Source organism: Bubalus bubalis, chromosome 19, assembly GCF_019923935.1.
Source record: "Bubalus bubalis isolate 160015118507 breed Murrah chromosome 19, NDDB_SH_1, whole genome shotgun sequence".
NCBI lineage: Eukaryota > Metazoa > Chordata > Mammalia > Artiodactyla > Bovidae > Bubalus > Bubalus bubalis.
This window is the reverse complement of record NC_059175.1, coordinates 38,176,521-38,464,878: the sequence shown is the minus strand read 5'-3', so window position 1 is coordinate 38,464,878 and position 288,358 is coordinate 38,176,521. Positions and strand designations below refer to the sequence as shown.

Below are 288,358 nucleotides of genomic sequence, written 5' to 3'. Positions count from 1 at the left end.
TATTTTTTTCAAGTTGGCTCCATACTTCCATATTTCCCTTCATTATTTTAATTTTATTTATAGTCGTGCTGGATCTTTGTTGCTATGCATTGGCTTTCTCTAGTTGCAGTGAGCGAGGGCTATCCCTGGTTGTGGTACAAGGGCTTTGCACTGCTTTGGCTTCTCTTGTTGCAGAGCACAGGCTTTAGAGTGAGGGCTCAGTAGCTGTAGCATACAGGTTTAGTTGCCTGTAGCATGTGGAATTTTTTCCAGACCAGGAGTGAACCCATGTCCCCCCGAATTGGCAAGCGGATTCCCAACCACTGGACCACCATGGACGTCCCTCCCTTCCTTAGTTTAAAACATAAGTAAGGTATACACATGGAACAGTGAAAATGTATAACTCTAGAGAGTAGATGTGAAAAATAAAATTAAAACTGAAGTCAATTCTTTACTCTTCATTTCATTTTTAACTTCTATCTAAAGCACATTTGATCAGCATATACCCAGAGCTTACTCTATTTTATGTCCTTGGAGCTGCTATTTCTTTCTTGGCCATGCTCTGATGATGCAGGGTGGTCTCGTGCCTGAGAAGCAGTCCAACTTGGAAGTTCCCTTGAAGTTCCCTGCAGTTGTGACTATGGGCAATTTACCCCCCAGTGTCATACTGGCCCAAGACAGGCGGGTCATGGTGGAAAGGTCTGACAGAATGTGGTCCACTGGAGAAGGGAATGGCAAACCACTTGAGTATTCTTGCCTTGAGAACCCCTTGAACAGTATGAAAAGGCAAAATGATAGGATACTGAAAGAGAAACTCCCCAGGTCAGTAGGTGCCCAATATGCTAGTGGAGATCAGTGGAAAAATAATTCCAGAAAGAATGAAGGGATGGAGCCAAAGCAAAAACAATACCCAGCTGTGGATGTAACTAGTGGTAGAAGCAAGGTCCGACGCTGTAAAGAGCAATATTGCATAGGAACCTGGAATGTTAGGATCATGAATCAAGGCAAATTGGAAGTGGTCAAACAAGAGATGGCAAGAGTCAACATCAACATTCTAGAAACCAGCGAACTAAATTGGACTGGAATGGGTGAATTACACTCAGATGACTATTATATCTACTATTGTGGGCAGGAATCCCTTAAAAGAAATGGAGTAGCCGTCATGGTCAACAAAAGAGTCTGAAATGCAGTACTTGGATGCAATCTCAAAAACTACAGAATGATGTCTGTTCGTTTCCAAGGCAAACCATTCAATATCACAGTAATCCAAGCCTATGCGCCGACCAGTAACGCTGAAGAAGCTGAAATTGAACGGTTCTATGAAGACCTACAAGACCTGAAGATGGCGGAGGAGTAGGACGGGGAGAACACTTTCTCCCCCACAAATTCATCAAAAGAGCATTTAAACGTCGAGTAAATTCCACAAAACAACTTATGAATGCCGGCAGAGGACATCAGGCACCCAGAAAAGCAGCCCAACTCTTCGAAAGGAGGTAGGAAAAAATATAAAAGACAAAAAAAGAGACAAAAGAGGGAGGGACCAAGTTCCGTCCCGGGAAGGGAGTCTTAAAAAGAGAGAAGTTTCCAAACACCAGGAAACCCTCTCACTGCCGAATCTGTGCTGAGCTTTGGAAGCACAGAGGGCAACATAAAAGGGAGGGGAAAAAAAATAAACAATTAAAAATCGCGGATTGTGAGCCCTACGGCAACTCCCCCAGCGGAGAAGCAGCGCAGACGCCTGCACACGGCATTAGCAAGCGGGGGCTGGGCAGGGAAGTGCGGCGCGGGCTGTGTCCCTTAGAGTAAGAATCGGCCGAATGTCCTGAGCGCTATCTGAGCGAAATAATTTGGGCTAGCAAACCAGACTGTGGGATATCTACCACGCGAAAAGCCAGCCCTAACCTAAGACACCGCCAGGCCCGCGCACAGAACAAAGGACTGAACAGAGATAGCCGGCTGCAGACCTTCCCCCTCCGGTGACAGGCAGCCAGAGCCAGAGCCGGAAGGGGGCAATCGCAGCCCCAGAGAGACACTATCTATAAAACTGTAAGCAGGCTTCTTTGCTAACTAAAACTTCTAGGGGGTCTGGACGGTCAACAGCTGCCTGAGAAGGTGCGCTGGTTTTACACCCAGATAACCGAGTGGTGGGGAGGCGATAAGTCGCAGCATTGGCGCCCGCCAAACACCTCATCACCTGAGCTGCTCGGATCTGGGAAGAACACAAAACACAGGCCCAACCGAGTCTGCGCCTCTGAGGACTACCCGAGTGCCTGAACCTGAGCGGCTTGGACCTGGGAGCTCAGCCCAGGGCCGGCCTCTGATTGTTCCCGGCGGAACAACCTAGAACCCAAGCAGTGTGGGCAGGGAGGCTACGCGCGCCGTGAGCGGGGGCAGACCCAGTGTGGCTGAGGCACTGCGAGCGCACGCCAGTGTTATCTGTTTGCAGCATCCCTCCCTCCCTCCCCACAGCGCGGCTGAACAAGTGAGCCTAAATTAAAAAAAAAAAAAAAAAAATAGTGTCCTCAACCATCCCCTTTGTGTCAGGGCGGGAACCAGACACTGAAGAGACCAGCAAACAGAAGAAGCTATAACAGAGGGAAACGCCTTGGAAGCTACAGGCCATAGATTAAAACCCTGTGGTTACTACGGATTACATAGGAAGGGGCCTGTAGATCTTGAGAAATATAAGTCGGACTAAGGAACTGCCAAAAATGAACTGAACCCACAATACTCACAACAAAACCAGAGAAAGACCTAGATATATTTTTACTATTTTTACAATCAATCTTTCTTTTTTTTTAATTAAAAAAAAAATTTTAAGTCCTCTATTGTCCTTTAATTTTCACTTTTATAACTATTACTTAGCAAAAAAAAAAAAAAGACCCTATTTTTTTTTCTTCTTCAGCAAACTTCATATATATATTTTATAATTTTTTGACCGTGTTTTTTTTTTTTTTTCTTTTTTCTTTTTCTTCTTTTCTTTAACATTGTATTTTTGAAATTCCAAACTCTACTCTAGATTTTTAATTTTAGCCTTTTGGTATATGTTATCAATTTTGTACCTATAGTTTTTTTCATAATTTCTGTGACTTTTTTTTTCCTCTGTTTCTTTCTCTTCTTCTTTTATATAACATCGTATATCTGCAATTCCAAACTCTACTCAAGATTTTTAATTTATGCTTTTTGGTATTTGATATCAATTTTGTACCTGTATTTTCTTTATAATTTTTGCGACATTGTTTTTGTTGGTTTGTTTGTTTTCTCTCTTTATTTTTCTTCTTCTTCTTTTTTTTTTTTTAACGTTGTATTTTTGAAATTCCAAACTCTACTCTAGATTTTTAATTTTTGCTTTTTGGTATTAGTTATCAATTTTGCACCTGTAGTTTCTTTATAATTTTCACGACCTTGTTTGTTTTTCTTTGTTCGTTTTTTCTCTCTTTCTTTTCCTTCTTCTTTTCATTAACATCACATTTTTGAAATTCCAAACTCTACTCTAGATTTCTAATTTTTGCTTTTATGTATTTGTTACCAATTTTGTACCTTTAAGAACCCAATCTTCAGGACCCATTTTTCACTAGGGTACGAGATTACTGGCTTGACTGCTCTCTCTCCCTTTGGACTCTCCATTTTCTCCACCAGGTCACCTGTGTCTCCTCCCTAACCCCTCTCTACTCTACCCAACTCTGTGAATTTCTGTGTGTTCCAGATGGTGGAGAACACTTAAGGAACTGATTACTGGCTGGATCTGTCTCCCTCCTTTTCATTTCCCCCTTTTATCCTTCTGGCCACCTCTGTCTCCTGCCTCCTTCTCTTCTCTGTATAACTCCGTGAACATCTCTGAGCAGTCCAGTTGTGGAGTGCACATAAGGAAGTGACTACTGGCTAGCCCACTCTCTCCACTATTGATTCCACCTCATCTCATTTGGGTCACCTCTAACTCCCTCCTCCCTCTTCTCTTCTCCATGTAACGCTGTGAACCTCTCTGAGTGACCCTCACAGTAGAGAAACTTTTCATCTTTAACATAGATGTTTTATCAGTGGTGCTGTATAGAAGGAGAAGTTTTGAAACTACTGTAAAATTAAGACCGATAACTGGAAGTAGGAGGCTTAAGTCCAATCCCTGACTCCAGGGAACTCCTGACTCCAAGGAACATTAATTGACAGGAGCTCATCAAACGCCTCCATACCTACACTGAAACCAAGCACCACACAAGGGACAACAAGTTCCAGGGAAAGACATAACAAGCAAATTCTCCAGCAACAAAGGAACACAGCCCTGAGCTTCAAGATACAGGCTGCCCAAAGTCACCCCAAAACCATAGACATCTCATAACTCATTACTGGACATTTCATTACACTCCAGAGAGAAGAAATACAGCTCCATCCACCAGAACATCGACACAAGCTTCCCTAACCAGGAAACCTTGACAAGCCACCTGTACAAACCCACACACAGTGAGGAAACACCACAATAAAGAGAACTCCACAAACTGCCAGAATACAGAAAGGACACCCCAAACTCAGCAATTTAAACAAGATGAAGAGACAGAGGAATACCCAGCAGATAAAGGAACAGGATAAATGCCCACCAAACCAAACAAAAGAGGAAGAGATAGGGAATCTACCTGATAAAGAATTCCGAATAATGATAGTGAAATTGATCCAAAATCTTGAAATTAAAATGGAATCACAGATAAATAGCCTGGAGACAAGGATTGAGAAGATGCAAGAAAGGTTTAACAAGGACTTAGAAGAAATAAAAAAGAGTCAATATATAATGAATAATGCAATAAGTGAAATTAAAAACACTCTGGAGGCAACAAATAGTAGAATAACAGAGGCAGAAGATAGGATTAGTGAATTAGAAGATAGAATGGTAGAAATAAATGAATCAGAGAGGATAAAAGAAAAACGAATTAAAAGAAATGAGGACAATCTCAGAGACCTCCAGGACAATATTAAACGCTACAACATTCAAATCATAGGGGTCCCAGAAGAAGAAGACAAAAAGAAAGACCATGAGAAAATACTTGAGGAGATAATAGTTGAAAACTTCCCTAAAATGGGGGAGGAAATAATCACCCAAGTCCAAGAAACCCAGAGAGTCCCAAACAGGATAAACCCAAGGCGAAACACCCCAAGACACATATTAATCAAATTAACAAAGATCAAACACAAAGAACAAATATTAAAAGCAGCAAGGGAAAAACAACAAATAACACACAAGGGAATACCCATAAGGATAATAGCTGATCTTTCAATAGAAACTCTTCAAGCCAGGAGGGAATGGCAAGACATACTTAAAGTGATGAAAGAAAATAACCTACATCCCAGATTATTGTACCCAGCAAGGATCTCATTCAAGTATGAAGGAGAAATCAAAAGCTTTTCAGACAAGCAAAAGCTGAGAGAATTCTGCACCACCAAACCAGCTCTCCAACAAATACTAAAGGATATTCTCTAGACAGAAAACACAAAAATGGTGTATAAATTCGAACCCAAAACAATAAAGTAAATGGCAACGGGGTCATACTTATCAGTAATTACCTTAAACATAAATGGGTTGAATGCCCCAACCAAAAGACAAAGACTGGCTGAATGGATACAAAAACAAGACCCCTACATATGTTGTCTACAAGAGACCCACCTCAAAACAGGGGACACATACAGACTGAAAGTGAAGGGCTGGAAAAAGATTTTCCATGCAAATAGGGACCAAAAGAAAGCAGGAGTAGCAATACTCATATCAGATAAAATAGACTTTAAAACAAAGACTGTGAAAAGAGACAAAGATGGTCACTACATAATGATCAAAGGATCAATCCAAGAAGAAGATATAACAATTATAAATATATATGCACCCAACACGGGAGCACCGCAGTATGTAAGACAAATGCTAACAAGTATGAAAGAAGAAATTAACAATAACACAATAATAGTGGGAGACTTTAATACCCCACTCACACCTATGGATAGATCAACTAAACAGAAAATTAACAAGGAAACACAAACTTTAAACGATACAATAGACCAGTTAGACCTAATTGATATCTATAGGACATTTCATCCCAAAACAATGAATTTCACCTTCTTCTCAAGCGCACATGGAACCTTCTCCAGGATAGATCACATCCTGGGCCATAAAGCTAGCCTTGGTAAATTCAAAAAAATAGAAATCATTCCAAGCATCTTTTCTGACCACAATGCAGTAAGATTAGATCTCAATTACAGGAGAAAAACTATTAAAAAATCCAACATATGGAGGCTGAACAACACGCTGCTGAATAACCAACAAATCACAGAAGAAATCAAAAAAGAAATCAAAATTTGCATAGAAGCAAATGAAAATGAAAACACAACAACCCAAAACCTGTGGGACACGGTAAAAGCAGTCCTAAGGGGAAAGTTCATAGCAATACAGGCAACACCTCAAGAAACAAGAAAAAAGTCAAATAAATAACCTAACTCTACACCTAAAGCAACTAGAAAAGGAAGAAATGAAGAACCCCAGGGTTAGTAGAAGGAAAGAAATCTTAAAAATTAGAGCAGAAATAAACGCAAAAGAAACAAAAGAGACCATAGCAAAAATCAACAAAACCAAAAGCTGGTTCTTTGAAAGAATAAATAAAATTGACAAACCATTAGCCAGACTCATCAAGAAACAAAGGGAGAAAAATCAAATCAATAAAATTAGAAATGAAAATGGAGAGATCACAACAGACAACACAGAAATACAAAGGATCATAAAAGACTACTATCAACAATTATATGCCAATAAAATGGACAACGAGGAAGAAATGGACAAATTCTTAGAAAAGTACAACTTTCCAAAACTCGACCAGGAAGAAATAGAAAATCTTAACAGACCCATCACAAGCACAGAAATTGAAACTGTAATAAAAAATCTTCCAGCAAACAAAAGCCCAGGTCCAGACGGCTTCACAGCTGAATTCTACCAAAAATTTAGAGAAGAGCTAACACCTATCCTGCTCAAACTCTTCCAGAAAATTGCAGAGGATGGTAAACTTCCAAACTCATTCTATGAGGCCACCATCACCCTAATACCAAAACCTGACAAAGATCCCACAAAAAAAGAAAACTACAGGCCAATATCACTGATGAACATAGATGCAAAAATCCTTAACAAAATTCTAGCAATCAGAATCCAACAACACACTGAAAAGATCATACACCATGACCAAGTGGGCTTTATCCCAGGGATGCAAGGATTCTTCAATATCCACAAATCAATCAATGTAATACACCACATTAACAAATTGAAAAATAAAAACCATATGATTATGTCAATAGATGCAGAGAAAGCCTTTGACAAAATTCAACATCCATTTATGATAAAAACTCTCCAGAAAGCAGGAATAGAAGGAACATACCTCAACATAATCAAAGTTATATGACAAACCCACAGCAAACATTATCCTCAATGGTGAAAAATTGAAAGCATTTCCTCTAAAGTCAGGAACAAGACAAGGGTGCCCACTCTCACCATTACTATTCAACATAGTTTTGGAAGTTTTGGCCACAGCAATCAGAACAGAAAAAGAAATAAAAGGAATGCAAATTGGAAAAGAAGAAGTAAAGCTCTCACTGTTTGCAGATGACATGATCCTCTACATAGAAAACCCTAAAGACTCCACCAGAAAATTACTAGAACTAATCAATGACTATAGTAAAGTTGCAGGATATAAAATCAACACACAGAAATCCCTTGCATTCCTATACACTAATAATGAGAAAACAGAAAGAGAAATTAAGGAAACAATTCCATTCACCATTGCAACGGAAAGAATAAAATACTTAGGAATATATCTACCTAAAGAATCTAAAGGCCTATATATAGAAAACTATAAAACACTGGTGAAAGAAATCAAAGAGGACACTAACAGATGGAGAAATATACCATGTTCATGGATTGGAAGAATCAATATAGTGAAAATGAGTATACTACCCAAAGCCATCTATAGATTCAATGCAATCCCTATCAAGCTACCAACAGCATTCTTCACAGAGCTAGAACAAATAATTTCACAATTTGTATGGAAAAACAAAAAACCTCGAATAGCCAAAGTGATCTTGAGAAAGAAGAATGGAACTGGAGGAATCAACTTGCCTGACTTCAGGCTCTACTACAAAGCCACAGTTATCAAGACAGTATGGTACTGGCACAAAGACAGAAATATAGATCAATGGAACAAAATAGAAAGCCCAGAGATAAATCCACGCACATATGGACACCTTATCTTTGACAAAGGAGGCAAGAATATACAATGGATTAAAGACAATCTCTTTAACAAGTGGTGCTGGGAACTCTGGTCAACCACTTGTAAAAGAATGAAACTAGAACACTTTCTAACACCATACACAAAAATAAACTCAAAATGGATTAAAGATCTAAACGTAAGACCAGAAACTCTAAAACTCCTAGAGGAGAACATAGGCAAAACACTCTCTGACATACATCACAGCAGGATCCTCTATGACCCACCTCCCAGAATATTGGAAATAAAAGCAAAAATAAACAAATGGGACCTAATTAACCTTAAAAGCTTCTGCACATCAAAGGAAACTATTAGCAAGGTGAAAAGACAGCCTTCAGAATGGGAGAAGATAATAGCAGATGAAGCAACTGACAAACAACTAATCTCGAGAATATACAAGCAACTCCTACAGCTCAACTCCAGAAAAATAAATGACCCAATCAAAAAATGGGCCAAAGAACTAAATAGACATTTCTCCAAAGAAGACATACAGATGGCTAACAAACACATGAAAAGATGCTCAACATCACTCATTATCAGAGAAATGCAAATCAAAACCACTATGAGGTACCATTTCACACCAGTCAGAATGGCTGCGATCCAAAAGTCGACAAGTAATAAATGCTGGAGAGGGTGTGGAGAAAAGGGAACCCTCTTACATTGTTGGTGGGAATGCAAACTAGTACAGCCACTATGGAGAACAGTGTGGAGATTCCTTAAAAAACTGGAAATAGACCTGCCTTATGACCCAGCAATCCCACTGCTGGGCATACACACTGAGGAAACCAGAAGGGAAAGAGACACGAGTACCCCAATGTTCATCACAGCACTGTTTATAATAGCCAGGACATGGAAGCAACCTAGATGTCCATCAGCAGATGAATGGATAAGAAAGCTGTGGTACAATGGAGTATTATTCAGCCATTAAAAAGAATACATTTGAATCAGTTCTAATGAGGTGGATGAAATTGGAGCCTGTTATACAGAGTGAAGTAAGCCAGAAAGAAAAACACCAATACAGTATACTAACGCATATATATGGAATTTAGAAAGATGGTAACAATAACCCTGTGTACGAGACAGCAAAAGAGACACTGATGTATAGAACAGTCTTATGGACTCTGTGGGAGAGGGAGAGGGTGGGAAGATTTGGGAGAATGGCATTGAAACATGTAAAATATCATGTATGAAATGAGTTGCCAGTCCAGGTTCGATGCACGATACTGGATGCTTGGGGCTGGTGCACTGGGATGACCCAGAGGGATGGAATGGGGAGGGAGGAGGGAGGAGGGTTTAGGATGGGGAACACATGTATACCTGTGGTGGATTAATTTTGATATTTGTCAAAACTAATACAGTTATGTAAAGTTTAAAATAAAATTAAAAAAAAAAAAAGAAAGTAAAAAAAAAAAAAAAGACCTACAAGACCTTTTAGAACACCCAAAAAACATGTCCTTTTCATTATAGGGGACTGGAATGCAAAAGTAGGAAGTCAAGAAATACCTGAGGTAACAGGCAAATTTGGCCTTGGAATACGGAATGAAGCAGGGCAAAGGCTAATAGAGTTTTGCCAAGAGAACGCACTGGTCATAGCAAACACCCTCTTCCAACAACACAAGAGAAGACTCTACACATGGACGTCACCAGATGGTCAACACCAAAATCAGATTGATTATATTCTTTGCAGCCAAAGATGGAGAAGCTCTATACAGTCAGCAAAAACAAGACTGGGAGCTGACTGTGGCTCAGATCACGAATTCCCTATTGCCAAATTCAGACTTAAATTGAGGAAAGTGGGGAAAACCATTACACCATTCAAGTATGACCTAAATCAAATCCCTTATGATTATACAGTGGAAGTGAGAAATAGATTTAAGGAGCTAGATCTGATAGATAGAGTGCTTGATGAACTATGGGCGGAGGTTCATGACATTCTACAGGAGACAGGGATCAAGACCATCCCCATGGAAAAGAAATGCAAAAAAGCAAAATGGCTGTCTGGGGAGGCCTTACAAATAGCTGTGAAAAGAAGAGAAGCAAAAAGCAAAGGAGAAAAGGAATGATATAAGCATCTGAATGCACAGTTCCAAAGAATAGCAAGAAGAGATAAGAAAGCCTTCCTCAGTGATCAAAGCAAAGTAGAGGAAAACAACAGAATGGGAAAGACTAGAGATCTCTTCAAGAAAATTAGAGATACCAAGGGAACATTTCATACAAAGATGGGCTCAATAAAGGACAGAAATGGTATGGACCTAATAGAAGGAGAAGATATTAAGAAGAGGTGGCAAGAATACACAGAAGAACTGTACAAAAAAGATCTTCATGACCCAGATAATCACGATGGTGTGATCACTCACCTAGAGCCAGACATCTTGGAGTGTGAAGTCAAGTGGGCCTTAGAAAGCATCACTATGAACAAAGCTAGTGGAGGTGATGGAATTCCAGTTGAGCTATTCCAAATCCTGAAAGATGATGCTGTGAAAGTGCAGCACTCAATATGCCAGCAAATTTGGAAAACTCAGCAGTGGCCACAGGACTGGAAAAGGTCAGTTTTCATTCCAATCCCAAAGAAAGGCAATTCCAAAGAATGCTCAAACTACCGCACAGTTGCACTCATCTCACACGCTGTAAAGTAATGCTCAAAATTCTCCAAGCCAGGCTTCAGCAATACGTGAGCCATGATTTCCAGATGTTCAAGCTGGTTTTAGAAAAGGCAGAGGAACCAGAGATCAAATTGCCAACATCTGCTGGATCATGGAAAAAGCAAGAGAGTTCCAGAAAAGCATCTATTTCTGCTTTATTGACTATGCCAAAGCCTTTGACTGTGTGGATCACCATAAACTGTGGAAAATTCTTCAAGAGATGGGAATACCAGACCACCTGACCTGCCTCTTGAGAAACCTGTATGCAGGTCAGGAAGCAACAGTTAGAACTGGACATGGAACAACAGACTGGGTCCAAATAGGAAAAGGAGTACAACAAGGCTATATATTGTCACTCTGCTTATTTAACTTCTATGCAGAGTACATCATGAGAAACGCTGGGCTGGAAGAAACACAAGCTGGAATCAAGATTGCTGAGAGAAATATCAATAACATCAGATATGCAGATGACACCACCCTTATGGCAGAAAGTGAAGAGGAACTAAAAAGCCTCTTGATGAAAGTGAAAGAAGAGAGTGAAAAAGTTGGCTTAAAACTCAACATTTAGAAAACGAAGATCATGGCATCTGGTCCCATCACTTCATGGGAAATAGATGGAGAAACACTGGAAACAGTGTCAGACTTTATTTTGGGGGGCTCCAAAATCACTGCAGATGGTGATTGCAGCCATGAAATTAAAAGATACTTACTCCTTGGAAGGAAAGTTATGACCAACCTAGATAGCATATTGAAAAGCAGAGACATTACTTTTCCAACAAAGGTCCATCTAGTCAGGGCTATGGTTTTTCCAGTGGTCATGTATGGATGTGAGAATTGGACTGTGAAGAAAGCTGAGCGCCAAAGAATTGATGCTTCTGAACTGTGGTGTTGGAGAAGACTCTTGAGAGTCCCTTGGACTGCAAGGACATCCAACCAGTCAATTCTAAAGGAGATCAGCCCTGGGTGTTCTTTGGAAGGAATGATGCTAAAGCTGAAACTCCAGTACTTTGGCCACCTCATGCGAAGAGTTGACTCATTGGAAAAGACTCTGATGCTTTGGGAGGGGTTGGGGGCAGGAGGAGAAGGGGATGACAGAGGATGAGATGGTGGATGGCATCACTGACTCGATGGACATGAGTTTGAGTGAACTCTGGGAGTTGGTGATGGACAGAGAGGCCTGGCGTGCTGCAATTAATGGGGTCGCAAAGAGTCGGACACGACTGAGTGACTGAACTGAACTGAACTGTCATACTGGCAGCCTCTTTAAGAGCTTCTGATGAAAAAATGCATTCCCTATAAGTTTAGCTTCCTGCTTTTCTGAATTTTTGTGGGAGAAACTGGAGAAGGAAAAGCATCAGAATTGCTTCCTGTTACTAATCATCTCTTCCCTTTTTCCTCCTCTAACTTGCCAGCATCAGGATAAAGTTTTTACTTCCTTATGTGAAAAAAAAAAAAAATCTACATCCATCAGTTATTTCTTTTAGTTTGATTTCATATTCCAATTACCTTATGAAACAATTCATACTTAAAAATATCTTGGGTGGTATCAAAAACCATTTTCTAAAAGAGTTTTAAAATTGTTTTAAAATTTAAATAGAAAATAATATGTTTAAACATAAAACATGATTATTTTGTTACTATTTGAATATCTTTTCCTGACTTTCGTCTTCTTGTTCTTACTCTTATTTTAGTTCAGTTCAGTTCATTTGCTCAGTCGTGTACGACTCTTTGCAACCCCATGAAGCGCAGCACACCAGGCCTCCCTGTCCATCACCAACTCCCGGAGTTCACTCAAACTCATGTCCATCGAGTCAGTGATGCCACCCAACCACCTCTGTCGTCCCCTTTTCCTCCTGTCCCCAATCCCTCCCAGCATCAGAGTCTTTTCCAATGAGTCAGCTCTTTGCATGAGGTGGCCAAAGTACTGGAGTTTCAGCTTTAGCATCATTCCTTTCAAAGAACACCCAGGGCTGATCTGTTTTAGAATGGACTGGTTGGATCTCCTTGTAGTCCAAAGGATCTCAAGAGTCTTATCCAACGCCACAGTTCAAAAGCATCAACTCTTATTTAGTATCACCAAATTTCTACTCTAAACTTTCTGATCTGCCGAGGAAAAGACAAATAGCTTGTTAATATTCCAGCTCTTTCTAATCCATTCATAAGTATAAATATACTGAAGCCATCAATTGTTATGCGTTGAATTGTTATGAGTTGAAATGTGTTCCCTCCCCAAAATTATGTTTGAATCCTTATCCTTACTTTCTCAAAAATGTGCCTAATTTAGAGATAGGGTCTTTACAGAAGTAATTAAATTTTATTTATTTATTTATTTTTGGTTGCATCATGTGGCATATGGGACCTTAGTTCCCCAACCCAGGGTCAAATCCAACTCTGAGTGGGAGCTTGGAGTTCTAACCACTGGAGAACTGGGACCTTAGTTCTCCGACCCAGGATCAAATCCAACTCTGAGTGGGAGCTTGGAGTTCTAACCACTGGAGCACCAGTATAGTCCTAGAAGCAATCAAGTTTCAATAAAAGATCATTAAAGTGGGCTCTAATCCCATATGACTGCTGTCCTTATTAAGAGAGAAATTTGGACACAGAGACAAACACCACACAGAGGAATGAAAATATGAAGATACACAGGAAGAAGTTGGTGATGAAACTGAAATTGTGGGTCAAGAAGCCCAGAAATGCTGCAGGTTACCCACAAGTACCAGAAGCTGGAGAAAGCAAAGGAGGATTGTTCACTAGGGCCATCAGAGGGAGCACAGCCCTGCCAACACCTTGATTTTGGATGTCTGGGCTTTAGAATTGTGAGATAATAAATTACTGTTGTTTTTAAACATTCAGTTTCTTTGGTAGGAAACTAATACACTGATAAATTTTTTAAAACCAATAACTAAAGATAGAAGTATAATAAATTCTACAAACTAACACAAAAAGTATAAAGCAATTATCTTCAATAGAAAAATAAGTATAATATATTCTAATTGTTTGTGTTTTTAAGAATGACAGCCTATATCAAATATCACCATTCCAAAGGACCATGTGGAGTCAAAGAAATTGAGAAGAAACAATTGAGGAAATCAATCATTTCAATCCAGAATGGATGTCTTGCAGTTAACCACTCTATTGAAAAACAGTTCCATGATCTCAGAATTTTGCCTTTTTGAGGAATCTCAGAGATCATCTTGGAATTTTTGCAGGGATCCCTTGCAGGGAAATTTTGCAGGGATCACTAAGCTACACCACCTTGATAGACCCTTCCTTAACCTTGGGAGAATTGACCCCACCACCATTTCTGACATCATGATTCCCTTGTGAAGATCCATTTATCTCAGCCCCTCTCACACTGTATTTACAATTATTTGTTTCTGTTTCTTTCTTGTCCACTCATTTGTTGGTTTCTAAAGGCTATGGATTGACACAGAGTAGCTATTCCATACATATTTTTGGAAGAACAGAATTAATTGTAGTCTATAGATGTCAACTGACTCACAAAGCCACTGTAATCTGTAATAGTCTCCATTTGCTTCTCTGACAAACACAGTGGCATAATTCAGCACAAAGCTATTGTCCTACTGTTACTGCGGTCAGAAATCCAAAATCAGTCCTAATAGGTTCAAATTGCTGCACAAACAGGGCTATTCTCTCTGGTGGATCTGAGAGGAGAGTTTGGTTTCTTGCCTTACTCAGCTTCTAGTGACTGCCTGTCTTCCTTGGCTGGTTTCCCTATATTCCACCATCAAAGGCAGCAGCGTAGGGTTTTCCAATCTCTCTCTCTGACCTCTTTCCTCCCCTGACTCTGATCTTCCATCATTCCGCTTATAAGAGTCTTTCTGTTTATAGTGGGCTTGCCCGGATGATCCAGATAATCCATCTCAAGATCCTTATCCTAATCATGTCCACAAAGTCTCATTTGCCATGAGAGGAAACATATTCACAGGTTACAGGGATTACAAGATGGACATTTTTAGGGGGAGCATTAGTTGCCTGCAATAGTCAAACCACCTCTTCTGGACTCTCCTTTGGTTTTGCTTGCCCCTTACAGTGAATACTCTGATGGCAACTGCATAGCATCTTCAGCCCAAGTTTATCCTCATGAATCTTCAGACTTCCATGGTAAAATGTTAAATGTCCCTACAGATATCATAAACACTGGGCTTCCCAAACTGAACTCATCTCTGCTTGTCATTTTTATCTTTTATTGAATATTGGCTCATCAGGGGCCACAGAAGTCATTAGCTAGGAAGCTTGGGATGTTACTTGTTACTCCTCTTTTTCACTTAACCCTGCTCTAGTCAATCGCCATGTGTTGCTGATTTCACTTCCAAGTTGTGCCTCAAATCTTTCTTTCTCTCATTACTCTTCATGCTATGTCATAAGTCAGTCTCGCATCAATTAAAATCTGGGCAATAAAATTTCTTATGTATCTACCTAACTCTGGTCATGTCCTCTTTAATTCATTCTCCTATCTGCAACAATGGGCTTATTTCATAGCTGTATCTGACCCATTTAAAACTTTTTCTGGCTTCTCATCAGTAGAGTTGTACACAAGCTCTTTCGCTTGGCACTCAAAGCCTTCCATGACGTGACTCCTCTCTACCTCTCTGAACTCATTTCCCTTCACCCTTCACCTCAAGGTGGAATCAACTCCTTGGATCCAGTTTTGCTCCAGGTTTTCCCATTGGATGAAACTGAAGCCCTTTGCTGACTGAGAACACATTCTTGCTCAGCTGTTTTCTACTTCTCATTCTGCTTCCTTTGTTCTTGCTCTCCAGGTATGTGTGGTCAGTACATACATTTCATAAGAATCCACATCTCAGGATCTTCCTTAGGGAACTTGGCCTAAAATACAATCTCATTCATCCCAGAAAATCCCTTCCCTCACATCCCCCTGACTTTCCTCCTGCCTCATCAGCTTCAATATCATCACATAACCATGTCTAGACTGGTAAGGGAAATAGCAATACTGAAATTACCTTTACCCAATATCTGAGATGGAGTTATTTGCAGGAATCAATCATTCAAACTACTGCAAATATCAATGGATGTGATCAGCTCTATAGGAAGATTTTATTCTTCCCATAATTTACTCAGCATGGGGCACTAGTGAGTCACTTTCTGTGTTGGTTCCCCCACCCTGAATCTGAAATTGCAGGAAACTGTGATGAGGATACATTATTTTATTTAAGTGAGAAAGCTCTTGGTAATCTTAGAGAAACAGTATTTTTCCAGCTTGTCTAACTCTCAGGCAATTCCAATGCCCTAAGTCTCTAAAGAAATTTTTAAATTTTTAATGGGAGAACATTACTTCTTTGGGAGATGACTCTACTAAAGAATAATACCACATTTCATGATTTCCACTGCACAATGACACAGAGTTGACAAAGAAAGCTTCATTTCTTTGCAGAGCATAACTCTGCTAGGAAATGCTGTGAGAGTTAACAACCAGTCTTGTCCGGAAATCAAAAGGTCAGGGCAAAACATAAAAATCAAAGTGGCTCAGTCTATTATGAACAAAAACTCATGTGGAATAAGTTTTTCCAGACATCCATGACATCACCAGGAACAATAAAATTATCTGCTGTTTCAATTTGTGAAGATGTTAGGAAATTGGAGCAAATGGGGTGAAAATGGGGGTGGTTTCTTCCCTAATGTTCTCTGAATTACCTCTTCCTATTTTCTATGCTCCCTCCTTGGGGTAACACTCTATACTTTCTCTTTTCTCATTGTAAGAAAACAGTGAAATGAAAAAAGAATTGAGTTGACATCCAGGAAGACAAAATATTTATTATCTGGAAAAACAAAATATACAGCCCTTACTCTTTTTTGCTTTCAATTTTCCAGCTCTTAAAATGGAGTTTTGGGAGTTTTATTTTGTGTTGCCGCTTTTTTAGGAGCAAACATGAAGATGAATGTGAGTATTAGAAAAGTAAAACAAATGCCTTATAAGGAGGGAGCAGCTAAATCAAATACCGGCTGGTGTGTCATTATTTTAGAGAAGAAACTCTGTAAGATTTAGGGTCCTTAGGCTATATGTATACAAATGGTTGATTCATTTTGCTGTGCAATAGAAGTTAACAAAACATTGTAAAGAACTATACTCCAATAAAAAGCAATTTAAAAATAAATATATAAAAATGAGTTTATTTACATGGCTTGTTCATGTGTCACTCTGTTTTGGGGGAAATTCATTCTTATGTTTTCAATAAATATGTTTACCTCTGGGCTTGTTCCCTAAAATACAAAAGTGATTCTGCTCATTCCTTTTGTATGAAACATTTATTGATGATGCCAAATAAGCTTTAAATTGAATAAAGGTCATCTCTTTAAAAAAAAATGTAAGGTCTTTGATGGTGATAGTAACTTAATAAAATACTTTGCTAACATAGGAGGCCTCACAATGAGGGAAAAACATAAAGTCCTGCAGGAGGCTAGGAATTTGAGTCTGTTTTCTGCCTTATTTTTTGCTCATTAGGTGACTTTTGGCAAGTCATTTAGCCTCTCTGCTTTGAAATTTCTTACTTTATGCCACCCCCAAATGTGCCATTTTGGTATAGTGAGTATTTTTTTTTTTTGTAATATAAATTTATTTTAATTTGAGGCTAATTACTTTACCATATTGTATTGGTTTTGCCATACATCACCATGAATCCTCCACGGGTGTACACATGTTCCCCATCATGAACTCCCCCTCCCACCTCCCTCCCCATACCATCCCTCTGGGTCATCCCAGTGCACCAGCCCCAAGCATCCTGTATCATGCATCGAACCTGGACTGGTGATTCATTTCACATATGATATTATACATGTTTCAATGCCATTCTCCCAAAGCATCCCACACTTGCCCTCTCCCACAGAGTCCAAAAGACGGTTCTATATATCTGCGTCTCTTTTTAATTAGTTACTTAAGAAATAGCTGGTTCAAGAAGAACATTCTGACCCTCTTCTATCCCCCTGAAAACAAGAAGTAACTCTCTCATGTGAAAGGTAGCCTCCCTGCATCAGAAGGGTTAAAGTCATCCTTATCATAAAAAATAGGGAATTTAAGGCTACACAAAGCCTGTTACTCCTTAACAAATTTACTACCCCAAGTCCAAACTTATTTGTCTTGCCAATTTTTCACAAATTTATTGTTTTAAAGGTATAAAACTTGCCTACTTTGGTTACTTCTTTGAGTCTCATTTTTTTTGGTAAGGCTACCATATATACAGAATTAAATTTGTTTTTCTCCTGTTAATCTGTCTTATGGAAATTTAATCACAGGCATACCTCATTCTGGGAGAAGGCAATGGCAACCCACTCCAGTACTCTTGCCTGGGAAATCCCATGGATAGAAGAGCCTGATAGGCTGCAGTTCATGGGGTCGCTAAGAGTCAGACATGACTGAGTGACTTCACTTTCACTTTTCACTTCCCTGCATTGGAGACGGAAATGGCAACCCACTCCAGTGTTCTTGCCTCAAGAATCCCAGGGACGTGGGAGCCTGGTGGGCTTCCGTCTATGGGGTCGCACAGAGTCAGACAAAACTGAAGTGACTTAGCAGCAGCAGCAGCAGAATACCTCATTCTATGGTTCTTTGCTTTATTGCATTTTGCAACTATTGGCTTGTCTTTACAGACTGAATATTTATGGCAACCCTATATCCAGCAAGTCTATGATGCTATTATTCCAACAGCATTTACTCACTTCTTATCGTTGTGTCATAGTTTGGTAATTCTCACACTATTTCAAATTTTTTCATAATTATAATTTTTGAGATGATCTGTGATTAATCAACCCCAGGAACCAACCTGGGCTTGTTTACTATTTGAAGTTGCTATTGTAATTGTTTTGGGGTGTCATGAAATGTACACATAAAAGATGACAAATAATAAGCATTATGTGTATTCTTACTGTTTCACTGACCAGCCAGTTCCCCATCTCTTTACCTCTCTTCAGGCCTCCCTATTCCTTGAGACAGAGCAATATTGAAATCAGTCCAGTTAATAACCCTATAATGACCTCTAGGTGTTTAAGTAAAAGGACAAGTTGTATGTCTCTCACTTTAAATCAAAAGCTAGAAATGATAAAGTGCAAAGAGGAAGGCATGCTGAAAACTGAGACAGGCCGAGTGCTAGGCATCTTGTACCATATGCTTAGTCAAGTTGTGGATGGAAAGGAAACGTTCTTAAGGAAAATTAAAAGTGCTACTCCAGTGAATATGTGAATGACAAGAAAGGAGACAGTCTTATTGCTGATACACTGGTATTATCTGAAGAGAAGATCAAATCAGCTACAATATCTCTTAAACCAAAGCCTAGTCCAGAGCAAGGTCTCTTCAATTTTATGAAGACTGATAAAGACGAGGCAGCTGCAGAAGAAAAGTTTAATGCTAGCAGAGATTGGTTCCTGGGATTGAAGGAAAGAATCTCCATAATATAAAAATCCAAGGTGAAGCTACAAGTACTGAAGTAGAAACTACAGCAAGTTATCCAGCAGATCTAGCCAAGATCACTAATGAAGAACAATACTCTAACAACAGATTTTCAATGCAGATGAAACAGCATTATACTGGAAGAAGATGCCATCTGGAACTTTAACAACAAGAGAAAAAAATCAAGCTTCAAAGGACAGGCTAACTCTCTGGTTAGGGGCCAATGCAGCTGGTGACTTTAAGCTGAAGCCATTGCTTATTTTTAGCATTCTAAAAGTCGTAGGGCCTTTAAGAATTATGCTAAATCTGCTATCTGTGTTCTATAAATGGAATGACAAAGCCTGGATGACAGCTCATCTGTTTACAACATAATTTGCTGAATGTTTTAAACCCATTATTGAAAGCTACTGCTCAGAAAAAAAGGCTTCCTTTCAAAATATTACTGCTCATTGACAGGGCATCTGGTCACTCAAGAGCTCTGATAGAGATGTACAATAAGATTCATGTTGTTTTCATGCCTGCTGACACAAAACCCTTTCTGAAGCCCATGGATCAAGGAGTCTTTTAGACTTTCAAGTTTTATTTTTCAAAAAATACATTTTATAAGACCTTATCTGCCATCACGTCATGGGAAATAGATGGGACAGTGGAAACAGTGTCAGACTTTATTTTGGGGGGCTCCAAAATCACTGCAGATGGTGATTGCAGCCATGAAATTAAAAGATGCTTACTCCTTGGAAGGAAAGTTATGACCAACCTAGATAGAAAATTCAAAAGCAGAGACATTACTTTGCCAACAAAGGTGCATCTAGTCAAGGCTATGGTTTTTCCAGTGGTCGTGTATGGATGTGAGAGTTGTACTGTGAAGAAAGCTGAGCACCGAAGAATTGATGCTTTTGAAGTGTGGTGTTGGAGAAGACTCTTGAGAGTCCCTTGGACTGCAAGGAGATCCAACCAGTCCATTCTAAAGGAGATCAGTCCTGGGTGTTCATTGGAAGGACTGATGCTGAAGCTGAAACTCCAATACTTTGGCCACCTCATGCAAAGAGTTGACTCATTGGAAAAGACCCTGATGCTGGGAGGGATTGGGGACAGGAGGAGAAGGGGACAACAGAGGATGAGATGGCTGGATGGCATCACCGACTCAATGGACATGAGTTTGGGTAAACTCCGGAAGTTGGTGATGGACAGGGAGGCCTGGTGTGCTGCGATTCATGGGGTCACAAAGAGTCGGAAACTACTGAGCGACTGAACTGAACTGAACTGAACTGACCTGCCATTGTGACTTCTCCGATGGATCTGGGCAAAGGCAATTGAAAACCTTTTGAAAAGGATTCACCATTCTTGATGCCATTAAGAACATCCATGATTCATGGGAATAGGTAAAAATATCAACATTAACAAGAGTTTGGAATAATTTGATTCCAACCCTCATGGATGACTTTGAGGAGTTCAAGACTTCAGTAGAGGAAATAATATAGATATGGTAAAAGCAGCAGAATTAGAAGTTCTGAAGATGTGACTGAATGGCTATAATCTCATGATAAATTTTCAATGGATGAGGAGTTACATCTTATGGATGAACAAAGAAAGCGATTTCATTAGATGAAATCTACTTCTAGTGAAGGTGCTGTGATAATTGTTGAAATGGCAAAAAATGGACTTAGAATATTACGTAAACTTAGTTCATGAAGCAGCAGCAGAGTTTGAGATGACCGACTCCAATTCTGACAGAAGTTCTAATGTGGGTAAAATGCTATCAAACTGTATTGCATCCTACAGAGATATCATTCATTAAAAGGAAGAATCAATCAATGCAGGAAATTCATTGTTGTCTTATATTAAAAAATTGCCACAACCACTTCAGTCTTTAGTAGCCACCTCCCTCATTAGTCAGTATCTATCAACATTGAGGCAAGACCCTCCACCAACAGAAAGATTATGACTTGCCCAAGGTTCAGATGATGGTTGGCATTTTTTAGCAATAAAGTATACTTAATTAAGGTATAGAAAGAAAGAAAGAAAGTGAAGTCTCTCAGTCATGTCCGACTCTCTGCGACCCCGTGGACTGTAGCTCACCAGGCTCCTCCACCCATGGGACTCTCCAGGCAAGAATACTGGAGTGGGTTGCCATTTCCTTCTCCAGGGGATCTTCCCAACCCAGGGACTGAACCCAGGTCTCCCACATTGCAGGCAGATGCTTTAACCTCTGAGCCACCAGAGAAGCCCTAATTAAGGTATATACACTATTTTTTTCAGACATAATATTATTGAACATTTAATAGATTACAGTATAGGGTAAATATAACTTTTATATGCATTGGGAAACCAAACAATTTGTGTGACTCACTTTATTACAATATTTACTTTAGTGGGGGTAGTCTGGAACAGAACCTGCATATCACCAAGGTATGCCTGTAATTGGTCGAAGAACCTAGAAGAAAGGAAGGAAAACATTTTCTATGCCTAGAAAATACTGAGATAATATTAATACTGATGTTACTTATAACAATGGTGACATTTACTAAGCACATGACACCCGCTATGTGAAATATTACACTTATATCTCATATTCTTTTCTCAAAACCTTTGATATAGATATTCCAATTCCCATTTCATAGAGCTAGTATATCTATTAAGAGGAATTTGTCCCACAAGAAACCTAATCCAACTGACTTTTACAATATGAAGAATTGATTATTTTCCATAATTAATGAATAGTCAGGGCTGATTTCCTTTAGGATGGACTGGTTGGATCTCCTCACAGTCCAAGGGACTCTCAAGAGTCTTCTCCAACAACACAGTTCAAAAGCATCAAAGCTTTGGTGCTCATCTTTCTTTATAGTCCAACTCTCACATCCATACATGACTACTGGAAAAAAAAAAATAGCTTTAACTAGATGGACCTTTGTTGGCAAAGTCATGTCTCTGCTTTTTAATATGCTGTCTAGGTTCGTCATAACTTTTCTTCCAAGGAGCAAACGTCTTTTAATTTCATGGTGGCAGTCACCATCCGCAGTGATTTTGGAGCCCAAGAAAATAAAGACTCTCTGTTTCCATTGCTTCCCCATCTATTTGCCACAAAATAATGGGACCAGATGCATGATCTTTGTTTTTTGAATGTGGAGTTTTAAGCCAGCTTTTTCATTCTCCTCTTTCACTTTTATCAAGAAGCTCTTTAGTTCTTCTTCACTTCCAGGTGTTTCTTGACTTCCTACTTTTGCATTCCAGTCCCCTATGATAAAAAGGACATCTTTTTTGGTTGTTAATTCTAGAAGGTCTTGTAAGTCCTCATAGAACCACTCAACTTGAGCTTCTTTGGTATTAGTGCTTGGGGCATAGACTTGGATTACTGTGATATTGAATGGTTTTCCATGGAAACGAACAGAGATCATTATGTCATTTTTGAGACTGCACCCAAGAACTGCATTTCAGACTCTTTCATTGACTTTGAGGCTACTCCATTTCTTCTAAGGGATTCTTTCCCACAGTAGTAGATCTGAATTAAAATCACCCATTCTGGTCCATTTTAGTTCACTGATTCCTAAAATGTCAATGTTATCTCTTGCCATCTCCTGTTTGACCACTTCCAATTTGCCTTGAGTCATGGACCTAACATTCCAGGTTCCTATGCAATAATATTCTTTACAGCACCAGACTTTGCTTCCATCACCAGTCATATCCACAGCTGGGCATTGTTTTTGCTTTGGCTCAATCTCTTCATTCTCTCTAGAGTGATTTCTCAAAATCAAATAATACCTTTGCCCAAAGTCAGAGCCAGTTAATGGCAGAGTCAGGATTTAAACCTGGCTCTAAAAACGTATGTTCTAATACTTTCTGAAATTCATTCCCCAAGTCCTAGTGTATCTTGTTTCCAATTTAAAATTTGTTACAGAAAGTCTAAATCAATTCCAAGGTACATTCTGAGAAGTCCTATAAACCAGAAATGCAGACAAGCTGAATTTCATTTGCCCCATCTTCTTAGACCTTTGGCTTTCTCCCATCTCAGCCCCTAACTCTGCATTAGAAAAAATAGGGTGGGTATATATGTATACATATAGCTGATTCACTTCATTGTATAGCAGAGAATAATACAACATTACAAAGAAATTATACTGTAAGAATCATCTACAGAAAAAAATAAATGCAGCATGCCAAATACTGGAAACATTTTTAATAAAAAATTGTGATGCTTCACCAAAAACAAAACAAACAAACAAAACACAGGTAATATCATTGGCCATATTCCCCTTTCCCTAAAATTTTCTGTGCAAACATCAGCAAGCATGATGCTTCCACCTCTAATTTGTGATAGGAATCCAGGAGAGGAATTCAAATCACCCTCTACAGCACACTTTCTGTGAATCAAGATGCCACTCAACAACTTCACTCACATGAGAGGTAAGCCCTATTGACAAATGTGAATGATATGATTACTGAAGACAAATGCCCCCTCTTCCAGGTAAAGATGTTCCTTCTTTGAACATGCTATGAGCAGAATCAAGTCATAGACATGTTGAAGAATAGAGCAGTTTGATGAGTGCACATGAAAAACCAAAGCACAAAACTGGTTTTCAAGGAAGAGTTAGGAAGTTGAAAGATCAAATGGATAGTTTAATCCTATGAGCAGAGATGGGACTATGAGTAATCAAAGATGGGGCAAATACAGTTGTTTCCTTAAAAGAGAAAGAAAAATACATTTCCCCACAGTATGACTTAACTAGTATTTGCTCACTTATAGCAGTTAACATAAAAACATGGTATGTATTTCATCAGATACCAAAGAACTCTGAGTTGGAGACACATAGGCAAAATATTTTTAGAGATTATCATTTGTATTGTAAATATCAGGGAACAACATGAATTTATGTAATTGAATTTTTGCATTCTACTACATCATTACTTGCATTTTAAAAATTTTGTTTTATGGGTAGTCATATTCAAAAACAAGTGAGTTAGCATCTACATTTAAGATAACTGTAAATGGAAATCTTTATTTTCGCATGTTCAATACCCTGCCGCCTATATTTTAAGTTCATTCTGTAACTCTAGCTCTGACTCATTGATATAAAAATGGTGTCTTAATTGTGTAAATCTTTTCCCCACTTTTTTGTGCTACAATTGCCAGTAATTAACAATCATACCACCTTGTTATAAGTTATGCTTCTGGGAGTTCCTTTGCCTTCTAACTAGTTCAAGGTCCCACAGGGCAATGCCTTTGTTTTTAACCCATCCCCTGTGGTGATACAGTCCAATTTTTCCCAGAGCCTATCCTGGGCAATGCAGTAGGATTATTCACGAGGAAATCAACACTCCTCCCCAAACAGCAGGAATACTCTAAGTTCTTATTAGTTGTTCCCATGCAGTATAAATCCAGAATATCTGTCCAGGTTCAAGAAGAGGTTCATCCTCTCGATCATAACGAAGATGTGTCTAAATTCATGTCAAAATCCTTCTCTTCTCTTGTGAGATTCCTAAATAAAGAGCTGATATCACGAGACTAAAACTGTCACTGATGGAACACTTTCACAGTCCCACACTTTCAGGCATGAGTCATTTTCTGCTAAAAGTTGTATTTCCTTTGCTTTTCATCATTAATTAAACCTGTGTTTATGTTTGAGCTGCTACAACTTCTCAGCTGTCAATATTGAAATGAAGCAGCATGGTTATCAAGTGACATTATTATTTTCTGAAACAAAACTTGACAAAAAGAAGCGTAATTTAAGCTCATTGTTCACTTAGGAGATAGATACAGTTACAGAGGCCTCAGAATATATTTCTACAAAATGTACAGAAGAGTAGTGTTACATCTTATAAATGAGCTGACTTGCTCTTGTGTGAGTGAATGCTCAGTCCTGTCCAACTCTTTACAACCCCGTGGACTGCAGCCCACCAGGCTCCTCTATTTATGGAATTTTCCAGGAAATAATAATGGAGCAGGTTGCCAATTTCTCTTCCAAGGGATATTCCCAACCCAGGGATGGAACCCATGTCTCTTGCCCCTCCTACGTTGCCACCTGGGAAGTTTGGTACCTATTATTCCACAATAGTTGAACAAACTTTAATCTGATAATTTGAGGTGATTCAGTCTCTGCTAAAGTCATTTTTTTAAATGAATATTTAAGGTCCTTGTGAAGTTCATTCAAGGTTTAGACTCATTATGAAGACTATTGCTGCCTCTCTCAAGAAGAGACCATTCTGCCTTTTCATGAGATGGAGTCTAGGTACAGAGAGAACCATCAATTGTCTGCTCCAAAGAAAGTGTCTCTTCTCTGCTGTCTCTAGCTGGTCCTTGGGCTCTGGCCTCTGTCCCTGCTAGAGATGCTGCTCAAGTCTCTTTGGCTCATATTCTGCTCTCAGCCCAAGATAGAATTGTGATGACAATTGCTTCTGGGAAACTAAGCCATCACTCCCTACTGCCTGTGCTTCCCCATCTTCCTCCCTTGAACTTCAGATATTCAGCTGCACTAGACTTTGGCCTCTCTACTCCCTAGCCTTACTATCTCTCCATACTTCTCTAACTCCCCCGACCCTCCCTGAGCCTCCCCTCCCCACCCTGTGCCATTCCAACCACCCTGATTTAATTCTGAATCACTTTCTACATTCTCTCTTCCCTCTTTCTCCCTGCCCAACAGAGGTCCCACAGGAGAACTTTCTGAATCTGTTCCACACTTTATTGGAACTAAGGGGAAGCAGGCAGAGGCTGCTGCAGGTCCTCCCATGCCTCAACACAACACATATCTATGATGTCACAGTAGCTGTGCCCCATCTGTACCTGGCTGTTACTGACAAGTTGGCACTCACTGGGGACTGGATAATATGAGTGTTGGTGACCAGTGGAGTGAAAGCCAATTGTCTTAGACTCAAGAAACATTGAAAGAAGAGGTCATGGTGCATTTAGGAAGGAACCTCCTTCCCTTTGCTTCTTGACTCTAGAAAGAGGTCTCGTCTATAATCGCATTCCTGGTCTCTCTGCCTCATCACTCCTTCCCAGAAAATGAGGAGCTGATCTGATGCTCAACTGTGAAAAGAACACAGATGAGGCACCATATTCCTTTCCCCCTCTCTGCAGCTTCTGATCTGCAGAACACACTGGTTCTTCTCTGCGCTGTTGAGATAAATGAGGCAGCCCTTGCCAGAGAGGCATACACTTGTCCCACCCAGTGACTGGGTGTCAGCCTAATGAGGTAGAGAAATAGCCTATAACTAGAAGACCTAAGCTGTGTTCTCCCATATTCATTTTGTCATCAGTCTCAATTTCTCTAAATCCTGCTTCTCTCTTAATTTGGATCTCAACTAGAACAGGAAACAAGGTATTATTTAATAGTTGCCTCAAATCCCTGTAAAGACAGAATTCTCAATAACTTTTGCTGTATAGGCAGCAAAGCCATATGGCAGTGGAAGGAAGAGAAATGTGGGATCAAGAGTTTTTGTTTTTTTTTTAATGGGAGTTACAACAGTGTATTTGTATGTAATAGGGTGATCCTATAGTAAGGAACAAATAATAGAAGATGCAGGAGAGGGTGATAATTGCAGGACCAAGTCCTTCACTAGATGAAAGGAATGCATGGCATCCAGGACTCTAGAAGAGCAATCGCCCTGAGATGAGAGGGAATGGTCGCCCATGGAAACACAAAGGAAAGCAGAAAACAAGTTCAGATATAATTCATGGTCTGGGGAGGAACTGGAAGTTATCTTCCTATTGTTTCCATTTTCTCAGTGAGATGAAAGAGCGAGGTCATCTACTATTACAATATGGACCAGACTGTAGATATTCAGAGAGCTTCATTGATTCTACCCAGCGGTAATTCAGTTTCACCCAATGTCCATGTGATTTTTTCAACTTTTAACTAAATATGAAGCTTCTTACCACTGTATGGATTCTCCTATTTTTTTTTTGTTTGTTTTTTACTGTAAACGACTTTAAATTCCTCTTTTTTTTCTAATTTTATTTTATTTTTAAACTTTACATAACTGTATTAGTTTTGCCAAATATCAAAATGAATCCGCCACAGGTATACATGTGTTCCCCATCCTGAACCCTCCTCCCTCCTCCCTCCCTATTCCATCCCTCTGGGTCGTCCCAGTGCACCAGCCCCAAGCATCCAGTATCGTGCATCGAACCTGGACTGGCAACTCATTTCATACATGATATTTTACATGTTTCAATGCCATTCTCCCAAAACTTCCCACCCTCTCCCTCTCCCACAGAGTCCATAAGACTGTTCTATACATCAGTGTCTCTTTTGCTGTCTCACATATAGGGTTATTGTTACCATCTTTCTAAATTCCATATATATGCGTTAGTATACTGTATTGGTGTTTTTCTTTCTGGCTTACTTCACTCTGTATAATAGGCTCCAGTTTCATCCACCTCATTAGAACTGATTCAAATGTATTCTTTTTAATGGCTGAATAATACTCCATTGTGTATATGTACCACAGCTTTCTTATCCATTCATCTGCTGATGGACATCTAGGTTGCTTCCATGTCCTGGCTATTATAAACAGTGCTGCGATGAACATTGGGGTACACGTGTCTCTTTCCCTTCTGGTTTCCTCAGTGTGTATGCCCAGCAGTGGGATTGCTGGGTCATAAGGCAGGTCTATTTCCAGTTTTTTAAGGAATCTCCACACTGTTCTCCATAGTGGCTGTACTAGTTTGCATTCCCACCAACAGTGTGAGAGGGTTCCCTTTCCTCCACACCCTCTCCAGCATTTATTACTTGTCGACTTTTGGATCGCAGCCATTCTGACTGGTGTGAAATGGTACCTCATAGTGGTTTTGATTTGCATTTCTCTGATAATGAGTGATGTTGAGCATCTTTTCATGTGTTTGTTAGCCATCTGTATGTCTTCTTTGGAGAAATGTCTATTTAGTTCTTTGGCCCATTTTTTGATTGGGTCATTTATTTTTCTGGAGTTGAGCTGTAGGAGTTGCTTGTAAATTCTCGAGATTAGTTGTTTATCAGTTGCTTCATTTGCTATTATCTTCTCCCATTCTGAAGGCTGTCTTTTCACCTTGCTAATAGTTTCCTTTGATGTGCAGAAGCTTTTAAGGTTAATTAGGTCCCATTTGTTTATTTTTGCTTTTATTTCCAATATTCTGGGAGGTGGGTCATAGAGGATCCTGCTGTGATGTATGTCAGAGAGTGTTTTGCCTATGTTCTCCTCTAGGAGTTTTATAGTTTCTGGTCTTGCGTTTAGATCTTTAATCCATTTTGAGTTTATTTTTGTGTATGGTGTTAGAAAGTGTTCGAGTTTCATTCTTTTACAAGTGGTTGACCAGAGTTCCCAGCACCACTTGTTAAAGAGATTGTCTTTAATCCATTGTATATTTTTGCCTCCTTTGTCAAAGATAAGGTGTCCATATGTGCGTGGATTTATCTCTGGGCTTTCTATTTTGTTCCATTGATCTATATTTCTGTCTTTGTGCCAGTACCATACTGTCTTGATAACTGTGGCTTTGTAGTAGAGCCTGAAGTCAGGTAGGTGGATTCCTCCAGTTCCATTCTTCTTTCTCAAGATCGCTTTGGCTATTCGAGGTTTTTTGTTTTTCCATACAAATTGTGAAATTATTTGTTCTAACTCTGTGAAGAATGCTGTTGGTAGCTTGATAGGGATTGCATTGAATCTATAGATTGCTTTGGGTAGTATACTCATTTTCACTATATTGATTCTTCCAATCCATGAACATGGTATATTTCTCCATCTGTTAGTGTCCTCTTTGATTTCTTTCACCAGTGTTTTATAGTTTTCTATATATAGGTCTTTAGATTCCTTAGGTAGATATATTCCTAAGTATTTTATTCTTTCCATTGCAATGGTGAATGGAATTGTTTCCTTAATTTCTCTTTCTGTTTTCTCATTATTAGTGTATAGGAATGCAAGGGATTTCTGTGTGTTGATTTTATATCCTGCAGCTTTACTATAGTCATTGATTAGTTCTAGTAATTTTCTGGTGGAGTCTTTAGGGTTTTCTATGTAGAGGATCATGTCATCTGCAAACAGTGAGAGCTTTACTTCTTCTTTGCCAATTTGGATTCCTTTTATTTCTTTTTCTGCTCTGATTGCTGTGGCCAAAACTTCCAAAACTATGTTGAATAGTAATGGTGAAAGTGGGCACCCTTGTCTTGTTCCTGACTTTAGAGGAAATGCTTTCAATTTTTCACCATTGAGGATAATGTTTGCTGTGGGTTTGTCATATATAGCTTTGATTATGTTGAGGTATGTTCCTTCTATTCCTGCTTTCTGGAGAGTTTTTATCATAAATGGATGTTGAATTTTGTCAAAGGCTTTCTCTGCATCTATTGAGATAATCATATGGTTTTTATTTTTCAATTTGTTAATGTGGTGTATTACATTGATTGATTTGCGGATATTGAAGAATCCTTGCATCCCTGGGATAAAGCCCACTTGGTCATGGTGTATTCTTCTTAAATGTAGAATGGATGAATAAACAGATGGAAATCAGTAAGTGGGTAAATAAAGTAAATGCATGCTGATTGTAAAATATCATAGCCATGCTTCGCCATAAGAAAGTTTAATTAAACTATATAACAAGGAAGAAATTCTGCCTTGTATTTCCCAGGGCGGAATTTTGAGAGCAGTATACTCTTGTTTGCATAACCTTGCTAACAGCTTAGGCTCCAAGACAAACTATCCATCTTTTCAACATCCTGACACTGCCTCAGAGGGGCTATTTAAAATATTACAATACATCTTCAATAAATATTTTGGAGTGATAAGCTTTTTTCTTTTCATCTTGATGAGGAGAGACTCAGACATGGGGTAACCAAGAAGCTTACCTTGTGTTTTATATATAAAACAGGAAAAAGAATTTTGAAAGAAATCAAAGACATTAGTCAAATTTATGAGACTAAACTTTCCTTGTCCTTCATCCCATTGAGATCTTATATGCTTGTATAAATGTTATGAAGTAAAAAGTAAAAGATTAATGAATGTGACAAAACTGAACATTCAGTTCAGTTCAGTTCAGTCGCTCAGTCACGTCTGACTCTTTGCGACCCCATGAATTGCAGCACGCCAGGCCTCCCTGTCCATCACCAACTCCTGGAGTTTACCCAAACTCATGTCCATTGAGTCGGTGATGTCATCCAACCATCTCATCCTTTGTTGTCCCCTTCTCCTTCTGCCCCCAATCCCTTCCAGCATCAGGGTCTTTCCCAATGAGTCAACTCTTCATATGAGTTGGCCAAAGTATTGGAGTTTCAGCTTTAGCATCAGTCCTTCCAAAGAACACCCAGGATTCATCTGCTTTAGAATGGACTGGTTGGATCTCCTTGCAGTCCAAGGGACTCTCAAGAGTCTTCTCCAACACCACAGTTCAAAAGCATCAATTCTTCAGCGCTCAGCTTTCTTCACAGTCCAACTCTCACATCCATACATGACCACTGGAAAAACCATAGCCTTGACTAGATGGACCTTTAAGTATATTTAATTGCAAAGTTGAAAATATTGAGAAGTAAAAAGACAAATCTGTGAATACTGGGACATCATATTCCATTGGGAATGCCAGTTATCTAATGTTCATATGATTGGTATAGTTAACCATCTATGATAAAAAAAAAATTACTCATTTTTATATGCTTATTTTCAAAAAATATTATTTGATTTCTATTATTGGATCAATATTTTAATCAAAGAAACTATGTCTGAAGTTTAAATAGTCCCAGATGTCAACTCCCTAATTTTCACAATTATTCCATTTAGATTTTATTAACTTCTTTTATCAGATGATGAGAAGGAGGGGGATCAATACATATACTGCTTCTTGCTTCACAAGTTTAAGAGGAAGAAAAAGAACTTCCTCCACATGAATAAAATTGAGAAAGCCTCTTTTATCCTATTATCTTCTTGCCACTCTGCTGAGACTATGGGAAGGTACAGGTGATAATAACTGGAGTTGCTAATACAACTGAGCCACTTTTCCCAGTTGGCATGGCCACTGTTGAGTGACTATATGGTGTAGCTTCCAGCTTATGTGTGCTCAAATAATGTAAGTTGGTATGGCCCTGAATCTTGCTCTCATTCTGGTTCTCTCTACTTTCTTGCTTACAGGAGATAGGATGATATGTTATCCTAAGGGCCTAGTCATCATTCTTTCTCTCTGCTCTTTTTAAACATCACTTGGGCCCTGGAGACCTTGCATTACTTTAGGATTAACAGGAGACCTAGGGAACTAGACAGAAAAGACTGTCACTTGGTCCTTAAGCCCAAGTTGGATTTTCCAGCTCTATGGAGGATTATTATACTATGATGTCAGGCAGAGTTCAGCTCAGAGTAAAGTTGATGATTTGATTTCCCTTAGTAATTTTAATTCTTTCTATTTGAAATTAATACCATTGGGAGGTGAATACTATTGATTGGTTATCTGTTAGCTATTTGGCACCATCTATTTTGGGATTCCCTGGTGGCTCAGATGGTAAAGAATCTGCCTGCAATGCAAGAGACCTGGGTTCAATCCCTCAATCAGGAAGACCCCTTGGAAAACAGAATGGCTACCCACTCCATTATTCTTGCCAGGAGAGCTCCATGGACAGAAGAGCCTGGTGATCTATAGTCCATTGGATGTGACTGAGTGACGCTTTCCCTGGTTAAAAATGGTATGAAATGATTGGAGTCTTTAACATTTCATTCAGTTACAGTTTAATTCAAGAAGACCAAGATGTAACCTAAAACTAACCTGTCACTTAAGCAACAAACTTTAATTTCAAATTAGAAATTCCTTTTCTATGCATTATAAGCCAATGTAATTTAGGAGTCGAAAAGAGTTGGCTTGTTTGCACAAAAATAAATGTTAATATTCTTGGGAAAACACATTCCCTGGAACAAACTACAGAACAATATCATATTTTTAAAAGTCTTCTGCAAAAGTAGGCATCAGCACTTTTATTCTCTCATTCATCAGTCTTTGCTTATCTTTTAGGTAATCTTCTTTAGAGTCTGTACCTAGCTTTTTCATTGGTCCAGGTGCCCAAAGTTGTTACCTTCCTTCTACAGTCCAGTCTTGGAAACAGCAACAATGTCCTTCTCATCTCCTTCTCCTCCTGCCTTCAATCTTTTCCAGCATCAGGGTCTTTTCAAATGAGTCAGTTCTTCACATCAGGTGGCCAAAGTATTCCTTCTGAATGCTTAATGGCAACCGATGTCAAAATGACTCATCCACAAGACTTCCACCTGGGACTGTCACTAAGAACAGTGGAACAAGGCCTCTGTGATAACCTGAGCTTCTTGCTGTGTAGAAGCTGACTTTCAAGAGGGGAGACCCATTGGGAAGCATCTGGACAGCCTGGGTTCCCAGAGACAAGGCAGAAGTTGCATGGTTTCTTTTGATCTAGTTCTGGACTTCAGTGAATCTTGAAGTGTCACTTCCCTGAGTTCTGTTGGTTGCAAGGTCATGCCAGCTGCAAAGAGAGGCACATTAGATCTTACCTTTTGAAAAAAGAAATATCAAATAATTTATGACATCTTAACCTGCTAAATATTGGTCAAGGACTTCAGTTCAGTCACTCAGTCCTGTCCAACTCATTGCAACCCCTTGGACTGCAGCACACCTGGCTTCCCTGTTGATCACTAACTCTCAGAGCTTCCTCAAACTCATGTCCATTGATGCCACCCAACCATCTCATTCTCTGTCATTCCCTTCTCCTCCTGCCTTCAATCTTTCCCAACATCAGGGTCTTTTCTAAAGAGTCAGTACTTCACATCAGGTGGCCAAAGTGTTGAAGTTTCAGCTTCAGCATCAGTCCTTCCAATGAATATTCAGGACTGATTTCCTTTAGGATTCACTGGTTTGATCTCCTTGCTGCCCAAGGGACTCTCAAGAGTCTTCTTCAACACCATAGTTCAAAAGCATCAATTCTTCAGTGCTCAGCTTTCTTTATGATCCAACTCTCACATCCATACAAGACGACTGGAAAAATCATAGCCTTTACTAGATGGACATTTATCAGCAAAGTAATGTCTCTGCTTTTTAATATGCTCTCTAGATTCATCACAGTTTTTCTTCCAAGGATCAAGGTGCTTTTAATTTTATGGCTGCAGTCACCATCCGCAGTGATTTTGGAGCCCACAAAAGTAAAGTCTACCACTGTTTCCATTGTTTCCTCATCCATTTACCATGAAGTGATGGGACCAGATGCCCTGATCTTTGTTTTTTTGAATGTTGGGTTTTAAGCCAGCTTTTTCACTCTCCTCTTTCACCTTCTTCAAGAGGCTCTTTAGTTCCTCTTCTCTTTCTGCCATAAGGGTGGTGTCAGCTGCATATCTGAGGTTATTGATATCAATCAGCAATCTAAAACCCACCTTCTAGAATGCTCACAAGAACCCCTCTCAGAAAAGATACAACAATCATAGAAGCATTTGTTTCAGAGATTTTTTAGCTATATACTCCTCATAGATTGAGTAATTATTTCCACTGGGCTCATTGGAAGAAAATGATCATTTTTCTCCCTGCTACTCTGTTTACAGGTATACAAGGTAGTGAAATTCTTAGAAAGATTGAAAAGATTGCTTTATTAACATTGATTTCCAGGAGAAATTTTTTCCATCTGGTCTTTTAAACCAGAGATATTATTTTCCACCAGATGTGTTTAGTATAAGTGGTCAAATAGTGTCATGTTATTTTTCTGTTTTAGTTTTGTTTTTAGTTGAAATATTTAGTTGAAATATTCATGTCTTTTAAAAGCATAGCTTTGATAGAACCCATTTTCCCCAGAAAGAAGTCCTAGAAGCAGACAATGTCATCCATAAATTGTGATGTAGTCATTGCTTGTACCGGAATCTATGTTTTGGTCTGATAAAGAAAGAAGAAATCTTTTCACTTGAAAAATATATCTAGTCTTGACAGGCATACTTAAGCAATTGTCTGTGATTTTTTTTCCCACCTTTTTATTTTCCGGGAAAACTTCAGCTTTGTCTTGATTTGTTTGGTTTGAAATTATGTAGCCACACTTTACCCCAGTCAGTCAAAAAAACAAAAATTTGTTTCAAGCTGGGCAGAAAAGTACTATTATAGTTGTTTTTACCACCAATGTTAGGTTTAAATAGCATCCAACAAACAAAAAAAAACTGGAGAAAGATTGAAAGAATTTATTCTCCATCATTTCTGGCCCAGTTCTTCTCAAATATTAACATACATACAGATTATTTGGAAAACTTGCATGGGTCTTGAATGAGGCTGAAGATTTTGCATTTTCAAAAGCTTCCTGGAGATGACCACGTCACTGGTTAACAGACCACATTTGGAGCATCAGAGGGGTAGATTGACTTAGCAAGAATTTGATTTGACTGGGATGGAAATATTGGGAAATATAGTTGGCAGAGACTCGTTCCCTACTTAGATGGACTGCCAAGAACAACACAGTTTAATGTACTTAAAAATCTTAAAATTTTCGATTTTAAAAAGTCAATTAATGTTTATTAATTGTAAAACATATGGAAATACTCACATATGGGAATATTGTGTGGTTTTATGAAACTAGGTGAAATATAAAGTATTACATTCACTCATAATTGCAGTTAAAGGCATGATACAAAATAATTCAACATATTACTAGAATTAAGAAAGAAAATCCATTTTCCTGAGAATAAAAACAAAGCTGATAACAATGGCTTTGATTGATATTGAAAATAAGGGCATTTAAATGCTAATATTAATTATAATAAATTTTGCCAACTTTTTGAACCAATGATTATAATTTTATAGACTTAGAAATAAGGATTTTATCTTATATGTCCTTTCTTTAAAATATATATTCTACAAGGATGTTTTTAATGTTGTTCAGTTGCTAAGTCATGTCCAGCTCTTTGTGAACCCAATGACTGCAATACACTAGGCTTATCTGTCCTCTTCTATCTCTGGGAATTTGTTCAAATTAATGTCCATTGAGTTAGTGATGCTATCTAACCATCTCATCCCCTGCCTCCCCCTTCTCCTTTTACCTCAGTCCTTCCCAGCATCAGGGAAAGCATCATTCTAGAAAGATATAAAAAAGAGCATAATGAGAGAAACAAAACAAACAAAAAACACCTCAAACACATTATTAACATTTTAGTATCTCTTTCCATACTTAAAAATAAAATCAACATATGGTTTTCAAAAATTCAAAAATTTTATTTTACTGATACATGATTATTTTGCTTAGTACCTCATCACCATTGTTTTTCTACATCTTTAGTAGTTTTATAAGTAGTTTTATCTTTAGCAGTTATTTCACATTTTCTTCAATAATTCCTATGTACGTTGCTTTTACCCCACTATTTTGCAACACCACAATTAACATTTTAAATGCTCATTTTACACATGCTATCTATTTTTTCTTAGGAAAAACTTTTGTGATTTGTGTAACTAATTAAAATGTGAATTTTTCTAGTGTCCTTGCATGCATCATTTCAGAAAGACAATGACAAATTGCTCTCCTGAAATGTACAAAATTTTACTCCCTCCAGTTCATTCCCCTGAAGAAGGAAATGGCAACTCACTCCAGTATTCTGGCCTGGGAGAATTCAATGGACAGAGAAACCTGACAGGCTACAGTCCATGGGGTCACAAGAGTCAGACATGACTTAGTGTCTAAACCACCAGTTCGCTCACTATGTTAACCTCTGCCAATTTTCCATTTGATAAATGAGACTTCTCATGCTGGAAAAGTTACTGTGAAAAAGCCATTGTCATACACAGTTAATGGAAGAGTAAATCAAAACAATATTCCTGGAAAACAATTTTTAACTGAGTGTTAAGGGCCTTGAGAATGCCCATACCCTTTGACCTATTTCTGAGAATTTATCCTAAAGCAACAACTCAAGTATGAAGAAATAATCATACATGAGAATGTTTACCTGTTTATGTTTTTAATAGCAATATCTTGTAAACATAATACTTTTATTAAAAATAAAGAAATTATGTAAATTATGGCATTGCAGTTGTTGTTCAGTCACTAAGTCATGTCTGACTCTTTGCGAACCCCATGGACTGAAGCTCTGTCCTCCAATATCCCTTGGAATTCGTTCAATTCATGTCCATTGAGTCCGTGATGTTTTCTAAACATTTCACTCTCTACCACCCCCCTTCTTTTGCCTTCAATCTTTTCCAGGATCAGTGGCTTTTCCCAGGAGTCAGATCTTTGCATCAGGTTGCCAAAATACTGGAGCTTCAGGTTCAGCCTCAGTCCTTCCAATGAGTATTCAGGACTGATTCCTTTAGGATTGACTGACTTGATCTTCTCGAGTCTTCTCCAGCACCCCAGTTTGAAAGCATCAGTTTTTTGGCACTCAGCCTTCTTTATGGAACAACTCTCACATCCATACGTGACTACTGGAGAAAAATCATAGTTTTGATTATGTGGACCTTTGTTGGCAAAAGTGATGTCTCTGCTTTTTAATATACTGTCTAAGTTTTTCATAGCTTTCCCTCAAAGGAGCAAGTGTCTTTTAATTTCATGGCTGCAGTCACCATCTGCAGTGATTTTGGAGCCCGAGGAAATAAAATCTGTCACTGCTTCCAATTTTTCCCTTTTTTATTTGCCATGAAGTGATGGGACAAGATGCCCTGATCTTCGCTTTTTGAATGTTAAGTTTTAAGCCAGCTTTTTCACTCTCCTCTTTCACCTTCATCAAAAGGCTCTTTAGTTCCTCTTCACTTTTTGCCATTAGAGTGATATCATCTTCATATCCGAGGTTGTTGATATTTCTCAGGGCAGTCTTGATTCCAGATTGTGATTCAAACAGCTCAGCATTTCACATGATCTACTCTGCATAGAAGTTAAATTAGTAGGTGACAATATACTGCCCTGTCATACTCGTTTGCCAATGGAATCAGTCTATTGTTCCATGTCCGGTTCTAATTGCTGCTTCTTGACCCTCATACAGGTTTCTCAGTAGACAAGTAAGGTGGTTTAGGGTTTAGTATTCCCAGCTCTTGGCTCAGAGGTTAAAGTGTCTGCCTGGAATGAGGGAGACCCAGGTTCGATCCCTGGGTTGGGAAGATCCCCTGGAGAAGGAAATGGCAACCCACTCCAGTACTCTTGCCTGGAGAATCCCATGGAGGGAGGAGCCTGGTAGGCTACAATCCATAGGGTCACAAAGAGTCGGACACGACTGAGAGACTTCACTTTCACTTTATTCCCATCTCTGTAAGAATTTTCCACAGTTTGCTGTGATCCACACAGTCAAAAACTTTGGCATAGTCAATGAAACAGAATAGATGTTTTTCTGGAAGTCCTTTGCTTTATCCATGATCCAATATATGTTGGCAATTTGATCTCTGGTTCCTCTGCCTTTGCTAAATCCAGCTTGTACATCTGGAACTTCTCAGTTCATACACTGTTAAAGCCTTGATTGAAGGATTTTGAGCATAACTTTACTATTAATAGTATGAGAAGTGAGCACAATTTTATGGTAGTTTGAATATTCTTTGACATTGCCCTTCTTTGGGATTGGAATGAAAACTGACTTTTTTTTTTTTTAGATTCAACTGATTTTTTTATTTTTTACTTATTTATTTTTGAATAAAAATTTTAAATATAAATTTACTTATTTTAATTGGAGGCTAATTACTTTACAATATTGTATTGGTTTTGTTGTACATTGACATGAATCCGCCACAGGTGTACATGTGTTCCCCATCCTGAACCCCCCTCCCACTTGCCTCTCCATCCAATCCCTCTGGGTCATCCCAGTGCACCAGGCCTGAGCATCCTGTATCATGCATTAACTCTGAACTGGCAATTCGTTTCACATATGATCAAGATTGCTGGGAGAAATATCAATAACCTCAGATATGCAGATGACACCTCCCTGATGGCAGAAACTGAAAAGGAACTAAAAAGCCTCTTGATGAAAGTGAAAAAGGAGAGTGAAAAAGTTGGCTTAAAGCTCAACATTCAGAAAACTAGGATCATAGCATCTTGTCTCATCACTTCATGGGAAATAGATGGGGAAATAGTGCAAACAGTGTCAGATTTTATTTTGGGCGGCTCCAAAATCACAGCAGATAGTGATTGCAGCTATGAAATTAAAGACGCTTACTCCTTGGAAGGAAAATTATGACCAACCTAGATAGCATATTCAAAAGCAGAGACATTACTTTGCCAACAAAGGTCCATCTAGTCAAGGTTATGGTTTTTCCAGTGGTCATGTATGGATGTGAGAGTTGGACTGTGAAGAAAGCTGAGTGCCAAAGAATTGATGCTTTTGAACTGTGGTTTTGGAGAAGACACCAGTCCATCCTAAAGGAGATCGGTCCTGGGTGTTCTTTGGAAGGAATGATGCTAAAGCTGAAACTCCAGTACTTTGGCCACCTCATGAGAAGAGTTGACTCATTGGAAAAGACCATGATGCTGGGAGGGATTGGGGGCAGGAGGAGAAGGGGACGACAGAGGATGAGATGGTTGGATGGCATCACCGACTCGATGGATGTGAGTTTGAGTGAACTCCAGGAGTTGGTGGTAGACAGGAAGACCTGGTGTGCTGCAGTTCCTGGCGTTGCAGAGTCGGACACAACTGAGCGACTGAACTGAACTGATGATAACATACATGTTTCAATGCCATTCCCCCAAATCATTCCACCCTCGCCCTCTCCCAGAGTCCAAAAGACTGTTCTATACATCTGTGTCTCTTTTGTTGTCTTACATACAGGGTTATTGTTACCATCTTTCTAAATTCCATATATATGCGTTAGTATACTGTATTGGTGTTTTTCTTTCTGGCTTACTTCACTCTGTATAATAGGCTCCAGTTTCATCCACCTCATTAGAACTGATTCAAATGCATTCTTTTTAATGGCTGAGTAATACTCCATTGTGTATATGTACCACAGCTTTCTTATCTATTTGTCTGCTGATGGACATCTAGGTTGCTTCCATGTCCTGGCTATTATAAACAGTGCTGTGATGAACATTGGGGTACACGTGTCTCTTTCAATTCTGGTTTCCTTGGTGTGTATGCCCAGCAGTGGGATTGCTGGGTCCTATGGCAGTTCTATTTCCAGTTTTTAAAGGAATCTCCACACTGTTCTCCATAGTGGCTGTACTAATTTGCATTCCCACCAACAGTGTAAGAGGGTTCCCTTTCCTCCACACCCTCTCCAGCATTTATTGCTTGTAGACTTTTGGATCTCAGCCATTCTGACTGGCGTGAAATGGTACCTCATTGTGGTTTTGATTTACATTTCCCTGATAATGAGTGATGTTGAGCATCATTTCATGTGTTTGTTAGCCATCTGTATGTCTTCTTTGGAGAAATGTCTGTTTAGTTCTTTGGCCCATTTTTTGATTGGGTAGTTTATTTTACTGGAATTGAGCTGTAGGAGTTGCTTGTACATTTTTGAGATTAGTTGTTTGTCTGTTGCTTCATTTGCTATTATTTTCTCCCATTCTGAAGGCTGTCTTTTCACCTTGCTTATAGTTTCCTTTGTTGTGCAAAAGCTTTTAATTTTAATTAGGTCCCATTTGTTTATTTTTTTCTTTTATTTCCAATATTCTGGGAGGTGGGTCATAGAGGATACTGCTGTGATGTATGTCAGAGAGTGTTTTGCCTATGTTCTCCTCTAGGAGTTTTATAGTTTCTGGTCTTATGTTTAGATCTTTAATCCATTTTGAGTTTATTTTTGTGTATGGTGTTAGAAAGTGCTCTAGTTTCATTCTTTTACAAGTGGTTGACCAGTTTTCCCAGCACCACTTGTTAAAGAGATTGTCTTTTTTCCATTGTATATTCTTGCCTCCTTTATCAAAGATAAGGTGTCCATAGGTGTGTGGATTTATCTCTGGGCTTTCTATTTGATTCCATTGATCTATATTTCTGTCTTTGTGCCAATACCATACTATCTTGATGACTGTGGCTTTGTAGTAGAGCCTGAAGTCAGGCAGGTTGATTACTCCAGTTCCATTCTTCTTTCTCAAGATTGCTTTGGCTATTCGAGGTTTTTTGTATTTCCATACAAATTTTGAAATTATTTGTTCTAGCTCTGTGAAAAATACCGTTGGTAGCTTGATAGGGATTGCATTGAATCTATAGATTGCTTTGGGTAGTATACTCATTTTAACTATATTTATTCTTCCGATCCATGAACACGGTACATTTCTCCATCCATTAGTGTCTTCTTTGATTTCTTTCACCAGTGTTTTATAGTTTTCTCTATATAGGCATTTTGTTTCTTCAGGTAGATATATTCTTAAGTATTTTATTCTTTTTGTTGCAATGGTGAATGGAATTGTTTCCTTAATTTCTCTTTCTATTTTCTCATTATGAGTGTATAGGAATGCAAGGGATTTCTATGTGTTGATTTTATATCTTGCAACTTTACTATATTCATTGATTAGCTCTAGTAATTTTCTGGTGGAGTCTTTTGGGTTTTCTATGTAGAGGATCATGTCATCTGAAAACAATGAGAGTTTTACTTCTTTTCCAATTTGGATTCCTTTTATTTCTTTTTCTGCTCTGATTGCTGTGGCCAAAACTTCCAAAACTACATTGAATAGTAGTGGTCAGAGTTGGCACCCTTGTCTTGTTCCTGACTTTAGGGGAAATGCTTTCAATTTTTCACCATTGAGGATAATGTTTTCTGTGAGTTTGTCATATATAGCTTTTATTATGTTGAGGTATGTTCCTTCTATTCCTATTTTCTGGAGGGTTTTTATCATAAATGGATGCTGAATTTTGTCAAAGGCTTTCTCTGCATCTATTGAGATAATCATATGGCTTTTATTTTTCAATTTGTTAATGTGGTGTATTACATTGACTGATTTGTGGATATTGAAGAATCCTTGCATCCCTGGGATAAAGCCCACTTGGTCAAGATGTATGATCTTTTTAATGTGTTGTTGGATTCTGTTACTAGAATTTTGTTAAGGATTTTTGCATCTATGTTCATCAATGATATTGGCCTGTAGTTTTCTTTTTTTGTGGCATCTTTGTCAAGTTTTGGTATTAGGGTGATGGTGGCCTTATAGAATGAGTTTGGAAATTTACCTTCCTCTGCAATTTTCTGGAAGAGTTTGAGTAGGATAGGTGTTAGCTCTTCTCTAAATTTTTGGTAGAATTCAGCTGTGAAGCCGTCTGGACCTGGGCTTTTGTTTGCTGGAAGATTTCTGATTACAGTTTCAATTTCCGTGCTTGTGATGTGTCTTTTAAGATTTTCTATTTCTTCATGGTTCGGTTTTGGAAAGTTGTATTTTTCTAAGAATTTCTCCATTTCTTCCAAGTTGTCCATTTTATTGGCATATATAGCACCCCACTCCAGTACTCTTGCCTGGAAAATCCCATGGACGGAGGAGCCTGGTGGGCTGCAGTCCATGGGGTCGCTAAGAGTCGGACACGACTGAGCAACTTCACTTTCAATTTTCACTTTCATGCATTGGAGAAGGAAATGGAAACCCACTCCAGTGTTCTTGCCTGGAGAATCCCAGGGACAGAGGAGCCTGGTGGGCTGACATCTCTGGGGTCCCACAGAGCTGGACACGACTGAAGTGACTTAGCAGCAGCAGCAGCAGTCTCTTATGATCCTTTGTATTTCTGTGTTGTCTGTTGTGATCTCTCCATTTTCATTTCTAATTTTATTGATTTGATTTTTCTCCCTTTGTTTCTTGATGAGTCTGGCTAATAGTTTGTCAATTTTATTTATCCTCTCAAAGAACCAGCTTTTAGCTTTGTTGATATTTGCTATGGTCTCTTTTGTTTCTTTTGCATTTATTTCTGCCCTAATTTTTAAGATTTCTTTCCTTCTACTAACACTGGGGTTCTTCGTTTCTCCCTTTTTCTAGTTGCTTTAGGTGTAGAGTTAGGTTATTTATTTGACTTTTTTCTTGTTTCTTGAGGTATGCCTGTATTGCTATGAACCTTCCCCTTAGCATTGCTTTTACAGTGTCCCATAGGTTTTGAGTTGTTGTGTTTTCATTTTCATTCATTTTTATGCATATTTTGATTTCTTTTTTGATTTCTTCTGTGATGTGTTGGTTATTCAGCAGCATGTTGTTCAGCCTCCATATGTTGGAATTTTTAATAGTTTTTCTCCTGTAATTGAGATCTAATCTTACTGCATTGTAAAGATGCTTAGAATGACTTTAATTTTTTTTTTTTTTAATTTGCCAAGGCTCGATTTATGGCCCAGGATGTGATCTATCCTGGAGAAGTTTCTGTGTGCACTTGAGAAAAAGGTGAAATTCATTGTTTTGGGGTGTAATGTCCTATAGATAACAATTAGGTCTAACTGGTCTATTGTATCATTCAAAGTTTGTGTTTCCTTGTTAATTTTCTGTTTAGTTGATCTATCCATAGGTGTGAGTGGGGTACTAAAGTCTCCCATTATTATTGTGTTATTGTTAATTTCCCCTTTTGCACTTGTTAGCATTTGCCTTACACATTGCAGTGCTCCTATGTTGGGTGCATATGTATTTATAATTGTTATATCTTCTTCTTGGATTGATCCTTTGATCATTATGTAGTGACTGTCTTTGTCTCTTTTTACAGCCTTTGTTTTAAAGTCTATTTTATCTGATATGAGTATTGCTACTCCTGCTTTCTTTTGGTCTCTATTTGCATGGAATATCTTTTTCCAGCCCTTCACTTTCAGTCTGTATGTTTCCTCTGTTTTGAGGTGGGTATCTTGTAGCCAACATATATAAGGGTCTTGTTTTTGTATCCATTCAGCCAGTCTTTGTCTTTTGGTTGGGGCTTTCAACCCATTTACATTTAAGGTAATTATTGATAAGTATGATGCTGTTGCCAATTACTCTATTGTTTTGGGTTCAAGTTTATACACCCTTTCTGTGTTTCCTGTCTAGAGAAGATCCTTTAACATTTGCTGGAGAACTGGTTTGGTGCTGTTGACTTCTCTCAGCTTTTGCTTGTCTGTAAAACTTTTGATTTCTCCTTCATATTTAAATGAGATCCTTGCTGGGTACAGTAATCTGGGCTGTAGGTTATTTTCTTTCATCACTTTAAGTATGTCCTACCATTCCCTCCTGGCCTGAAGAGTTTCTATTGAAAGATCAGCTGTTATCCTTATGGGAATCCCCTCGTGTGTTATTTGTTGTTTTTCCCTTGCTGCTTTTAATATTTGTTCTTTGTATTTGATCTTTGTTAATTTGATTAATATGTGTCTGGGGATGTTTTGCCTTGAGTTTATCCTGTTTGGGACTCTCTGGGTTTCTTGGACTTGGGTGATTATTTCCTTCCCCATTTTAGGGAAGTTTTCAACTATTATCTCCTCAAGTATTTTCTGTGGGCATTTATCCTGTTCCTTTACCTGCTGGGTATTTCTCTGCCTCTTCATCTTGTTTATATTGCTGTGTTTGGGGTGGCCTTTCCATATTCTGGCAATTTGTGGAGTTCTCTTTATTCTGGAATTTCCTCGCTGTGGGTGGGGTTGGACGAGTGGCTTGTCAAGGTTTCCTGGTTAGGGAAGCTTGTGTCGGTGTTCTGGTGGGTGGAGCTGGATTTCTTCTCTCTGAAGTGCAATGAAGTGTCCAGTAATGAGTTATGAGATGTCAGTGGGTTTGGAGTGACTTTGGGCAGCCTGTATATTGAAGCTCAGGGCTGTGTTCCTGTGTTGCTGGAGAATTTGCGTGGCATGTCTTGCTCTGGAACTTTTTGGCCCTTGGGTGGTGCTTGGTTTCAGTGTAGGTATGGAGGCGTTTGATGAGCTCCTGTTGATTTATGTTCCCTGGAGTCAGGAGTTCTCTGGTGTTCTCAGGATTTAGACTTAAGCCTCCTGCCTCTGGTTTTCAGTCTTATTCTTACAGTAGCCTCAAGAATTCTCCATCTGTCACTTCCAAGGCGGTTCTCTCTGTTTTAGCTTCTTCCATTTGCTGGTCTCTTCAGTGTCTAATTTCCGCCCTGACGCAAGGCGGCGGTGGTGGACACTTTTTTAGGCTCACTTGTTGAGTTGTGCTGTGGGGAGGGAGGCACGCTGCGAACAAATAACACTGGCGTGTGCTCACAGTGTCTCGGCCACACTGGGTTTGTGCCCACTCATGGCGTGTGTGCCTTCCCTGTCTACACTGCTCAGGATCTAGGTTGCTCTGCCGGGAACTGTCTGAGGCCAGCCCTGGGTTTCATGCACTTCCCAGGTCTAAGCCGCTCAGGTTTAGATACTCAGGTAGTCCTCAGAGGCGCAGACTCGGTTGGGCCTGCGTTCTGTGCCCTTCCCAGGTCTGAGCAGCTCAGGTGGCCAGGTGTTTGGTGTGTGTGGTCACTGCAACTTATCACCTCCCCCATCCCTGCTGCTTGATTTTCTGGGTGTACAACTGGTGCACCTTCTCAGGTGGATGTCGACCATCCAGAATCCCAAGAAGTCTTGGTTAGCAATGAAGCCTGCTTGCAGTTTGATAGATGATGCCTCCCTGGGGCCACGATTGTCCCCTTCCGGCTCTGGCTGCCCTCACCTGCCTGCCTCCAGTGGGGGATGGGCCGACCTTCAGCCGGCTAGCTCTAGTCAGTCCTTTGTTCTGTGAGTGGGCCTGGCGGTGTCTTAGGTTAGCGTTTTTTGCCGGGTAGCTATCCCACAGTCTGGTTTGTTATCTCAAGTTAGTTCCCTCATTGTCCTTGGGGCATTCAGGCCAGTCCTTACTCTAAGCAATGCAGCCTGCACCTCCCTGCCCAGCCCCCACTTGCTAGTGGTGGATGCGGGCATCTGCACTGCTTCTCTGCTGGGAGTTACCATTGGGCACGTAATCTGTGGGTTTTAATAATTTATTTATTTTTCCTCCCTGTTATGTTGCCCTCTGTGGTTCCAAGGCTCACCACAGACTCACCAGTGAGAGTGTTTCCTGGTGTATGGAAGCTTCTCTCTTTTTTAAGACTCCCTTCTTGGGATGGATCTCCATCCCTACCTCTTTTGTCTCTCTTTTTATCTTTTATATTTTTTCCTACCTCCTTTCAAAGACAATGGGCTGCTTTTCTGGGTGCCTGATGTCCTCTGCTGGCATTCAGAAGTTGTTTTGTGGAATTTACTCAACGTTCAAATTTTTTTTTTTTTTGATGAATTTGTGGGGGAGAAAGTGGTATCCCCATCCTATTCCTCCACCATCTTAGGACTGCCCCCCGAAAACTTACATTTTCTAGTCATGTGGCTGGCCACTGCTGAGTTTTCCAAATTTGCTGACATATTGAGTGCAGCACTTTATCATCATCTTTTAGAATTTTAAATACTACAGCTGGAATTCCATCATCCCCACTAGTTTTGTATATTGGTAATATTTTCTCTGGCCCATTTTACTTCACATTCCAGGATGTCTGGCTCTAGATGAGTGACCACACCATCATAATTATTGGGTCATTAAGTTCCTTTTTGTATAGTTGTTCTGTGTATTCTTGCCACCTCTTATTAATCTCTTCTGCTTCTTTTAGGTCCTTAACATTTCTGTGCTTTATCATGCCCATCCTTGCATGAAATATTCTCTTGGAATCTCCAATTTTCTTGAAGAGATCTCTAGTTTTTCCCATTCTATTGTTTCCTCTATTTCTTTGCATTGTTCATTAAAGAAGACCTTCCTTATCTCTATTTGCTATTCTCTGGAACTCTGCATTCAGTGAGGTATCTTTCTCTTTCTCCCTTGCCTTTCAACTTCTCTTCTTTCCTCAGCTATTTGTAAAGCCTCCTCAGACAACTACTTTGCCTTTTTGAATTTCTTTTTCTTGGGACGGTTTTGGTCAATGACTCCTGTACAATGTTATGAACTTCCATCCATAGTTCTTCAGGCACTCTTTCAGATCTAATCCCTTGAATCTATTCATCACTTCCACTGTATAATCATAAGGGATTTGATTTAGGTCATACCTTAATGGCCTACTTTCTTCAATTTAAGCCCCAGTTTTGCAATAAGAAGCTCATGATCTGAGCCACAGTCAGCTCCAGATGTTTTTTCCAGCTGTAGAGAGCTTCTCCATCTTTGGTTGCAAAGAATAGAATCAATCTGATTTCGGTATTGACCATCTGGTGATGTCCATGTATAGAGCTGTCTCTTGAGTAGTTGAAAGAGAGTGTTTGCTATGATAAGTGTGTTCTTTTGGCAAAGCTCTGTTAGCCTTTGTCCTGCTTCATTTGTACTCCAAGGCCAAACTTGCCTGTTACTCCAAGTATCTCTTGATTTCCTACTTTTTCATTCCAATTCCCTGTGATGAAAAGGGCATCTTTTTTTTTTTTTTTTTTTTGGTATTGGTTTTAAGTCTTGTAAGCCTTCACAGAACCATTCAACTTCAGCTTTTTTGGCATCTGTGGTTGGGGCATAAACTTGGATTATTTGATGTTGAATGGTTTTGCCTTGGAAATGAATCAAGATCATTCTGTCATTTATGAGATTGCACCCAAGTACTGCATTTCATGCTCTTTTCTTAACAATGAGGCCTACTCCATTTCTTCTAAGGGATTTTTGCCCAGAGTAGTAGATATAGTGGCCATCTGAATTAAATTTGCCCATTCCAGTCCATTTTAGTTCACTGATTCCTAAAATGTTGATGTTCACTCTTGCCGTCTCCTGTTTGACCACTTCCAATTTACTTTGATTCATGGACCTAACATTCTAGGTTCCTATACAATATTGTTTAGAGCATCAGACTTTACTTTCATCACCAACACCTCCACAACTGAGGATTATTTCTGCTTCAGGCAAGCTGCTTCATTGTTTCTGGAGCTATTATGGCATATGTACTACAATTATTAAGCAAGGATTTAAAATGTGTTTACAAAAAGTTTGAAGTATGCATAGAAACATACTTGGTAGAAGGGAATATAACCAGGTCATTAAAGAGTGGCCCCCTATGAATGATGAAATTCACATTGCACCACACAAGAAAGTGTCATTTACATAAAATCGATGTAAGTGTCTCCCCTTGGAGCTGTACATTGAAATACTGGTGCAATGATTGAACTTTTTATTTTCTATGACTAGTGAACACAGGTCAACTTCTGACTGACATGAAAGGATACTCAAAGGGAATGTTGATGATAAAGACACAAAAAGACTAACAGCCAGAGAAGATGTTTATTGAATGCCCCAAATTAAAGAGATGAACATCAGTACCAGTGCTGTTCTGCCAGATTCTAGGAAACAATACAGAATCAGAGAAATAGTGCTCTACTGCTGAGTGGTTTCACTACTTATTAACACTGAGTAATTAATACTATAAAATAATGGAACTAGTGTGATATTTCAGACCACATATTCAGCTTGACCTCCAAGATTGTATTTCATCTGATCATAGAAAACCTAGTCTGGTTAATTCAAATAGATTTTGCCTCTATTATTTCAGGTATAAACTCAGTGAAGTCAGGTCAGCCTCCTTTAGTCCCCTTTGGCCCTCTTCTCCCTGGAAGACTCCTCTGCTGTCGTGCATGTGCTTTCCTGCTATCACTGGGAGAGAGGTTTCTGGTGCATGCTCATCAGCATCTGTCTCAGCTGGTCTCCTCCAGTGAGTCTCAGTACATATGCTGTAACAGCTCCTTCCCTTCTGTTCTCCAGGAACCAGTCTGTGAAGAACTGTGTTTTCCTCAACTTCAGGAGACCACTCCCCACTGCAGCCCACTTTCAGCCACCTCCTTCCAACTCACAGAAGTTGGGGAGAAATTTTGTTCATTTTTCTGCTCTTTTTTGGGCTGTGTATATTGTAGGCAGGGTCTCAACACTCTCTTCCTGGACATTTTATGCTTCCATTTTTCTTCTATGGCTGCTGCAGCATGCTTGAGTGTGAGGGAACAGATTGGAGTAGAAGGAGGCTAACTGTGAGAAGTTTGGAATTTTTGTGGGCCTCACAAAAGAAGTGAGATACTTTCAGATCACAAATTCCCAAACCCATGCAACAATTTTATCATCTACCTTACTCACACACAGTGACTCAACCCCAGGCATGAGAAAGAGGTGCAGGATACAGGGACTATCCTGCTTGTGTTCCCTTATTAATCCCCTTTAAGCTACCAAGCTAGGAAGGCCTCTTTCTGGTCTGTAGTGGCAAGATTGTCTGGCATCTCACCTATATTCTTTCCAATCTACTATCTGTGACCAAGGTACAATATTGCACATATATCTATATGTAGTTCAAAGTCAAGACTTTTGACTTGCAAGGATCTGAGATATAAACACACACACACACACACACACACACACACATATATATATATACTCACACACATACACATATATGTGTTCTGTGCTTAGTTTTTCTGTCATGTCAGATTCTTCATGACCCCATGGACTATAGTTCGCCAGGCTCCTTTGTCCATGGGGATTCTCCAGGCAATAATACTGGAGTGGGTTGCTATGCCCTCCTCCAGGGGATCTTCCCAACCCAGGAATCAAACTGGGATCTCCTGCATGGCAGGTGGATTGTTTACTGTCTGAGCCACTAGGGAAGCTACACACACACACACATATACACATTATACATATATACACATATATATGCATAAGTGTATATATACACATATGTGTGTGTTATTTGCTCAGTTGTGTTCAACTCTTTGTGACTCCATGGACTGTAGCTCACCAGGCTCCTTTGTCCATGGAATTCTCCAGGCAAGAATATTGGAGTGGATAGCCATTACCTTTTCCAGGGGATCTTCCCAACCCAGGGATTGAATCCAGATTTCCTGCATAGCAGGTTGATTCTTTACCATCTGAGCCACCAAGAAAGCCATATACACACATATGTGCACATATATATATATATATATATATATATATGCATATACACATATATACTCATATATTGCATATGTATTGGACCATAAAGAAAGCTTAACACTGAAGAATTGATGCTTTTGAACTGTGGTGTTGGACAAGATTCTTGAGAGTCCGTTGGACTGCAAGGAGATCAAACCAGTCAATCCTAAAGGAAATCAATCCTGAATATTCATTGGAAGGACTGATGCTGAAGCTGAAGTTCCAATACTTTGGCCACCTGATGTGAAAAACTGATGCATTGAAAAAGACCTTGATGCTGGGAAAGATTGAAGGCAGGAGGAGAAGGGGACAACAGAGGATGAGATGGTTGGATGGCATCACTGACTCAACAGACATGAGTTTGAGCAAGGTCTGGGAGTTGGTGATAGACAGGAAAGATGCATGCTGCAGTCCATGGGGTTGCAAAGAGTCGGACATACCTGTGTGACTAAACTGAACTGAATTGCATATGTATACATATGCATATATGTGTGTATATATACATATGCACATGTGTGTGCATATAAAATAAATGTATGTATGTATGTATGTGTATATATATATATATATATATATATAGTAGACCCTTGCAAGTCAAAAGCCTTGGCTTTAAACTACTGTTACTGAACCAAACTTGGGTCTGCTTGCCCCCCACTCAGAAGAGCCAGTCTATTGACATGGTTGTGACAAAGGATGTTACAGTGTTTATTTCAAGACATCAAGCAAGGAGGAATGGGAAGGTCAAGCTCAAACACTTGAACTCCCTAGTGACTTTTAGGAAAGGGTTTTTATAGGCAACATTTTGGATGAGGGTCGCAGTTGGTGGACTTCTATTGGCTGGTGGTGAGGTTAAGAGGTAACAGGGTGATATTTCAGGAATCTTAATCATCAAACTTCTGGTTCCAATCTGGAGTCTACATACTTATGGTCAACATGAAGTCACCATCCTCCACCTCGGTGGTGGTAGGGGAGGATCTTAGTTTCTGCAGAGCAACTCAAAGATTGCATCAGACATCTTTCATATACCCCTTGAGGAATTAGGATTCTGTTTTATTGCTGTGTGTTAATGCTCAGTTGTGTCTGACTCTTTGTGACCCCATGGATTGTAGCCTGCCAGGTTCCTCTGTCCATGGGATTCTCCAGATAAGAATACTGGAGTGCGTTGCCATTCCCTTCTCCAGGGGATCTTCCCAACCCAGGGATCGAACTCAGGTCTCTGATATTGCAGGCAGATTCTTTACCGTCTGAGCCATTAGGGAAGTTCTACTGCCGAACTATTGCTTAATCAATCATTTCTTTCCTGGCTTGACTGCTTGTCTATTGTTTCTGCATTTCCTCACTTCCCTAATTAGTAACTGCTTAAGTCTGATCTTTGGAAGTCAAGTAAGGCTTAGGAGACTAATACTTCTTTCTACAAACATGAAATGTAAGACACAAAGGTATTGTGTCCTAGGAAGGCTCCATGGGGCCCTTCTCAATTTCTATCCCCTCTTTTCTTTGATATTTGTCAATCTTGAGGGGAATAGGAATGAGACAAGAAAGGCAATAATGTTTTGGATAGAGAAGTTAATCATAAACTCAGCAGAGGAACTCACTTTTGGGTTTCACTGCTACTGAGCCTGAAGACAAGAATTTTACTCTTTAGGTCTCACTGCATACATGCAAATCTTCTCAATGATCCTCACTATTGTCAGGGGGAATCCTATTTTCCAGGCCTAGGTAAAGTTCAATACTGTCAACCAGTCCTAAAACAGAGCCATAGATTAGGCACCCTATAAAATGTTTGTTGAATAAATGAATGAATACCCCTCAGGCAAGGCGAGGAGACAAGTAAAAAAGCAACCAATGAATAGAAGGAAATGGAAAAGACTTCTTCACCCCAGATATCTTTTTCAAAGATTCTTTTAAAAAAGAAACTAACTATCCTCAGATGTTACAAATTCATGATTGAACTCTCTAGAAAAATTTTCTCTTAAAAGAATCAGGGGCATGCCCATAACCCACATAATCCTTGCATTTCTTATGTTTCAATCCAGAGGTTGCTGAAAAATTTACACATACAAAATACTTCACAAATTCTCAGCAGAGATGTCACTTTAAAAGTACAAGCATTCAATTCAAATGAATCTCCCAACAAAAACAAATATACATATTTAACTTTTCCCACTGTTCTTTATATTCTACTTTCAAATTTTAATTGTTGAACAATATTGAATTGTTGGACAAAGAGAGTTTGGGGTTTGTGAATTCCTGAACAGGGACACAATTGTTTTATTTATGTATTTTAATTTTCATTGGAGTTTAGTTGCTTTACAATATTGTGTTAGTTTCTATTGTACAGCAAAGTGAATTGGCTCTATGTATACACCTCCTTTCTCCTGAATTTCCTTCCCATTTAGGTCACCACAGAGAACTGAGTAGAGTTCCCTACCCAAACAGTAGTTTATTAGTTATATTTTATACATAGTATTAATAGTGCATATTTGCCAGTCCTCATCTCCCAATTCATCCAACCCCACCCTTCTCCCTTTGGTATCCATACATTTGTTCTCTACATTTGTGTCTCTATTTCCCTTTGTAAATAAGATCATCTATATTAAGTATTTTCAGATTCCACATATATGCATTAATATAGGATATTTATTTCACATTGTTCTTAAAGAGGAATTGAAGGAAGACAAGCCACTTCCTAGTATTGCATACAAAGCCTCAGCATTTCTTCATATAATACCACTGAGAAGAACTTGTCTTGAAACTTCTGAAAGACTGTGCTCCTCCACGTTGTTCCTAGAAGAAGAGTGCCCATTATAATCATTACCTGTACATTTACAGGATCCTTACTACTGCAAGTGTGCATACTAGAAACTTAATCTTTCTCTAAAAGTTTACCACTGCTATTCTGGAGTTACATGATAAGCTTAAAGATGGTTGCAGGAGGAAACAGACAGAACAAGCTCCATCTTGAAATCAGGACTCTATCTTGGGCCAGACTGTGGATTTTGAGTGATATGCCCAGTATCTATGAAAATGACATACCAACTGGAAAACCAGACTCCCCGGATGGAAGAGTCCCAGGGCTCGTACCTAGGCTCTCCCATCGCCTAAAAGAATACACTAATTATCGGTGTAACTGAATAGAATCATAAATTCTATTATGCTTATTGGGGTATGACCACAGGCCTATTGATAATTGTCCACTGTTAACTACCTATTCTTAAGGCATACGAATCATGGGTTTAAGGCATACGAATCATGGGTTAACTTTGATTGTATCTTTCTTTTCCTTTGTTCAGACTAGTTTCAAAGAATTTGGGTAGGTGGGTGTGGGCACGTACCCTTGGCATGTATAAGGTTTTCACAAGCCTCTAATTAAAATAAATAAATTTAAATTAAAAAAAAAAAAACTGGTCCAGGTCCTTGGCTAAGAGGAGACTCTGCCTTGGGCCTGACGGTGTAATAAACTGCACTCCACTATCTGCATTGTCCTTCTGAGGGAATTTTGTTTCCCGGAACACGTGGCTACAACATGGTGACTTGATCTTGTATTTGAGTGGAAAAGCGATAGGCACTTTGTGCTTGGAGAATAATTCCTCCTACCCCAACTATCTAAAGTTTCACAGAAACAAAAGAATTTCCATTGCAAATCTGTAGTTTAGCTATTGTGACATTTTTAATTATAGGAAACTAAATTGTGTCTGATGTTAAAATATGAAGTCCATTATTTACTTCTGAATACACAGTGGTTATAAGTCGTTGTTTGAAATGATATGTAAATAACTATATGCGCCAAACTGAGAATTATACATTTAATATATGTTGGCAAGACCCTATTTTTGAACAAGAGTAGTTAAATAAATAGCACATTTAATTAAAATTTAACTATTGTATTAAACAATAAGGGTGTTTTCAAAAGCATTTGGATTACTTACTGAAATTAGAACAGATTAATATAAATGCCAGAGTAAATAAAAGTTTCCTTTTTTCAAATTTAATTAAAATTTCCCTGGAAAAGAAATGTGGCATGACTTTTTAAAAAGTCTCTTCATTGGACTTCAGAATATTTCAAATACATTTTTCATCACATTGGGACAGAATTTGGAAATGATATAGTAACAGAAAATGGTGTGATGTGCATGATTTGAATATAATGCCATCAAGAAGTGGTGGCAATTTTTTACAATTGGAAGAGTAGATGTTTGGGTTCAGAAGGTTGTTTCTCTTCCCCTGCGGTCCTTCACACCAAGCTCAATCTCTGTGAAACATTTCTCATGAGAGTATATTGGGAGCAACACTTCTTCCCCCCAGCCCCTTCCCTCTCATTTGGGCTTCCCCCGTGGCTCAGTGGCAAAAAATCCATCTGCAAGGCTGGAGACACAGGAGACTTGGGTTAGATCCCTGGGTCAGGGAGATCCCCTGGAGGAGAGGATGGCAACCCACGCCAGTATTCTTGCCTGGAGAATCCCATGGACAGAGGAGTCTGACAGGCTACAGTCTGTAGAGTCACAAACAGACAGACACGACTGAAACAACTGAGCATATCTCTGTCATGTAAAGCCTCTTTTGTTCCTTGGGCTTTGATGACTTGCTGTTGGGTCTGTCCACACCCAGTCATTCTAACCCCAGAGGCTGCTGTCTGTTTTCCCTACTTAGCAACTCATTCTGATCTGCACCGCCGCCCATCCTCCCCTTCCCGGCCACCCCGACCCCACCCCCCGCGTCATGTTATGTTTGCTTCACAGCCTAGGCCCTTGCTTTTTCCTGGCGTTTAACCTGGCCAGCTCTGGTTTCACTTATTTGCTAACCCAACAAGTATAGGGAACCCACTGTGGTCCAGGCACTGTGCTAAACATTTATCAAGTAGTCACAAATATTATCATTATGATGGCAACCCCATGGCAGAGCTGCTATTGTTATTAACCCCATATTATAGACAAAGAAATTAAGTAACTTGAAAGACTAGGGATTCAACCTCCCAAGCCTGACTCCAGATGTCTGCTCTGAACCTATACTACCATTCCATCCAGGACTGAAGGACAGGGCAACATGTTTTGAACAGTAATATTTAAACCATATACACAGATACCACATATATGACAACCCAGACATTTAAGATATACAGATGCATGGGGCACTAAGCAAATATCATCTTTTAAGATAAGCAGTAAGAATACAGTATACGGCATTGAAAATCTAGAGTCTAGCTTGATCACTTTACCATTTATCCTTACTTAACTCTCCCTTCATTTTATTCACCCCAGGCTAATGTTATTGTTGTTGTTCAGTCGCTCAGTCTGACTCTTTGCGACCCCATAGACTGCAGCACAACAGGTTTCCATGTCCTTTACCATCTCCCAGAGTTTGCTCAAACTCATGTCCACTGAGTCGGTGATGCCATCCAACCATCTCATCCTCTGTTGTCCCCTTCTTTTCCTGCCCTCTATCTTTCCCAGCATCAGGGTCCTTTCAAATGAGTCGACTCTGCCTCAGGTGGCCCAAGTATTGGAGTTTCAGTCGTTCTAATAAATATTTAGTGTTGTTTCATCCACCTGACATGTGGATCCTAGTTCCCCAAACCCATGCCCCATGCAGTGAAAGTGTGGTGTCTTAACCACTGGACCACCAGGAGAGTCCTTCATACATGATTTTGAATTAAAGAGTTTATTTGTTACTTACATTGAGTCTAAACCATTATGGAGGTTGGGGGAGACTTTCCAAGTGCTTTATCTTCTTCTTTGGGGTTAGTTGAGCATCTAAGTGCCTCTTGTCCTTTTCTCTGGATTTTAGATTCATTTGCTTTCTATTTTTCCTCTTTGCTACCAAAGGGAATACTTACTGCAGTAGTTGTCAAATTTTTGATCTCAGGAACTCTTAAACTTTATAAAAAAGTTTTGCTCATGTGGATTAGTATCTATCAATATTTACTACCTTTGAAATGAAAATGCAAATTTAAAGTATTCACATAATATACATTAGTTATTAACATGCATCAAAATATATTACATGCATTATATATAATAAATATATACATAAATTATATTAGTTTAATTGAAGCATAATTATTTATATAAGAATATAAATAAATACATTAAAATTATGTATAATACATTAATATATAACAAAACCCTTGACATATTAACAAAAATAATGTTTATGAAAAATATGTGATCAAAGCCAGAAATATTTTATAGGAAGAATGGCATTATTTTGTATTTATGTACATGTTTTTTACCTCTAGTTTGATAGAAGAAAGCAATATTCTCCCGTCTGCTTCCATATTCAAACTGTTGTGACATCACTTGTCATGTGCTCAGTTGCTCAGACGTGTCTGACTCTTTTTGGCCCCACGGATTGTAGCTTGCCAAGCTCCTCTGACTATGGAATTTCCCAGGCAAGAATATTGGAGCTGTTTGTCATTTCCTAATCCAAGGGATATTCCAGACCCAGGGATTGAGCCCACCTCTCCTGAATTGGCAGGCAGATTCTTTACCACTGTACCACCTGGGATGCCACATTGCATGTCATATAGCTAAAGAAAACTGCACTGTACACTCATGGGAGAAAGAACAAGAAAGAGGAAAGTAACACCTTACTTAGAATTACTAGGAAAATCATTCTGATGCCCTGGAAGGGTCTCTGACCACACGTTGAGAACCACTGGTTTACAGAGAACAGCCATTGGTTTACAAGAGAACAGAGGGGAGAAAAAGTAGGTTCCCTGGTGTCCTGTTCCCAACTGCCAATTCATCCTTTTTACAGCATGGCAAAAGGGAAGGAGCAAGAAATCGTGAAGGAAGATTCTCTACATTGTGAGCAAAAAAGCACTGTGAAATTTTCTCTAACTTTGAAAAAAAATTTTATTCTTCTTGTAAGAGAAATGAAACAGCCTGCCTTATTATTTTTTCAGATCAGAATCTCCTTAAGTAAGTGAACATGACACTGATTTAACAAGACAATTGACAGTCGCTTTGTCCTCGGAGCACTTAGGAGCAACTTGGAACTTCTATTAATATAACGTGCCTTGGATGAGACTTATACATTTTACTGCAAATGTTGTAAAGAGGGGAGAGTTTGGATGTTAGTGCTGAGAATTTAGTTATGAACTAATTGTGAGCACACAAAGGAAATAATAGTAGCAAGTGAGTCATCTTTACTATAAATTTTACACTGCTACCATTACCACCACCACCCCTACTACTGGCCATAATAATAATGTTGTGTACTGTGTAACATAACTCACTGTTTCCATTTCCAGGCTCCCGAGCAGACACTGGTGGTTCACATGATACCAACACTATATATACTGGATATTATATTAGGCAGAGTGTTGCCTCCACAAAGGCCCTGGAAAAGCAGAATCCCAGAAGAGCTAGGCGTGACTTTTTCTCAAAATTCTTCTTCATTTAATTAAATAATTAAGGTCCAGAAGAGAAAAGTGAACCATAAGTGAAACAATATCTAGTCTTTTCTATGAAAAGAACTAGAAAACAGATCTCTAGACCTTAAGTAGATAAAATATGTTTCCATTACCTCCTTACACTTAAATAACTATAATAATTCACAGTCACAGAGACCTTTTTATAGATATGCACACTTCTAATTTGATCAAATCTATTTTTAAAAATAATTTTTATCCTATCACATTAGTTTGCTCTTTTTTTAAAAAATAACTTAAAATAACTTTAAAATAAATAATAATAAAATTATTTAAAATAAATAATAAAAATAACTTTAAAAAATAACTTCTAATCTCCAATTTCTTGAGAAAGGCCTAGACTCATTGATTTCCAAACTTTATATTTTCTAAGATATTTATTTTAGGCAACAAATTTTCTGGTAAATATTATTTTAGTTACATCCTATGGTTTTTTATATGTAGTTCTTTAAGTGCTGCTCAGTTTCAAATATTTTGTAATTTGTGTTGTGATTTTGTTTCCGATGCATTGATTGGCTCAGATGGTAAAGACTCCATCTGCAATGCAGAAGACCTGGATTTGATCCCTTGATTGGGAAGATATTCTGGAGGAGGGCATGGCAACCCACTCCAGTATTTTTGCCTGGAAAATCCCCATGGACAGAGGAGCCTGGCAGGCTACAGTACATGGGGTCACAAAGAGTCAGACACAACTGAGCAACAAAGCATGTGGACATGGACTGGTTACTTTCTAAGTACATATTTTGTGGGAAAAGAGTTTATTTTGTTTGTGGTTTTGTTTGTTTTTAATCACCCAAAGTTCCTATTTTACATTAGGGTTCATTTTTTGCATTGTATTGTCTCTGTTCTCACATCTGCTCAGTCTCGCGCTCATGTCTGACTCTTTGAGGCCCCATGGACTGTAACCCACCAAGCTCCTCTGCCCATGGAATTTTCCATGCAAGAATACTGCACTGGAGTGCCATTTCCTCCTCCAGGGGATCTTCCCTAACCAGGGATCAAAACTGAATCTCTGTAGTCTCCTGCATGCGCAGGTGCGTTCTTTACCCTAGTGCCACCTGAGAAGGAGTTTTGATAAATGCATAATGTTGTGTATCCACCATCATAGTATCAGTATTTTCACTGCCTCCAAAATCCTCTGTACTCCACTTATTCATCTTTCCCTCCCCTCAAACCCTGGCAACCACTGATCTTTATACTGTCTCCACAGTTTTGCCTATTTCAAAATGTCCTATAGTTGGATTATATCATGTTTTAGTGCCTTTCATTTGTTTTTAGGTTATTTTTTTATTTCAGTTCTAGCACCACACAGGTTGTATAAATGAAAGTCTGATACATACAATTGTCCTAAAGCTTGGGAGTTTTTTGGTTGTCCATTTGTTTGTTTTTGTATGACTTTGCCCATATCACCAAATCTCTGAAAGATGAAAAATATGCAAAAATCAAGTTAGTTTTCTCAGCATTTCTCTGAGGTGGTAGGTGAAATCTTTTAGTCGTGAGGGAGTACTCTGAGGCAACTGAATTTACGTCAAGGATTCAGATTCTGTTCTTCCATTTTGCAGAAGCTTTGGAATGCTATATTTGGTTAAACTTATCTCTGGGTTTTGTGTTGCCAATAAGTTTGTAAGTTTGGAGAGGAATTCATGGTCAGTTGGTACATTCACAAAGAAACAGTGAAGAGTTGCAAGGATTCATATTACATAAAAAATTCAATTACTTAGCATTTTTTGTCGATAATAATAACATGATTGATATTTTTAGAAAAAGAAAATCTCCATATCAGATTTTCCATCTTTGGCCTTCTCCCTCATTAGCCATTTCCATAACATGAGTCATCTGAGAAAAATACCAAGTCAACATCAAATTTTAATTGGGTTAATTAAAAAAAAACAGCTTTTTCTCCATTCAGTTCTTGACTTTTCCCTCTCTTGCCACATGTTGCACACTTGTCTATAACGAGAAAGACATATATTACATCATTCATCTTTGAGTTTTTCTGCCTATTCCCTAACAGAAGGTTCTTTTGGCTCCTTACCTTCCCCACACATCATGCAGTCGTTCATGATTGTTCAAAGTGGATACCAATTCTGGGAGTCCTAATATTATATTTTGGGCTTCCTAGATTGTGCTAGTGGTAAAGAATCTGCCTGCCAATGCCGGAGATGCAAGAGATGCAGGTTCTTGCATCTCTTGGGTTGGGACGATCCCCTGGAGGAGGAAATGGCAACCAGCTCCAGTATTCTTGGCTGGAAAATTCCATAGACAGAGGAGCCTGGTGGGCTACAGTCCATGGGGCCACAGGGAGTTGGACACAACTGAGCAACTAAGCACAATATTATATTTTATTCAGAACTTGTTTGATTTTTCCCTTATATAGCATCTCTTGACCCCAGACTTAATCTTATGTAAATCTTGCAAGGGATAAAAGTTTGTCTGTATTTTTCCTTCTTTCTTTCATTAGTCCCCCCTTCCATTTCCAGGTTTACTACCCCTTTCATTATATTCAGCTCATCAACAACTTCCTGAATCTTGTTTTCTGCTAATCTCTTTCAAGACATTCACATAAACCTACAGTGTAAGTGGAATAAGATATAAGATGTGATCCCTCAAGTTTCCAATGGCCTTTGGGTTAATAGAGGGCTCCTGATTTCTAAAAATTTCAAATACTCAAATAAAAGCAGTTTTTAGAGTTATATGATGGAACATTGAACTTATATTTTCACAATCTTTTTACATAACCTCAGTCTATTCTTTGCTTCCAGATACTCATGCATTTTCAATCTGTACTAGAAATAAGCACAGTGTTTTCTTATCTTTCCACTTTTTATGCAAGGTTTTATACACACACATATATAAATATATATATGTATGTAAACACATATCCAAGAATATAATATGGAAATTGCTAGGAGCTAGCATGAAGAATCAAAGATAGAATCCATTCTTTGGATGTGACTTTCTGATACAGAATATCTCCATTTTGACTGCCAAATTACTTAAATTCATATGCACTTGACTTGTCCTCATGAACCTTGTGTCAGAATAAAAATTCAACCTTGACTAATGAAATAATGCTATTTTCAAAGCAGTGGAACTTAATATAATTATTGGTCACCACTTCATCACAATTCTAGCATACATTACAATCATTAATTTCCTGATGCTGTTAAAATCCTGCTTTGTCTTTGGAGATACCCTAAGTATCTTTAATAGCTATTATTTGGTAACCAGTAGGAATTTAATATAAAAGAGATCCATCTGGTAGATATACCAAATTAAGTACTTGAACACTGAGTTCCACTTTTCAGAAACTAATTAGGCATAAAAAATCAATTGCTTAACAAATATGGATGCATTTTCATTATAATTTCATCACTGTTGACTTCCTCACCATTAAGTGGTTTGGAATAAATAAAGTTTTTGAAGACCTTGTATTAACTTGGTGAAATACCCTAAATGATAACTAAAGTAAGAAAATTGAAGTTAATTTCATGCTTCATTTAAATGTCTGGATCCCTTTGGTCTGACTCTTGCCAGAGTTCTCAGACTTCTGGAGGATTTGACAGTTTAATCATATGCTTAGAACACATACGTAAGAATATGGCATGGAAATTGCTAGTAGCCAGAGCAAGTACAGGTCTTACTTAGGACTGGACTTCCTGATGCAATTCAAAATAGCATGATTTAGCCTCCAGTTTAGTACCATAAGAATTCAGTTGTCTCCCAAGGGGTGCATAATCTGAAAGCCATTGTTTTCTCCTTGGGGATTTGACTTGCTATAGGCAATTGTCTCCTACAATGCGGAATTCTCCAGCAGAGTTTGTGGCTGTGGTGTCAATAAACTCTATAGAAGACCTTCAAATTCTATGAAACCTTGTAGTCTTCAGGTAGCCTTAAAAATATCTCCCACCTAACATTTAACCCTGTATTTATTCTTTTGGAAGACATAGAAAGATACTTAATACTCCAAAAAGAAAAACAAAAAGAAAATGGCTAAGGCTGAAAAAAGTATCCACAGATAATTTTCCATTAACGTGTACACACACACACCCCATCTCACAGGTCTTGAACATTCCAACGTGGAAAGGTTGCAAACACCATGGAGATTAGGGATCCATGTTCAAGAGGTACCTAAGTGTCAGGTTCTGGAACAGAGTTTTGGCAACAGTAGGTCCAAATTATAAAGACATTCACAAGTCTCTGATGACATACTGTGGGATTTTCTTAAAGTCTATTCAATTTAAAGTATGGTTCTTCATTCTCAAATTTTCTGATTTCTATTTCTTTTTTGTAAAATATTCTTTCTTATGTGAAATAATGGCCAGAAAAGATGCGGTATTTGTATTTAGGTTCTTACTTGAAAAAAACAAAAAAGAAAATTGGCAACATTACATTGTTTTCCAAATATGCTTTTAAAATATTCAGTTCAGTTCAGTTGCTCAGTCATGTCCGACTCTTTGCAACCCCATCAATTGCAGCAGTCAGGCCTCCCTGTCCATCACCAACTCCCGGAGTTCACTCAAGCTCATGTCCATCGAGTCGGTGATGCCATCCAGCCATCTCATCCTCTGTCAACCCCTTCTCCTCCTGCCCCCAATCCCTCCCAGCATCAGAGTCTTTTCAAATGAGTCAACTCTTCACATGAGGTGGCCAAAGTACTGGAGTTTCAGCTTTAGCATCATTCCTTCCAAAGAACACCCAGGAACGATCTCCTTTAGAATGTACTGGTTGGATCTCCTTGCAGTCCAAGGGACTCTCAAGAGTCTTCTCCAACACCACAGTTCAGAAGCATCAATTCTTCGGTGCTCAGCTTTCTTCACAGTCGAACTCTCACATCCATACATGACCACTGGAAAATCCATAGCCTTGACTAGACAGACCTTTGTTGGCAAAGTGATATCTCTGCTTTTTAATATGCTATCTAGGTTGGGCATAACTTTCCTTCCAAGGAGTAAGCGTCTTTTAATTTCATGGCTGCAATCACCATCTGCAGTGATTTGGGAGCCCCAAAAAATAAAGTCTGACACTGTTTCCACTGTTTCCCCATCTATTTCCCATGAAGTGATGGGACCAGATGCTATGATCTTCGTTTTCTGAATGTTGAGCTTTAAGCCAACTTTTTCACTCTCCTCTTTCACTTTCATCAAGAGGCTTTTTAGTTCCTCTTCACTTTCTGCCATAAGGGTGGTGTCATCTGCATATCTGAGGTTCTTGATATTTCTCCCGGCAATCTTGATTCCAGCTTGTGCTTCTTTCAGCCCAGCGTTTCTCATGCAAGAGTCTGGAAATTGCAATCACACTTGGAGCATAGATCACACATCCTTCCTTCATTCTTGCTAAATGAAAGGGAATTGTCATTGTGGTTTTATAAGCCATTACAAAGAAATTTAGTTTTATGTTATTTCTCTGTCAATTCAGATAAGTTCCCTCCACAAAACCAAAAGCAAACAAAGATAAAAACAAGATAAAAATAAACAAATAATCAAGAGGGAAGTAACTATAATATAGTTATATTTTATTTTGTGAAGTGCTCATATGACTGAAATTCTGCTATCATATTTCTTTCCTTCTATATTCTATAGAAAATCCCATATTTCCTATAGAATTAACATTGCTATTTCCTTTGATATAAAAATATTACATAATTCAATAAACTTTTCTCTAGTAATCTAGGAAAATTATTATGAAATTCTTGATAACTTATTTGAAAAGGTACCAATAAAAAATGTGATTAGATGAAGTTTGAAAAAACAATGAGAGCTCAACTGTGGAGAACCTAATGCATCATGATGACAATATAGATTCACAGTGGGAAGAAAAACTAAAAGTAATTTTCTCCATGTGATTTTTGAAGTCATTAGAGTCAACCTAATCTATACCACCCCTATTTCTAGTTGTATTACTATGTAATCAGCCTTCAATGAATGCTTCCTTTCAAATTGTTTTATAAATATCAGTTATATTAGTTTGATTGATATGGTGTTTTTCAAGATTTCTATATCCTTAAAGAAAATTTTTTCTACTTCATCAATTGTTAAGGGTAAAGTTTTAAAGTCTCAATTATAATTGTATATACTTTTTATTTTAATTTTATATAATTTTGATTTTCCTTTAGTTCTACCAGTTTTTGCTTTTATTATTAGGGGTATGACAAATAAGATTAAATATATTTGTGTATATATAATTTTATTGGAGTATAGTTGATTTACAATGTTGTGTTACTTTCAGGTGTACAGCAAAGTGAATCAGTTATCCATATAGCTACATTTTCCTGATTCATGTCCCATATAGCTCATTACAGAATATAGAGTCGAGTCCCCTGTGCTATACAATAGGTCCTTTGTGTTGTTGTTGTTCTAGTCACTAAGTCGTGTCTGACTCTTCACAGGTCCATGGACTGCAGCCCACTAGGCTCCTCTGTCCATGACATCTCCCAGGTAAGAATACTGGAGTGGGTTGCCATTTCCTCCTCCAGGGATGTTCCTAACCCAGGGATGAAATCTGTGTCTCCTGCATTGGCAAGCAGATTCTTTACCTCTGAGCCACCAGGGAAACCCACAGTAGGTCCTTATTAGTCATCTATTTTATATATAGTAGTGTATATATATATATCGGAGAAGGCAATAACAACCCACCCCAGTACTCTTGCCTGGAAAATCCCACGGGCGGAGGAGCCTGGTAGGCTGCAGTCCATGGGGTTGTTAAGAGTCAGATACGACTGAGCAACTTCACTTTGACACTTCACTTTCATGCATTGGAGAAGGAAATGGAAACCCACTCCAGTGTTCTTGCCTGGAGAATCCCAGGGACGGGGGAGCCTGGTGGGCTGCCATCTATGGGGTTGCACAGAGTCAGACACGAATGAAGCAACTTAGCAGCAGCAGCAGCAGTGTATATATGTCAATCCCAATCTTCAAATTATTCTTCCCTTCTTTTCCCCACTGTCAGCTATAAGTTTGTTTTCTACGTCTTTGACTCTGGCCTCTGTTTTGTAAATTAGTTCATTTGTACCATTTTTTTTAGATCCTACATATAAGCGATATCATATGACATTTGGCTTTGTCCAACTTACTTCACTCAATGTGACAATCCCTAAGTCCATTCATGTTGCTGCAAATGGCATTACTTCATTCTTTTTATGGCTGAGTAGTATTCCATTGTATATATCACATCAATATGCACTCCTCTGTTGATGTATATTTAGGTTGCTTCCATGTTTTGGCTACTGTAAATAATACTCCAATGAACAACAAGATGCCTATATTTTCAAATGATGGCTTTCTCTGTATATATGCCTGGAATGGGATAGCTGGCTTATATGCTAGATCTATATCTAGTTTTTCAAGGAACCTCCATACTGTTCTCCATAATCATTGGGCCAATTTACATTCCTACTAACAGTGTAAGAGGGTTGCCTTTTCTCCACACCCTCTTCAGAATTATTATTTGTAGATGTTTTGATGATGGCCATTCTGACTGGTGTGGGGTAATACCTCATTGTAGTTTTGATTTACATTTCTCTAATATTTAGTTATGTTGAGCATGTTTTCATGTGCTTTTTGCCCATCTGTATGTCTTCTTTCAGAGAAGGCAATGGCACCCCACTCCAGTACTTTTGCCTAGAAAATCCCATGGATGGAGGAGCCTGGTAGGCTGCAGTCCATGGGGTCACTAGAGTTGGACACGACTGAACGACTTCTGTTTCACTTTTCACTTTCATGCATTGGAGAAGGAAATGGCAACCCACTCCAGTGTTCTTGCCTGGAGAATCCCAGGGACGGGGGAGCCTGATGGGCTGCCATCTATGGGGTCACACAGAGTCGGACACAACTAAAGCAACTTAGCAGCAGCAGCATGTATAATGTATATTTATTGGATAAATATATGGAGAAATGTATATTTATTTGATCACATTCAGCAAAACTAAAAATGTTTTCTAGTAATATTTAACTTTTTTCTGAGTAAGGAAAAAGTAAAACGGAAATTCACAGCCCTAAATTTAAGATACTAAAGGGTGGTTTGGCTTCTCTGAAAACTTCAATATGTAAGAAATTAAAGCAAGAATTCTGATAAATGAACTTAGGTTTATCTCTGTCTTAGAACATATGACTCACTTTTTCTCGTAAGGTACCTAGTTTTTTGTCTCATGTTGTTTTCTTTGTAATTTGATTTTGTTTCAAATCTGATTGCTCTTTAAGATTGAATTTTAAATGTTTGCTTAAGAAAGCCAATCGATATATAAGACAAATCATGTGGGCTTGGAAAATATGACACATTAAATAAAAGGTTATATCTGCTTCAATAGAAAAGACTTAAAGAATTTTGAAACAGAATTAGACTTTAACAGCATGACTGCTATTTGACACAAATAATATGAACCTAAATCAATACTTGTTTGAAAATGTGTTGAGAAAGACTTGTAGAAGATTGCCAAACTGAGTCGTTGGCCAAGCTGTGGGTAGTTGGTAAGAGGTAGGTGTCTTGGATGGAAGTTGAAAGGAAAGCACTTATTTTGAGCTTTCAGAAGAGAGAAGGAATTAGGGAGATGGAGAGAATAGGTTTTGTGAAGGTGGTAACTGATGAGTTGGGTCCTCAATTAATGATTGGCTGAGATAGAAAGTTGCTCTCTTTTTTTGCCAAAAGAAGATGCAGAGATGAGAAAAATGGGATCTAGTGAAGAAATGTGTGCAAGCTGTGCAAAGGGAATTTGTGGCTCACAGTTAAGTTTGCATTCAGGCTGCACTGTAAATAGCCTCCAGTGGGGTCTTTATCCTCCAGGACAGTGACTCCAAAAATGTTTCCACCCTTGTTTCCACCCTCATTTCATATTAACCCTCCTTCATGAAATGCCCTCTGATATTTTCTATTCTGTTTTATTCTTCACTGTTTCATTTATAAAGAATTCTAGCATGATCCACCATAGAAATTACATATTCTTTTAAGAAGTCAAAATGCACAGTCTGTAAATGCTGCTCTAGTTAAATTAATGGAAGTGTCTGAGTTGAAAAATAGAGAAGGCATATGAGCTTGACTGGTTGCAGAGAGTGACTAAAGGGGAAGGGACAGGGAAATCTAGCTTGGCTGCTTATTGTGGACACTGGGGAAATATTTGTTGAATTAATTAATATAAAATGAGCAAAGGCATTGCAAAACAGGCTGAGCAGAAGGAATGAGAGAATGATCTTAAGGTGATGAGAGAGAAATGAAGAAATGCATGCAACACACACATAGAAGACCACATAAGATTTTCTAAAAATCCTTCAGTATGTATGTACTTATGTATATATAAACATTGAATTAGTCATTAATAAAATCAAAGCAGATTTAGGAAACAAATGTCTCAAAAACTTCTTGAAATGCTATAAACAAGTCCAAACTATTCAAAACTAAGCCAACTAGCCATGTAATGGAAAAATTTGTATAGCTTTAGGAGAAAAGGAAAGAAATGCTTAGCATCTACCATAAGCCAGACATTAATATGTGCAATTTCTCATTTAATTCTCACAAGTCTGTCAAACAAATATTGATGTCCTTGTTCTACAGATAAGGAACTGAGCCTCAGGGGTTAGTAGTTTTTCCACAGTCAAAGAGCCCATCAGATCATGAGCAGTTATCTGGGGCCAGGTGTTGTTGTTCAGTCGCTCAGTCATGTCCGACTCTTTGCAACCCATGGACCGCAGCACGACACCAGGCTTCCCTGTCCTTCACCACCTCTTGGAGCTTGCTCAAACTCATGTCCATCGAGTCAGTGATGCCATCCAACCATCTCGTCCTCTGTCGTCCCCTTCTCCTCCTGCCTTCAATCTTTCCCAGCATCAGGATCTTTTTCAATGAGTCAGCTCTTCACTGGGGCCAGGTGTGTCTGATTTCAAAGCTTGGGCTTTATTGATAGTGTAAAATTCTATTCTGAAAAAATGCTACACTTATTTTTTTTTTAAAAAAAAATAAGGTGTATTTCATTTCAGTACACAGCAGCACTTTTCAACCCAACTTGGGGTGTCAAAATAACTCTTTATAATCCATACTTCACTATTTACAAAGGAGAAATAAGGATTTATAAAGAATGCTTTAAAAAATAAATTTTAAATTAAGTTTTAAACTGGCTGTAATAGTTGCAATTAAATGCAAGCTCCAGATACCCTAAAATTTTCAATTAAAAAGCAATCAGGGTGCCATCTCAAGAACAGATGGGAAACTGTCCATTTTTAAAAATCATCTCCTCTCCCAACTGATTATACATGCAGAAACCAAGTCATAAATCATATTAATGAAAAATAACAACATAAGCAGTGCTACAAACCTTATCCAGAACTAGGATTTCAATGGAAATTCAATTGATTGAATGGTAAAATTGGAATACTAACTAAGCTAGCAATTTCGAGAAAAAACACACAGTAAAATGCATGTGTTTCAATAATAGATCAAATTTTTTCATTAATATTTTAATGTCAGATCATTTTCAAGTTGGATACTTTAGGAATCGAAACATGCTTTTTTTGGTGAAAAGAAAAAACTTTGCCTTAATTTTGTATCTCTTCCTCATTTATCTAATTTCTGTATATAAACTTCTTTTCCAAAATATTGCATTGGCAAATTATGTTGTTTGGAGCTGAGTTCCAAAGACAAACACTACAAATAACTGAAACAAAACAATAAACCACAAACAAACAGCTCCTCTAGGTGGTACAGAAATATTTTGCTCTGATGTGGGAATAATAGCATATATCTGAGAAACCTGTATGCAGGTCAGGAAGCAACAATTAGAACTGGACATGGAACAACAGACTGGTTCCAAATAGGAAAAGGAGTACGTCAAGGCTGTATATTATCACCCAGCTTATTTAACTTCTATGCAGAGTACATCATGAGAAACGCTGGGCTGGAAGAAGCACAAGCTGGAATCAAGATTGCCAGGAGAAATATCAATAACCTCAGAGATGGAGATGACACCACCCTGATGGCAGAAAGTGAAGAGGAACTCAAAAGCCTCTTGATGAAAGTGAAAGAGGAGAGTGAAAAAGTTGGCTTAAAGCTCAACATTCAGAAAATGAGGATCATAGCATCTGGTCCCATCACTTCATGGGAAATAGTTGGGGAAACAGTGGAAACAGTGTCAGACTTTATTTTTTGGGGCTCCCAAATCACTGCAGATGGTAATTGCAGCCACGAAATTAAAAGATGCTTACTCCTTGGAAGGAAAGTTATGCCCAACTTAGATAGCATATTAAAAAGCAGAGATATCACTTTGCCAACAAAGGTCCGTCTAGTCAAGGCTATGGTTTTTCCAGTGGTCATGTATGGATGTGAGAGTTCGACTGTGAAGAAAGCTGAGCGCCGAAGAATTGATGCTTTTGAACTGTGGTGTTGGAGAAGACTCTTGAGAGTCCCTAAGACTGCAGGAGATCCAACCAGTCCATCCTAAAGGAGATCAGTCCTGGGTGTTCATTGGAAGGACTGATGCTGAAGCTGAAACTCCAATACTTTGGCCACCTCATGTGAAGAGTTGATTCATTGGAAAAGACCCTGATGCTTTGGGAGGGACTGGGGGCAGGAGGAGAAGGGGATGACAGAGGATGAGATGGCTGGATGGCATCACCGACTCGATGGACATGAGTTTGAGTGAACTCTGGGAGCTGGTGATGGACAGAGAGGCCTGGCATGCTGCAATTCATGGGGTCACAAAGAGTCAGACACGACTGAGCGACTGAACTGAACTGAACTGAACTGATGGACACCTTATGAGGTTAGACATTTTATTCTGGTGCAGCTGTGGAATTTAATGTGCTTTCATTTACATCCTTCCCCACAAGCAATTTTCTCAGCAATCTAGAAAACAATAGTTTCTATCCCCCAGGCTCTACAGACTGAAATTAAAGCTTGGAACTTCTTAATGAGTAACACTAGTCTTCAGTTTAAATGTACAACTGGGATGACTAGCCACAGGAGTGTCTTGGAGGTCATTTCTAGGCAGGTATTCATCTTTTAGAAGCATTTTCAGGGATGACATATTTCTAATCTTTAAAGGTTTATTAGATACATCCCCCAAGCTAAACAGGCTATTTAGAATATAACCTTTTGAATTTGCATAACTCTAATATGATGCATATCAAGTGTATCAGGCTCCAATTCTGTTGGCAATAAATCTCCCTCAGAATTCCCATTGTAGTTATTTCCATTGTAATTATGGACAGAGGAGTTTCATGGGCTACAGTTCATGGGGGTCAAAAAGAGTCAGGCATAACTCTCATCGGGTGAGAGATTTCAATGTTAAGTAAAGCCAGCAGAGAAATGGTACTAACTTTTATCCAATCAGGACACACAGATCAATTTCAGATTAATTTTAAGAGAATTTCACCTATTAGGACATTACTGTCATCATTCTTACAGTTTAAAATAATTTGATGAATTCAAGCTTTTGGGGGGAAATTACTTATCTTTGTGAGACACACACACATATATGTGCGTGCGCGCACACACACACACACACACATATATATATATATATGTATACTATTATATATATTGGCATCCCTGGTGACTCAGAAAGTAATGAATCCGCCTCCAATGCAGGAGACCTGGGTTCAATCCCTGGGTTGGCAAGATCCCCTGGAGAAGGGCACGGCAACCCACTCCAGTATTCTTGCCTGGAGAATCCCCATGGACAGAGGAGCTTCGTGGGCTACAGTTCATGGGGGTCAAAAAGAGTCAGACTCAACTGAGTGACTAAGCACATTATATATGTAAGTAATTTTTCCATTATTCCATCTAAACTTTTAGAAATTATTAATGGAGAATGTTTCTTACTGTTGCTAAAGACCATAAGAAAGACTTTATTGAGGGGACTACTGCAATGGGGTTTTGCAATAGTGGATAGAGATAGGTCTCAATTCTGAATATAATAAGGAAAAGTGGGGATTTACAGCCAAGGAGTGCATTTGAGGTCTTTGGATGGAAAACTACTACAAAGAAACATCAGAGTTAAAGACGAAACTGACTAGACAGGATATTTGCTGAAAACAGGCCAGAATGATCAGGTATCAAGGGTGAGGGACAGGGAACTAGATCAGATATGGAGGGTGGAGGATTTTCACTAAACTCATCCAGCAGAATTTTTGCCAAAACTTGACAAAGGAGCCAAGGACAGAGTTCAAGGTAGGACCTCAGGGAGAAGAGGGCTCAGAGGACTCTGAGTCAGATTTGGTCAAGGTGAGAGTCTTTCCCAAAATACAATTTAAAATAACACCTGAAAGGAAAAAAAAAAACTGACCAGAAAAGAAGTTCATTAAGCACTCACCTCTCAAAATAATATAAAGATATGAATTACCCTAAACGTTAGTTCTGTCACCACCACCAATAAAAAGTATAGAAAGCTTGCTACAGGTCAGGACCTCTACCAGGTCTGGGACTAAAAGTTGTATAAGCCCTATTCAGTCCCTGTCTGGGTAGCCCATCAGTTCAGTTCAGTTCAGTTCAGTTGCTCAGTCCTGTCCACCTCTTTGGGACCCCATGAATCGCAGAATGCCAGGCCTCCCTGTCCATCACCAACTCCCGGAGTTCACTCAAACTCATGTCCATCGAGTCAGTGATGCCATCCTGCCTCTCATCCTCTGTTGTCCCCTTCTCCTCCTGCCTCCAGTCTTTTCCAATGAGTCAACTCTTCGTATGAGGTGGCCAAAGTATTGGAATTTCAGCTTCAGCATCAGTCTTTCCAATGAACACCCAGGACTGATCTCCTTTAGAATGGACTGGTTGGATCTCCTGCAGTCCAAGGGACTCTCAAGAGTCTTCTCCAACACCACAGTTTAAAAGCATCAATTCTTTGGCGCTCAGCTTTCTTCATAGTCCAACTCTCACATCCATACATGACCACTGGAAAAACCATAGCCTTGACTAGGAGGACTTTTGTTGGCAAAGTAATATCTCTGCTTTTTAATATGCTGTCTAGGTTGGTCATAACTTTCCTTCCCAGGAGTAAGCGTCTTTTAATTTCATGGCTGCATATAATACAGCAATTAAAATTGGCAGTTTGTAAGTTAAAGACAAAACTGAGGTCACTGGAGCAGGGGCTTCCATAAGTTTCTTTAGGAGGCAAACAGGAAGAAAAAAATTCCCCTTCAATCAAGATTCTTTCTTTAGCGAGGCCCCCTTGCCTCTCCTCCTCCACACACCAACCCTGCTAACATCTCCTGGCTGTTGTGTTAATAGCGCTCCACCGCTTTCCCCAAGCCCGCTGAAGCCCACCGCCCCTGCGCACATCTCGGTCTTACCTACCAGCAGGGGGCAAGCCACGATTTTCTGTCCTCCTGGGCTGAGCTCTGGCACCCCTCTTCTCCCAGCCTTTCCCCTAGCTCCGGCCTGAATACGCTTCCTTAGCAACGGGTCGCCCTTGGCAACCGGAGGACGCGGACAGGCAGGCGGGCTAGGTTTCCCGCGCGTTCCTGGCACCTGCGTGCGGTGGGAGGCACAGGCCTAACCATGTCGGAGATCCTGTGCCAGTGGCTCAACCAGGAACTGAAGGTGTCCCAGACCGTGAGTGAGTGACACAGCCTGGGGCGAGCGGACCGGGGGCGAACGGGGCGCGGAGCCTGGGGCGCGGGAGCTGATGGAGTCTGGCGGGGTAGGCTAGCTGCCGCCTCTGGCTCATCTCAGCCACCGCGGAGCCTAGCTTCTCCACTCCGCAGCTCGGCTCTGAGTTACCCATCATCACGGTGGTCCCAGCCCCGCGGGTTCTGACCTACCGCGGTTCTGAGGCTATAGGGAGGGCGCCCTTGCTCCAGTAGAGAGAAGAGCTTTCTGGACTCTTTAGTCTAGCCCTGACATTGCTCCTTTCACACTCTCAGAAGCGTGGTGTGCTGGCAAACCAGCGAAATGTGAATCCTGAAAGCCAGCTACCGCCCTATTAGTTGTGTGCCCCTGGACAAGTTAGAATACCTTCTCGCAGTGTGTTCCCTCCAGTATAAAGGGCTGTGTGTGAAATGAGTTAATGCAGAATATATTAACATTTACAAATTTCAGCAGTTTTAACTCAGTATGTGCACATTCGCTACTTCTGACCACTTTTCACTCTTCCCAAAGCTAACTTGTTCACTAACCTGAATTTATCCCAGCCATAACGTTGTCATCCAAATTTCCTAAATCCCACAACCACAAACGCAGTTTTACATGCTGACAACTTTTGTAACAACCAAGTAATTCCAGAATAGCACTATACCCCATTCAGCTTCTTTTTGTTGTTTCTTAATCAAGAGTTAATTTTCCAACTGGTATGGTTTTGCTCAAAGCAAGAGGTTTGCAGGCCAAATCATTTCAATCTGTTTTTCCCAGAAGCATTCTTGCACAATGTCAACTTGCTTCCAGAGGGGCAATAATGCCAACTCAGTCTTAAGTCATCCACAGTATTTGCTCAACCAGTAGTGTTTCTGCAGCTGCTAAGTGTTTGTTACCAGCATTAGGATCTTTAAATTTGGAGCATTTGCAGTAGCCTTTGAAGACAGGAATGGCAACCCACTCCAGTATTCTTGCCTGGAGAATTCCATGGACAGAGGAGCCTGGTGGGCTACAGTCCAGGGGGTCGCAGAGTCAGACACGAGCTAAGCGACCATCATTCACTCCAGTTGCCTTTCTTGAGGCATAAACCCAGACTTTTTCTTTGCCAAACTGCCACCCACACAAAGTTTTTTTCCCAGGAGTCCATGATCATCCCATGTGTCTCTGACTGTTCCTTATCTAAAATATGATGCTTATCTCAGGATGGTGTTAGCATTTTTCTTTTCTTATTTCTTTCTCACCATAGGAGCCAAAATGTAGTATCATGGGCTTAAGGTATACTCTTATTAAAAAAAGCAGTTACAGATTGCTGAGTTTACTTTGGTTCATTTACTTGATTAATAAAAGCCATATTCTTTGCTCAAGTCCACAAGACTCTGTTGCATATTCAAACACTTTTGAGAAAAGTAAATAAAATTCACAAGAAATCTAAAATAGTAATATGCCATTCTTAATTATAATCATTTTGAGGAGTTTTGGTTTTGAAAGGAGGAGGAAGAATTACTTCATTCCCTGAAGATTAAAAGACTGGAGATTTTATTTATTTTTTGGCCCCACCTAGAGGCATGCAGAAACTGAGTTTTTTGACCAGGGATTGAACCCTTACCCTCTGCAGTAGAGGTGCTGAGTTTTTACCACTGGACCACCAGGGAAGTCCCAAGACTGAAGATTTTTAAAGAATTTAAATAGTATAAACTATAAATGGAAATTTTCCGATGTCTGCTTTCCCCAAGTGTAAAGCTGGAAGTTGTTAGCAGAGACAGCTAATATATTCTGCATCCCATTCACTAGCAATACATATTCATTTCTTGATCCCAACTGCTAAGAGGAGTCAAAGGAGAGAGAGACAATTCCTGAGATTACCTAAATCCATGTTGTAAAAGGCTTTTCAGACTATAGGGAACGCACTCAACTGTGTTTGGAAACAGACAAGATAGGATCTGTGCGCCTAAGAAGCACGCTGCCAGTTGATTTCTGTCATTAGATAAGCCATTCTGTGGTATACAATGGAAAACTTAAAACAGTTTATAGGAACTCTCTTGGAAGGACCGTAAGTGGATGCAACGTCTGGCGAAAATAATTGGGCAAGTTCTGGATAAGCGTCCTGTTAAGAGCAAGGATTTGGAGGCCAGGCTGTTTAGGTTAAAATCACTTATTCTCACTGACTAGCCAGTGCTTGTGAGCAATTTATTTACCTAAATTTTATAATACTCAAAATAATAATACTTCATCAAGTAGTGTTAAGATTAAATGAGATAATAAATGCAAAGCATTTAAAACAGTCCCTGACACACAGTAAATGCTAAATATTACTTTTTAGAAAATATCATACAAAAAAAAAAAAAGAAAATATCATACAAAAATAAAGTCACCAATGTGTAAGGACATTTGAACAAGGATGTTTATTGCCACATGGATTGTAGGGGCAAAAAGAAAAGAAATGGAGACAATATGAATTTGCTTCAATAATAGAACACTTGGGTAAATGATGCTGTATTTATGCTATGGTTTATCATGCAGTTGTTAGAACAAATGAGTTAGTTACTCTAACTTTTAACCTAAAATGTGCTTATGTAATTTTGTCAAGTGAAAAACAAAATTAAAACTTACTGGAACCAATATAATACCATTTTGCATGAGGATGTGTGAGAGAAAAGTGTGGAGAGGCATATACTGGACTGTTGACATATACATGACTCTTAATCTTTGTGTAAGCATAGAGAGAGATGTGGAAGCATATAAGCCAGTATTGCTTACCCTGGTATTGGGTAAGCAATTGGTATTGCTTACCCTGGGAAAGGAGATGATTGCTAGCTTTTCTTTATACATCTGTGTTATTTGATGTTTTGCTTGTATTGCCTTCATAATTTGAAAGTAAAATTCAGTATAGCCTTACAAATGCAAAATCAAAAAAAGATCAAATGTCACATGACAATGTAGGAGAAAAATAGGCTTAACACTTTAGTTGAAATATAGTAAGCATCTTGAAGTATTGCTGGGACAGGGGAGTACCTAAGAGTTATTTTCTCAAATGAAATTTATACATGGAATAATAATAATAAAAGTTAATCTTTGTTGAGCACTTAGATTCTTACGCCAGACCCTGTGCTAAGCCTTTTACATAGGTTTTCATATTTGAGATTTTAAAAAGTCCTAAGAGACGTTGTCTCCATTGAACAGATGTGTAAAAGAGGCTGAGAAAGCTTGGTAATTTGTTCTAAGTCACCCATCTAGTAAGTCCTAGAACTAGAATTTAGAGCTAGATCTTTGACTAGTGCTCTTAGGATGTATTATACATTTGATTTTATGCTTAGGGAATTTACTATTTAAAAATTAACCCTCCCAAAGATATTCATTTGAGCTCCTTTTAAGGAGGATTATTGTTCAGTTGAAGTCACAAGAAGTACAGAAATTCAACCAGATGGTTAAATGGTTAAATGGCAATGGTGGAGTTATTAGTATTTGTTTAGAAGTAGTTTAGTCCACATGTTGCTTCCTGAGACAAAGCAAACAGAATGAGAATGCCAAGTGAAGGCATTGCTGCCTCGCTGAGACTCAATAATGGTTTAGTCATTAGAGAGGCAGGTAAAGCTGATTGATTTCTGGATTATTTTGATAAGTAGAAATCAATTTGGATAAAGCATCTCATATTGAATTTTGTGTTGCCTGGACGACCCTGAATATCAGCAGTAAAGAAAATAAATTCCAACGATCCTCAGTTAAGAACAGTCTCCCTCCACTTAATGAGGTTTCTGGGAGTCACCAGAGGTTTGATTAGTCTCAACATATGAAGATTCAGATCTATATTACTAAAGCTAAGGATCTCCAGTGAGTTAAGTTTAACTAGACCATTTGTCCTGGAAAATAATGCTTAGATGTATGTTAATGAAATGTCTTAAAATACCAAAAGTTGTTCAATAGAAAATAATTCAAGCAATTATTTTTGTAATAAAAATAAGCAATATAGAATAATGTTACTAAGAGATTTGCTGTAAAAGTCTTTACAGACTCTGTTATTTTCAAGCCTAACCATTGCCTCTGTTTTACAAAATGTTTATCAATTCACTGTGAGAGGAATTTGGCATCAGAATGTCATAATTAAACATTCTCCACAAATGTAGAGCATTCAAATTCCATGTACTGTATACATCCGATTCATTGTAAAAATTGATATACAAGCAGTCCATATTCTTTTGGATTTTGGGTGGGGTCATATTGAAAATTGTAGATACCTTATTATGGGTATTTCTGTTTCAATAGTCTCAGACATCGTTATCACAAGTAACAAAGAATCAATAAATAGAAAACTGAGTTGAAAAATTTAGTATCTCTAAAGTCCTGATTTTCTAGTATCCGAACTAGAAACAGTAATCTTTAGTCACAATTTTATACCCTGAGAGGTAATAATAATTACTGTATATTTGGGAGGTATCAAATGATATTACAAGTGGAAAATATCTACCACAGTGCCTATCATCTATCTAGGTCTCAGTTCAGTTCAGTTCAGTCACTCAGTTGTGTCCAACTCCTCGCGACCCCATGAATCGCAGCACGCCAGGCCTCCCTGTCCATCACCAACTCCCGGAGTTCACTCAGACTCACGTCCATCGAGTCAGTGATGCCATCCAGCCATCTCATCCTCTGTCGTCCCCTTCTCCTCTTGCCCCCAATCCCTCCCAGCATCAGAGTCTTTTCCAATGAGTCAACTCTTCGCATGAGGCGGCCAAAGTACTGGAGTTTCAGCTTTAGCATCATTCCTTCCAGAGAAATCCCAGGGCTGATCTCCTTCAAAATGGACTGGTTGGATCTCCTTGCAGTCCAAGGGACTCTCAAGAGTCTTTTCCAACATCACAGTTCAAAAGCATCAATTCTTCGGTGCTCAGCTTTCTTCACAGTCCAACTCTCACATCCATACATGCATGGCCACTGGAAAAACCACAGCCTTGACTAGACGGAACTTTGATGGCAAAGTAATGTCTCTGCTTTTCAATATGCTATTTTTAATTTCGTGGCTGCAGTCACCATCTACAGTGATTTTGGAGCCCCAAAAAATAAAGTTTGTTCCACTGTTTCCCCATCCATTTCCCATGAAGTGATGGGACCAGATGCCATGATCTTCGTTTTCTGAATGTTGAGCTTTAAGCCAACTTTTTCACTCTCCACTTTCACTTTCATCAAGAGGCTTTTGAGTTCCTCTTCACTTTCTGCCATAAGGATGGTGTCATCTGCATATCTGAAGTTATTGATATTTCTCCTGGCAATCTTGATTCCAGCTGTGCTTCTTCCAGCCCAGCATTTCTCATGATGTACTCTGCATATAAGTTAAATAAGCAGGGTGACAATACACAGCCTTGACGTACTCCTTTTCCTATTTGGACCCAGTCTGTTGATCCATGTCTAGTTCTAACTGTTGCTTCCTAACCTGCATACAGGTTTCTCAAAAGGCAGGTCAGGTGGTTTGGTATTCCCATCTCTTTCAGAATTTTCCACAGTTTATTGTGATCCACACAGTCAAAGGCTTTGGCATAGTCAATAAAGCAGAAATAGATTTTTTTCTGGAACTCTCTTGCTTTTTCATGATCCAATGGATGTTGGCAATTTGATCTCTGGTTCCTCTGCCTTTTCTAAAACCAGCTTGAACATCTGGAAGTAGATAATATTATTTCAACAACTTTTGTGTCTCTCACTTTAGAAGAATACCTATTATGATGCCTGCCACATAATAGGCACCTAGTAAATATTTTATTATATGAGGATGCATGAGTGAGGCAAAAATAGGGTAAAGTACTGTTTTTAGCTGAACTCGATGAATTTGTTCATCTCGGGAAGGTCATCCTAGGTACTTTGATCCTCACTTTTGTGATTTCAGAGGCTCTGCTTTATTACTTTAAGCAATTTCTTAGGAATTGTCACATGCTAACAGACATTGCATTCTGATGATTTTATAAGCCACAGCACCAATTCATCTTGCAGAAAAGGACACCAGAATAACCTATTCTGTTAATGGAAGTGGGGATAACAAAGCAAGGAGGGAAAAACAGTAGCAACCACTCACATTAGTCAGAATAGGGGGGTGACATTTGGTCATTTTTTGTGTTTTGGGCAATACTATTTCATTCCGAGTTCAGACATGTTTATAGAGGGATTTTGTTTTTGTCTTAGTCCATTAGGGTCACTGAGTAACCTTGTCTGGTCTTGGTGTGCTGTGAAATTGATTATGGCCAGCAGGAGAAGGCCAAAGTCTAGCCATGAGTGCTGGGCCAGCTTCTAGGAATACCAGGGCCTAATGGGGTCAGGCCAGTGCCCAGCCACCAGCAGCAGCTTTTCTGTCTCTCAAATGAAAGTAAATTTGTTTGGTTTTTTAAATGTTGCTGATAACCTGAGCTAGGTCTTTGCTCTTCTAGTAAAGGAGGAACAAAGGACACTTGCATAGAATATGTAGGTCTATAGGCCCTCATCTATGATGCCCACATCCCCAAATCTCTTTAGTTATTTGGTAGCAAAACTTGACCACAAATGCTGTGAGGCTATGTTCAGTAATTATTTCTTTCCCTCTAATGGTTTGCTGTAAAAATCAAATACATTTGATTATATGTGTTTCCCCAGACCGGGGAGAGTGTTATTGCTTATATGGACCCAAGAGTAGGTCTGTATCTGACTTTAAGGACAGGGTCAAATATTTGCCAAGTTTTAAGTTATCTTTAAATAAGGATCTTTGTACTATAGTCATTGCATGTGTGAGTGCATGCATGTGTGCTAAGTCACTTCAGTCATGTCCAACTCTTTGTTACTGGTGGACTGTAGGCCACCAGTCTCCTCTGTCCGTGCGATTCTCCAGGCAAGAATACAGGAGTGGGTTGCCATGCCCTCCTCCAGGGGATCTTTCTGACCCAGGCTTTAAAGCCTTGGCTCTGGCATCTCCTTTATTGGCAGGCAGGTTCTTTACCACTAACACCACGTGGGAAGCCCCATACTATTGTCATTGAGGATCTATTACTGAGCTTATGAATTGTGTAATTGATATAACATGTTGTCTTAAATTAGGAAGCAGCACCTGGTGGCTCAGATGGTAAAGAATCTGCCTCCACTACAAACCCAGGTTTGATCCCTGAGTTGGGAAGATCCCCTGGAGAAGGGAATGGCTACCCACTCCAGTATTCTTGCCTGGAGAATTCCATGAACAGAAGAGCCTAGTGGGCTACAGTCCATTGGGTCGCAAAGAATTGGACGTGACTGAGCAGCTAACACTTTCAATAATAATAAAAGTGATCACTGAGCACTTACTATAGGCTGGGAATTATGCTAAGCACTTTACATTATCTCATTTAATCAATTATCTCATTTAATTAAACCAACTGTCAGGAGGTAGAACCCATCACTCTCCCTCTTTTAAAGAGAAGAAACTGAGGCTGTGTAACTATTCAAAGTCCAGGGTCTTATAAATGGTCCAAGAGCCAAACCAGAGAATATTTCTCTCTCCAGAGTCTGTGCTGACCGCATTACAATCTGGAATGTAGAAGGCTTATCTTTTGTCTTTTCTCCAGCTGGCTCAGGTGAAAAGCGCATAGATCCTTTGCCCTCCGTCCCAGAAAATTCACAAAAGCTCACATCAAAGATTTCTGCAACTGAAAGCTTTAGTGAATGGGATCAGACCTGTGACTTGGAAGGCTGGAGGTGTGGCTGAGTTGTTACTGAACAACATTTTTCCAGATGTAGATCATTTCAGAGCCCAGAGAAAAGATTGTTACTGAGCTCCTGTGGTTCATTTCTTTCCCACATTCTTCATTGTTCCTTATCCTGGAGTCAATCCACCTTTTATTTCCCCTAGGTAATTCCAGTGATGAGTGCAAATTAACTTATAGAGGTGTCCCTCATTAGTTGTGGTATTCCGGAACATTTACTGGAAAGGAAAATTTGATAAACCAAAAAGAAAAAAAAAATCTTTCCTTTGTGTTTTCTTTTTTCCTTACTGTTTTTCTCCCCTCACCTCTCTCCATTTCTCTTTCTCTCTCTGGCTTCTTATCTTCCTTCTCATACTTTTTAATCTATATATTCCTAGATTATCTGCTTTTTCTTCATCTAGTTTCTTGCACGTATTCTTTTTTCTCTCCATTTTTTTCTACATGTTTTCCCTCTGTTGTTTTTGCTGCTTCCTATAGCTTTTCTCTGATTGTTTTCTTCTGTGTTCCTGTAGCACAGGAAAAAAAGAAAAAGAAAAACTGAAAGTGTCTAATGCACACAGAGCTGCAAACACGTTTTCAAACTTATTTATAGTAACCTAGTTGACAGTGAAATAATGTGTTTGCTATTCTTCTTTGACCTTTATAGCCAAAATGCCTCTATTTTATCCATATCAGAATAGTCTTATTAAGAAGTCCTGCCATTTCAAAGGAAGTAGATTATGATTTTATTTTTCTCCTGACCTTTTTGTAGCTATGAGTTTGCTACAGACCATTTGCCTGATAAATTGAGTGTGATGAATTAGGATACAGTTATTCCCCAGTTATTCACAGGTTAGATTTCAGGTCTTCTGTCAACAGGATCAACAGGCAAAAATGCAAAATCCAGAGAGAGTGGGAGAACAAGATCACCAGATATAGCAGCAGCTCCTGAATGCAAAGTAGTAGTCTTTAGATTTTTAATAGGATTCCATAGTTTGACAATGGCACTTCAGAAAACTAAGAATAGGGACAGGCTAGAGGGAGAAAAAAGGGAAAGAAGCCAAACAGAGAAAACAACAGACAGAAGAGGTGCAAGGCACAGCCAGAGCAGTCCAGATGGCACAGCAAGGGCAGTGGTGGCAACCGAAAAGCAGGAAACAGCTTTGGAGGTCAGCAGTGGTGGGTCCTGAGGGAAGGGGAAAGCAACAGTGACTCAGCGGGAGGACAGGCACACCTCTGCCTTTAGGGGCAGAAGGAGCTCTTTGGATTTCAGTTGCTGCAAAGACTACTGGTGTATGATGCTGGAAAACGAAAGGAATGTTAGTTGTACAGTCATGTCTGACTCTGCAATCCCATGAACTGTAGCCAGCCAGATCCTTTGTCCATGGAATTCTCCAGGCAAGAGTACTGGAGTGGGTTGCCATTCCCTTCTCCAGGGGATCTTCCTGACCCAGGGATCGAGCCTAAGTCTCCTGCATTGTAGGCAGACTCTTTACCAACTGAGCCACTAGGGAAGCCCCATGATGCTGGAAAGCAGAGTCAATAGATTCTAATGCTAGATAGTTCAGGAGCTCACCCTGAGTAAACAGAATCAATGAGAATTGTTGACATCTTTTGAAGCTACTTTATATTGATTTTACCTAAGAGCTAGGGTATTATTAAAGCATAAAATACTTTGAGAGCAGATACTAGGGAAGCTTTGGGCAAAATTGTGGGCTGGTGTCAGATATGCAGGAGCCTTATGATGATGTAAAGTCTTCTGAGAAAGGTCTCCCCTCACCTCCGTGCAATCACACACTAAGCACCAGCTCTACGAATCGTGAAATCATTCTAACTTCTTTTGCAGTTAGCCACCTTGTTAATAGTCAAATAGATAAAAGAGGATAATTCCATATGAATGAGTTTGTGATACTGTGATAATGTATACATTTAATAGATATTTAATATTGCAGTTGCCTAAAGGACTCTGATAGAAACACACTGAAGATTTTTGGAGGATTTTGAAATCCTTTGAGAGATGATGGCTTTGTCCTATGATAATGTATTATGTATCAACTTTGAATATCATTCTTGAATACCAAGCACCCCTATATCCTTCATAAGAAAAATATAAGTGACCCCAAACCAAGGACATTTTTAAAGAAAGCAAATTCTGTTTTACACTTAATTTTTTTTCCTTCCCTCATCATTATGTGCATACTTTGTGGCAGGCATGATACCAAGAAATTCTCATATATTGCCTCTAACCTTTAAAACAGCTCACCAAGATAGATATAGATAGGATGGGACAGAAATTCAGGAAGGTTAAGCAGCTTGTCAGAGGTTGCACAGCTAGTTAAAGGCAGAGACAAGATTTCAGCATAGATATCTCTAGCTCTAAAACCTGTCTTCCTCTGGGCCACCTCCATCATTGTACAGGACACCAGCTATACTGGAGTAAACCACAGAACCACCAACGTAAATCTTGTTTATAATATGCTGCTGCTGCTGCTGCTAAGTCTCATCAGTTGTGTCTGACTCTGTGCGACCCCATTTGGGCTGTACTGGATCTTCGTTGCTTCACAGGCTTTTCTCTAATTGTGGTGAGCGGGGGCTACCCTAGTTGTGGTGGGCAGGCATCCCAATGAAGTGGCTTCTCTTATTGCAGAGTACAGGCTCTAGGACACACAGGCTTCAGTAGTTGAGGCCCATGGGTTCAGTAGTTGTAGCTCCCAGGCTGTGGAGCACGAGCTCAGTAGTTGTGGTGCATGGGCTTAGTTGCTCCGAGATATGTGGGCTTCCTGGATCAGGGATTGAATCCATGTCTCCTGCATTGGCTGGTGGATTCTTTACCACTGAGGCACCAGGGAAGCCCAAGGAAAATCAATTATGTTCAGTAGGCTTTATTTAAGAAGGTGCAGGTGATTTTTGTAAAATTTCCATTGCATAAAGGTTAAAATTAAGTTTTGAGGTTTAAAGAAGTTGGACTGTACCTCATTTGGTCAAGAATATGAAATCATCCACAGGTTGTATTGATAATGGAAGTATTAGAGTATAATTTTATAAAATACACTGAAGATTTGTTTTTAGATCTAAGGTTATATATTTTGTTGGTTGTGTTTGGTTTGGTTTGATCAGAAGTTGTCTTTTCTTTCAAAATATCATATGTTATCAATTACTGACCCACATTTATTCAGGGATCTTTATAAGATACCTACTGTTAAAATTCAGTATTTTCCTCTTATTATTGAAAGATATTTTCAGAACTATTTTGATGGCATTCTGAGTTCAAATTAAATTATGGGATTTTACTCTGTATGTACATACTGAAAATATATAAGCTCTGTGTAAAGCATTATATTCACTTTTTTATCTCTGTGTTTTAAAAATCAGGTCCCAAGTCATTTGCAAAGGCATTTTCCAGTGGCTATCTAATTGGAGAAGTTTTGCACAAGTTTGCACTTCAGGATGATTTTGCAGACTTTTCAGAAAGCAGGTTAGTGAGATTATTTTTTATTTTATAAAAGGTCAATTCCTTTGGCACTTGGATGGATTTAGCCTCCAAAGTTTACATTAAGGAACCATTTATCACAAGATTCCTTCCAAACCTAAACCAGGCAAGCACACCATCGGTATGAAAATTGCCTCTTCCTCACGTATACATACGTCATTTTCCCAGGAGTACAAAGGAGAAAAAGTTACAGGCTGTTGCAAGACCTCATCTCTAGATGGGCCCCATTTTAATGTCTTCCATAATCCTGCACTCCTGCGTTTAATCAGATTTGTGAAACTTTTGTTCCTCATTTCTCCAAAAGTTCTTTCTCCCCATTTCTTTTCATCTCTCTTCTCTTTTTGGGACTCCTATTATGTGTATGTTGGTGTACTTGATGGTATCCCATAGGTCTCGGGAGCTTTGTTGATTTTTAAAACTAAACTTTTTATTTTAGAACAATTTTAGGTTTACAGAAAAGTTGCAAAGATAGTACAGAGATTTCCCATGTTGTTCACATCCAGTTTTCCCTACTGTTGTCAACTTATATTGGTATGGTACATTTTTTATCAAAGATTTGTTATAATTCTTATCTAATGTCTTTTTTGTTCCAATATCTTATCAGGATATCATTTTCTCAGACTTTCCTTGTTTTTGATCATCTTTACAGTTTTGAAAAATTAAAAACTGGTCAAGTATTTTGATATTGCTCCTCAGTTGGAATTAGTCTGAAATTTTCTGTCATGATTAGAATGAGTTTATGTGTTTTGGGATTCTGTTCATTTTTTATTCTTTTTCCTTTTTGTTACCCCTGTGAATAGTTTCAATTGATCTATCTTTGAGTTTACTGCTTCTTTCTTCTGCCAACTCAAATGTCCTGTTGAGCTATTCTAGTGACTTTTTACATCTCAGTTATTATACTTTTTAATTTTAGAATTCCACTTGGTTCTCATTTTTATAATTTCTATTTCCTTATTGATACTCTATTTTTGTTGAGATGTTGTTCTCATACTTTCTTTTATAATTTTTTTAAAAATGAATTATTTTAGTTTTTAACACTTATAATAGCCAACTTAAGGTCTTTATCTAATAAATTAAACATCTGGGCTTCCTCAGAGAGTTTCTACTGAACTTTTCCCCCTAGGTATGAACAGTGTTTCCTATTTCTCTATATGTCTCATAATTGTTGAAAGCAGACATCTAAAATAATACAGTGAGGTAACGCAGATTATTCCATTATCCCAGGGTTTGTTGTTGTTGCTGTTTGTTGTTGCTCTGCTGCTACTTTTTGTTTGTTTAATGACTCCCTTGGACTAGTTTTGGAAAATCTGTATTCCCTGTTGTGTATAGCACCTGAAGACTCTGCTTGGTTAGCTTAGTGAACAGAGCTCAGCAAATAAATGGAGATATTTTAAAATATCTTGAATTGATAAATCTTCCTTGGCTGAAATGCTGAGTTTGTTGAGGTATATCTTCAGTGCTTTCACAGTTTACAACTCTGCCTTAACCTTTACTTCCTGCTTGTACAGGAGCTTAAGGTCAGCCAAAAGTGAGAGATTTGGGCCTCCTCCTATCTTTCCTGGGTATCCAAACATTCCTACACATGCATATGTGCGGGGAGCTGGCGGGAGGCACTCCGCCCGTGGCAAAGGTCATGAAGAAGGAGGCTCGACATACACAAAGGCGGGATCGAGCCTCAGGAATCCCCCTGGAAATCCTCGAGCATCTACCCCCATAACCAGAGCCTGCCTACTTTACTACTTTGTGCTCTCACCTACACCTGTGACTTTATGGGGGGCTGTCCCCCACCACCTCTTTCGGAGAAGGAGTTAACTTAGAGCTCCAGTTAATAAAAACTCCTGGGCGTGACAAGAGTGTTTTAACCTACAAACTCCTCTGAAGGTTCTCTAGCCTGCCTGACAGACTTGTCCGGCCACATGTGATTGCTCACAGCCTCCCAACCGTGAGAGGCACGAGATGCTTTAAACCTTCTAAAAACAGGTTCCTTAGAAAAGTTAGAAAACCATTAGTATAAGTATAGTGGGCTGATTAGAAATTGTATTGGTGAAGGGTTTTTCATTTGTTGAGCCAATGTTTGTTGCTAAGTCTCCACATCCCCTGCCCTTATACACATTAATGAATATATAGAAGAAATAAGTATTAACCTTTGATATTAATCACGTTAGACCTTAGGCTAAGCAAATTCTTGCCTTAATTAAAACTCACTACACCCTCACCCTATAGGAATGTAATTTATCTGGTACCTTTGGAAGGTGGCGTCTGTTTTAAGAATAATCACCCCTGGAGAAATAAGTGTCCTGGTTGACTGACTGCTGTCACAAGGAGAGGGTCATAAATTGTCAGCAAGCCCCCTGGCCAAAGATCATGTAACACCCCTAAGACCTCTGTATACATTTGTATGAAGCACCTGACTTTGATAAAAGTCAGGACTGCTGACCCTGCATGACTTTTGCATAACATCTCAGTGTATAAAAGTAGACCATGGAAAATAAAGAATTGGGATCAGTTCCTCGAAAGACTGGTCTCCCCATGTCACTCTCTCTCTCAAACTCTGGCTGAGTCTCCATCTGGAGCGCAGAACCCGCCATGCTTACTAATTATGCTTGGGCTTCTAAGATCCGACCGGGGAGGCCTCAGTGTCTCCTCTCCTTCGGGAGAATGGAAGGACGCCTGCGGCCTACGTAAGTGGTGCAAACTTCTTGTCTTGAAGTTTTATTGGTCTCCTGCGTAAACCAAGCTACTCAGCCTCTTTTCTCCACTGAATTTTCCTACTGAGCTATCCTTATTTTAGTACTCTTTATATCTCTAATTAATATCTAATTGAAGCTATTGTATCCTGATCCTCGCCAACGCCATCCCCGCTTCGAATACCCTGGATCAGCTGGGGCTGGACCTCGGCACATATGGTCCTTTCGATCCCCAGGAATGTATCAGAGCTTTTCAAAGTTCCCAGTGGATGCTGCTGCTGCTGCTAAGTCGCTTCAGTCGTGTCCGACTCTGTGTGACCCCAGAGACGGCAGCCCACCAGGCTTCCCTGTCCCTGGGATTCTCCAGGCAAGAACACTGGAGTGGGATGCCATTTCCTTCTCCAATGCATGAAAGTGAAGTCGCGCAGTCGTGTCTGACTCTAGCGACCCCATGGACTGCAACCCACCAGGCTCCTCTGTCCATGGGATTTTCCAGGCAAAAGTACTGGAGTGGGGTGCCATTGCCTTCTCCTCCCAGTGGATATTTCATTCTTATATCTTCCTTTTAAGTTTTTGGGCAGCTCTTGTTTGCACCAGTGGTATTACTGCCTTAGGTGGTGGTGGTGGTTCAGTCACTAAGTTGTGTCCGACTTGTGAGCCCATGGACGGTAGCCTGCCAGGCTCCTCTGTCCATGGGATTCTCCAGGCAAGAATACTGGAGTGGGTTGCCATTTGGAAAACCCTATTCTCAGGGTATTAGTAAAAAGCAATTGGTGGCAACTGTTAAAGATCACAGCTACCTAAGGCAGTGATTGAGCTCTAAATTATGTTAAATAATGACAGTGTTCTGAGGATAGAACTTCTTGAGGAGTTTCAAACCTGTCTGTCTTCTCAGATGGCTGTTAGGCTGCTGGTTTTTACTGCAAGGCTACTGATTTTCAAGAGCTGGGAAGAAGGAAATGGGAATAGGGCAAGTTAAAATGACTAAAAGTTCTCTGTTCTTACTGAGATTAAGGTTTTTTTTTTGAATAAATTTTCTTTATATTGTTACATGCCTTTGGCTAATTTCTAGAGTTACGAAGAAGTTAATTTTGTCAGTTTTATTATTGTTATGAAAAATTAATTTTGTCAGTTTTATTATTGTCTTTTTGAGGAATAGATTTTTGGAGGTCCTTACTCTGCCATTCGTGACATCCTGCTCCATATCCATAGTGTTTTAACCTGATATTTCCCACTCAAGTATTTCTTAGTTTTTGGTTCCTTGGGATGGTAGACCACCATTGAGCATTACCTACACTGCAAGAGTTTAAGGAAAAGAAGTCTAGTACCTCCATTCTAGAGGTGAGTCATTCTTTCACAATCCAGATTATGCTAGTTGTGCAGGTAATAATAGTGTAATTCAAGAGAAGCCATGGATTATAAATATATTTTTAGACCAAGTTAGCCTCTTTTGCTAATCCCTGACAATTTCTTAAGCTTCTAGGGTACTAGGTAACATTCTAGTGCATATCCTACTCTATACGTCTCACATCTCTTCCTCAAGAGCAAGGTATACACTGTCCTTCACTGCTTAGACCAAGCTGCCTCCTCTGCTTGATCTTCTAGCCCTGTGCCCACTCTGCTTCTACCTAAATCTCCTCCCTTCCAATAGAAGCCAGGATCAGCCTCTAAGGTATAAGACTTCCAGGGTAGGTAAGTCAGTGTACATTCCTTTCTTTTCTCTTTTTTGCTTTCTCATGAGTTCTCATATGTACAGATTGATTTGTGATGATCTGTGTAACCAGGTTTCCAATCCATTTTTGGTGTCATTGCTTATTATCCCTTCATGAAAGTTATAAACTTATCTTGTACAGTTACTTGTTATAATATTGGTCACTTTGTTGTCAGTTTCTTCGTTTGTATCTCTTTCAGTTGCACATTGTACCTTCAGAGGATTTTGTAGTTGTAGTATGAATTATTTTTCTTTGCATTGCTAGGGCTAAAAGGGCCTAGCACATGTTTAGCTTTCAGTAGATGTTTTTTGAATTAATGAATGGCTGCATATTCTGATAAGTCCTGCATTAAGCCCCTTGTTTGAACTTCTCCATAGGCAGATAGAACTCTACACCCACATCTTTAGGTGTGGTTTCCCCCATCAGCTTAAAAAGCTTTAGGTATTCCAGTTTCTCTTTCTCAAGGCTTCTCTTACAAAATGCTTCCCTTGTGACCCTCATCCACTCTTTCCAGTCATATTTTCCACCAGTCTGTAGCTCTAACGTAAGCAACTTTGGTCCACAAATATGTCATGTGCTTTTGTTATGCCTTGAACCTTTAGATATCATTTTTTGCTCACTTTCACCCTGAGAAACTCTTATTCATCCTTAAGATTCTGCTAAAAATCCACCCTTTTCTAAACTCTTTGTTTTTTTCCCAGCAGATTTAATTTCTTTTTCCTCATTGTTTTTTTTTCTGTTTGTTTCAACAACACTTCAGACATCCCTTTTTTTATTACTTTAAGTTATATTTTTTATTTATATGTCAATTCTTATCAGAGTTACTACCACCTGAAGGAGCCCAAACCATATATGATGAGTGAATATATGAATGTTTGTGTCTTAACTACTTTGCAAAGATGCTCAAAGTTGCAGAGTATGTTTATTCTTTGTGCTCCAGGCATTGTCCCTGACCCACTGCAGGCACACCATCATGTTTCTCTAATTGAATAAAAATGACTGACTTCTGAAAGTATATCTGGTTCTGAATTAAGTATGGAAAACTTAAAAGAACCATACTAATCAGATCATGCATGCAGTATTTCATGTGTACTGAGTTAGCTCTTGTTATCAAGACCATGGAAGGCCTTTGCATGAAATAGAAATAGGGACCCATATGGATGGAGGTAATCATAAAGACACAGGTCTTAGTGAATAGGAAAGCCCTTGTGCAAAAAGGTCTTAGTGAATAGGATAGCCTGTGTGCAAAGAACAAAAAGCCCCATTTTGGATGAAGCTGCCTAATGCCAAGGTCCTGGGCTTGGCAAGCTGAGCCCAGGGTAGATTTCACACCTTTTCCTGCCTCTGCATAGGTATATGCCCTGAGTATCATCCTGTGTTGCAACCCTGCCCTTCACTTACTGCAAAGGATGAACTTTCTTTCTTTTTTTTTTTTTTAACTTTTTTTTAACTTTTATTTTATTTTTAAACTTTACAAAATTGTATTAGTTATGCCAAATATCATAATGACTCCACCACAGGTATACATGTGTTCCCCATCCTGAACCCTCCTCCCTCCTCCCTCCCCATACCATCCCTCTGTGTCGTCCCAGTGCACTAGCCCCAAGCATCCAGTATCGTTCATCGAACCTGGACTGGCAACTCGTTTCATACATGATATTTTACATGTTTCAATGCCATTCTCCCAAATCTTCCCACCCTCTCCCTCTCCCACAGAGTCCATAAGACTGTTCTATACATCAGTGTCTCTTTTGCTGTCTCGTGAACTTTCTGTTCCACTGAGCATCATCATATTTCTTAACATGGGGAGATGGATCTATTTGTCTTAACAACCAAATACTATCAACCTTTAGTTCCTAGGACAACCCACTGTTTTTCTAGGGCACATGATATTCTAAAGAAGACAAAAATCAGTAAATCCATGCATCTGAGCTTTGTATTAGAGTATTCAGTGGGGAAAAGGACCCTTCTTTGTAAAGCCTAATTTTTAAACAGCTGTCTAGTGCCAGAGCTCATGATCTGGGGATTTTTGTGTAATATTTTTATTTTCTTTAGTTTAAAATGTAAACTAAACTAAATCTGCATTGCACATAACTTGAAGTTAACTTGCTTTGGAAATTACCTCATCCTAAGAATAACTCATCTAACTCTGAAAGAATTCTGTTTTAGGATATCTGTAGTCCAACTCAGAGGGTGAGAAATGAGCAGATTTGTTAAAAAAATAAAAAGTAAAGGAGCATGGATATCCCTGTTCTAATGACCTTTTGAGTTGTATTCCCATACAAGGTGTCAAGGAGAAGAGACAAGTAATCCCTTGGCAGATAAGGACTGCAGGTAGAGAGGGAGAAGGCTTTTCCCAGAACACATTCCTTATCCCCTCAAGGGTCATCATTTACATCATATACTCTGTCTCCAGAGCAAAAATGTCCCAGTGGTTTCTCTAGGTTTAAAAACAACTGTTGATTATCATGGTATACTGATTGAGCATACATTATAACAAGAGTGGACTTCCATCCATTTACATACCAGTTATAGTCCCAAAATTTTGGTTGGATATTTAGAATATATATTATTAAAAGCTTCCAGAAAGAAGTACTATTACACCTGGACACTTCGGCCAGACCATAAAAGCCATTTTGAAGCCTACTGTGTCACTGAACCCTAGAATTAGCAGGCTACACTGCATTCTGGAGGTTGTGTGAAACAAGTAAGAGGAAGGGTAGTGTGCTTTACTTTCATTGGGCACAGGGCTAAATTTTGATAAAATTTGGAAATGAATGGTGTTTGCTTTTGGATTTTCCTTCCCAAATTATGGTGCCTCTGATCTCTGAAGGCTAAGGGTATGTCAAAGGCAAAACCTCAAAAAGGTGTCCCTCTGGCCATATCTTTGCACATAAATGTAGTGGAGAAAACATACAAACTCTGAAGATAAGCAGGACATGAAAAGATGAACTGGGGTGAAAGATCAAAAGTGGGTGTCAGGTGCCCATCCAAGGAATGTGAACGCAAGTCATTGACCTGACCATCCTCTTTCACAATCACATTCTTCAAAGCATGGTCTATATAGTACCCTAATCATTTTAGGTCAATGCTTGTTATCTCAAACTGTAGGTCATTTGTGGGAAAACAAATTGCGACACCGGACATGACAAGAGAAGACCTAAAAAATGTTTTACTTTTGTTGTTGATAAGATTGCCTTGTAGCATTCCTTATCTCTTCTCATTCCTTCTAAGATCTGTTTATCTTTTATTGATTAAAATACTTTATTTAAAGTTTGGCCAATGTGGCATGCCATGCTAAATATACTTGACCAAATAGAGGAAATAGGACACTGAGTTATACTACATGACTTGAAAAGGAATTCAGTGTCTTCTGTCAATACGTTTGTTGCCTTGGCCTTCTTATGGCACTGGCTTCTTTATTTATATTTATAAATCATTCCTTTTTTCCCAACCCTACCTCCTTTACAGTTAGTAGGCACTTTTAGGCTAGATTTTTAGAAGATTTACAAATACCCCAAAATTGCATACACATTTTGTGTATATGCATGGATGTGTGTTTTCTTTTCTGGGGAAAAGGTTTCATAGCTCTCATCATATTTCCAAAGGATAGTATATATGATTTAAAAAGTTTAGAATCACAGCTTGAGATCTCTTGAGAAATAATATACTAGAAACAGTATGACAGTATATAAAGTTTGTGTTAAGTGCTATTTACAATAGCTAGGACATGCAAGCAACCTAGATGTCTGTTGACAGTTGAATGGATAAATAAGTTGTGATACATATATATAATGGAATATTACTCAGCTATAGAAAGGAATGCATTTGAGTAGATTCTAATGAGGTGGATGAACCTAGAGCCTGTTATACAAAATGGTGGTTTAGTTGCTAAGTTGTGTCTGACTCTTGGGATCCCTTGACTGTACCCCTCCAGGCTCCTCTCTCCATGGTATTCTGTAAGCAAGAATACTGGAGTGGGTTGCTAGTTCCTTCACCAGGGATACAAAGTGAAGTAAGGCAGAAAGAAAAAGGCAAATGTCATATATTAATGCATATATATGAAATCTAGACCTGGAGAAGGGAATGGAAACCTACTCCAGTATTCTTGCCTGGAGAGTTCCATGGACAGAGAAGCCTGGTGGCCTACAGTCCCAGCAACTAACAGACACACACATACACACACACACACGTGTACACGCACAGAATCTAGAAAGATACTGATGAACCTATCTACAGAGCAGCAATGGAGATGCAGACATAGAGAACAGACTTTTGGACATAGTGGGGGAGAGAGAAGGTGGGATAATCTGAAAAAGTAGCATTGAAGTATATACATTACCATATGTAAAGTAGATAGCCAGTAAGAATCTGCTGTACAACACAGGGAACCCAAAGCCGATGATTTGTGACAACCTAGAGGGCTGGGATGCAGAGGGAGGTGGGGAAAGGACACATGTATACCTACGGCTGATTCTTGTTGATGTGTGGCAGATACCATCACAATATTGTAAAGTTATTATCCTCCAATTAAACATAAAATTTTAAAAGTTTAAGTGCTAAGTGATCTCTTTCAGCTTCTGAAAATTCAGCAGAGGCCATTGTATCTTCCCCAAATAGTTTTATAGTCTAAAATGAAGTTATTGAGTGAGTAACCCTATAATATTAGAAATTCTGCCAACTCCCTCTGTTCTAAGGTATCCTTTTTTTTCAGGGAGAAGAAGGGACTTTGACTTATATTCAAGTATATTCAGTATATTTTTTCTATCAAAGAATGTCACTGATGTTTGAAAGTTAAAGTAAAGAGAAAATGTGCCAGCGAATAAAATTGACATTTGCATCCAGTTTGAACATACGAGAGGCACAAAAGTTGAAAATGCATCTAACATCTTTTTGCTTTTATTCTGCTGCTGTATCCATAGGCTTATTGATGGCCCTTGGTCATTTGAGACCTTTATTACAACAGTTGCATTAATTTATCACTACTTATTACACTTGTTTTCCTGCTATGAACTGCTAAAGGAAAAGGAGTCTTATTCATCTTTGTAAGACCTTAATAATTTTATAAACATTTATTAAATTAAATAAGTTATTGGTATAGTTGGGAGAGTATATTAATAATGAATTAATGAGTTCTTCTAAAATGTGAGCCTCATTTGATAATAGATGATTCAACAATACATATATTTTAGAAAGTCTTTAGTGATTTTTGAAGAAGTGATATAAATTATACAGTGATGACCTCATAACTCATCTAGTTGTATGGCTAATATTGTGTAACTATTTCTGATAATGCCTGAGAGGATAATGGTGAGAGTCATCACTTTCAGTCATCACTGAAAATAAGGTTATTTTCAGGTGATACCAATTAAAGAAATGGATATTTAAAGTGAAGTTTTGTCTTCTGAGTAAAATATTTTCTAAAACTACAGTTAAGTTTTTCCATTTCGAAGAAGGCATTTAGGTATGTTTTTGTACTGACTTCCTGTAGAAATTCTAGTATCTATTTAAGTAGAAGAGTATATGAAAGTAATGAGTTTTAGTTTAGCCAATCAAGAGAAATAAATGCATGGAGCTAGGGCAATAGACAAAATCTCAATCTGTCTAGAGGATTAAGTGATTTTTGCAAGGACTGATACATTTAAAAGAACATGGTATTTGGTTATGAAAATCCTCTGATATTTGTTGTTTGCTTTTAACTCAATGCCTTATTATGTGAAATATTTTAATGCCTAGGATTTCCAGTGCCAAACTTAACAATTTTTCTCGCTTGGAGCCCACACTTCACCTTTTGGGTGTGCAATTTGATCAGAATGTGGCCCACAATATCATCACAGAGAAGCCTGGGGCTGCCACGAAACTCTTATATCAGTTGTACATTGCTCTCCAGAGGAAAAAGAAAGGTGTTCAGACTGGAGTGGAAATGCCAACTGTACAGCCCCCGATGAGCACAAAAGTTCAAAACATGAAAAGCGAGGCTTTTCGAGATGTAAGTACATAAAGAAAAATTATAAACATATCAGAATATAAAGCTTTCTGAAGAGACACGGCAAAGATGTTGCATTTTCAAAGAAGCCCCTTAAAGCATGTATGTCCCTGATTATGTTATTGTCCCTATTCAGGTTTTATCTTTTCTTTCCATTTATTCATTGTTGATGCCTCCCTCCATCCTATCCACTAATCACCAGTAACTTATCAAATTCTGTTTGTTCCTAGTTCCTTGTGCGTCTTAGGCCTGCTCTTTTTTTTCTATACCCCTGACGTATCCACTCAGATCTCCTGCTGCAACCTATGAATGAATCTATAATCTTCAGGCTTGTCTCCTAGAGTTTAATCATCTGCTAGGAGAATCTACCCTCAATTCCACTTTTGTCGGCTGCTTCTTCTCAGAAACCTGCTATTCTACAAATAGGTTGTGTTTTGTTAGTTGCTCAGTGTGTGTCCAACTCTGCAACCCCATGGACTGTAGCCTGCCAAGCTCTTCTATCCGTAGAATTCTCCAGGCAAGAATACTGGAGTGCGTTGCCATTTCCTTCTCCAGAGGAGCTTCTCAACCCAGGAATTGAACCTGGATCTCCTTCATTGCAGGCAGATTCTTTACCATCTGAGCCACCTGGGAAACTATTCTACAAATATCTTGCCCCTTGATTTGACTAGCATTCAAATTTTTTCACTAAACAGTCTCAATCTGTCTTTCTGTATCTTTTCATAACCCTCAGCATTGTCTTTCTTCTGTTACTACGCTGGCAGCCTGTCATTGAATGCTGCTGCTGCTGCTGCTAAGTCGCTTCAGTTGTGTCCGATTCTGTGCAACCCCATAGACAGCAGCCCACTAGGCTCCTCTGTCCCTGGGATTCTCCAGGCAAGAATACTGGAGTGGGTTGCCATTTCCTTCTCCAATGCATGAAAGTGAAAAGTGAAAGGGAAGTCACTCAGTCGTGCCTGACTCTTAGCGACCCCATGGACTACAGCCTACCAGGCTCCTCTGTCCATGGGGTTTTCCAGGCAAGAGTACTGGAGTGGGGTGCCATTGCCTTCTCCGTGTCATTGAATAGGACTCATTTATTTCTGCTCTTCCCTCTCTCATACCCAAGCTCACTGTTCTCCTCTCCTGTCTTCCCCTAAACTTCCCTCCATCTACTCTGCAACCTTCCCAGTACACATAGACTCTTTCTGGGGAACTCCTAGGGCACAGGTAATTCTCACTCTTTGGTGTTAACCACCTCTTGCTGATATTATTGACTTTCATTACTTACCTGTCATATGACCTCATAAGATTTTTAGTTCCTCCAATTAAAAAAATGTGCCTAGTACAATGCTTTGAACATTGAAAATACTCATTAAATGTCCTTTGATTATTATTTTTAATTGAAGTATAGTTGCTTTACACTGCTGTGTCAGTTTCTGCTGTACAGCAGAGTGGATTTCCTTCCCATTTAGGTCACCACAAAGCACCAAGTAGAATTCTGTGTGCTATACAGTAGGTTCATAGTGGTGTATATATGTCAATTGCAGTCACTCAATTCATTCATATGTTTGTTCTCAACATCCGTGTGTCTATTTCTGCTTTGCAAATAAGATCATCTTTACCATTTTTCGAGATTCCACATATATGCATTAATGCATAACATTTTTTTTCTTTCTGACTTCACTATGTATGACAGTCTCCAGGTCCATTTAAGTCTCTGCAGATGACACAATTTTGTTCTTTTTTTATGACTGAGTAATATTTCATTGTATATATTGATACATAACACATCTTCTTTATCCATTCCTTTGTTGATGGACATTTTGGTTGCTTCCATGTACTGGCTGTTGTAAATGGTGCTGGCAGGGAATATTGGAGTGCGTGGTTTTCTCTGGCTCATGCCCAGCAGTAGGATTGCTGCGTCATATGGTAGTCCTATTTTAGTATTTTGAGGAACCTCCATATTATTCTCCATAGTGGCTGTGCCAATTTACATTCCCACCAACAGTGTAAGAAGGTTTCCTTTTCTCCACACCCTCTCCAGCATTTATTGTTTTGAGACTTTTTGGTTATGGCCCTTCTGACTGTTGTGAGGTGATATTTCATTGTAGTTTTGATTTGCATTTCTCTAATAATTAGTGATGTTGAGAGCCATCCTAGATACGTGTCCCAGATTGAATTTTTTCTTTCCATGATTAGGCAGGTCATGAAGGTGGAACTGGGAAAGAATTACATTCATTTTTCGTATTGGGGATGCCTTTATTAGCCTTTTAGTATCACCACCCATAATGAAAATAGACACATTCCATCTGCATAATTTAGGGACTCCCAAATTGTGTTTCAATATCATACTTTTCAAAATTAGTTATTTTGATACTTCCTTCCTAATGTTACCTAGTCCGTCAGTTAATGCTGAGTTTAGAAAATTTGAATGGAAAATTTGCATATTTGTGTACCTGTGAGTGTATTACATTGCATATTATTCTGATAAACTGAATAACTAAACTTACGTATATGGAACATTTAGCAACGCTTGAGCAGAAGACGACAAAATGAAATCATGGCCAAAATCCAAGCAGCTATCATACAGATTCCTAAACCCACATCAAATCGTACTCTGAAAACCCTTGATGCCCAAAAATTAATGAAAAAGAAAAAAGAGGCAGAGGTAAGTGATAATCCTTTAACATTGTGTTGTGTTTATCTTAATGAAAGGATGATCTTTCCCTAAGAGAGAAACTTCCCTGAACTTCCTACTTCCTTTTCAAATTACGTCTGGCATTGTCCCTTCTCATTTAAAACACCTGCACTGCACGCATGTCCAATCCATCTTAGTCCATTATTTGTTTAGAAACAGAGAATATAGATTTAGGATATGGATGACAAACTGCTGTTAAATGAGAATACCTGTGTGGACTCTTGTGTGGTGGATTCTGTGATCACTAGCAAACTGTGCCAGAGTGGGTGCTGTTGTGATGGGTCATGACACCCATGTATACAACAGGGGCCAGTCTAGGTACCCAAAATACCATGTATGTACCATTACTACTATTTGCTTTTCCTGGATACTTCCTCCCCATGTTGCACTGTCTTTCTATGAATCCTAGAAATGCTAAGCAATTTGCTTGCTCTCATTATATTTAGATTTAAGATATACTATTGATAAATATATCTTATTACTTAGACTTATCAGTCATCCATATAGGATATGATCTCATTATATTTCATGGGGGAGCAGTACTATCTGTACATTTTGATACTAATTCCTGTAATCTATACTTCATGCTGCTATAATGATTGTTAGTGATATTCTCCTCTTTAACTTAAGATAATAGCTACCATTTATTCATCATCTGCTGTATGTCAGGCTGTGAGTTGGGCACTTCTCATTGTCTTGAATTTGTAAACAACTCTCTAAGTAGGGTATTGCTTTCCCCATTTTTTGGATAAGGAAACTGAGGCTCAGAAAATTGGCATGTTTTACCCAAGTTCACAATGCTGATAAAGCAAAGATTGGCAGATCACTCTGATGTCTAAATCCATTGCATTTTATTTTAACTCACTTAATTTTTCATATTAAAATCCTATAGTTAGAGTCTAAAAATGTTACCCACAGAGGCTTTTTTCTGACCCCATTTTAGTAAAAATATTTAATTCTTTTGTTTCCTTGAGTTGATTAAAGTTTATGAAAAAGGATTTGCAGTAGGCAGATCAGCTAAAATTAACTTTCCAACAGCAAATTAATAGTGCATATAGGAGTACAAAAGAAATGTTTAAAACACCCAAGATAATTTTTGAAGAAATATTTATATCCTAAAAATGCTTCAGTTCAGTTCAGTTGCTTAGTCGTGTCTGACTCTTTGCGGCCCCATGAACTGCAGCATGCCAGGCCTTCCTGTCCATCACCAACTCCCAGAGTTATTCTCATTTAAAATAATTGTAATTAAAAGTGCACATCCTAACTTTTTGATAATCTTTTTTCTTATTAAATGCCTTTTGATGTACTGTCAGAGCTAGAATTGTGAACTGAATAATTCAGATTAGGCAATTTTCACCTTCTTTTAGGTAACTTTAGCCTACACTAAAAGTAACAAATTGGAATAGAAGAATATTCTAGAATATTTAGAAATCCTAACTAGCTTGAATTATTAGTACATATCACTTTTAATAAATTTGAATGAAAGTGATAAATGAAAAAGTTTCAGTATATTTAGAGGTAAAAAATTGATGAATTTTCTTTAAAGGATGTGGCCAATGAAATTAAGAAGTTTGAAGCATTAATAAAAAAGGATCTCCAGGCAAAAGAAAGGTGAGATAAAATTATTTTAATAATCAAAAATTTGATTTTTATTTTAAAAAGTTCATTTTACTTTAACTTTTGAATATTTAGAAGCAGTTTACCTGAAATAGCTATTCCAGGGATGTTTTCACTTTGTAAAGTCTTCATTGAGAGAGTGTATTAAGGAAGATAAATGAGATAAAATTCAGATTAGTTGTTCATTAACAATTTTGTAAATATCAAGAAGGCAAGTGGCTATTATGATTTGTGAGGTTAATTTTTTTTCTATGCTATACTTATCACACATACTATTTAAACATTCACTAACATTTTTCCAAGTTACTATTCATTTACATTTTTAACCGCACTGCCTTTATTAGACTCTAGTTGCTCTCACCTTGCATCCTTAGCATTTAGCACAGGGACCAGCAATAAAGAACTGCTGAATGAGTGTCGACAAAATATCACTAAGAGTTTCAGTGGGTTCTTTACAGAAAGCTCCTGGTTAATGGGCTTCTTTTGCCTAAAGATAAAGATCTTCTCCACTTTTGCTTCCTATCAGGGGTCACTGACTCACAGAAAACAACTAACGAGGGACTGCACATATAGAAGCAGCTTGAATTCTTCTGCATTTTTTCATGGAAACTATCCAAAGTCTACTCATTTACATTTTATAGAATAGGAAATAAATCTCCGTTAAGGAAGAAAAATAGACACAAATTATATACATCAGTTCCATATTAATATTTCTGAAGAAAGGGAATAGAGTCAAATGAAGTGGAATAAGACTAAGATGAAAGAAGAAATGGTGAGGAAGTCAGGTGTGAATGAAAATGAAGTAGAATGCAGAATGTATGTGTTAATTGCCTTTCCTCCTTCTGCAGAAACTCCTGATGCCCTACTCTAAGCCCTGTTCATGTTTATCTGTGCTTCCCTGACTTCTAAAATAACCACAGCCCAAGCCTACTCTCCCCTGCAGCTGCCATCCGAACCCCTCCACACCTTCCCTGACCTTGGCCCATGAAATCACTCCATTTCTTTCAACTCTTTCACTCATCTCACCAGTCTCATGCTCTGGAGTGACAAATGGATGGTGTCTACCAAAATGACCATCTTAAAATATTGAAATACTTTTAGTGAATGGCATTCTCTGTAGCTCTACCTTCCACTCCTTTCTTGGGACCCCTTGATTTCCACACAGTTAACAAACCAGGATTAACACCAATATGCCAACATCTTCCACTCCCTGCATCAGCATTATTTGGATTAATTAGTGTCATCACCATGTCAGTGGTTAAATATTTGAAAGATCACACCCGCACAAACATTCACTCTGATCTTCACTGCTTTCCCAGCCTGTTCTGAATTTAGACCTCTAAGGTAGCTTTGAAACCTGGAAACCAGAGGGGTTGAATTAGATGGGTGTATTCTTCTCTCCAGAGAAGGCAATGGCACCCCACTCCAGTACTCTTGCCTGGAAAATCCCATGGATGGAAGAGCCTGGTGGGCTGCAGTCCATGGGGTCGCTAAGAGTCGGACACGACTGAGCGACTTCACTTTCACTTTTCACTTTCATGCATTGGAGAAGGAAATGGCAACCCATTCCAGTGTTCTTGCCTGGAGAATCCCAGGGACGGGGGAGCCTGGTGAGCTGCTGTCTATGGGGTCGCACAGAGTCAGACACGACTGAAGCAGCAGCAGCAGCAGCAGCAGCAGCATTTTTCTCTCTCTTGTAACAGAAATCAGAATGTAAGCAGCCAAGGGTATGTGTTGTTGCCCCAAGGTTATCAAAGACTGAATCTTCCCTTTCGTTCCACTGTCCTGAAATGTGGCTTTTGTCTTTAGACTCACATTCACAATGTAAGATAGCTTCTAGGCCCCTGGCCATTTGGCCCATGTTCCAATATCAGGAAGGAGGACAGGCAAAAAGTGCATGCTAATTTGCTTCAGTCATGTCTGACTCTTTGTAACCACATGGACTGCACCCCACCAGGCTCCTCTGTCCATGGGATTCTCCAGGCAAGAATACTGGATTGGGTGGCCATGTCCTCCTCCAGGGGATCTTTCTGACCCAGGGATTGAACCCACATCTCATTATGTTTCTTGCATTGGCAGGTGGGTTCTTTACCACTAGCACCACCTAGGAAGCCCCAGGCATAAAGTGGGTATCTCCAATCTAAAATAGTTCTTTATACCAGCCTTCCCAGAATGCCCATGTAACATCTCTGCATACACCTTATTGGCCAGAATTCAGTTACATGGCCATAATCTAGCAGAATGGGAGACTGGGAATTGTAGTCTTCATCTGAGTATGTTGTTTCCCTGAATAAAACTGGGGCTCTGCTTTGAAGGAAAAGGGAGGGAAATAGCAATGTCTATCTCAAGTCCTTTCTCTGCAGAAATCCCCACTTGGTCTTGCCAGAGATTTACCACCAGGGCCCATGAGATATGGACATGCTTACTTCTCAGAGCAGAAGGATAGGGCCTGGGGTCCCTGGAGTCCCTGGATCAGTCACCTCTGACTGTGAGCAGCCCCAGCAGTGACTCCAAATCCCTTCCAGTGCACTTCACAAAGGGCATTTCCTCTGATGGACCCCCAGATAAAAAAATATGCTGGGAGGTACTGGCCTAGAGCAAACTTTTAAAGAAACAAAAAAGCTATGGTACAATATGGCCTTTCTTAATCCCTGTTATTGACCACTACTTCTTTAGTTCATTCTGAATCCTTAGCTTATAATCAAGCATGTTCTGGACTCTTCCAGAAATTTCACACTACTTGATGGCAAAAAGCACTAAAATCATCTTTTAGGGTGACCTAAGGAGCAATTTCTGCAGCTGCCCCTTTCAAAGCCTGCTCCCAAAACACTTTCTCATGGATGTCACTTCAAAGTCTATCATTTCTTTTGTGAAAGGATGAAATGAATGCTCAGTGAGAGCAATGCAAGAACAACCATTGCTGCTTTTCCCCCACATATACTCTTTATTTTTTAAAACAAATAGTAAATGCCACCTGCTTTCTTGTTCTTTGTTTCTTTTCTGAGGCTGTTGGCTGCTGTAACTTGACATTTTGAGTCATAGATTTACGTTAGTTTCCTTCTAACAACTGCTTTTTAACACACACATGAATTTAACCAAGGTTCCTATCACTAATAATTCACACTCATACAATTACTAACTCTATGGAGGCTTGGCAAACAGATATAAAGTAAACATAATTATTGCCCTCAAGAAACCCACATCACATAAAATGAATATTTATTCAAGAAAATATCATGTAACTTTCTTCAGGCCTTGATTGGCATAAGACAGAAGATGGGTATATGTATGGTTGGATAGACTGATTGGTGAACAAAGGAGAATCAATATCTTAAGTATATTGGTAGCAGCCAAACACAATGTTGAGGGAGACCTATTAACCCATGCTCAGTGTAAGGCAGACTCTTAAACATCACATTTAAGTAAAAATATAATAAGAATTTTGATGAAGGATCTAAAAAAGTTATGCTACACTTTCATAAATTCATATTAATTTCATAAATTAATATTCATAAGAATTATACTAAATCTTAGTAAGTAAAGTTAAAATTTGTCTTTGATCTTCCTGAGGCTTTGCTAGCTACACAATTTCTGCTGAACGACTCTCAGTTGACAGAATACAATCAAAGGTTGAGCACCTGCTGATAAAATAACCAGAATTTCAGTGTGTAATTTTTTTGAAATTGTATTATACTTGTATAGTGCTTCTTAGCATATGATTTGAAATTTGGCAAACATCATCTACATGTCAGTACTGTGAGGCATGGGTACATAGAAAAGTAAAAATAGTATACTTTTCTTCTGTGCCCAGAGTTCAGCTGGAAGCAGCAAATATAGAAATAATGAACTATAATAAAATATGATCTGTGCCATAAATATGTGATTATTAAGTAGAACTAATTATAATTTAAGAATTTTGATTCAACTATGTAAATGGGTTTGATCTTTGATTTAATAAAACTGTATGTACTCAGATTAGGAAAGAACATGTGTGATTATTACTTTGTTAAACATGAATTAACTATGCTTTCATAAAAACACTTCTGTCTGTATGAGAATTGATGACTGTTTAATCCCTGAATACCATAATAATGTTTCCCTGTCTTTTGAATAACATTATAAGTTATATTTTAAATTGAACACTGAAGTTCTAATATTTGCTTTAATGCTTGTATTAATAAATGAACAGAGCACCCAAGGGAGCCATCCCCTGAGGTCTTCCTCTATAGTCACAAGTAGTGGTGTGTGATTGAGTTGTACTTTAAAATCTAACTAAAAACTATTGTTCTTAGTGCATCCAAGACTTCTCTAGATACAGCAGGCCAGACGACCACTGATTTATTAAACACTTATTCAGATGATGACTACATTAAAAAAATCCAAAAACGCCTTGAAGAAAATGCTTTTGCACGAGAGCAAAGGGAGAAAAGACGGCGGAGACTCTTAATGGATCAGTTAATAGCTCATGAAGCCCAAGAGGTAAGATGTGTAGTTATTGATTAAATAAAAGTCCTGGAAATTTTTACAAAATACAGTCTTTTATACACTCTTATGTATATCTTCTGTATGTGCTATGCGCTACTCTGAATCAGCGTTTCATCTTCACACCATGGCAGCAAATACACTCGGGAAAAAAACTACATAGAACACTTAGCAAAGAATCTAAAATCTGGTGATGCTTATACAGCATTTTGAATTTACTTAATTGTACACTGAATTGTACACTTGAAAATGGTTGAAATGGTAAATTTTATATTGCATATATTTTACCACAATAAAAAATACTGACAAAATAGGAATCTAAAAGTTATGGCAACCATGTATATCTGTTGTTACTTTTAGAGGAAAAAGAGAACTTTTTGTCCCAGGTTTACTGAGGTATAATTGACAAATAAAAATTGTATATATTTAAAGTATATAATTGATGTTTTGATATATGTATGCATTGTGAAATGATTACCATAATCAAACTAATTAGCACACCCATCACCATAACAACAAAAAAAAAGTTACCATTTTTGTGTGTGTGTTTGGTGAAAATACTTAAGATCTGCTTTTGTTTAAGTTCAACTTTTTTAGATTCCACATTTAGTAAGATTATGTAATATTTGTCTCGCTATGTCTGGCTTATTTTTCTTGGCGTAATGTTCTCCAGGTTTAAACATATTATCACAAATGATAAGATTTTCTTCTTTTTTAAGATTGATCATATTCTATATATGCATGCGTGTGTACTAAGTCGCTTCATTTGTGTCTGACTCTTTGTGACCCTATGGACCATAGCCCACAGTGGCTTGTCATGTCCTCCTCCAGGGGATCTTACCAACCTAGGGATTGAATCCACATCTCTTATACCTCCTGCATTGGCAGGCAGGTTCTTTACCACTAGCGCCACCTAGAAAGCTCATTCTAGATATAAATATATACATATATATATATATATATTTATGTGTGTGTGTATATATATATATAATATTTATCTATATAAAGAAAATGTGACATGCATATCTATACTCACTTAAGTGTCCATTCATCCACCAATGGACACTTAGATAGTTTCTGTATCATGGCCGTTGTGAATAGTGCTGCAGTGCCCATAGGGTTGCAAACATCTCTTTGAGATACTGATTTCATCTCCTTTCATTTCCATTGGATATATACCCAGAAGTAGGATTTCAGGGTCATATGGTAATTCCATTTTTAATTTTTAAAGGAAGCACTATACTATTTTCCACAGTGGTTATACCAGCTTACATCCCAGCAACAGTTTACAAGGATTCCATTTTCATCACATCCTTGCCAACACTTATCTCATTTTTGTTTTATGTTTTTTGATAATAGCTATTGGAAACAGTGTCAGACTTTATTTTGGGGGGCTCCCAAATCACTGCAGATGGTGACTGCAGCCATGAAATTAAAAGACGCTTACTCCTTGGAAGGAAAGTTATGACCAACCTAGATAGCATATTGAAAGGCAGAGATATTACTTTGCCGACAAGGGTCCGTCTGGTCAAGGCTATGGTTTTTCCAGTGGTCATGTATGGATGTGAGAGTTGGACTGTGAAGAAGGCTGCCAAAGAATTGATACTTTTGAACTGTGGTGTTGGAGAAGACTCTTTGGAGTCCCTTGGACTGTAAGGAGATCCAACCAGTCCATTCTGAAGGAAATCAGCCCTGGGATTTCTTTGGAAGGAATGATGCTAAAGCTGAGACTCCAGTACTTTGGCCACCTCATGCGAAGAGTTGAGTCATTGGAAAAGACTCTAATGCTGGGAGGGATTGGGGGCAGGAGGAGAAGGGGATGACAGAGGATGAGATGGCTGGATAGCATCACTGACTCAATGGACGTGAGTCTGAGTGAACTCCAGGAGTTGGTGATGGACAGGGACGCCTGGAGTGCTGTGATTCATGGGATCGCAAAGAATCGGACATGACTGAGCGACTGAACTGAACTGATTCTAACAGAAATTTGCAACAATGCCCAGTTGTGGATATGACTGATGATGAAAGTAAAGTCCAATGCTATAAAGAACAATATTGCATAGGAAACTGGAATGTTAGGTCCATAAATCAAGATACATTAGAAGTGTTCAAGCAACAGATGACAAGAGTGACCATCAAAATTTCAAGCATCAGTGAACTCAGACGGACTGGAATGGGCGAATTTAATACACATGACCGTTATATCTACTACTGTGGGCAAGAATCCCTTAGAAGAAATGGAGTAGCCCTCATAGTCAAAAAAAGAGTACTTGGGTGCAAACTCAGACAGCGTGATCTCTGTTCGTTTTCAAGGCAAACCATTCAACATCACAGTAATGCAAGTCTATGGCCCAACCAGAAGAAGCTGAAGTTGAACGGTTCTATGAAGACCTACAAGACCTTCTAGAACTAACACTCAAAAAAGATGTCCTTTTCATCATGGGGGAATGGAATGCCAAAGTAGGAAGTCAAGAGATACCTAGAGTAACAGGCAAAATTGGCCTTGGAGTACATAATGAAGCAGGGAAAAGACTAACAGAGTTTTGCCAAGGGAAAGCACTGGTCATAGCTAACACCCTCTTCCAACAACGCAGGGGAAGACTCTACACGTGGACATCACCAGATGTTCAATACAAAAATCAGATTGATTATATTCTTTGCAGCCAAAAATGGAGAAGCTGTATACAGTCAGCAAAAACAAGGCCAGGAGCTGACTACGGTTCAGATCATGAACTCCTTATTGCCAAATTCAGACTTAAATTGAAAAACGTAGGGAAAATCACTAGACCATTCAAGTATGGCCTAAATCAAATCCCTTATGATTATACAGTGGAAGTGACAAATAGATTCAAGGGATTAGATCTGATAGAGTGCCTGAAGAACTATGGACAGAGGTTCATGACATTGTACACATTGTACAGGAGGCAGTAATCAAGACCATCCCCAAGAAAAAGAAATGCAAAAAGGCAAAACAGTTGTCTGAGGAGGCATTACAAATAGCTGAGAAAAGAAGAGAAGCTAAAGGCAAAGGAGGAAAGGAAAGATATATCCATTTGAATGCAGAGTTCCAAAGAATAGAAAGGAGACATAAGAAAGCCTTCCTAAGTGATCAATGCAAAGAAATAGAGGAAAACAATAGAATGAGAAAGACTAGAGATCCCGTCAAGAAAATTAGAGATACCAAGGAAACGTTTCATGCAAAGATGGACACAATAAAATTGGAGAGAAATGGTATGGACCTAACAAAAACAGAAGATATTAGGAAGAGGTGGCAACAATACACAGAAGAGCTATACAAAAAAGATCTTCGTGACCCAGATAACCACTATGGTGTGATCACTCACCTAGAGCCAGACATCCTGGAATGTGAAGTCAAGTGGGCCTTAGGAAACATGACTACGAACAAAACTGGTGGAGATGATGGCATTCCAGTTGAGCTATTTCAAATCCTAAAAGTTGATGCTGTGAAAGTGCTGCACTCAATATGCCAGCAAATTAGGAAAACTCAGCAGTGGCCACAGGACTGGAAAAGGTCAGTTTTCATCCCAATCCCAAAGAAAGGCAATGCCGAAGAATTTTCAAACTACTGCATAGTTGCACTCATCTCACATGCTAGCAAAGTAATGCTGAAAATTATCCAAGCCAGGAGTCAAAAGTATGTGAACCGTGAACTTCCATATGTTTAAGCTGGATTTACAAAAGACAGAGGAAGCATAGATCAAATTGCCAACATCTGTTGGATCATTGAAGAAGCAAGAGAATTCCAGAAAACATGTACTTCTGTTTTATTGATTATGCCAAAGTCTTTGATTGTGTAGATCACAACAAACTGTGGAAGATTCTTCCAGAGATGGGAATACCAGACCACCTTACCTGCCTCCTGAGAAATCTGTTTGCAGGTCAAGAAGCAACAGTTAGAACCAGATATGGAACAACAGACTGGTTCCAAACTGGGAAAGGAGTATCTCAAGGCTGTATATTGTCACCCTGCTTATTTAACTTATATGCAGAGTACACCATGCAAAATGCTGGGTTGGATGAGGCATAAGCTGGAATTAAGATTGCCGTGAGAAAAATCAGTAACCTCAGATACGCAGATGACACCATCCTTATGGCAGAAAGTGAAGAGGAACTGAAAAGCCTCTTGGTGAAAGTGAAAGAGGAGAGTGAAAATGCTGGCTTAAAACTCAACATTCAGAAAACTAAGATCATGACATCTGGTCCCATCACTTCATGGCAAATAGATGCGGAAACAATGGAAACAGTGACAGCCTTTATTTTCTTGGGCTCCAAGATCACTGCAGATGGTGACTACAGCCATGATATTAAAAGACCCTTGCTCCTTGGAAGAAAAGCTATGATAAATATAGATAGCATATTAAAAAGCAGAAACATTACTTTACTGACAGAGGTTTGTCTGGTCAAAGCTGTGGTTTTTCTAGTAGTCATGTATGGATGTGAGAGTTGGGCTATATAGAACACAGAGCAGAGAAGAATTGATGCTTTTGAACTGTGGTGTTGGAGAAGACTCTTGAGAGTCCCTTGGACTGCAAGGAGATCCAACCAGTCCATCCTAAAGGAAATCAGTGCTGAATATTCATTGGAAGGACTTATACTGAAGCTGAAACTCCAATACTTTGGCCATCTGTTGTGAAGAACTGACTCCTTGGAAAAGACCCTGATGCTGGGAAAGATTGAAGGCAGGAGGAGAAGGGGATGACAGAGGATGAGATGGTTGGACGGCATCACTGACTCAATGGACATGAATTTGAGCAAGCTCTAGGTGTTGGTAATGGACAGGGAAGCTTGGTGTGCTGCAGTCCTTTGGGTCACAAAGAGTTAGACACTACCTGGCCACTAAACTGAACTTACTCTAACAGATAGTTTTGATTTGCATTTTCTGATGATTAGGAATGTTGATCACCTTTCCATATACCTGTTGGCCATTTGTTTGTCTTCTTTAGAGAAATGTCTTTTCAGGTCCTTTGACCATTTCTAAATCCGGGCGCTTGGTTTTTGGCTATCGAGTTGTTTGAGTTCCTTGTATATTTTGGATATTAGCCAACATGTATGGTTTGCAAATAGTACTCTTCCCTATCTATTTTTACTTTTGTTGCCTGTGCTTTTAGGGTCAGATTAAAAAATTAATTGCCTAGACCAATGTCAAGATGTGTTTTTCCCTACGTTTGCTTCTGTTAGTTTTATAGTTTTTGATCTTATGTGTAAGTCTCTAATCCATTTTGAATTGATTTTTATACATGGTATGAGACGAGGGTATAGTACCATTCTATTGCATGTGGATATCCAGTTTTTCCAGAACCATGTGTTATAGAGACATCCTTCCTCCATTGTGTAGCCTTGGCACCCTTACTGAAAGTCAATTGACTGCACATATGTGGATTTATTTCTGGGCTCTTTATTCTATTCCATTTTCCTATAGTTCTGTTTTTAATTCAATACCATTCTCTTTTGAGTACTGAAGCTTTGTAATTTATTTTGAAATCAGGAAGCTTGATAGTCTTCTTACTCCAAACCGGTTTGGCTCTTTGGAGTCTTTTCTGGCTCCAAATGAATGTTAGGATTGTTTTTGTATTTCTGTGAAAAATGCCATTGGAATTTGGTTAGGAATTGCATTGCATCTGTAGATCACTTTAGGTATTATGGACATTTCAACGTTATTAGTTCTTCAAATCCATGAACATCTTTTTCATTTATTCATATCTTCTTCAGCTCTTCTTATTAATGTTTTGTAGTTTTCAGTGTATAGATCTTTTGCCTCCTTGGTTGAATCTATTCTTACTTTTTTTTTTTTTTTAACTTTTATGCTATTGTAAATGGGATTGGTTTCTTATTTTCATTTCAGATAATTCTTTGTTAGTGTGTAGGAACAAGAATTATTTTCATATGTTTATTTTGTGTGTCCTGCAGTTTTACTGAATTTGTTTTTTGGTTCTAACATTTTTTTGTGTGAAAGTCTAGAGTTTTCTATATGTAAAAAGCATGTCATCTGCAAACAGAGACATTTTATTTTTTCCTTTATGATTTAGATGCCTGTTTTTTCTTTTTCTTTCCAATTTCCTTGGCTAGGATTTCCAGTACCAGTAGAAATGGTGAGAGTGGACATCTTGTCTTATTTTTTATGTTTGAGAAATGGTGAAAACCTAAAAGCTTTTAGCATCATATTTTAGGTATGATGTTAACTGTGAGCTTATCATATATGACCTTTATTATGTTGAGTTACATTCCTTACCTAATTTGTTGAGAATTTTTATCATGAAAGGATACTGAATTTTTTCAAAAATTTTTTTCCATATCAATTGATACTATCAAAAAGGGAGTGTTTAAATGAAAACATGGAAAATTCATTAGACCTGTCGATTTGATCTACTACAATGGCCCTCAAAATGTGGCCCTTGGACCAGCAGCATCAGCATCACCAGGAAACTTTTAGGAACGTGAATAATTAGGTCCCACCTCAGACCTTCTGAGTCAGAAACTCAAATCACAGCTCTCTGGCTTGGGGCCCATCATCTGTGTTAATAGGCCCTCCAGGTGATTTGATTCAGCTACGGATTGAGAATCACTGAACAACTCTTACATTGAACACATATTTACTGGATCTCTTCTATGCTCTGGAACTTGTCCTAGGCCTAGGATACAACAGTGAACAAGAATAATAGGAAACCTGCTCTCACAGAGCTTGCTGTTTGGGGGGGATCTGTAAACAACCAACTACATTGGAGTGTGGAGGTACAATGAAAGTGAGGAGAGGGAAGTCCAGCTCTGGCCTGCCTCAGAGACGGTTTCTAGAGTAGGAGAGCACCGAAGCATGAGGGAGGGTTGAAGTTAGACAATTGAAGATGGGGGTGGTTCTGGGTATAGGGTGAGGAGTTAGTTTCCAGCAGAGGTAGAGATAGTGGAAGGTAAAGTGTGTCTTCAGAGAGAATATTGCATGGATGGCTCAGGGCTTTTAGCAAATTAAATGTTATCTGGCAGGAGTCCCCAGAAGCCAAGCCATCAGAGGCCTTATAAGCTGTAAAGAGGGAAATAGGATACTTTATCCTGAGTGCAAAGAGGAACAAGAGTGACAGGCCAGACTGACATTTAGGAAGGTCAGTCTGGCTTCACTTTTAAAAATAGATGACAGGAGGGATGACCAAGTTATAGCTGTTTCTGTAATCCAGGTAAGGAATTATTCCAGTTTACATTTAGGGTAGTGGCAGTAGTGATGGAAAGGAGTGGCTTCAGGAGCTATTTGAGAAGTAAAATCAATGAGAAAAACTGACTGCTTAGACATGGAGGAGTGAAAAGTGGGATGAGCAGCCAGGTGTCTGGCGTGGGCAGCCGAGTGCATGGAGGAGTCGTTAGCTATGATACAGAAGATGGTAAGAACAGACGGGGAGGAAGGTGATTCAGGTTGTGAATGTAAGTAGGACAAATCTGTGTGTCTGAAATATGAAGGGCCATTTGAAGGCACTTCTTTTATTCACCTAATTACATCTGGTCTACTCAGTGGTGTTCTGTTAACTGAAGAGAAATCCAGGCTTCTTATACATATGAAGAAGTAACACTGTTTATCCAGTATCAGAGTCACTCTGATAGAGTCACTCCTTTTTCAGTGAAAAATTCAAAGAATAACTCTGCCATCTCTTTGTGCTGAAAGGTAATTTCTTACTTTGAATTCACATTTATTAATATTTTTACTCAGCCAGCTTGATAGTCACTCTTTTCATTAGATGAATTACAGGTTATGAAAATTCGATGATTAAAAAGTAGCTTTTTTAAAATAACTACCTATTTCACATTTCATTAACGAGCAGTGAGATTTTGAACACATTTTCATTTATATTATAAAACAGCTGTGTGTTGGCTGCTAGGTTTTTTCTTTCTACTTTTTTGCTTGTCATTCAGGATTGACATTTACTTAGAAAATGTTACTTAGAGATATTACTTAGAAAACTGGGTAATATATAAAATAAATGCTTTCTGGCTTCCGTCACTTTCTACCAAAATGTTCACAGCTTCGATTTTTTCAGTCTCTAGCTAGAGATCTATTCAGGGATCTAGCAACCTAAGGGACACTGAAGAAAGTTGGTTCTCTGACTAATATTTCCACTAAAGGAACTCCATCTCTGTGCTGCTTCTTCTCTGTGTTTGGTGAAGCCACTGTCCTCCAAGAGAGCTACTCGAGCATATTTAGAGAATTAAAGCAATGATATGCACCAGAGTTAGCTCCTAGCTCCAACTCATGGGAAAGGCAGAGGTCGTGACAATCAAACTGAGCATGTTTTGGATTGTGTATATGTATAAATCTTCCCCAAATATAATTATATATAGTTAAAAGAGAAATGTGACTTCTATTATTTTCTGTTTTATTCATTGCAGATATAGACTATTTCATGTACATTATGGGTTAAACAGACATCTATAGGCTTCCCTGAACACCTAAGCATAACATATTTTCTTTCTGTGAGAAAATGTGTCCCAAATTCTAATGAAATTTTGAGGAAAAGTCTATATATAAAACATGAACTACTTGTACAATGGAACAAAAAAATCTTTTCCACTCAACTTTTTAGTACAAGTCCTAATACAGTTGACGGTTCTTCATACTGAAGCTTTATATATGTAACATTGACTCAGCCATTCAACAGTAATTTTGCTTTCCTTTTCAATCACAATATGTTGTCATCTAAGCAATAAGCAAGACGTATCTAACCAGCCCAGTTTTTATAAGGATCAGAATGACCAGCTCTCATCTCAACAACCAAATTGCCTTGCCATATAAACACAGCCAAATATATTCCACATTAATACTCCACATTAAGTATAGAATTCACTTGGAATAATAAATCAAGGCTATACTTTTAATAAACATGGCTTTGACTGTGCCATCACAAACCACCCCCAAATGTGGTAGATAACTTGGGCAGGGATCAGCTGTATGCCTTTGCTGGTCTTATTTGTCCTGTCTCAGAGGCTGGCTGAGGCTGACTGACTTGGGAGAGTTTCATCAGTTCCAACTGAGAAGGCTGGTATCTCTCCATCTATGGTTTCTCATTTTTTAACTGAGCAGAAAATATGGTAACAGTGGCAGAGGTCACAGGAGAATTAATTCAGGCCCCAAGCGTTTTGTTTCATTTTATTTTGTGTTCATTAATGTCCCATTGGCCAGTTCAAGTCCGAGGCCACCCCCTACCCATTTAAGAAGTGGCGAAATAGATTCTGCTTTTTGATGGGAATATCTGCAGGATAGCACTGCAAGGCTGTGGGTGAAGAAAGCTGAAGAACCTATGGTCGTTTTTACATTCTGCCTCACCTCCACTGGCAGCACAGGCAACAAATTATTAACGTTAAAACTTCTAGAATGTTATAACTAGATGAAACAGGTTTCAAAGTTGTTCATGATTTTATTTTTTATTTGATATGTTACTAATAGAAAAAAAATTTATGTTTATTTTCAATTGAACTTTTATTTAATCTACATTTTTATATAGTTCCCAAGTTCAAGTTTTGCTACTTTCCATAGAGTGTTGTTGTTTGTATCTTGATTCTGAAAATATACATAGTATTTCTCCCTTAATCTGAAACAGTGTCATTAGTGATGCCAGATTTTATTCCTAAACAACTGGATTGAAAGTGAAAGAGTTAGTTGCTCAGTTGTGTCTGACTCTTTGTGGTCCCATGGATTGCACCCACCAGGCTCCTCTGTCCATGGAATTCTCCAGACAAGAATACTGGAGTAGGTTGCCATTCCCTTCTCCAGGGGATCTTCCCAACCCAGGGATTGAACCCAGGTCTCCTGCTTTATAGGCAGATTCTTTACCATCTAGTGTTAAATAGACAACTCCAACATGTAGATGTTCTTCCAAGTCTTCTCCCTGGAGAAGTTTAATTACCTCCTCCTTCCACATGGTGTCTCTGTTTAGACAGACTGAGAGAACTTAAAGATGCCTTGGAGACCATCTTCTACCCAAACCCCTCATTTCACCTGTCAAGAAATACTCCCTGAAAATCCAAGTTACTTGCCCAAGGCCACACAGCCAATCAATGGTAGAGGTGGAGCTGCAATGACCAGGGCCTCCGATTGCCAGTTTAATGCTTCTTCCACTGTTAATGCTTGTTCCCCTTCTTTCTCTTAAAATAGCCAAGGGATGAGTGCATCTAGTTTCTCTCTCAGGTTACAACCACTCTTGGATTTTCTAAGGTAAACTGTAGGTCATTTCCTCTTAGCCTCTTCTCCAGTCTCCCCATCCTGTCACGTAGAAATTGAGATGGCCCTGCCGGGAACTTATCAGATCTGCCATTCTCAGCCAGACAATGTCTGCATTTGTCTTTATCACTAATATTTATATTGAGTGCATATAGCACAATTCCAAGTTTCTGAAAACATGCTTATAATTTGAGCGTTAGCCTTTGTTTATAAAACCTTGAAAACAATTACCTAAATTATTTTTGATCAGATTTTAAAGGAAGTAATCATCATTTAAGATGACTGAGTTGCAAGACCATATGCTTCTGGATACCAAAATTATATAACCCTTGTGGAAATTTTCATTTTTATAGCTTTAATTTTTTGCCATGTTGGACTTGAAATCAAATGGCAAAAACTGATGCAGGTGAATACTATGCCTTTTACACATGATGTATGTGTAAGCTTCTCAGCTCAGTGGGCTGAGCAAAAGTGGACATGGCCTGGACAAATGACTGGCTCTTGCAATGGTGTTTCCAGGAGGCTTATCGGGAGGAGCAGTTGATCAACCGGCTGATGCGACAGTCCCAGCAGGAACGCAGGATCGCTGTGCAGCTCATGCATGTTCGGCACGAAAAGGAAGTTTTGTGGCAAAACAGAATTTTCAGAGAAAAACAATATGAGGAAAGACGGCTTAAAGACTTCCAGGATGCTCTCGATCGAGAAGCGGTAAACAATACCTCCCTTAGCAATCCTTCTAAGGTTTCTTTTGATCCTTTCTACCGCGTCAAGGTAAACAGGGCTCCATTTAGGTGCCAGTCATTTCACGAGTCAGTTTTTTATATGATGTCTCTATTATCTCCCTGTTTTTACTTTTGCACATAACATCCACATACTATGCTCTCTCCCTTCAGTCTTGATTCTTCAAATATTTCACACTCACCACCAGTCCTTGTGTCCGCGTCTCTCTGATCTTTTTGGTTGTCTGAAGGTCTCCAGTAGATTCTTCAAGAACTGCTCATAGGAACACTCTTCCCTGAGTGCTTGTGTATTGATAACAATATGTGCCTTTTATTTTTTTTTTTTTTTTTTGTTTTCTTTTTTTTTTTTTTTTTTTTTTAATTTTATTTTATTTTTAAAATTTACATAACTGTATTAGATTTGCCAAATATCAAAATGAATCCGCCACAGGTTTACATGTGTTCCCCATCCTGAACCCTCCTCCCTCCTCCCTCCCCATTCCATCCCTCTGGGTCGTCCCAGTGCACCAGCCCCAAGCATCCAGTATCGTGCATCGAACCTGGACTGGCAACTCATTTCATACATGATATTTTACATGTTTCAATGCCATTCTCCCAAATCTTCCCACCCTCTCCCTCTCCCACAGAGTCCATAAGACTGTTCTATACATCAGTGTCTCTTTTGCTGTCTCGTACACAGGGTTATTGTTACCATCTTTCTAAATTCCATATATATGCGTTAGTATACTGTATTGGTGTTTTTCTTTCTGGCTTACTTCACTCTGTATAATAGGCTCCAGTTTCATCCACCTCATTAGAACTGATTCAAATGTATTCTTTTTAATGGCTGAATAATACTCCATTGTGTATATGTACCACAGCTTTCTTATCCATTCATCTGCTGATGGACATCTAGGTTGCTTCCATGTCCTGGCTATTATAAACAGTGCTGCGATGAACATTGGGGTACTCGTGTCTCTTTCCCTTCTGGTTTTCTCAGTGTGTATGCCCAGCAGTGGGATTGCTGGATCATAAGGCATGTCTATTTCCAGTTTTTTAAGGAATCTCCACACTGTTCTCCATAGTGGCTGTACTAGTTTGCATTCCCACCAACAGTGTAAGAGGGTTCCCTTTTCTCCACACCCTCTCCAGCATTTATTACTTGTAGACTTTTGGATTGCAGCCATTCTGACTGGCGTGAAATGGTACCTCATAGTGGTTTTGATTTGCATTTCTCTGATAATGAGTGATGCTGAGCATCTTTTCATGTGTTTGTTAGCCATCTGTATGTCTTCTTTGGAGAAATGTCTATTTAGTTCTTTGGCCCATTTTTTGATTGGGTCATTTATTTTTCTGGAGTTGAGCTGTAGGAGTTGCTTGTATATTCTCGAGATTAGTTGTTTGTCAGTTGCTTCATTTGCTATTATCTTCTCCCATTCTGAAGGCTGTCTTTTCACCTTGCTAATAGTTTCCTTTGATGTGCAGAAGCTTTTAAGGTTAATTAGGTCCCATTTGTTTATTTTTGCTTTTATTTCCAATATTCTGGGAGGTGGGTCATAGAGGATCCTGCTGTGATGTATGTCAGAGAGTGTTTTGCCTATGTTCTCCTCTAGAAGTTTTATAGTTTCTGGTCTTACGTTTAGATCTTTAATCCATTTTGAGTTTATTTTTGTGTATGGTGTTAGAAAGTGTTCTAGTTTCATTCTTTTACAAGTGGTTGACCAGAGTTCCCAGCACCACTTGTTAAAGAGATTGTCTTTAATCCATTGTATATTCTTGCCTCCTTTGTCGAAGATAAGGTGTCCATATGTGCGTGGATTTATCTCTGGGCTTTCTATTTTGTTCCATTGATCTATATTTCTGTCTTTGTGCCAGTACCATACTGTCTTGATAACTGTGGCTTTGTAGTAGAGCCTGAAGTCAGGTAGGTTGATTCCTCCCGTTCCATTCTTCTTTCTCAAGATCGCTTTGGCTATTCGAGGTTTTTTGTTTTTCCATACAAATTGTGAAATTATTTGTTCTAGCTCTGTGAAGAATGCTGTTGGTAGCTTGATAGGGATTGCATTGAATCTATAGATTGCTTTGGGTAGTATACTCATTTTCACTACATTGATTCTTCCAATCCATGAACATGGTATATTTCTCCATCTGTTAGTGTCCTCTTTGATTTCTTTCACCAGTGTTTTATAGTTTTCTATATATAGGTCTTTAGTTTCTTTAGGTAGATATATTCCTAAGTATTTTATTCTTTCCGTTGCAATGGTGAATGGAATTGTTTCCTTAATTTCTCTTTCTGTTTTCTCATTATTAGTGTATAGGAATGCAAGGGATTTCTGTGTGTTGATTTTATATCCTGCAACTTTACTATAGTCATTGATTAGTTCTAGTAATTTTCTGGTGGAGTCTTTAGGGTTTTCTATGTAGAGGATCATGTCATCTGCAAACAGTGAGAGCTTTACTTCTTCTTTGCCAATTTGGATTCCTTTTATTTCTTTTTCTGCTCTGATTGCTGTGGCCAAAACTTCCAAAACTATGTTGAATAGTAATGGTGAAAGTGGGCACCCTTGTCTTGTTCCTGACTTTAGAGGAAATGCTTTCAATTTTTCACCATTGAGGATAATGTTTGCTGTGGGTTTGTCATATATAGCTTTGATTATGTTGAGGTATGTTCCTTCTATTCCTGCTTTCTGGAGAGTTTTTATCATAAATGGATGTTGAATTTTGTCAAAGGCTTTCTCTGCATCTATTGAGATAATCATATGGTTTTTATTTTTCAATTTGTTAATGTGGTGTATTACATTGATTGATTTGCGGATATTGAAGAATCCTTGCATCCCTGGGATAAAGCCCACTTGGTCATGGTGTATGATCTTTTTAATGTGTTGTTGGATTCTGATTGCTAGAATTTTGTTAAGGATTTTTGCATCTATGTTCATCAGTGATATTGGCCTGTAGTTTTCTTTTTTTGTGGGATCTTTGTCAGGTTTTGGTATTAGGGTGATGGTGGCCTCATAGAATGAGTTTGGAAGTTTACCATCCTCTGCAATTTTCTGGAAGAGTTTGAGCAGGATAGGTGTTAGCTCTTCTCTAAATTTTTGGTAGAATTCAGCTGTGAAGCCGTCTGGACCTGGGCTTTTGTTTGCTGGAAGATTTTTGATTACAGTTTCAATTTCCGTGCTTGTGATGGGTCTGTTAAGATTTTCTATTTCTTCCTGATCGAGTTTTGGAAAGTTGTACTTTTCTAAGAATTTGTCCATTTCTTCCTCGTTGTCCATTTTATTGGCATATAATTGTTGATAGTAGTCTCTTATGATCCTTTGTATTTCTGTGTTGTCTGTTGTGATCTCTCCATTTTCATTTCTAATTTTATTGATTTGATTTTTCTCCCTTTGTTTCTTGATGAGTCTGGCTAATGGTTTGTCAATTTTATTTATCCTTTCAAAGAACCAGCTTTTGGCTTTGTTGATTTTTGCTATGGTCTCTTTTGTTTCTTTTGCATTTATTTCTGCTCTAATTTTTAAGATTTCTTTCCTTCTACTAACCCTGGGGTTCTTCATTTCTTCCTTTTCTAGTTGCTTTAGGTGTAGAGTTAGGTTATTTATTTGACTTTTTTCTTGTTTCTTGAGGTGTGCCTGTATTGCTATGAACTTTCCCCTTAGGACTGCTTTTACCGTGTCCCACAGGTTTTGGGTTGTTGTGTTTTCATTTTCATTCGTTTCTATGCCAATTTTGATTTCTTTTTTGATTTCTTCTGTGATTTGTTGGTTATTCAGCAGCGTGTTGTTCAGCCTCCATATGTTGGATTTTTTAATAGTTTTTCTCCTGTAATTGAGATCTAATCTTACTGCATTGTGGTCAGAAAAGATGCTTGGAATGATTTCTATTTTTTTGAATTTACCAAGGCTAGCTTTATGGCCCAGGATGTGATCTATCCTGGAGAAGGTTCCATGTGCGCTTGAGAAGAAGGTGAAATTCATTGTTTTGGGATGAAATGTCCTATAGATATCAATTAGGTCTAACTGGTCTATTGTATCGTTTAAAGTTTGTGTTTCCTTGTTAATTTTCTGTTTAGTTGATCTATCCATAGGTGTGAGTGGGGTATTAAAGTCTCCCACTATTATTGTGTTATTGTTAATTTCTCCTTTCATACTTGTTAGCATTTGTCTTACATACTGCGGTGCTCCCGTGTTGGGTGCATATATATTTATAATTGTTATATCTTCTTCTTGGATTGATCCTTTGATCATTATGTAGTGACCATCTTTGTCTCTTTTCACAGTCTTTGTTTTAAAGTCTATTTTATCTGATATGAGTATTGCTACTCCTGCTTTCTTTTGGTCCCTATTCGCATGGAAAATCTTTTTCCAGCCCTTCACTTTCAGTCTGTATGTGTCCCCTGTTTTGAGGTGGGTCTCTTGTAGACAACATATGCAAGGGTCTTGTTTTTGTATCCATTCAGCCAGTCTTTGTCTTTTGGTTGGGGCATTCAACCCATTTACGTTTAAGGTAATTACTGATAAGTATGACCCCGTTGCCATTTACTTTATTGTTTTGGGTTCGAATTTATACACCATTTTTGTGTTTCCTGTCTAGAGAATATCCTTTAGTATTTGTTGGAGAGCTGGTTTGGTGGTGCAGAATTCTCTCAGCTTTTGCTTGTCTGAAAAGCTTTTGATTTCTCCTTCATACTTGAATGAGATCCTTGCTGGGTACAATAATCTGGGCTGTAGGTTATTTTCTTTCATCATTTTAAGTATGTCTTGCCATTCCCTCCTGGCTTGAAGAGTTTCTATTGAAAGATCAGCTGTTATCCTTATGGGAATTCCCTTGTGTGTTATTTGTTGTTTTTCCCTTGCTGCTTTTAATATTTGTTCTTTGTGTTTGATCTTTGTTAATTTGATTACTATGTGTCTTGGGGTGTTTCGCCTTGGGTTTATCCTGTTTGGGACTCTCTGGGTTTCTTGGACTTGGGTGATTATTTCCTTCCCCATTTTAGGGAAGTTTTCAACTATTATCTCCTCAAGTATTTTCTCATGGTCTTTCTTTTTGTCTTCTTCTTCTGGGACCCCTATGATTCGAATGTTGTAGCGTTTAATATTGTCCTGGAGGTCTCTGAGATTGTCCTCATTTCTTTTAATTCGTTTTTCTTTTATCCTCTCTGATTCATTTATTTCTACCATTCTATCTTCTAATTCACTAATCCTATCTTCTGCCTCTGTTATTCTACTATTTGTTGCCTCCAGAGTGTTTTTAATTTCACTTATTGCATTATTCATTATATATTGACTCTTTTTTATTTCTTCTAAGTCCTTGTTAAACCTTTCTTGCATCTTCTCAATCCTTGCCTCCAGGCTATTTATCTGTGATTCCATTTTAATTTCAAGATTTTGGATCAATTTCACTATCATTATTCGGAATTCTTTATCAGGTAGATTCCCTATCTCTTCCTCTTTTGTTTGGTTTGGTGGGCATTTATCCTGTTCCTTTATCTGCTGGCTATTCCTCTGTCTCTTCATCTTGTTTAAATTGCTGAGTTTGGGGTGTCCTTTCTGTATTCTGGCAGTTTGTGGAGTTCTCTTTATTGTGGCGTTTCCTCGCTGTGTGTGGGTTTGTACAGGTGGCTTGTCAAGGTTTCCTGGTTAGGGAAGCTTGTGTTGATGTTCTGGTTGATGGAGCTGTATTTCTTCTCTCTGGAGTGTAATGAAATGTCCAGTAATGAGTTATGAGATGTCTATGGTTTTGGGGTGACTTTGGGCAGCCTGTATCTTGAAGCTCAGGGCTGTGTTCCTTTGTTGCTGGAGAATTTGCTTGTTATGTCTTTCCCTGGAACTTGTTGGCCCTTGTGTGGTGCTTGGTTTCAGTGTCGGTATGGAGGCGTTTGATGAGCTCCTGTCAATTAATGTTCCTTGGAGTCAGGAGTTCCCTGGAGTCAGGGATTGGACTTAAGCCTCCTACTTCCAGTTATCGGTCTTAATTTTACAGTAGTTTCAAAACTTCTCCTTCTATACAGCACCACTGATAAAACATCTACGTTAACGATGAAAAGTTTCTCTACTGTGAGGGTCACTCAGAGAGGTTCACAGCGTTACATGGAGAAGAGAAGAGGGAGGAGGGAGTTAGAGGTGACCCAAATGAGATGAGGTGGAATCAATAGTGGAGAGAGTGGGCTAGCCAGTAGTCACTTCCTTATGTGCACTCCACAACTGGACCGCTCAGAGATGTTCACGGAGTTATACAGGGAAGAGAAGAAGGAGGCAGGAGACAGAGGTGGCCAGAAGGATAAAAGGGGGAAATGAAAAGGCGGGAGACAGATCCAGCCAGTAATCAGTTCCTTAAGTGTTCTCCACCGTCTGGAACACACAGAAATTCACAGAGTTGGGTAGAGTAGAGAGGGGTTAGGGAGGAGATACAGGTGACCTGGTGGGGAAAATGGAGAGTCCAAAGGGAGAGAGAGCAGTCAAGCCAGTAATCTCGTACACTAGTGAAAAATGGGTCCTGAAGATTGGGTTCTTAAAGGTACAAAATTGGTAACAAATACATAAAAACAAAAATTAGAAATCTAGAGTAGAGTTTGGAATTTCAAAAATGCGATGTTAATGAAAAGGAGAAGGAAAAGAAAGAGAGAAAAAACGAACAAAGAAAAACAAACAAGGTCGTGAAAGTAATAAAGAAACTACAGGTACAAAATTGATAACTAATACCAAACAGCAAAAATTAAAAATCTAGAGTAGAGTTTGGAATTTCAAAAATACAACGTTAAAAAAAAAAAAAAAAAGAAGAAGAAGAAGAAAAATAAAGAGAGAAAACAAACAAACCAACAAAAACAATGTCGCAAAAATTATAAAGAAAATACAGGTACAAAATTGATATCAAATACCAAAAAGCATAAATTAAAAATCTTGAGTAGAGTTTGGAATTGCAGATATACTATGTTATATAAAAGAAGAAGAGAAAGAAACAGAGGAAAAAAAAAAGTCACAGCAATTATGAAAAAAACTATAGGTACAAAATTGATAACATATATCAAAAGGCTAAAATTAAAAATCTAGAGTAGAGTTTGGAATTTCAAAAATGCAATGTTAAAGAAAAGAAGAAAAAGAAGAAAAAAAAAAAAAAAAAAAAAAAACCACGGTCAAAAAATTATAAAATATATATATGAAGTTTGCTGAAGAAGAAGAGAAAAAAAAAATAGGGTCTTTTTTTTTTTTTTTTTTTGCAAAGTAATAGTTATAAAAGTGAAAATTAAAGGACAATAGAGGACTTAAAAAAAGTTTTTTTTTTAATTAAAAAAAAAAAAGAAAGAAAGAAAGATTGATCGTAAAAATAGTAAAAATATATCTAGGTCTTTCTCTGGTTTTGTTGTGAGTATTGTGGGTTCAGTTCATTTTTGGCAGTTCCTTAGTCCGACTTATATTTCTCAAGATCTATAGGCCCCTTCCTATGTAATCCGTAGTAACCACAGGGTTTTAATCTATGGCCTGTAGCTTCCAAGGCGTTTCCCTCTGTTATAGCTTCTTCTGTTTGCTGGTCTCTTCAGTGTCTGGTTCCCGCCCTGACACAAAGGGGATGGTTGAGGACACTATTTTTTTTTTTTTTTTTTTTTTTTTTTTTTTAATTTAGGCTCACTTGTTCAGCCGCGCTGTGGGGAGGGAGGGAGGGATGCTGCAAACAGATAACACTGGCGTGCGCTCGAAGTGCCTCGGCCACACTGGGTCTGCCCCCGCTCATGGCGCGTGTAACCTCCCTGCCCACACTGCTTGGGCTCTAGGTTGTTCCGCCGGGAACAATCAGAGGCCGGCCCTGGACTGAGCTCCCAGGTCCAAGCCGCTCAGGTTCAGGCACTCGGGTAGTCCTCAGAGGCGCAGACTCGGTTGGGCCTGCGTTTTGTGTTCTTCCCAGGTCAAGCAGCTCAGGTGATGAGGTGTTTGGCGGGCGCCAATGCTGCGACTTATCGCCTCCCCGCCACTCGGTTATCTGGGTGTAAAACCGGCGCACCTTCTCAGGCAGATATTGACCATCCAGACCCCCAAGAAGTTTTAGTTAGCAAAGATGCCTGCTTACAGTTTTATAGATAGTGTCTCTCTGGGGCTGCGATTGCCCCCTTCCGGCTCTGGCTGCCTGTCACCGGAGGGGGAAGGTCTGCAGCCGGCTACCTCTGTTCAGTCCTTTGTTCTGTGCGCGGGCCTGGCGGTGTCTTAGGTTAGGGCTGGCTTTTCGCGTGGTAGATATCCCACAGTCTGGTTTGCTAGCCCAAATTATTTCGCTCAGATAGCGCTCAGGACATTCGGCCCGATTCTTACTCTAAGGGACACAGCCCGTGCCGCACTTCCCTGCCCAGCCCCCGCTTGCTAATGCCGTGTGCAGGCGTCTGCGCTGCTTCTCCGCTGGGGGAGTTCCCGTAGGGCTCACAATCCGCGATTTTTAATTGTTTATTTTTTTTTTTTTTTTTTTTCCCCTCCCTTTTATGTTGCCCTCTGTGCTTCCAAAGCTCGGCACAGATTTGGCAGTGAGAGGGTTTCCTGGTGTTTGGAAACTTCTCTCTTTTTAAGACTCCCTTCCCGGGACGGAACTCCGTCCCTCCCTCTTTTGTCTCTTTTTTTGTCTTTTATATTTTTTCCTACCTCCTTTCGAAGAGTTGGGCTGCTTTTCTGGGTGCCTGATGTCCTCTGCCGGCATTCAGAAGTTGTTTTGTGGAATTTACTCGACGTTTAAATGCTCTTTTGATGAATTTGTGGGGGAGAAAGTGTTCTCCCCGTCCTACTCCTCCGCCATCTTGGCTCCTCTCCAATATGTGCCTTTTATACGAGTCAGTTTTGCCCTGTATAAAATCCTTAGTTCACATTTTCTTCCTTTGACTATCTTAAACACTTTATTCCATTTTCTTCAGGTATAAAGTGTTGCTGTCCAAAAAAAAAAAACAGATAATCTAAGTTTCATCTCCTTGAGTTATTACTGTTGTTTTTTAGATGCATAAAGGACTTTCTTTTTTTAGATGCATAAAGTTTACTGGGATGTTGTTAGTGTTCATTATTCTAGGTGAATACTATTCTCAGGAAATGGGAGCATTTTCAAGTTGTCTCCTTTTTATAAGATACCATGAGTCTTTAATAAGCAATACCTTGCTTTCTGGTAAAACAAGATTTCCCAAGCCCATATTGTAGTCTTTTTTCCTCAGAACTAGAACAAGCCATTTTTACTGGGGACCCTGGTTCAATGCAGTTGAGAATGGTTACAGAGCCAAGATATGGGTGCCAGGTATGCTCTTGGCCAACATATATCATTGTGTTGAGGTCCTCTATAGCTCTGAAAGTCAAAGTATCTAATCTTTTAGTTATTTGATATATTAGCATCTTCCTTATTTTTATATGTATTACAGTTTTAATAACCAAAATAGATTTATATTATCAAGGGATTTATATGGATCACTTCTTATCTTTTTCCTATTGGGGTTGTTTCAAATTTATACAATCCATTAATCCAGATTTGATTGAAGAAGTATAAAACTCATATGGGAAGCATTTTAGATACCTTGTCTTTACTGTCATAAACTATTCATAAAACCAGGCTGTGCAGAAGAGAAAACCTTACAGAAAATAGGAAGGCAATGCTTTATGTATAAATAAATATAAATTTGCTTTATAAACCATGCTGATCATGATTTCCACTGTGATATTTCATGAAAATGAATTGCAGCTTGTGTTGAAATTAGGCAATTATTATTTTATTCCCCAGAGTCAGGAAACTGACCAGTGCTTTTGCCTTTGTAGAACAGATATAGCCGAAATGTTAGGAGGAGGGCAGGGAGCCATACCCCCCTGTATTAGACCTGCATAATCTCAAGTGTCTTCAAGAGGTGAATTTTCTGGAGGATTGTTTCATTTCTCTTCTTTGACAAGAGTAAACTTGAATGGATTCTGTGGCATTTGCTTACATGAGAAATAAATGCCTATTTACTAAATATATTTTTTTCACAAGCCTAGTTAATTCTGTGCAGAATAGCAAAGCCCTAGTCTCTTGGAGCAGGACTGCTCTCACTGTGGTAAGCAGCATGACCTGTTCTCTCCTTACCTGGCTTGAACTCACTTCAGAGGATTGAGACACTTAGTCTCCCAGAGCCTCGGTGGTCAGAATTGTGAGGCTCTGAATCCCCTGAAAAAAAAAAAAATTCACATCCCTTTCTCTTACATGATTACTTTTTCCCAAAGCTGAGGTATCTGCCTCCCCAGCACCCTTCTCTCTGAGATAACTTGTTTTCACAGTTTGAATGTATAACCTCCTGCAGTAGGAATGCATGGTGCCTAAGTAGGGAGTGGGGAGGAAAGGAAGAGAGAAAGAACTTCATGTTTCTCACCATCAGGAGTTGGTTTTGCTTTTAAGTTAAATATGCTGATCTCTTTTTTGAAGGCAACTGGGCATCGATTCTATTTTAATTAAAACGGTTCCTGGTTTCAAATTTCAGTGCCACCTGCTATTATTATCAATAATTCATTGCAATAATGTTTACCACTTGTGAGTATTCACTTTGAGTCCAGCACTGAGTTGTGTTCATCTCATGCATTATCATTCTCACAGCGTCATTGGCAGTGGACACTGCTCGTGTCTACATAGCACACGTCAGGAAAATGAAACTTAGAAAGCTCAAAGTTGCACAGCTTGGTGGAGAAGCCAGAGCACAGTGGCTCTCAGAGTCTAGGCTCATCACCACTGAGATTTACTGCCTCCCACAGATTTCCTTTCTCCTTTTCCTTCTTTCTTTATTTAGGGCTGCAACCCACTTTGCAGTGATGGGACCGGAAATTGTGGTGGGTTTAGCATGGGGGAGGAGAAAGTGGTAGAAATAGCAGACTCTGAGGCTAAAAAAGAAGGAAGAAGGGCCTGGAAGGAAAGAGAGAGTGAGGAGAGAGGAAGGGAGGGAGGAGAACTGAGAGGAAGCTGCTTTGTTCCTGCAGAAGAAATTCCTGGGTTCCTGAGGTTTGAGTTCCATAGCATCCTAAATATTCCACATGCCTTCCAGGCTCTTTGTAGTATCAATAAACCCACCTCACAACCCATTTCACTGGCTCTCTCCATAAAGTCTCACCTGACTTCTCCTAGATTCTTGGATTTCTCTTCCCTTCACACTTTGAGAAGCATGCCGTAAGCATACTTAGACTTAATCCAGGTGCTTTCTCCATGACAACAGGGCCTACAAAGCAATACAGCAACAAAAACAAGTACTAGTGTAATTCCTGAACTGCCAAATGTTCAGAATCTACCTTAGAGGTCACCTAAGCTAACTCCTTTCCCAGCAAAAATAAAGCAAACTAACAAAATAAAGCAGCAATAGCAAAACAAATGAAGCTCCCCTTTGATTCAGTGGACAGCAGCAGCCCATTGTCATGAATTTCGCCGCTGTGACTAAGGTATTTGCTCTCACAGTTAATTTCTGTTCATGCCAAGTCTTTATACCATCCCGGCCTCACAGTAGAGAGATAGAGATGTAGGAGCTTTCAGTTTGGCCCAGGTCCCGTAGCTAGTGGGGCTTCCCAGGTGGTGCAGTGGTAAAGACTCTGCCTGCCAATGCAGGAGACGCTGAAGGCGCGGGTTTGGTTCCTGGGTTGAGAAGATCACTTGGAGTAGGAAATGACAGCCCACCCCAATATTCTGGCCTGGAAAATCCCAGGGACAGAGAAGCCTGGGGAGCTACAATCCAGCAGCTGAGCATTCATGCCATGCCCGCAGCTAGGACTTGATCCCTGTACAAACTGAGGCTTGAATTCAACCACAGCTCCTCTAGGCCCACATTAACCACCATTGTACATTCATTGGGTTACCTTGGGAGGTAGGTTGCATTGGGAGGCAGGTCTTGTTTCTGGAGCATGTCAGCACATGATTGAATTTCTCAAGGAGTTGGTATAACTATTTGAAAACATTTGGTTGTGCCAAGTTTGGCCTTTTACTTGGTATAAGGAAAGGGTTCCCTAAACAAAACAAGAGTACAAACCAAGCAGAGAGTGATGCCAAACCATTTAAATATTTTCTTACTTTCTATATAAATACATGTCTTTATGAATTTATCAATTTATTAAGGCTGTAACAGCAGAAGACTTCATTATCTAAACACATTTAACATTTGTTGGCAAATGTGTGATATTCTCAAGCCAGTATAATCAGGGAATTTCCAAAATATTTTCTAAGTATAAGTCAGTATTCCAGAAGTCTCATACTAAAAGACATAGGGCATTAGCCAGAGTAGATATGTTAGATTAATTTGTCTTCTGAGATGGGCACGAAGGGGCCAGCTATGCTTGGTGCCCTGCACAACTTGCCTGTTTCTCTGTGACCCCCAACTCTCTTTGCAACCCATGAACTCAGGACTTCTTAAATACTTCAGATCTAATTTATCATTAATCCAGGCAGAATACTTTTCTCTGCACTAGGTTTTGCTGATAACATAAGCTAAGGGTGAACTATTTCTAATAAATTGTCTTTACCATGATATTTAGTACTTAATGTATTAAGGAGAAAATGCTCTCTTATGATTTATTTTCCTGATATAAAAGGAGGTTTCATTCTATTTAGAGATTTTTTTTTTTTAGCTATTGAAATGATGACATTATTTTTACTGAATCACTGTCCAGTTATGGTGATTTATGGGAGAGGAGTTTGGGGGGAAATGGATACATGTATATGTATGACTGAGTCCCTTTGCTGTTCATCTGAAACTGTCACAACATTGTTTGTTAATTGGCTATACCCCAATACAAAATCAAATCTTTAAAATATATGTCTTTTCCTTCTCAGGCTTTAGCCAGACAAGCCAAGATTGATTTTGAAGAACAAGCCCTCAGAGATAAGGAAATTCATGAGCAGATCGCCACAGAAAGAGCTCAAGCTCGTTACAAAAAGCATTACTCAATATGTGCAGAAATTTTGGATCAGATACTTGATTTGTCCACTAAGGTGGCAGACTATCGATTGTTGACAAATAAGTAAGTGTTTTTTGGTTTTTTTTTATAGTTAATACAATAGAGACACCAAAGAAAATGAGAAAAGAGTAAGATTGTGGCACTAAACTGATGAGTAAAGAGAGACAGTGATTATTCTTTAAAGACTAAGAAGTGGGGTCCAGAATACCTTGATTACAGACTTATTTCACCCACTTACTAGCCTGATTTAATTTGTATTTATGTCTTTTAACATTTAAACCTTGTGTCTAAATTATCTATAATTTATAAAGATGACTATAATAATTTATTTAAAATATTAGGATCTTCCTAGAAGACTGGAATTAAAGTTTTTTGTTTTACTAGTCAAAATCACTTTTCATTGCACATTCTTTCTAAAAGGAGTCAACCTGTTTGTAAAGAAACATTTAACAGTACAGAAAATATTAAGAATACACTGTATGCTAAAATCAGAACAAAAGGATAGGACTTCCTGGTTGTCTAGTGGTTAGGATTCTGGGCTTTCACTGGCGTGGCCTGGATTAAATCCCTGCTTGGCAAACTGAGATCGTGCAAGCCATTCAGCACTGCCAGATAAAGTAGAAAGTTAAAAACAAGGAATACATTGAAACATAGTTATAGAGGTGTCAGTAGATATGCCAATTCCTGCAACTGAGCTGCAAATTTTATCTGTGCTTCTAGGTGGAAAAAGCAAAAAGAGCAATACGGTTTGTCATATGATGTCTAATTTCCATTTCTAGCTCTTTACAGAATACATCACTCTTCTTAGTTCTCAGTTTAGAATAATGGTTTTCTCTTGTGGCCCCAGCTAAGATACAATGAGTAGTGTAGTGGATCTGTGGAGAATTATCTCAGCAACAGCTTTTAAGCAAATATGGCATCTGGCTTCAGAGACCAATTTCTTGTGATGTCCTTTGCTGGAAGCTGAAGGGGAGTGATATAACTGCAGATCTCAGCAAGAGCAAAAGGATAAGTCATTCCACTTAAGTCTGTACACTTTTGATGTTATCCAGACTGAGATCTTCTTGAAAACCCACAGTGAAAAGAATAAAGGCCCCATGATATTCAGGGTCAATAGAAGATGGGGAGATAATCCCATCACCTCTGGACTTGACAGGAACTTTCTCCACTGCTCTCACCCTGACAGCCATGTTTCTGACATCAGTTCAGTTCAGTCGCTCCTTATCTGACTCTTTGCGACACCATGGACTGCAGCACGCCAGGCTTCCGGATCCATCACCAACTCTGGGAACTCATGCTCAAACTCATGTCCATTGAGTCGGTGATGCCATCCAACCGTCTCATCCTCTGTCGTCCCCTTCTCCTCCTGCCTTCAATCTTTCCCAGCATCAGGGTCTTTTCCAATGAGTTGGTTCTTCGCATCAGGTGGCCACAGTATTCGAGCATCAGCATTGGTCCTTCCAATGAATATTCAGGACCGATTTCCTTTAGGATTGACTGATTTGATCTCCCTGCAGTCCAAGGGACTCTCAATAGTCTTCTCTAACACCACAGTTCAAAAGTATGTTTCTGACATAATGCTGTATAAAAACTACTAAATGAAATAACATGATGATGAAGACATTTGAAGATAAAACTATAATGGTACAAGATTGAGAAAAGAAAAATAAGACTAAAAACTGAAAGGTGATACAATGCATTATAATGATAAAAAATAGAGTAATAAGATAAAAAATAGTAATAGAATAAAAAATAGAATATAGTAGATTTAAATATAAAAACATAAAAAAGATAATTCAGAGTGGGGGAAGTACAGCTTGATTTCCCTAAGTAAAAGCTCATAATTCAAAATTAAAACATAAACAGAAATCTTGTTCTACTGTGGGAAAATGGAGTGGATGCCCCTTTCCCTATTTCTCCCACTAAGTACAGTGAAAAACCCTGGACATTGTGAATGAAACAAGCATAAGAAGGCTCTGAAGATGGAAGGAAGAAGTGGGACTGGCTGATGACCTCAGAATTCTGTGATGAGCTTCTTCAGTTCTTTCTCTTTTTGCCTCACACATCCCAGATTGGAACTGAATATTCTGGAAACAGAGATACTAATGGTGTAGACAAAAAATAAGCCCAACAAGAACCTGCTGTCTCTAGTCAGTTAAGAAGCAGCCTAGCAAGATGAAAATCTTTCAGACGATAACCAGTCTTTTCCAACTATCACATGCAAGAAAAATGTAGCCCCACTTCCACCTCGGCCAGCAAAGGCAAGGAGGGAGCCTGTCTTCCACCCTCACAAGACTGTAACAAGGGAACCCATCACCCCCACCAGGGTACCATCCCAGAGGCCAGGTAGGAAGCATGGACTTCCACCCCCACCAGGCACGACTGACCACTGCTCCCTCCCCATGAAGGTTGTGTTAGAGGAGCCAAGGGAGGTTCAGGACGTTCACCATCGCCCGGTGGTCACAAGGCCACCCCCACTGTGGTAGAGACCTTGTGAGGGGACAGAACTGCCGCCTCCTTCATCAGCAACAAAGATGCCCTTCCCTCAGGTGATGAGGAAGTCCACATGGGGACTTCTGTCCACACCGGTCAGTAATATGATGGCCCCTTCTCCTTCCCTTGCTCAAGCAAAGTCAGAAAAAAACAGCTAGATCAGAAGGCTTATCCACGATCCAGAGTGTCACAGTATGATCCAAAAATGTGCAGACTTCAATAAAAAGAAAAGCCATGCATCATACCAAAAACCAGGGAGAGTTCAAACTGAATGTAAAAATGAAATATATAAAATGAAATTTCCAGAGTTATTAATAGCATAAGTTTTTAAGGGGCCTTTACTTTGAAATTTTGTGTCTAAAAAGCAATATAGAAGTGCTTATATATGGGTTGAATTGTTCCCCTGCCCCAGAAAGCTTTATTAAAAGTTCTACCCGCCCCATACCCCAGAGTGTAACATTGTTTGGAGATAGTCTTCACTGATTATTTAAGATCAGGTCATACCCATGGAAGGTGGGGCCCTGATTAAAGATGCCTGGTGTCCTTATAAGAAATAGAAAAGATGCACAGAGAGAGAATACCTTGTGATCACATCAGGAGAGAATCACAGCTGCCAGTCAGAGAATGCCAGAGGTCCCCTAACACCCCTGGTAGAGCCTGGAAAGGAGACTGTGAGAAGCGGGTTTCTCACAGGCCTGCTCCATGAACGCCTCTGTTGGGTGAAGCTGTGGAGATAGTCTCAGCCATGCTGGCTAGGGGCCAGCATGAAAGGAGCTAGACGGTAATCACCTGTCCTAGGGGCAACGTTGAGTTTTCTTTTCACCCATAGAAGGATTATTTCTGTGTCAAATAGGTGACCTAAAAATCCCCTTACAGAGCACAAACTTAACTAGTAAGGTGAGGACTTCCTGTATGCGTTGTTTTTGACTATCATAATATTTTGTAGAGTCATATACTAGTCTGACTTCTGTTACTCTCTAAATCCTGCTTTGTGAAAATTAATATTGAGAGAACATTGATTATATGAAGTCATTTTTATTTTAATGAAAAATACACAAAATTTTAAAGTTCCAGGAGCATTAATATCAAAGTTTGAAGGGGTCATTTGCTTTGAAATTTTAAGTGTCTTTTACTTGCAAGTCAATACAGTGTTTACACATATATGTTAAGATCTTTTTAGTCTCTACTACTAACTGTCAAGATAACGTTATTCTCTCTGTACTTTCCTAAACAAGATGTTATCAACATTTTTTTTTTCCAAGAGCACAGGGATATTCTTGGTATCAGCCTTCTTACATGAACTGACTTTTGTTAAGACTTAACAAAATTATCAATATTCAGATAAGAGAATATTGATTCAGTAATTGCCACATTAAGTTTTTGACAATATATAAGTTGTTAATCATTTCCTTCAACACAGGAGCCCATGCCATTTTAATAATTCTTATGTTAGAATTTTTCTGTCCCTGAGTATATTAGTTTATAAACTTCATATCTCTGTAATCTCTAATAAATATAAATATTTTATTAATGGAAAACAAAATATATTTGAGGTTTGCATTTAATGAAAAACTACTGTTGTGGAGAAAAATACATAACATAAAATTTACCATTTTAACCTTTTTTAAGTGACTTTCAACCCTTTCAAAGTTCACTAGCATTGGGTACAGTCACACTGTTGTGCAACCATTCCCATCATCCATCTCCAGAACTTTTTCATCATCCCAAACTGAAGTGATGTATCCATTACATAATAACTCCCCATTCCCCTTCCCTCCAGCCCCTTGTAACCTCTGTTCTGTTCTCCATTTCTATGAATCTGTCTATTTTAGGTACCGCATATAAGTAAAATCATATTTGTCCTTTTGTATCTGGCTTATTTCATTTTGTATGATGTCTTCAAGGTTTATGCATATTGTAGCATGTCTCACAATGGAATACAGCTTTTTAGGTTGTAATTTCAAGCTCTAGTCCCACTATTTTTAGAGAAATGCATCTGAGTTATGTTAGGCTCTTTCCTTCCTTTGCACATTTTGTTCCTCTTGGAACTACTTTTTGATTACCTGTCCTGACTACCTCCAAGTCATTCATCTGACTTAAATAGAAAAAGTACTGAAAAATACTTTACCAGATTACCAGATGTTCAGTGACAATAAAAGCCACCATACATTAGATTTTTCTGTTACAAATTACTTGCAAATATGCAAACTAGTTATCATATTAAAGGGGCCTTGGAAAGTATTTAGTCTATTTTGCAAAAGAGGACACTGATATTGGAACAGTTAAATGATATTCAGAGCTTGCACAGCCAGTTAGTATCACAGCTGGAAATCAAAGAACCTAAGTTTTATGATTAGTGGTCATTATTTTTAGATATAGTGTGCTTTTAGTGCACAGTCAGAGCAAGTTTGGCTTTAGGTGACATACATTCATTCATACTACTAAGTTTCAGCCATTTTACTGGCTGTTAGGAATGTCATAGTAAGTGGAACCTCTGGCCTCAAATAGCAGAGCCTGGGGAATGAACATGGTAATAGAAAGGCTAAGATTTAAGATGTGTATTTAACTAACCATTGATTTATCTCAACCTTTTTTTTTTTTTTTTGCCTTTGTTGCTGTAGCCTGATCCCATATAAGTTGATGCATGATTGGAAGGAACTGTTTTTTCATGGAAAACCCATATATGAGCAAGCCTCTCTTAGACATTTACCAACTAAGCTCTCTGCAGAACACCTTATAGAACTGGAGAAAAGGAACTTGCTAGATAACAATGATTATGAAGAATATAAGGTACCTATCAATGTGGAATAATTAAAGAGCATGCAACATAATAAATGCCATTGCTTTAGCATTAATTTTGTGATATTATTTCTTTTCATCTCTATTAAATAAAATGGGGTGTTTTGTGTTCCCTTAGTTTAATTTGTATTTATAGTAATAACTTAAATGCCTAGCCTATTCATAATCCATTATCTATTACTTCCAGTAATCTTGGAGAGTGGTCTGAAATAAAATTAAGCATAATGCAATGGGTGGATTTCAGAAGTTTGAAGTTTTTAATTTATTCATTAGCAGTTTTCTTTGTGTGAGCTATCTACCTTTGCTTCAAAACCCCTGGTTAAATGTGTTTTCCTAGTAATTTATCTACATAGCATATTGCTTTTAGAGGAAAATAAGAGGGGAGAAGATCTGAGTTTTTGAGTGACATAAGATGCATTTTTATTCAATAATTTGATTCAGTGTTTTGTTTTTTTTTAATTTTAATATGGGTGCCAGCTGTGCTTCTTAAAAGAGCTGCTGAAAGACCATTGGGATAAACCAGAGATCTCATTATTGGCACTGCCAACTGCTAACTATGAGACCTTAAGTGCTAAGAGTCTTGATTTCATATCTGATATATGAAATAGGGATACCAATAAGACTACCTTATTGTGTTGTTGTGAAACTTATTTAAGATAATATGTGTTAAACACTTAGCCAAGTACAATACATGTTGAATGCACATGCTGCTGCTGCAGCTAAGTCGCTTCAGTCGTGTCCGACTCTGTGTGACCCCATAGACGGCAGCCCACCAGGCTCCCCCGTCCCTGGAATTCTCCAGGCAAGAACACTGGAGTGGGTTGCCATTTCCTTCTCCAATGCGTGAAAGTGAAAAGTGAAAGTGAAGTCACTCAGTCGTGTCCGACTCTTAGTGACCCCATGGACTGCAGCCCACCAGGCTCCTCCGTCCATGGGATTTGCCAGGCAAGAGTACTGGAGTAGGGTACCATTGCCTTCTCCGTGAATGCACATAATATGTACTAATTTCTTTCCTGACCACCCTGCCCTCCCTATCCCACTTCATCTCACCTTTAGCAGGAAAGATGTGAAACAAATAGCTATGGGACAGAAGTTCTGGGTAGATCATCAACAACGGAATGTCAAATGAGGCTTTTTATTCTTAGAAATATGATTGAATGAGTTTTAGAAGGGTAGTAAGTACAATATGAAAAAAAAAGATAATTTGACCCAATCATTTCCTGATATTTAGCAAATACTCAATGTTTATTGAAAGAAGGCACAAATAAAATGCATGAGTGACAATAAACAGGGCAAAGTGTAAAATAACACTAATATGAAAATATTAAAAGAAGATAAGCGTTTTATAAAAAGAGAGATTTTGTTGTTATTATGAGAAACTAAATGTATATCATATTTTAATTGGATAAGTCTATATATACATCTCACTAAAATAATTGCTTATTGAGGATTGACAGAACCTTATAGGATATATGTTCATATTTATTTGCATGGTCATAGAATTTTGGCACCCAACTCCAGTACTCTTGCCTGGAAAATCCCATGAACAGAGGAGCCTGGAAGGCTTCAGTCCATGGGGTCGCTGAGGGTCAGATACGACTGAGCGACTTCACTTTCACTTTTCGCTTTCATGCATTGGAGAAGGAAATGGCAACCCACTCCAGTGTTCTTGCCTTGAGAATCCCAGGGACGGGGGAGCCTTGTGGGCTGCCGTCTATGGGGTCGCACAGAGTTGGACATGACTGAAGCGACTTAGCAGCAGCAGAATATTCTAGATCTAGTATGTCAACCTAAAGTACAATGCTCCCTAATAAAATTCTTTGACATTCTCAACCTATGTGAAGGTATTTCTTTCCATTGTAGATTCAAAGTCATTTTATTTGACAGATTTTGCTGACTCATGAAATACTTGTTTCTGAATTATTTCTTAACCAGATCTATCTTGTTGCTTTCATAAATCAGGAGACCTGGTAGTCTGCAGCTTAGCAAAAACTTGTCTTTTTAACTTTTTTTCTTGTTTGGGAAATTGTTACCACAGGAACATGCTTGTCTTAGCCACATCCTGAAGCAGCTGGTACATTTCTTTTGCAGCAAATTATAAACATTTTTTAGGAGTATGTGAATGTCTGATAATGCAATGTATTTTGTTTCTGGATTTTGCTGTTGTCCTGGAAGTGAATATTATCTTAGGATATCTGATACGTGTCTATATACTGTGTTCCTTTTGACTTTGTGATAGAAACTATACCATATATGGGTGTTAACAGATGTATTGTAAACAGTCCTTTATTATTCCCTATTATTAGAACTTTCATTTCTTCAGATACTTGTTAAATGTTTTGCATTTAAGTAAAAAATAAATGTCTCAACTTTGAAAATACATTATCTGGCTTAAATCAGTTCAGTTCAGTTTAGCTGCTCAGTCATGTCTGACTCTTTGTGACCCCATGGACTGCAGCACTCCAGGCTTCCCTGTCCATCACCAACTCCCAGAGCTTGCTCAAACTCATGTCCATAAAGTCAGTGATGCCATCCAACCATCTTATCCTCTGGCTTAAATAGTCTTTCACAAGAGACAGGGGATCAACACATGTGGCTTAATAAACATGGAACAGTTTTAGCGAAGTGCTAACTTTGCTCAGAATTTTTAATCCTTCAGCCAAATACATAGCTTAAAAATTGATCTTCAAAAAGTTTACATTCTTAGCATATTTTATTAGTGCCTATAATCCACCATCCATCCATCCAATACCTTGGCCACCTAATTCGAAGAGCCAACTTATTGGAAAAGACCCTGAGTCTGAGAAAGATGGAGTGCAGGAGGGGAAGAGGGTGACAGAGGATGAGATGGTTGGATGGCATCACCAACTCAATGGACATGAGTTTGAGCAAACTCTGGGAGATTGTGAAGGACAGGGAAGTCTGGCATGCTATAGTCCATGAGGTTTCAAAGAATCAGACACAACTAGCAACTGAACACCAGTATCTACCATCTGTATAGAACTGATGCTTCCTGGTTTTGAGATCATACTTTTAGAACTTGGTTAGAGAAAGCTATCATGTTTTAAAAAAAATGTAAATATTGCACCTAGAAACTAACATAAAAACAATTTTTTGCTCATGTCCATGTCATATATAGCCACCAAAAATTTGACTCCTTTTTCCTCACATTATTTCCCAATCATCATATTCTCTTCTTAGAATGGCTACATGTGAGAGAACTCTGGACCAGGAATGGTGTGGCCAAAAATATAATTTATCTCTCCTAAGAGGGAGGCAGAAGCCTCCTCATGGAGCCATACCCTACTGGGATTCCCAAGCAACCACTACAGGATAAGAAAGAGTTGTTTAATGGAGAGTGGGGAGGAGTCCAAAATCCTATGGACCATGAACAACAGGCTAAGCCAAGAGCGCAGCTGCTCCAGTTCAATTGACAGCACGGCCCCCACACAGCAGCCACTGGTTCTCAGTTATTCAGTGGACTCCTGTCGGTAAACCCCAAACTCCCCCAAATGCAAATCCCTTCCATGCTTCTTACTGGCAAAGGACTCACAGGTCCATAGTATTTCATTTTAACATAAGCTGCTTATTAGCAATTAGCTACTGAATGAGTTTGAGTTACTATAACTGGGTATTCAGACTAAATTTAGCTCATGGCCATGGTTTCCTGCTGATGCAGATATTTCTAAGAAGTCCCTACCACAAAGCACTTGGCAATTTGAGGGCTCTACTGTGCATGCCCACAAGCAAGGTGTAATTGGAATTCCTGCAATTTGGAGGGAGGATATTTTGTGTCCAGCATATCATCCATGTTGTCTGATGCTGGTCATAGTTTTTCATTGCTGTTATTTTTGTTTTCAATGAAAATTACTATTTAATGATCTCTTGAGTTTGCTGTAGTTGTTGGGTTAACCCTACAATGTGTATTGTAATGAACGTTTTTATTAGCAACACTTTGACTCATGATTTACATTAACTAGACTTTAAGATGTAGCTGTATATGTTAGGGTTTAACATTCATATTCTTGTCACTACTGCAGATGTATCCCCAAATTTATTTATACAATAGAACTTATTATCACTGGATTTTTTTTTCCCACTTGGAAATAGGGTTGTGGGACTAAATGAGCCATGCGGAAGTCTATCTTCCTATATAAGTCTCATCTGACTTATCTGACCCAAAGGCACTATCCAAATACTAACTTCTTACTCTCCAACTTCAGCCTTTGTTGTTTATCCAGTGGCTCTTTAGATTTGACATTTGACAGTGGACTCTCCAGCCTAGCTCTTGTGTGGCTCTCTGACTTCCCAGTGAACAACCCAAATTTTTATGGTTTAGTATTTAATCAGGCTTCCCTGATAGCTCAGTTGGTAAAGAATCCTCCTGCAATACAGGAGAGCCCAGTTCAATTCCTGGGTTGGGAAGATCCGCTGGAAAAGGGATAGGCTACCCACTCCAGTACTCTTGGGCTTCCCTTGTGGCTCAGCTGGTAAAGAATCCACTTGCAATGTGGGAAACCAGGATTCAATCCTTTGGTTGGGAAGATCCCCTAGAGAAGGGAAAGGCTACCCACTCCAGTATTCTCGCCTGGAGAATTCCATGAACTGTATGGTCCTTGGGGTCACAAAGAGTAGAACCCAACTGAGTGAATTTATTCCTGTGGGCTGAATATCAGTTTGAAGCCTGTGTTACTCAGGAGGTGTTGCTAGATAACTGACTGAAGTAAAGTGATAGATTTTAGTAGATGAGTCTTAAGGTCATGTGAAGAGGTCTTTTTTTTTAAATTGTGGTTGCTGTGTTGTTTGAGTGTTTATGTTTAAAGATATCCATTGTATTAGCTCAGGCTACCAAAAGAAAATACTGTAGACTTGGTGGTTTCAACAATAGGGATTTATTTCTCATAGTTCTGGGAAATCCAAGACCAAAATCCCAGCTGATTTGATTTCCTGATGAGAACGCTCTTTCTGAATTTCTGACGGTCACCTTCTTGTCATGTCCTCACATAGAGGAGACATAAAGAGAACTTTGACCTCTCTTCTTCTTCTTCTTCTTCAAAGGACCCTAATCCCATCACGGAGCCTCCACCCTTATCAGTTCAGTTCAGTCTCTCAGTCATGTCCGACTCTTTGTGACCCCATGAATTGCAGCACACCAGGCCTCCCTGTCCATCACCAACTCCCGGAGTTCACCAAAAACTCATGTCCATAGAGTCAGTGATGCTATCCAGCCATCTCATCCTCTGTTGTCCCCTTCTCCTCCTGCCCCCAATCCCTCCCAGCATCAGAGTCTTTTCCAATGACTCAACTCTTCGCATGAGGTGGCCAAAGTATTGGAGTTTCAGCTTCAGCATCAGTCCCTCCAATGATCACCCAGAACTGATCTCCTATAGAATGGACTGGTTGGATCTCCTTTCAGTCCAAGGCACTCTCAAGAGCCTTCTCCAACACCACACTTCAAAAGCATCAAATCTTCAGAGCTCAGCTTTCTTCACAGTCCAACTCTCACATCCATACGTGACCACTGGAAAAACCATAGCCTTGACTAGATGGACCTTTGTTGGCAGAGTAATGTCTCTGCTTTTCAATATGCTATCTAGGTTGGTCATAACTTTCCAAGGAGTAAGCGTCTTTTGATTTCATGGCTGCAATCACCATTTGCAGTGATTTTGGAGCCCCCCAAAATAAAGTCTGACACTGTTTCCAGTGTTTCCCCATCTGTTTCCCATGAAGTGATGGGACCAGATGCCATGATCTTAGTTTTCTGAATGTTGAGTTTTAAGCCAACTTTTGCACTCTCCTCTTTAACCTCATCTAAATCTAACTGCCACCCAAAGGCCCCACCTCCAAATACTATTACAGTGGAAAGACACAACGTATGAATTTTGGAGAGACAGAATTCAGTCCATTACATATGTGTTTATTCAAGACACTTATAAAATGTCTCAAAGCGCAAACTTACTAGTTAAGTAAAGAATCCCTGGTTTCAAATGAAATTGTTTCATGGCCTCTTTTGTGCCCTTCTGGGAAAGAAGTCTTAATGACTTACCTTCTGAATATGAAATTATGATGGTTTTATCTTTTAGTTTCAAACATGCAAGAATATATGTGACTGTTAAGAAGGTAGAGTAAATAGTTGCTTATATGATGGGAGGGGAGATTTTCTGCCGGGGCATTGTGCTCTAACAATTCTGCCAGCCATTGTACCTGATGCCCCATATTATCATGTGCACTGAAGACAAGAATGGATGCATCAGAGGAACCTGCTAAAATACAAACATTTCCCAAAGTAGATAACCAGAATCACCTCTAAAATAGGAGCCAAGAAGGAAGCTTGGTACTGAACAGAATGTTCTCATGTTTGCCATATGCATTTCATAGCTGTAATGTTCTTTTGTCTTTGCTTAAATTTTTGCCTCCAACTACCTAAGTGAAGTGTAAGTTGCTCAGTTGTGTCCAACTCCTTGCAACCCCATGTACTGTACAGACTGTGGAATTCTCCAGGCTAGAATACTGGAGTGGGTAGCCTTTCCTTTCTCCAGTGGATCTTCCTGACCCAGGAATCAAACCTGGGTCTCCTGCATTGCAGGCACATTCTTTACCAAATGAGCTATCAAGAAAGCCCAACTCCTTAAATTTCTCCTCAAATGGTAAGGCTTTCTAGACTAGGCTCCATCATGTAGCTGTGTCCTGGTAGAATCACCATTATGCCCTAGAATACTCATTAATGGCCATCAAGTGTAGTGATACTAACTCACAAAGCAAAAAATCATTGTATTAGTTTTCAAAAGTATACCTATAGATGGCTTAGCCCCAAGAAGGCTAACCCCCACTATTGTGGGCCAAGAACTTCAGATGACTGGAATAGGCTTGGCCAGAAGTCTGGCACTGTGCCTGTGGGGTATGTGTATTATGTAATGGAAGGGGAGCCTGGGTCACTGGTAGAGTGAAAAGAAAGTGAAGTCACTCAGTCGTGTCCAACTCTTTGCGACCCCATGGACTGTAGCCTACCAGGCTCCTCAGTCCATGGAATTTTCCAGGCAAGAATACTGGAGTGGGTTGTCATTTCCTTCTCCAGGGGATCTTCCCAACCCAGGGATTGATCCTGGGTCTCCCGCATTGTAGGCAGATGCTTTACCGTCTGAGCTACCACTGGTAGAGTATTTAGCTTCAAATTACTAGAGTTGAAGACAAACTAAGTTCATTGGAAAACCATGGTAGGAGCAGTTGAATTCAGGTAACAAGATCAAGGCATTAGACCAGAATAGAGAAATGATTTGCAAAATTAAAGAATTGGTACCTATATAGAAGTAGGATGGAAACAGGAGTAAGAAGGACATAGCCAGAAAGAAGAGCCCTAGTGACTGATACAAAGTTCACCATTCATTGTTATTTGCTCTGGATCACATAGAATAGGGAGAATCTAATTCTGCCCCTGGCTCCTTCTCATCTAGAACCAGCCAAGACAAGGTGGTGAAAATCTTCCCTAGGCTTCCTGATTTTCTTGTTCATCCTTTGCCTACTTTGACAACTATAGGATCCAGCTTCTGTACCACAAGTCCAACTTCTCTTCAATCAACTGCTCAGACTTCCCATCAAGTATTTTAGAGATAGCTCTAGGGATCTGGTAGATAAATATAGCCAGAACACAGTGGGGTTAGTAACCTCAAAAAACTTTAATGGATCCAAGAAAGTCTTTGACTTTTGGTGTTGGGCAGATGTGTTGGGCTGAGGACTAGAGAAACTTCCATCCAAATGACGCCCTACTCCACCACTCCTATCCAGTGCCAGGGTCTGTCAGCCATATCCTTGAGTACACTGAGCCTACAGTAGCCTTTCATACATCCGTCAGTGCCATTCCTAAGCTATTTTGGAGCGTTGTATACCTCTTTGGTGGCTCAGATGGTAAAGAATCTGCTTACAGTTCAGAAGGCCTGAGTTTGATCTGGGTCAGGAAGATTCCCTGGAGAAGGGAATGGCAACCCACTCTAGTATTCATGCCTGGGAAATCCCATGGACAGAAGAGCCTGGCAGGCTACAGTGCATGGAGTCACAAACAGTCAGACACACCTAAGAGACTAGCACTTTCACTTTCACACCTGTTTAAGATATCAATGTTTAGTAGTGAAACAAGAAAATAGAGTGACAGTGGTCATTATTATGAGAGAAGGTATGCTGTTTGGAAAAACCATGTGATTTTTGCAGTGACAAGATTAGAGCAAGTCATAGTGTCTCCATGCTTTGTGACATTTGAGAAATTCTAACCAAGCCTGTCCCTGGCTGGTCGATGGCAACAGATGGGTGAATTCCAATGTAGAGGCCTCTGGAAAAGTTCTATGGTCTGCAAGACCATAGATTTTAGTAAAAAAGTGATCTGGAGGGAGACTGCCACCTCCCTGATGATGAACAGAGCATAGTTTGAGCATCTAAGGAATGAAGATTACTGTTTTCATGAGGATAGTCACCACCAGCAGAATTGTTTGTAGCACAAGGAGACATCTGATATAAAGTCCATTGTGATGCTGTCCCAAGGGTACTTGGACATCAGGAGAAATGAAGTAACTTTATTCTTGTTTTGTTTTAGACTCAGACAACTGAGCTTTGAAAAGTGCTAGGCTAGCTACACAGCTGCTGCAACTCCCAGGGTGTCACATTCAATGCCTTGGAGGGCCATCTGGCTTGCCAGGACACAGAATGAACCAGTAGTGGGAGCCTGTCATTTCGGGGCAAATAAGGTGTTCTTTCGCATGATCTCAGTGGGTCACTTTGCGTATGTGAAGTCAGACTGCTAAGCAGAATCTCCTGCCTGCTGTTTGCCTCTGATTTGTCCTTGGGTTTCAGTAAAACCGAAATGTGTCTGGAACAGGAGATCTCTTAGAGTGGCTTCATCTCAATTACCCCTGGTAATCAAACCTAAAGACAAAGTATCAGCCCAGTGATTCCAGCTGCATGACTTACAAGTAATTGGTAGCTCAGAATTTTGGAAAAAGAAGCCTGCTGTGGCTCACAACTGCTGAGCTTGCTGAATTTCTAAACTTGTCAGAAGCTAGAGTTATTGGATTGCATAGGGAGGTGTCATGTGGGCTTGTAGGCTTTGACAGTGGTCTTTGTCACCATAGCCAATTTGAATTTTCCTCCTTCCCTCCCATCTACAGCCATATTACCCTAAACGTGCTCGATCTTGTCTGAATTTTCCTCCAAAAATAACCACAAGGATGGTACATGGATGTTGTTATCCTGGGTCTTCTTTTGTGACAGGCTAGAAGTAAACATGTCTGTTTCCATAGTATAATATTGGAGAAGACTGGGGAAGACTGCCTCTGGGACAGAAGTGAGCAGGCTTCTGAGTGAAAGCCATTATAGGATCAGAACCAGTTCTTCATATTTCCTAATGAGCCAGAATTAACCATGGGATCAATTGATAGAAAGGCACTGGCTATTCACAGTGCTGCTTCTAGCCAGAACAGTCTTCAGCTGAGCAGAGCAGGTGAAGCTGTGATAACATCTGCTTTTCCTTTGTTACCATGGGCGACACTTGCACTTCCTGGCCACAGATAAGATGTGGTCCAGACTGAGCAATCGAGCTTAGAGGGATGTGCTGGCATACCTTCTCCCCGGAGGTGCACCCATGCCAACATCAGTCAGTGAGAGCTGCCCAGCACCATGCCCCTGCCTCATCTGGAAGTCAAGGGCCAGTCTGTCTGGCAGGAAGGCGTAGCCAGACATCTGACCACACTCTGACCTGACTGGGGGTCAGGTGACCTTAGAAAGGCTGCCAGTCTCACTCAGCCAGCTCATCTTTTCAGGTTGTTCTGAGTTCTTCTTGGAACTGGATCTTGACACAGAGCCCGTTACATGACAGCTCTTGGAAGAGAGGTCAGGATTGAGCTGCCCATCACCTAACTGGACCTCTTTCCTTCCTCCTTGTTAGAGGGCAAAAGAGCACAGCATCCATTTTTCCATCAATCTTTCCCATCTTTGATAGGAACCTGCCTCTCAAATAGGTCCCACACAGTAGTCAAGCCCTGTAGGGTTGCCAGTTTACATGAGCTGAATTTCCCATCTGGCAGAATACCCAACCACCCTTTCTTCTTCTGAGAACCGGGGGTGGTTATAAGGAACTTTAAAGTCTGAATTACAAACATAAGCAGTTCCTCCAGATTCCCTCAGGGTTTGGGGGTGGTTGGAGGAGAAAGTCTGGGAGAGGAAGGCAAAGGTCAGAGGCTCCAAAAAGCTACCAGGCTGTACCTTAGTACTTCCCTGTGGAATTTGGTGTCTTCCTGAGTGCCAGATCCTCCAAGCACAGTAACTGAAATGCAGCTACTAGACTTTCCATGTTGCCATAATAATAGATGTGCTTCTGTGATATCTGATTCCCTCTGGTAGGAGAAAGGACAGACCTGAATAGAAGATCAGCCATGAGAACTAGCTCCAGGGCTCATTGAGTTCTGAGCTGGAACAAAGGTGGTCAAGATAATTTACTTGAAGTAGTCAGAAACAGGAAGAGACAAAGGTGGGATCAAGCCAAGTCCTTTGAGCAGGCCAGTGATCAAAGCTGAGATTGGGTAAGAACCAGACTAGAGAATGGAGATGAAGCCAGCAGACTGGAAGCTAGGCAGAACTGGAACAGGCCAGGACTCAGATGAAAGGCTTGGAAGTTAATTGCCATAAACAGAGCTAGAATTTCTGCAGCTTACTTTTATTATCTGCCAGTCACGTGGAATACCCTGAGTCAACGTAATCTGTGAGACCCAAGACAAATATCCAGTTAGGAAAATGAAACTAACCCGATCGTAATAGCTTGCCATAGAACAGACCTTACCTATTAATTCAGTCAGGCTGCTCCTTACCCCGCCTCAGCACCCTGTAAAAATCTCTGGCAGAACTTCTTACAAAGTCCCATTTTATAAATCCTTTATAATTTAGTACATTTTAACTGAGATGCTTCCTGCTGCCATGAAAAAGGATGCCTTGGTTTAATGGAGAAGCTCTTTGAAAATGATACTACAAGCCGTTACTTCCAGACATGCTTCCAGGGTTAGCTAGTTTCATACATTGTGGATTCTTGTTAACTTCCATCTGTGAGGGTGACTCTTGCTGATCTTATCCTAGATTTTAGGTTGGCTTGTGTCTATCTTATTTGGAGAACTAAGTCATCCTTGTATTTAATCAAAATTAATAAGAGGCCATATCCATGTATTCACTCATTTATTTCATTCACATATATTGAGCCTACAATTGATTGATTCACTCATTCATTCAATAAGTATTGAATGCCTATTAGGTTCCAGCATGGTTCTGGGAATTGGGAATAAAAAAAAAAAAGAACCTTCAAAAACAAAGTCTCTTTAGCTCATTGCCATTGTCCTTGAACTAGTCATCTTTATTCTGGCCTAATTTCCCTCTTTTTTCAGTTTTTCTTTTCCCTCTTTATGTTCTTATTCCAAACTGACAGATCTCCCTTTACTTACCCTTTATCTTTAGTCTTATTAGGAATTTCACAACTGTATTTTTAAGGTGATGCTGTAAAATATGTTCTACCAAATCCTCAATCTGTCCATCTCCACTGGTCAGGCTTCAGTCCTCTGCCTGACCTAAGCCTTCAGTTCTCTTCATGGTCAACATTCTATCCCATTGTGTCTGACCACATTCTACAACTAAGCAGTGAGGGAAGAGGGCTTTATTCTGAACCCTTGGTGAGGACGCATGCCTTTCTGATTACAGTGCACTTCTTGTTGGGCAAAAATGTGGCTGCTGTCTCCCTTAAGGGTATTACCATGTGTGCTTCCAGCAGCAGCAAGAGAACTTCTATTAATAGTCAAGCATTCAAAGTCAGTGGTCACACAGGCCTTTCACTCAGCCTTTATAACAACCCTGTGAAATAGATATTGTTATCTTACAAAGATGAAGGAATTGACAAGAGTACAAAGCACTGAGTGCTCAGTCATTCAGTCATGTTTGACTGTTTATAACCACATGGACTGTAGCCCACGAGGCTCCTCTGTCCATGGAATTTCCCAGGCAAGAATATTGGAGTGGGTTGCCATGCCTACTCCAGGGGATCTTCCCGAACCAGGGATTGAACCACATCTCTTTCATCTCTTGCATTAGCAAGTGGATTTTTTACCACTACGCCACCTAGAAAGTCCTCATAAGTTATTAATAAGTGCTTTAATATCTCTGATTAGGCAACAAACCCGCATTTCTTTCCTTTTTAAGTACATATTTTTATCTGTACAGTTCTTTTTATGCTTCAACTTTAGAACCATTTGTGATATCCTGAAGGAAAAATAAATAGCACTAACACTTTTGTTTCATTACATTAAATCAGATTACTTTGGAGAAGAATTAAGTGGCTTATAATTTTGGACTTTTTTGAATTTCTGTTTATTCAAGTCATTTTTCTTACACTCATCAGTAGAAATGCACAACTGCTTAGGTTATATATTTCTCATCAATTCCAATTATTTTTGTCAAAGTTTCTAACTGCAATTTAAAAAGTTGACTTATGCTAAGTAAGCAGAAAAAATATCCAAAATATGTTAGGTAGTTCAGTGACTCAGTAGGTTAAATTCAAGAACCATGCTCAAGGTTAAACTTCCAAGGAAAATTACCAAAACCATCACAGCAAGATCTGATGAGAAGACTGTCACCAGCACAGAGCACTGGAAATTCAGGTTGCACCAGCTACCTCTGCACCAGGAACTCAACTGCTAATTCTAGGAGCGCTACTACTTTTTCTTTTCTTTTTTAAAATTTTGTTGATATTTACAATGATGTGTTAACTTCTACTGTCCAGCAAAATGCTTCAGTTATAAATATATGTGCATTCCTTTTCATATTTTTTTCCATTATGCTTTATCACAGGCTATTGATTAGAGTTTCCTGTGCTATACAATAGGACCTTATTAGTTATCCATCCTGTATATACTAGTTTGCATCTGCTAAATCTGCTAACCCTAAACTGCCAGTCCTTCCCTCCCTCCCTTGCCTCCCCCTTGGCAACCACAAGTCTGTTCTCTGTGTCTGTGAATCTGTTTTGTAGATATGTTAATTTTATACTTCTTTCTTTATCTTATTTGCATTGGCTAGAACTTCCAGAATAATGTGACTATTAATGTAAATGATGAACATCTTTTCCTTATTCCTACCTTTAATAGAAAAATGTGTTGTTCACTTTGGCTCATCGTTACATATTGGTAAGATATGTAAAAAATGTTAGGCCACTCATCTTCAGTTTGTAGCATACTAAGAAATTTGTTTAATTTTTTTTCTCATCAGAAATGAATTTTGAATTTATCAGATGCTTCTTGGTCAAAATGATCATATGCTTGTATTTTAACCTATTAATGTGATATATGATAGGTTTTCTCATTTTTAACCTTCCTTATATTCCTGAAGTAACTCGTATTCAGTCATATAGTATAAAGGTTTTGAGCACATGTTCTGCAGTCTGTCTGCCTGAGTCCTTACTAAGCTCTGCCATTACTATTTATTGTGACTATGAACTTCCCAGGTGGCACTATAGGTAAAGAACCTACCTGCTAATTCAGGAGACATGAGACTCAGGTTTGATCCCTGAGTCAGGAAAATCCCCTGAAGAAGGGAATGGCAACCTACTGCAGTACTCTTGCCTAGAAAAATCCCATGGACAAGGATCCTGGTGGGCTACAGTCCATGGGGTCACAGAGTCAGACATGACTGAGTATATGAGCACACACACACACATAGACAAATATAACTTAGTTTCTATAATTCTCAGGGTTTTCTTCTGCAAAATTGGCAAGATAATTATACTTATGTAAGAGTTGTGTGAGAATCATTAGAAATAATTCATGAAAACAGCAGTATATGGGATATACTGAATGTGTAGTAAATGTCAATTAATATAATTGTTTTGTCTTAATATAGGCTGGTTTTTGTCAGTATTTTATTCATGATTCTTGCAGTATATTTCCAAATGAGATTGGTTTGTTATTTTCTTTTTTGGATGCTGTTTTTGTCAATGATCTTTGATACCTTTTTAGTATCAGAGTTACATTAGTCTCACCAAGCAAACTGGAAAGCTATCTTCTTCCATATTTCAGAAGACTTTAAATAACATTTAAATTTCTGTTTAAGAAATGAAAAATTTTCTTTTTTTTTTCTGTTAGCAGTGTCATCAAGTTTCCTAGATACAGTTCTTCAATAATGTTTTTCTTTCTTTCATGCCTTTCATATTTACAAATATTCCTTTTAAATTAATTTTAATCATCTGTACTTTCTCAAAATATCATTTTACCACACATTAATAAATTCAAATCTATCATAGTAGAGTTGTATGTAATATTTTCTTAAGGATTTTTAAGTCTCCTTAAAATCTGTTGTTACTGCCTTTCCTATGTTACAAAATTGATACTTGCTATACTTCACCTTTGTGCATAACTGGTAGCAATTTCATTATGATTAATATGAATAAGTTCTAGAATTATATCAATAAAAATATATGAATAGTATTGCTGTCTAATTTATCAATCTCCATTATCATGATTTTCTTCCTCCATGTACTTTTCTGGCTATTTAAAAAATTTTTTTTCCTATTTTCAACCTTAGTTCATTTATTTTCCTTCCTTTTATTTTAGATCAAAGCATTTTAAGCTAAGGGACTATGAGTTTTCCTCTAACTACAGCTGATTTCATCTCATATTTTTTTTTGTTGTGTTTTTTTTTTGCATTTATTTTTTTATGATTATTATTTTTTTTTACTTTACAATATTGTATCGGTTTTGCCATACATCAACATGCATCCGCCACGAGTGTACATGTGTTCCCCATCCTGAAACATGTATACTATCATATAAAAAACAAATCACCAGTCCAGGTTCAATGCAGGATATAGGAAGTTTGGGGCTGGTGCACTCATCTCATATTTTAAAATAAATCTGTCATTTTAATATTTTTCTCAATCTGTTATTTACAAATGTTTACAGTTTTAATTTTTCATTAAGAATCATTCAGAAAGGCAATGTTTAATTATTAAAAATAAAATTTATTTCTGGTTTTAGTGCACAGAGGTCAGAGAATGTGAACTGTATAGTTGCTGTTTTGTCTGTTTTACTTTTCCTCTAATTGTTTGATCATTTAAGCCAGAAACTTAAAGAAACTGGAAGACAAATATAGGAAACTCAGAGGACAACATATTGGTCATGAAAATTCTCTTTTATGTATCTTTAAAATATTTAAAAATAAGTTTAGTATTTGCATACAGTAGCCAAGCAACACTTACTGTCTTTTATCTATCTACTGATAACATCAATTTAAGTGTCTTAATACTCAACTTGCATTACAATTTGTCTCAAGTCAATATGTCTACTTTCATAAAGTGTTAAGTATTTTAGAATTTATTTTTTATTTCTATATGGGAAGCTTATTTTTCACTAATATGAAAGTATTATGTTATTATTCATTTATGTAATATAACTATTTAAAGTACTGATTCACTTTTGTTTCTTATCATTTGTATTTACTTTCAGTTTCCTACATGCTTAAATTCCACTTTTAAGAATATTTCTGTTTTGTTTTATTATTATTTTTACAGAATATGGTTGGAGAATGGGCCTTACCAGAAGAAATGGTTGAAAACTTACCACCCGCCAACAATTGCATATTGGGCCATGTGATTCACAGACTAATTGAAAGTTCTCTACCTCCTCAAGTTGAATCTACAGTACCTGAGTTACCTTCATTTGCTATAAAAGGATGCTTGTTGGGGAAAACCTTTAGTGGAAAAACTACTGCTCTAAAGGCTCTAGAGAAAAGTAAAATTTATTTTCTTTTTTTTCCCCTTTATTGATTTCTATTTACAGTGAATATAGCTGCAAATGGCTCTGTCTGTAGAAAACATACATGAAAATCTGCTAATACATTGGGAAGTTCTAGCATTAAGAATATTGTAATAAAGTGATCATATAACTTATTGTCCGAAGCAGATACTTTTAAGAGTATAGAGTCATGAATCAGAACTGTCCCAAGGAAACCTGGATCTATGAGCTTGCTATATAAGGATGATGTATAGTATAAAGGGAAATAATATCTTAAACCTTTCATCATAGAGTTTACTTAATTTTCCAATAGATGAAATATGAAAATAACAACTTGTTACAAATAGAAAAGATATAGACTTAAAATTATAAATGTTTTCATCCTTCACATCAATTGAGTTATTTCCCTTTCATGAACTTTTGGCTTTTTCTCTAGAAGTTCTTTCAATTAGAAGTGAAATCACAGATTTCCATCTATTTAATATTTTTTCTTTGATAATACTTACCTATTACTATTGTTAATAAGTGAGTATTATCCAAGAAAAGCTAATTAAATAGAATATGCCAACAAATTCGGAAAACTCAGCAGTGGGCACAGGACTGGAAAAGATCAGTTTTCGTTCCAATCCCAAAGAAAGGCAGTGCCAAAGAATGCTCAAACTACCTCACAATTGCACTTATTTCACATGCTAGCAAAGTAATGCTCAAAATTTTCCAAGCTAGGCTTCAACAGTACGTGAGCCAAGAACTTCCGGATGTTCAAGCTGGATTTAGAAAAGGCAGATGAACCAGAGATCAAATTGGCAATATCCATTGGATCATAGAAAAAGAAAGAGAATTCCAGAAAAACATTTACTTCTGCTTCATTGACTGTACTAAAGCCTTTGACTGTGTGGATCACAACAAACAGTGGAAAAATCTTCAAGAGATGGGAATACCAGACAACCTTACCTGCCTCCTGAGAAATCTGTATGCAGGTCAAGAAGCAACAGTTAGAACCAGACATGGAACAATGAACTGGTTCCAAATTGGGAAAGGGGTATGTCAAGGCTGTATATTGTCACCCTCCTTATTTAACTTATATGCAGAGTACATCATGAGAAATGCTGGGCTGGATGAAGGAAGCACAAGCTGGAATCACGATTGCTGGGAGAAATATCAATAACCTCAGATATGCAGAAGACACCACTCTTATGGTAGAAAGCAAAGAGGAGCTAAAGAACCTCTTGATGAAAGTGAAAGAGGAGTGTGAAAAACATAGCTTAAAGCTCAACATTCAAAAAACTAAGATTATGGCATCTGGTCCCATCACTTCATGGCAAATAGATGGGGAAACAATGGAAACAGTGACAGACTTTATTTTCTTGGGCTCCAAAATCACTGCAGATGGTGACTGCAGCCTTAAAATTTAAAGACACTTGCTCATTGAAAGAAAAGCTATGACAAACATAGACAGTATATTAAAGAAGCAGAGATATCACTTTGCCAATAGAGGTCTGTATAGTCAATGCTATGGTTTTTCCAGTAGTCATGTATGGATATGAAAGGTGGACTGTAAAGAAAACTGAGTGCGGAAGAATTGATGCTTTTGAACTGTGGTGTTGGAAAAGACTCTTGAGAGTCCCTTGGACTGCAGGGAGATAAAACCAGTCAGTCCTAATAGAAATCAATCCTGGATATTCATTGGAAGGACTGATGCTGAAGCTGAAGCTCCAATAGTTTGGCCACCTGATGCAAAGAGCTGACTCATTGGAAAAGACCCTGATGCTGGGAAAGATTGGAGGCAGGAGGAGAAGGGGATGACAGAGAATGAGATGGTTGGATGGCATCACTGACTCGATGGGCGTGAGTTTGAGCAAGCTCCAGTCGACAGTGAAGGAGAGGGAAGCCTGGTGTGCTGCAGTCCATGGGGTCACAAAGAGTCAGACATGACTGAGCAGCTGAACAATGATTACTGTTTTTACTAGAAAATTCAAAATTTTTACTAAGATCAGTCTGTATTAAGACGGATAGGTCATATTGAGATGTTAAATAGACCTGTTTAAAGCCTGACAAAAGTTCAATGAGATACCAGTCCACACCCAATGAGTATAATTTTTTAGGAAATGGAAAATATGTGTTGGTGAAGATATAGAGAAGTTGGAACTCTCATACATTGCTTTTGAGAATGTTAAAATGTTGTAACCACTATGGAAAATAGTTGGTGATTCCTCAATAAGTTAAATAATTACTATATGACCACAGCAATTCCACCACTGGTATATACTCTAAAGAGCTGAAAACAGGTTATCCCCCCCCAAAAAAAATCCCATGTACAGGAATATTCATAGCAGCATTATTAATGATAGAGAAAATGTGGAAACAACCCAAATGTTCATCACCAATGAATCATTAACAAAATGTGTTATATCCATACTATGGAATACTACTCAGTCATAAAAGGAGTGAAGTACTCTTATGTGCTACAACATGGATGGACTTTGAAAACATCATACTAAGTAAAAGAAGTCAGATACAAAAGACCACATATTGTTTGATTCCTTGGATATAAAATGTCTAGAAAAGGCAAATCTCCAGACAGAAAGCCATTTGTTCTTGGGGTCAAGGGTAGGGAGATAGGAAGTGCCTGCTTAATTGATGCAGGGTTTCCTTTGGGATGATCAAAATTTCTGGAAAAAAGATATAATGATTGAACAACATTGTAAATGACTGTAATATTGAATTGTATCTTTTAGAAGGGTTAAAATGGGATTATTTTACGTTGTGTAAATTTTTGTTGTCGTTTAGTTGCCAAGTTGTGTCCAACTCTTTTGCGATCCCATGGACTGTAGCCTGCCAGTTTTCTCTGTCCATAGGATTTTCCAGGCAAGATTACTGGAGGGGGTTGCCATTTCCTTCTCCAGGGGATCTTCCCAACTCAAAAATTGAACCCACACCTCCTGAGTCTGCTGCATCGGCAGGCAGACTCTTTACCACTGAGCCACCAGAGAAGCCCCAGGTGAATTTTACCACAGTATTAAAAAAAAAATCTTGATCCAAAAAACATTTCTAGGAGACCCTAAAGAGAATGTTCTAAGTTTGAAGCCAGCACTGAAGAACAATTATTCAATTTCCTAAATGAAAAGCTATTCATAAAATAATCTTTTGTATTTTAGGCTTTCCTATTCAGGTACTTTCTATTGACACTCTTGTTCAAGAAGCTATCCAAGCATTTCATGAAAATGAAAGTGTCAGTGGGGCCCACGGACTTCAGAAAGCACCTGAAGAAAAGGCTTTACCAGTTAGGCAAGAGAGTGGTGAGGAAAACCAGGCAAGTGTGGCTTTAGTTTTCTTCTCTGTGCCTCACACATTAGAGATTTCCAGCTGGATGGCATCTAAGAGATCCTCTAGACCAGAGATTGGCAGAGTTTTCTGTAAAGGTCCAGATGGTAAATATTTTAAGTTTTATGGGCCCAGAGGCAACATCAAGGATATATTACATGGATACTTACATAACAAGAGAGAAAATTTCAACCCCTATCCCTACTGCCCTAATACATACACACAAACACACACATATCATTACCTAGGTAGGCCATCCAGTATGGTGGGCTAGACTTGAGCTCGGTTACCATCAGCTCAGGCATTCTCCTGAAGAAAGAGCCACTGGTTGGTAAGGGGGTTCATTCAGTTGCTAAGTCGTGTCCAACTCTTTGCAACACCGTGGACTACAACATGCCAGGTTCCTCTGTCCTTTACTATTTCCTGGAGTTTGCTCAAATTCATGGCCATTTGTAAGGTAAGGGGGTGGAAGGCTCAACTGTAAGGGCTTGGGGGAGGGGTGAGACGTCGGTGTTTTGGGAAAGTTCATGAAGTGATCAGCTCTCAGAGTAGAATTCCACTACTGAAAGTTTGGCAGTGTCCAGCAGCAAGTCCCCATCTGGTAGATGCAGCCCAGTGCCGGTCCTGGGCAGCAGCCAAGGAAGGTGTTGGAGAGGAGCAGACAGATGGCGAGGGGGACACCTTGCAGTGCTATTCCCTGGAGTGATGCTTATGGACCATGTATAAACAACCAGCCTATTTTGGTCCAGGGATCTTAGTTTGCAGACCTCTGATTAGACTAATACATCTCAGTTTTGGGGGGTGGCTGGTAGGGGAAGATCTCTTATGGTTTACTTGCATTACTGTTTCCATCAGTGTTGCATCTTGCTTATTACGTAAAGATTCTAGGGCAGGAACTTGGAGAGTATGGCCCCACGTTGAGAATTATGATGTGGTCTTGTTATTGTTCATTTGCTAAGTCGTGTCTGACTCTTTGTGACCCCATGGACTGCAGCATGCCAGGCTTCCCTGTCCTTCACCATCTCCCAGAGTTTGCTCAAACTCAAATCCATTGAGTTGATGATGCCATCCAACCATCTCATCCTCTGTTGTCCCCTTCTCCTCCTGCCTTCAATCTTTCCCAGCATCAGGGTCTTTTCCAATGAGTTGGCTCTTTGCCATCAGGTGGCCAAACTATTGGAGCTCCAGCTTCAGCATCAGTCCTTTCAGTGAATATTCAGACTTGATTTCCTTTAGGATTAACTGATTTGAACTCCTTGCTGTCCAAGGGAGTCTCAAGAGTCTTCTCCAGCATCAGATATAGTCTAATCTGCTCTTTTAAAGGGAAATAGTAGCAGTTCTAAGCATGAATTGATTCATTTGGCATCAGAGGCTTGTTGATGGTTAGGCTTTGAGGAATCCCAGATTCTAAATCCACTATTCTTTTCCCTACCTTATGCTGTCTCTGAAATTGAATAAATTAACAGAGACTCTAATCCAGGTCATTTGCATGAGCTGCAAGGAAAATACCATTTAATCATGATTCTGAAAATAACTGGGAGGGTTTTTCTTCATTGTGGGCTGCCTCTTTTTCTGTGGTGTGGTACTCTGTATCCTAATTGATGAGGTAATAGATAATGTACATATTTTTTCTTTATTTTCATTATGGCTATAACTGACCCCTCTAGGTCTGATCTTTCTAAGGTGGTTTTCCACAAACTCTACCTCTTTCTCAGCTCCCATTATCCTTTCCAAATGGCAGTTATGTATTTTACATAGAAACTGAAGACCAGCTGATAGACAGATTATACCACAGGTTACTATGTGTTTCTCTAAGTACAATTATCATCAAATTGTATTCATTTCCAGAACTCATTCAGTTCTTCCTAATATCATTAATGTTTTAGATTAATGAGTCTATGGTTGTAAACCTTACTTAGAGAAGTAAAATCAAGAATGTTATTAAAATCTGACAATGTTAAAATCTCTCCATGTGTGCAGGCATGTACTTCCTCCCCAAAGGACGTGCAAGATGGATCTTTAGCTGAAGCACTACCAGAAAGAGAAGATAAAACCAGACTTGGTAAGTAAGATATCAAAACAAATCATCCATCATTTACATAAGTGAGACTAATAGTAGGAGCACATGGATGTGAGCACAAACCTACTTTCAGGACAAGAGAGGAGAGATGGGGAGGGTTACACAGTTGTCTAAGTGGTCACAAGACAGAGAGGACAAGATCAACACAGCTGTCCCTAGCCACTGTCTGCCGCTGGCGATAAGAGACGTCAATTTCAAAGGAATCTTCTCACATCCCTTCAAGTAGTTGCTCAGTTTTGTTGTGGTTTTGAAAACAGCCAGGCCAAATCATCGTCACTCTTCCTGGGTCTGCAGGGAGACAGCAGTTACTGTTTCTTCTCACCTCCGCAGGTGGGCGTGTACCACTGTGCTGTCTGCACGCAGCCGCTTTTGTTCACTGTGGTGAGGGAGGCTGTGGCTCTGTCTCATCCACCCACCTCAACAGTGGTTCCTCAGATATTATAAAAGTTAACGTTTATTCTCAGCCTTGTGCAAAGCAAATAGAACCAAGCTTCTCAAACCCAACAAAACATTATCTTCCTTGGGATCTGGACTTCAGTCCTACAGATCCTTGGTAAAACCACTGAAGGAAAACAATTTTAAATCTTGAATATGTTTTCTATTTGTGCTAGTTAAGGCTTTGCCATATTTAATAACTGCATAAAATTTGGTTCCCTCTGTACCATCACCATTGGAGAAGGAAATGGCAACCCACTCCAGTATTCTTGCTGGAGAATCCCATGGACAGAGGAGCCTAGTTGTCTACAGTCCATGGGGTCACAAAGAGTCAGGCATGACTGAGCAACTAAGCACAGTACCATCACCATAATAGCCATCAACCTTGGACAACATACATGTTTATTATGAGCAGGCAATTCTGCCAGAGAGGCCAAATTTCCTGTCTTTTAAAAAAATATAAGCTGTCCTTTGTTTCAGTTATTTGTTTCTTACAGGATAATTCTAATTGATTTTTAAACTATTGTTAAGTATTTTATGACATTCTATTATGAAAGTCCATGAAATGAAAAGATGCTTACTCCTTGGAAGGAAAGTTATGACAAACCTAGATAACATATTCAAAAGCAGAGACATTACTTTGCCAACAAAGGTTCGTCTAGTCAGGGCTATGGTTTTTCCTGTGGTCATGTATGGATGTGAGAGTTGGACTGTGAAGAAGGCTGAGCACCGAAGAATGATGCTTTTGAACTGTGGTGTTGGAGAAGACTCTTGAGAGTCCCTTGGACTGCAAGGAGATCTGACCAGTCCATTCAGAAGGAGATCAGCTCTGGGTGTTCTTTGGAAGGAATTACGCTAAAGCTGAAATTCCAGTACTTTGGCCACCTCATGCGAAGAGTTGACTCATTGGAAAAGACTCTGATGCTGGGAGGGATTGGGGGCAGGAGGAGAAGGGGACGACAGAGGATGAGATGGCTGGATGGCATCACTGACTCGATGGACGTGAGTCTGAGTGAACTCCGGGAGTTGGTGATGGACAGGGAGGCCTGGCGTGCTGCGATTCATGGGGTCACAAAGAGTTGGACATGACTGAGCGACTGATCTGATCTGATCTGATTATGAAAGTCCAGTAAATTATAAAACGACTCTGAAAACTAATTTTTTACATAGAATTAAACTAAAAACTCTCTGACTTCTAGAATTTTCCACCTTCAGACATGTTTATTACCTATAATTTGACAACCCAGGAAAGTAATGTGAACGTGAAAATCACTTAGTCGTGTCCAGCTCTTTGCGACCTCATGGACCGTGGCCTGCCAGGCTCCTCTATCTGTGGGATTCTCCAGGGAAGAAAACAGGAAAGTAAAGATATAGTTAACTAATTATATTTTTGGCTTGTTTTCCAAGAAGAGAAACTGTACTAAAGTATTTCTAATGATATTGATATGAGTGAGCCACACTGGAAGAAAACAAGTAGAAAACATGGAGCCACACAGTGGCCAGGATTTAATGTTGTGAAATGAAGGTAAATGCCATGCTGAGCTGCTGCTTTTACTTCCTTCCTCTGCGTATCTCAGACACAGCTAAATCCAATAACCCGTAGGTCCAAAACCACAGATGGTCAAATACTAACATGGCTGTTAATTATCAGTACCGGAGTATATTCTCATCACTTTTTCCATTGCTAGATACCGATGCTAGAAAAGCAGCAAAAGCTGAAGAAGTCGTAGCGAGTGATAGTCTCTCTGAAGTAAGTACTATAATCTAATTTTGGCTACTAGCATATTGAAATGTGTTATGATTCATAGCCTTTTTGTAGCATTTTCATCTTCATATGAAATAGCAATATGCTCCTCTTTGGCTTAAACCTGATGATGAAATACTAAACCTGAGTTTATTTGATATTTTTTATATCTTTAATATAGTTTGCATCTAAAGCAGTGGAAATTGCTTTCAGTTCCTCCCGGTAAGAAAGTAAACACATGCTTTTAAAAATTTTAGACTTATACCAAATTTATATTGATGTGTTTTTCTTTACCACTTAATTTATTATTTTTATTTCTTTCACAATCTCTTTACCTTTACATTTTTTCCAGGATTTATCCTTAGACTTATTGGTGACTCTGAAAAATTTTTCATTAACCCCTGAAAAAATGTTTACAACAATTTGCCAACTATTGCTTTTAATGAAAATGAATATTTCCATATATAGGATTGCTTTACTATATATGGAAATATAATGGTCAAATAGAATGGTCAGATTAATCAAGTAGGATTTTATAAAATATAATTAAGGTAAATAAATAAAAGTATATTTTTTAATTTATTGTTTCCCCCCCCCAAGGAAATCAATTTTGTAATATTTTCGATTTCAAAACTGCTTTAAAATAGAAAAAGTTTTGGAAGAATATACACCAAGCTATAAACATGATGATATATAGGGAGAAAAATGAGTTTAGAAAAAATGATCAAAAAGGACTCATAATTTTTTCTCTGTATTTTTGAAATATAAATTAGCATAAATACTAAATATATTTTTATATTTACATTTATTGAATTACAAATCTCCTGCATTCCACATTCAATTCAGTGCTAAGGGCATACTTTGTTCCATGTCTTGTAATCTGAGGGGGGGAGTGTATATCAGTGAGCAAAAGTGACAGGGCTCCCAAACTTTAAGGAGTTTACAGTCTAAAAGAGAGGGACCATAAACTCATATGTAAATGAGTTTATATGAACCAGCAGATGCTGATGATGTCATCTGAAAAGAAAAAGTAGAGTCAGGGAGATGGCTTTGAAAGAGTGAGGTTTAAACAGATTGAAAGACGATTGACAGAATCAGCCACTGGCTCTGGGGAACCATTTCAGGTCGCCAGAAGAGCTGAGTGATGGCCTTGAGGCAGAAAGGTGCTTGTGCAGCAAGGTAGGGGAAGAGAAGGGAGGAGGTTAGAGAGATGAGCAGGAAGGGAGAGGAATCAGGTCAGCCAGGGTCATGGAGGCCATGATGAGGACATTGAGAGTCCAGGGGAGCTTTTGCAGGGTTTAAATAGAGACTTCCCCGATGGCTCAGCAGGTAAAGAATCTGCCTGCAATGCAGGAGACACAAGAGACACGATTTCAGTCCCTAGGTTGGGAAGTTTTCCTGGAATAGGAAACGGCAACCCATTCCAGTATTCTTGCCTGGGAAATCCCATGGACAGAGGAGCCTGGTGGGCTACAGTCCATGCGGTCGCAAAGAGTTGAGCACACTAGCACATAGTATCATTTGACTCATAAAATGCTCACTCTAGTGGCCGAGTTCAGGATAGATGCTTGGGATGTTCTGTTCATCTAACAATATAAATGCTGGAAAAAATAGGAAAGCTAATTATCTGAGGGCCAAAATCAGGCATCAGAAAAGCAAACGGTATTATTCAGCCATAGAAAAGAATGGAATAATGCCATTTGCAACAACATGGAAAGACCTAGAGATTATCATAACAGGTGAGGTAAGTCAGAGAAAGACAAATATTATATTCTATCAAATGAATTTATTTATAAAACAGAAACAACTTGCAGACTTAGAAAACAAACTTATGGTTACCAGAGAGGAAGATAAGAGACGGATAGTGTGGGAGTATAGGATTAACAGATGTATGCTACTGTATATAAAGTAAACAACAAGATTTACTGTGTAGAATAGAGAACTATATTTAACATCTTATAATAAACTACAAGGGAAAAGCAAGAAATATATCAGATTTGACCATTGATAGAAGAGAACTTCAGGGGGCAAAAGTCAGGCTTACACAGGTCACCCGAGAAGGCATGCTCCCTCTTTATGGCATGAGTGACTAGAACTCAAGCCGAAAGCCCCAATCTCTTTGATTTAACATATTAGAGGATGAAATCTGGGGACACCAGAGCAACTAAGAATTAAAGAGGAAGATCTTGAAAAGGAAGGAGCTAGAAGAGGAGCTCCCACATCTGTATATACATTTTCCTTAACTGCTTGCTGGATTCCAGAATTGTACTAAAGGATCAATGTCTTCACCAGAGGACATGACCATTTAATTTTTTTTCCCCTCCAGATATTTAGAATCTGCCTTTTAAATGAGCTCTTCTCTACCATTCCTTGTTTATTTTCACAGCTCACTGTGCGTGCTCAGCTTGGTGCAAAATCAGAAAGGCTGCTGAAGAAAGGAAAGAGCATATCTGATATATTGCTAGTCAGCATCATGGTAAATGCCATTAAGTATGTATCTATGTACGACAATTTCTTTCTTATGTCTTTTAATATATTAGCAGGTAGAGCTTTATAAAGAATAATGTAGAAGTCATTTTAATTTTTAATCTCTAATGAATACATACAGAAAGAAAAAGATGTATTTTGTGATTTTCATGCCTGTATTTCACTTTCCTCCCTTTTTCAAACTTGACTTCATTCACCCAGATGGGAATTCAAGTTAGGTTCTATTCTCTTTTTTTTTTGGCTGTGCTGGGTCTTCCTTGTGATTCTTAGTCTTAGTTACCCCAGGGTATGTGAGATCTTAGTTCCCTGACCAGGGATGGAACCCATATGTCCTGCATTGGGAGGCAGATTCTCAACCACTGGACCACCAGGGAAGTCCCAAGTTCTATTATGTATGGGGAATTCAAGGAGAAATTAGACAATTGGAAAAGCCACGGGACAGGTTTGGGAGAGGAGAAACCCTCACTATATGGCCTTGGGCCAAAGTGCTTCCTCATTTTGTGTTTCTGGAGGAGAGAGTGACCCCAGGGGTCCAAAGGCCAGGCAGCACAGGGTAGGAAGGCAAGGAGAAAGTAGAGATTGCACAGGCAAGGAATAGCATATGCATAGCACAGAGGTGATATGTGATAGGGTAAATAAAAAAATTTAAATAGGCTATTATTTTGTGATTCCTCCTTTCTAAGAAAAAAAAGATTCTCATCAGCCGTCCTTTACAATTGAGAAAAGAGAGAAATTTTAAAAAGCCGTAGCAGCTCAGTTAATTAATCCATGCAATAAAGAAATGAGGCAGAGCAGGATGCAAAAAGGAAAAAAGGCTCGTGTGAAAGACCTTTGCAGAGCATCAAGTGGGTGAGGGGTTGGGGGCTGTGCTGCTTGGGAAATATTATGACCAAGAGAATGAGGACAGGAGGCTTTGGAGAATTTTTCCTGGGCGTCTGCAATGGACTCTCCCTTTCGAGTTTCCTTAAGAGGCTTCATTCAAGGTTTAAGTTGCCTCTCAGTGGTGATATATCTTGGACTGATTGCTTTTTTGAAGAAACTTGGCCACAGGGATGCTATTCCCAAAGCTGAAAGGGATCTCATTCTAACAGTTGTAGCATTTTTCAAAAACTGGGATAAAACATGTTTTAGCCATGGCATTCATCATTCAAAGAAAATTGCGAATGAAGAGCATCAGCTCTAAAATGGATATTAGCTTTGGTTTCCAAGGAGTTGGAGTGTCCACACCCCACCCTCAGAACTCTGCTACTTTCCCACTACCACCATCCTCTCTGCACCTGAGACATGTTCAGAGAATTGCCATCAGTCTGAGAGCCTTCCATTTAGTCCAAGTGCATCCTTCTTCGATGAGGAAAGGAAGGCACGTGGCAGTTCAGTTGGGCAGTCCAGCCACATGACAGGTTAGCGGCATAGCCAAAGTGGAAGTCTCCTCATTCCCTGTCATCTGGTGTCCTCATACTACAGTCTGACAAGCATGGCCTTGGCCTCTTCCTCCCCTTGAAGTAGCTCCTGAGACAGGAGGTGGGAGAAGTTTCCTCAGATCTGGTAAAGTGCTCAAGAAGTTTCTTCTCAGACTGAGGCCAATGAATTAACAATCCCATTCTCTGCAGAATGCTTGCCATGCTCTGAAAAAGCCATAAAAGCAAAATGCAGGCTTTCCTTGCCCTTCATAGCCTAATAGGAGTAATAGAAGCAGTGACCTGAAGGCAGCTTAATACTATGGAAATATCACTAGATTTGGGGTCACTTGCAGTTTTGTGACTTTGAACAAGTAATTAATTAAACCTCTCTGAACTTGAGTTTTCCCATTCCTTCCTTGCCACACTGTCAGAAGGATCATACACAGGCACCAAAACACACTTCCAAACCTTTAGAAAGGGAATTCTAAGTGTTTAAGTGAGTTTTAATGGAGAAAGAAATGAAATTATAATTTTTCACTCAAAAGTCAGTCTTAATTGTACATAATTTAAGGATTTTGCAAGAGCAAAGTTGAAGTTGTGTTCCAATTTAAAGAACTAAAATAATAGTTTTTGGAGCACCTATTGTCTTTAAAGGATATGACACTGAATGCAAAAACTGAAGAAATGATCCTTACATTTCAGCAACTTAGAATTTAATTGAGATAAAGAAGACTCACTTGAATTTTTCTAAGTCAAGAAATGTAAGAGTTAACCAATTGTGTGAGGAAGTGAATGAGAATCCAAAGGAGTTCAGATCAGGCTCTTATGACTCCATGCTGGATTGGGTGGGGTAGGAAGAACCTTCCAGGTTGGCGATGTGAGTTTCCACCATATGCTAAATTCTGTGCTGAGTTCTTAAAATGTGTTATTTCAGTTCGTCCTCACCAGCATCCTGTGAGGTATGTTATGTTATCCTGCTGTATAAATGAGGAAATTGATGTTCTAAAGAGGAACAACCTATGAACGCAGCTAGAAAGTACTATTTATATTTACGTAACAGCGAGGAGATTGGTGTGTTCAAAGTGAATGGTTCAAAACTGTGAGAGAGAAGTTATAGGGGAGCAAGTTGTGGCTGGTTCATTTTAAATACCACATTGAGGCTTCTGGAATGGATTTGGAGGGCAGCAGGGACCCACAGAAGGATTTTGAGTAAGGCAGTGTTTGTGGTACAATAGGAAGCCTAATTTTGGCTGTGTGTGCATGCTAAGTCACTCCAGTCATGTCCAACTCTTTGCAACCCTATGGACTGTAGCCCACCAGCCTCCTCTGTCCATGGGATTCTCCAGGCAAGAATACTAGAGTAGGTTGCCATGCCATCCTCCAGGTGACCTTCCCAACCCAGGGATGGAACCCAAGTCTCCTGTGGCTCCTGCATTGGCAGGCAAATTCTTTACCATCAGCACTACCAGGAAGCCCAATTTTGGCTGTAAAGAAGTAAAATTTATGCAGAAAGAGGTTACTGTGAAGTTGAAAGAAAGATAAAGGCAAGATTCATTGTGTTGTTATTTCTAAAGGGATTTGTATCTATCAAACAATTAATTATTTGTCCTTTCTTTAATTTAGTCAGATACCTATGTATAAAGGCTGGATCCTGGATGGCTTTCCAATGACATTAAACCAAGCAAAGCTTCTGGAGGAAGCACTCACAGGCTACAACAGAAACCTCATAGAACTGGAGGGAAAGAAATCATATACATCCACATTAGCTGTTGACCCTACAGCTTCCAAAGAAATGCCTCTTCCCCCTTCTGTATTTGATTTTGTCATGTTATTAGACATTTCAGATAATTCCTCACTGAATCGCATGAATGACATCATGGGTAAGCTGGATACCTTTCTAAAAATGTCCTTTTATGTAACTCAGAGTTCTTTATTTTTCTTTGAAATGGTGAATATTCCCATTTACAATTGTAAGTGGATAATAAAGAATCCATTTCAGACTTCCAAAGAATTACCTAGCACAGCTTAGTTGCCTCCTGCTCTGTCTGGTATTGAGCACTCTAGCCCAAACCTGAAGCTAGTAGAGAATTCCATGGTGACCGAAAGCATCTCATTCAACCCTTCCATCAACTGGGCCGCTCCCCTGGCCCCGAGGTGCCCTCTTTGAGACTTGCATGAATGAAGGAGCTTCTCATGGCTACTTAGTATATCTTGATGTGTTACTCTAGTGAAGTTCATGAACCACATTGGGGCTACAAGCAAAGATTGCTAACATCCTTCCCTTGGATTGTGTATTAACTGAGGAGCAGTTATCAGTTGACTGAAGTCCTTACATCATGAGGTCAAATAGTCTTGCCAAGATTCATGGTTTAACTACTTTTCATTGTTGAGATGAAAATATCACTTTATTCCATAAATTAAGTAGTTATGACTAAAAGCACACATTCTTAGCTTTGCAAGTTATTTAGGTATTTGACCTTTGGAAAGCTAATTCTTTCTTTCTTCTAATATATATATATATATATATATATATATATTAGATCTAATATATATATATTATATATATTTATATATATATTTATATATAATATATATTATATATATTAGGTTATATATATATAATATATAAATTAGATCTAATATATATATATAATACAATATATATAATAGAATGGCTCATTGCATTATTACTGGATAATTAAAGGGAAACCGTTTCATTACTCACAACACTTCTGACACCAAAGGTGTATGGGTTTTCCCTACCACCCAGTTCTTCAGTTCTTAATAAACACCAAGTGGGTGTCCTAGAATTTAATTCAATCCTGACAGTAACTTCCCAGAGTTATCACAGATTTTCACAGTTGGCTCAGTCCCACAAGACTTCTTCCCACTTCAGATGTCTGCCTCAATGCAGCGGATCCCCAGGTTACCCACGCTTCTGTCTGACTTGACTATAAATTAGGGGTTTCCATGACCCCTCCTCAGGTCTGATAGATTGTCTATAATTATCTGTAATGACTCACAGAACTCAGGGAAGCACTGTACTTGCTACTACTGTTCCATTGTAAAGACTGACATAGAAGATACAAATGAACAGCCAGTTGAAGGGGTACACAGGGCAGAGTCTGGAAGAATTCCAAGCTCCGACCCTTCCCCCGTGGAGTCTGGTATGTGACACACTCCTGGCACATGGATGCATTCACCAACCCACAAGCTCTCTGAACCCCTTCTTTAGAGTTTTTATGGGAGTTCCATTATGTAGGTATGAATGACTATATAACTGAGCATTGGTGATCAGCCTCTAGCCTCTTCCCATCCCTAGAGACCCAGAGGTAGGACTGAAAGGTCAGTTGGTTGCTCAGGCAGAAGGGCTCCACCCTCCCAAGAGTCACCTCTTTGGCATAAGGTTGAAAGAGGCTTATTATGAATAATAATAATAATAATATAAAAACCCTCCTCTTACTGCTATAGGAAATTACAAGGGTTTTCAAAGCTCTGTGTCAGGAGACAAAAACCAAATATATATTTCTTATTGTCTCACATATATTAAGTGAGATAAATGTTAAACACTTAGTATAGAATCTGGTTGGAGAAGGAAATGGCAATCCACTCCAGCACTCTTGCCTGGAAAATCCCATGGATGGAGGAGCCTGATAAGCTATAGTCCATGGTGTTGCAAAGAGTTGGACATGACTGAGAGAATCTGGTACATGCATCAGGAACAATAGTGGCAGGACATCAGGAAACACATCGGGAATAATAGTGGAAGACTTTGAAATGAACAAAAGATTATTGGATATTCTTTCAATAGAAGACTGAGTATTGTCTATGGGACCCCTTGGAGTATTTGGTTTCATAGGATTCTGTACCTTTAACTGGCTTAACTCATCTCTTCTATAACCATATATTTTAGAAATTGATGGTTATTCAAATGATTCTTGTCCATAGACATACAAATGAATTTTATTCAATTAAGATAGTTAATTTCTATATGCAGAAAAAGATAATTTCAAGTATGACATTGTTCTATACATAGTAACCAGTTTTTTCATCTATTACCATCTATTCTATCATTCCTGTCTGTGAATATGTCTCTTATGCAGATTTTCATTTGAACTAGTTGTAATATCTTGCTGATTCCCTCATTAATTAAAGAATTAGATGATGTTATTGCACACTGTATATGTACAATATGTTTGCTGTTACAACTAATATAATGACATTTGTGGCTAAGAGAGACTTAGGGAATCATTTCCTCCTATATTTATAGGTGGACATTTAAAGCATGAGCACTTGACTCTTCCTTATTTTGAGTTTGTATAATTTTGAGATCTTCCTTTCACTGTTTATTTAAATAAAAGGACAAAACCATTAGATACTACTTCAGCTCTTGAGCACAGTGCTTTACACTGAATGCTGTCCATCAAATTCCAAAAGGGAGAATTTACTTCTCTCCATACAAGGAAGTAGGGACTATACTGACAGTAGCGATGATTGATCAGCTAACTTCCTATTCTTGTTCAAGGGTATCTGAGGATTGGTGAAGATACTGCCAATCCATGGCTGTTTATTGGCAGAACAGGGCCCACAGCTCAAAGCAATCCAACTTGCTTTCAAGATTCTTGATCTTCGTGCTATTTATGCTATTTTCAGTTTGGGAAGCCAATGAGCTGTATATTCACGTATGCATTCTTTTGGAAGGTATAGTTCAATGAGCAGTTTGAAAATTTAAAAAGAAATTCAGAACTTGGAGTGAGATAACTGGAATAAAATGCTTTTTCTTTCATTTATAAACCATACCATTTGGGGGCCAATTTTAGAATCACAATCCTACTTTACAAGGTTTGTTGTGAATATAAAATAATGTACTACAGTCTTCCCTTAGTATTCACAGGGGATTAATTCCAGAACCCATTTGGATACCAAGAGGAGGGCATGGCAACCCACTCCAGTATTCCTACCTGGAGAATTCTCATGGACAGAGGAATCTAGCAGGCTGCAGTCCATGGGGTCACAAACAGACACAACTGAGCGACCAAAGTCCAAGGATGCACAAGTCCCTTATATAAAATTATATGAGATTTGCATATAACCTATGCACATCCTCCTGTATACTAGGCAATGGCACCCCACTCCAGTACTCTTGCCTGGAAAATCCCATGGACGGAGGAGCCTGGTAGGCTCCATGGGGTCGCTAGAGTCGGACACGACTGAGCAACTTCCCTTTCACTTTTCACTTTCATGCATTGGAGAAGGAAATGGCAACCCACTCAAGTGTTCTTGCCTGGAGAATCCCAGGGACAGGGGAGCTTCGTGGGCTGCCGTCTATGGGGTCGCACAGAGTCAGACACGACTGAAGCGACTTAGCAGCAGCAGCAGCAGATTATTTATAATACCTAATACAATGTGACTGCTATATAGTTGCCACACCTGGAAGAATCAAGTTTTGCTTTTGGGCCCTTTCTGGAATTATTTTTCCAAATATTTTCAATCTGTGGTTGGTTGAGTCCACCCATATGGAGGGCTGACTGTATGTGTAAAAACATTTAACAACTGTGTGCTAAATTTTACCTATAAATCAAGTAAGACAAAGACTGAAACATTTCCATTGGGTTGATGTCTTTGATAACCAGAAGGAGGGCTGTTTCAATGGAGTGGGGGACAGGGAAGGATGGATTGCTATGGAACAGAATGTGAATGGGGGTGAGGAGGTGGAGAGTGTAAGTAAAGATACCTCTCAAGAAACTTGTCTCTGAACAAAAGGAAAGAACAATGGAAACAGGATATTTTTATCATTATTGTTTTAGTATTCCTTTTCTCTCTCCCTCTCTGTATCTTTCTCTGTCTCTCTCTCCCTCCCACCCACCCTGTTTTAGGAAAGGGTACACTTATATGAAAGAGCTCAGCTGATTTTTGAGCCAGAGAGTCAGTGAGGTTACAAGTCAAAAAGAGAGATGGATATCATCTAAGTCTGGTGCAGCAGAAAGATATAAACTGAAGTTGTCAGATGAGGGAGAGAAGTTAAAATGTTCAACTGTGCAACTCAGGTTTGCTAAAATAATAAAATCAAGTCAGGATAGTGCTTGTCAATTTGGGAAAAACGATGTACAAATTTAGGGGGATGGGTCATAGAGACTCATCAACTATAGAGGAGTGCTGGCAGGACAAATGATAAGGGCATAGATCATTAATATTGTAGAGATGGGGCCATTCCAGATGTGGAGCCCTTCACAGTGATCAAAAAATCCAAGATATGGCCATGTTAGTGAAGTGGAGAGAAGAGGAAGTGCCCAAAACCTGGGTGCAGTTTGGGAAGAGAAGAATGCTGATACATGTTCTGAAGTCCTTGACAAAAATGAGCTAGTAACCATGGGATGGTTATCATGGGTTCATGATAGTTCCCATAGTCTTCTTCCATCACTCATTGTCATCAGCATCTTTGGGTTTTCTGAATAACCTAAAAGCATATTCTGTTTTGTGAACCAATTTCCTCTTTTTCTATCATGAATATAGATGGAGGACAATTGATTGCTGTCCTATGAGGGGCCTTCATCTTTTTGAGTGCTATTAATTTGCTCTTCAGTGTTCTTTTGCATTAACTGAGTAATCTAGTTCCTCTTAACCTAGTTCAAGGCTTTCTTTCCCTCTTTATGATTTTCCATTTATTCTGAATTCATAAGTATTCTGGACATTGTTCCTTAATCCTTGCTAGGACTCAATCAGAGGAGTTGAAATTGGTTTTGGCTTCAGTCTCCTGTGGTATGTTCCTTTCTGTCTCTTCTACAAGGAAAAATCATAAAGTCTAGAAAGATAAATTATTGTGTTATAATATAATATTGACAAATAACATGCATATTTGACTTTATGGCTACCCCGTTATTTCATTCTTAATTTTTACATCATGGTGTTGATTTCCTTGTTTGTTATTTATGACAAACCATCATTTTTCAGTACCTTCTCTTCAGGATCAATCCAAGATGTTCTACCTTGAAACTAGAGCTCCTCTTAAATGTTGTATTTTACCACATTCTCCTAATTTCTAAGGGAAATTTGAATTCTGACCTCAAAACTATACTTTACTTTTTCAGTATTTTGTTAAACATTTTAATTAATATTCAGCCAAAGAGGAGGACCATATTCATTTGGCTTTTTTGTATCAGTATATTTTGGCAGTGTTACTGCCACTTTGATTGGTGTAGCAGATTGTCTAATTAAGTAATTTCAATATCATAGCTGAAGCATTTTCAAGTGAAACTCCTCTTGAAGATATCAATCAGCCTGTAGCTGCTAAAAACAAAGATACGGATGAGGACCAGAATTTAAGAGATCAAATACAGCACAGGTTAGTTCAAAACTCATTGTCTTCTTGTTTCTTGCCCTGTGAACAAACTAGCAACTAGTCACTTTAGAATCAGCAGATCTAGGGGAAAAATGTATTTCCTAGCGTTCACTGTTTTATAGGTAAAACAAAACTAAATAGCTTTGATATTGAGTGAAATATTTGTGTGCTAGCTTTTATATTCAGAGTATAAGTCATCATAGTCACAGAAAAAAAGAATTAAATCAAGCAACATTTCCCTTTATGGCTACATGAACTTACAAGTTCATTAGAGGGAATCCTAATTCAGCTCTCTTTCAACAAATGCCAATGAAGATCTTGGAATTTGAAAGATCTAGGCATCAGATTATAGAGTGTAGTTCTAAAACTAAAATTAAATGATGCTTAATAAGCATTCTTTTCGTTGTATGCAGTTTGCTCATTGGAAAAGAAAAATTAGACAAAATTAAACAATGTTTTGAAAACGTGAGAATTCTGAAAACATGAGTTGAGGCAACAAAGAGGAATTTGATTCATGAAGCCTATCTACTCTCAGAGGACAAAACTCATTCCAAGACTATGTTTGAGTAAAGCAAATTCCCATGGACAGAGGAGTCTGGTAGACTCACAAGAGTCAGACATGACTTAGTGACTGACTAAACCACCACCACCATCGACACTTACTCAAGGGTCTCTTGAACTTCTCTATCTATGAAAAAGTAGATAACCTATGTGGCTCAGGCTATAGCTGCCAGCAGAAGGGTACTCAGTCTACTATAAGTACACATGATGTTTCCTTAGAACTTCATTTAGAAAACTAAACCCACATCAAAGGTTTCCTGAAATGGTAGAATTTCCAAATCTTCTCTTACTCTTTCCTATACCTCAAAACATATGGCTAGTTGGCATTAAATGATGTCTTCTTTAAAGTGGATGTATTTCATTGCCTGTAGACTTCTTTTTTTTTTTTCCAGTGACATTGTTGCATCTTTATTGTTTTTTTTTTAATTTTTTTTATTTTTAAACTTTATAAAATTGTATTAGTTTTGCCAAATATCAAAATGAATCCGCCACAGGTATACATGTGTTCCCCATCCTGAACCCTCCTCCCTTCTCCCTCCCCATACCATCCCTCTGTGTCATCCCAGTGCACTAGCCCCAAGCATCCAGTATCATGCATCAAAGCTGGACTGGCCTGTAGACTTCTTAGAGTTGCTTTTTTCAGATATGTTGGCAGCTGGTTTTTTCATCATGTACATCAGATAAATCATGCTTAATGTTACTCCAACATTTCAATCAGTATGTGATATTCATATGTGATGTGTGATATATATGATATATTCAGTATGTGATATTCACATATTCAGTATGTGATATTCATATAATTCATGATATTATATTCATATAATATTTGGGTTTTGCAGAATTGTAGGCTTCCTGGACAACTGGCCTTCATTGGAGCACTGGTTTACAGAGCCAGAAAACATTTTGATAAAAATCAATGCTGAAGTAGATAAACAGTCATTGTGCCAAAAAGTAAAGGAAATGTTTATGACTGAAATAATGAAAAAAGAAAATAAAGGTAATTACAATTCTTTTATAATTTTGAGTTTATGTAACAAAAATGTAATGTGTGGTTTTGATGAGCTTAGGAAGAAATGAAATGTTACCCTTTTGTTTATCAATCATACCTGACTTCACTGACAACTGTAATTTCTTGGTATAATAAAAAATAGTCAAAATTATCAATATCACAAAGGTTCTAAAACTGTCTTGGTAGAATACTTTCTCCCATCCCCAAATTTGTGACCTAACTACTATGATTTATCGGTGAACTGACACCAAAATAGTGCATAAGTGTAAGCCGCAATCACCTTGGGAACCCAGGAGTTCACACTTACAAAGACAAGCTTCCACATCTAAATGTCCACTCCCCCAAAACATCCATGTGAAACTTTCACACAAAACAAATATATTGTATAAAAGGCTTAACATGTTATTTTGACAGTCAGAAGTTAGGCCGAGAGGAGGAAGGTAACCTCTAGAGTTGAGATTGAAAAGCAAAAACAAACTGAGTCTAGGTTGTAGCTTCAACAAGTCTGATCCAGACTTGCCTGGGAGTGTCCAGGAGTCTCCAGCAGAGGCGTGGTGGCCTGATGCTGGGTTGGGGGCAGTGAGTGTAGCAGTACATCAGTTCAGTTCAGTTCAGTCGCTCAGTCGTGTCCGACTCTTTGCGACCCCATGAATCGCAGCACGCCAGGCATCCCTGCCCATCACCAACTCCTGGAGTTCACTCAGACTCATGTCCATTGAGTCAGTGATGCCATCCAGCCATCTCATCCTCTGTCGTCCCCTTCTCCTCCTGCCCCCAATCCCTCCCAGCATCAGAGTCTTTTCCAATGAGTCAACTCTTTGCATGAGGTAGCCAAAATACTGGAGTTTCAGCTTCAGCATCATTCCCTCCAAAGAAATGCCAGGGCTGATCTCCTTCAGAATGGACTGGTTGGATCTCCTTGCAGTCGAAGGGACTCTCAAGAGTCTTCTCCAACACCACAGTTCAAAAGCATCATTCTTTGGCGTTCAGCCTTCTTCACAGTCCAACTCTCACATCCATACATGACCACAGGAAAAACCATAGCCTTGACTAGACGAACCTTTGTTGGCAAAGTAATGTCTCTGCTTTTGAATATGCTATCTAGGTTTGTCATAACTTTCCTTCCAAGGAGTAAACGTCTTTCAATTTCATGGCTGCAATCACCATCTGCAGTGATTTTGGAGCCCAAAAAAATAAAGTCTGACACTGTTTCCACTGTTTCCCCATCTGTTTCCCATGAAGTGATGGGACCAGATACCATGATCTTCATTTTCTGAATGTTGAGCTTTAAGCCAACTTTTTCACTCTCCACTTTCACTTTCATCAAGAGGCTTTTTAGGTCCTCTTCACTTTTGTAGAAGTACATGCATGGGATCTTTTGAAGGAGCTCACCATTATCTTCATTACCTCCACCATAGTTTGGCCTCAGGTAAATAGCAGGGAGGGAACACAGCTCCACCCATCAACAGAAAAGTGGATTAATGATTTACTGAGCATGGCCTCGCCCATCAGAACAAGACGCAGTTTCCTCTCAGTCAGTCTCTCCCATGAGGAAGCTTCCATAAGCCTCATATCCTTCTCCATCAAAGGGCAGACAGACTGAAAACCAAAATAACAGAAAACTAACCAATTAATCACATGGACCACAGTCTTGTCTAACTCAATGAAACTAGGAGCCATGCCTTGTAGGGCCACCCAAGACGAACAGGTCATGATGGAGAGTTCTGACAAAAAGTGGTCCACAGAGAAGGGAATGGCAAACCACTTCAGTATCCTTGCCTTGAGAACCCCATGAACAATATGAAAAGGCAAAAGGTAGGACACTGAAAGATGAATTCCCCAGGTCAGTACATGCCCAATATGCTACTGGAGATCAGTGGAGAAATAACTCCAGAAAGAATGAAAAGACAGAGCCAAAGCAAAAATAACACCCAGTTGTGGATGTGACTGGTGATGGAAGCAAGGTCTGATGCTGTAAAGAGCAATATTGCATGGGAACTGGGAATGTTATGTCCATGAATCAGGGGAACTTGGAAGTGGTCAAACAGGAGATGGCAAAAGTGAATGTCGACATCTTAGGAATCAACGAACTAAAATGGACTGGATTGGGTGAATTTAATCAGATGACCATTATATCTACTACTGTGGCAAGAATCCCTTAGAAGAAATGGAGTAGCCATCATAGTCAATAAAAGATTCAGAAATGCAGTACTTGGATGGCATCTCAAAAATGACAGAATGATCTCTATTCATTTCCAAGGCAAACCATTTAATATCACGGTAATCCAAGTCTATGCCCTGACCAGTAATGCTGAAGAAGCTGAAGTTGAACGGTTCTATGAAGACCTACAAGACCTTCTAGAACTAACACCCCAAAAAGATGTCCTTTTCATTATAGGGAACTTGAATGCTAAAGTAGGAACTCAAGAAACATCTGGAACAACAGGCAATTTTAGCCTTGGAGTACAGAATGAAGCAGGGAAAAGGCTAACAGAGTTTTGCCAAGAGAAAGAACACACTGGTCATAGCAAACACCCTCTTCCAACAACACAAGAGAAAACTCTACATGTGAACATCACCAGATGGTCAATGCTGAAATCAGATTGATTATATTCTTTGCAGCCAAAGATGGAGAAGCTCTATACAGTCAGCAAAAACAAGACCAGGAGCTGACTGTGGCTCAGATCATGAACTCCTTAGTGCAAAATTCAGACTTAAATTGAAGAAAGTAGGGAAAACGAATAGACCATTCAGATATGACCTAAATCAAATCCCTTACAATTATACAATGGAAGTGAAAAATAGATTTAAGGGACTAGATCTGAAAGATAGAGTGCCTGATGAACTATGGACAGAAGTTCGTGACATTGTACAGGAGACAGGGATCAAGACCATAACCCAAGAAAAAGAAATGCAAAGAAGCAAAATGGCTGTCTGAGGAGGCCTTACAAATAGCTGTGAAAAGAATAGAAGCAAAAAGCAAAGGAGAAAAGGAAAGATATACCCATTTGAATGCAGAGTTCCAAAGAATAGCAAGGAGAGATAAGAAAGCCTTCTTCAGTGATCAGTGCAAAGAAATATATGAAAATAATAGAATGGGAAAGACTAGAGATCTCTTCAAGAAAATAAGAGATACCAAGGGACATTTCATGCAAAGATGGGCTCAATAAAGGACAGAAATGGTATGGACCTAACAGAAACAGAAGATATTAAGAAGAGGTGACAAGAATACACAGAAGGACTATACAAAAAAGATCTTCACAACCAAGATAATCATGATGGTGTGATCACTCACCTAGAGCCAGACATCCTGGAATGTGAAGTCAAGTGGGCCTTAGAAAGCATTACTATGAACAAAGCTAGTGGAGGTGATGCAATTCCAGTTGAGCTCTTTCAAATCTTAAAAGATGATGCTGTGAAAGTGCTGCACTCAGTATGCCAGCAAATTTGGAAAACTCAGCAGTGGCCACAGGACTGGAAAAGGTCAGTTTTCATTCCAGTCCCCAAGAAAGGCAATGCCAAAGAATGCTCAAACTACCACACAATTGCACTCATCTCACATGCTAGTAAAGTAATGCTCAAAATTCTCCAAGCCAGGCTTCAACAGTACATAAGCCATGAACTTCCAGATGTTCAAGCTGGTTTTAGAAAAGTCAGAGGAACCAGAGATCAAATTGCCAACATCTGTTGGATTATTGAAAAAGCAAGAGAGTTCCAGAAAAAAATCTATTTCTGCTTTATTGCCTATGCCAAAGCCTTTGAGTGTGTGGATCACAACAAACTGTGGAAAATTCTGAAAGAGATGGGAATACCAGACCACCTGATCTGCCTCTTGAGAAATCTGTATGCAGGTTAGGAAGCAATAGTTAGAACTGGACATGGAACAACAGACTGGATGCAAATGGGGAAAGAAGTACATCAAGGCTGTATATTGTCACCCTGCTTATTTAACTTATATTCAGAGTACATCATGCAAAACACTGGGCTGTTAAGACACAAAGTGGAATCAAGATTGCCAGAAGAAATATCAATAACCTCAGATATGCAGATGACACCAACCTTATGGCAGAAAGCAAAGAAAAACTAAAGGGCCTTTTGATGAAAGTGAAAAAGGAGAGTGAAAAAGTTGGCTTAAAGCTCAACATTCAGAAAACTAAGATCATGGCATCTGGTCCCATCACTTCATGGCAAATAGATGGGGAACTAGTGGAAACAGTTTTTATTTTGGGATGGGGAACAGACTATTTTTGGGGGGCTCCAAAATCACTACAGATAGTGACTGCAGTCATGAAATTAAAAGATGTTTACTCCTTGGAGGAAAACTTATGACCAACCTCGACATCATATTAAGAAGCAGAGACATTACTTTGCCAACAAAGGTCCATCTAGTCAAGGATATGGTTTTTCCAGTCGTCATGTATGGATGTGACAGTTAGACTATAAAGAAAGTTGAGCACCGAAGAATTAATGGTTTTGAACTGTGGTGTTGGAGAAGACTCTTGAGAGTCCCTTGGACTGCAAGGAGATAGAACCAGTCTGTCTTAAAGGAAATCAGTCCTGAATATTCACTGGAAGGGCAGATGCTGAAGCTGAAACTCCATTCCTTTGGCTACCTTATGCGAAGAACTGACTCATTGGAAAAGACCCTGATTCTGGGAAAGATTGAAGGTGAGAGGAGAAGGGGACAACAGAGGATTAGATTGTTGGATGGCATCACCTACTCAATGGACATGAGTTTGAGTAGGCTCCAGGAGTTGGTGATGGACAGGGAGGCCTGGCGTGCTGCAGTCCATGGGGTTGCAAAGAGTCAGACATGACTGAGCGACTGAACTGAACTGAACTGTAGCTTCAAACATCTACAAATTTGAATCAGTGTTTTTGCCAGCTATCAGACTCTTCAACATTCTCCTAAAGATTTTATATTCCAGTCACTTATTATATGAACAGAATCCACTGCCACTTATTTAAGATTTACATTCCAATCCATTAATTATTTTTAACAAATATTTTGTCATTAAAATAACAAATATTTACCTAGTCCAGTGCTCTGTACTAAACATCCTAATTAAGTTAAAAACAAAAAATAAAAGGATATGGCACTTCTATGAATAGTCTGCTGTTTTAAAATAAGCATAATATACTGTTAAGTGGGAAAAATCAGGTTATATTTAAATTGTCCCTTTTTTGTTTTTAAAAGTATATCTATTATTAAATTTGAACTTGCCAGGTGGCTCAGTGGTAAAGAATCTGTCTATACAGGAGACATGGGTTCTCTCCCTGGGTTGGGAAGATTCCCTGGAGGCAACCCCCTCCAGTATTCCTGCTTGGCAAATACCATGGACAGAGGAGCCTGATGGGCTGCAGTCCATGGGGTCACAAAAGAGTCAGATATGACTAAGCAATTAAAACAACAGCAACAATTAATAAAAGGCAATGGCAACCCACTCCAGTACTCTTGCCTGGAAAATCCCATGGATGGAAAAGCCTGGTAGGCTGCAGTCCATGGGGTTGCTAAGAGTCGGGCACGACTGAGAGACTTCACTTTCACTTTTCACTTTCATGCATTGGAGAAGGAAATGGCAACCCACTCCAGTATTCTTGCCTGGAACATCCCAGGGACAGAGGAGCCTAATAGGCTGCCGTCTATGGGGTCGCACAGATTAAGACAGGACTGAAGCAACTTAGCAGCAGCAGCAGCAGCACAGAAAATAGTGACAGTATATGCTAATAAAAAAATAAAATTCAACCCAGTAAATCTGAAGCTCTAACTTGCTTTATTCAACTATTCCTGACCAAACAATGTCCCATCTAACATTCTGAAGGGAAGTAAAAAGTAGAAGTTTTCATAGACACAAGGGTGGAACAGGGAAGTCTTTAGCAAAAGGGGGAAAATATGGTTATTTGGGGCCAGGATATCTTTTGGGGGAAGGGAACCGCAGGGGTCTTTGCCATGCAGATTGACTCTTCTTCTTTGATAAAGAGGGGAGGTGATATAGAGAGGGCCCACATGACAGATCATCTCATTGGTGCCAACCAGAAAATTCCAAACTGATTGATTAAAATTATACTTCTGAGGAAGGTAGAAACTGCAACTGAGGCAGGTAGTATAGGTTTGGTATCATGGACTTTATTTATTTAGCACAAGTGATGCCATTTTGGGCTTATGGTTTTCTCTTTAACAATAATACAGTCTTTGATGAGGAGGGAAGAAGGAGGATGAAGAGAATTAACAAGAAACTTCTCTTTCAGCTTATTTGTCTACATTGTTGAAATTTTAAAGGCAATAATTATATATTACTTTCATAATCAGAAAAGATTAATTTCCAGTTTGAAAAAAAATCCAATAAAACAAATCCTCCTTATCTTGCCAAGTTGAAAAGAATGATCTGAGGGCAATGGGAGAAATAGCCATACAAGGGTGCAGGTATTCACTGCCATTGGTACAGGGGTAAAGTTGTGGCCATTTCCAGGGTGGAGCACTGGGAAGTCAAGGAGGGTGGGAAGGGCACACTGGGTAAGGTGAGCCTGAATCCAGAAGGGCAAAGGGCCCTAACAATTACAGGAGCCTAGACAATCCAGAAACACCCCCTCAGGACCCCAGAGCTGTCTCCTCTGCCTGGAACGCACACTCCCTCAATGTCTTCAAGTCTTTGCTCAATAGCCACCTCCTCAGTGGGCCTACCCTGCAAAGCACGCCATTTAAACAAACTGTAAAAGCTGCCCCACAGCACTCGACGCCCTTCCCTCTGCTCTACGTACTTTCTCTAGAGTGCTTACCACCTTCCAGCTTCTTATGTGACTTAACTTTGTTCATGTTTATGGTTTGCAAGCTTCACAAGGCAGTGATTTTTCTCTTTTGTTTTACTTTTGTATCTCTGGCAGCCACAACTGTGCCTAGCATTGTTTGTATTACTATTATTTACAGTATTGGTATAGTTTTACCTATTGATGGAATTGGCTCACACACATGCTCAGTCCCTTCAGTCGTGTTCAACTCTTTGCGAACCTATGGACCATAGCTTACCAGGCTCCTCTGTCCATGGGATTCTCCTGGCAAGAATACTGAGTGGGTTGCCATGCCCTCCTCCAGGGGAGCTTCCCTACGCAGGGATTGAACCTGTGTCTTTTATGTCTCCAACATTGGCAGATGGGTTCTTTACCACCAGTGCCACCTGGGAACCCCACAGGATTGGCATAGTTTTATCTTATTGTTATAAGGCTTCCTTTCCTTCAGGGCACCACTGAGATTGAATAACTAGCTAGTGCATGAATGGATGAATTTTGTTAAGTCTTATTTGAGTACTGAGCACCATTCTAAATGCTTTATATGTATTTACCCCTAGAAGTTGGTGCCGCATGCATTTCTGTTCCCTTCTATGTCCTCCCGATCCCCACCTCTTCTGTCATATTGCCCTTCACCTTCTCTTTAGGCTTTTTTCACCTCGTTTATCCACTAGAAAATTTGACGTAATTCTTTACTTTCCTATCCCAGTATATTAGCTAATTCTAGATTGTTAGTTTTAAAGTCGGCACACTGTCAGCAAGTCTTCTACCTGCTATAGATACACACACACACACACATGTCATTACCATCTCCATCAGAGGCAGGGGAAGTGGTATTTCTAACCAGACAGAGATGACATCAAATGTCAGCTTTAAGGCCTAGATAATTTAAAACATGAATTTAGCCTTAATTCAGTGAGAGCAATTTTATATTAAGTTAGGTTTATCTTAGTTTATGTGAAATAGTAGGTGTCTGGAGTTGCTAATAAAGATCCATTCTTATCATCCTGTTTGAAGTGAAAAAGAAATTAGAAGAAAAGGAAGCTGAGAGAAAAGAAGAAGTTTCCCTGACTGAGAAGACATCCCCTCCTCCTCCTCCCCCTCCTCCTCCGGAACCAGAGAAAGAGAAGGAAGTCCACCTTCCACAGGAGCGGTCCAAAACTCCTGCTGCAAAAGGAAAGCAAGCATCAGGTGACTGACAGTGATTGCTAACCCTGTCAACAAGTTTCTCATTTTCACTTAGAAAGCAGTTGTAAATGATAGTACCAGTCCATTTATCTATCAGTAGCGTTCACTTTCATGCACTGGAGAAGGAAATGGCAATCCACTCCAGTGTTCTTGCCTGGAGAATCCCAGGGACAGGGGAGCCTGGTGAGCTGCAGCCTATGGGGTCGCACAGAGTCGGACATGACTTGAAGCAACTTAGCAGCAGCAGCAGAGTCAGGCTTTGAACAGCATCAGTCATGTGAAAGGAAGCTGTCTTCTCAGATGAAGTGGAAAGGCAGCAGCAGCTGAGAGCACGGCTGTCCCAAAGTGCAGGTACCTGACCACGTGGGATCCCTCCATGTGGGCATCCTCATGCCCAGATCTACTGATTAGAATAAGACCACAGACAAGAGAAGGGGAGGCACAGAGAGAATAACCATAAGGAGCATAGAGCAGATCAAGGGGACAGACTTCTGTTTGTTGGAGTGGTAGAGCTGAGTTCATGAACACTGAGACCTCCTTACCAAAATGAGAACATAACCAGTTGCCCACAAGAATAAGGGAACAAATCAACAGCATCCATTAGAGGCTAGAATACATATGTAACTGTTATTCTTTTGTGCTATGCAATTATAAAAGGCTAGAAACAAGCTCCCGACATCTCAGTAAACTTGTATCTTTACAACATATAGCATACATGGACAGTTTATATAGAGAATATTTTTTAGCTTAAGTTCTTTCTGTATCCTTAACCACTATGGACCATGAAATGGTAGAGTATATAATGACAAAAGTGAAATGCTCAACTGTTGAAATGTATGATACTGGGAGCATGACAGGATCAAATTAGTGCTGTGTATATGAAACAAACGTGACTTTAGTTTCTGGTTTTGGCTTTGTAAGTGGTCAACTGTGCAGTTACCAAGTCCACCTAGGTTTGCTTGTTATTGTGTCATGATTGCATTTCTAAAGACTATAATCTTTCTTCTTCATAGAGATCAGAGATGGGTCTGATTTTTCAAAATTAAGTTTACTTATATTAAACAAATAAATTTGAAAACTTTAATAACATTTATTATGGTCTACTAAAGACCATTATATTCCACAAAATGGGACTTAATTAAAGACAAGATACACAAAAATGTTTTTATCATATGAACAATGAAGCACAAAGCCTTTAATTAAACATACATAGTATTTCCTTTCAAAAAACAAAGCAGAGGTCTGGAGGACTAATGGAAACCTTAAAAATGCTATTTAACTGGGGAAGACAATTTCCACAGAGGCTCAGTGGGGCCTGGCATTGTCCACTCAGGCCTCAAACCCAAGACCATGGCCTTCCCTCCCTTTCTTCACCTCAGCCTCATGACCAGGAGTCTCTATGTACTGGAGCCATTCCCTGAAACCCATCTGTAGCAGTCTTCTAAGTTTCTTAAGTTTGCTTGTGAATTTAAAATTGTATAGTTGAATACTGTGCATTTGGAGGAATAATAAAGCTGTTGTTGCTTCAAAGAGTGGTTGTATGTATCTGTCTCATTCTTCCCGCAAGGGCAGGGCTACTGCCTGAGCTTTTAAAATGCTTGGCTGATTCATGTCAATGTATGGCAAAAACCACTACAATATTGTAAATTAATTAGCCTGCAATTAAAAGAAATAAATTTTAAAAAATAAATAAAATAAAATGCACAGAAGCGTTCACCCCCAGAGGCCTAATTACTGTCTTCCAACCACAAGGCATCCCTGTGAGGAGATCTCAGTGCTAATAGATGCTGATGGGGCCACAGCACAGGTCACACTGCCCTTACAGCTCGGGGAAGCTGGGATAAGCAGTTTTATGGAGGGAAGTTCCCAGCAGGTTTATTTATATTTATATTAAAAAATTTAGTGCTTTTCAAAAGAACATTTTCAGAACTGAAAGCCAGAGACTTCTGAACAAGCCCAAAGCAAACATCCAATTACAATTTTCTTTAAAAGTTGAGAAGAAAAGAGAAATGATTTACTAAAAAAAAAAAAAAAAAAAACCAAGGTAGAAATGGTGTAAAGAAGGAAGCATTGTACACTAAGTACTAAAGGTCATTTTGCTCAAATACATTTCTACAATAGTGAGAGACTATTTTGGGGGGGCTCCAAAATCACTGCAGATGGTGACTGCAACCAAGAAATTAAAAGACACTTGCTCCTTGGAAGAAAAGCTATGACCAACCTAGACAGCATTTTAAAAAACAGAGACATTACTTTGCCAACAAAGGTCTGTCTAGTCAAAGCTATGGTTTTTCCAGTAGACATGTATGGATGTGAGAGTTAAACTATAAAGAAAGCTGAGTGCCAAAAAATTGTTGCTTTTGAACTGTGGTTGGAGAAGACTCTTGAGAGTCCCTTGGACTGCAAAGAGATAGAACCAGTCCATCCTAAAGAAAATCAGTCCTTAATATTCATTGGAAGGACTGATGCTGAAGCTGAAACTCCAATACTTTGGCGCTGACTCATTGGAAAAGACCTTCATGCTGGAAAAGACTGAAGGCAGGAGGAGAAGGGGATGATAGAGGATGAGATGGTTGGATGGCATCACCAACTCAATGGACATGAGTTTGAGTAAGTTCCAGGAGTTGGTGATGGACAGGGAAGCCTGGCGTACTGCAGTCCATGGGGTCCCAAAGAGTTGGACATGTCTGAGCGACTGAACTGAACTGAACTGACAGTTCTACACCGTATATGGGTTTGTTGACCTGAAATAAATAGAGTGTCAAATATTTCTCCAGTGAAGGTGGGTTTATTCAGAATTAGCAGGGAATGATAATGCAGGGTCTGCAACTATGGCAAGCCCTATATAAGTCCTCGTATGACTAGGGAAGGAGAATGCTTCTATAGAGGGAAAAGGAAGTTGGAAGGTCCATAGTACCCCATGAGTCCATGGCTTTTCATTGGCTGAATCCGTGTCAGGAAAGAAGAAGAATCTTTCTTCCTCCTGTTGGGTAATACTATCCTCTTAGGGCCAAAGATTTCCCCCTTTTGGTTTCTCAACTCTGTTTAATTGTGATTTCTATTTATTAATTTTTTACAGTTCTGAATTTTTTATCTTCTTCAAGTACACTTGAGATTAAATTTTTAACACTTCACATTTTTGTTCCATTAAAGGGTTTATTATCAAGTCCACTATCAAATGTCAGAATGTAATTTAAAACTAAAGTTCTAAGTGTGACAAAGCATGGTAGTGCTATCCATGCTGCTAAGAGTATATTTGGAGATTTCAGAATACATTTTGGAAATAAGTTTTTCAAAGAGGCAGAATTCATGCTACTCCCAGCAGAAATTAGACTTGTTCACAGTATTTTGTAAGTTCATCATCTCAGGTGTCCCTATTTTCACCCCCTTTTCTCTTGCCTTCTGCTAAAGTTTGGAGCTAAAATGTTGGTTACCCAGAGTATTGTTATTAAAGGTACTAAGAGGTTATCTAGACTTTTTTTATTAACCTTACCTCTAAAAAAAAAAAAAAAAAAAAAAAAAAACTAATTCAAACCTTTGTATTTATTTATTTATGAATGAGTTTGGTGTTTAACTATTTAACTATTTGGATGTTTAAAAGTCATTTTATAGAGATTAACAAAAGAGGTTGTCTTATTTCTATGGAATTTTTGTTTTTGGAGCTGAGATATTTAAACATAAGTGATATGTTATGCATTTACACATTCTTATAACTGTCACTTCTAAATACGAAGAATAGGTCAGACAAACTCTATCACAGACATTTAAATTGCCCCATATGTGCATCCTTATGACGAGGAGGACAAACTGTAACCTAGGGCAAACAGAGAAAGACGACTGAACCTGTTTGGTGGATTATGTGGGATGTAGTGATTTTTTCAAAGACCAAATTATTATTTGGGAAATCTTACTGACCTCCAGGTCATCAGTTTCCCATTTCCCCCTTTCCCAGCATGTCTTTTAATTTATTCCAGGCAATCCAATGTATATATTCCCAAACAATCCTTTGTATTACAAGTTACAGTCAAGGCACAATGGAAGGTGAAAGTCACAAGGCAACCAAGTATGAGGTCAAGAATGTGCCATATCAAAACAATGGTTTATTTAACTCTCCTTCAAAGTGTTTTGGCATCATTCTTATTATAGATCCAGTCATCTTATTGTATAACAATCATTTCAGTGAACTATCTCCAAATACTAATAGAGCCATCTGCTTCAAATGTACTTGTGACTAACTTTTAAAACTCTGCATGTATGTTGCATTAAAGAGTTTATAATCAAACTCACTGACAAACCTAGACAGTGTGTTAAAAAGCAAAGACATTGCTTTGCTGACAAAGGTCTGTATGGTTAAGTCTTATAGTCTTTCCAGTGGTCACATACTGTTGTGAGAGGTGGACCAAAAAGAAGACAGAGCACCGAAGAATTGATGCTTTCGAACTGTGGTGCTGGACAAGACTGTTGAGAGTCCCTTGAACAGCAAGGAGATCAAACCAGTCAATCTTAAAGGAAATCAACCCTGAATACTCATTGGAAGGATTGATGCTGAAGTTGAAGCTCCAATACTTTGGCCACCTGATGGGAAGAGCTGATTCATTGGAAAAGACCCTGATGCTGGGAAAGATTGAAGGCAGAAGGAGAAGAGGGTGACAGAGGATGAGATGGTTGGATGACATCATCAACAGAATGGACATGAATTTGGACAAACTCTGGGAAATGGTGAGGGACGGAGAAGCCTGCCATGCTGCAGTCCATGAGTTCAAAAAGAGTCAGACATGACTTAGCAACTGAACAACAACAATCAAATTCACTACCAAATGCTGATGTTAAACTTAGGACTCAACTTCTCAATGTCACAAAATAGAATAGTCCTATCAGGGTTGTCATTCAAGAATTTTCAATCCATAGTCTAACTTCAGATTAATTTTAACTCACAGTAAAGGTCTGAGCCATTTTAGGCAGTTCACAAATATAGCTGTTTTGAGAAATCACATTTGATTGCTTACAAATCATAAACCAGCTATCAGAAAAAATCATAAATGATATTTATGTGTTAAATTTTGTTTAGAACCCCCGCATGGTAATCGAGAACCTCTTCAGGAAGGAAAAGGGAAGAAAAGTGAAACTTCACTCAAAAGAAAAGGTACAGATTAAGATAAATATGATTAAATATAATTCTGCATTTTATAACTCTCAGTGAAAATAGTGATATTTATGTAGTAATGTACATTGAGCCCTTCTTTCAGGCATTTGTAAATCATAAACTCTTGCCAAAGAAAACCTCAGTCTTTCTGTAGCCTGGCTCTTAGCAAAGGTCCTACTGAGGAAAGTGATGCTTGTGAGGAATAATTTAGAGAATATGCAGGAGTACTGGAGTAGGATGCCATTGCCTTCTCTGATATCTAAGATACAGAATATTCAATCATCATAGATATTATAAGTGTTACCCTTGGGCTAAATTATGCCATCAGAAAACTACATGCTGAACCATATTTTCTTGGAAAGCTTCCATGAAATTGCTTTCACTGATAAGTTCTTTGATATAAAGTCCTCAACACAACAGCAGTGGAGATGAAACTTTCATTATACTAATAATAACCTGGTATTTCATTTTCTGAAGGGATAGTATGCCCATTACATCATTCAGTGGCCTCTGTGTAAAATCCTAGGTGGGAAATTTCATTCAGAAGAAAGGGACTGAAAATTTTTTCTTCCTCTACATGGCTAAATAATTAGTACCTCTAAATGATAGCACTACCTTTTCTATATTGGCTGTCTAGAAATTCAGAACCAAATTAGCATCTAAGATTTTAGTTTCTAAACAAGGACCTATATCCTGGAGTCTGCTTTCTAATTCCTCTCCCTGCTTTGACCTAATTTAGGTTGTATTTTTCCTGATCTAGTTTCATTTATTTTCTATCTTAACTGTTTCTGTGAAATAAGGGGGATAAAATTTTGTAAATAATTGATAGTTGGCCGAAGAAATGCCAGGCTCTTAAAAGCATATTTAGTTGCACTGTATGTTGAAGCCACTGGGCTTCCCAGGTGGCTCAGTGATAAAGAATCCTCCTGCCAATGCAGAAGACACAGGTTCGATCCGTGGGTTGGGAAGATCCTGTGGAAAAGAAAATGGCAACCCACTCCAGTATTCTTGCCTGGGAAATCCTAAGAGAAGACTGGCGGACTACAGTCCGTGGGGTTGCAAAAGAGTCAATCGTGACTTAGTGACTAAACAACAATAGTGTTGAAGCTGCTACATGCGTGCCTGCTCAGTCTTTAAGTTGTGTCTGACTCTTTGCAACTCCATGGTCTATAACCCAACAGGCTTCTTTGTCCATGGAATTTCTCAGGCAAAACCACTGGAGGGAGTTACCATTTTCTTCTTCAGGGAATCTTCTCAGCCTAGGGATTGAACCCACATCTCCTGCATTGGCAGGTGAATTCTTTACCACTGAGCCACCAGAAAAGCCCTGGAGCTGCTACAGCAACAAATCAAAGATTGAAATGCAGTTATGCACACACACAGTTGACTTCTGCGGAGTACATGCTCAGGGGGTTGTCATGATGTACCACTGCTTACTTTTTCATTACAGAGTGCCAGTGCAATCGCGGCCCAAGATTGTGCAATGTTCACAAAATGATGGCTTAAAAGGATCTCTATTTTGGCATTCAAAAATGCATATCCATGATTCTCAAAGCATTTCACCCTTTTCTGATTATATAACCTGATAGGTTTATGTAACTAGTCATTGTGAGTTAACATTGGTGAGATTAAAATTTTAGCTAGAGTTTTGGCTATAATTTATATGCTTTCTCTCGCCTGTTTACAAATAGGAGAATAGTTTCCACATTTACACTATGAATCCCTTACTTTCTCATTGTGATCAGCAAAAGCAAATGAAGGATCTGCACAGAATCATCAAAAATAGAAATCAAATATACTTATGCATTGTTGTGGTTTTTCAGTCGCTCAGTCATGTCCAACTTTTTGTGATCCCAAGGACTGCAGCACACCAGGCTTCCCTGTCCTTCACTACCTCCCAGGGTTTGCTCAAACTCATGTCCATTGAGTCAGTGATGCTATCTAACCATCTTATCCTCTGTCATCCCCTTCTCTTCCTGCCCTCATTCTTTGCCAGCATCAGGGTCTTTTCCAATGAGTGGGCTCTTCACATCAAGTGGCCAAAGTATTGGAGCCTCAGCTTCAGCATCAGTCCTTCCAATGAATATTCAGGGTCAATTTACTTTAGGATTGACTGGTTTGATCTCCTTGCAATCCAAGGGACTCTCAAGAGTCTTATCCAGCACCACAATTTGAAAGCATACATTTTTAGGTTGTCAGCCTTCCTGATGGTCCAACTCACATCCATACCTGACTACTGGAAAAGCCATGGCTTTGACTATACAGACTTTTGTCAGCTGTTGGTGAAGTGATGTCTCTGCTCCTTAATATGCTGTCTAGGTTTGTCATAACTTTCCTTCCAAGGAGCAAGAATCTTTTAATTTCATGGCTGCGGTCACCAATCGACAGGCATCTTGGAGCCCAAGAAAATTGGAGCCCCCTTTTTTCCTTCTATTTGCTATAAAGTGATAGGCCCAGATGCCAGTATCCTAGTTTTTGAATGTTGAGTTTTAAGCTAGCTTTTTCATTCTCCTCTTTCTCCCTCATCAAAATATTCTTTAGCTCCTCTTCGCTTTCTGCCGTTAGAGTGGTATCATCTGCATATCTGAGGTTGTTGATAATTCTCCTGGCAATCTTGATTCTAGCTTGTAATTCATCCAGCCCAGAATTTCGCATGATGTACTCTGCATATAAATTAAATAAGCAGGGTGACATTATACAACCTTGACATACTTCTTTCCAAATTTTGAATCAATCCTTTGTTACATGTCTGGTTCTAACTGTTGTGCTTTTTGACCTGTATACAGGTTTCTCTGGAAACAGGTAAGGCGCTCTGGTTTTCACATCCCTTTAAGAATTTTCCACAGTTTGTTGTGATCCACACAGTCAAAGGCTTTAGTGTAGTCAATGAAGCAGTAGATGTTTTTCTGGAATTTCTTTGTTTTCTCTATGATCTAAAAAAAGTTGGCAATTGATCTCTGGTTCCTCTGCCTTTTCTAAACTCAGCTTGTACATCTGGAAGTTCTCTGTTCACATACTGCTGAAGCCTAGCTTGAAGGATCTTGAGCATTACTTTGCTAGTGTGTGAGATGAGCCCAACTGTATGGTAGCTTGAACATTCTTTGACATTGCTCTTCTTTGGAATTAAAATGAAAACTTACCTTTTCCAGTCCTGTCCAAATCATCAAGTTAGACCTAATAATGTACATGCTTTGAGAGCATCTTTAGGTAAAAGTATACTCAAACCATAAGCAAATACAACTTCACCCAGCAAAATATACATCCATTTAAATCATGCAGTTAGCTCAGTTTGAGTAAATTCAAGAACTCTTTTTTCTTTTATTTTACTAGTCTGTTTCTATTTCCATAAACATAGTTTCTACTGTATTGAATAATATTTGAAATAGATGAACTCTTGATCAAGATTTAGAAGTCTTTCTTCTACATAGAAGTACTGTTGTTTTGGCATGTATAACAGGATTTACTTCATTAAGAGGAAGTCTTAGTAATTTTAATTCTTTATATTTGGAACTAATACCTTTGGGAGCTGAATGCTATTAATTGGTTAACTGTTTACTTCACAAGCTATTTGATACCAATTAATTGTATTGAAAGCATGGCTTGAGGAGCCACCTCCTTTTTCCTTCCTTCAAATTTATCCTTGTTTCCTGTTGTTGGCATCTTTGACTCATCTTTATTTTTCCCTGCGTATCAGATCAATCCCTACCCTTCTCCCTGCTACTCTTGACACTGAAATGCCATTTGCAATTGTATTTATGGTATTCTTAAAGAATTTATTATCTTCAACCATCTGCCATGGCCCTATTTTATTCCTTCATAAAATAAGGACTTTTCTACTCTGTGACCTTACTAGGAGGCATTACATAAGGGCTAACTGAAGAGTTTTCCTTAATCAACCAATTTCAGAAAAATGCGGTGTTACCCCAAATTAAAATGTATTTACTCTCCATGGAGATAGATGTTGATATAGATATGTATGTCCTGTGATCATCTATCTCTAAGGCAGTGGGAGGCACACTGTGTAATATCCTAAAACACTGTGACTGCAGAACTCTCTCGGAGGAGTATCCAGTGGGACTAAAAAGTGAAAGTGTTGCTCAGTCATGTCTGCCTCTTTGAGACCCCATAGATTGTAGCCCACCAAGCTCCTTTGTCCAAAGGATTCTCCAGGCAAGAATACTGGAATGGGTTGCCATTTCCTTCTCCAGGGGATCTTCCCGACCCAGGGATTGAGCCTGGGTCTCCAGTATTGCAGGCAGATTCTTTACCATCTGAGCCACCAGGGAAGCCCCTGTTGGGACTAGAGTTCTATAAATAAATGCTTGGAAATCTCGTCCTCTTTAGTTCTGCTGACCTGTATTAGTACTAATACATGTATTAGTACTGGGACTGTTCCAGTGCTAGCCTTCTGATTTAACTCATAGTTTAGGTGCTGCCAAGCCACTTAGCCGTAAATATTTTGTCAATGTTATAAACATTAATGACATTTCATTTTAAGGACATGTAAGAACAGAGGAAAAAAAGATGAAAGTGAAATGGAATTGAAATCCCTAGATCATCTATTAACACAGTGGTTCTTTAAGTTCAGTCCTAGATCAGTAGCACCTGCATCACCTGGGAACTTTTTAGAAAAACAGATACTTGGTCCCACCCCAGACCTACTGAATCTGAAACTCCTGGAGGGGCCAAGCAATTTGTGTTTTAAAAAGCCCTCTAGGGAATTCTGGTGCTCACTAAAGTTGAAGAACTACCATGTTGATGCCAAAGACTGATTGCTCAATTTTAGCCATTGGAATATAAGAAACCTTCTGTTATTTCTAATGAACTATATATAATATGTCCTGGTTCCCAAAATGTTTAAGGTGGATTACAATTTAAAAAACAACATGTGTTTAACAATACTTTGACACAGAAGTAAAAAGCCCTAAGCTTTTCTAGGATTAATTTCTAAAATACTCTTTTTTAATGAACTGGGACCTTAAACAGGGAACAGCATGTGTTACTACATACAAAACCTTAATAGATTTTAGAATAAATGCAAAACATGTTAGGTTTTATCTGAAAGTTGATGCCACACATTAGAAAGTTGATGATCAATTTACAATCATGGTTCAGATGGCAAAATTCAACATTCTCCTTTTACAATATAATTCATAATAATAATAATAACAAACTACCTATTGTAGAATGCCTACCATATGCCAGGCACTATGCAAGATCATTTTTATGTATAATCTCACTAAATCCTCATAACCACCTGTGAAGTAGCAATGATCATTTCCTTCAAAGATGAGGAAATTGAGAGTCAAAATAAATAAGGTAATATTTTGTTAGGAATCATTAATCTGAGAGAAGGGAAAGTCAGAGTCTCTTCACACTTTGGTGAATGCAATCTACACTCCATATTAACTCTCCACAGTGTCAGAACTTCCTTGGATTTTTCCTTAACACCATCATCTAATTTAAATGAATTAAATAATATTATCTATACTCTATTATCTAGCCTTTCAATGAATTGATTTCTCAGGCTGAAACTTTTAATAGATTTTCACTACAAGCAGAAAAATTAAATTGTAACAATTATAATGCAAATAGAACAGTCTTAAAATCAATTTATAAGCCAAGTAAATAGTATTAAAAGGACAACTCTAAAACTTGCAGATTTCTAAATATCAAACTAATGAACACTTCTGAACATGCATTACATCAATAAACACTAAAGGCAATCAAATATGATAGTCAAATGCATGGACCCTGGAGTCGGCCTGCCTGGACTGAGATTCTAGCTCTGCCTGTTTACCATCTAAGTGGCATCCAAGTGACTAAGGACAGACAACTTGACCTTGGCTTGTCTCAGTTCCCTCGTGTGTAAAATGAGGTCATAAAAGTACTTCCCTGTGGTTATTGCAGGGAATAAGTAAATATACAAAAAAAAAAAAAAAAAAAAAACAGGATCCAGCTCAGAGTACATGGGACTAAATAAATGTGGGATATAATTATTGATTCCAGATCAGGTTATCAAAGACTGTGGGCAGAAAGGCGAATCCTTTGCAAAGTTGACTTAAGGAGTTCTCAGTGTTTATCACTGATTATAATTATACTAAAATCAGGTCCTATATGTGATCCCAAATAACCAGTCCTTATTACTTTATAGTAGTCTACATTTCACATCTCCAGCTCCACACAGTATCCAGAAAATCTGGAAAACTCAGCAATGGCCACAGGACCAGTGGTCAGTTTTCATTACAATCCCAAAAAAGACAATACCAAAGAATTTTTGAACTACTACACAGTTGTACTCATCCCACACACTAGCAAAGTAATGCTGAAAATTCTCCAAGCCAGGCTTCAACAGTATGTGAACCCTGAACTTCCAGATGTTCAAGCTGGATGTTCAAGCAGAGGAACCAGAGATCAAATTGCCAACATCCGCTGGATCACTGAAAAAGCAAGAGAGTTACAGAAAAACATCTATTTCTGCTTCATTGACTATGCCAAAGCATTTGACTGTGTGGAAAATTCTGAAAGAGATGGGAATACCAGACCACCTGACCTGCCTCCTGATAAATCTGTATGCAGGTCAAGAAGCAACAGTTAGAACTGGACATGGAACAACAGACCAGTTCCAAATCGGGAAAGGAGTACGTCAAGGCTGTATATTGTCACCCTGCTTATTTAACTTATATGCAGAGTACATCATGAGAAACGCTGGGCTGGATGAAGCACAAAGTGGAATCAAGATTGCCAGGAGAATTATCAATAACCTCAGATATGTGGATGACACCCTTCTTATGGCAGAAAGCGAAGAACTAAAGAACCTCTTGATGAAAGTCAAAGTGGAGAGTGAAAAAGTTGGCTTAAACCTCAACATGCAGAAAACTAAGATCATGGCATCTGGTCCCATCACTTCATGGCAAATAGATGGGGAAACAGTGGAAACAGTGAGAGACTTTATTTTTGGGGGGGCTCCAAAGTCACTGTACGTGGTAACTACGGCCATGAAATTAAAAGACGCTTGCTGCTTGGAAGAAAAGCTATAACCAACCTAGACAGCCTATTAAAAAGCAGAGACATTACTTTGCCGACAAAGGTCCATCTAGTCAAGGCTATGGTTTTTCTAGTAGTCATGTGTGGATGTGAGAATTGGACTACAAAGAAAACTAAGTGCCAAAGAATTGATGCTTTTGAACTGTGGTGTTGGAGAAGACTCTTGAGAGTCCCTTGGGCTGCAAGGACATCCTACCAGTCCATCCTAAAGCAAATCAGTCCCGAATATTCATTGGAAGGATTGATGCCGAAGCTGAAACTCCAATACTTTGGCCACCTGATGCGAAGAACCGACTTATTGGAAAAGACCCTGATGCTGGGAAAGATTGGAGGCAGGAGGAGAAGGGGATGACAGAGGATGAGATGGTTGGATTGCATCACCAATGCAATGGACATGTGTTTGAGTAAGCTCCAGGAGTTGATGATGGACAGGGAAGCCTGGTGTGCTACAGTCCATGGGGTCTCAGAGTCAGACACGACTGAGCAACTAAACTGAACTGAACTGAGCTCCACACAGAGAAACAACATGAATTCTAGGACAGCAAGGAGAGAAAACTCTTCCAAAATAGCTTCTCAGTAGTGATTTAGAGAATAAGCTGGTTCATGTTCCATATCTGGCTCCTTACCTAACACTGACACCCTTCTCTTCCTGGCCAAGTTGCTTCAGAGCTAAAATTTTCATTTATCCAAGGCATCCTGAGTCTGTACTTCATTTGCCAACGTTTGCAGCCCAGTCAACTATTAGCACCATCTGTTAACAACAATATGTTTTCTTGCTGAAGCAAAACAATAAGGAAGCTGTCACTATTAACCAATCTTCTAGTTTCTACCCAGTGAGGTTCTTAATTAAATCTGATTCTACTAGGGCATGTTTAAGACTGAAAGGTAATAAAAATGCCTTTCTTTTAAAAAAAATCAGACTTTTTACATCTTATCTTCCTTCCTACAATCTTAATTCACTGAATAGTGCCAACTTAATGTAAAAGTGTTCCAGTTTTCTTAAATTCCTTTCTTCAATTGATGAAGTTTTTTTCTTGCCTTTCCTGAGCTCCTAGTATGTTATTATCATTGCTCAAATCTGTTGCTCTCCTGTTTCAACTTTGACTATTTATTCACAGATAAAATCATTAAACAAATCCCACGTTCACATTGTAAAATTTTGTTTTTCTTTTATACCTCATTTTATCTACTTGGTCTCACTCCATGGGCTTCTGCATGATACAGTTAGATTCTAATAACTGGACTAAAAACTGCCAAAATCTGCCTTTACCATGTGCTAAGAACAAATTAACCTTCAAACTTCTCATGCAAGAAGAATGGCTGCCCTGAGGACTCAATAATTCAACCTCCAATGAAAGCAAACATCTTAGAAATGGAAACCTTCACATGGTCACATGAGTAATACTTTAAAAGGACTGCCTTTTGTAAACTCGAGATGTTGATAGATTTTGTTCAAATGTGATATCTATTTTCACTCTCTATGCCAATAGATACATTTTAATTCATTCACATCTTTCCCTCTTAGCATTTTGATTGTGTAAAACAATTAGATAAAATTTAAACAAGATCAAAGCACAGTGGTTCAAAAATACTTCCTGGCTGTCTTAGTTTTCACTGAATGATCATGATATGTAAGAAAAGAAGAAAAAGAAACTCATTCCAATCTCATAATTACAAAGTTATCCTTAGAAATTCTCCTTAGAAAAATTCATCTTAAAGTAGTAGTGTTGTCACATGTTTTACCAGAAACTCAGGTCAGAGAATTAAAAAATTACCATATAGAAACATTTCTCAAATTATGAACATTTTTGGTTATTACCTGAATAAAGATGTTCTTAAATTTTTCTAATTTAAAATAAAATCTAGATACAACTTTAAACTTGTAGATAGCAGTACTGTTTTTAGCACTGAACTGTCCACAGTACATAATTGACAATTTCTCCTCTACTTATAATCCATATATTTTTAATTATTATAAAAATGGAAGATGTATTTACTTTCCTAAACAGCATATCATTAAATAATATTCACTAAAGAAATATATTTTGGGGAAAGAAAGTGCTGCAAATTCTATAGGCATTTATAAACTGCGTCTAAAATCTTAACAACGTATCTGAAAGTAAGTGAAATTTAAACTGAATGAATTCCTAAATTATAACTTTGATCCTTTAAGGAAATATAGGTGCTTTCTGAATTAAGGTAGTTTCATCAGTCACAAGATCTTTCAGACCACATGGGTACCACTTCACTGGCCTGAATTCCCCCTTGATGTTCTCAGATAGCGCATGGCCTTTCTGGATTCTGAGCTGAAATGAGGCCTCTCTTTCTGCTCCTCCAACCTCCTTTTCTTTCTCCTTCTCTACCTTCCCCTCTCTTTCCCTTCTCACTCTTCCTCTCCTCTCTCCTTCCCTCCCCTCTCCCCACCACCTTATGCCTTAATTCAGCCAGGCTTTTGGCACAGAGGTTGCCTTCATCCATACAACCTGACTGTAGTAAGAAATATAGTTTCCCTGATTAGAAACCCTCTGTCTGATCCAGGGAATATGGAACTATTCAAGAGCTACAATACCTCTTCTCCCCCCCCTTCACCCCTCACTGACTCCAGCCGACTCATAATAGCATCCTTTCTCCCAGCAATTTCTCCTGGGTTTCAGTAAACAAGAGCACTGCTCCTGTTGTGACTACCCTCTTTCTTTTTCAGGGTGATAGTTCAATTTGCCAGTTTTTTGCAATAATAAATTCCACTTTTCTCTGGAGTCTAAACTTTGTAAAAACCATGTGTTCATTGTGGAAGCAAGGACAGAGATGAAAATGAAGTATCAAGTTGCTTTCCACAGCTAATTGGACAAGAGAAGTATAGTATTACTTTAAAAAAGGAAAAAAAAAAAAAAAACCTGCTGTTGGTATCATTGGTACATTTAGGGGCTGTAGAGAATGAGATTTTTTAATTTTTGATTTGATAAGGCTGCCCAAAGTTGCTTAAAGAGCAGTTAATGAATTGCATGAAGCTCATGGCAATCATAAATTTAATCCTCCACCAGAATCTGTCCCCATCCATATCCTTGAAATTTCATGATTTAATATGCATGTTGAAGGTTCTCCTAGAGGAAAATCGCTAGGAGGAAAGATTCCACTCAAGAAATCACCTGCCGAGTCTACAGATGTTTCACCGGTCCCGGTAGTGCCAGCCCCATCGAAGCCTGGATCAGAAGAGTGGGTGTATGTAAATGAACCAATTCCTGAGGTATGGCAGTTTAGACTCAAACTAGTAGACTCTCTTCTTTCTCCTCCTTATGGTAAGATTCACATTGCACCATCCAAAAGGCCTTTCTTGGCTGATAATATATGTATTTATCAAAAAAGCAGAGATGATCATTTGAGAATGCTCATTGAACCACATTTCATGTTTTTCTCTGCACCCTCAAGTTTCTGAGTCATGCTTTGAGCGGCTGGTGAGTGACGCAATCAGGAGAGTAAATGGTCTCTGTGAGGATCAATTTTCTCCCCAAGAAGGAGCAGAGATGCAATTTTCTGGAAAGACAGCTTCCCCAGAATACAGACCCAGAAAATTACAGCCCTCCAACCCAGCTCTCATACCCACATCATAAGGCTTTCATATGAAGTTTAACCCCTGAATTTTCAGAAATAGAAGGAAAATTTTGAAGCTAACTCAACTCATGAATGAGTAGGAAGCTACCTGGCCTGACCTCCTTAATAAATCCGGCAAGGGGATGTCCAGCTGAGCCCTGAAGCTTCATTTGGTTCTTCATTCTCTGACAGCTGCAAAGCCCAGTTGTCACCTTGGCAAACTGGGCTGCTTTTTAAATGATTATTACTAATTTTTACTGGAGTATAGTTGTTATGCAATGCTATATTATTTTCTGCTGTATAGCAAAGTGAATCAGCTATGTGTTTACATATATCCCCTCTTTTGGGGATTTCCTTCCCATACAGAACACTGAGTAGATGGGCTGCTTTAATAGATAAGTCATCTTGGGAAAATTACACAGAATGGCCTTTCTTTTAAGACTTTTTGAATGACTTAGTCCCTGTCTTCTTATCAGTCCTCCATGGTTTTCGACTCTTATGAGCTCTCAGCCCTGACGATCTGTGCCAGATACTTGAGACCCAGCCATGAGTTGCAGTTATTATTGAGCATTCCTAGGGAAACATCTTCTTTATCTCCCCAATTAAATGATAAACCTTTTGGAGGAGGGTAGAAGGATGTAAAATAATTCACTGCATTCAATACAGAGTCAAATACAGTGACAACTGTGTTAGAGATTCTTTATAGAGCTCTGAAGAGCTAATTAATTAGCATTGACGGGGAGATTAGAACAGGAAATATTAGAAGATGAAAACTTTATATGATAGTAATATAGATGTGTATAATTAATATCACTCAGCCAAATAGTAGCTACTTTGAAAAGTAAATATATTCAAAAACTGTCATAGCAGTGGTATACAGAAGTGGTTGATGGGACAGAGATAAAATTAAAATGATATTATTGGGCAGGAGTTGGACAGTGAGAGACAAAAATAGTGAAATCTAATCCTTAACTCCAAACCCTGATGCCCTTGAGAGAAATAAATTCATAGAGGACAAGAGGGAACAAAAAGGAGTACAAAATAAACATTTACATTGAGATAAGATGCAAGCTTCCCTTGTATGAGATCTTCTAGTCAGGATCCTGGCAGAAAGCAGATGATAATTTAAAGACAGCTGAACAAAGGCTGATTTATATATATATATATATATATAAAGAGTCGGATATGATTGAAGCAACAAAGCACTTACATATATATATAAGTGCTATGTCGTGCTACGCACTTCAATCATAAGTGCTATGTCACTGCAATCATATCCAACTCTTTCATGACCTTATGGGTTGCTGCCCACCAGGCTCCTCTGTCCATGGAATTTTCCAAACAAGAATACTGGAGTGCCTTGCCATGCCCTACTCCAGGGGATCTTCCTGACCCAAGGATCGAACCCTCATCGCCTGCATCACAGGTGGATTTTTTATCCACTGAGCCACCAGAAAGCCCATATATATGTTTGTGTGTGTGTATATATATATATGGATGTGTGTGTGTGTGTATGAAAGAAAAAATGAAAGTGAAAGTCATGTCTGACTCTTTGCAACCCCATGGACTATACAGTCCATGGAATTCTGCAGGCCAGAATACTGGAGTGGGTAGCCATTCCCTTCTCCAGGGGATCTTCCCAACCCAAGGATAGAACCCAGGTCTCCCACATTGCAGGCAAATTCTTTACCAGCTGAGCCATCAGAGAAGCCCAAGAATTCTGGAGTACCCTGTCCCTTCTTCAGGGTATCTTCCTGACTCAGGAATCTAACTGGGGTTTCCTGCATTGCAGATGGATTCTTTATCAACTGAGCTACCAGGGAAGCTCGTGTGTGTGTGTGTGTGTGTGTGTGTGTGTCTGTGTGTCTGTGTGTCTGTGTGTGTGTAGTCAATACATAAGGAAATCTACAAGAGTTAGATTGTTACCCCCAACGGGAGCTATTATCGCTCCTGGGCCTGAGAAGGTGAGGACAGGGAGCACAGGTGAAGACCTCAAGAAGACCTGTGCCCAGAGAGAACCACCTGCCAGGGCTGTGGCCTTCCCAGAGGATGCAGCCCCCTGCAGCGACCAGCAGAGAGGAGCAGGGAAACACTTAACCAGACCTCATGTCCTTTCTGTTTTCGTAGTCCCTGCCTGGGAGGAGGAAGGCAAGGGAGGAAGGTAAGGGAGGTTCCTGAAGTAATTTACGTGAGTTGGCCTCCCAGGGCACCAAGCAGGGTGAAGCGTGAAGGATGGGGAGTCAGTCTGTAGGGACAACAGAAGGATATACAGCCCAGACCTCTAGTTACCTAAGTGACACCATGGAGAGTACTCCTTTTGCTGTGACCATAAGTAGCCTAGAACCTGGAAACAAAGCAGGCCACATGCTCTCCTCTGCTCCTTTTCCACTCTAAGCTTCTCACATGTGAGCTGCAGAGCTTACCTGCAAACAAAGAGGAAAGACAGATGCCCAGTTAAAAAATTTGAGTTTCAAATAATCAATAAAATAGATATATATGTGCATAATCAATTATATATATATATATATATATATGTTCATCCTATACTTTATCAGGTAAACCTAGTTCCAGGCCTTCCAGGGACCCCAGATGTACTTCAATAGGCATGTGGAAAGGCACAGAGATAGAGAGTGATTGCTTCCACATCTGGCTCTTGCAGGTGGAGGCAGCAACCAAGTTCGAGGGGAACCTGGGTCCTTCCCCCTTTGCCAGACACAAGGAAGGTGTGGAGAAAACCAAGGAGGCAGTGGAGTGAGGGGTCTTTGCTTTCTAGCTTCTCAAGCTTGGAGGATACTTGCCTTGGCTACCCAATTTCCTATTATGCTTCAGTCAATGAAGAGAAGCCTATTTAATTGGAAAGGATAGGTCTTAGCATCTAGTCATGTCACATAACCTCAAGTCCCTAGACCCAGAAAAATCACATCCCAGAGAATTAAAGAAACTACAGATAGACATTATCAATAACACACAGAAATCCACAGAAGATACAGTATAATCTGGAAGATCAGATGTGGGCAAAGGCCTAAATATTTAATTAAAGGCAGATGAGATTTAATAGCATGTCTTCCCACATTGCAGGCAGATTCTTTATCGTCTGAGCCACAAGGAAAGCCCAAGACCAATGATCCAAAGATTAATCCCTGACAAAATGTAAAAGAAAATTATTAAACACATGCCTTCTGAGCATCTATAACATACAAAATAACCACACAAATCTCAGATAGGTTCACTAAGCCTGAATCCTGCTGAACTGGCCCTTTCCTTTTCTCTGATAGCAAGGTAGGGTTGGTGGGTCAGGGAAGGACCATAAACATAGTATATTTTGAATTCAAAATAGTATTTGACAATTTCTTATGAAGTTTTTGTAGATAAATGAGAGCAGTGAGCAGGATATTAGTTCAGTGAGGTCCATTCCTGGGTGGTAACTCTCCATGTACTGAGTGTTAACGTCTTGAAGTCACTAGGAAGGAGTTTTGGTGTGTGCATGCGTGGGTGCGTGCTCAGTCATGTCCGACTCTTTTGTGATCCTATGGACTATAGCCTGCCGGGCTCCTCTGTCCATGGGATTTTCCAGGCAAGAATACTGGAGTGGGATGCCATTTCTTCCTCCAGGGGATCTTCCCGACCCAGAGATAGAACCTACATCTCCTGTATCAGTAGGTGGATTCTTTACCCCTGAGTCACCTGGGAATTCTGAGGTTTAGTAGTGGACTTATGTAAAATGGTCTTAAGCACCACTCTGGATACCATATCTTTTAAGAGAGATTATTTTTAAAAAACTGGAAACCAGAAGGGAATCTATGTAGGAGAAAGGTGTTAAAATGGTATGAGAGAAGCATTGAAAGAACTGTAAATGTTTAATTTAGATAAATGAAATACTAAGGTATGATTGAACACAGAATCATAATGGAGGGAGAGATTAATCAGAAGTTTGAGTTGAACACACACACACTATTATTATATAAGATAGATAACCATAAAGGGCCTACTGTGTAGCACAGGGAACTCTACTTAATATTTTGTGATAACCTATTTGAAAAAAGAATCTAAAAAAGAATGAAGATACATATATGTATAACTGAATCACTTTGCTGTACATGTGAAACTAACACAACATTGTAAATCAGCTATACTCCAATAAAATATTGAAAGTGTTAGTCGCTCAATCATGTCTGACTCTGCGACTCCATGGACTGTACCCCTCCAGGCTTCTCTGCCCATGGGATTCTCCAGGCAAGAATCCTGGAGTGGGTAGCCATTCCCTTCTCCAGGGGATCTTCCTGACCGAGAAGTTGAACCCCAGTCTCCTGCATTACATGCAGATTCTTTGCCGCCTGAGCCACCAGGAAAGCCCCAATAAAATATTAATAAAATTAAATTAAATAGAACTAGATTGAGCCATCCAGGCTCCTAAAAATTTAACTGATGATAAATTGGGTTTAATTGAGTCTACTCAATTATCAATGTTTGTTAAGTACCTGTTATTTGCAAATGCTCTATCAGATGCCAGGAATACAAAAATAAGCAAGTTTCATCCTGAATGACAGCCTACATCTCCCCTCTCACATCTTCAAATATTTAACAGGCTGTCACAGGGAAGACAGTATGAATGCAGCCTGTCCTCTGAAAGGCACAGCTAGGGCTTATAAGTAGAAACTACAGGAAGGTGAATAATACAGGAAGAACTTTCCACCAACACAAGTGTGACCCTGGAGGGGGGTTGCTTTGAAATCAATCAGGTCCACAGGAAGATTGGATAATCTATCCCTGGATCTCTTGTCATTTCTCAGTTGGAGAGGAAATTAGCCCAAATTACCTCCAAGGCCCATGTGTGTGTACCCTGACTAACAAATGCACAGCCAATAAGGGAATAACTACTATAGAAAGTTTGTATTAAATATAATAAATATCTTCAATTTTATTTCTTGTTTCATTATCTCTTGGTTTTGATGGTTGATTTGCCTCATTAAAGATAACATAAAAGAAACTTTATGAGTTTCATGGTGCACTTTAAAGCAAATGTGAAACCTCAAGGGGGAATTCAGAGGAATAACTCATCAATCACTGTGACATGAGCCCATAGATGTTCTCCCACTTAGGCAAGATAAGATGTCTGTGATCATTCAATCCATTCATTCGATAAATATGTCTTGAGCACCTAACATGCCCCAGATGCTGTGCTAATTATAGGAAAAACTGTTCAGCGGTGAATAAGATAACCATTCTTCCTGGTTTTATGAGATTGCCATTTTAGAGGTGAATAGAGACAAATAACATAAGCAGTTACAACTAATGCCATCAGTGCTCTAAAGGGAGAAGTACAGGGTGCTCAAGCGGGACATCCGAACTTCAGGGGATGAAGGATGACCCTATACACTTGTGGGTTTGGGGAAGGATTTCTGGAAACAAACATGTCTGAGCTGAGACACGAAGAATGATTTGAAATAGGAATTAACTGGGGGAGGAGCTAGAAGTTGCACAGGGATCATTTAAGTAGCCACAGTTGCATCTTTTAAAAAATATTTATTTGGCTGTGCTGGCTATCAGTTGCTGCATGCTGAATCTTTTAGTTACCACATGTGAAATCTAGTTCCCTGACCAGAGATTGAACCCAGGACCCCTGCATTGGGAGTGTGGAGTCATAGCCTCTGGACCACCAGGGAAGTCCTAGTGCAGTTGCATCTTGATCTCCCACTTAGTAGTGCTCTTTGACTCAATTGCGCAGAAGCATTTTGCCCTTTGAAATTATGATTTTTATGCTTTGTCATTTAACAGGAAATACCATCATTTTTAGTACCATACTGGAAACTGATAGAAAATTCCTATATAAATTCCATCAAAACAGTACTCAGGCAATTGAGAGAAGGCCAGCATGCCGTACTTGCTTACTTATATGATATTAGGTAAGTAAAGTTCCCACCGTTCCAGTCATGTAGTTTACAGCGAGGACATGTAAGCTCTGTCTCCTTCCCCCAATGCCTTACAGAACAGGCTTCCAGCAGTTTCTGAGGCGTCCAGACCACAAGCAAGACTTCGTGTCTCAGTGGCAGGCGGATTTCAACTCCCTTCCTGACGACCTGTGGGATGATGAGGAGACAAAGGCTGAGCTGCACCAAAGAGTGAATGTAAGGGAATCTGTGACTCATGGGGCCCAGGTATCCACACTCTCAAACCTCCCACTGCAAAAGCCTCGTTTATCCCCTCATTACTTTCATGAGGTGTGAGGATGAGGAGGGAAATGGTTTGAACACCAACCTGCCGACTTTCAAGAGCAATGGCTCTTCAGCACTTTGAGTTCAGAGTGAGAATCCAATGGTCCATGCTTCTGGAAGGAGGAGTCAAGGCCAGGGATCTAAGATCATTCCAGCCTCTATTTATTTTGTACACTCTTAAGCACTTTGTCAGGTCATGTAAGCATGTCCAAGTCTGGTATTAAGTATGTGCCTGTCTTGGAAGCAGTTAAATCGTTGGCTGATGTCAATGAGAAGGGGAATGAAGAAACATTCCAGAGAGCCTGAAGTGTTGCCTCTATTGAATAGATCCCTTGAGGGAAGCTACCAAATCTTATACATTTTTGTATCTCCAGCAAGCGCAGTGCCTGGTACTTGGTCAACAGGCAAATTTTCATAAATTCATAAATGGAGTATACATTTAAGTATATATGTATATATATTACCCTGATGCTTTAGAAAAGATCCTCTGATGTGTAAGAAGCCTGATTTTGATTTCTTATATTTCCTGTCTCTTGCCTTTTCCTGTCAGGGGAATTCTTTCCCTTGCCACAACTGAAGCCCATCAGGCTCCTCTGTCTATGGACTTTCCCAGGCGAGAATACTGGAGTGGGTTGCCATTCCCTTCTCCAGAGGATCTTCCCAACCCAGGAACCAAACTGAGTCTCCTGCATTGCAGGAAGATTCTTTACCATCTGGGCCACCAGGGAAGCCCTAACTATAGGCTACTAGTGGTCAAATCTGATTATAGTCTCAATGTTTATTTGTACAACAACAACAACAAATTGCCAAGCTCTACCCCATGACCCATGCATCTGCTCTGTTAATATTTATTGAACATCTACCAGGGCCTCAGCACTGTTCCAGGGGCTAGGGATTGAACAGTGGAAAAAAAGCCTGTGACGTCAGGATGTTTACATTCTGGGGGCCAGAATGCAAAGAATAAGCAATAAACACATACATGTACAGTGAGTATATCACTGGTAAGAGCTAGGTGAAGGACAAAGAGCATGGAGGAAAAAACACTGATGTACTATTTGGTATCCAGTGGTTGTGTAAAGGCCCACTCTGAGAAGGTGATATTTGAGCAAACTCAGGAAAGGAGAGAGTGAATGAGCCAGACAGATCTGGGGAGGAAGAGTGTATGAGGCAGAGAGAAAAGCAAAGGCACTAGAGGAGGAGGATGCTTGGTGTGTTTAAGAGCCACTGGGAAACCAACTGGGGAGCCATTGAAGTTAAGTGAAGGTATGACGGTAACTTGGATGAGCAGGGTGCTGGTAGGTTCTATCAAGCAGGTAATGAATTAATAAATGCCCCAGTACTGAAGCATCTTACCTGTTCTTAATCCTAAAACATATCTGCCTTTTCCTGTTTCCTACTTATTCACAAAGCTGGCCCTCCTATCAACTCTTGCCCCAGATTAATCAGATGATTGCTAATAGAATGAGAAGGTGTTGGGACTTAAAATATCTTATGAGCATTTTTCCCCTAATTCCTGAAGTACCGTTTGTTTATTGTACACAAATTAGATACTTAAAACAAACAAAAATTTTAAATGACAAATCCATAATCCTCTTTATTTGGGATAACAGTCCTTGTTCTTGGCTTATTTCATCTCAATCCTGAGAAATTAATGATGAGGCTCTGCTATCATGTTATCCTCACCTTACCATTAGAAAACCAAACTACAGAGATAACAGTACTTGTTAAGGCCTCCAAGTGAGTCAGAAACAGAATGAGAGCTAGAAACAAGTCCCCTGCTTCCTCTGCTGTCTTTTTAAAAATGTATAAATGTGTGGGGAGTACAAGCCAGTCCTCACTGACTGTCCAATATAACATTTGTGGAAAGACCCCAGAGACACCCAGATCAGCTCTAAATAATAGTGTATTCTTCTGCCATGAGCACACAGCTATAAAAATGGCATTGATCTTTTCATTTCACATGAAGCCCCCCCAAGATAACAAACCAAAACGCTAAGTGTTCCATAAACACAGCATCACAGAAATAAAACTCTCTGTAGATACTGGAATAAAACTTCTTGCTCTTGAATTCCTGACTTCACCACATTGAAACCATCGGCAAGTGATTTAATCACTCTGGGCATACAATTTCTCATCAGGAACTTCTCTCTTGGTTATTGCGGGGATGAATGAGGTAATCAATGTCAGGCACTAAACACAATGCCCAATGCACAGTTAATATTCAATAAATTATTAATGTTATGAAAACTGTCAGGTTTTATTGGGCTATATATATTTTATTAATGGGATTTTTATTAAACAGATATTGTATTTTTATGAATTTCTATGATAGTGTTTATAATTGAGAAATTATTGTGTGCTGAATACTGTGCTAAGTGCTTTATGCAAGCTAAGTCACTCCAGTTGTATCCAACTCTTTGCGACTCCATGGGCTGTAGCCCTCCAGACTCCTCTGTCCATGGAATTCTCCAGGCAAGAATACTGGAGTTAGTTGCCATGCCCTCCTCCAGGGATCTCCAACCCAGGGATCAAAGTGCTTTATAGGCTTAGGCTGACTATAGCACATCCAAAGGGTAAACAATATCCCCATTTCACAGGTCAAGTAACTGAGCCCTAATCTAGTGGTACATCTTGCTCAAGCCCACAGGTTCACATCCTGACCCCACCACTTGCTCATAGGGTGACTTTAGGAAAAAAAACCTCTCGGTGGCTGACTCAGATCCTCACCTGCAAAAGGAAGATAATAAGAGTACCTAAGTTTGTTGGGAGGCATTCAATGAGTCAATATAAGTTCACTGACTTCTATTCTGATGCAGTGACACACACAGAAAGGTGTTATCATCACTATTGCTCCGGATCTAGTAAATGGCAGAGATGGGATCTTTAAAAGATTTTATTTTACTGCTAACTCTGTAGTACAAAGCTTATCTTCAGACAGCCCCATTAAGTTCAAACACCATTTCTTGATGAATGACATGTTCTACCCATGATTCATTAACAAGCCTATGTATGCCCTTGGATTGCACAGAGCTGCAGATTTCTTCCATCAACAATACACCATTTCCTCCAAAATTCCCTGAGAGGTCTTGTTTCAACCAAACAAGTCTTGTGAGGAAGGATTAGAATACAGAAACCATAGCCCCCCATGAAGAAAGTGAACTGCAGCAGGTTTGAACATGGGCACAGGGTATGCTGAAGGGGGTCTTAGAAAGCGAGGACCTGACAGAGTAGAAGCAAAATAAAGATTTGTTGAGCAAAAGGATAAAATACATGAATGCATTAGATCTAAATCTTCTTCAGGCACATTTTTAAGACAGGCAAAGGATTTTAGTTTCATTACACGGAGGTCATCCAAGCTGCGATTCTGAAGCCTCACAGCATTGCTTCTCTGTGTTCAGGATTTACGGGACCGCCTGTGGGACATTTGCGATGCCCGCAGGGAAGAAGCAGAGCAGGAGCGTCTGGACATCATTAACGAGAGCTGGTTGCAGGACTCGATGGGAATTGCCATGAACCATTTCTTCTCACTGATGCAGGTAAGAGTGGCTGGTAAGAATGACACAGACTCTGCCCTCTATGGCCACAGCCCTCCTATTAACCACCCCTCTGGGAATGTAAGGGGCCGTTTGGAGCTCATTTCACTCAGAACACTCGACCCAGGCTTGAGCCCCAACTTGCCAAGGAATTCAGCTGAAATAAACCATTTCAAGCAAACACCAGAACTGGGAACATCTCAAGCGACACCTCACCAGTTGTTTCCAGGTGGCCTGGAGCTGTGGAGGGGACAGCAGAGATGGTGTCTGTCCTGGGTCACTACCTCGCCAGCCCCCCGCAGCAGACACCCAAAGCCTTGCCACAGAACATGGGCAGGATCAGTCTCAGCTGGCACTTGATTCCTGAAAAACATTTGTGTTCAGATTGGCAACACAGACCATTCATCAGAACAACCTGATGAACTTGCTTTTGCAGCCCATTTAAATAATGAATCGTGCTGGACCAGCTAATGAGGCAGACGTTGATTTCATCCCAAGAAATTCATCAACAATAGGGGAGAGCTGCTAAGTCACTTCAGTCGTGTCCGACTCTGTGTGACCCCATAGACAGCAGCCTACCAGGCTCCCCATCCCTGGGATTCTCCAGGCAAGAACACTGGAGTGGGTTGCATTTCCTTCTCCAGAGCATGAAAGTGAAAAGTGAAAGTGAAGTCGCTCAGTCGTGTCCGACCCTCAACAACCCCATGGACTGCAGCCTTCCAGGCTCCTCCATCCATGGGATTTTCCAGGCAAGAGTACTGGAGTGGGGTGCCATTACCAAGACTGGAGACCCAGCTTTCCCAAGAAGAAGGGCTGGAGTGTTTCCAAGAGCTGGAGCGGGGTGGTGTGTCATGGGCAACCTGTGTTTCTCGACTGGCCTCACCTAAAGGGAAAGTAAACTTTCTCCTCTCTTCTTGATGCAAGTAGTTTTACAGCTTGGAGCAGGACATCTTCCTAAGTCAGGCTCCTCTCCTCCCAGAGGACAGGGACCTAGGGCTGCTTCTTTCACTTCATATGATGCCATCTCAAAGAGGTGGTTCCCAGGTCCTTGACAGAGACAGTTCTGGCTCCTAGAACCTGAGGAAAGATCTGAAGAGATTTACATCTCAAAGTGACAGAGAATGAGCTTACAAAGACAAGTTTCCTAAAGTAAATACACTCAGACAAGGAAGATCAGGAGCCTGGAGTTAGGGAGAAACCTGTCTATAATCTCTTCACACTGATGGGAATATGAAGGGTATCTTGGTAATCAAGCTGTGTCTACAGGAGTATTCTTTCCTAAGAAATAGCAGTGAGGATACAGTGGAAAAGGGTACCTTACAGGTCTTGAACTGGTTAGTTTACAGGAGAAGTTATTGCCGGAAATGAGGATACTTAGCTGAGGCTCACCAGAGCTGTGCACAGGAGGTGTTCAGTAAATCCTTGTTCAACAAGTGACTTTGAAGGCGAGGACTTCCAGCACTCCAAGAGACAATCGTGGACCACTGGAAGCAGAAGCCTAAGAGACAAGAGCTGCCTCCCTGATTGCCGGCTCTTGGATGCAGGAGAGAGCCGCAAGACATGGGTTGTGCTGCATATGAAGGCGAGACACCCAGCAGCCTAAACCCACTGGGGTGACGCCCCTGGGGTACCACTTTGAGTAAACGGACATTGAATGGTGGTAAAGGTGTGTCAAAAGCTTAGGGTAGAAATAACAGAAATCCAATAGTGAAGGGAAAGGGATTAGAGAATTTTTGTAAATCATTCCCAGAAGTCCAAGCAATTATGCACCTCTTGTGAGAATGGCATAACTCTTACACCCCACAATACCTGCCTTTCAGACTCTCCCTGAGATACAGAATCTACATCTAAAACCAACTAGGGGTGGGGGAAAAGAGGGTAAAGGAAAGGAGAGCAAATAAAGGCTAATATGTATTAAATTCTTAATCTGTATGTGCCAGACACGGTTCTAAGGATTCTTCCTGTGCAATACATTAAACCCTCACAGGAACCCTAGGCTGTACATTCTATCTTAATGCTCATTTCACAGAGGAGGAAACCGAGGCAAACATAGATGAAGTAATTTGACCAATGCCACATGCCAGTCAAGACAGAACTGGGATTTGGACTCAGGGAGTCTAACTCCTGGGCCAATACCTCTGACCACTGATTTGTCATCAGTGTTTCCATAGTTAAAGGTTAGCCAATAGAACAGAAAAGGCCTTTTTCTGCATGGATTGACAGAATCCTATAAAAAAGGGAAAAAACAAAGCTGTAAACTACAGAAAAGTAGTAGATTTCAGTTCAGTAAGTGAAAAAAGAGCCTAATGATTGGAACTGTCCATCAAATAACAGACTTTGCAGGCCCTTGAGCTGCTGGTCCAGGAGCCCATGAGCAGAATCTTGTGCATATTTGTGAAGGGGAGGAAAATCTTTGTGAAAATTTTCAAGGGTTTATGGCTAGATAAGTGTTTCCCAAGGTGGATTCTGTAGAACACTACTCCTACAAGATGTTTCACAAAACAAGGACTTGAGTCAAAAGACTTTGGGAAGGGCTATGTACTCTACCATTCCTTCTTGCTGGGACATTAACAAAAATATTGACATATTATTATTATCAAGATGCCCTGCAATATAGAAACTCTTTGAGTGTGCCAACCCAGGATTTCTGAAACTGATGTTGCAAAGTTTTTCTTTGTTTTATCCCCAAAGTGGTGCTCATTAACAGTCTATAAGACAAGATTGACATGTCAAATAGATGGGGAAACAATGGAAACAATGAGAAACTTTATTTGGGGGCCAGGGGGCTCCAAAATCACTACACATGGTAACTACGGCCATGAAACTAAAAGACGCTTGCTGCTTTGAAGAAAAGCTATGACCAAACTAGACAGCCTATTAAAAAGCAGAGCCATTACTTTGCTGACAAAGGTCTGTCTAGTCAAAGCTATGGTTTTTCCAGTAGTCATGTATGGGTGTGAGAGTTGGACTATAAAGAAAGCTGAGCCCCGAATAATTGATGCTTTTGAACTGTGGTGTTGGAGAAGACTCTTGAGAGTCCCTTGGACTGCAAGGACATCCAACCAGTCCATCCTAAAGGAAATCAGTCCTGAATATTCACTGGAAGGACTGGTGCTGAAGCTGAAACTCCAGTACTTCAGCCACTTGTTTCGAAGAACTGATTCATTGGAAAAGACCCTGATGCTGGGAAAGACTGGAGGCAGGAGGAGAAGGGGATGACAGAGGATGAGATCGTTAAATGGCATCACCAACTTGATGGACATGAGTTTGAGCAAGCTCCGGGAGTTGGTGATGGACAGGGAAGCCTGGCGTGCTGCAGTACACAGGGTTGCAAAGAGTCGGACATGACTGAGCAACTGAACTGAATTGAAGACAAGGTTTGTACAAAACAAATTTTAGAAAATGCTATGCAAGATGATTTCTAAGATCGCTTTCAAAACTGAGACTCTATGAAGACAGAAACAATGAGCAAGAATGATTTACTAGCTATCACAAGTGTGAAAATAATCTTAATTCTGCTTATATGGGTATTGTGGATGTACAATGGCATCTTATTCATAGTTAGCTGTATAATTAGTCAAATTATGTCCCCCAAAAATAAATTAATATTTTATATAAAATAATATAACAGGGTTAGTCTGAGGCATGGATACCAGCACTGTCTGAAATACCAATTATATAAAATAGGACCTACTAATCTTAATCATAACTAAAGAGGTCAGTTCTCTAAGTTATGGAGGAAATAATTTCCTGATTTCTAAATATATTTAACAAATAATGCTAATTTGGTAAGCATTATTAAACCATAATGCTTATAGTTTAATAACTAACAATTTGTATAGCCTCACAATACTTCAGTTCCCCAAATTTATTTGTCAATATCCAATTTGTACAAATTGGGTTTATTAATACATTTGCATGCCACACACTGTAAATGTGGTATCATGAAGATTCTCTTGAGTATCAGTTCAGTTCAGTTCAGTTGCTCAGTCATGTCCAACTCTTTGTGACTCTGTGGACTGCAGCACACCAGGTTTCCCTGTCCATCAACAAATCCCGGAGCTTGCTCAAACTCACGTCCATCGAGTCAGTGATGCCATCCAACCATCTCATTCTCTGTCATCCCCTTCTCCTCCTGCCTCCAATCTTTCCCAGCATCAGGGTCTTTTCCAATGAGTCAGTTCTTCGAAACAAGTGGCTGAAGTACTGGAGTTTCAGTTTCAGCATCAGTCCTTCCAATGAATATTCAGGACTGATTTCCTTTAGGATGGACTGGTTGGATGTCCTTGCAGTCCAAGGGACTCTCAAGAGTCTTCTCCAAAACCACACATTATAAGCATCAATTCTTTGGCACTCAGCTTTCTTTATAGTCCAACTCTCACATCCATACATGACCTCTGGAAAAACCATAGCTTTGACTAGTTGGACCTTTGTCAGCAAAGTAATGTCTCTGCTTTTTAATATGCTGTCTGGGTTGGTCATAGCTTTTCTTCATATCTTATGATATCTTAAGATAATATATAAATGGTAACTTTATTTACAGTATAGAATTAACCAAAGGAGTTTTTTCCTATTTCAGTTATTTAGCTAGAAAAGTTTAATACTGCAGAGAGCAACTTTTTAGGATCAGTTTGGCCCCTCCTTTCCTGTATCAAAAACAAATCTATTGAAACTATCCTTGTCTTTTGTTGTTGACTACAATGCAAAGCAGACATTTATTTTTTCCAAACTCAGTATGGCAGTACAAGACTGTTCCTTGATGTTTAATTACATATATGACAACATTACTTGGTTGCTGAATATAGGGACCCCTTTATAAATATTCTGCCATGCTCCTCTGTCCATGGGACTCTCCAGGCAAAAAAACTGGAGTGGGTAGCCATTCCCTTCTCCACGGGATCTTCCCCACCCAGGGATCGATCCAGAGCCTCCCACATAGCAGGCAGACTCTTTACCATCTGAGCCACCAGGGAAGCCCCTATAAATATCCTGAGTTAGGTTCAGCAAAGGGCTTTGAACACCAGGTGAGTTTTGTTCTTTTTAGAAAAGATGCTTTCTATAATTAACTAGCTGTTGTGGGATACATCTGCATAAGAGCTTCCATCTTGAGAGTCCCTTGGACTGCAAGGAGATCAAGCCAGTCAATCCTAATGGAAATCAGTCCTGAATATTCATTGTAAGGACTGACGCTGAAGCTGAAGCTCCAATACTTGGCCACGTGATGCAAAGAACTGACTTATTGGAAAAGACCCTGATGCTGGGAAAAAGTGAAAGCAGGAAGAGAAGGGGATGACAGAGAATGAGATGGTTGGATGGCCTCACTGATTTGATGGATATGAGTTTAAGCAAGCTCTGGGACTTGGTGATGGTCAGGGAAGCCTGGAGTGCTACAGTCCACAGGGTTACAAATAGTCGGACCTCACTGAGCAACTGAGCTGAACTGAACTGGTTTAAGTAGCCCTACTAATAAAAGCAAAGGGTGAAGGTCATGGTTACACCACCAGAGAGAAGCACCGATATGCCAACTGATCTGACATCTGGTAGGAGAGCAGGTTGGAAAACTCATGATCTGTTTGTGTAATTGACAGTGTGCAGAATCTCACTGCACATCCATGTCACAATTACCACAAACGGAGGCAACCTGCTGGGAGGGAGTCACTCAGGAATAACTGATGCTCCTCTGCACTTCTCCATTTCCTGTCCTTCAAGATGCCTACTGGCAAAGTTAGCAGAGGCATTTCGTTTTGAGCTTGGAGGAGTGACCTCCCTTCTGTTCATGTTGAGCAGGAATGGAAATTGTGAGAAAAAAACTATTCGTTATCACTTCACCTCACCATTTGTTAGTTCTTCTCAGCTACATTTCATGGTTCTACAGGACCAATACCTAGTCTTATTTTGTGTTTCAGTTCTTTTATAGCAGTATATGTATTTATATTATGTATTTTATGTATACTTTTAGTATTTACCAAGTCAACTAATGTGTTATGTATGATGAAACACACTCAAATGTTTGTTAATGTATTGGTTGGTTGAATATAGGGCACAAAGAATTCCTAATGTCAAAATAATGACTAATATGTGCTATTTCAGACATCATACTATCTTTTGTTAACATTATTAAGAGGCATGGAAATGTTATCTTGTTAAGTGGACTCATATTCAATAAGTACAGAAAATGCAAACTCACCAACTTTCTTTAATTTTTGTGAAATCTTAGATAAACACTTAAAATCACTTCTCTTAGTTTCTAGAAAGCTGATTTCAACCTACTGTTTTTAAATAGTGTTTACAGAGCTTATATGGAAAATATGTGCAGATTATCTTGTTCTGTCTTGGGTATTAACATTCATATTTGCTATTAAAGGCAGAACTGAACCGTTTCCAAGATACAAAGAGACTCCTGCAAGATTACTACAGGGCCATGGACTGTAAAATTCCAATGGATGACACTAAGAGATTCACTCGAGTCCCACTAGTCCAACTGGATAGTAAAGACATTTTGGAAAGCCAGCTTAGGTAAGGTAGACTATCATGTTGCACTGTAATTAGTCTGAACATAAAGCTTTGTGATTTTAAATTGAATACCATTATAAAACCACACTCCTGTATCTGCTAATCCAAAATCCAAAAAAAAAAAGTCTGAAAACTGAATTTCTTTTCTAACTTTGACAAGGACTGTTGACATGCATTATTTATTCTACTTATCTACTCATTGATTACTCATTTTTGCTGCAGAGATATAGTGTGTTTTGTAATGGAGTGCTTCCACCAGACTCCTGGGGATGGTAGGGAATATATAGTATATACAAATTCTGAATTCTGAAACACTTTTGACCATAAGGCTTTCTGGTAAGGGATCATGACCCTCTACCACTTTTATGAAAGGTCCCATGCTGTTCTGTGTGCATGGGTGTGTCTGTGTGTGATATCATGTAAATGAAACTGCAAGGCATTATGTGTCTTCTTTTACAGTATAGGAAACTGAGAAACAGTAAAGACTCAAACTTATGTGGTTATGTCTTTGTGAGACTGAAACTTCTTAGTGATCTAACATCAGATTCCCACCAGCATAAAAATAAACTTGGTGGTAAGGGTAGAATGAAGATTACATTTTTAGCCAATTACTAGTTATATGTAAGTAAATTAAAACAATTTATTTGGAAAAGTCACCCCCAACTCTCTTAAGCCTTGGTTTCATTATCTGTAAGAGTAGGATGGTTATGAAGACTGCAGAAAATGAAACCCTCAGAACACATAGCACCATGTCTGAGAGTCAGAAAACTTGAACCTAGTCCCAGTGACTCTCGATAAGTGGTAACTCTTATCTTTATTGCATAATATGACAACGAACTATTCTTCCTCACATGCACTGTTTTAATTGTGAGTACCTCTTGTTTTACCCTCCCTTATGCCATCAAGAATTTGAAATGGCCTGAGCACAACAGGATTCCACAGTGATCTGAGGCCCATTTCTCTGTAGGCTTCTTCCATCTAGTCCTATCATGTCCCTGTCAGGACCATGCATAAGCAAGAAAACACAAAAAGGAAAATCTGTACCCTCTTTTTGACTCAAACACAAGATCAATGTTTTAACTCAGCCAGTGCTGAAAGAGAACATTGCAATTAAAAACAATAAGAAAATTTCCAAAGTGATATGAACCATCAAGAGTCATCAAGAGAGGCCAAGTTTCAGTGTCCCCAGTAGCAGTGCATTTTGTTCTTAGCACAAAATAGCAAGTCAGGCATAATGGGGAAGCTGTTAATGTTGGTTAGTAGAATGAGATGGGCAAAAGAACAGCCAGTTCTTTTTTTCTGCAAAACTACTCTACACCAATCTCAACCTCAAGTCACTGCTGTAAGTATCTCCTGGAACTCTCAGCCAATGGATGTGTCAACTGGCCAACCAACCAGTCAACCAGTCTCTTTAATATGTGTAGGGAAATGAGCACAGCATCAAGCATTTTCACATAGTTTGTCTATTTTATTCCTCCAACAACCTAATAGTAATAATAATGGTATTAACTAATAACAAATAATGTATAAAAATAATAGTAATAATATTATTATTATATTTGTATTCTTCCAAGAGGAATGGAGCCTCAGAAAGTCAAGTGACATGCCCCAGTTAATATCTACTGAAATATCTACTGATAGTGAGAGAACTGGCTAGACCAGAATTTTTCTCAGTAGATGAATTCTAAACCCAGATTCCTTTTTTAAATGATATGCTGCCACTACAGCCCTCCAAAGCAAGGTGTTCAGAAATGCCTGTTGCCCCATCTTAAATGTCTCGAGATAATCACACAACCTTTACCTTAACTGATTAGGCACATGAATCTAATATGTCTCAGTGACTGAGACTGAGCATTACTTGATTATCAAAGTGTCAGCTGGCCTTGTGGGTAGGTGGGTACTGAGTCATAAACACATGGCCTCCATAGGTACTGTGTACTGTCAAAATTTCAAACATTGTGATAATCAAAGAGCCAGCTTCAAAATGAATCCGCCACAGGTATGATATTTGGCAAAGCTAATACAATTATGTAAAGTTTAAAAATAAAATAAAATTGAAAAAAAAAAAAAAAAAAAAACAAAGAGCCAGCTTCAGAAAACCTCATCTGATGCTTCAAAACATGACCAAGCCAGTGATTTGCAAAAATTCACAGCCAGCTTTCTGCATCACTGCTCCATTCCCTAGCAACTTGAGTCTGCCAAGCTAAATGCTTGCTCTTCTCAAGTTTTAGCCAAGGCATCCTGAGAGCTCCTTTCTGCCCACGCTGAAAGCCCTTCCTATGTTCTATCACTGAGCAGGATCCCAGTCACAGTAAGCATTCTGATCTGTGGATCACTGCCTGCAGTTGGCCTCTGAGATCCTGGGATCCTTCAGGGATTGGACATTCCCAGGGGCAGCTCTAAAATCTCTACACAGGGGCAGCAGCAATATGGTTGAGAGCAGGGGGAAAGCTTAACTCTGTGTTCTCACAGCACTTTGCAAAACAGTTCATCATCCATTCTCAAGGTTGGGGGAGGGATGCTGGAGCTCTCAAACCTCAGTAAGGCACCCCTTGCAGACCTCACATCTATTATAATATATTCCGCTTTTAACTGTTCATTTCCGGAAGCCAAGTGCTAGTCATATTAAAGAAGTGATGCTCAAATCTATTTGATTCGCTTTTTCATGACTGATTTATTCCTTGTCAGAAGTTTATATCCCAGATAAATTCCAAAATTGAATTTCTTCATAAAATTGCCTTCCTCATAATTACCAAGAATTAGTCCTAAAGATTATGTTTTAGCATTGCTTGTCTCTAGTTTCCTCTTGTTAATAAGAGTCTCTGGATCATAAAAATTTTAATACAGCCTTTCATAGTCTTTTCTCCATCTAAAGGGTTCTTCTTAGAACAAGAGAACAAAATTTACAGAGTAGCTTGGCCCCAAAAATAGAATTCTGTTAAAGTCTTTATATTTCTTTTTTGTTGATTTTCCCAAGAATTCCCCTGGTTCCTCGAATATCCATTTCTCCAGAGTCAGCTTTATCCAAACCAAAAACAAAAAGCATCCTGAAGGGCAAGATCGATTACACGCTGGAAAGTGTAGAGTTAAACTTTGAGGCTGATGAGAAGATGGTGATGGATACGTGGCAGCAGTCTTCCTTGGCAATATCTCACATGGTAAACAATGCTGGTTATTACATTTTCTTTTAGTAACACCCATTCATTGAATTCCAAAGTTGGTAATATGCTATGAATATAAAGTTTACACAATGTTCACAATATACACTTATATCTCCCAGAAGTTGTTTTTTTTTTTTTTTTTTTTTTTTGTTTTTGTTTTTTCCCTAAAAGAAATAAGAGAAACAGAGAGGCCAAATTTGCCGTTTAAGAATGGGACCCAGTAGGGCCAGATTTTTTAAGTCAGGAATTCAGCCTACACTTTCTTTAAGTCTTAGTATTACCTTCATTACCAACCAATCAGTTGTCTGTTTCCCGAAGCCCAAACCTTCTGTGATTATATGCTCTTCCAGTCCTGGTAGAGGTTATTGTCTCTCCTACTCTTGACTCTTATTGTCTAGGTTATTGTTTGTAATTTTTATCTCATTGGTGTTTCCCTGAATACTTAACAATTCTAAAACTTTCTGTATCTGCTACACCTAGCATAATGCCCACATCTAACACAATATTGAGTCCTCAGTGCATTCTTGAGATGCTTCGGCTGCTGTGGTACTGATGGCAGTGGCGGTGAGCTGCAGCCGCAAAGACCACAGCCACCAAGCACCAGAGAGTAGGAAACCAGATCTAGAAGTTCTAAAAAGAGAGGTTGATTAATTATTATTCTTCGTTTAATTGAAAATAAATATAATTTATAAGTCTTATGCATCCCACTAAAATTACCTAGGAAAATAAGTTTTAAAATATTAGATAGATTCTTAGAGAGTATCATACAGCACCAAGAGCCCTGGCCATACCTCTTGGTTAAGCTGTGTGATCTCAGGAAAATCACTTAACCTCTCTGAGTCTTCAGTTCCTTATCTGTAACATGCGAGACATTCTACCTAGCCTTTCTTGAATGATTGAAAAGATCCAATGAAATAATGAATATGAAAGTTTTTTGGAAACTAAATATAATAGATCATTATGTTAAGATATTTGCTTAAAACTGTACCACTTTGCTTGCAGATTTTTGAAAACCATACAGAAAGCATAGGAGGAATGATTGTTCAGTAATTAATATTCCCAATAATCACATTTGAATCCTGATTTTATGACTTAACCCAGGTCTCCCGCATTGCAGGCAGATGCTTTACCAGCTGAGCTACAAGGGAAGCCAAAGAATACTGGAGTGGGTAGCCTATCCCTTCTCCAGTGGACCTTCCTGACCCAGGAATCGAACTGGGGTCTCTTGCATTGCAGGTGGATTCTTTACCAACTGAGTTATTAGGGAAGCCCTTTATATTTCTAGTAGACTTCCAAATGATTTTGACATTAAATGACCATACGAGAACTTTCCCTGCTGGCTCAGACAGTAAAGAATCCACCTACAATGCAGAAGACCTAGGTTCGATCCCTGGGTTGGGAAGATCCCCTGGAGAAGGGAATGGTTATGCACTCCAGTATTCTTGCCTGGAGAATTCCATGGATGGAGGAGTCTGGACCCCTACAGTCCATGGGGTCGCAACAAGTCAGACACAACTGAGCAACTAACACACACAAGAGAACTTTGAGTTTCAAATAAGAAAGGCTTGATTCAATAAAGTGATGCAGGGAGAACAGGACCAGCTGAGATCGGGGCAATTGAAATAATAGCACTTTAGCCTGGGCTTTTTCTGTACACAGCAGCTTTACCGAGAGCTATCCACTTAGTATGTTATGTTAATTTTTAGCAGAACTTTCTTCTAATTAGCAGGTATGCGATGATTTCAAAGAAACTAGTCATGTTTAACGCCCACTATGTCAAAGCATTATTTCTAGAGCTTACAAGCTAGATTACTAGGTATACTGTGAATTATGTTAATTTTTGAAAGAGACCCAGAGGTATTTGAGGGAAGTGGACTAGAAAAATGCAGATAATGATAATCACCATCACCATTATCACAAGGCTGTTTACAGAGGAGAAAAATCCAATTTTAAAGGAAATTACTAACTTATTGTGCCTTGCGAGAACGGATTCAAAAATGAATTGCTTGCAATTTAGGGGAGAATGTTAACAGTTTTACCAAGAATTTGAAAGTACAGTATATATCATGAAATTCATTTTTATCAAAAGAGCATCTGATTAAAAAAACACATGCACACACACCAAAAAAAACTGCCTTGCTCTTTGAAACCTTTCTGCATCCCTTCGAGGTTCCGCTAATACCGAAAGAGCTGTGGGTGTGTGTGTGTGCTCAGTCACTCAGTCGTGTCCAACTCTTCATGACCCCATGGACTGTAGCCCACCAGGCTTCTCTGTCTATGGAATTTTCCAGGCAAGAATGCTGGAGCGAGTTGCCTTTTCCTATTCCAGGGGATCTTCCTGATCCAGGGATAGAACCTGCATCTCTTACAGCTCCTGCATTAGCATATGGATTCTTGACCACTGCGCCAGAAGCTGTGGATATATTCTGTAGCATATGGTTGTTTTAAAAGAAATCCTGTCAATCAATAAGCCTTTCCTGAGCATCTTCTATGAGTATTAACACAGATGCTAAAAGCTATGGATAAAACTAAGAGGCAGGGCTGGCTTAGCTCTTGGGAACTCTCGCCCATTTCAAGAGTGGAGATGAGAATTAACAGTCATTGAACAGTTGAAGGCTTCCCTGGAGGCTTAGATGGTAAAGAGTCTGCCTGCAATGTGGGAGACCCAGTTTCGATCCCTGGGTCGGGACGATTCCCTGGAGAAGTATATGGCAACCCACTCCAGTATTCTTGCCTGGAAAATCCCATGGACAGATAAGCCTGGCAGGCTACAGTTATGGGGTTGCAAAGAGTCAGACACAGCTAAATGACTAACATACAGAACAGTTGAGGACAGTTACATGCTGATCCACAGTTGTGAAGCATGGTGGGACTCGCAGCAGGGATCTGGAGAGCACAGGAATTGGCTGGTCTGTGTTGCCCACAAGACAGCAAACTTCTCTGAAGGTAAACATTCAGTTCAGTTCAGTCGCTCAGTCGTGTCTGACTCTTTGCGACCCCATGAATCGCAACACGCCAGGCCTCCCTGTCCATCACCAGCTCCCGGAGTTCACCCAGACGCACGTCCATCAAGTCAGTAATGCCATCCAGCCATCTCATCCTCTGTCGTCCCCTTCTCCTCCTGCCCCCAACCCTCCCAGCATCAGAGTCTTTTCAAATGAGTCAACTCTTCACATGAGGTGGACAAAGTACTGGAGTTTCAACTTTAGCATCATTCTTTCCAAAGAAACCCAGGGCTGATCTCCTTCAGAATGGACTGGTTGGATCTCCTCGCAGTCCAAGGGACTCTCAAGAGTCTTTTCCAACACCACAGTTCAAAAGCATCAATTCTTCGGCACTCAGCCTTCTTCACAGTCCAACTCTCACATCCATACATGACCACAGGAAAAACCATAGCCTTGACTAGACGAACCTTTGTTGGCAAAGTAATGTCTCTGCTTTTGAATATGCTATCTAGGTTGGTCATAACTTTCCTTCCAAGAAGTAAGCGTCTTTTAATTTCATGGCTGCAGTCACCATCTGCAGTGATTTTGGAGCCCCCCCAAAAAATTAAGTCTGACACTGTTTCCACTGTTTCCCCATCTATTTCCCATGAAGTGATGGGACCAGATGCCATGATCTTCGTTTTCTGAATGTTGAGCCTTAAGGCAACTTTTTCACTCTCCACTTTCACTTTCATCAAGAGGCTTTTTAGTTCCTCTTCACTTTCTGCCATAAGGGTGGTGTCATCTGCATATCTGAGGTTATTGATATTTCTCCCGACAATCTTGATTGCAGCTTGTGTTTCTTCCAGTCCAGGGTTGCTCATGATGTACTCTGCATATAAGTTAAATAAACAGGGTGACAGTATACAGCCTTGGCGTACTCCTTTTCCTATTTGGAACCAGTCTGTTGTTCCATGTCCAGTTCTAACTGTTGCTTCCTGACCTGCATACAAATTTCTCAAGAGGCAGATCAGGTGGTCTGGTATTCCCATCTCTTTCAGAATTTTCCACAGTTTATTGTGATCCACACAGTCAAAGGCTTTGGCATAGTCAATAAAGCAGAAATAGATGTTTTTCTGGAACTCTATTGCTTTTTCCATGATCCAGCGGATGTTGGCAATTTGATCTCTGGTTCCTCTGCCTTTTCTAAAACCAGCTTGAACATCAGGAAGTTATGGTTCACATATTGCTGAAGCCTGGCTTGGAGAATTTTGAGCATTACTTTACTAGCGTGTGAGATGAGTGCAATTGTGCAGTAGTTTGAGCATTCTTTGGCATTGCCTCTTTTTGGGATTGGAATGAAAACTGACCTTTTCCAGTCCTGTGGCCATTGCTGAGTTTCCCAAATTTGCTGGCATATTGAGTGCAGAACTTTTACAGCATCATCTTTCAGGATTTGAAATAGCTCAACTGGAATTCCATCATCTCCACTAGCTTTGTTCGTAGTGATGCTTTCTAAGGCCCACTGGACTTCACATTCCAGGATGTCTGGCTCTAGGTCAGTGATCACACCATCGTGAGTATCTGGGTCGTGAAGATCTTTTTTGTACAGTTCTTCTGTGTATTCTTGCCACCTCTTGTTAATATCTTCTGCTTCTGTTAGGTCCATACCATTTCTGTCCTTTATCGAGCCCATCTTTGCATGAAATGTTCCCTTGGTATCTCTAATTTTCTTGAAGAGATCTCTAGTGTTTCCCATTTTGTTTTCCTCTATTTGTTTGCACTGATCGCTGAAGAAGGCTTTCTTATCTCTTCTTGCTATTCTTTGGAACTCTGCATTCAGATGCTTATATCTTTTCTTTTCTCCCTTGCTTTTCACTTCTCTTCTTTTCACAGCTATTTGTAAGGCCTCCCCAGACAGCCATTTTGCTTTTTTGCATTTCTTTTCCATAGGGATGGTCTTGATCCCTGTCTCCTATACAATGTCATGAACCTCATTCCATAGTTCATCAGGCACTCTATCTATCAGATCTAGACCCTTAAATCTATTTCTCACTTCCACTGTATAATCATAAGGGATTTGATTTAGGTCATACCTGAATGGTCTAGTGGTTTTCCCTAGTTTCTCCAATCTAAGTCTGAATTAGCAATAAGGAGTTCATGATCTGAGCCACAGTCAGCTCCTGGTCTTGTTTTTGCTGACTGTATAGAACTTCTCCATCTTTGGCTGCAAAGAATATAATCAATCTGATTTCGGTGTTGACCATCTGGTGATGTCCATGTGTAGAGTCTTCTCTTGTGTTGTTGGAAGAGGGTGTTTGCTATGACCAGTGCATTTTCTTGGCAAAACTCTATTAATCTTTGCCCTGCTTCATTCTGTATTCCAAGGCCAAATTTGCCTGTTACTCCAGGTGTTTGTTGACTTCCTATTTTTGCATTCCAGTCCCCTATAATGAAAAGGACATCTTTTTTGGGTGTTAATTCTAAAAGGTCTTGTAGGTCTTCATAGAACCGTTCAACTTCAGCTTCTTCAGCATTACTGGTTGGGGCATAGAGTTGGATTACTGTGATATTGAATGGTTTGCCTTGGAAATGAACAGAGATCATTCTGTCATTTTTGAGATTGCATCCAAGTACTGCATTTCAGACTCTTTTGTTGACCATGATGGCTACTCCATTTCTTCTGAGGGATTCCTGCCCGCAGTAGTAGATATAATGGTCATCTGAGTTAAATTCACCCTTTCCAGTCCATTTTAGTTCGCTGATTCCTAGAATGTCGACATTCACTCTTGCCATGTCTTGTTTGACCACTTTTAATTTGCCTTAATTCATGGACCTGACATTCCAGGTTCCTATGCAATATTGCTCTTTTCAGCATCGGACCTTGCTTCTATCACCAGTCACATCCACAGCTGGGTATTCTTTTTGCTTTGGCTCTGTCTTTTCATTCTTTCTGGAGTTATTTCTCCACTGATCTCCAGTAGCATATTGGGCACCTACTGACCTGGGGAGTTCCTCTTTCAGTATCCTATCATTTTGCCTTTTCATACTGTTCATGGGGTTCACAAGGCAAGAATACTGAAGTGGTTTGCCATTCCCTTCTCCAGTGGACCACATTCTGTCAGATCTCTCCACCATGACCCGCCCATCTTTGGCTGCCCCACGGGCATGGCTTAGTTTCATTGAGTTAGACAAGGCTGTGGTCCTAGAGTGATGAGATTGACTAGTTTTCTGTGAATATGGTTTCAATGTGTCTGCCCTCTGATGCCCTCTTGCAACTCCTACCGTCTTACTTGGGTTTCTCTTACCTTGGGCGTGGGGTATCTCTTCTTGGCTGCTCCAGCAAAGCGTAACCACTGCTCCTTACCTTGAACAAGGGGTATCTCCTCACCGCCGCCCTTCCCGACCTTCAACGTGGGATAGTTCCTCTAGGCCCTCCTGTGCCCGCACAGCCATGGCTCCTTGGACGTGGGGTTGGTCCTCCTGGCCGCCGCCCCTGGCCTGGGCTGTGGGGTAGCTCCTCCTGGCCCCATCCCTGGCCTCAGGGGTAGCTCCTCTGGACCGTTCCTGCACCGTCACAGCCTGGCACTCTCGGCCACTGCCCATGACCTCAGACGTGGGGTAACTCCTCTTGGCCGCCGCCCTTCGGGCGTGGGGTCCTCCTGGCTTCTGCCCCTGACCTCGGACATGGGGTAGCTCCTCTCGGCCGCGCTTAGTGCACTGGTTGCAGCCGCCTGCGCTTAGTGCGCCGGTCGCAGCCGCCTGCGCTTAAACGTTAGATTGTGTCTTTTTCATCTTTCTGTTCACCTCTATCCAACTTCCCCTTTCTCCTCCAGGACCCTAACCCAATTCTCCCCAGAAATATCATCAGACTTGGACACAGTAAGAACATTAGAAACAAACTCCGTGGATGTCCATTTCCTCACCAGTTGCCTTACTGAGATTTTAAGTTTTCAACCGTTTGTTGCTACCGCCCCCATGGTGTGTGGGGCACACACCATATGTGTGTGAAAGGGAGAAAGAAAACCTTGAAAACCTTGTCTCAGCTTTCATTTCTCAGTTTGATACCCATAAATGCCCTTCACCTCTCCAGTAGCCATTGGACAAATTTTAGCAGGTCTAGTCTTTCTTTTATAATTTATTTAATTTTTAATTTTTATTTTACCTTGGATCATAGTTGATTAACAACACTGTGTTAGTTTCAGGTGTGCAGCAAAGTTATATATATATATATATACATTTCTATTCTTTTCCAGTGGTTTCCCTGGTGGCTTGGATGGTAAGGCTTCCCTCCTAGCTCAGTCGGTAAAGACTCTGCCTGCAGTGCAGGAGGCCTGGGTTCGATTTCTGGATCGGAAAGATCCCCTGAAGAAGGAAATGGCAACTCACTCCAGTATTCTTGCCTGAAGAATTCCATGAACAGAGGAGCCTGGTGGCCTATAGTTCATGGGGTCACAAAGAGTCAGACATAACTGAGCTACTAACACATACTTTTTCAAATTCAATCCTACTCCTGGGCATATATCCGGAAGATAACATGGTTTAAAAGTTTCGGTCTTTCTAACTGCAGGCACAGCCGCAGCTGCACAAGCCCCAAGACAAGATTTTCCTGAGGCCCACAGAGCAGGGAGAGGGAGGGGTCTCAGCAGCAGCTCACCCCACCCCATTCATCAGCTGTTGTGTTGTGACCACACAGTTAATCTCTTATACCAGGAAATCTGTGAGAGTGAAAGGAGGAGGGTACAGATATGGAGAGAAGCTCAAAGTCTCCCAGGGAGAGAAAGTTAAGAACCAGCAATATGGTTAGCCGGGGGACAGGTCATCCTCCATGAACACTGTACATTCCTGGGGTGATGTCTAGTGTTAGAATAGAATGGGAGCCCAGGATTCAAGTGTCGGTGAGCCCAGTTAATACAGGGCATGGACTCCCAAAACTTGACTGAAGAACAAGACAGATTCTCACTAACTTTATGTACAAGGCACAGACATACATAACATACATAGGCAGGTACACTTCTGCAGTATTCAGGTTTCATGGAGGGGAATGTAATTAGGAGAAATGGACATAAAAACAATCAATAATGAAAAACAAACAAACAAAAAAAGATTGAGAAACACTGATTTAGGGGAATGCCCCAGATTGAAAGCCAAGAGATAACAGGAACTTGGAAGAATCAGTCCAATTCAGTTCAGTCACTCAGTCATGTCCAACTCTTTGCAATCCCATGGACTGCAGGATGCCAGGCTTCCCTGTCCATCACCAACTCTCAGAGCTTGCTCAAACTCACATCCATCAAGTCGGTGATGCCATCCAACCATGTCATCCTCTGTCATCCCCTTCTCCTCCCACCTTCAATCTTTCCCAGCATCAGGGTCTTTTCCAGTGAGTCTGTTCTTTGCATCAGGTGGCCAGAGGACTGGAGTTTCAGCTTCAGCATCAGTCCTTCCAATGAATATTCAGGACTGATTTCCTTTAGAATGGACTGGTTTGATCTCCTTGCAGTCCAAGGGACTCTCAAGAGTCTTCTCCAATACCACAGTTCAAAAGCATCAATTTTTCAGCACTCAGCTTTCTTTATAGTCCAACTCTCACATCCATACATGACTACTGGAAAAATCATAGCTTTGACTAGACGGACCTCTATTAATAAAGTAATGTCTCTGCTTTTTAATATGCTGTATAGGTTGGCCATAGCTTTTCTTCCAAAGAGCAAGTGTCTTTTAATTTCATGGTTATAGTCACCATCTGCAGTGATTTTGGAGCCCAAAAAATAAAGTCTGTTACTGTTTCCATTGTTTCCCCACTATTTGCCTTGAAGTGACGGGACCGGATGCCATGATCATTGTTTTTTGAATGTTGAGTTTTAAGCCAACTTTTTCACTCTCCTCTTTCACTTTCATCAAGAGGCTCTTTAGTTCGTCTCTGCTTTCTGCTATAAAGGTGGTGTCATCTACATATCTGAGGTTATTGATATTTCTCCCGTCAATCTTGATTCCAGCTTGTACTTCATCCAGCCTGGCATTCCATGTAATGTACTCTATTCTGAAAGAGATGGGAATACCAGACCACCTGATCTGCCTCTTGAGAAATCTGTATGCAAGTCAGAAAGCAACAGTTAGAACTGGACATGGAACAACAGACTGGTTCCAAATAGGAAAAGGAGTACATCAAGGCTATATATTGTCACCCTGCTTATTTAACTTATATGCAGAATACATCATGAGAAACGCTGGACTGGAAGAAACACAAGCTGGAATCAAGATTGCTGGGAGAAATATCAATAACCTCAGATATGCAGATGATACCACCCTTATGGCAGAAAGGGAAGAGGAACTAAAAAGCCTCTTGATGAAAGTGAAAGTGGAGAGTGAAAAAGTTGCCTTAAGGCTCAACATTCAGAAAACGAAGATCATGGCATCTGGTCCCATCACTTCATGGGAAATAGATGGGGAAACAGTGGAAACAGTGTCAGACTTAATTTTTTGGGGGGCTCCAAAATCACTGCAGATGGTGACTGCAGCCATGAAATTAAAAGACGCTTACTTCTTGGAAGAAAGTTATGACCAACCTAGATAGCATATTCAAAAGCAGAGACATTACTTTGTCAACAAAGGTTCGTCTAGTCAAGGCTATGGTTTTTCCTGTGGTCATGTATGGATGTGAGAGTTGGACTGTGAAGAAGGCTGAGCACTGAAGAATTGATGCTTTTGAACTGTGGTGTTGGAGAAGACTCTTGAGAGTCCCTTGGACTGCAAGGAGATCCAACCAGTCCATTCTGAAGGAGATCAGCCCTGGGATTTCTTTGGAAGGAATGATGCTAAAGCTGAAACTCCAGTACTTTGGCCACCTCATGCGAAGAGTTGACTCATTGGAAAAGACTGATGCTGGGAGGGATTGGGAGCAGGAGGAGACAGGGACGACAGAGAACGAGATGGCTGGATGGCATCACTGACTCGATGGACGTGAGTCTGGGTGAACTCCGGGAGTTGGTGATGGACAGGGATGCCTGGCGTGCTGCGATTCATGGGGTCGCAAAGAGTCGGACATGACTGAGTGATTGAACTGAACTGAACTGAATTCTGCATATAAGTTAAATAACTTGGAAAAATAGTGAGCATTCAATCCATAGGTCTGAGATTGAGAAAGAAATGCTTGCATGACTCTGAAGCTTTCCAGATTTGGAGGCAGCAATGAGGAAACAGAAAGACGCATGGCAGGCAGGGCTTGAGAAAGTAAGTGGCTGCCACACAGATGGCCTCAGGAAGCCACATCTCGGGACAGAGACAGGTTCCCATTTAAGTGAAACATCAAAGTGTGTTCTGTAAAGACTTAATACATGGCATGGTTGTTTCAGTAAAAGGAGGTTTCAATGACATTGGGTGATGACTCAATCCAAATAGTTATCATCTTTCATAAATGTTGCATGTACTGAAGTATTACTCTTATACAACCAGGTGGCTGCTGAAATTCATCAGAGGCTCATGGAAGAAGAAAAAGAAAACCAGCCAGCAGAAACAAAAGAAAAACCTCCTCAGGCGGCTGCAAATAAAAAAGTGAAAAAGGAGCCTCCGCCACCACCACCACCACCCAAGAAAAAAAAAGAGGACAAAAAAGGAAAAGGTATTCACAGCTTTAGCACCCAGAACCGTGGATGCTTAACCTCTCCTTGGTGGAAAATAAGCACTTAACCAGGCACATGAGCCTCTGAGCTACTAGAATGCTGTTCATTAGGTTTTATTTAGAGACTCAGGCATCTGTAAGCTTGAATGTTAGTTGGCAAACATTCTCCATACCAGCCCCTTTTAAGTTGTTTATCCACATAACCAAGTGTATTCAGGGTGAAATAAATCTCAAAGACAGTTTAAAACGTGTGAAAAGAACCCCAAGATGACACTGTGCAATCTGAAAAGTATGTGCAAGGGGACTGATAGTAGCTGCCTTAATCAAGAGAGGGTTACAAGCAACAGGTGGTAGTTTAGTCGCTCAGTCGTGTCCAACTTTTTTGTGACCCCATGGACCATTGTAAGCTGCCAGGCTCCTCTGTCCATGGAATTTTCCAGCCAAGAATATTGGAGTGGATTGCCATTTCCTTCTCCAGGGGATCTTCCCGACCCAGGGATGGAAACAGCATCTCTTGCATCTCCTGTATTGCAGGCGATTCTTTACCGCTGAGCCACCAGGGAAGCCCAAAAGCTAGTGTGTGTGTAAATTTCAGGCTTGAAGTGAAAGTGAGGAAGTGTTCATCAGTCATGCCCGACTCTTTGCAACCATATGGACTGTAGCCTGCCAGGCTCCTCTGTCATGGGATTCTCCAAGAAAGAATACTGGAGTGGGTTGCCATGCCCTTAGGTTTAATTCAGATCTCAGGTTTAACTTAACCTCCTGGAGGCCTCCTCCTGCCTAAAATCTTGAAGATAGAGTAAAAAGAGGAAAACAAACATAAGTTGGGAGACACCTCCAATAACCTTGGGGATGAGCTCCACCACAGATATACCCTGCCCTCTGAATGTTCCTGCTTGTACATTTCTGAAGTGACTTGAGGCAAGAGAGGAAGAGAGGGAAGCATATGAGCAGAAGTCCCTCCACTGATCAGTTGCTCCTCATGTGTTTGTTAGGTCCCCACCATGAAGAACACAATGAAGATGAGTCCGAGGGACCCAATAGTGAACTTACATTAAAAAATCAGAAACGTGGTCCCTGCCCTGACAGAATTGTAGTCTAAGGCAGAGACAGACATGTGACCAACCATTATTCTTTACGCAGAGGTACAGGTCCCTGGGGTCGCCATGGGGTTGCAAAGATTTGGACATGACTGAGCGACTGAACTGAACAGGTCCCTGGAGAGCACAGTCACCTCACTCCATCTGAGGAAGTAGGAAGTGCTTCCTGGGTGGAGTCCATCCAGGTATCTATGATGGGAGTTACAACAAAGCCCTGGGGATGGGGGAGGCGTGAGGTGATGGCCCCTGGAACAGAGGAAAGAGTAGCACTACAATTAAGAACTTGTGACCCTCATTTGTCTCAAACGGTGAACATAAAGGAAATAATCAGCATTTGAAGGAAATGATTCAATTTACTTTAATGGAATAGTTAGTTGGGTCAAATATCCTAATTTTACAAATGCTAATACAGAAACCCAGAGAGATTAAGGGCTCTTTCATCTGTAATTTATACTCATATCCACTACTGCAAATAAGATGCAACACATCTAATTACAATTTCTTTGTTAATATTTGTCTTCTTCCCAAAATTTGAACCCCTTGAGATCAGAACTTCAAGAAAGATTTATTGAACTAAGTAGAATTGTATAAGCTGGGCTTGCAGCTAGAATCACACTGCCATTTCTTATGGGTACATTCTCAGGCAAACACTGACAAATCCTTATTTTCTAATTCTCATAGACTATCTCTGAAGTACTCATACTTAAGTACTAGTTTAAAAACAATGAAGTAGGAGGGGTGGTCCTAAGATGGTGGAGGAATAGGACAAGGAGACCACTTTCTTGCCCACAAAATCATCGAAAGATCATTGGAACGCTGAGAAAATTCCACAAAACAACTTCTGAACGCTGGCAGAGGACACCAGGCACCCATAAAGGCAGCCCATTGTCTTCAAAAGGAGATGGTTTATCATCGGTGCAGTATGGATGGAGAAGTCTCAAGGCTACTGTAAGAATAAGACTGAAAACCAGAGGCAGGAGGCTTAAATTCAAAACTTGAGAACACCAGAATACTCATGACTCCAGGGAACATTAACTGACAAGAGCTCATCCAAAAGCCTCCATACCTACACTGAAACCAAGCTCCACTCAAGAGCCAACAAGTTTCAGAGCAAGACATACCAAGCTAATTCTCCAACATCACAGGAACATTACCCTAAGCATTAAAATACAGGTGGCCAAAAGTCACACCAAACCCATAGACACCTCAAAACTCACTACTGGACACTTCATTGCACTCCAGAAAAAAGAGATCCAGCTCCACCCACCACAACAACGATGCAAGCTTCCCTAACCGGGAAACCTTGACAAGCCACTCGTCCAACCCCACCCACAGGGAGGAACCTCCATAATAAAGAGGAACCACAAACTTCCAGCATACAGAAAGGCCACCCCAAACACAGCAATCTAAACAAGATGAAAAGGCAGAGAAATATTCAGCAGGTAAAGGAACATGATAAATGCCCACCAAACCAAACAAAAGAGGAGGAGACAGGGAGTCTACCTAGAAAAGAATTCAGAATAATGATAGTAAAAATGATCCAAAATCTTGAAAACAAAATGAAGTTACAGATAGTCTGGAGATAAGGATTGAGAAGATGCAAGAAAGTTTTAACAAGGACCTAAAAGAAATAAAAGAGTCAATCAATAATGAATAATGCAATAACTGAGATCAAAAACACTCTGGAGGGAACCAACAGTAGTATAACTGAGGCAGAAGATAGGATAAGTGAGGTGGAAGGTATAATGGGGGAAATAAATGAAACAGAGAGGAAAAAAGAAAAAAGAATTAAAAGAAATGAGGACAACCTCAGAGACCTCTGGGATAATGTCAAACACCCCAACATTCAAATCATAGGGGTCCCAGAAGAAGAAAACAAAAGAAAGGCCATGAGAAAATACTTGAGGAGATAATAGGTGAAAACTTCTCTAAAATGGGAAAGGAAATAGCCACGCAAGTCCAAGAAACCCAGAGAGTCCCAAACAGGATAAACCCAAGGTGAAACACCCCAAGACACATATTAATCAAATTAACTAAGATCAAACACAAAGAACAAATATTAAAAGCAGCAAGGAAAAAACAACAAATAACACACAAGGGGATTCCCATATGGATAACAGCTGATCTTTCTAAAGAAACTCTTCAGGCCAGAAGGGAATGGCAGGACATACTTAAAGTGATGAAAAGAAAAATCTACAATCCATATTACTGTACCCAGAAAGGATCTCATTCAAATATGATGGAGAAATCAAAAGCTTTACAGACAAGCAAAAGCTGGGAATTCAGCACCACCAAACCAGCTCTTCAACAAATGCTAAAAGATCTTCTCTAGACAGGAAAGACAGAAAAGGTGTATAAACTCAAACCCAAAACAATAAAGTAAATGGCAACAGGATCATACTTATCGATAATTACCTTAAATGTAAATGGGTTGAATGCCCCAACCAAAAGACAAAGACTGGCTGAATGGATACAAAAATAAGACCCCTATATATGCTGTCTACAAGAGACTTACCTCAAAACAAGGGACACATACAGACTGAAAGTGAAGGACTGGAAAAAGATATTTCACACAAATGGAGACCAAAAGAAAGCAGAAGTAGCAATACTTATATCAGATAAAATAGACTTTGAAATAAAGGCTGTGAAAAGAGACAAAGAAGGACACTACATAATGATCAAAGGATCAATCCAAGAAGAAGATATAACAATTACAAATATATATATACTATATATATATATAAGCACGACAATATGTAAGGCAAATGCTAACAAATATGAAAGTGGAAATTAACAGTAACACAATAATAGTGGGAGACTTTAATACCCCACTCACACCTATGAATAGATCAACTAAACAGAAAATTAGCACGGAAACACAAACTTTAAATGATACAATGGACCAGTTAGACCTAATTGATATCTATAGGACATTTCACCTCAAAACAATGAATTTAACCTTTTTCTAAAGTGCACACGGAACATTCTCCAGCATAGATCACATCCTGGGCCATAAATCAGGCCTTGGTAAATTCAAAAAAAATTGAAATCATTCCAGGCATGTTTTCCGATTACACTGTGGTAAGATTAGATGTCAACTACAGGAAAAAAAACGATTAAAAATACAAACATATGGAGGCTAAACAATATGCTTCTGAATAACCAACAAATCACAGAAGAAATCAAAAAAAGAAATCAAAATATGCATAGAAACTAAGGAAAGTGAAAACACAACAACCCAACACCTATGGGATTCAGTAAAAGCTGTGCTAAGAGGAACGTTCATAGCAATACAAGCTTACCTCAAGAAACAAGAGAAAAATCAAATAAATAACCTAACCCTACACCTAACGCAACTAGAAAAAGAAGAAATGAAGAACCCCAGGGTTAGTAGAAGGAAAAAACTCATAAAAATTAGAGCAGAAATAAATGAAAAAGAAACAAAGGAGACCATACCAAAAATCAGCAAAGCTAAAAGCTAGTTCTTTGAGAAGATAAATAAAATAAACAAACCATTAGCCAGACTCATCAAGAAAAAAGGGAGAAGAATCAAATCAACAAAATTAAAAATGAAAATGGAGAAATCACAACAGACAACACAGAAATACAAAGGATCATAAGAGACTACTATCAGCAACTATATGCCAGTAAAATGGACAACCTCGAGGAAATGGACGAATTCTTAGAAAAGTATAACTTTCCAAAACTGAACCAGGAAGAAACAGAAAATCCTAACAGATTTTCATATCACAACATGGAAATCAAAACTGTAATCAGAAATCTTCCAGAAAACAAAAACCCAAGTCCAGACGGCTTCACAGCTGAATTCTACCAAAAATTTAGAGAAGAGCTAATATCTATCCTACTCAAACTCTTCCAGAGAATTGCAGAGGAAGGTAAACTTCCAAACTCATTCTATGAGGCCACCATCACCCTAATACCAAAACCAGACAAAGACGCCACACAAAAAAGCAAACTACAGGCCGATATCACTGATGAACATAGATGCAAAAATCCTTAACAAAATTCTAGCAAACAGAATCCAACAATGTATTAAAAAGATCATACATCATGACTAAGTGGGCTTTATCCCAGGGTTGCAAGGATTCTTTAATATCCACAAATCAATCAATGTGATACACCACATTAACAAATTGAAAGATAAAAATTATATGATCATCTCAATAGATGCAGAGAAAGCCTTTGACAAAATTCAACATGCATTTATGATAAAAACCCTCCAGAAAGCAGAAATAGAAGGAATGTACCTCAACATAATAAAAGCCATATATGATAAACCCATAGCAAGCATTACCCTGAATGGTGAAAAATTGAAAGCATTTCCCCGAAAATCAGGAACAAGACAAGGGTGCCCACTCTCACCACTACTATTCAACACAGTTTTGGAAGTTTTAGCCACAGCAATCAGAGCAGAAAAAGAAATAAAAGGAATCTAGATTGGAAAATAAGAAGTAAACCTCTCACTGTTTGCAGATGACATGATTCTCTGCATAGAAAACCCTAAAGACTCCACCAAAAAATTTCTAGAGCTAATCAATGAATGTAGTAAAGTTTCAGGATATAAATTTAACACACAGAAATCACTTTCATTCCTATACACTAACAATGAGAAAACAGAAAGAGAAATTAAGGAAACAGTTCCATTCACCATTGCAACAAAAAGAATAAAATACTTAGGAATAACTATACCTAAAGAAACAAAAGACCTATATATACAAAACTATAAAACACTGATGAAAGAAATCAAAGATGATACAAATAGATGGAGAAATATACCATGTTCATGGATCAGAAGAATGAATATAGTGAAAATGAGTATACTACCCAAAGCAATCTATAGATTCAATGCAATCCCTATCAAGCTACCAATGGTATTTTTCAGAGAACTAGAACAAATAATTTCACAGTTTGTATGGAAATACAAAAAACCTCAAATAGCCAAAGCAATCTTGAGAAAGAAGAATGGAACTGGAGGAATCAACCTGCCTGACTTCAGGCTCTACTACAAAGCTACAGTCATCAAGACAGTATGGTACTGGCACAAAGACAGAAATATAGATCAATGGAACAAAATAGAAAGCCCAGAAATAAATCCACACACCTATGGACACCTTATCTTTGACAAAGAAGGCAAGAATATACAATGGAGAAAAGACTATCTCTTTAACAAGTGGTGCTGGGAAAACTGGTCAACCACTTGTAAAAGAATGAAACTAGAACACTTTCTAACACCATACACAAAAATAAACTCAAAATGGATTAAAGATCTAAATGTAAGACCAGAAACTATAAAACTATAGTTATAAAACTATAAAACTCCTAGAGGAAAACATAGGCAGAACACCCTCTGACATAAATCACAGAAGGATCCTCTATGACCCACCTCCCAGAGTAATGGAAATAAAAGCAAAAATAAACAAATGGGACATAATTAAACTTAAAAGCTTTTGCACAACAAAGGAAATTATAAGCAAGGTGAAAAGACACCCTTCAGAATGGGAGAAAATAATAGCAAACAAAGCAACTGACAAAGAATTAATCTCAAAAATATACAAGCAGCTCCTGCAGCTCAATTCCAGAAAAATAAATGACCCAATCAAAAAATGGGCCAAAGAACTAAATAGACATTTCTCCAAAGAAGACATACAGATGGCTAACAAACACATGAAAAGATGCTCAGCATCCCTCATTATCAGAGAAATGCAAATCAAAACCACAATGAGGTGCCATCTCACGCCGGTCAGAATGGCTGCTATTAAAAAGTCTACAAACAATAAATGCTGGAGAGCATGCAGATAAAAGGGAACACTCTTACACTGTTGGTGGGAATGCAAACTAGTACAGCCACTATGGAGAACAGTGTAGAGATTCCTTAAAAAACTGGAAATAGAACTGCCATATGACCCAGCAATCCCACTGCTGAGCACACACAGCCAGGAAACCAGAATTGAAAGAGACACGTGTACTCCAATGTTCATTTCAGCACTAATATTTACAATAGCCAGGACATGGAAGCAACCTAGATGTCTATCAGCAGGTGAATGGATAAGAAAGCTGTGGTACATACACACAGTGGAATATTACTCAGCCATTAAAAAGAATGTATTTGAATCAGTTCTAAAGAGGTGAATGAAACTGGAGCCTACTATACAGAGTGAAGTAAGCCAGAAAGAAAAACACCAATACAGTATATTAACACATATATATATGGAGTTTAGAAAGATGGTAACAATGACCCTATATGTGAGACAGCAAAAGAGACACAGATGTAAAGTACAGTCTTTTGGACTCTGTGGGAGAAGGCGAGGGTGGGATGATTTGAAAGAATAGCACTGAAACATGTATATTATCATATGTGAAATAGATCGCCAGTCCAGGTTTGATGCATGAGACAGGGTGCTCAGGGCTGGTGCACTGGGATCACCCTGAGGGAGGGGATGGGGAGGGAGGTGGGGGGGGGGTTCAGGATGGGGAACACATGTACACCTATGGATGATTCATGTGAATGTATGGCAAAAACCACTACAATATTGTAAAGTGATTAGTCTCCAATTAAAGTAAATTAATTAATTTTTTTTTAATGAAGTGAATTACGGATTCTTGACCATAGGCTACATTTCCACTGTATCTGCATGAGGCTGTTCTCTGGTCTTTCTCGATGAGGACCTGGGGAACACTGGTCAGTGCAAGTATCCTTTGAAGACTGTTGTTTCTCCAGGTGGCTAGCACAATCTTGGGGTTTGCTAATTTCTGTCCCCAAACTCTAAATTGAACCCTCTTTGGAGTCTGTGATCATGTCTGCACTAGCCATATATCTCATCTTTCCATGATGCTACATGAATGGGGCATTTTTATATGTGTCCAGCCAGATACCACATGGAGAATTCTCAGGGAAGGATTATTAATGTTTCATCACTCACACAGTCTGGCCTGGGGTCTCTCCTTCCCAAATCACTAGACATGTATAGCTCTACACACTCCACTTTGTTTGCATTTTATCCAAGACCCTGTGTGTATACTTGCCCATTAGCAGATAACTCAGCATGATTCATTACCCTTTCAGGTAAATCCCCACCTATGGCAGAAGCTGCTCCTGTAGTAGTGCCAGCAGAAGAGACTGAGGAAGTGGAAGTGAAAAACGAACTGAAGCTCAGAATAAAGGAAGAGCATCTTGCTGCCCTGCAATTTGAAGGTAGCAATTAGAAAGAACTAAGATGATATTTTGAGTAGAAAATAGACCAGTAGGCAAGCAGCCCTTGGCTGACTTTGTGTCTATGAGGCACAAGCAAACTGACTGAAAGGCATAACACTCATTTGGCTGTTTTCATGCAACCATATGAAAACTAGACCTGACTGTTTTATGATTGTCTGCTGGGATCTCAAAAAGGGAATTTGGGAAGAGGTTAGGAGAGCATCAGTTCAGTTCAGTTCAGTCGCTCAGTCGTGTCTGACTCTTTGCAAACCCATGAATCGCAGCACGCCAGGCCTCCCTGTCCATCACCAACTCCCGGAGTTCACTCAAACTCATGTCCATCAAGTCGGTGATGCCATCCAGCCATCTCATCCTCTGTCAGTCCCCTTCTCCTCCTGCCCCCAATCCCTCCCAGCATCAGGGTCTTTTCCAATGAGTCAGCTCTTCGCATGAGGTGGCAAAAGTATTGGAGTTTCAGCTTCAGCATCAGTCCTTCCAATGAACACCCAGGACTGATCTCCTTTAGGATGGACTTGTTGGATGTCCTTGCAGTCCAAGGGACTCTCAAGAGTCTTCTCCAACACCAAAGTTCAAAAGCATCAATTCTTCGGTGCTCAGCTTTCTTCACAGTACAACACTTACATATACATGACCACTGGAAAAACCATAGCCTTGAGTAGATGGACCTTTGTTGGCAAAGTAATATCTCTGCTTTTCAATATACTATCTAGGTTGGTCATAACTTTCCTTCCAAGGAGTAAGCGTCTTTTAATTTCATGGCTGCAATTAGCAGTAATTAAAATGTATACCTGTGGCGGATTCATTTTGATATTTGGCAAAACTAATACAATTATGTAAAGTTCAAAAAATAAAATAAAATTTTAAAAAAAATCTCAAAGTCAAAAAACAGAAGCAATATTTTAAAGTTGGTGTGATCTTACAGGCTGAAAGAAGGCTTAAGGTTATGCTTCTATAATATAATAAGAATAATTTAGGCATCTCATTAGGCAAGTAAACCCTGACTAAAGGTTAACCAGTCCTGAAAGGGAGCTCTTGGGAGTAGACCCCATGGAAGAGTTAGTGATGTATCAATAACATTCAAGGGCCTCCTTCTCCATGGAGAGTGACAATTTTATACAACATAAACTCCTCCTGGCTCTTCCAGGTGTCTTATAATACAATTTAAAACAGAATTTGAAAAGATCAAGAAATTGAACCAAAGTATCCTCATTGGAAAGAAGCCATGGTCAATATACTAGATGTCAAAACCGTAAAAATGCAGCGTTGGATATGCTGGGACCCATTAAAAGAATGATGCTAAAGCTGAAACTCCAGTACTTTGGCCACCTCATGCAAAGAGTTGACTCGTTGGAAAAGACTCTGATGCTGGGAGGGATTGGGGGCAGGAGGAGAAGGGGACGACAGAGGATGAGATGGCTGGATGGCATCGCTGACTCGATGGACGTGAGTCTCAGTGAACTCCGGGAGTTGGTGATGGACAGGGAGGCCCGGCGTGCTGCGATTTACGGGGTCGCAAAGAGTCAGACACGACTGAGTGACTGATCTGATCTGATCTGATTAACTACTCAATGACGATTAGCTACTAAAGATACTTTCCATACCTTGCTTCTCTCCTTTTCTCCCCTCTCTTCATCCTCCTACCACCTGCTTTCTTATTTCCAAGAGTAAAATCTGAAGGATGTTGAACACAGGAAGTCAAGACACATGCTTGTCACATTGCCTGTTCCCACATCTGCTTTCAGTGGCTAAGTATATGTCATCCTTCAGTTCATTGCGTACGTGGTTCCTAGTGTGGCTGAATTCACATATTTACACAATAAAGGTTTTCTGAGTTTCTACTATATGCCAGTCCTACAGTAGGTGAAAAAAATATACACATATATACACAAACACAAAAGCATCAAAAGAAAAAAAAATAGGAACAGAACTGCAAATGATCACTTATAATATGTTGTGATATTGGAGCTTGGTGGACAGGACAAAGGGCACAAGCAGGAAGTCAAGAAAGACTTCCAAGCGGTTGAATTCATGCTTGAGCTGAACAAGAAGAATGTGAGAAATGTGTGCAAGGGACAATGGGGGCACAGATTGGGGAGGGGAACTATGTGACCCACCAATGGGGAGTAGCTGTGGAGTCTGAGGCACATTCTGGAAACGAGGGATCTGGGAGGTAGAGGGTCACATAGGCACTACCCAGAAAGTTCCGTTTCCCTTATGGCAACTGGGAGCTAGTAAAGAATTCTGGGCAGAAAGTGCCCAGAAGCATGTGTGCAGGTGAGACAGGTCACTCTGGGATTGGTGGATTTGGATTTAAGGTGGGGAAGGGAACTTAGAGAAAGCAGGCTGGAGGTGGTTGCTGTAGTGGAGGCAAGACATAAATCAGTGTCAAAACGTGGCAATAGAAAAAGCAAAGAAGGAAGACTGGACAGATATTTTAGAGGGAAATCACAGACCTCACTGTGTGCTGAGAATATCGATGGGCCCTGGGACCATGGGCTTCACCCTCCTCTCACCTCTGCTGAAGAGCATGGTGTCGCCTTCCCAAGGTTCTAAGAAGAGAGATCAAGAGACTTAGTTAGCCTCCCCCTTTTTGAAATTCAGAAATTATCTATTTCTGTTTTCCCATTCCAATTTATCAAATGGTATATGATAAAGTGCAATTATATGTAAAATTGAGTTACAATTTTGGTTTAAGTAAACTGTCAAATGACTCTACCACATGCTGTTTTGTTTCCAAGGTTATTAATTATCCATCTTGGTATATCAAAGATGTGCCAAAAGTTCCACAAACTAAAGCATAATTGGTTCAAAATTGAATTTGGTTTATCAGAAAGTTCATGCCATATAATACATTAAAAACATCTTTATTTCTCTTTTTTAAATAGAGATAGCTACACAATTCCGACTTGAACTGATAAAGGTAAAAGCATTGGCTTTCCTGGAAGAGTTAGTAATAAAGGCGGTTGATGTATATAGACTCATGGAAAAGTGGCTCGGTGAGAGGTACTTGAATGAAATGGCCAGGTAAAGAACTGCATGACATTTTAAGTATTTTGAGTATTTACTTTGCTAATGCCTGAAGACCAAAATTGACCAAAAAATGTTAAGATGTTTACAAATGTGAATTGCATTTATAAATATAATTTTGACCTTTTAGGAAATCACCTATACACTTGTGTTGCTTCTTAACCACAGTTAAGTCATGTATTAAAGGGCACTACTGCACATTATTTATGATAGTTTGGTTTTCCCACTGCTCCATGAGGACCTTAGTGTACAAGGTAAGCATATAAGCAATTTAAAATTATTCTTTAGACATGATATAATGTTTCGTATCTTTCTAATGCCAGGCTTCTTATTAGTCAGGGCCAGTGAGCAGGAGATGGAGAAGGCATTTACAGGAATGCTTTCCCTGTTAGGCTGATTCCCTTGTGAAAGCCAGTTTACTTTTCTGTTAGATTCTAAAGGCTTTCTAGATCCTCATTTCTAGTGAGGAACAGAACTGTAGTCTAGAGCAGAAACAGACCTGTGACTGATCATTGTTCTTTATGGGGAGGTACAGGTTCTTAGAGAACATCTCATCCTCTTAATTCTCCCCTGAAAGGTGTAAGAAAGCTCAGCAGAGAGAAACGCCCTCAACAGTCAGGAGACCAAGAGATGGGAACTCTCTCCTTGTCCACAAATTACAGCACGCCTAATCACCTCCTACCCCACAAGCCTCATCTGTAAAAGAAAACACTCCAACCAGGCTCTTCTAGAGGTTTCTGCTAGATTCTGGGCCATACCACAATTTGCAATAAACATTTACTGATAAGTTGGAAGTCACGGCATACATAGAATACAAACGGCAAGTGTTCTTAGAAGCAACATGGGCCAGCTAGAAGATGGTTGTTATGGTTTGTTTTCTCCAGTGCTTGCCTCATTGTGAAAGTTCTGTTGTAAAATCCTCAGCTTCATTGTTTGTATCTAAGTAGCTCTCTCTCTCACACACACACACACACACGCACAGACATACCCCTCAGCCTGGTCACCTCATTGCCATCATGCTTAACTCATAGAACAGTGATGTACAGTCCTGATCTCTGCCTGCCACTTACAAATGAAAGCGTACCTTCTTCATTCTTAGGGTTCACAGCGCCCATCATTTGGGCGCATTTACCAAGTGTAAATGCTTATTTTTATCTGACAGATGCCTATTTCTCAGATGGATTCTGTGTGTATGTCTCTCTCTGATACCTGAATATGGCCACAAGAAATGAAAACCTAGTACTGTTCAGCTATGCTCTTGGTTTTGGTTCTTGCAAAAATCCTCCAGTGGCAAGAAAAAAAATGAATAGGGAGACCTATCAGATCTCTTTCAACTTCAAATCCCACTTTTCATTCTCCTGGCATTTCTCCTTACCCTACCCTCCTTTTGAGGGTACTCTTCATAACTTTCCACTAGATGGCGCACTTATTTTGATACCCTGGTTCTGGCTGGGTCTCTGCATGCACTTGGCGTCCCTCCTAACCCAATGACCCTTCTCTGTCCCACCCACAAACACCATCAAGCAGAAAGTACCTAGATGATACCTACTATATGGGCACTCACAAATACCTCACAAATACAGTGTACTGGAATTAAATTCAAGATTGTCTTTTGAAAGAAAATGACTGATACGATTTTGTGTGGTGGTGGAGGGGGGGGGTGTATTTTGGTGTTCCTGAGTTATATAAATGGAGAAGGAAATGGCAACCCACTCCAGTGTTCTTGCCTGGAGAATCCCAGGGACAGGGGAGCCTGGTGGGCTGCCATCTATGGGGTCACACAGAGTCAGATACGACTGAAGTGACGCAGCAGCAGCAGTTATATAAAAGCAGATTAAATATGCACTTTTCTGCCATGTTCAATCTTTATTGCAAGATATAAGATTCTTTCTGTATTACAGTGATATTTTAGTTATTGTATAAAACTTCTCTGGCCTTTAAAGTAGCCTTTCAGTTCAGTTCAGTCGCTCAGTCATGTTCGACTCTTTGCGACCCCGTGAATCCTTTAGTTAGACCCATAACTATAATCCCTGCTGCTTCTGCTGCTGCTGCTGTCACTTCAGTCGTGTCTGACTCTGTGCGACGGCAGCCCACCAGGCTCCCCTGTCCCTGGGATTCTCCAGGCAAGAACACTGGAGTGGGTTGCCATTTCCTTCTCCAATGCATTAAAAGTGAAAAGTGAAAGTGAAGTCGCTCAGTCCTGTCGGACTCTTAGCGACCCCATGGACTGCAGCCTACCAGGCTCCTCCATCCATGGGATTTTCCAGGCAAGAGTACTGGAGTGGGGTGCCATTCATTGCCTTCTCCGATCTATAATCCCTGCTGCTGCTAAGTCGCTTCAGTCGTGTCCGACTCTGTGCGACCCCATAGACAGCAGCCCACCAGGCTCCGGCATCCCTGGGGTTCTCCAGGCAAGAACACTGGAGTGGGTTGCCATTTCCTTCTCCAATGCATGAAAGTGAAAAGTGAAAGTGAAGTCGCTCAGTCGTGTCCGACTCAGTGACCCCATGGACTGCAGCCTACCAGCCTCCTCCATCTGTGGGATTTTCCAGGCAAGAGTACTGGAGCGGGGTGCCATTGCCTTCTCCGAACTATAATCCCTAGGAAAGCCTAAATCCATGCTCTATGTGATTTCACATTAATAACCATAAGGTATGGAGTTATGTGTTTTGGGCTGCCTTGCAAATATGAGGAAATTGGAGAGCTTAAGTCACTAACTCAAGGACCCAGGGCTGGAGACGGTGTACGATGAGAGCTCAGCTTCCAGGGTTCTTTCCACCGCACCACAGTCGTTCCAAACTGTGGCTGCTTATACCATGTGATTTAGCTGGGAATTACTATTCACCAGGTTTCCCAGGTGACTCAGTGGTAAAGAATCCACCTGCAATGCAGGAGATGTGGGTTCAGTGCCTAGGTCAGAAAGATTCCCTGGAGAAGGTAGTGGCAACCCATGTCAGTATTCTTGCCTGGAGAATCCCATGGACAGAGGAACCTGGTGGGCTACAGTTCATTGTGTCACAAAAGAGTCAGACACAACTAAACAATACCAACAACGTTATTCTCCATAAACATAGGAAAGCAATTTCAATGGGCTATCTTGTCAGAGTCCATTCTGTCAAATGGGTCTTAGGTAACATCAAACTCCTTGATATAAAGTTGGAGAAAAGCCACTTTTCTTGAAATCCATTATCAACTTTAATTCACTTTACATACAACTTGTCCTCATTCCAAATAAATGTGTTATACTAATAGTCATATTTTACAGGATTTTCTGTCATATAACCTTATTCTGATGCATATTTAGAATGAAATATATCTCTTGACATAATCTTGCCTAATACTAATAAAATCATTTTAGTGGAATCTCTTTTTGTTCAGTTTTGTATAAAATGTGAGACTATTAGCCCTGTAATGAGCATATATTTTACTTCTAATCTATATTTATTTATTTTTACCCTGCCTTTGTATAAATGGACTTGAGGATAAATTATAATTTTTAAACATGCAGACTGAATTTTCTAACTTAGCTATATTTTCTAATGTGTTAACTCTTTGTGTATGTCTAAGAAGAAAACACTATTAATCTGATAGTATTTTCAATGAGGATAAACCTATTCATGTTTCCATTTTCAGTGTGGAAAAACTAACTGGGGTAGCTCGCTATCACATTGAAACATCAACCAAAATTCAGAATGAACTTTATTTAGACCAAGAAGACTTCTTCATTAATGGTGATATCAAAGTCTTTCCAGATCCACCTCCTCCGGTACGCCCTCCACCTGTGGAAAAGGAGGAAAACGGCACAGTGACCATCGAGCAGCTTGACAACCTCCGGGATCAGTTCTTAGATATAGTGCCCAAAGGTAGGAAAAGTGATTATTGTGAAAAGAGGACAAAAAAAAAAGTTTGAGGTTAACCAGGAAGGCAATCACCTGTCCACAAGTAAAACAGCCTTCTGGGGTCATGTGGTGCTGAAACGAGCCCTTGCTTCATTCTAGTTTATCTAGTATTTGCTTCATACAACATAGATCTGAATTAAACAGAGCAAAACAGTGTCTAACACTTTGGCGGTATGGCGACTCTCATCCCTGATAATTCTCCTCTCCTGCTCTCCCTGCCCCTGGCTAGCCATTTGGCAAACTTGAGCATTACTTCATCTGGTAGTTGAGAAGCAGCCTTCATACATCCTTCAAGTTTAAGTTTCATTGGGAATTTACTGGGATTATGAGCTATGTTTCTATGTTCCCCAACTAGTCTAGGGAGGGAGACCAGGGAGTAGAGAACTTCCCATTTATGTATGCCTTTTCCTGCAATGTTTTGTAGACCAAGAGCAGAACCTTTGTGAACACATACTTGCTTAATCAATTGATTAATTAATCTGTTCACATGTAAGTGGACACATTATTTTCTGCACACAAATTCTTGATTTCCTTCACATTTTATTATTATGACTCTAGCACCTACACAGGCTTTTTTTCTTTTTAAGTTTTGGATGTTTCTACTTAAAGATATTCAGCAGTGAGTGCCGTCAACTGACAGCACACGTAATTCAGACAGAACATGGAGGATCATCATCTCCGTTTTATGGGTCAGGATACTGAGTGGCAGAGCAGTTGAGAACTTGCCTATGGTCACATATCCCTCAGGACACTTCGGGTTCAAAGGTCTTGTCTCTTCTCACTGAACCAAGTTGCCTCACATAAAGAGGCTTGTCTTCCAATATCTCCTACTTACTGGAAAATCATTTGCTTTTCCCTAAGAATAGTCAGCTGACCTTTGTCCATTACTAACGCAGTTTCACTTTCATAATGGTTGTACTTCACTTATTTTTTTTTAAGTTCAGTATTTCCAGAAAACCACATTAAATCTCATTAGTCAAGAGAGTATTGCTTTACTTTAAGCCTAAAGACTTCCTTGCTAAGCCCAGCGGGTGAAATAGATGTACCCACTGTATCCCTGGGTGTCTCCTACCCTGGGAAGTGTCACCTCATCTAATCAGCTTGAGTGGGTCTACACCTCCAGGATATAAAGGCACAGCAACTCAGGTTGGCAGCATTTGAGTAGGGAGCAGAAGGCCCCAAAATATGGCCATCAACAGCTACAGAAAAAAAAAAAAAAAAAAAAACTCAGTTTTATAGAGCCAGCACATGAAATTCCTTCAGTCCTTCAGTCAGGCAGATTCCAGCCTCTTTGCCATTGTGTGGGCTTACAATGTCTTTTTATTACATATTTCCTTCTTCAAAGTTGCTTTTGCTTTTTATTTTATCCAGGCTATTATTTATATATAAAATAAGACAGAGCTATAAAAATTCAAATATGAAATACAATTTGCTTTAATCCTAAATGAGGGTGACTGGAAGCAGGTCAAAATTTAAAGTTTTGGGGGACATTTGAGTAGGTGGAAAATTATCAACCACTCATAGTCCCTTTCAGAAGAGACTTTACATTCATCACGATAGCCATAAAACATTCTTGGATCCAACCTCAAAATCAAGAGTTTGCATTTCAACTAAAAGTTTAAAAATAAATTACAGGGACTTCCCTAGTGGTCCAGTGGCTAAGACTCTGCACTTTCACTACAGGGGCTGCTGGTTCAATCCCTGATCCACTCCTGCTGCAAGGAGTGGCCAAAAAGTAAAAAAATAAATAAATTACAAATATCAGTTATAACTTGACATGTGTATGTCTTAGATTAACACTAGAAACTGGACCAAAAGGTATCAACTGATACACTGTCTATTTTCAGAGTATGGTAGGATACAACAGTTCTCAAAGTATGGTAGGAAGAGGAAGGAAGGGAGAAGAAAGAAAGGGAGGTAGAAGAAGGAGATAGTTATATATAATATATGAAAGTGAAGTCGCTTAGTCGTGTCCATCTCTTTGCGAGCCCATGGACTGTAGTCTACCAGGCTTCTCTGTCCATGGGATTTTCCAGGCAAGAGTACTGGAGTGGGTTGCCATTTCCTTCATATATATATATATATATATTAAAGTAGATGTAAAAGGAAAACCACTTGCCCTAGGGACTTAGAGCATAATTTGAAAAGGCATCCAAAGAAGAAGAAAATATAAACTTCTATTTAGGTTCTTTCCAAAACAAAATCTGAACTTGATCAAAACAAAACAAAAAAAAAAGTGCTCAAGAATGCAAACAAGGGAGAATCAGCGTGCAAAGAGGTTGGTCAGGGAAACGGCAGAAAAACAGCTTGGAGGGAGGAACTGAAAGAAGTAAAGAGTGACTAGATGGCAAGGATACAGAGGATATTTAAAGTTGGGGGAACAGTCACCAGAAACCATGGAGCTATGAGGCTTGAGTACAGATGCTCATGGAAAGGTCAGGGACTTCTCTGCTTCTCCTTCCCCAGTTGTGTGAACTGCAGGAAAACAGATACAGAGACCAACTCTTTCTGTGGAACCACCTCCACCACCTGTGCTGGAGAATTATACAGATTTAAGAACAACAGTTATAATTGACACAGAATTGACAAAGCTATATAATACCATGGGATTTGGAGATCTCGATGGTTCAAAATGAGTTACAGTCTATAAGCTAAAAGTTTAAACCCTTTTTTGTTATTAGCTCAGTCATACTATTTGAAAAAATATATGTTGCATATGGCGCTTTTTAAGTTCATGTGAAACACTTAGCACAGAGTCGGGTGGTCTATCAACAGAAATAATATTCATTGTTGTCATTTTGCTCATGTATAAAAGGTAAGACAAAATAATAATCATTCTATTTCCTGTATCCCAGAGTCCCAGAATTAGAGGTTCTCTGATGACATCTTAGAAGTTAATTACCACTCGCCCTTTCTCCCAGTTCCTTTGACACCCAAAACATCCTCTGACTTAAATCTTTCTTCTTCACTAATTGTTATTAATGATTATTAATAGATATACATCGATCTGTCTTTTACATGAAGTTTTTGTTGTATTCCTTTCAAGAATTAGAAAATCTTTTAGGATACCTCTCATGACACTTACCCTAAAAATCTACAATTTCAAAAGACCATCTTAATTGAAGTGATAACCATTTTGAAAATATAGAGCAATTGGCTGAAAGTAGTAACTTTCCAAATGTGGGCTCCTACAAAACTTCCTGCTTCAACTTGAAAATTGCTGTTATATCTAAGCCAAGAAATGTGAGCATTTTCTTATACTGTTTCACATAGTCCAATGCAACCTATGGTATCTAAGATGCAAGCATCAAGCTCACTGAAACATATTAAAATGTGATGAATAGATGAATCTTTTCTAGGAAAAAAACATACATATTTGCACGTAACAATCATTATGTTACTAGGCCCGTCGTAAGGGTATTTTAGCAAATTTACAAGGGCTATCAATGTCATTAAGTTACACTTTGTTACTTTTAATTATGCTACATAAATAAAATTATTGAGTGAAATGGATAATCTTTCATTAAAACAAGTGACTGAATAAATACTTGTGAACAACTAGTATCAAAATATTAATAGAAAGAACTAAAGCTTAAAGAGTTTTTGCTGAGTACTGGTTATCCACATGAAAATTAAGTCATTAAGATAGTGCTTACTAAAAATAACAGAAAATTGAAAGTGTGTAATATACTGTCATGCTTTTATTCAGCCCTGCTTTCCTCATCAAATTCTGCACATGTCATATTTCTAAATCTCCTTTGATAAAGGCAATAATTAGACATAAAATGCCATTTGTTGATTGTCACAAATATGCCAGAAAAAAAAAAGATCTTATATGTGATAATCATACAAAATTATGCAAAATGTAATTAAAGGACTTACATGCTAACATTTTTATTGCCACCCAACAAAGATCCAACAAAGATCTATACTTAAAATTTTAGGAGCAGCTTAAGTCAGTAAGACAGCCTGAATCTTCAGGACCTTCTTTCTACTGCCTGTCCCAGGGATCATTCCCATGAGCATACTCCCAGCACAGAATGGATTTTGTGGGTATTTTCTGAATTATGACAGTAATCAATATTGGAATGGTGTCAAGCCCTGTGTGTCAGCCCCTACTCGAGCATCTTCACGTTAATTCACTTCTTACCCATGGCTGGATGAGGAAGAAGACCCATCCATGGGTAAGAAGAGTCAGACAGCTCTTTCCAACTCCCCCTCTTGTCAAATGACTGTAATATGATCTTGAGCAAATTATTTAACCTCTTTTTGTTACACTTTCCTCATCTGAAAAATGGGGTATTTCACTGTTATGACCATTAAAGTAATTAATGTTTGTAAAGTGCTTTAAAAGTGTCTGGCACACTGAATGTGCAATTCAGGTGTGATATAAGCCATTATCACTTAATAATATAATTACAGTAATGTTATATTCTTATGTAATATATAACATTATGCAATATAGATACAAATTCTGCTTATTATTACGCAGAATGTGAGCTCAGTATCCTGAAGGTGCACATGCCCTAAGAGGTACCTGCAGAGATTTCCCGGTGGTTCACCGGGTAAAGAATACATATGCAATGCAAGAGACACAGGAGACACAGGTTCAATTCCCCAGATCCCCTGGAGAAGGGTATGGCAACCCACTCCAGATTTCTTGCCTGGAGAATCTCATGGACAGAGGAGCCTGGCAGGCTACAGTCCATTGGGTCACAGAATCAGACACGACTAAGTGACAGAACACATAGGAACACAGTGTTATCTTAGAACAATTCCAGAAAAAAAAAAAAAAAAGAAAGAAATGAAAATTCACAACACCAGGTGGAACTGAACCCTGAGGTATGCAGCTCCCTGGGGACTGTAAGCCTCCAAACCAAAAACATTCAGCTATGTACCGAGTGAGCTCTGGGTAGTTACATCCTGTCCAAACATCAAGTGCCAAGCATATCAGAAAGAGAGTCTTTCTCCAATGCAAGCAATTTGGAATCTGTTGAAGCTAGAACACTTTAGCAATGTTCCAGTGTCCCCACTTAAGCCATAAGGACTCCTTTTCTTTGTAAGCTCATCAGTACTCGATGTAATATCTTATAGAGATTTGGTTCGTAGTTATTTTGATTTCTGCTCAGAGGCTATCCAGAGAAACACTATTCAGCAAATTCTGTACCCTCAACTCCTTCTTCAAGAGAGGCAGTGCTTAGTTTTTCAAGGCCTGCAATTTTGTTTTAAAAAATGACAAGTGTCCCTCTCAACGCCCTCTTGGAGACCCTGGGAGTCAATGACTGGTCTCAGAGACGGGACACAAATTCAGGAAGTCTAGGCTGTAGTAGCCGAGCTGTATCACCCAGCTCCGTGGTTTTTACAAGAATCCAAGGAGGGAAGTAGTTGTTTCTCCTGTGTGGGTCAGCAAAGGATGTAGTCCATGGGAAACTTCTGGCAGAAGCTTCCAGGAAGAGAAGCAGGTGCAGAGTTTTCTAGGCACAGGAGAAAATGGAATCAACACTGAGATTTTGAAGTTCCATGACCTATTTAGGGAATGGGCAACAGACCAGCCAGGAAATGAGGGCCACAAAGAGCTTGTGGTCAAGCTGTGAAATCTTAAGATTGTGTGATCAGTCACTCAGGCGTGTCCGGCTCTTTGCAACCACATGGGCCATAGCCCGCCAGGGATTTCCCAGGCAAGAATACTGGAGTGGGTTGCCATTTTATCCTCCATGGGATCTTCCCAACCCTCAGTTCCTGCACTGGCAGGCGAATTTTTACCAGTGCACCACCTGGGAAGCCCATGTGAAGCCTCAGGCTGCCCCCAAAGGCCACAATGGAGAGAATTATCAAAAACATTTAGAGACAAAGGATATGGAGATTGGATTGGAGGGAGGACGACTGCGTCTGAGAGCAGCAGACACTACTGTCTCCCTAGAAAGCCTCAGCTAACCTAGAGGCAAGAGTAAGGGCACCTGGTGATTCCCTGAAAGGAGTAACTAGACAGTTGTGTGGGTTTTCCCAGGCTTAGTGTCTGAGAAAATTCTAGAACTATGACACCATACTTTGCAGGGAAATAAGCTCCCTATTTTGATCTGAAAAGTAAATTAGTCTGACATTTACTCAAATCAAGAAATACAGAAAAATTTCTTAGAAAAGTGGAGAAGGAAATGGCTACCCACTCCAGTATTCTTTCCTGAAGAATCCCACGGACAGAGAAGCCTAGTGGGCTACAGTCCATGGGGTTGCAAAGAATCAGAGACAACTGACCGATTAACACTTTCATGCTTCTTAGAAAAGGTAAAAGAAAGGATTGATGTTATTAGCAGGAATATCTAAGCAGGTGGCAAGTCCTAGAGATTAGGGCAAGAAGGAGTGTGGCACTCAGCCTGGAAACTCCTTCCACTCGCTCGAGTCACATCACAGAAATGCAGTAGTAAATCTAGAAGCCTTTGGACCTGGTAGAATAGTCTGTGGGCACAGTTCCAGGTGTCTCTTCAGGGGGAATGTAGTCTCATGAAGCCAGAGAATTACATGTGGCCAGTGATAAAGTGTGTGCTCAGAATTCAAGATAGCATTTCTGGAAAATCTGGCCAGAAAGCTAAAGATATGAAAACTAGCTAAATTAGTAGTGAAAGTTAGTCTTTTCATTCAACAGCCAGAGTCTGCTTTTTTCATGCAGCTGTTCATGTATTCACCAACTCTCTCGTGTGTAGAGCAGGCAGCCAGCATGGCGCTGAGGGTCTAGTGTGGGAAGCTTGAAAGTTACCCAACCTGCACAAAAGATAGTGGAGGCAGTGGGTCCCAGCTATAAGGAGACTAGGTTTAAATGAAAACAGGAAAATTTAGGATCTAAAAATAAATACATAAATAAGGATTTGTTTTAACAACAACAATTGCAAAAGGATTGGTTTTGCAATATAATTACAGGCCAATAAAGTAGGAGGCAGAAGCAGACTGACACGAGTGCAAAGGTTTTCAATTTAAAGATGTTAAGAGACATGAGATCCAAAAGATCAATTAGGAAAGGAGATTTATTTTCTTGAACATTTCCCTAGTGCTTAGCAGTCATCTGGCACGTGACAAAGCACAGAAGAAGGGTGGTTCTGTCTGTTAAGGAGGGAAAGCCTGGGACCCTAAAGCCTTAACCTGAAGCAAACACTGAGTGTGTGTGTCAACATGAGTCATTTTAGTATCAAGTCACACAAGCACACGTTCCAAGTTTCATTGTGCTGTGAAATAGGACAATGTAATCTCATGACCAGGAGTTTCACAGAAGTTGTAGGAGGAGAGAGAGATGTTGGTCTAGGCTCTCTGCCTTTAGGAAGAAATGTATTTTAGGAGTTTTGTGTGATTTTAATTATTTTGTCCTTCTGTCCAGATAAATACATATTCCTCTCTCTGGCAGATAAATGAGTGTCAGAAATTAGACCTTAGGGAAAGGAAAAAGATGAGGCACAACTCCTTTGCAAAATAATCTAGGAAGGATGCCCTCCCCCCTTTTTTTATAGATCTAAATGTAAAATCTAAACTGTATAACTTCTTTTAGTATCAGTAAATTTTTAATATTTATTTTTAATTGGAGGATAATAGCTTTACAGTGTTGTGTTGGTTTCTGCTATACAATAAGGTGAATCAGCTATAAGTATACACATATCCCCTCCCTCTTGAGCCTCCCTTCCACACCCACCCTCCCTTCACTCAACCCACCTCTAGGTCATCACAGAGCACTGAACTGAGCTCCCTGTGCTATACAACAGCTTCCCACTAGGACCCCCTATTTGTAGCAGCCAACCAATGCCAGAGAAAGTAGGGCTGAGGCGGGAGGGGAGAGGTGTCCAAAGCAAACCCTGCAGAGGTAAGGCCCTACGTGTCCTGTGATTCTTGTGTTTTCACCCAGAGAAGGCAATAACAGCAAAAGACCATGCCCCTCTCCTGCCTGGAGAAACAGGTTCTAGGGAGAAGGAGACCATAGCACCCTTCGCCCACAGAAAAAACCTGTAATATGAAGTGTGTAACAGTGGGGGGCTAGGTAAGACCACCTGCTAGCTAACCCCAACTCCACCATGGATGGCCACTGTGACACAGGACAAATTAATTACCCTCTCTGTGCCTTAGGTTTTTTAATCCACAAACCGGCTATCAGTACTAATAACTGACCCACTTTCTTAACTATATAAAATAGGGATACTGGGTGATGACAAGTAAATGATACAAAGCACTTGGAGCACTACCCAAAATGCCTGGTAAGTGGTAAGCCCTCCCTAGGATTGTTCTAGAAATAATAAGTTCAGAGAGGGGGACAGGAATTAAAATTGCCCGTAGGCATCAGAAATTACTTAAAATAACAACATGGAGTTATTTTAAAGGCAGGGATCCTCCAGACGATGTGAGTGGATTCACCAAGAAGCAGAAAAGGCCTCGGAAGCTTGACCATTATCTCCCAAAGAGGAACAATCAATTTTTGAAAATTTGGCTTAAAAAATACCCTTGGCTTGTATACGATGAGACACTAAATCTTATGTTCTGTGGCCTGTGTCGTAAACATGGAGTGACATCAAAGGGAAATCAGGTGAGTTTTTTTTATGGCACGGATAACTTCAGGACTGAATTTCTCAACGCGCATCATCTGAGCGAGCCTCACGCCAAGGCGTCTCTCATGGAAGCCACGAGTGGTTCTTCAGGGAGCAGAACGACCAAGGAGCTGATGGTGAGGACCATGAGCAAGGTGACCCTCGGCAGGATGGAGAACCTGTTCCGGTCCTGCCACGCCATCGCCAAAACCGGACGTCCCCTCAAAGACTTCCTCTGGATGTGTTCGCTGGACGATATGAAGGGAGTTGATATTGGCCAGGTGTTCAGAACCAGTAAATCGGCCAGAACTTTTACCTACTTTATTGCTGAAGTGGAACGGAGAACTCTAAGAGAGAAGTTAGAAAAAAGTCAGTTCTTCTCCGTCCTCAGTGATGGGATTGCAGCCAGTTCAGTTGAGGAAGCTGAACTCGTATATGTGCAGTTTGCACGCGCAGGGAGAGTGCACTGCCAAATCGTCGGGGTACAGACCGTAGAGAAGAAGGAGCCCCGGGCAATAAAACATGCCATGGAGAAAACCCTAGAGAGAAATCTTCAACTTCGACTGTCGAACCACGACTGGGCAAAGAAACTGGTGGGTTTCGGAAGTGATGGAGCTCCAGGTTCAGAGGGAGAAAACAGCAGCGAGGTGGCCCTGCTTTTAAGGGAAATCCAGCCAGGTGTGCTGCCTGTTTACTGCTTTGCCCATCACCTCGAACTAGCTTACCAGGCGGTGTTCCGGAACGTTCCCCTCTACAACCATGTGAAAGACCTTCTTCATAGCATGTACCGCTTCTATCATGATTCTCCTGCTCACAGGAGTGCTCTGCTAACTGCTTTCAAGGGCCTCCACCTTCGACCTGCAATGCCCTCTCAAGTCAGCGGCCAGAGGTGGCTTCAGGGATTGCAGGCTGCCCTCCAGAACTTTCTCAAGGGATATCCAGCAATTGTCCAGCAGCTGCATTCAGTAAGTAATTTTGAAATATGGTACTATTTCAGATTTTCAGAATTTAAAAAAAAATACTTTTATTGAGCAATTTGAGATAATTTTGAGAAAGATAAACCACTATGTTATTCCCAACCTGTGTTACAGGCAGAAGAAAGCAGAAGCGACAGCAGTCATCAGAAAGCCAAAGAACTCCTGGAGTCTCTCCTCCAGGCAGACGTTGTCAAATTTGTCCACTTCTTGGTGGATGTCATCAATGTCCTTAGCATACTGTCCCATGTCAATCAGAACAGAAATTCCTCAATTGCTGATATATTTGCCACCTTAGAGTCAACACTGGAAATGCTCCAAATCTATCAGACAAGGTGAGTAGTCCAGGATGATCTGAGAGTCTGTCAAAACCAGACAGCTGGACTTGGGAAACCATTTGCCAGAAGCTTTTGCATGTAATCATCTCTTGGGGCATTTTTTTTTCCCCCTCCCAGACCAGGGCCGAAAGAACGTGGGATGGATTCAGTCACACACTTTCATGGTAACTGCCTAGGAGGAAAGGGAAACATTTCTGACGTGAGAAACATGGTTTTAACACATCTTATCAAGAAGCTGCGAGGCTGTTTCAGAGATGCCAACCAAGATGTGGTGAAGGCAACCACGATTGGAAGCTTTAAACTGTGGCCGGCAAAAATAAATCAAGGTAACCCATGAGTACTGGCTCCGATTCTGTTGTTCTTTGATCGTCTGTACACATGTCTGTCAGATATGTGACTTTTTCTTTGGCACATCGATTGCAGAATTTGGAGAAAAAGAGGTGGCCATCCTGATTGCACATTATGAACCAGTATTAGAGGCAGCCAAGGTGAAAATTGACCAAGTAGACACAGAATGGAGCATGTTGAAATTGGAGATCTACTCTAGGTAAGCATAAGTTGATTTATAAATATTGGGGTAAAACTTAGGAGTCTCCATCTTTCACATTTTTCATTTTTTTTCCTCCTAGATTTCAGAACATTCGCAAACTGACCTGGGATTTTGTGAATTCTGTTTATTTACACAAGTATCCAAACATCCTGACACTCATTGACCTCGTGCTGAGCCTGCCTGCAAGTTCAGCTGAGGCAGGACGCGGCTTTAGTCAGATGAAGCGCATCAGGTCCCAAATGCATGCCAAGGTCAAGGCTGACAGCATGACGGATCTCCTGATAATTCAGTTGAATTCTCCAGACATTAACAACTTTGACCCTAGGAAAGCCATTCATTTATGGAATACAAGAACACCATCCTCAACTGAGGACACAAGACCTAACTCAGATTGCTCATCAAACTCAGAAAGCCTTGGGGAAAGTGACTAGTAATGTGATAAATATTGACCTCATCATTGATCGTAGCAAAAAGAACTGTTTTCAAAAACCTGAAATTTAAAAGTCACCAGTCTTCACATCAAACACAAAAGGCATTTGGCATCATCCAGACATACAAAGCAAAAATGCAAAGATTGCTTTTCCTATAACCTTCCAATTCTAGTCCTATATTCGCACATTCTTTCACACTCTTTGGGTGAAGTGTATACTTCTAAGCAATGGTACTATCTTGATGTCGTCTTTCTGAGAGTTATTGCTAAGGATAACCGGACAATAATTATGATCAAGAGTGCCTTTAGGCCTGGCTTACAATTAACTGTTTTTTCTGGATAATTATAATGGATGGCTGCATTAGATAAGTAATTTAGGGCCAATTGGAAAGAACTTTTTTTTTAATCTGTAAACAAAATTTGTAAGCTTATCCATTTCCATTACTGCATTATATGTGAAAGTCATATTATTATATGCCTTGATCATTTAAGAAACAAGGCCAAAGATAAAAATAGTTTTTGCATTTCACACTAAAGTCCCCAGATAAATAATCCCTATGTGAACTGAAAGTATTTTCTTGGAACACTTTGCTTGTGCCATAGGTATTAGAGACAGTGGAACTATTTTACAAATCTACCAGAAATTTTAAATACTTTGAGCCTCTTCATGGTTTCAATTGAGTTTATTTCTGGTTTCATTTTAAGGAAGATGAATGATTTATTTCTAACTTATCTGAAAACCAATGTAGTATCATACAAAGCTCATTTTACCAAAAATTCCACTACCTGGGGAAGTTATTTATATAAAATTGGATATTCAGGTTTGGTCAAAAAGGTTAGAGAATTTGTTTCTGAGCAACCTGCTGAATGTCCAGTCACATCAAAGAAAGAAATATTCTGCTCTTGCTACACAGAAAATTACCTTCCAGATCTGAACCTTGTGTATTTTATATGAACCACTGAAATTTTAAAATGATTACTACATTTTCCCAAAGGTTAGAGGAAATTATTAATAAAATTCATGTTGGACTTGAGAAATGCTAAAAACTTAGATATAGGAAGAAAAATGTGAGACTCTACACCTATTTCACTCTTTTTATTCCTAAACAAAGAAGAATAGCTGTATACTCTGGACCTGACAGTTACCTGAATACATGTAGGAGTGTCTCCTGGCTCTAGAAGGTACCTCTGCTATGGGAATTAGACATATTTTAAGCAGATACACTTATTTTTGCTTTCCTACTTCTTTTTTAATGCATGTGCATGAAATTTGAAATAAGCAACAGACTAAACAAATATCTCATAGTAAAGTAGATTCATGTTTAAGAGCAAAAGCCTTCGAAATATTAGTGACCTTTTATAAAATATATCAGAACGTTTGAGCCAATTAGATAACTAAATTAGCACTTCCAACCCAGTAATTTAGTAATTCAAATATCCCTAAATTTAACCCAAACAAATATATTCTGATCTAAAAAAAGCAAAATGAGGATAAATGTGTTATTTTGATCACAGTGGTGATATGCATGTGTTTGAAACACCTTTATCCCATATTTGCCAAAGTGTTGTACTCTAGTGCCCTACACTAGGAACTAACAGGAATAACAGGAATATTACTGTAAATAATAATAGTATTCATTTTAATAATATAAATAATAATAGGAATAATAAAGTATTTTTTAATTCAACCTATTCTGAATAAAAGGTCAGAGAAGACTCCAAACCAAAATATAAAGTCTCAGTATTTTACCCAGTCTGGAATGAGTTATCACTAAGCCAAAAAAGACATGTTGACTTAGACGAGAAACAACCATGAAAGAGAATCGGGAAATTGATTAATATTTTTGTATTTTCAAAATGTCTAATGTTTCTCTAAAGGTTGAAGTTTTGAATAAAATGATTATACAAATATCCATTATTTATTCAATTTTTAGCAAAAGAAACAGATCATATAATAACACCAAAAAATATTTCTCCTTGTATTGTAGGTATAATAGGAAATAAAGCATTTGCTGACCTTCTGCTGGATTTGGTAACCTTGAACCTTGGAACAAACAACTTTCCTAGTAGTTGGATGAACCTCACTCAACCTGAAGTAAGCTTCAATTTTGTTTGGGTTTCAAGCCTTGAGAATTCTCTTCTTTAATTGATAAGTCAATAGTTTTAAAATAACCAGTCCATTCACAGTATCTAACATTTAGCAGAACGTGAAGTCACTCAGTCGTGTCTGACTCTTTGTGACCCCATGGACTGTAGCCTACCAGGCTTCTCCATCCATGGGATTTTCCAGGCAAGAGTACTGGAGTGGGTTGCCATTGCCTTCTCCAGGGGATCTTCCCAATCCAGGAATCAAACCCGGGTCTCCCACATTGTAGGCAGCCAATAAACTCGAATAAACAAATGAAAGAACTTCAAGTTAAGACATGTAGTATGTTCAGGCACAGTATTTGAAAACAAGTGATGATGCTGACAGTCAGTGAAACCTTACAGAGACTGTGAGGGTCAGCCAATGAGTTTGTATCTATTACTACCAGATGGAGTGATCCTAACAAGTAACAGTAGATGATTCAGGCTTGCTTTCATCATATTCTGCTCCTTAAGAAAACAAGATGGTTTAAGAATATTTCTCTACAAGCTGTTGAGCCCTCCCACATTTATATCATCTTTATTCCACCTCTGTTGGGAAGGTACAAAATGTACTATGGTCACAAACGTTAATTCCTTGTGTGCATTTGTGTGTGCTAAGTCACTTCAATCGTGCCTGACTCTTTGTGACCCCTGAACTGCAGCCTGCGAGGCTCCTCTGTCCATGGGATTCTCCAGGCAAGAATGCTGGAGTGGGTTGCCATGCCCTCCTCCAGGTGATCTTCCCAACCCAGGGATCAGACCCACATCTCTTGCGTATCCTGCATTGGCAGGCGGTTTCTTTACCACTAGTGCCACCTGGGAAATCCAGTTCTTTGTATAACAGTAAGCAAAACCCACAAATGTCAAGGAATCAAAAATGGAAACACTCTCTAGGTTCTGTCTGGCATGGATTGCTTGGTAGAACCTGAGGGAGCAAGTCAGCTCTGACTGTATTAACCAAGCTAAAAATTTTACCTCCTTTGCCAGAACCTCTCACTATGAAATGCAAGCAGGTAGAATGTCACAAGAGAATCATACAAATATCCCAATGGCATTTCCTGTTTTCTTCTAGTTGCAGGAGTTAGCATCTTTGTTGGTAACAAACTCGGAGTCGGTGGACTGGCGGAAATTCTTGTTAGTAGTAGCGCTGCCTTGGCCCATCCCCCTGGAGGAGGAGCTTCTGGAGACCCTGCAGAGGTTCAAGGCCCTGGATACGGAGCAGCTGGGCACCGTCACTTACGAACAGTATAAGCAGGTCACTCCTGGCCCCTGGCGGAGTACTATCAGAGTACTTTTGACCTAAGAAGTGTATTACTCCCTGATCTCACCATGCCAGGTCTCATGGCCCATGTTTAGGCTCCCAGAGGCAGCATAGGTACTGCCCAGGTCCTAGGCAGAAGTCCTGCTCCCACCTACCCTGACTTCACCCCCCTGGAAAAGGGAGGGTCTGAAAAAGTCCAAACTGCTTGCAGAGCTAAGGGCTCTTAAAGAAATCACAGCAAACATCATTGTCCTCCTCCCAAGTTCTTAACCTTGGCTTTTCATTAGACTCGCCTGCAGAGGTTTTAATCAGCCCAATGCCCAAGACCCAATACTCTGTGAGTCGCAACAACAGTTACAGCTAACACAGACAGGGAAAGGGCAGGGTTTTGGTTTTTTTTTCCCTTTGATCATGAGCGTGCTGAATGATGAGATGGTTTTTGACAAGTTGACTTTGAAATGTCTGTGGGAAATGCAGGCAGAAATGTCCCACCTGATATGGCAGATGCAGAAGTCAGGCAAATGTTGAAGTTATGAATGGATAAGATCACCCGAGAGAAGTGAGTACAGTGATGGATAATCCAGTAACATGGTACCTGGCCAATGGATTTGCAGATAGGATATAACTGTGACCCTCACCAGAACAATTTGAAGAGAGTACAGAATCTAGATTGCAGAGGATTGATGGAATAAATTGTTCTTTAGGAAGTGAAGATAAGACAGTTGATTCGTCTTTTGAGAAGTTTGAGTAAGAAGAGAGTGAGTTAGAATGAAATACCATAACCAAGAAGGGTGTAAATGACTTAGTTTGTGTCTGCTAATGGAATTCAAGGTTTCCCTAAAGTGGCGAAGAATCTGCCTACCAATGCAGGAGACACTGGGTTCAATCACTGAATCAGGAAGATCCCCTGGAGAAGGAAATGGCAACCCACTCCAGTATTCTTGCCTGGAAATCCCATGGACAGAGGAGCCTAGCGGGTTACAGTTTATGGGATTGCAAAAGAATCAGATACGGCTGAGCAACTGAACAACAGCAAAGAAATTTATCTTAGTGCCCACCACTTCGCAAAGCTGGTAGACACGAAAGGTTCATAAGGTGCTGATTTTGAATCAGGGTGATAATCTCTCAGTGCCTGTATCTCCTGTATATTTCACCACTGAAAGATCACATCTCTTCCTGCTTCTCTTTTCTTCCTCAATTAATGGATAACGTGCTCATAGACAACCCTGACATTCCCACACTCAGACAGCTGAGCCAGAGGAGACAGCACTGGCACATTGAAGAGGTTCTTCAAGGCTGATGAAGAAAGACACATAACTGACCGGGCTGCCTTACTTCCCAAGTACAGCAATCTGTGAATTCTTTCACTGTCCTGGACCTGGACTTACAACTTCTAAAGATGATTTTGTGTAAAAACACAAACAGCAGAGCAAAACTTGTTGGCTTAGGATTTTAATAAGCGTGCAGTCACGAAAGTACCAACCTTCACTCTTGGCAGTATGTGCCAGTGAACACAGGATATCCATTTAAACATCTTTTTGCACAAACATGAGTTGAACATAGGTGTTGGTAATTTGTACCAACAAGTGCTGAGTAAAACCAGAAAGCTCCTTCACCAAAGGTGTGAATTTCTTAGAGAAAGTTGACTGCTGCATGAAACAGAAACTCAAATACACATATCAGAACACCACCTGGGTTCTGGGAGCAGTTGATTTCTGAGCTCTTCCCTCGCCTCTGGCCCACCCAGTGCCCACTCCTCAGAAAGCCCATGACAAAGAAGCCATTGGAGAGGCCTACTTGACTTCCCCACGTGACTTACATATTCCCAGCACTTGCCAGATCACACCGCAATACAGAGTTCTTTTATGGGAATGTCAAAACAGCTGCTTCAGCAATATGTTATGATTTGTGGAAAATGTCACCTTAGAATAGCCAAATAGTACAATTGCATTGCTGAAATGAAGTTCTCTGGGGGCGGGGGGGAAATGAGAGAGAGAGAGACTCTCTACTCTGCTTTTTATTTTATTTATTTTTTTCTTTTCTTGACTAATTGCACGTTCACCACAACCACCACTTAAGAATGTGTTGACTTCCCCAGCTTCTAAAATGGAATGAGACACAGGGTTTGTGAAGCTGCTCTGACTGTGTACCTGGGCTGAGCCACACGAGCGTGAAACTGCCTTGCCTCTGCTCCCGGCCCTCAGGCAGCTGTGACACGCTGGCCTCTCGTGTGTGGGTGTCTAGTCACACTCACGCTGAATTCTTTGATGGCGAACTCTCTCGACTCACCTTCTTTCAGTGAGAATGCATGTTATCACAGGCTTAATGAGTCAGATGTTCTAGGATCCAAACAGCACAGCACTTATTCTAAGAAAAGTAAACCTCAAATTCCTTGGCCATATTTTAGCAAGAGAGTACAAAGGGACATTTCCACATTTCAAGGAGAAATCCCCTGATTATCCAGCGGGGCAGGATGTGGTTGACTAAACCCTGCTTGATCAATTTAAACCCAACCCTACAGTTCACGTGTACCATTTCACACGGCAAAATTTTCTTGGGCAACTTTTTAAAAAGCACAAGTTGTTCTCTAATTAGGTTCTTTCTTCTCTGGCACTCTTGTTGTGTGAAACACTTTGAAACAGCTTCCTAATTTTTAAAATACATCTATTATATTTTTTTTATGTGACTGAATGAATTCTTGATTTTAAGAAGCAGGGGAAATGTGTTGAAACACATTGTGTTGAAACAACTGGATACGGAATTGACGGTAGAGAAATTGGGGATGAAAAGGAATCCTTTTAACATTTCCTCTTTCTTGCTGGTTTTCAGCAATTTGATTATTGTGTCCCTCAGTGTGGTTTTCTTCACATTTATTTTGCTTGGGGTTCACTGAACTTCTTGAATCTGTGGGTTTGCAGTTTTTGCAAATTTGGAAATTTTCAGAAGTTTTTTTTCATACTCCCCCCACTACCATTTTCAAAATCCAATCACATGTGTGTCCCAAAGTTGCTGATCCTGGATTCTTTTTTTTTTTTTCATTATTTTCTCTCTAATTCTATTTTGTATTCATTTCTACTCCTCCATTTTTTCCATTCACTGATCATTTCCTTTGTAGCACCAAATCTGTGATTAATGCAATCCAGTGTGTTTTTATTGGAAATATACTTTTATTTCTTGAAGTTTAAGTTGGATCTTTTTTATATCATTCATTTCTCTCTTCATCATATGCAATTTTTCCCTCTATCTCCTTGAACAAATAAAATTTATTTCAGTTCAGTTCAGTTCAGTTCAGTCGCTCAGTCGTGTCCGACTCTTTGCGACCCCATGAATCGCAGCACGCCAGGCCTCCCTGTCCATCACCAACTCCCGGAGTTCACCCAGACTCACGTCCATCGAGTCAGTGATGCCATCCAGCCATCTCATCCTCTGTCGTCCCCTTCTCCTCCTGCCCCTAATCCCTCCCAGCATCAGAGTCTTTTCCAATGAGTCAACTCTTCGCATGAGGTGGCCAAAGTACTGGAGTTTCAGCTTTAGCATCATTCCTTCCAAAGAAATCCCGGGGCTGATCTCCTTCAGAATGGACTGGTTGGATCTCCTCGCAGTCCAAGGGACTCTCAAGAGTCTTCTCCAACACCACAGTTCAAAGGCATCAATTCTTCGGCGCTCAGCCTTCTTCACAGTCCAACTCTCACATCCATACATGACCACAGGAAAAACCATAGCCTTGACCTAGACGGACCTTTGTTGGCAAAGTAATGTCTCTGCTTTTCAATATGCTATCTAGGTTGGTCATAACTTTTCTTCCAAGGAGTAAGCGTCTTTTAATTTCATGGCTGCAGTCACCATCTGCAGTGATTTTGGAAGACCAAAAAAATAAAGTCTGACACTGTTTCCCCATCTATTTCCCATGAAGTGATGGGAACAGATGCCATGATCTTCGTTTTCTGAATGTTGAGCTTTAAGCCAACTTTTTCACTCTCCTCTTTCACCTTCATCAAGAGGCTTTTGAGTTCCTCTTCACTTTCTGCCATAAGGGTGGTGTCATCTGCATATCTGAGGTTATTGATATTTCTCCCGGCGATCTTGATTCCAGCTTGTGCTTCTTCCAGCCCAGCGTTTCTTATGATGTACTCTGCATATTTATTTAGAAGACCTAAATGAACATCCTTGTCTGTTCATTCTATCATCTATGTATTGCTGTGTTCATTCCTATTAGTTGATGTTTCTTCTGACTATGGGTTATATTTTCTGGCTTTTTTGAATGCCTTTGTATGGAATGCCACATGTTACAAATTTTATATGGCTGAGCGCCCAATTTTATATGCCTTTAAATATTATTGGGCATGCAATAATGTTATGTGCAATCAGTTTTATCCTTTCAAGGTTACATTAAGATTGGTAAGGGTGGGTCCAAAACAGCCTTTTATCATAGGGCTAATTGAGCCCTGGTTTCCCAGGTGGCTCAGCAGTAAAGAATCTGCCTGCCAATGTAGGAGACACAGGTTTGATCCCTGGGTTGGGAAGATCCCCTGGAGGATGATATGGCTACTCACTCCAGTATTCTTGCCTGGAGAATCCCATCAACAGAGCAGCCTGGCAGGCTATATAGTCCATGGGGTCACAAAAGAGTCAGACACGACTGAACCACTAAATAACAACATTCTGGGCCCACAACTCAGGCAATATCCTCCTGGGGACACTACTGAACACCTTATGCATCAGAAGGTCCTTCCCTGCCTGGTGGTCACATTTTCCCTGGTGGTAATATAGTCCCAGCCCTATGTAAGTTTTAGGAATTGTTAAACTTACCCCCTTCCTGTGATTCTTTCTCCCACTTCTGGTATTTTCCATACACATCTGCACAAGTCAGCTCTCAGCCAAGACTTGAGGAGATCTTTCTGCACATCTCTAGGGCTCACCTTCTCTTTCTGTGCACCTCTAGTGTTTTTCCCTGAAAATTCTATTAATAGTCATCATAGTGGTTAGTGTTGTTAGTGGCTCAGTCGTCTCCGACTCTGCAACCCCATGGACCGTAGCCTGCCAGGCTACTGTGTCCATGGAATTCTCCAGGCAAGAATGCTGGAATGGGTTGCCATTTCCTTCTCCAGGGGAATCTTCCCAACCTAGGAATGGAACCCAGGTCTCCTACACTACAGGCAGATTCTTTACCAACTGAGCTACCCGTGGAGCTACCCTTCCCTCAAATCCAAGTCTATCTTCTCAGCCCAGCAGGACATCCCAGTTCGATTTGGATGCCTCCCCTGGCTCTGTAGCCTGAACCATAGTTGGGCTCCTCATTGTTCTCCTTATTTCAGGAATCACCATCCTGTGTTGCCTGTTGTTCAATGTCTGGAATAATTGTTATATATATATATTTTTCATTTTTCTTATTTTTTTAGGCAGGAGGTAATTCTGAGCTTTGTCACTCCATCATGTCCCAAAGCATGAATGTTAACTGTGCTCCTCATCTCTCTATTCTCCATGGAGTGGTGAAATAAAGGCGAAAGTGTTAGTTACTCAGTCATGTCTGACTTTTTTTGACCCCATGAACTGTAACCCGCCAGGCTCCTCTGTCCATGGAATTCTCCAAGCAAGAATACTGAAGTGGGTTGCCATGCCCTTCTCCAGGGGATCTTCCTGACCCAAGGATTGAACTCAGGTCTCCCACATTACAGGCAGTTCCTTTACCATCTAAGCCACCAGGGAAGCCCCCATGGAGTGATAGTTACTGTCAACAGTTTAGCCACTGGGCAAAGCAAAGCACTTACATTCAAAACTTGAGCCCATGCTGGACCCTAGCTTCTCCTGGATCTTCTCCCTCACACGCTTATGCATGGCCAGAATCTCCCACCCAGCACTCCTCTGTTCTAAATGAAAATCCAGTCTCCATCTCTGGAGGCTGCATCCTCTTATAAGCTACCCAGCGCCACTCCAGTCTTCTCTCCCAGCACAGGTAATTCTCGGAAGGAAAGAAGGCACAAAGCATAGGCCAGAGTCAGATTAGACCTGCCAATGGTTCTTGGCAGTAGGCAGTGCCAAGGGTAGGTTGTCAGTGTGGAAGACAGCAAGGGAACAAGACCTAGGAACAAAAGTATTTGCCATATGGAAGCTTGGCAAGACACATTCTTTGAACCCAAGGAAGTAATACCTGATGTTCAATAGCAAATATGAATGAGGCAACCCAAAACGTACTGAATGCCCAAATGTGTGATATAAACAAGTCAAACTGGAGTTTAGAGGAGAGAATAAAGACGAGAGGACCTCTCTGAGGAGGTGTAATTTAAGCTGGGTCTGGAGAGATAAGCAGGTTGACATTGGTGGACAGGTAATCACCTGGAGGAGGAATGATGTGAGCAAAACAGCAAGAAAAGGAAATGGTTCTGAGTAGAGGCTGACATGACAAGAATCAAGTTCAGGGAAAATTGATATGGTCGAATGGTCTAAGTTGAAACAAACAAGAGAGAGACTGGAAATGAAGACAGCTCGAAGTCTGCTGGAGCAGCTCATGATGGAGGCAACAGGGCTCTACACCAGCATGGGAGCAGTGGGGTGGGGGAAAAGGGGAGAGGGGCAAGGCATCCCCAGATAGCAATCAAGGGATTTGGTAATTAGTGTCAGACATGGGCTGAGGACAAGTGCTGTCTTTTCAAAATCGGTCCTTGAGCTCTTGAGTCAGTCAGTCACTTAGCCAAGATTTCCAACACCAACAACATGCCCCAGCAGGACACTAGGCTCCAAGACATATACAAACATGGACAGGACACGTGCAGTGTGGTGGAGGACACAGACACCAGCAGAGTGTGCTTAGTCACTCAGTCATGTCCAACTCTTTGCAAGCCCATGGACTGTAGCTTGCCAGGCTCCTCTGTTCATAGGATTCTCCAGGCAAGAATACTGGAGTGGGTTGCCATGCCCTCCTCCAGGGAATCTTCCCCACCCAGGGATCGAACCCAGGTCTCCTGCATTGCAGGTGAATTCTTTATTGTCTGAGCCACGATATTGCTGTGCAATCCACATCCAGGGTGAGGACCTCCAAGCTTCATTGGACACTCCAACAGTTACAGCATAGTCAGAGTGCAGCTGGTGCCCTGGCCTGTGGGTTTTCATTTATAAATCATTCATGTGTACTACTGCACTAATGCATTCTATACATTATCAATTTTTTAAAAAATTATTACAAAAGAATGAGATCTCATACACATGAATGGAATTTCAGAGTTTGCTTCAGCACCCCCATGGCTTCTGCACCTTACTTTGTGGACCTCTGCTCTAGACATCTTGCAAAGATCAATTCAACCTCTGTGGCTCTGAAAGCAACAGTTATATCTCAGCATAACTTTAATGATTCTTATTTTTGTTTTTTGTGTAGGCTGGCCTGTGGTTTACAGGAGATGAAGATATCAAAATTCCAGAAAATCCTCTTGAACCCCTGCCATTCAATAGGCAGGAGCATCTTATAGAGGTAATTACTGAGGTCTTTTTTAAAAAGTGTATGTGGCACCATATCACGGTAACATTGATCAATTTCTTGTGTAATTAGTCTTAGACTCCATCCCCATCCCCCGTTCCTTTAATGTATTCCCAAAGTGTAGAGTTTAATATTCACCCAGGTGGCACTAGTGGTAAAGAACCTGCCTGCCAATGCAGGAGACACAAGAGACTCAGGTGCAATCACTGGGTCAGGAAGATCCCCTGTAGAAGGAAATGCCCAACCCACTCCAGTATTCTTGCCTGGAGAATTCCATGGACAGAGGAGCCTGGTGGGCTACAGTCCATGGGGTCCCAAAGAGTCAAACAAGACCAAGCAACTGAGTACAAGGCGGCAGTACAGAGGAGTCTGGAGAGGAGGCAGTGGTCGAAATCTTAAACAGTCCTCCTGTTAACTCCCTGTGTGATCTTGGACAACATCCTTAAGCTCTCTGGGCTTCACTTTTCTCATCTAGCAAATCAGCTGTTACTGAGCATATTCTTCACTAAAGGTCCTTACAGTTGTAAAAGCTTTGGATAAGAACTGCCTTTTACCCATATGTGCCTTTGTTCATTTCTCTTTGATTTTGACTAACTCATGTAACATTCCAAGAGTTTGCATACCCATCAGATTATTATTATCATCAAAAATATCATCATCATTATTGGGTTGGCCAAAAAATTCATTTGGGCTTTTCATATCATGTTATGGAAAATCCTAAATGAACACTTTGGCCGTTAACTTCTATCATTAACTTCTATCCCTGAGGCCACAATAGTATATAAGATCTTAAAATCTGAAAACTATTCTGACTTCAGTATAAATGTTAAAAATATGAAACACAATGAAATATGAAACACTATATCCAACACAATGAAGTTTGATAAGATATGAGAAACATTGGACGGTAGATTTAGAAATGACAGCAAGCTATGTGTATTGATTAATCAATTCAGCCAGCCATTAGTGTAAAATTACAATGCAAAATTGAACATGACTTGTTGTAACATGAAAGTGAGCAATTCTCTTCCATTGGACACATATTTCAAGCATCTCTGCTAGATGCTAGCAGGAGAGCAGGTGAAAGAAAGGGGTCAGTTACCAAAAAAGTTCAAAACATGAGGCTGGCAGTTGTGGGGCAGCTTTTTGTTTTGGTTGTTGTTGATTGTTTTACAACCCGAGGACTGAGTTGTAAAGCTTTGGAAAGCATATCTATATAGAAACAGGTTCTTCATTCTGTGGGAAGACGACAGTAGTCTGAATAGGATGTCAAGTACAAAGCACTTTCCTTTTCTGCGAGAAGTGGTTAGAAATGTCCATCACAGCAGAGCCTTTCAGTTGCTCATGGAGCTGCTGAAAGCAGGAGGCAGCCTATGCTGGTCAGCCCTAAGGACTGCAAGGCAGGGAAGCCAGAGAGGCCTCTGGGTGCCAAGGAGGAGTATGGCTCCCATCTGCTGCTGCCCAAACTGCTGGAATAAAGTGTGTGGCAGAGGATAGAGGCAGGACCACAAAGTCTGAGAAAGATGTGCCCTATGGGGCAGATTCATTAGAAGAGACCCTAATGCTGGGAAAGATTGTGGGCAGGAGGAAAAAGTGGCAAAGAGGATGAGATGGTTAAAGAGCATCACTGACTCAATGGAGAGTGAGTCTGAGCAAACTTGGTGAAGGACAGGAAGCCTGGCATGCTGCAGTCCATGGGGTGGCAAAGAATCGGACATGACTTCGCAGCTGAACAATAATGGGGCAAAGGATGGCTGACAGATGTGTGTGAGAGTGTGTGTGTAGTGTCCAGAGGACAAAAGGGAGTGGAATTTTCCATGCCTCTCTGTCCCACAGACTGGATGCTCAACATTACATAAATCTCAACACCCTTCAACTGGGACTAAAAGCACAGATGCCATGGCTGACAAGCTGTGAGGTCTTGATGGAGTTACCTAACCTCTCTGTGCCGTGGTTTTATTTTCATCCTTTGCTGCTGGGGTTGTTGTACAGCATGAGTTCATATGTGTGGCCCATTTAGAACAGTGATCAGCACACAGTAGGCCCTATGTAAGTGTCAACTAAACAGAAGCTAACCACGCTAACCCTACATGGTGAAACAACCCTTAATGGTTAACATCCTAAAGAAGTTGCACAAAGGGAAAACATAAAACAAAATAATAAGTTTACTTTTTGACCATTATTAGAATAGCAAAGACCAAATTGGGGGAAAACACCCCATAAAGAGGAATTCTAAGGGTCAGGACCCCTGGGCTATGTTCTAATTCTGCCAGGAATCACCGTAGGACCTTGAACTGGAGGTTCTTTCACCTGCCAGGGCTTCTGCATGCTCTTAAGAGGGCTTAAGAAGAGGGCTTAAGTCTAGGGCCACACCCAGCTCTCCTGCTTGTCACCTGTATTCTCTATGATCCAGGACTGGCAGGGCTCCTGGAGATAGGTCATTGTCACTGTCCATGAGTTCGGATGAGTCCCGGGCACTGGGTGAAAGTCTCTTTACATCCAAAAAAGGATCCCTGAGACACGTGTGTGTTGCAGTCACATCATTGTCTCCTGACAGTGACAGTGCACTTCCTTGTAACTGATGAGGCTCAGCCACGTCCTGGCCTCCCAGCTGGCCACACAATACCAAGTGTTTTAAAAAATTTACAGGAATATCCTGAGAAAAGGTAATTTAATTCATCATGCTCAAATTCACACATTTTTTGGTTATAATCTCTTCTCCACATATTCCAACATGAGAAGCTGATGATCTCACTGAAGTTGATGGCTCACCACAGTGATCTCAAGGTCTTGTTTTTGCTGACTGTATACAGCTTGTCCATCTTCGGCTACAAAGAATGTAATCAATCTGTTTTTGGTATTGCCCATCGGATGATGTCCATGTGTAGAGCTGTCTCTTGGGTTGTTGAAAGAGGGTGTTTGCTATGACCAGTGCCTTCTTTTGGCAAAACTCTGTTAGCCTTTGGCCTACTTCATTTTGTACTCCAAGGCCAAACTTACCTGTTGCTCCAAGTATCTCTTGACTTTCTATTTTTGTATTCCAATCCCCTCTGATGAAAAAGACATATTTTTTTTGGTGTTAGTTCTAGAAGATCTTGTAGGTCTTCATAGAATCCAGTTAACTTCAGCTTCTTCAGCATCAGTGGTTGGGGCATAGACTTGGATTACTGTGATGTTGAATGGTTTGCCTTGGAAATGAACTGAGATCATTCTGTCATTTTTGAGATTGCACCCAAATACTACATTAGGAACTCTTTTGTTGATTATGAGGGCAGCTCCATTTCTTCTAAGGGATTCTTGCCCACAGTAGTATATATAATGATCATCTGAATTAAATCCATCCATTCCCATCCATTTTAGTTCACTGACTCCTAAAATGTCGATGTTCACTCTTGCCGTCTCTGTTTGACCACTTCCAGTTTTCCTTGGAATTTACAATTGACCTAACATTCCAGTTTCCTATGCAATATCGTACTTTACAGCATCACTTTTTTTTCACCACCTAACACATCCACAACTGGGCGTCATTTCCACTTTGGTCCAGCCTCTTCATTCTTTCTGAAGCTATTTCTCCTCTCTTCCCAGGAGCATGTTGGACACCTACCGACCTGGCGGGGGGTTCATTTTCTGGTATCATTTCTTTTCCTTTTTCGTACTGTTTATGGGGCTCAGAAATACTGAAGCAGTCTTCCATTTCCCCCTGCAGTGGACATTGGACTATTATCATTTGTTGAAGCCAGACTTGTGTTTTGAAATACTGTCTATTTGCTGACAAATCCCAAGAGTCTATTTCAACCCCAAACCTCTCTCCCAAACATGAGACTCCTAAACAGAGCTGCTTATTGGACCTCTCCACTTGGATGTTCTAGCAGACATTTCCAACTTCCTGCATCCGAGTCTGCGTCCCTGACCCCCCATCTCCCCACCCTGCTGCCCTGCCCTCACCCAGAGCCCTCGCCCTCTTGGTCAGTGGACATTCTGACCTTTCTATTGGTCAGCCCAAAACCCTAGAGTCATCCCCAGTTCTTTTCCTTTTTTTTTTTTTTTTCCAAACTCTCACATCCAATCCTTTAGGAAGCCTAGGTAGTTCTACCATCAAAACACAGGGTTGATTGGTTCCAGGACTGACTGCTGCAGAATTATCTTGTAGGACTGAGAACTGCAGCTCCGAGAGGCTGCCTATTCCCTGTCACATGGCCTTTTTACAGTTTGAGATTAGCTTCTTCACCAGCAGGAGAGCATCTCACTGGCTTCAAATCTGTAATCTCTTCCTTAAGACCTTCCTTAAAAAGAGTCCTTTTTAAAACACCTCAAATGATTAAATCAGGGCCCAAGTTTGGGGTCTCTTTTGATTAACACCCACTGATTAAGTACCTGAATTGTCTGCAGAATCTCTTTGCCTTTACTCCTGGGAATGACTTTCTCATCAAATTTAAAATCCCTCACACTTAAGGGGAAGGGGTTATACAAGATATGTATTCAATGTACTTATGTATTCATGTGTATGTACATATGTATGTACATATGCTAAAGCTGAAACTCCAGTACTTTGGCCATCTCATGCGAAGAGTTGACTCATTGGAAAAGACTCTGATGCTGGGAGGGATTGGGGGCAAGAGGAGAAGGGGATGACAGAGGATGAGATGGCTGGATGGCATCACTGACTCGATGGACGTGAGTCTGAGTGAACTCCGGGAGTTGGTGATGGACAGGGAGGCCTGGCGTGCTGTGATTCATGGGGTCGCAAAGAGTCGGACACGACTGAGCCACTGATCTGATCTGATCTGATGTATTCAATGTATATGTATTCATATGTACATATGTATATGTACTCCAGGGGGCGGGAAATTTCAAAGCCTTCTTAGAATTCTTCCCATAACAACATTTTAAATGATCTTAAGAATATAGCAGGCCTTACCTTTTTTACATGTCTCATCCACTCATTTAAAATCAAGCCTGTGTAATTAGAGAAGGAGTTCACATATCAGTTCACTTTATTTTTTCACATCTTCCTTCAATATATCATATTCAGCCTCTTTGTTAATAGAAATAATGTGTTGCACCTACATAGCATTTTCAAGAGCATTTCAGTGGAAATAATACTAAAGGTCAAGGATTCATATGAAAGAAATGGAAGATAAGCATGAAAGGACAATGTCATGGTTATCTATTGGTGCCAACACCCTTCTACCCCATGTCCTGCTGGAAATCCCTGAGGAATTCCAATGACAAGTGGGCAGAGGAAATAAATACAAGGTCCTGAAGGAACCCAAAAGCTGGATCATGACTCTTGAAAAATCTAAGGCTGCCTGACCATCTGAGCCTGGCTCTGTGCCTGATTACAGCAAATATTCAGTAAACTTTTGATTAAGGTAGGACTGAATGATTGAGCTTGCAGAGCCCATTGACCTCAAAAATTCTTTTCTGCTTCATAGCATAACTTTATGCTATGAAGTTTAGTTTGTGCTATGCTTTAGACTTTAGTGTTTTCCTATTAAAGTTATTTTTATTTAAATTTGCATTAGATTTGTCAAATATCAGGAATTTATTTTTCCAATTTGTCATGAATGTCTAATTGAATTTGCTAATAGTTGTAAGGATTGCTAGTAATAAAGAATGACATGATGTGTAAAACAGATAGCTAGTGGGTAGCTGCTGTGTAGTATAGGGAGCTCAGCTTGGTGCTCTGTGATGACCTAGAGGAGTGGGATGGAGGGGTCAGAGGGAGGCTCAAGAGAGAGGGCATACAACTGACTCACATTGTTGTACAGAAGAAACAACACAAAGTTGTAAAGCAATTATACCCCAATTAAAAAAAATTTTTTTAAAGAATGACATGCTATCTCTAGATCTAGACACTTGCTTCTCAAAGTGTAGGTCAGAACCAGCAGTTTTAGAATCACCCAGGAGCTTACTAAACATGAAGAAACATAGGCCATCTACTAAGCATCCAGAAAAGAAAGAAAAAATGTGAAAGTCATTCAGTTGTGTCCAGCTCTTTGCGACCCAGGCCAGAATACTCGAGTGGGTAGCCTTTCCCTTCTCCAGGGGATCTTCCCAACCCAGGAATCAAACCCAGGTCTCCCACATTGCAGGCAGATTCTTTCCCAGCTGTGCCACAAGGGAAGCCCAAGAATACTGGAGTGGGTAGCCTACCCTTTCTCCAGGGTATCTTCCCGACCCAGGAATCGAACGGGGGTCTCTCGCAAACATCCAGAACCATCTACTTAATTAGAGTCTACATTTTTAAAAGGTTACTAAACACACATGTTTGAGAAGAGCCAGTCGCCTCCCGGAACAGAAGTCCCCAGGTATTCAGGTGTGGCCTGTGGGTCCCAGGGTTTGGCCTGGGCTTTGCCGGGCCCCAGAGGATGATATTAGATCCCCAAGCACCAACTCTTCATGCTGTCAAATGCATGAGACAATGCGTCCAGAACTGACTGGAAGCGCAGTCATTCAGGCTGTGGGAGAGACTTGCTGAAAAAGCTGGTATTCAGTGAGGAGCATGCTCTTCCTCTGTGCGAGTCCTCACTAGGAGGAGTCACATTACATCAACAGATCAGGGAGTTCAGAGTCAAGTGGCTGAAACAAGGAGGCTAATGGCTGGAGTCCCAGTGGCTCTGGGCATCGTGCCCTCCCCTCTCCCCACTTCCCACAGAGAGGGATGTACCAGAAGCTTCATGATTGGGAGTCAGGGCCAGTGTGTCAGGATGGAGTTGAGGATGGACAGACAGGTCCTTGCTCTCTTTTTCTACCTAATATGCACCACTTTAATTAGCACACGCGTCTTATCTGTCTCTTCAAGCCCATGGGCTGTAGCTCACAGGGCTCCTCTATCCATGGGATTCTCCAGGCAAGAACAGTGGAGTGGGTTGCCATTTCCTACTCCAGGGGATCTTCCTGACCCAGGGATCAAAGCTTCATCTCTTGTGTCTCCTGTGTGTATATATATATACACACACAAACACATACACACAGATATTTGTCTTCCTCTTTCTGACTTACTTCATTCTAATAGACTCTAGGCTCACCTACCTCATTAGAACATCAGAATTTTTAGAGCCCTACTTTTTTTTTTTTAATATTTAGCTTACTTTTCAGTTAATACCACTCATTACATGTTAGTTTTAGTAATTCAGTCCTTAGAAAATGACCTTATTCCAAAACCCCTGGAGAGATTCTTCATTGCCTGTGCATCCACTTTCTACCCGATGGTTTGCGTTTTCTCTCTGGCTGAAATTCTTTTTTGTGTGACAGTTTTTCTTTAGGTTGTTTGCTGACTGCGAGAAGGATCCACCCCAGCTTGACTACATGCAGATGCTGCTTTATTTTGCTTGCCATCCAGACAGTACAGAAGGGGTCTACAGGGCCCTCAGCGTAGCCATTGGGACTCACGTCTTCCAGCCAATTGAAATGCCTCATCCTGTTGCAGAAAAGGTAATTGTGTTCCAGAAATGGACTAGCATTGGGGTCTGGAGGGGATCCCAGAAGATTCTGAACTTTTCCTCACACATGCTTTACTAGGTCTTGGATAGACTTGGCCGTACTCAGTTGGATTAAGAACACTCCCAAAAAAATGCTTTGGTAGTAAAATCCAAAATTTGCTCAAAGTTTCTCGGTGGAATCAAAATTGCTCTGTCGGGGACAGTCTTTATTTTGCATGAAGTGCTAATCCTGATAAATGAGAATGAACTGGGTATTCATCCAGGCTGTCACACTGTGTGGAAATTCTATGTAAAACAAGTTCAACCTTCGAACATATACCACAGATTTGTAACACTTGATAGGGTTTCAGGCCCAAACTTGGCCACCTAAGATGCATGGGCAATCTTTGTGTCACCTGCCTCCAAGGACAGAAAACCTTAATGTCCAATAAAACCTCACATCCCACCGTAGATTTATAAAGGGTTAACATTCCCTGGCTTTGTTGGGGGGCAGGGCGGATAGAAAAGTCTCAGAACAGGGTCTGACTTTTTAGTCTGCATCAGACCTTGTGAGGGGAGCTGTGGCCCTCATGGTGGAACGCTTTCCTCTGTTCTTCTTTGTGGACACGAGGGCAGAGGGAGACTATGCATCCAGACTCCTCAGATATCCCAGCCACAGTTCTTTTCCTTTCATACAAAAAATATGCTGGGTTCTCTGAGTAAAAATGGGAAGCTCCTATGATAGCTTTCACATCCCAAAAGACATAGATAGACCCTCTCATCTCCAAATGTCAGCCCTGGGCAGATGGCCAGGAGGAACTCCTGCCCCTTCTATCAGGACCAGGGCGAGGCTGGACTATTGTCTAGGAAGCTGACAGCTCAGGGCTCTTCACCCCAGTGCTCTGTCAATGCAGCATTAACACTGACTCAACAACACAAAGCTCAGCAACGAGTTATTGTTATTCCCACTCGAGAATGCTGTCTTCCTAGACCATAGGAGGGCCGCTTACATTTTCCCAAATGAATGACAAGCCAGATGCGGTCTGCCCTTACTTGGAACTGCTTTTGCCACTTTCCCAGGGCTTCCCAGGTGATGCTAGTGATACAGACCCTGCCTGCCAATGTAGGAGACAGAAGAGACAGAGATGCTGCTGGTGTGATCCCTGGGTTGATCCCGTGGAGAGGGAAATGGCAAGCCACTCCAGTATTTTTGTCTGCGAAATCCCATGGACAGAGGAGCCTGGCAGGCTACAGTCCATGGGGTCACAAAGAGTTGGACACGACTGAAATGACTTAGCACGCACACACGCAGGGGTGTTTCTGCATTTCGGTATGAATTGGGCCTCCCTCACCCATCTCTGGCATGGATGATGACCTACCTTGAGCTCTCTATGAAATGTCTGTCGTCTAGGAGATCTTCCTAGATCTCCTGCCTGCCTGCGTTCCCATAGCTCCCTGTGCTTCCTGCCTCACAGTAACCCTCACAGATAACTGCTTTACATGGTCAGCTTCCATTCTGGGCTCTGGGCCCCCAGTGGTCAGGGAAGGGCCATCTCTCTTGTTCTGCATCCCCAAACCTGCATTCCTGAACCTGAATTACTGCTATAGAGCTCAGTAAACACATTTCATTGAGTGGAACAATTAACTCACTATTAGCTTTGTAAATTATACCCTTTCTGTAGTCCTGTGATCTGCAAGGGTTACAAATCCAGTTGCCCGTACCCATACAGGGCTTCCCTGGTGGCTCAGACTGTAAAGAATTTCCCTGCAATGCAGGAGACCAGGTTCAATTCCTAGGTCAGGAAAGTCCCCTAGAGAAGGAAATGGCTACCCACTCTTCTTGCCTGGAAGATCTCATGGACAGAGGACACAACTGAGTGACTGACACTTTCATTTTCACCATACAAGAAAGAATGGGAGGACGAGGGAATGATGGCCCAAACATGGAGGGAACACAGAATAAAAGACAGATTAGCATGGGGCCTTACTGATCCAAAGAGGGGTCTGTGCCTTCTTTTTTGCCCCCTCTGTGTCTTTGCTCTTGCTGTTCCCTCCACCTGGAGCACCTGCCAGCTCATCTCGAAAGGCTCAAGGCCTCTCCAGTATCCAAGGCCTATTTCCTACACCAGCTCATTCATGAAGCTCCCCCGACACACTGAGCACTCCCTCACCTGGGCCCCATTTATATTCAGATCCCCTCTGGCAAGACAGAACCATGCCACGCACCCAGGCATTTACTCAATTACTTATCCAGCACCTTGGTGACTTTGGAACTACCCCTGACCTGGGGATAAAGCAAGTAAAGTGAAGGCTAAATCAAATGGTGATGAATGCCACAGACTAAAAAGAAGATAGGGAAAAATGCAGGAGTCTGGGAAGGAGTTGCAGTGTTAAATAGGGTCTTCACAGAAGGTGTCTCTGTGCAAAGACATATAGGCCAAAGGCCCAGAGACGTGAGCAAGAGAGCCTTGCAGATAGACCTCTGGAGGAAGAGCATTTAAATGAAGACTGCAGTGGATGCAAAAGACCTCATGTGGGGCCGTGCCTGGTGCATCCCAAAGAACTGCAAGTCAGCACTTGCAAAGCACTGAGCTGGAGGAGAGCAGCAGGAAAGGACAGTGATGAGGAGAGGACTCCAAGGCCCCTGGAGGGACCTTGGCTTTGGCTGTGACAAGAGATGAGATGAGAAGGCACTGGAGCAGCGTCATTTCATTTAAAATGGATGCCCATATAGAACAGACTGTAGGGAGCACAGGAGGGAAGCAGGGCTAGTAACGCAAGCAGAGGGTGGTTTATCTATTGAGTCCTACTGCTGTTATTTCTACTGTGCACTGGAGACAACTTGTTACCCCTCTGCGTCCTCTAAAGTAGCAAGTGCTCAGCAATGCACATAACAGGTTCTCCATGAGTGTTGGTAAAAGGGAAGAAAGAGAGGAAGAGAGAAGGAAGGGGTGGACTCCCGTCTCTGAGGCAGAGAGGAGGAGAGCAGACATTCAAGAGGCAGAAGTAATAGCAGATTCGGAGGCTGCACTGCTGCTGCTAAGTCGCGACAGTCGTGTCCGACTCGGTGCGACCCCATAGACGGCAGCCCACCAGGCTCCTCTGTCTCTGGGATTCTCCAGGCAAGAATACTGGAGTGGGTTGCCATTTCCTTCTCCCGGAGGCTGCACTGAGTTACCAGGAAAGCCAGGAAAAGGCAGCCTGTGCTAGAACAGTTGTCATAGCAACAGACAGCTGTCTGAATGGGTAGCACCCAGGCCAGCTAGCACCAGCACCGTAAGAGTCTGCATCCGTTCTGACCTTGACCCCGGAGCTAGTCCTCTCCCAGGAAGCAGCTCCCTGGGTTACTTCTCTTAAGAACTCTTTTAAAGTCCAAGGACACTGTGCAAGAATTCTCCCACAACCACTGCACAGCAGTGAAGAAACCAGGGTGGGGGCAGGTCTGTCACACGCCACATACACAAGCCTGCTCCTGGCTGGGAGTGAGGCATAGGAGCTTTTGACATACAGGACCCACCGCCTCCCCCATTCTTGCCTCCTCCTAGCTCTCACCATCCTGCCTCCAATTATCCTGCTGCCTCTCTGTGCCCTTTCCAACTGTGTTCTGGTTTCCTGGGCAACCTGATCCCAGGAAGTTAAAATGAGCCTGCTCAGAAACAATGCCTCTAACAGGTTAACAGGTCTGTGTTTACTCCCAAGACATTTAATCAGATCTCAATTTTTGCTTTCCAAATAAACAACTGGAAATCTCCCCGATGTTTCATTCTTCCTCACTGTATTCTTCCTTACACGCTGGTTTGTTCAATGTGGCACAGACCTCCTGTTTAAATCCACAGCTTCTTTGGGTAGTTTAAAAGAAGCTCGAGAGCCAAGCACTCAATGAGCAGACACTAGTCAATGTGAAACATCAAAGAAGTTGATGTTTGTTCATCCTGGCCCGTGGGATTCGGGGTTATGATATTGTAATTTAGTAAATTATGAGCTTGAACTGCCCACGTTTTGAGAGTCTTGTTAAAGCATCTTGACAGGTGGGTTGAGGCCTTGGGGTTCAAATAACTTAAATGTTCCTCCCATTCTGTTCTTTGATGCTTTGTTGACATTAGTCCGGAGGACTGACCTTCTGTTCTGCCTCTGAGATGTGGGGAACTAAACAGATTGAATGGTAGAAATGCACACTCAGGCACCATTCCGAGGACATGTTACTGGGAGTCCTTAAGGGCTGCCTCTGAGAGTGTGACAAAGTGCTTGCCAGCCCCACAGTCTCCCTGCTGCTTAGACAATAATGTGACTCACACAGAGTTTTGATGCCTCTAATAATTGCTCATTCAGAAGCCCTGGCTTTTCTCCAAACCGGCATGTCTGGTTTTGTTCACACATCCATATCCACAATCGCGGACTGTTGGAGAGCACCCCCTCCTGTGCACACCCTGCAAGTCCCGCCAGGAGACTGAGCTGGCTCCTTGGGTTCTGATCTTGGCCTCCCTTCACTCCCTCCCTTCCCACTGAACCACTAAATCTATTCTGTCCAACCCCTTAAAGAGCAAAACTAACAAATGCTTATAAAATATCCTCTGACCTAATAAAACCTAATGACATAATGCCATTTGAATGACATTCTTCATTCAAATGTTTAATTTGTTATTTTTTGGCTAAAATTTTAAAAAATCCATTCATCCCATGATGACAATATCAAGGCTTTGAGACTTTGGGCCCTCTCTAGTTCCAGAAATGATGAAGAGAGACCAGGTTCTTGCTCTTTAATTTTAGTATCGCCTGCTCATCCATCCCAGTTCATCATGTGCTCACCTACAGTTTCTGTCTGAATAGAAATTCACTCATTCTTCATACTATCAGCAAGGCATTCTATGTCTCAACACTGTTCTTTTCACCACACTCAATGTTCTGTCTCTCCAGGGGATTATTGATGGGAAGCCAGTGTGATGATTCCCAAGCTTCCTGCTGCTGCTGCCGCTGCTAAGTCGCTTCAGTTGTGTCCAACTCTGTGTGACCCCATAGACGGCAGCCCAGCAGGCTCCCCCGTCCCTGGGATTCTCCAGGCAAGAATACTGGAGTGGGTTGCCATTTCCTACTCCAATGCATGAAAGTGAAAAGTGAAAGTGAAGTCGCTCAGTTGTGTCCGACTCCTAGCGACCCCATGGACTGCAGCCCACCCGGCTCCTCTGTCCATGGGATTTTCCAGGCAAGAGTGCTGGAGTGGGGTGCCATTGCCTTCTCCACCCAAGCTTCCTAGGTAGAGACAAAAAAGTCAGTTTCATATTTCTGCCAAGTAAATCAATATTGCAGTTGCTTAAAATGGAGAAGAAGCTAATTGGATAGGTAGACAGATAAACAAGGAAGAGTAGATAGAAAGATATGCTCAGTTCCAAGAACTTCAAGATTAGATTAAATTTCCAATTTAGCAAAGGATACAGAAACTCAACTAAAGCAAGGTGACCACACAGAACTAGGCCAAATGCAACCTATCTCCATTGCACCACCCTCCGCCCCTACACATCCTTCAGAGGGGCTTACGATGACCAGTGGCTTAATTCTGTGCCCTGGTATAGTCTTTTTACACATGGGACTTCAGTGGCTGTTTGGAAAGAACTTGTATGATCTATGCACTTAATGCTTCTACTGAATTGAGTATGTACAGGCAATGGCACCCTCTTCTAATTTTAAGCCTAAATTAGCATTTTTCCTTCCTCAGAATAAAGGAGAACCAGCCCTCAGGTGTTCTATGACATCGGGCCAGTCAACATTCTGAAAACACTCATTTTTTCATGGCAAATCATTGAATATCTATTACCTCATCATCAGAAACACACACACACATTTATTACAATAAATATTATAAATACAAATCTACTGTAGAGAACTTGAAAAGTACAAAATAAAGTAAAAAGTAGTCACCTGTTTGACCAATCAGAGGTAGTAACTGCTGTCAGTTCTTTATTGGTTTCTCTTCTTTTTCATTAATAAGTATTAGATATATAAGGAAATGAGGACCCTGGTGTATTTATTATTTGTATTTTGTTCCCTTTTGCACTTATCCCATGAGTGTTTTCTCACTGTCATTTTCACTATCATTCTAAGCTAAAATGCTCACAGCAGCACAGCATTCCGTCACAGACCGACACTATCATCATTCCCTGTTGTTGGAACCATAGGTTTTCTATTTTTGCTGTTAAGTAACACAGAATGAACATCCGTATACAAAAGTCTTGGTGCACATGAATATTTCTTTAGAATCAGTTCCTAGATCAGTAATTACTGGGTCAAAAGGTAGGCAATATTTTTCAGGCTTTTGATACATAAGAAACTATGCTATGCTATGCTAAGTCACTTCAGTCGTGTCCGACTCTGTGCGACCCTGTAGACGGCAGCCCACCAGGCTCCCCCGTCCCTGGGATTCTCCGGGCAAGAACACTGGAATGGGCTGCCATTTCCTTCTCCAATGCATGAAAGTGAAAAGTGAAAGGGAAGTCGCTCAGTCGTGTCCGACTCTTAGCGACCCCATGGACTGCAGCCTAACAGGCTCCTCCGTCCATGGGATTTTCCAAGCAAGAGTACTGGAGTGGGGTGCCATTGCCTTCTCTGATATCAGAAACAATTTACTCTTTCCCATGCTCAGAATGCCAGCATCTAAATTCATGGCTCTTGGCCAAGTTTCAAAGAGCAGCAATATGAATCCCAATCTGTCTGTATTCAATCTGTTTTCTATTTTACTTTCTGAATGCCTCATTGAATTTAACATCCAGTATCCAAACAAAGGCCCCAAAGTTTCTCAGAATCTATCAAACTTGAGAAATTAACCCACCACAACCTCTAGACTGCAGACAGTTTCCAAAGCAAATCCCATCCAAAATCTAGATTCATGTGTAAAAGTTTGACAGAAGTCACACAGTTCATTTCAGTGTTCTTTTATTGAGTAATACAATGTATCTGGGGCTTCCCAGGTGGCACTAGTGGTAAAGAACCTGCGTGCAGGAGAGATGCAGGTTCTATCCCTGGATGGAGATCGCCTAGAGAAAGAAATGGCAGCTCACCCCAGTACTCTTGCCAGTAGAAGCCCATGGACAGGGGAGCCTGGTGGGCTGCAGTCCATAGGGTCGCCAAGAATGGAACATGACTGAGGGGACTTAGTACAAGTGCACACTGTATATCTGAAAGAGTGATAAGCAAAAGCATGTATGAAAGTAAATAAAACTCACCCCACACTAAGGCCTCTGTCAAGTACCAGCAGAATTGGTCTAGAACTTTGACATGATTTCCAGTGCAGCCGGCATATTCTACTTCTTTTCTTTTTATTCTTTTTACTTTATTATTTTTTATTGAAGTATAATTTATCTACAATGCTGTGTTAATTTCAGGCATACAGCAAAGTGATTCAGTTATACATACATATATATTTTTCAGATTCATTTCCCTCATAGGTTATTACAAAGTATTGAGTATACAGTAGGACATTGATTATCCATTTTATAGATATATTCATGTGTATATGTTAATTACAAACTCCTAATTTATCCCTCCCCCACCCTTCCCAGTTGGTAACCACTTTTGCTGCTTCTTGCTGTTGTTTCTGAGTTGGAGAAGGAAGAAAGACTTGTCTTATTGTCTAGCAAATTCTATCTTTAGACTTTGTTTAGCTAGTCTGCGGTTGTTGCTCAGTTGCTAAGTCGTGTTCAGCTCTCTGCAACCCCACGGACTTCAGCATGCCAGTAGGCATTACCATCTCAAGGCATGAAAAGTTCGGGACGAAATTGGTGTTTTCTAAATATCTCTATTACTGGAGAGACTTCATCTTCTCTTTATTTAATTGCACAGACCTCTTCCTTCACTGATATGAGTCCCATTGAGGAATATCCTGAACTCGAGGACAACTTTATGAGTGAGGAAAGGGAATTACAAGAGGATGGGGAGGAAAAGGAAGAAGAAATCCCTGAAAATGCGAATACGGAAATGATTTCCATGCAAACATTACTCCAAGTGTTCCGAGGAGGAAATGAAGTACTGGACGCTAACAGATTTGCCAGCCACCAAAAGATAGAGAACATTTATTTAGAGGTTGGTTGGATTCTTTCATTAAAGAGACAACCTATACCCAAGAAAATTTCCATCAATTTTGAGTGTATGGTCATAGAATTTCTCCTGAAATGTCTCAACATGTAGAAATTATGATGATTCCTTTAGTAAATAAAATCATTTTTAGCATCATCAGGATCATAGATTTAATTAACTTATTTTTTTTTCTTTTTAAGAACTTCATAAAAGTGTTTCAGGACCTAGGTTCCAAGAACTTAGAGCCAATTGAAGTTGCTGTTCTTCTGAAGCATCCTTTTATTCAAGACCTGATTTCAAGTTATCCAGATTATAAGATCCCTGTGAGTATTACCCAAAGATCCTAATACAGTCTTTTTTTAAATTGTCATTATAATTTTATTTTATTTTTATTGGAGGTTAATTGCTTTATAAATGTTGCATTGTTATATATATATAATATATAAATATATATGCATATATATATATGTATATCCCTTCCCTTGTAAGCCTCCCTCCCCCCTCGTATCCCACCCCTCTAAGTCATCAGACAGCACCAGGCTGGGCTGTCTGTTATATAATAGCTTCCCGCTGGCTATCTATTCTACGCATGATACGCATATCTACACATGCATATGTCAATGCCACTTTCTCAATTTATCCTACCCTCTCCTTCCCCCACTGTGTCCGCAAGTCCATTCTCTATGTCTGCATCTCCATTTCTTCCCTGTAAATAGGTTCATCAGTACTGTTTTTCTTGATTGTCTTAACGTGGTTGAATTCAGGTTCAGGGCTTGGTGGGATAAAACAAGCGTGCAGGAAGAGAAGGAGGGAAGAAGCTGGACTAGGCTAGACCAGGGTCTCGGGAAGCTAAGCTGGTAACAGCATCAGGCCAAAAAGGCTAGCCCTCAATACCGCAAGGCAGTGAGTTCAGGCAGAGTAGAAGTGACTATCAGTGCACGGGTACCATGATAGTTAGCACTATCAGTATATGCGTAATATGATTAGTACCACCAATAGCCCCGCCAATACTAGGGATAATACCATAGAGCTGCCCCACCAGGACTCTGAGGCCTTGAGTCTACCACAGAAGGCTGGAGGTAAATGGCAGTAAAAGCTGGATGGGTCGCTATATTCATGTTCTGCATTATTCCAGCCATCGAATGACCCTGGCCTATGATTAAAGAGCATGGGGAATAGAATCCCCCTGCCCAAGAGAACAAAGGAGACCCTGATCCCCAGCCAAGCGCTGATTTATTCACCAAACTCTCATCACAGTACACATTGTTGCTGTAACTCATCCAGTGACCATGTTTCTGAAAGAAGGGATGAGGGTTCCATCAGAGAAACTGTTCAGGGTAGGAACATTGAGGACCAAACCCAGAGAGGCTGGACCAAGTCAGCAGAATAAAGGAAGGAAGAGAGGAAGAGCTGGGGCTCAGAGCTCACACCATCACCTCGCACATCAACCACACATGCTGAATGTGCATCTACCTGGCAAGGTCCCCAACAGCAAGGGCTACAGAAGGCTGGGGGTGACCACCTTTCAGAATGTGGCAGGTTGCTACAACCTTCTCACAAGCCTCACACACTTAATAGCATGCAGTCTCCCTATTTGGCTTCTGCTCATGGTTTATTGGACTACAGAGAGTTAGCTGAGTTTTTGATAAAAGCACTTTCACTTTGATAAGATGCAAGTGATCTAAAGCTGAGCACTGAAGAATTGATGCTTTTGAACTGTGGTATTGGAGAAGACTCTTGAGAGTCCCTTGGACTGCAAGGAGATCAAACCAGTCAGTCCTAAAGGAATTCAGTCCTGAATATTCATTGGAAGGACTGATGCTAAAGCTGAATTCTCTAATACTTTGGCCACCTGATGTGAAGAGCTGACTCATCAGAAAAGATCCTGATGCTGGGAAGGATTGAAGGCAGGAGGAGAAGGGGATGACAGGGGATGAGATTGTTGGATGTCATCACCGACTTGATGGACATGAGTTTGAGCAAGCTCCGGGAGTTGGTGATGGACAGGGAAGCCTGGTGTACTGGAGTCCATGGAGTCGCAAAGTGTTGGACATGACTGAGCAACTGAACTGAACTGAAGTGTTTCCTTATCTCTAACCATTGTTGTTGTTGTTGCTTAGTTGCTCAGTCATGCCCTACTCTTTTGTGACTCCATGGACTGTAGCCCACCAGGCTCCTCTGTCCATGGGATTTCCCAGACAAGAATACTGGAGTGGGTTCCCCAAAGGATCTTCCCAACCCAGGGATAGAACCTGCGTGTCTCCTGCATTGGCAGATGGTTTCTTTACCACTGAGCCACCAGGGAAGCCCTCTTAACCATATCACATCATTATATCTCTACATTTAACCATCCTCTTTGTAAAATTATTTGGGTCTCTTTATTTAAACAGGCCCAAAATACTTGGATATGTGGTTGGCAATATTCCAAGTAATTGTCTCATACATCCCACAAACATCTACTCTTCACAATGAAACCCGTATGTCACAGGTCCCTTTTCAGCATATTACACTCCTACTTTCACTCATAAAGACCAGCTTTCTTCCCCACTTAGAATGAGAATGGTATAAATCAGTGTCACCCTGGATTTAGTGGGAACAGCACACATCAGAACTAGACAAAGAGGTGGAGAGAGGTGGGTGAGTGGGTGCATGGTTGTCACAGGCAGGATGGGGGGCAGTCTGCCAATTGTGGGATCTCCCTGCCTTTTCTGTCCTCTGAGCAACCACCATTCTGTGTGAGGTGGGTTCCAGAAGCCCATCTCTTTAGACTGCATTTCATCCTACACATTCTGTTCCACATTTCAGGGGAAAACCCCCCTATTTTAAACCAGCGAAATAATTTTCAGCTCCTTAGAATAATGTGCAGTAGGGTTTACCTTATCTTACCAACAACAACTAGGACCCTAAAATGATTCCACCATCACTTCCTCCTATTATGGGAGAAGAACTCCCTGCAAAGTCAGGATGATTTGGGGAACATTTTTACTCTGGCCAGAATGTCTAACTATTACTGACTTTTGCAGAGACGATTCTATCTGGCACATTCCTGAAGAAAAAAACTCCATCAATAGATGACTGACTGCCTTCGAAGATCAATCCCCTGAAGATGGATTCTGATCCTCAGGGAAAGCTGGAGTCAGCAGGGTTCTTATTACTTTGTGCATTTCTCTTATTTAGCAAGGAGTTTTATCAGCGTGCACCCCAGCTGAAATACTCCTGGCATTTTGAATAGCACAGGACCGACTCTGGCATGGCAGAACATCTGACATTCTGAATTGCTGCCCACTATATTCTGGGAGCACCTTGATGCACTGATGACCAAAAAGATCTCTTCACGTTCCCCAAATCCTGCTTGGTGCACAGACCCCTTGGGTTGAGAGCACCTGCCCCCCTCCCCCCACCCTCACCCCACAGCTGGAGCTTGTTCTGACCTCCAGCTTCAGAGTATGAATGTCACCTGACCCCCTAATAGTAGAAAGAGAGCTTGTCAGTCTGTCTAGCTGTCCGATGGTTCATTCCTTCATTGACAGGGTGTTTCTGCCGAGTCAGCTTGTTCAACCCTCCCCCGTCCTGGTCCTTCATCTCTCCTCCCTGTCATCACTCCACCCTGGAATCTGAGGAGAGGACATTGAACCACCTGCTAGAATCTAGTCGGGACACCGTTCTGACGAGAATTGAGCCTTTGACCTGAAAAACCTAAATGTGATGCTTGAAAAGGAAAGAGGTTCCCTTTCCAGTAAGATGCTCTATTCTCATTTTTACTAAGCAAATAAAGAAAAGGAAGAAAGGAGAAGAAAAAAAAAAATCTCTGAAGACTCAGTTACTAACACTCTCATCCTGTCATCAATTTTTTTGCTCCAGATATCCATGTGCAAGTAAATAGATCACATTTTTAAAATGAACTTTAACCACAGTGATGTTGTTTGAAGATCTTTCAAGATAAGTAGAGCAAAAACTAGAGTGTGGTTTTTCGGGTTAAAATGTTGTTTGCTGTTATAAACAGTGGGAAGTAAAGGTTGTCACCCAACAGCCCTGTGTTTACAAGATTCGTGTTTAGAACTAGCAAACATTTTAAAATACATATGAAAAAGGCCAGTTTGGGTAATTATTTTGATACGTGTTATTTTTTGCTCCTGTGGAGAGGTGGCCTGGCTTTGTGGTTAGGAGAGCAGACTCAGGAGCCATGTTGATTGGGTTCATAGCTACTGTGTGACCTTGGGCAAGTGACCCCGTGGTGCCTTGGTTTCCTCATCTGTAAAATAGGGTTAATTCTCAAATATGCCTCTCAAGGTCCTTGTACAGATTAAATGACTTAAGCCATACAAAGTGCTTAGCTCCGTGCTTGGCAGACAGAAAGCCCTCACTACATAGTAGGGGCTTCCCTGGTGGCTCAGATGGTAAAGAATCCTGCAATGCAGGAGACCTGGTTTGATTCCTGGGTCAGGAAGATCCCCTGGATCACTCCAGTATTCTTGCCTGGAGAATTCCATGGACAGAGAAGCCTGGCAGACTATAGCCCATGGGATGGCAAAGAATCAGACAGAACTGAGTGACTAACACTACATAGCAATGTTTATTACTATTATTATTACTGCTGGCCTCTTGGTGGTTGCAGTGCATAAGAAATATTTCTGAACCGTGCAAAATTTACACAGATGAACGAAAAGCCGGCATTTCATCTGCCAAGTTCGGTGTCTGCTCTCTGGAAAGAAAGGAGACTTTCACTGGAGAGTGTCATGATGACAGGGGGTCCAAACCAAAGTCCCAGGAATCCACATGTGGTCAAATCCAACTCAGAAGATCCATGTTTTGTTTTGGATTTTATAGTTATTCAACTCAAGCTCATTTATTTAACTTCTTCTTTCACAGATTTTTATATAGAGAGGTTATTTTCAAGGAAGGTTCCTAAATTCTTAAGAAAATGCTTTGCTTAAATATAACAAGATCATTGAGGACATGGTCACTGGGTGGTTAGTGAAGAAAGTCAATTTCCTCCAATAAGTAGATTTACGCGTGTAAGTGAACATTGGATTTTCTGCACCAACTCACCAAATGTAGTTTCTAGTGATGCACACATATGCCTCATAAAATGTGAGTCTCTTTTAACAAAACCTGTACATCCAGCAGATAGCCTTAATATCAAGGGTTCCATTCACTAGGAGATAAAAATAAATCTTTCGGTGTTAAAGTCAGAATGTCACAGGAGAATTTCTTAGAAACAAATGAGTCAGGACCTGAGTACATGAGGGCAAAGTACCTATAAATATAAATGTACCCGGAAGGGACACAGTCTTCAAGGTATCTGACTTTAAGATACACTCCAACCGCCTCTATTATGTTTATAACAAAATACAGTGGCTGCTTCAGTGCTTTGCATTTTCAAGGCACCCATGCCAAACATTTCTAGACTCTCTCAGCCTTTTCTCCACTGTTACTTAAAATTATGGCTCTTGATTTCAGCCATAAATCTAGCCAAGACTGATTGAAATATCTAGAGCTTATAATTTTCCCCCATGCTATGGAGTGTCAAATAATCACAGGTCAACTCATTCCTTAATCCCCAAGTAAATAGTCACTAGTCAGCAATAGCTGTTACAAATAATAGTCTCTGCAAAGAAGACCTGTCAGTAAGTACTGTGGAGGGTAGGACCAGAAAGGTCAATGGCAAGCAGCTGTTCTTTTTCACTTAACTTGCCGAAGATTGCCCTTCAGCTGTGGGAGATCTATATTTTCAAAGAACAAGCTCCTTCAAGAAAATGATTCACTATGTTTCCTGGCAGTGACTGATACAGCCATGTGGGTGTCACTCAGCAGGGCTCTGTTCAGATGCTGAACTAATTCATGTTTTCATGAGTAAAATGACTACAATCAAATAGAAACTTTTGGAACTCAGCTCTGAAGTAAAGAAACTTATATTCTTAAATAGTTCCCTAAAAAAAAAAAAAAAACCTGGAAAATGAATAAATGTAATTTTACGTTTTCACCTTATGCTAGCTAGTACCCCTTCTATTCAGAAAACTAAGATCATGGCATCTGGTCCCATCACTTCATGGGAAATAGATGGGGAAACAGGGGAAACAGTGTCAGACTTTATTTTTTGGGGCTCCAAAATCACAGCAGGTGATGATTGCAGCCATGAAATTAAAAGACAGCTTACTCCTTGGAAGGAAAGTTATGACCAACCTAGATAGCATATTGAAAAACAGAGACATTACTTTGCCAACAACGGTCTGTCTAGTCAAGGCTATGGCTTTTCCAGTGGTCATGTATGGATGTGAGAATTGGACTGTGAAGAAAGCTGAGCGCTGAAGAATTGATGCTTTGAACTGTGGTGTTGGAGAAGACTCTTGAGAGTCCCTTGGACTGCAAGGACATCCAACCAGTCCAATCAGTCCTGGGTGTTCTTTGGAAGGACTGATGCTAAAGCTCAAACTCCAGTACTTTGGCCACCTCATGCGAAGAGTTGACTCATTGGAAAAGATCCTGGTGCTGGGAGGGATTGGGGGCAGGAGGAGAAGGGGACGACAGAGATGAGATGGCTGGGTGGCATCACCAACTCGATGGACATGAGTTTGAGTGAACTCCGGGAGTTGGTGATGGACAGGGAGGCCTGGCGTGCTGCGATTCATGGGGTCGCAAAGAGTCGGACACAACTAAGCAACTGAACTGAACTGAACCCCTTCTATTAATACATTATGATAATATCTTAAATTTATTTGATAAACATCTGTGATTTAAAATGTAGCATAGTTGGATATTTTAAGTGGACAAAAAAACAGATCATTCTATCCCTAATATTAAAAAAAAAAACAGAAAGGGGATAATTCCCTGCCTCATAATAATCTGCTATTCTAAAATTCTACAAATCTGTAAACATGATTAATTTAGCATTAGAATTTTCCTTTAATAGAAGATGAATGTTGTTTTTTATTGATTAATAGGGAAATAATGTTTTGCCTTGCCCGTTTTGTGCCAAACTCTGTGTAATTGCTGGAGAAGGAAATGGCAACCCACTCCAGTATTTTTGCCTGGAGAATTTCATTGACAGAAGAGCCTGGTGGGCTACAGTCCAGGGGGTCACAAAGGAGTCACACATGACTTAGCAACTAAACAAGAACTGTGTAATTGCCTTTACAAATGTTATCTAATTAATCTAATAAGACATCTCTATTATTAGATCTTACTAGATGGGGAAATGAAGTCTCTAAGATCTTTGATATCTTTCCATTGGCAAAATTAATAAGTTGCAAGGCAGGATTCACACTAGAGAACAATTTTCTCAAAGGTAAAAACTCACTGTTTAATCCTGCCACATATTGAAGCCCATATTATTAATAATCATTACTTCTAATTCATTTATTAAGAGTTATAACTTCTCTTTGAATCTCTTCTCTTAGGATGTTAAGATAATTCTCCAAAGGAGTGAGCATGTACAAGGAAGTGATGAAGAGAGGTCTCCTTCAAGACTTACAGAGGAAAAGAAATGAAGGCACAGGAGTGGCAATGAATCTTCCAAACAACCCATGTATAAACATGGTGTTTGTTGTATACATTGTCATTGTAAGTGAAGAAATAGCCCCTACCAGCCTATGAGGGGCACTGTAAAGGGAGTCCTCCTTCCTTAATTCAAAGACTATTCTGTAATAAACCTTAGATTTCTGAGCCAAAATCCAAAGTAAGAAGGAATGCATTTTGAAGTGATTCTGAAAACAGAAGACACCAAAACAATATTTTCAAAAGTAAACAAGCACTTACGTTATGATGTGTCCCTGTGAGAAGTATCTGCATTAGGCAGATACATTAAAAATTCTCCCAAAGCTCAAATCAGGGCAGCATGGCTTCATACAGTTTATATTAATAGCTCTTGCTCCGTAAAATCCCAAGGTGTGTCTCACCAGTCAAGGAGAAGGCTGTTGTCTCAGCTGCTGATATAGTCACGATCCTGTTATCTATTCATAGTCCTTAATTAATAGAACATGTGTCTTGTAGAGATTGATGTACAATGATAGCTCTTTACTTATGTAAATGAGTGAATCTAATTCAGTGATACTTATCTCAAGTAAGTGATTTTGTTTTGTTGTATTTTTTAGCTTTTTATTTTATTAATATATAGCCATTAACAATGTTGTGACAGTTTCAGGTGGACAGCAAAGGGACTCAGCCACACACACACATGTATCTATTCTCCCCCAAAGTGCCCTCCTATCCAGGCTGCCACATCGAGCAGTGTTCCCTGTGCCATACAGAAGGACCATGTTGGTTATCCATTAAGCATAGCGGTGTGTACATGTCCATCCCAAACTCCCTAACTATCCCTTCCCCTCTGGCAACCATAAGTCCGTTCTCTAAGTCTGCGAGCCTGTTTCTGTTCTGTAAATAAGTTCATTTGTATCATTTCTTTTAGATTCCACATATAACGGACATCATACAGTATTTCTCCTTCTCTGTCTGACTTACTTCACTCAGTGTGACAACCTCTGCTGCTGCTGCTAAGTCGCTTCAGTCATGTCCAACTCTGTGCGACCCCATAGACGGCAGCCCACCAGGCTCCCCCATCCCTGGGATTCTCCAGGCAAGAACACTGGAGTGGGCCGCCATTTCCTTCTCCAATGCAAGAAAGTGAAAAGTGAAAGGGAAGTCGCTCAGTCGTGTCCGACTCTTAGCGACCCCATGGACTGGAGCCTACCAGGCTCTTCCATCCATGGGATTTTCCAGGCAAGAGTACTGGAGTGGGGTGCCATTGCCTTCTCCAGGTCCATCCATATTTCCGCAAAGTGAACAATAATGCTCTTTTCAGTGGCTGTGCCTCTTTGAAACCCTTCTGGGTCCCCTCACTGGCTACTGCTTCTGAGAATCTTTGCTGGACCTCACACACACCTCTTCTATTCAGCCCCTAAGAGTTGAAGGCCCCAGCACTCAGCCTTCTCTATCCACAGTCAATTCCTGGAAGACTCATCCTTTTCCAAGACTTTATGAGGCCAAAGTTGAAATTTCTATTCCCATCTTCTTTCCCCGAAATCCAAACTTCCTTCTTGCTGTGGACTTGATTACCACCTGGATGGCTTATCATCATCACAGACTCAACATATCCAAGCCAAGGAGAGGGAACCTTCAAGTCACCCCATTGCTCTAACCTTCTATTAGAGTCCCATGTCATGCAGAAGTTCATCCAGGTCCTCACCTGGATCTTACCCCTTGCTGCCTCTCTGATCTCATTTCCCACTATTCTCCCCGCAGCTCACTCTTCATAAGCAACAAGTATACGTTGTTTATTTTGGAACACAGAGGACACATGCCTACCTCTGGGCCTTTGCACTTGCTTTTCTCTCTGCCTGGAGTGATTTTCTCCCAAATATCTTCATGGCTTGTCCCCAGTTTCCTTCAGGCCTTTGTTCAAATGACACTTTGTCAGTAAGGCCTTCCCTCAGCACATAATAGAAATAACCTACCATCCCTATACATCTCAAACCCACTTTAATTTTTTTTTCCATTGCGCTTATCAACAACTGATAAATTGTATGTTTACTCTTGTTTGTCTATCACTCCACTAGGTTTAAGTTCCATGAAATCAGGGATGTTGTGAATTTTCTTTATGGCTATGCTCCCGAACCTGACTAAAAGCATAGCCAACTTTAAGTTGCATTAGAATACACTTGTGCAAAATGTGTAGGCAGATCACATCTTGATTGGTCACTAAAAGTGAGTGATTCAAAGACAATTTCAATTACCAGTGAGAATGGTATTCTATTTCTGGAGAGTGACACATTGTCTAAATCTGCTTCTTGTCAGTTCCATTCCCAGAACACTTGCCTTCAGGATTATGGGGGTAGGGGTGGTGATACAGAAGCTTGGGAGGTGGAGAGGAAACCCAGCTAAAGATTTCACAATTTCAATTTAGTTGGTTCAAATGTAGTTCTAGTTATTCTAGAGAAGGAAATGGAAGAGTATCCGCAAATAGGATTCAAACAAATAACATATTGTGATAAGGATGCAGGCAGTCAACTAATCCACTTTTTATTAAAGATTGAACTAGACAAGGCAATATTATATGGCAATGGAAAGAAATGAAAAGCAGATACAATGGCTCTGTAGCAATTCCTTGTTTATTTCCTTATAATTTCTTGCTGTAATAATGTTCTTACACAGTGTGAAGGAGGAAATGGCAGAATTCCCCTCCTGAGGCCCATTATCTCATCTAAACAGTGGGAGAGCAACCCCCACAAAGGTCTCCCAGGTTTGCATTTGCCGCCATGTGAGACTCCGATCATCATCAGGATTGAGCGGACCTGGGGGAGGAAGATGACCTAGAGATGAATGTAAACAGAGCTCTTGCATTGTGCAGGTTCCAGAGCAGGCAAGGGCGGAACTCCACACTCAAACCAGAGGCTGCATGGGATTCTGCCAGAATGTTCCAGGAGTTCATCTCCCTGAGGGCCTTTCAGGTCTCATAATTCTAGTGAATGCCCAACCATCTTCAAACCATCTGGTATCGCTTTTGCCTTCCATATCACCATGTCCCCCAGCTATTGCTTTCCTGAGGTGTCTCTGAAGTCTCTGATCTGGGTTGCTCTCTTCTGGATACACCACCATGGCATCCCTCTTAATGCACCCCAGAGTGTCAAACCCACTGTGTATGGATGTGCGTGCACACACACACACACTCACACTCATACACACACACACACACGCCCGGAGTCTGTGATGGCCAAAAGAAACTGATGACTTAAATTTACAAGTAACTAAAACTTCTAAGTCCTTGTTTCATGTGCTTTAATCACCTTTTCACCCATCTTAACAGAGCCCACATTTAAAAAAGAAAACAAAAACTAAAGTACAGGTATTTTCACATAACCCTATTAAATTCATCTCTAACATATGCTCTTGTATTCTGTTGTCAAGGTGTTAGATGACGGTTTCCAATGTAATCCTACCATATAGTACAAGGATATTGTCCACTTAAAAGGTGACATAATGTGTCCTGGTCTCGGGACCCTGAGGCAGGAAGGCTCTTCACTCTCCCTCCTTGGAAACTCATGGTTTTTCATCTGCCCTGGTGTTTCATCTGCCCTCTCCCATGATAGAACCTGTGCTTCCCTGCAAGTCCTCATCTAATTCAAAACTAAAGAGTTCATTTGATTTTAAATCTCCCAAAAGAGGCTGTCCATTTCAGGACTCTGGACATTCAACCCAAACACCAGTCTTGAAAAGCCAGCCTTTAAGAAGCCATCTGTCACATGATGAACAGCTGAGCCAACCTTTCTACCAGACAATGGTTCTGATGTACATCACTGCACTTTTGCTGTAAGTTAGATGACAAAATCCAGGGATCACCCATTTTAAAACTGTCTGAAAAAATAATGTTATAGCATTTCCTATGAAAAGGAAGGGAGGCTGATGCTGTTCTCTTCTAAAATAAATATTGCACTAGTGATATCTCAGTGAAGGGATCAGCTGGGCAAAAGATGGTAAAGGAAACAGAATGACTATTAACCTATGGTACAAGCATAAAATGCCTCCTTCACCACTTCCATTGGTTTCCACACATCTAACATGAATGATGGCAGAGAAGCTGGGGAAGTCCACTACTTAACCATAGCTTCTTTTCTCTTTCTTCCCCTGATTGGATAGCTTCCTCTTTCTTGCCTAGCTGTCCATGTCCACTTATTTCAAAGATCCATTCCCTTCTCTTTACAAAAATTGGTATTTTAGATTAATTAATGGGAAAAACATGAAAGGGGACTACCATTTCTTACAAATTATAGGTCAAGGAGGTATTGGCATGGCCTGAAATAGCTACTTCCAGGATCATTTCCTGCCAACATAAGACTGGCCTCCTTGGATGCTCATGCCACCCAGGCCCACCTTCTCTCCATCCTCATTCAACTCACCCACCAAACTGTCACCCTCTTCAGTATCTACATTTATACTATCTCCTCTTTTTTGGCACTAAATAATACTCTGTCCTCCAACTCTCGCTCCTATGAGATGAATCTGAGTCTTATCCTAGTCGCTCTCCTCTGGATAAGAATGTGGCATTTTACAGGGTTATCCATGACATCTTCATGATATCCTTGGGAACAAGGCATACAAATAAGGACTGAATGACAAGTGAATGTGTGATGGTGGAGTGAGTTTAGTGAACACAGAAGATTCATAACATGAATTATTCATTTTCCCTCTCCCTCAGTGGACTAGGACTAGTTAGATATAGGAGAAACTGACCATGTCTGTCTTACTCACTCCTGTGATACAAACCATCAACAAAGAAATCCAAAGAGAGAGAGAATTCATATGAATTATACTTGTGGTTGACACAGTGTTTGAAGAAATTTGAGTTCAATAATGCTTAATAAGCTTCCTTGATGGCTCAGTGGGTGAAGAATCTGCCTAAAATACAGGAGATGTGAGTTTGATCCCTAGGTCAGGAAGCTCCCCTGGAGAAGGCCATGGCACCCACTCCAGTATCCTTGCCTGAAAAATCCCACGGACAGAGTAGCCCAGCAGGCTATAGTCCAAAGAGTTGCAAAGAGCAGGACGTGAGTGAGCATACCCACACACATACATGTTTAATAAGAAAAAGAGGAGCCAATAACAAAGTTAGAAGATCAGTAATGGTAACAATAGATAATAATGGCTAATATTATTATTGAAAATTTTCTGTGAGTCAGGCACAGTGATGAGTGCTTTATAGGCATTATCTCATTTAGTCTCATAACTGTGAAGTAAGTACTCTTAAGATGGATATTTATACATAATGGAAATAACAGCTAGAGAGATCATATAACTTTCCCAAAGTCACAAGCTTGTAAATTATAGACATAGATTAGGAACCCAGTAAGAACCCCCAAAGCCATTGTCTTACCTAGTTTGCTCAACTGGAGTGCAAATATCCAATTGCACAAGCCCAAGATAGAGGAAGTATGACTTATCAGTGTTTAAAAATAAAAAGCAGAAGGTTTTTAGTCAAAGTAAATTGAATCTAATTTGCTGTGTGATGAGTCCCCTGAATAATCTGGTGTCCACAGAGCATCAGTGGTAGGAAGGCAGATGCTGATTTTCCTCGGATCAGAGCTGGTTAGACCTCACCTGCAATTCTGTGTGCAGTTTGTAGCCACACACTTGAATATATGCATCATTTATTTGTGCAGAGGAACTGATACATATGCTCAGAAGGGAGGAAATTCAAAGCCCTATAGCTTTAGCCTTAAGTAGAAAAGCTTCCAATGTAAGGGACAAAGGAGCCATCTCCAAACTATTTGAAAAGCTGTCCAGATGAGGTAGCTTTTCTGTGGTCCCCAAGGATGGACCTATACTAGTGGCAGATTTCAGCTGACCATGAGAAACTACAAGCTCCGTATTACGAGAAGTGTTGACAGAGGAAGGGTACCAAGAAGCAGGGAAGTTGACGGCTGTGACAGGAACTTAGAATTTGACCCCTTTGACCTACCCTGACTGCAATTCTCTTTCTACTGAATCAGGTCCTCAGCTCTACTACCCCAGCTGCCATCTCCCAGAAGGATGACTCCCATTCTCAGAACTGGGGCTCCATCCTTCCCTTCTCATTCTCCTCCCGCTACCTATCATTTCTTACAAACACCTCTCACATCTCTCCTTTCCTTTCAATGCCCACTCACCACCCTATTTCAAAATCCCTCCAAATCATTCTTCTAGACTCTAGAAATAGCACTCATTTGACCCCCTGTTTTCATATCTTCTCCCAAAGCCTCCATCATTCAATCCAAACCCGGCCTCTACATTATTCCCAAAATAATCTTTCTGAATCTTTACTTAAGCATGTCTCATTTTTGCTGAAAAACCTTCCCCCTGACTCCTTGCTTGCTTGCTAAGTTGCTTCAGTCGTGTCCGACTCTGTGCGACCCCATAGACGGCAGCCCAGCAGGCTCCCCCATCCCTGGGATTCTCCAGGCAAGAACACTGGAGTGGGTTACCATTTCCTTCTCCAATGCATGAAAGTGAAAAGTGAAAGTGAAGTCGTTCAGTCGTGTCCCACTCTTAGAGACCCCATGGACTGCAGCCCACCAGGCTCCTCCATACATGGGATTTTTCAGGCAAGAGTACTGGAGTGGGGTGCCATCGCCTTCTCTGCTCTGACTCCTTACTATCAAATAAATTCCACATTTCTTAGGATGTTATTTAGAGTCTGATTCTATCTCTCTATGCTTATCATCTTTTTCTACTCAATTTTACGCAGCTTCCCTCAACATGATTTCTCATACTTATTAATATGAGATAATAAATATTAGATACTCAATAAATATGAAATGGATTAATGAATGACAAGGAATGTCTCCTTTAACAGAAATTCTAGCAAGTGGAGAGTAACTTTTTACAGTAAAGATATTCCCATAATCTTGCTTGGATGCGTGCTCAGTCATGTCTGACTCTTGGCGACCCCATGGACAGTAGCCCACCAGGCTCCTCTCTCCATTGGATTCTCCAGGCAAAAATACTTGACTAGGTTGCCATTTCCCTCCTCCAGTGTATCTTCCGGACCCAGGGATCGAATTCACATGTCTTGGACCTTCTGCATTGGCAGGTGGATTCTGGACCATTGCACCACCTAGGAAGCCCTCCTATAATCTTATATGCTCCATATTCTAGATCTATGGAGAGAACCAATTTCATCTTGTCAGTATTATTTGTGTGTGTGTGTTTGTGTGTATGAAAGGAGGCTCACTTTCCTCTTCAAGTGGCCCCCTGCAGCTCTGGAGAAGGGAGGCTGCCTGACATCAGGGCACATCTGCTAGAGGCCTAATGACTCTGGAAACTAACGAGAGCCAGGACTTCTATTATAGTCAGCTCCTTTTAGCACTGGGAGCCTAGTCTAACTCCAAGCACATCAGCCCAGCAACCCCCGCCATCTGGGCTCCTTCAGGCCCCTCCCCCATTCCTACTCCTTTTTTTCTCTAAACAAAAGACTTCCTAAATCTGCTTCCAACACCTTTTGCACCTTATTCCGTCTCCTCTTCTACTTTGCTGGCAAACTGGACTTACTAACAAATTTACATTGCCTGTTGGAACAGCTCCTTCTGCCTCCAGAGTTTTCTCCTCACAGACGTAGAGCATCCTCCATTGCTCAAGGCATCACCAGAGAGTCTGTTGCGCCAGGGCTAAACAAATCTACAAGCACACTCCCTGTCAGATTCTTGTCAGAAGGACAGAGTGAAATCTTGTTTTTGAGTGAGCGTCAAAACAAATCTGGAAAAAGATGCCACTAGCATCTTGTGGCCACAGTTCAAAGCCCCAGAAGGGCCGCACAGGGCTCAAAGCAGCGCCCCGAGCTCTTGAGCACCAAGCACAGGCAGTTGTGTCTTTGCTCACTTCATGCTAACCGCAGGGAGACAGCAACACTGAGCTCCGTCTGAAGCAGCTTCACCTGGCTGTGCCCCCACAAACCAGGCTGAAACCACAGCATCCTTGTGCTCTGCGTAGGGCAAACCAAGCCATGCCTTCCCGCGGGTGAGAGCTGAGTCTTCTCCCACCCATGTCACCACCGTTTGAGCCCCTTTCATGGTAAAGCTCCTGTAAATCAAGGAGAGGCTTTGCCACCAGGCTCCTTGCACAAGTGTCTGCAGGA

The 288,358-nt window shown here is 40.0% G+C and overlaps 1 protein-coding gene across 12 annotated transcripts; it reads left to right on the top strand.

The window, feature by feature from the left end:
* Window positions 1-70,818: 70,818 nt before the first annotated feature.
* SPEF2 (sperm flagellar 2) lies at window positions 70,819-280,429 on the top strand. Of its 12 annotated transcripts, none has more exons than XM_025270630.3 (36): window positions 70,828-70,959; window positions 82,007-82,109; window positions 92,260-92,512; window positions 95,019-95,159; window positions 96,736-96,800; window positions 101,099-101,285; window positions 112,021-112,209; window positions 125,004-125,191; window positions 130,243-130,411; window positions 145,995-146,214; window positions 149,373-149,527; window positions 151,519-151,600; window positions 153,742-153,803; window positions 156,184-156,287; window positions 159,308-159,564; window positions 164,918-165,026; window positions 166,427-166,584; window positions 174,397-174,570; window positions 179,636-179,710; window positions 189,853-190,001; window positions 196,121-196,248; window positions 196,332-196,470; window positions 199,956-200,093; window positions 206,455-206,606; window positions 209,581-209,761; window positions 220,144-220,309; window positions 228,494-228,622; window positions 231,529-231,667; window positions 235,304-235,533; window positions 248,405-248,511; window positions 249,616-249,798; window positions 257,174-257,266; window positions 264,530-264,709; window positions 272,527-272,766; window positions 272,961-273,083; window positions 280,158-280,429. In XM_025270630.3, the coding sequence occupies exons 1-36, from the start codon at window positions 70,902-70,904 to the stop codon at window positions 280,245-280,247; spliced, it is 5,316 nt and encodes a 1,771-aa protein (XP_025126415.2). In that variant the 5' UTR covers window positions 70,828-70,901; the 3' UTR covers window positions 280,248-280,429. The 12 variants fall into 12 exon arrangements, with proteins under 12 accessions (XP_025126406.3, XP_025126405.3, XP_025126415.2 ...); XM_044932613.2 differs by lacking the exon at window positions 280,158-280,429 and adding an exon at window positions 275,784-275,811; XM_025270631.3 differs by lacking the exon at window positions 249,616-249,798.
* Window positions 280,430-288,358: the final 7,929 nt, after the last annotated feature.

Bases quoted from the DNA above. Each gene is read 5' to 3' on its own strand.
- SPEF2 (XM_025270616.3), top strand. From the start codon at position 70,902: ATGTCGGAGATCCTGTGCCAGTGGCTCAACCAGGAACTGAAGGTGTCC. The intron at 82,110-92,259 runs GTTAGTGAGATT...TTTAATGCCTAG, and splicing joins GCAGACTTTTCAGAAAGCAG to GATTTCCAGTGCCAAACTTA. The intron at 156,288-159,307 runs GTATGTATCTAT...TCTTTAATTTAG, and splicing joins ATCATGGTAAATGCCATTAA to TCAGATACCTATGTATAAAG.